Raw genomic sequence first — 257,221 nt, 5'->3', positions numbered from 1 at the left:
ATTAGCCAGTAATTTACTGTGAATTTAAGGTCAAATTTTTTACAGTGTATCTATCTATCTATCTATCTATCTATCTATCTATCTATCTATCTATCTATCTATCTATCTATCTATCAGCCAGAATTCTGACCAGACCCAGAAAATCAGAGCAAATTACACCTCTCCTCAGGTCTCTACACTGGCTCCCAGTTACATTCAGAATAGATTTTAAAGTATTATTACTTGTTTATAAATCACTAAATGGCCTAGGACCTCAATACATTACAGATATGCTGACTGAATACAAACCCAACAGATCACTTAGATCTTTAGGATCATATAAACTAGAAGTTCCAAGAGTTCAGTCAAAGCAGGATGAATCAGCTTTCAGCCACTATGCCCCTCGCAGCTGGAATCAGCTTCCAGAAATGATCAGATGTGCACCAACATTAGGCATGTTCAAATCAAGATTAAAAACACATCTGTTTAGCTGTGCCTTTACTGAATGAGCACTGTGCTGTGTCCAACAGATTGCACTATTATGTTTTTCTCTTCTTCTTCATTCTTTTATATCACATTTTGACTATTTTTTATGTTTTTTTTACGCATTTTTATTATTATGTTTTAATTTTTATTTTACTTGTTTTTTTATTCTTGTTTATGTAAAGCACTTTGAATTGCCACTGTGTATGAAATGTGCTATATAAATAAACTTGCCTTGCCTATCTATCTATCTATCTATCTATCTATCTATCTATCTATCTATCTATCTATCTATCTATCTATCTATCTATCTGTCTGTCTGTCTGTCTGTCTGTCTGTCTGTCTGTCTGTCTGTCTGTCTGTCTGTCTGTCTATCTATCGGTCTGTCTGTCTGTCTGTCTGTCTGTCTGTAACATGCCAGCAAAGTGATATTACAATGCATACTAACAACTGAATGTCAACATACTAGCACAGGAATACAGAGCAAACCAACCCTAGCAACCAAACTTTATATCAAAGAGCATAGAATCACTAAGAGGCGACACTTTAGTGCAATTTGGTAAACAGCCTCTAGATGGCGCGGTGACCATTTTGGAATGAAAACTCCAATAGAACAACAGCATATGCCCAAGCATGCTAATAGGACTTTTAATTTGCTAGTAACCTGGGTTAAGTGCTTCCGGCAAATTGTATACCAATGCAAAAACCGGCGCCTTAAGGTCTGTTTTCTTTAAAAATCGAGGCAATCTCCACTAGCTGAGTGATATCCTATATAAAGTGGGTCTCAAATTGTACAATAAGCACTGCATTAAATTATATTTTCCCCTGCCATGTCTTTATAATATGAGCATTTATTTAACCCCAGTATATTCAAGGGAGCTTCTGCGCTAGCCTGCCGATTCTGATGGGCGCATGCGAGTAAACAGCTTTTAGTCTCGTTTTACGATTAAGCAACTAAATAAATGGCAAAGTTTATTTAACTGAATGTATTTTAATGACATTACAACATTGATGCTGTAAAAGGAACCATATTAAATGGATAAAAGTTCACAATAACAGGTCACCGAAAGTTTATCAGTATGGGAAAAACACTAGCTCGGCATGTACCCTATTGTAAGTCTGTAAAATAAACTATTAAAAGTGCTGATGATTGTGATAGTAAGAGTTGTATTGTCGTCTTTCAGGGTGTATCTCAGCTTTGATGTGCTTTTTAAATAAACAAAATAAAAAACAAAACAGCTGCTTGCCATCGCAACAGCAATAAGATCCAATGGACAGTAGACCGCTTTCACTCCAAAATGGCGGAATCCGGAAATGTTGCTGGGCGCTGCTGTTGCAATGGAGCGTTTTATTGACTGTCGCCTCTTGGTCATTCTAAGCTCTTTGTTAATATGAAAAACACCATTACCATATCACCATCCAAAATGCCCTAGCAACATCAAAAATACCATCCCTGCAACCATTAAAATAGCTACCTAAGACCCTATGAAAGCTGTTAAATCTACAATTTATTTCTCTTTTTTATCCTTTTGATTAGGACTTCATTTGAATAATTAATATAAACTTTATTAATAAAATGTATGTATTGAGAATTAAAAAGTAAATCATGAAACATAATCAATTAGGAAACCGAAAAAATATTTTATTTTATTTCATTTTTTTTTTTTTCAAATTAAACTGAAAACTAAAAATAAAACCAGTGATTTATTTTAATGGTTCTCATTAAGGTTTTTATTCATCCAAGTTTTGGCATGAGTCTATGATTTTACAGTGGCGGTTCATGTGCAGCAATTTAAGAAAACACATGCAATTACACAAAAATGCCAGCAAATTAAGAAAAGATCTTTATCTGTTTGACAGCACATGTGCTGCAAATTCTCAAAATGCAAACACATTTTAAAAAAAAACATGCTGCATTTTCACACAAATCAAACAAATTTATAAATCGCGCTGCAATTTTTTAACAATTACTTTTAACAAAACACAACAGAAATGTTTTAAGAAGATCCTAAAAACATGACAGACCCGGCTATTAAGGTTATGGTTATTTAGGCTAATAAAATACAAAAGACAAGGGAATCAGGATGTTAAAATAAACAAAAAAACTTACCTTTCAAAGATCACCTACAACTTCACTGAGCAATAGTCATGGCACAGCAGTGTCCGTCATGTTTCTGGGTCTCCAAAAACATTTTTGTTGTGTTCTGATGTTTTTTCAAATGAGAAAATGCAGTGCGTTTTTTGAATTTGTTTGCGTTGTGTGAAAATGCAGCCCTTCCGCTACGTGAGCAAAGCTGTAGTCATTGAGTGCGTGAAGTGTCCATCATTCCACACTTCATTTTAACGGATAAATAAGTGCTTTGTCTTGGTAATTATTGTGCACTTACTATTTTTAGAATTTTCAATGTGAATGCACTACTTACAATACGACAAAATAGTGTAGAAGTAGTATGCAATTTGGGACGCACCTACAGTATATAAACTCACAATTCAATGATATAATTGTCCCATTACTTTTGTAGTTTAAAAAAAAATCTAAGTTGAAATTTCTGTCATCATTTACTCACACTTGTTCCAAACCTATATGAATTTCTTTATTCAGTGAAACACGAACTTTAAAATGTTAAAAACCTGCAATAATTGGCTTCCATAGTGTTTGTTTTTCCTACTATGATTACAGTTTTTCAACCTTAAACTTTCTTTCTTTTTTTCTGCTCAACCAAATGGTTTGGAACCACTTGAATCTGACTAAATTAAATTTTTTAGGGTAAACCAGTAACATTTAAAAACAGTTTTTACAGTTAGAGCCATTGCACAAACATCAGCAAACACTGGAAGCACAAGCATGTGAAGGGATGAGATGTTATATAGTTTCTCCTTTTAAAAGCAGAGCAGACACACAGACACAATAGTCATCAAACAACGCAGACTGTAATGAAAAAAACTAATTTGTACAAAGCCCCTCTCCAAAGAAAAAAAAAAAAAAGACAGTGTGATTGATAATTGACTCTTGACTAGAAGGTGGGACTACCTTTGTTAGGACAATAAATGTTGCACATTTCCCCATGAATAATAATGTGAGTGCACTGTCTTTGTATGTCTATAAATCTGCTAGCAGTTTGTGAAGCTTAAAATGATAATATTGTTAAACATAGAACTACTTTAAAATGAAAACGATTTCAGTTTAAAGAAAACCTCAAAGTTCATTATTCAAACTTTTTAATCTAGTTTTCTACGCTACAATCTACAGTGAACCAACATGCTCAACTGTCCGCATCTGTAAATGTCAACAGTCACTTCCTCTAATGTGAAAATGGTGGTATCTTTCTCACTCCTCTGCCTTTCTTTACAGTGAAAAGACCCTGGGTAATTAACCTTATCAATATGGCAAAATACTGACATTATGTCATTGCCACTTCACGGCAATCTTTTTCTAAATCAGTGGGTAGAGAGCAGCTGCACACAATGTTGCTGCATCTGATAAGCCACTATGTAATTAATGCTTCCGCTGAGTGCGGCTGCAGGCATTAGAGAGGGAACTCCAGGCTGAGGGAATAAACACTGATATTTCAGGGTACTAATTAGAGGCCATGTTGTCTTTCAGAGGGATGAAGAGTTTATCAGCCAATACAAAAAAAAAGGTGTGATTAACATATAGGACATAAGTGACACTAAAAGGGACATTCCCAGCACCCACATTTGCAGATTTGTGCACCTCTTGTCTAGTTACATGATGGATGTCCTGTATTCGTTTTTGTTTAACTGGATGTAAAGGAGAGAACTTTTGTTAACAAGTGATACACAACAAAGTGTTGAATAATGTACTTACAGCGGGTTCATTCATTCATCCATTTCTCTTTGGCTCAGTCCCTTATTTATCATTATTCATCTTATTTAGAGGGGAGAGTACTTTCAGGTCCTAGACTTTGTAATGATTTGCCTCTGCACATTATAAAGGCCTCTTCCATGTTCTCATTTAAATCAGCTCTTAAAACTTTTTTTTTCATTGGCATTTGACACCTATCTTAAAGGGCTGGTCCACTACGACATCATATTTAAACTTTAGTTGGTGTGTAATGTAGCTGTGTGAACATAAACAACATCTCTAAATGTAATATGCTCAAAGTTCAATGCAAAGGGAGACATTGGATTTTACAGTGTTAGCTTAGCAAAGCCTACAGTTAACAAAGTTTGGGGAATGCAAACGCACACACACTGTGCAGCATCAGGGTGTGGCCAGAGGTGCTGTAATGAAAAGCTAAAATGGCGTCTAAACACTGCTAAATCCACAGAGCTTGATCTGTTTTTGTATTTGGGCTTCCAAAGGACATGACACAAAGAGAGAAGTGCTTACAGTTTAGTTTTACTTATGTTCCAGAGATTTATTTAAATATATATATATATATATATATATATATATATATATATATATATATATATATATATATATATATATATATATATATATATATATATATATATATAGCTAGGATTTGACAAAGGACAGCTTCTAGAATCTCTCTCAGTTCAGTGCTGGATTTGGCTAAAAACTCCTCACAGGAGCAGTGGCTCCAACCATAATAGACGAAGCTGTGGATTGTGAGCCACAACCTGTAAGTATTTTTATTTGTTAAAATTGATCAATTGCATGTGAAGTTTCTAGCATTAATTGTATGTTGTAGTGAGGACCTAAACAAGGATGTAAACAATGGGAAATGCTGTTTGGCACCATTAACAATTTAGCTAAAAATTCATATTTATTCGTCAAACCCCTGCAAACCACCCACAATCTTCAGCAGCATTGCAGTGTTTCTCTATGCGGCCGCTTTCTCTGCTTTCTACATCTCAAATAACAAACTCACAAAACATATGTGAACATTACATATTACTTACACATGCTTAGAACCCGAATATATGTGAAAGACACTTGTCAGATTTTATTTTACAGAGCAGGATTGAGGTTCAGCTGTGTGCTCTTCATTTTCTGTCAGATTTAGGCACAAACTGATATGAGTAACAGCTGTTGTGACTGAGTGTTTACACAGTGCAAAAAGCGCATACTTAAAGGCGCGTGGCACTTCCTGGTGACATGTAGCCAATCTGCGAAACACAGCAAATTATGTTAGCTGACCAATCAGAGCCTCTTGAGAGCGGGCCTTTGAGAGGGACTAAAAATATAAAAGTCATTTTCATGTTAGCAGAGTATATAATCAAAGTAAGATTTCTAAAAATATAACGTGAATTTATTTAAATGAAGCATGAGCACTAGGCATGGGTAGGTATAACATTCTGACGGTATGATAACCTTGGATAAAATATCACGGTTTCACAGTATCATGGTATTGTGTTTACTGCTGTAAAATATATTCTTTTTAAATGTCTTGGTAAAAAACAACAACTTTTTCCCCTTTGAAAATAATATATTCTATTTTTGAAAGATTTATAATAGTTTGGAACAGTAAACATGTCAGGCTAAATAATTCAACAGATTAATTGACTTCTGCTGTCTCCATTAGTTTCAAAAACACAGATTTCTTTACAATTTAAAACAGCATCTTTAGATATATATTTTTTTCTGTTGGCATGCCTTCCTAAAATACAAAACACAAAGTAAATAAAAAAATCTTCCACATAGGTATGGTATTACAGAAAATTTTGGTGGTTTTAAAACCTTCACTTTCCCAAACCGCGGTATACCTTCAAAACGGTTATCGTCCTCTGCCTAATGAGCACACATTGCTTTGCATCTTATAAACACAACCAAGCCTTAGAAATACACTGTCGACCACCCTTTAATAACTGGTTATTTTAATCAATATGCATTTTTTTTGGTAGTTTAGGTTTATTTTATCTTGAATTTTATTCATTTTATTTACTATTGCTTATTTTGTATATTTCTGTACAGCGTTTTGGCTCATTTCTGTGTTTTTAAAATGCTCTATAAATGAAGTTTGACTTGACTTATCAGGATTTGCCACAGCGGAATGAACTGCCAAATATTCTAAAATATGTTTTATGCAGTGGATGCCCCTACAGCCGCAACCCAGCACTGGGACACACCCATACACTCTGACATTCATACACACTCTCATACATTACAGCCAATTATTTCATCCAATTCACCCATGTCTTCGGACTGTGGGGGAAACTGGAGTACCCAGAGGAAATCCACACAAACACAGGGAGAACATGCAAACTCCACACAGAAATGCAAACTGGTCCAGTCGTGACCCAAACCAGCGACCTTCTTGCTGTAAAGCAACAGTGCTAATCATTGAGCCACTGTGCCACCCTTACATGTTATTTGCACTTTTTTATATTATTTAAACCATGTACGTGTTAGCGTGGGTTTCCTCCGGGTGCTCAGGTTTCCCCCATAGTCCAAAGACATGCGGTATAGGTGAAAGGGTAAGCTATTGAGCAATTGAGTGTCAATGTATGTTTCATAGTGATGAGTTGCAACTGGAAGGGCATCCGCTGCATAAAACATATGCTGGATAAGTTGGTGTTTAATAAAGGGATTAAGCCGAAAAGAAAAGAAATGAATGAATGAACTTAATTGTTTCATGTTCACTCTACTTAAATTAGTAAAAAACTAATAAGTTAGCTTAATTCCTTCATGTTGACCCAACACAACCCAGCATATTTTACAGTGTTGCCTTTTTGTGTTTCTTCTGATGATTTCCTGAGAATTGGATATGCAGCCGAGAGCTCTGGGCGTGGAGCGAGATTGGTGGCACGAGTGTTAAAGAGATTATGTCAGACTCATATGAAAGAGGACCAGGCCTGGGACATTTTATGTTTGGTTTCGTTTTGTGTTTATGTGATATATATTAATGAGGGACTTCCGCCACACATTTGTTTTCTGTTTATTTTATTATTAAAGTTCTTTAAACATGTGACCTTAAGACTTTGTTTCATGGACAAACCAATTTGGGGTTGAAATCTTATTTATAATGATTAAAGCATTGGCATTAATGGTGTAGTGGTTAGTGTGCTGACAGATGGCACTCCGGTGCTTATGGCGACCAGAGTTCGATTTCCGCTTTGGGGACCTGTGCCAGGAGTGTTTAAACTCGGTCCTGAAGAGCCAGTGTCCTGCATATTTTAGTTATAACCTGAATTAAACACACCTGAACTAGCTAATCAAGCTTTTTCTAGATATTCTAGAAGCTTCCAGGGAGTGTGTTAAAGGAGGTTGGAGCTAAATTATGCAGGACCCCTGTATCTAGTTTGGACACCCCTGTCCTATGCCTATCCTTACATTCTCTCTGCTCCCCATGCTTTCCTGCTGATAAAACCCTGAAAAAGTAATGATTTTAAAAAGTAAAGAATAATCAGAACAAAAGTGGCCCAAATTTGTGTTGAATCTATCATTTTTTGAGTGTAAGAGTGATGATCCGCAAATGAGCTTCAAAAATTCACTGCAGTATGTTTTTTAGGGGTTGTAAATTTGTACATTTACGACTATAAGAGAGCAAACCTATTTTACACAAATCATTCTTCATTACTTAAAATTTGTATAAAAGTACTGGTAAAACTCCTCACCATACCATATTTTACGTTTTAAATGATTTTAAACAAATCTAACTACATTTATTATTTATTTTCTTTGGCAATCATACATTATAGATATAAATTATATTAAAGAAAGTTCTGCTTTTCACCAGTTTTGTCGGTTATGCCATGTGTATACTTTTTGGCAATATTAGGACACTAAAAGATTTGAAAGAGAATGCGATTTTGGTCACAAATAAATCATGTGCATATAAACTAGTAAAGATGTTCCATCTATAACTGAAACAACATCCCTTTAGAGCTACTTTCCAGCTAATTTCATTAAGAAAAACTTTATCCTGAAGCAGAGGAATTGCTTATTTCCCCAATTCCTAATCAAAACTCGTTTTTCAAAGCTGAAATTTCTGCCATTCTGCAGTGCTTGTCGTTCCCTGAATTATTATAAAGCATAAAATATACCTCTGTAATTATCGGCCACAAACGCACACACTAATTACACTAGCTCCCGTATTTCTCTGAGTGCAATTTTGGTCTCCAATCTGATTTTACGCTCTACTAATTGCTTTTCATCTTCCTCGTTCACTCTCTGTTTACAACCTCACCTTATAGTTTTCATTTTCAAAATACACGAGCTTCAGTGTTTTCATATGTTAGAGCTGGCGAGGAAAATGCAGTAGGGGAGTATCGAAAGTAGCGAAGTAGGGAATTATTATACAGTCAGCAGAGGTGGCAGTGCTCCTCTTAGTGTCTCTTTCAACATTTCATCAGTCCTGCTAAGCCCAGGGGCCTTCTTTGATATTGCATAACTTACTCAAAGAGACAAGTGTCACCGTGTTCCCCCGCTAAGAAGAACACCGTTACTTATTTCCCAAGTGGCTACTTCACATTTTTCATGTTTTTGTATGTTAAGAAAACCTCACATTGGTGTTCTTTATGATTGTAAATACAAGGACATCTGCATTATATAAATGTACGAATATTCTCAGCTTAGTCTAAAATGTAGCTTAAATATTCAGAAAGTGCTGTGCATGTTTCATCCAGGGATTTTACACTCTTCTTTGGAAAACTGCCATCAACGCTCAAAAAATGACAATTGCTATTTTTTCAAACTAATTATTTAAAATGATTCTTGAGGGTTTTTTGGGTAACGCTTTTTTTTTTTTTTTTTGATGGTCAATTTGAGTATTAGTAGACTGTCTGCTTAATATCTCTTAATACTCCTTCAACAGACATTTAATTGACTATAAGAAACTTTACTTGTACATGTCAACTTCAGTAACCCTAACCCCAACAGTCTACTTATAATCTAATAAGAAGTAGTTGGCATGTAAATGCAATGTAACCTTAATTCAACAGACAATCAAAATAAAGTTTCACCATTTTTGAGGCAACTTAATTGTTTAATCCACTTAAATTTGTGAAAAAAAACTAACAAAAAAAAAAAAACCTAATAGGTTAACTTAATTTCCTTATGTTATCCTAAGACAAATTGATTGTGAAACCCAGCATTTCTTAACACTGAATGTCGTTTAAAATGTTTGCACAAAAAAGAAAATAGCTGCAAACAACAGTGATTTACAAATGTTTATAGAGTCAGGTTGAGGGCAAACTAACTCAAAGAAACCTGAAATCACTTTTTTTCTTAATTTGATATGTCTGGCTTCAGGTATAATCAATTTCAAGTTATTTCTGTCTGTGCTGTATGATATTACAAACTGGTTTCATAACGAATGTTAATTATAAACATACAGGTTGGGGTGTACTTTTCTGTTTACAGTGTTATTAGTTTAGTTAATTTCCTGCAGCAGCCAAGTCTCACATATTCACAGAAAGTTTATTTAAGCACTGTGCTGTGTTTCTCCAGATTATCTCCCATTGTTTCATACAGAGAATCTGTAAAATTATCCATAATTTAATTAATTTAATTTCACATTGCTGAGTCTCGTTGTCATTGACCTGTAACATTTATAGCATTCTCCGTGTTTAGTCCGTTCGTGTTTCTTGAGGCTTTTCTTGCTTACATTGTTTGCTGCCCCATTGCCTGTGACCTTGACTACGCTTCTGGATTACCCTTATGACACTGTTTGTACCTGTTAACCACTGCCTGCCTGAAAATTCTAAATAAAGCTGCATGTGGATTCTCACTCTGTTGTCACCCCGACTCCCCTTTGGTTACAGATTATAAATAGGCACTAAATAACAGTAATTATGTAAATGAATTATTCTTCATCTAAAGAATTATATATCAACATTCTTACATACATATCATCATATTTTCTGCCATATTTTTATCACTTTTTTTGGTCCACAGTGCTGTGTTTTAGATTTTGTTGATGGTGATAAGATGATTTAGCATGATCTCTACTAGACTGCGCTCTTAAAAATATGTTTCCAGAAGATGGTACTAATGCACTGTTAAGATCCAAAGTTGTGCTTGTCAGCATTATTTAACTGAAATAATGTGAACTAACATTAACAAAGATGAATAAATACCATAATACATGTTATTTGTTTGTTCATGTTAATAAATACATTAACTTAAGACCATTATTTTGAAGTTTAAATGAAAAGGCAGGAAATAAAAAGCTTCCATGTATGTTATGGATCTTCATGGATGCCAATAAAGACCTGTTTTTAAGAGTGTAGCTATGCTTTTATTGATATTTAAGTACAATTTACAGTTTAACTTTTTCTTTTACTATGTTTCCGGACAGATAAAATTATCGCTCAGGATCTAGAAGTATATTTTCAGAGTACTTTTTACACCCGTTTGTTGCCGCTCTTGCTGTCGAACAGCACAAATGTCAGCATGCATTACGAAGACACTTTCTGCATGCACATATTTCAGTGTGAAAAGCCATTTGGGAAGATGATGGTCTGACACCTTTCATTATATTCGGCCAGTAGACTCCTCACCAGACCAGCTGTTGAATACTGATTTTAATGTTTGATTTTTTTTTTTATTATTCTCAATAACCCAACTACCAAAAGCAAGTCAAGGCATACTGAAGTGACAAATTAGCTATGTGTTTACTTGCCCAAGGCCAGACGATGCTGTGTATTGATTGCAATGAAGAGTGTTTGTGCTTGCATTTTTATCTAACTTTTTCATTGACGTGGTGTTTTAGTAAACATGACTTTTATAAGCTTATATTGACATAAACAGCAAGGAGAGCAGTTATATAGGCTACTATATAACTATTTTCTAGCACATTCATTATATTTGTTTAGCTTTAAACAATATGCTGCACAATATAGTGGGTCCCACTTTATATTAAGTGGCCTTAACTAATATGTACTTACACAAGAATTAATAGTTTGTTACAATGTGCTTATTGTGTAAATACATGTATTTATTGTGTACTTATGCTTGATTAAATACCTGTATGTAATTAACTTTTGTTTTTACATTTGTAAATACACTGGTGCCCATCCCTTACACCTTAATCCACCCTTAAACCTACCCATGCCACCAAACCTATCCATAACCCAACCCCCATCCCAACTTAAAAGCACCACAAGTGTTCTCAAATACATTATAAACACAGTAAATACATTGTATTTATTTTTTATGTAAGTACATAGTAGTTAAAGACACTTAATATAAAGTGGGACCATATAGTGTTTCAGCATCGATATGTGATTATTCGCAATAGTCACATTGCAAGTATATGTTGAGAATTTATCTTTTTACAAGTGTTTTTTGAGGCCTGTGACTGTGTGAGGGTTTTAAAAGAATTCAGACCTAAAAAAATGTACCGTACGTTTGATACTTTGAAGAATTAATAACAAATAAATTTATGGAATTGTTTATAAAATGAAGACTATTTACATTTGATTATTCAATTACTGTACCTGAATACATTCTGACTCTTCAGAAAACAATAAAACGGTGCATATTTAATAAGCATATTTTTCTTTACTGAATTTTTCAATGCTAGTAGATTTTTATTATACAAAAATTGTGCTCAATAATATAAATAAAATGCTTATTATACAAGGCTTATTGTGCCCAAGTGCTGAATTATATTTTCTGCAGTCCCCTACAGAATCTAAAATGATAGATTTTTTACAAACCTTTATTCGACTCATCCAGTGAAATTGTATTCATATTGCAATATATATCGCAAAAAAAAATATTGCAATGTGTAATTTTTACAGTATCACGCATTCCTACTATACATTTACTGTTTTTAGATTTACATAACATGAATGACATTATAAAGCAAGCTTGCAAAAGACACAAGTACATTCATATACATTTCCTCAGTACAAAATAAAGAAATACACACACATATACATTTACATAGCATAACTAACTAACTAACTAACTAACTAACTAACTAACTAACTAACTAACTAACTAACTAACTAAATAATCAAATGAATGAATAAATAAATAAATAAATAAATAAATAAATAAATAAATAAATAGAATTTGTAACAGTTTAGTTTAAGTACAAGTTCTCACTATTGACTAGTGGCTTATTAGTAGGTGCACACTGAATCTGCGTGTGCAGAAATCTGCAGATTTTTAGCCCATCGTTAAACCAATTATTGACTTGTATAAATGTGTGTAAATTTGTTTACCTAATAAGTGGATCTAGATTCTTTTAGACAAAGATGGCTAAGGTAAGATGCTTTGGTAGTGATTTCGGAATCGTCTGATTAGTGGATCGTGCGTTAGCTAACGAGGATCAGCTGCTATCAATCATAAGCGTGCTCCTCTCAAAATTAGTTTATAAATAAACTTCATAAAGTTTTCTGCAGAATTAGCATAAAATGTCTGCAAATTTTGTCTGGCCCTACTTAGTACCTGCCTATTATTAGGATTTTGGCTGTTTATTTGAACTTATAAAAGCACATATTCTAGTGTAACTTATTCTGCATTCCTAATCCTAGTACAGAATCTAACTACCTAAATAGTTGATAATGAGAACTGTTCTAAGTGTGACCAAAAATGTACTAAAATCCTTAACAGACACTACCAGCAATACATTTATTTTCGATTTAACTTCATATTTGTTCTACATATTTTTGACTACAGTGTAAAAACCAAAAAGTTTGAGGAAACTGATTGCAACAAACCATTTAAGTTCAAAAACTAATTCTAATGAGTACTGTGAACTTAATCCATTTGAGTAAATGAAGCAAGTTGAGCACAGTAAAACCCAATAAATGAAGAGGACACAAACCAACCCAGTGTAAAACCTTGTAAAAACAAGTTAAGGCAACTCAAACCGATTGCAACAAACCATTTGAGTTAAAAAACTAATCTATATGACTACTGTGAACTTACTCCATTTAAGTTGACTTAATGAAGTATTTAATTAACTCATTACTTTCAACATTGAGTTCAAAACTCCTTTCAAATGTGTAGGATTAACTTTCAGTCAATTTTAAATTAACTACACTCGTTTCATTTGATAAACGACTGTTAGGTTTTACAGTATATCCTATTTAATATACTGTATGTGTGCCTGTGTTTTTAAGCTATAAAGAGAATCATACATCTTCTCTGACATATTTATTTCACAGTTTCTAGTCGGACGCAGATGTTAGAATATAAATATGACGTAACTACAAATTTGTTGAGTCTTCTTTTCATCAATTGTACTTTTCAACATTTGCTCATTTGATCAAAAGAAAAGATGGTCGGCTTCATAATACAAGCCTTTTCAATGGTAATGACATTACCTAACTGACACAGGACAGCCCCATTAGGCGACGTCCTTACATTGGTTAAATGACTCTTCATTTCCCTTCTCAAATAATCTGGATATTGTATTCAACTACTGTATCCATCTGCATAATAAGATAAATGTTTCCACAAAACAGCCGAAAACAGCTATTAACATTTCATGATCTGGCCGTTAATGTGGATACAATGCGTGAAAATAAGCTTTTGTGAATGAAATGAAAATGGAGGGAAGACATTACAGTTAATGTGGCCATAGAGCATGAGGCATTCAACATGAACAGGACACAAATATACACCATGCTGGAAAAAAAACAGCAGATATTTTGATGTTGGTTTGCTGGTTTGCTCTAGTTTTTGCTGACTCTTGCTAGTTTTTTGTTGGCCATATATTGGCCAAATGACCAGTAAAGGACAATCCAGAACCAGTATAAACCAGCAAACTAACATCAAAACATACCTTACCTGCGTTTAAAAAAAAAAAAAATGTGTATATATATTTTTTTTGCTTATCAGCAGTGCAATATTATTTTAACCCCTTCAGATCCTAATTCCAAGTTTCTAAAAAATGTAAAACAGAGATACCCAAACAAGTTGGCCCATGGTAACCTTTGATTTGACCCACCATGTCATCTGAGAAACAGGGAGAATGATAGGGATGGTTTAGAGCATCTCAAACTCAATTCCTCGAGGGCTGCAGCTCTGCACAGTTTTGCTTCAATCCTAATCAAACACTGCTGATCCAACCAATCAGGGTGTTCGAGACTACTGGAGACTATTAAGCACGTGTGAGATGGAGGTGATTGGAGCTAAACTATGCAGAGCTCTGTGGCCCTCCAGAAATTGAGTTTGAGACCACTGCTTTTCGAGATTGCCTGTAATCTTTTATTTGTTTGTTTTATTGTATAGCTACAAAATAAAGCTAATTCAAATTAAATGATTTGATTTAAATGGTTTGAATTAATCAGATTAGTTCATCAGACGCATAGAAGTCAATGCAGAGACTTTGGTGAGCGAATCAAGGCAAATGCAGACTGTTATAAATGTGATGCTTTGTATTGCAATAAGTTATAATTAAAAAGTTATGCTGCATTAGTTAATACTTTTCAAAGTAATGTTTTCTATTTATCAATATTATGAAAATTAATAAAATAGGGTATATTTGCCTTCAGCCCACGGCTCTAAATGATATTTGGTTTTTGGCTCTTCATATGAAAAAGTTTGAGCAGCCTTGATATAAAAGTATGCTTTCACAGGTCTTGAGGTTCGTATAAATGACATCAAAATATAATAATAAAAATTTAACAACCTTTAAATATACTTTTTTTTAATCTCAATGGACATCAGGTTAGAACAGTTGTACTTTCCGAACACTATGCCAACATAAAATACTAAAAAAAAAAAAAACACACTTGTTTGGTGGTATAATCTTGAAATTTATTTTTTAAATCACAAGCAGCTTGCAACATCTTTACTCTAATTTTGAGGTTTTTGTTGTTTAGATTGCACCTTGTTTTTAACAAACGTTATCTTCCTCATCACTCCATATAATGTCCACATCTGAGATGTATTCATCTGCAACACATTTAAGAACTTCAAGATCTGTATATTCTACATATGAAATTGTTTCAGCAATGAGTTAGTACATTTATATAGTTTCTTTTTATATAAAAGTTAAATTAGCATTACTGGGATTTACTTTCAGTAACAAATTTGGACCCATTGCATATCCTAATTGACAGACATATTTGAAAAATTCCTGATCTAAAGTTTGCAATGTTACAAAATATTTTTTACTTTAATTAGTAAGTGCATTCCTTTTTTTTACAATACATCTGAATAAAATAAAATAAAATAAAATAAAACACATTTTAAATGTGGCTTATGTCTGTGTCTGGAGTGGAGTGATGTCATGCTGGATGATTGGATGACATTCGTCCACTCTTATGGACTGCAGGCTTTTAATTGAATGAAATACTCAGGAACCTCAAAAAAGGCATAGTTTTACATTATTATTATTATTTTTTTTTTTTCTTTTTAATAAACACCTAGAGAACAAATGTGATTGAACAGTATCTGATAACTGGCGCCTCTTAGTGGTTGAAGAAAGGATCGTGAGGAATTTGATTATTCATTCTTCAAAATAACTGCTTTTGTTTTTAGCAGGTTTAAAAAGAGATGGGTTGTGACTGAAAGGGCATCCGCTGCGTAAAACGTGCTGGATAAGTTGGCGGTTCATTCCGCTGTGGCAACCCCGGATAAATTAAGGGACTAACCCGAAAAGAAAATGAATGAATGAATGTTTTCAGCAGAAGAAAGAAACAAGTACATGTTTAAAATCACATGAGAATATCTGAGTAAAAATTGACTTACATTTTATGCGACACGGTGGTTAGCAACTTCGCCTCTCAGCAAGAAGGTCGCTGGTTTGAGTCTCAACTGAGTCAGTTGGCATTTATGTGAGTTTGCATTATCTCCCCATGTAAGCATTCGAGTTTCCTCCGGTTGCTCCGGTTTCCCCCACAGTCCAAAGAAAGACATGCACTATGGTGAATTGAATAAACTTAATTGGCCATAGTGTATGAGTGTGCATGCAAGAGTATATAAGTGTTTCCCAGTACTGGGTTGCAGCTGGAAGGGCATCCTCTGTGAAAAACACATGCTGGATAAGTTGGTGGTTCATTCCATTGTGTTGAAAAAATGGACTAGGCAGAAGAAAAATGAATGAATTAATGAAAGAAAGAATAATAGAATGAATGATTGTGAATGTAGTGCCCAATATGACCACAAGAGCGCAATAAAGGATCATGCAATACATTTTTCAGCTCTTCTGGCGATAGGCAGTGGAAGTTGCTTTGAGACCCCAGCTGGGGTTGTTGCTGGAAAGGATACAGCTGGGACCGGGGGTTAATGAGTTTTTTTCTTTCACTCATCAAATTACCTATTCAATTCTGTATTTTTAACCTCTTCAACTACACCAACCCCTCACGGTAAAAATGGTTGGCGTTATTGAACATGGCTGGTGTTCAAACACTACTTAAGCAGGGTGGTTTCTAAAGGATAATTTTGGACATTATTTCATCATATGCTATTTTAAAGCCATATCCTTGTTTTTCAGTGGAACAATGGAAGAATTATTCTTTATTTACAACAACAGCTCATAGTAACCAGGACCCATCATGCTCCAAAAACTGTTTTCCATGAACAAAAAATACAGCATTCATGTTTGGAAAGTCATGAGAGGGTGAGTAAACAATGACATAATGTTCAATTCTGAGGGATTTTTCCTTTAGGATATTCATAATCGCCAGTGGAAATGATTAGCAGCATGCCCAATGTGTAATTTTGTCTTTCTAAATAAGTCAAGCCAGCATCTGCTTAGGTGATTTTTTGCAAAAAATAAACATAAATGCATACCAGTGGAAGGTGTGGAAGTCTAGAATCTTGCACATGGGCACAGGGAGGAAATAGACTTTTCCTAAAGGAAAGACGCTAGTTATGCTAGAAAGCTGCATGAAAGGCCAGAGAGAGTTCAGGAGAGCTAATTTCCCGCTACTGCTATATAAGCAGTAGTCACCCAGCAAGCATTTTTTTGTTTTTAAAAGATGTCTATAGATGTCTAAAACAGTCATCTTGGCTAAAACGTTGCTTATGTTAGGGCTGTCAGTGAAAATCTAATAGACGTCTAAGAATAGGCCAAAACTACTCATCAAATAAACAAAAATGAGTGACTACACATTTAAAGTCTGTCCAATCGGCTGTCTAATAGTCTAGTTTTAGGCTATTCTTAGATGTCTATTAGATTTTCACTGACAGCCCAAGTTTAGCCTTGTTTTAGTCAAACTGTCTACATTTAAATGTCTATTTAAAGAAAAATAATGTTTCCTGTGTAAAATTAAGTTAAAAGCGTTACATCGTCTACAATCCATTTTGGCATGTGTTACATTATCTACACATTACATTAATTAAAATTTAATCTGTTAATAGGCATCTGTGCTTGAGCTTCAAATGAAAAGAACCATATGCTGGATCTGTCCGATTCTTGCCATCTTCATCTAAGCAGAGGTATACAGAGTCATGGTAAAGGCAGATGAAAGAATTCTCTCGGGACAGATGTCCAGCTGCAGAGACGGTAAGTGAGTTTCTCCACCAGCCTATGGCTGTCTGTCCAGATGGGCTCAGCTTTATGAGCCTCAGAGGTACACTGGTAGAACTGCTTTCATGAAGGGGGATTGAATTTGAGTAGAGCCTGAAGAGATACAGCTGAGCATTAGTAGATGATGCCTTTTTGTTGTTTTGATGGTATTGGTACATATGTTTCTGGCATTTATGTGGACATATATGTTTCTGGCATATACAGTCAGAATAATTTGATTTTTTTTGTATTTTTTTTTAAATATTTCCCAAATGATGGTTGACAGAGCAAAGAAATTTTCACAGTATGTCTCCAATTTTTTTTCTTCTGGAGAAAGTCTTATTTATTTTATTTCGGCTAGAATATGCAATATTATCTGGATGCAGCCTTTATGATGCAGGCTGAGATTGCATCACCCAGCGATGGTTAGGGGTGGGGTAAGTTGAGTGCATTAAAAAGCATTGGATGCAGCTCAGATTGCACTGCACCAGGTCTGCATCCAGACCCCTCTCAGAATATGAGGACATACATGTTTCTGGCATATATACGGACGTATGTGTTTCTGACATAAATGTTGACATATATGTTTCTGGCCTATATGTGGACATATAGGATTCTGGCTATATGGGACATGAGTTATACATGTAGGGGAAATACATGTTTCTGGCATATATGCAGATGTATATGTTTCTGACATAAATGTGGACATATATGTTTCTGGCATACAGTATATGTGGAAATATGTTTCTGGTTATATGGGACATATAAGTTTCTGGCCTACAGTATATGTGGACATATAGGTCCCTGTCATATATGTGGACAAATGTTTCTGGCTATATGCGCCAAAGGTTCCCTACCCCTGTCGTAGGGGAACATGGTACTGTTAAATTTGCATGTCTAAAATTGGGTGAGGCTTTATTTTATGTAAAACCATTGATCCATTTGGGTGGAAGTGACAAACTACAAGCTTTACATTTTTAAATCAGTTTTATATCTTCTAAATGCAAATTTTATCACTGCTTTAGAGCACACTAGCTTATAGATATCCTAAACTCAAATAATACTGATACTAACATCTGAAAACTTTATTTTAATTTCATGGAACCTTTAATAAAAATAATAATTTCTGTCTTTAAATACTCAATCCGTTGGGCTGTAGGTGCTTTTATAGTGCATATGTGATCATTCCAGGTCATGGAGCTCCTGGAAACATTGGTTTCTCAGGAATAGGCAGAGCAGCTGGTGAACAGAGCAGTGCTTTTGTTGTGCATCTCTATCTCTCTCTAGTAGAGATCCACATTAGAGCCATCAGCAATCAGCCTCATCTCAATCATGGAAAGAGCCCTGGGCTGAAAACCATTAACCGCTCGGCTGGGCTGTAATCATACAATCATGCTGTGAAGCCCCCAGAGCGTCTATACACAACCAAAAACATAAAAAAAATCATGCAGAAACTCTATTGGTGTACATTATGGTTATTGCAAAGAGATATAATAACTCACTAACTTTCAGTTTTTCACCTTCATTAATGAATAATTTGTCCTATGAATTCATTATAAAAATTATAATTAAAAAAAGAATAAAGTACCATGTTATTTCAGAAATTAAAATTAAATTATTATTAAGAAATGAAATTAAGTAATATTAAATAATATTTGAGTAGTTAAAATAATTATTTATACATAATATAATATAGTATAATATAATATAATTTCATAAAATATAATATAATTTCATAAAATATATCATAATATAATATAATTTAACATAAAATGATATAATATAAAATAATTTAATATAACATAATATAACATAATATAATATAATAAACTATAATATAATATAATATAATATAATATAATATAATATAATATAATATAATATAATATAATATAATATAATATAATATAATAAATACTGTTAAAAAAATAAAGGGAACACTTAAACAATGTAACTCCAAGTTACATTATTATTAGTTAATCAGGTATCAACTACTGTTTTTAGTTATACAAACATGAACTTAATATCAGGTCAGTTTGATATAAGTAAGCTAAAAAATAATTTAATTCAACAAAAAAATTAAGGCGTAAATATGGTGTTTTTATTATGAACAATTTGATTCTTACAGAACGTTTGAGGTATATTATCAATAGCAACGCCATGACAACAAATATTTTTGTATATTTAAATTAATAAAATTATAAGTATAAAAATAAATTAATAAAATATTACATTTAAAAATCAATAATCAAACTTATGTTTAAGCAAGTTTAATGTAAGTTGAATTTGAATTGCAATTTTATTTTTTCAGATTTAGGCAATAACATTTTTTACAGCTTAGCGTAGTGTGATAAAAGCGAAGGGATAAGACACAGGGAAAGAGATGTTCAAGATAAGTAGAAAATTCTTGGCTCAACCTGAGAACTGACAGGATGCAGATCACCCATCAAACACACACGAAAATGATAACTGTCCGGCAGAGGTGGAAAGGTCTCTGTTCATATCCCAGAATTCCTCTTATCAGTGACCTCTCATACAAGCTCTTGCTCAAGACTTAAACCTTCACAAACACTGAGTACACGGCACAGGGAGAAACACAAAACGTGGATCGGTATGTTCAGTATGTGTTTTTCAGAGCTCATGGTGTGTCTGAAACACGTGAAATGCAACGTTCGGTGAGATCAACGCTGTCCAGTTTGGGTATTAGCAAAACAACCATAAATCTGATTACCAGCAGGTATTTGCTAAAGCCACAGAAAAATGCATGTTTGCAAAGACAAAGGGCATTTTAAGAGATTGGCTGATTTGAATCATGTTTATTACGACAACTGTTCATTTTCAGACATTAAATGCCACCGAATGCCTTTGCAACCCCTTCTTAAAATGTAAAGTATAGTTTGTTTGTTTTTTTAGATCAGCTTGAATTTTATATTTAATGTTATTTTGTGTTTTTACAGAGGAAACATGTTGCGTCCAAACCAGGCTAATATTGTTTTACACATTTGTACCTATTGGGTCCATATTGGTACATTAATGGTGTTAGTGTAGTAATAATTTCAAAAGGCACTTTTCTTGGATTGTTAAGGTACCCATATGTAAAATATACCTATATGGGCTCATTAAGTACAAACATGTAACTTTTTAAAAGGCATTTCTCAGTGACACGTTTTATACCTTCATTTCTGGAAGTGTATAGACCATTTTGAGGGATGTAAACTATAACAATAGTCCTATTGTATTTTCTGTTTTACATCTTTAATTTCCATAGCTTCCATGAATCCAGAAAGGTTCACATGTTAATAAATAATTTTATGTAATTTGTTTTAATGTTAAGACATATTTGAGTTGCCTCTTATTACAGTTATGAAATAGTTTGACAACAAACAGGTAATGTTCATGCACCAATGACATCAACACATTTAAAGGGCACCTATTTTACCCCTTTTACAAGATGTAAGATAAGACTTTGGTGTCTCCAGAATGTGTCTGTAAAGTATCAGCTCAAAATACCCATCAGATTATTTATTATATAATGTACAATCTGCCCATTTTGGTGTCTGAGAGATATGTAGCTTTTTTGTAGCCTGTAGCTTAAAATCTAAATGAGCTGATTCTCCCCACACACCACTCCAGCGTGTGTGTCTGCTTCTCATGCGTTACGTCAGATAAACAGCAGTCAGTGACAAAGACAGACACGGATGAAGCTAAATTAAGATCACTAGTCAAAAATACCAAGTAAGTTTATTTAATGTGTTTGTGGTGGAGTTTATTCAAGCCTTTCTGATTTGATGAGTCCCACACAAATGCCATTATGCAGTACACACACACAAACACTATGTGCGTTTACTGACACCATGGTGATTATAGCAGTTCAAAATTACATAGCAATTTTACTTTCTTTTAAAATGAATTATTTATTATTAAGGTGCAGCTGATCACAGAGAGTTGTTACATATGTTTTAATCCCATTTTCTTTGCAAAAAAATGTTCTGTGGACATGTGTACACATGTTATTATGAAGACATGGCACCTGTCAATCAATTCGGTGGGCGGGGAAAATCGCACTCCTCCGTCACATTGCAGTGGGCTTCGAATTCACTAGGATCAAAATCAGTTGGCAGCGGCCTCTGGTAGATTTACATGAGAAGAGTAGGCTGAAATGGCACTTGTGAGAGAAATCTCAAAAAGTGTACACAGCGACTTCTGGTCACATTGTGTTGGGCTTCAAAATCACTAGGATTTGGATCCTATTTTAACATCAGTAATTTAAAAAAAGAGACTTATTGTGTTTCTATCACTACAATATGAGAGTGGACACACTATACCTCCACACAGCTCTGGGTAAACTGCTTAAAAACATTTATTTTTATCATAGGTGGCCTTTAAATGGCCTTTAGAATAAGTGGATGAGTGTATTAACAAATATTAACAAAACAATTAACAAATTACAAGTTATAATAGCAAACAATTGAAAAGCTTTCTTCATAACACGGGTGTAACCAGGGATGTGACACTGACAACAGAGATCAGATCCACATGCAGGTTTATTGAGGATGTCAGGCAAGTAATGGTCAACACGGGTGCAACAGATGTATGAAGGCAATCCAGAATCGTAGTCATTATAACAGGCAGATGGTCAAAAGGCTGGCAGCAGGCAGGGATAAACAGAATAACAAGGCAAGGGTAAACACAAGGCAAAACAAGACAAAGGAACTGCGTTGTAATGTCACAGGATGTAAACAAGTCTCGGCAACAGGAGTGAGTGTATGTGCTGCTTAAGTAGTGTGAGTGTAGTAAAGTTCGTTGTTGGGGAAAGAAGAAGACTGGGTTGGCGATTCAGGTAAGCAAACTGTTTTTATTATTTTCAGTTGCTAGCACAAGTGCAGCAGTGTGTGTGTGGTTGCTCTCTCCTCTTCCGACTGCTCCTCTTGTTCTTCTTAAGAAGGGAGTCTCTCCGGCCCAATCACTAGAAAGACAGGTGTTATTTATCATTTCTGATTGACCTGCTGATTAGCCGCCGGCATGCTCTCCCCCCTTATTGGGTGTTCGATCACGCTTACCTCTAAGTAATCAGTCATTGACAATCCTCCGGTGGTGCGTGCGTAATCAGTCAGAATGAGGAAGCATGTGTGTGAGCAGAGTGCATGTATGAAAATGTGGTCCATGAATGGCAGATTTGTAGTCCATAAGCGCTTGTGTGTGAGATCCAGCGATGTTACGATCGCTGGTGATTATGAAACTGGCCTGTTGGATGCTTTATTCTAACTGGTTGAGAAATATTCCAAGATGTCCAATCATTTCTTAGATCAACGCACAGCTAAAGCAGTAGGCAGGTCTTGGTTAATTTTCACATTATAGTTCCAGATCACTGCACCGAATGATAACAGTTATTGTCAGTCCACTCCAAATAAGCATTTTAATACAAACAAGTCTCTTGAAATTAATCAGCTGAACAAAGTATTTACTGTATGTGTGGTATAGTATAAGCTACCGTAAATATGTTACTTATTATTAGAAAATGATTATAAAACACTAGCGTAAGCTCTTCAGATTTAAGGGTTGTATCAAAGGCATAATACATCTAAAAATAAATTTTACTGACCAATTATTCATCCAAACACTGACTTCCAAAACAGTTTTGTCCCTACCTAACCTCAAAATATATTTTTGCTGCTTGTTCAAACAACTTATTTAAAATCAACTTAAAGTTGTAAAAGTTAGGAATTGTGTGAACCCAGCATTTTTACAGTGTAATATGTCAACCAGTTGGTTCTGATTACCAGAATTATTTAAAAATATCTTCATTTGTGTTCAGCAAAAGAAATAATAGATTGGAACCGCTTGCGGATGAGCTGGGTGAACTATAGCTTTAAGTGGATGAGCTGGGGTTAAATAAGACAAAAACAAACTTGTAAAAACTAGAGCAAAACGCAGTGTGTTGCGTGTGAGGCTGTGTTTGAGTCCCGCTGCTGCCCAAAGGCCCTGAATATAGCAATGAAGAGCAGCTCTTTCATTAACACTTTTAACAAGGACACAGTGGCAGCAGATAATGTGGTGAAAACATCCCTCATTTACTTAACAAGATGATAAACTCCTGGACGAAGTGAATTTGTAAAAGATACACATATAACTGAATTGCAATGCTTTATTGGGACAGAAATACAAAATTATTAAGCAATTCAGGTTAACTCCAGCAAATGTTAAATAAAAAAAGCAAACATTTATATTTGAACCTGTAATACGGCACTCCTAGAATTAATCATTGAAAAAAAAAACATTGCAGTGTTACTGGGGTTTATTTGCAAAACTGATGTTATTTTACTGATAAATAATAAATATAAATAAACTTTAATTTTTTCAAACAACTAAAGATGAAGAGTAAATCATCTTGTTAAGTGCTATTTTATTGAAATATTCACATTTATTTTGCATGATTAAAACTTTTTCATCTATGACTATATAATGGTATTAATGTCTATTTATTTATATACAGTATTATTATTTTTTATATGAAGTCTATATATTCATATGTATAGGATGGTGTGATTTTATGTCATCATTTGATCAATAGTTGAAAATTCTAAATTGTATCTACATTTAAGTTTCTTTATACTTCAAACTGTCAAATATAATTCAATTTGTAGCTTAATTTTTTTGTCATCTTGAAATTTGCATTAGCATTTTTAGTCTATTTTTATCTGACAAGTGATAATGTTGCTGAAAACCAAGGAATTGATATATATTTCTTTGAACTGAGTCTGAATCATTCATGTTAAGAACAAAACTATAGATGTAGAAATCAATTTTCATTCCATGCTGAAATAGTCACTTGTCACTTTCAACACGCTGTCCCATGATGTTTAAGCTTGCACTAATCTAATGTTTCTCTCGCTGACAGTATTCAAGCTTCAGAAATCTGCTCTGTGCAAACACCTGTCCGCAGTGTGCTCAAATCACTGCTTTGGTTCTGCGTTAAGATCCTGCACTTTGATCTCTCAGACTCTTCTGCTGTACAGATGTTTCTGTCAAAATACTTTTACTGATAGAAGCATGATGGTTTCACATAAACATGCCTTCATTTCTGAAACTAAACTTTAATTTTTTGTATTTAAAAAGATAGTTCACCCCATAATTGTAAATTTCATCATCAAATACTCTCACTCAAATGGTTGTAAACTTAAACTTAATACTTTTTTTTCTATTTAACACAAAACAAGATATTCTGAAGAATGTTGGAAGCCAGCAGCAATTGACATAGGGACACAAAATATTGTGGAAGTCAATGGCTGCTGCTTTCCAACATCCAAGTGGATGAATGGATAAATAATGACAGAATTTGCATTTTTTTTTTTTGAACTATCCATTGTAACATTGAATCCTTTGGCAGACGTTTTTGTCCAAAGCGACTTAAAATTGAGGAGACATTGAGCAAAACAACACAAAGAGGCATTACTCACAGGAAGAGCTAATTATAGAAAGGAACTCTTAGTGCTCAAAGAATTAAGTGCTAGTGGAAAGGAGGGATGTTGTTTTTCTGAGAGAAGAGTGTTTCTACAGGTGGTTCTACAGGTCAAGTCCACTCATAAGTGTGAAGCACACTTTATAAATGCATAGTGAATTTATTCCCTAGAAGTAAACAAAGAAACTAACAGTGCAGTTTGAGCCGACAACACAGCAGCTGGGTTTCCATCACCCTGTGTTTTATTCATTTTGAAGTATCGCATAAAAAACTAGTGATTAAATTTTCAAATAAAATTTGCTTAATAATGGTTTTATGCTAACTTAAGAGTGTTTTGGACTTTTTTTTGGAATGGGTTAATGGGAATAATGAGGAATTGAAACAAATTTACTCAATAAACTCTGAAGTAGTAAACATAAAGACTAACATGACTAATCATAATCTCATTATGCCTGTTTTGTTTACTGTTGGTTACTATGTTACTAATACCACACTTAGTTACTCTAACAACATGATGGAAATACTACTCAGTAGGTGCTGCATTTGAATTTAAATTTACTACTCAATCATTAGAAAAGTGCGTTTTATTCAGTATGAATGTAGTATGTAGTATGAGTAGTATGAATGGAACTCAGACATACTACAGCCGCCGTTTTGTCAGTTGCTTTGCTTCAATCCCATTCCATTAGCATTAGCATTAGCATCCATTGGATATGCACTTCAGAATCTTGCCGAAAGTAGTAAGTAATCCGGGTATTTCTCGCATAATGTTTTTGAATTCTTTGAATTCAGACATAGGCTACTACTCAGTCAGCTCACATACTGTTTTTACTGTTTGTACTATAAACCATGTAAGTATGCAATTTCAGACACAGCATAAACTAGTTTACATTTGAGAAATTTTTTTTTTGAGAACTTTATAAGGATTTACTTAACATTTGAATGAAAACCCGGCTAGTAATAATTACCTCATGTCGAAAATATTAGCCTACAGGTTATTACTAAACTTATCATTAAATAAACCTAAATAAGCAAATTCTTTCTGATGTTTGTAAGATGTTTGCCATATCCCAGACCCCCACTCTGTGGTAAACATTTTGGTTTTTGTGTTTAGTCAAAGCCTTAGCAAAAATGCTGTGCCACAGACAGTCTCAGTCATAAATCATTCAGTGCATGATGTTAAACCGTCACTGTTATTACAGTGTGATTTATTACAACAACTTCTCAACCCCTCGACCTCAGTTGTTCTGGGATTTGACAAGCAGAGTTTTGAGACCCAGCATGAGGCCCGCTGTGACTCTTTTTGGTGCTGGTGGGGAAACACTTAACCGCTGGATCAACCTCACAAGGGTTCTGGGCCGTTTAATGTCAATACAAAATATCCATCCTCTTTACCTCTGAATCTGTGTTACTCCTCAAGTGACCTTTGAAAGTTTGTGGTGCCCTAAATAAATATCTGCTCCCAAGAAATCCTAAATAATATCCCATTCCTCCTCCCATCAGCCCATCCTCTCCAGAGCTGCATTATTATGGAAATAATGTGTATTGATCAAAATGGATATTGTGTTTCTCCATCAGTTTTGGTAGACAACTAAACAACCAAAATAACATTTACTGACAAAATCAACATAGGCTTCTTCTGTAAACGTTAGCCCTATAAACAGTACATTTCTGGAGATCGCAAATTATGTATCCAGAAGTACGTATGGCAGGATTTCATCTTTAAAATAAACGCTACAGGGCAGTATGATGCCGTTCTTTTTACTCTTGCCAGCTGCTTACCTACGTATGGAAGGCTTTCCTGCTGTTACCAGTTTGTTGGGTTTAGGAAAAGAGGACGGTGGGTCAGTCAATCGTTCACTCACTCAGTCAGTCAGTCAGTCAGTCAGTCAGTCAGTCAGTTGACAGCGGCCTCTGGTAGATTTATGTGAGAACAACAGGCAAGAATGGCATTCGCAAGAGAAATTTGAGATCTGGAAAAGCATAGACAGCGACCTCTGGTGGGTTCGCGGAAAAAAAAGCAAAAAAAGTACCTCCTGGCACGTATTTGGCGCTCTACAGAAATGTATACAGCGGTACGATTTCAGAATGAGCCTGGATTGGACAAAATCTCAGTCTATTTGAAAATATTGGTCATGTTTTATTTTAAAGTTTATTTCTTGCTATTATCAAACCATTAAATATTACATAATGATTAGTTAATTAGTTAGGAAGTTCGAGGTTAAGTTTAAGTATCAGGTTTGATAAAATAAAATCACGCAAAAATATGTGATTTAAAACTAATAAACAGCCAATATGTTAATAATAGGCAATAAGTCACTAATAATAACTAATACTGAGAGTTGGTCCCTATACATTTTAGAATAATATTTCCGATGACACTTAAAGCGGCAATACAGTGGCGCAGTAGGTAGTGCTGTTGCCTCACAGCAAGAAGGTTGCTGGCTCGAGTCTCAGCTATATCAGTTGGCGTTTCTGTGTGGAGTTTGCATGTTCTCCCTGCGTCCGTGTGGGTTTCCTCCGGGTGCTCCAGTTTTCCCCACAGTCCAAAGACATGCGGTACAGGTGAATTGGGTAGGCTAAATTGTCCATTGTGTATGAGTGTGTATTGATTTTTCCCAGAGATGGGTTGCAGCTGGAAGGGCACCCGTTGCGCAGGGCCGGACCAAGCTGAACTGCTGCTCTGGGCAACGGACGATCACGCTGCCCTCATTACAAAAGTGAAAACGAAAATGACTGGTTAGCAAATTGAGGTGGTATAACTTAGGACGCGGATGGTTCGAGGATATAACTTTGGACGCTTGTGGTGATGGAGGTGTCATGGACACCGCCCTCTCTATTCTGTCGTCCTAAGCGTGGATATAACTGCTGAGGACGCGAGTGATGAGGGAGGTGTCGCAGACGCCGCCCTCTCAATTCTGCCGCCCTATACGGCCACCTTTGTCGCCTCTATGGACGTGCCGACCCTGCCGCTGTGTAAAACATATGCTGGATAAGTTGCGGTTCATTCCGCTGTGTGATCACATTAGAAATGAATCATGGAAATCCCAAAATCCAAATAAGAGTTTTAATTAAAACTTTAATTGCTTTTGTGTAAGCCTGGATGAAAGTTGATATTGTCATTTAGGAATACGATGCTTGAATTAAAATTGTTGTCTTTTAATGGTTAATCATGCAGCACTTGTCCTCTCTAAATCCTTCCTCTTGAAACATGAGTTGGAAAGTCACCTATATTGATTTGTGCAGAGCAGAATAGAGTTCATGTCCTTCCACAACACACACTCAGAGAGCAGCTGGCTGTTTAGTACGGACAGGCTAATCGATCCAGAAGAAACGGATCGATCCTGAAGTGTGGATACTTATGATAAAATCTATCATCATACAAAATGTTGTTGTGGAATACAACACTGCAGTAATAACATATTTTTGTAGGTTTAAACCTATAAACCAACTGCCTTATTTAATTATGCTGAAGTCAACTGTTTCTTTTTTTAATTAAAGGCCTCAAATAAGATTCAAATAAGCTAACAATATTTTCATGCCATGACTTTCATTCTGTAACATTCAACATGACCCACACCACCTAACAATTGCTACTGTAAGTATTTGCTTGTGTTTGTTTTTTACTATGTAAAGGTCTGATAAGTTCTTCTAAATTTCTAATAAATATTCTATACATTGATTCAGAGTTTTTTTGGGCCGTAAATGACAGTTAATTGGAATTAAAATGTTGTCATGTAATTTAAATTCAGTTTTATTCCACTAAATGTTGCTGTATTAACTCTTCTGATGTTGTGTTCTGGTTTTGTGTTGTCTAAAAATGAATGTAAGCATCTGACAAGCATGTTTTTTGACTGGAAAAGTTTCAAGTGGTCTCTTGAATCTTTTTTTCCATAAAAGGGACTTATTTATAAAATTAATTAAGAGAGATATTTATTAACTGCAAAGTAATGTCAAGAAATTCAGAAGTACGCTTAATACAATTTACAATTTTTAATCGTTTTTATTGGACTCCAAGTAGGTTTTTCAGGCTTGGGTTGAAGGACTCTGCTGAATACTGGAGATGTGATAAAAAAGTATTAAGGATTCAAATAAGCATTATGATTGGAAGACAAATCATTACGAGGGGATGTCGTTCAGCAGGTCCACTATCATTTCAAGAATGTGTTACGGAATTGGGGAATGTGGCAGCATACAGTATGAAAAAAATGACATACAGGTAATTTAATAATTGGATGTTTATGAAGATGGGGAAAATATCTGTGGTGAGACGCCCAGTAAAAGTGTAAATATTTTATTTGTTTTATTCATGTGTTATTATTATTGCGTTGTTTTTATTTTTTATACTATTATTATATTTTATACTATTAATATTCATTCATTTTCTTGTCGGCTTAGTCCCTTTATTAATCCGGGGCGAACAGCGAAATGAACCACCAACTTATCCAGCAAGTTTTTACGCAGTGGATGCCCTTCCAGCCGCAACCCATCTCTGGGAAACATCCACACACACACTCATACACTACGGACAATTTAGACTACTCAATTCACCTGAACATGTTTTTGGACTGTGGAGGAAAACTGGAGCACCCGGAGGAAACCCACGCGAAGGCAGGCAGAACATGCAAACTCCACAAAGAAACACCAACTGAGCCAAGGTTCGAACCAGCGACAGCACTACCTACTGCGCCACTATTAATATTTATACTATTATTCTTTTATACTATTATTTTTATTTTAGTATACTATTTCTATTTTATACTATTTTTTTCAATCCAGGCTCATTCTGGAAACACAGCCCCACGGATGTTTTTGGAGACCGCAAAATACGTCCTCATCTGATTTTGACCATGTTTTCGGATTCTCGCCCCGTTATGAACTCATTCACTTTATTTTTTGGATTCTGTTTTTTGTCTTGCCTGATTTCTGGAACTGCTCTTCCCCAGACTCGAACCTGGTTGTCGAACCCGGCCAGCTCTTCCTCCCCCTCCGGGCCTTCGCTCTGCCGACGTAACACGACGAGCTTACCAGACAAACTGATTGCGGAGGGAAAGCCCAGGTGAGCCGTCAGCCCAGCCGGTGAGAGCGAAGAGGAGCGGCGTCACACTGTCCCGTAGCGTTTGCTTGAAAAACCTAAATGCGGCCATACGTACCTCTGGCCATGTTAATCACAGTCTGCAGAAACGTGGGCTACGTTTTCAGAATGAGCTTGGGTTGATTTGTTTTACTATTTTTATTTTCTGTATGTGTGCTTTTTATACATTTTATTTATTGAGTTTATATTATTTATCTGTATTTACTGGATTTATGTTAACAACATCTAATTACTGCACTGTAAAAACCAAAAGTTAAGGTAACTCAAACTATTTGAGGAAACCGATTGCAACAAACCATTAGAGTTAAAAAAAAATAATCCTAATGAGTACTGTGAGCTTACTCCATTTGAGTAAATAAAGCGATTTGAGCACAGTAAAACCCAAAGAGAACTCAAACCAACTGAGTACTGTACAACCAAATAAGTTAGGGCAACTCAAACTGTTAGAGGATACCAATTGCTATAAACCATTTGAGTTAAAAAAATCTACATGAGTACTGTTAACTTAATCAATTTAAGTTGAAGTAATGAGGTATCATTACCTTCAACACTGACTTCAAAACTCTTTTCAAATGCGTAGAATTAACTTTTAGTACACTTTAAGTTAACTACACTCCTTTCATTTGAAAAGTTGACTGTTAGGGTTTACAGTGCGTAACTGCCTCTGATGGGGAGGGGAGGGGAAAGGGGGTATTAAAAGGATGTAAAATGTGTAAACTGATGGTAATGTTAAATTATTGAAGAAAATAAAAAATTGGAATAATTAAAAAAGAGAGATATTTATTAACAGTGCAAATAATTTTATAGATTGTCTGTTTGATGTGATACAAAACACTCATTTTAACATTTTGATCAATTCCGTTTGACAAAGTAAACCATTAGTTTTAAACTTTTGCTTCTTATTCCCTTTTATAGTTCTAATGCTCTTTAACAGAAGCAACAAGTCACGATGGTCGATTAAATCTGTGATTAATAGTAAATGAAATAAACGTGATGGCCTCTAACAGACTGATGCACTTCATCAACTTATTATTATCTCCGAAGACCATTAACCTGATAAAATCTCTCTCTGAACTTTCCCTTAAAGGCTCTCCTTTAATCTTTGTGCTAAAAGAAGAAGTTGAAGACATTTACATGGTCTTTATTCAACATGTGGAAAACCCCTGGCTCCCACGTGTCTTATCCCATCCTGGACGTACAAAAAACTGGATGCGCTGAAGCTCAGGGTGCCTGTATGTCTGGAAGCCATTATCCTTCTGGCCATAAAGACATAGAAAATGAGAAAAATACAATTGAACGTGTCACATTATAGGCTGTGAATGATATGAAAGAGCCTCCAGCATCTGCTTTGTGAAAGAGATCGTCTTCTTACAGCATCCAGTGATTCACTGTGACGCCTCATGTGACTTGGATGTCCAGCAGCTGAAACACATCTACAACTTCTCCCTGTTAATTTAATATGGGGAGAGCAGAGGGAGAACAGAAGGAAGAGAAGCCATAATAAACAAGGTAATGCTGTATAGTGAAGAAACAGCAAGGGAAAGGGGAGAGGCGTAATTTAATAAGAAATGACCAGAAAGTGCTTGTTAGCTCCTCAAACACTAAGCTTTAGTCATAGAGTATGATTCCCGTCCCGAGGATGTAACCAAATATTCTGAAAATAAATGTTGGTAAATTGAACATTGAAACAATTGACTACTATATGAAATTTTCAGCCTGATCTCACTAGAAAATGTAAGTATTTTATGTTTTGGCAGTTTAGTGGCTAATTCGTACGAATTTGTACGAGTTCAGTCGTAAGAAATTGTACGATTTTAAAAAGGAGGCGTGGCACCTAACCCCACCCCTAAACCCAACCGTCATTGGGGGATGAGCAAATCGTACTAAAATGTACAAATTAGATCGTACGAATTCGTACGAATTAGCCACTAAATGAATAAGTTACGAACAAGTGTGCCGCAAGCCTGCGTTTGAGTGAAGGTCTCGGCCGTTAGATCGCCCCCTGGGGGCTGGCTGCAGTACAAGTCATAAAGCCTCCCTCCTCCGTGTTAATGAAGGAGACTTGAGCCCAAATAAAAAAAAATTATTACACTTGCAATAAAATATCCCGAAAGATGGTTCTGGTCGATTAAGGCACTGGTTATTGTGCTGAAATAGGTGCAGATCTTCATTTTTGTAAACAGTTTGTTTTTAGCAGTAATTTAATGCTGGGCGTGTCATCGTGATTGACAGCTGTGATTGACAGTTTCTCAAACCAGCGCGTCTGAGCTTCGGCAGGAGACTGAAGTGTTATTATTCGATTTCTGTGTTATTTTACCATGGCAAAATGAGTTCAGCAGTAAACTACAGTTTCTGACATACATGATCTGGTGGAACACTGTTTATTTGATAAGGTCAGGGCTTTTTTCGGGCTTTATTAGTTTGCTGATACACGCTTAACCACCCAGATAGCAAAACACAGTTCCGGCTAGATTCTCGCCTGCCGGAGAATTATCCCTTAGAGCTCAGACTGACTACCTCTGCTGGACCTACTCCGGATGCCTGGACTCACTACCCGATTCCAGCCCGAGTCAATCGAGCCAGATGCGGCGGCCGAGCGAGCCGGCGCTGCCGCATGCGAGCCGGAATCAGCCCGCGACGCCGCGAGTAGGTTATGCGCTGCGGTCCGGAGCTGGCGCGATTGAATATATAAAACCCTCATATTTTTTAATGTTATTACATCCATTTGTGTTGATATGACAGCAAACGCATGCTGAGAAGTTCGGGGGGCGTGGTTGATTTTACATAAAGCGTTTGGTTGGAAGCTCGACTCCGCTCATTTTCACGGCTCCTCCTCTGGCTCCATCAGACAGTCCTTCTGCGCATGTCAAGGCTCCAATTTCAGCAGTCTTTTGCGACAGTTTGTGCCCGTCAAGCAGGCGTTTTGCCCTCAAGGCGTTCAATGGGAAAAGGGGATGTCGCGTCGTCCATATTTTTTACAGTCATTGGTTACGAATTGCCGTGAGATTGTGTTGGAAATTTTAAAGGATGAAGGTGTCTTTTTTGACATATTAGATTAAAATGTTAATACAGAGAAATATTTTAGTCTCTTTTTATCACTGCATAATTCTGAGAACAAGGGGAAGACATTTTTTTTTATTTTTAAAAGGAATGTTTTAAATTCATCCATCCATTTCCTTTTGCTTATCTGGGAAATTGTCAGGCAGATATGTATGAACACTTCAGAAGATATAAATAAAACTGTGAAGATTGGGATTCTACAGACACAAATTGATAAAACGAACATTTTAAATGTGTGTTTTGGATTTTTATTTCACTACAGTTCTTACCAGGTCTAGGAAGTATGACGATATCACCCCAAGTTTATCATCCTTACACTCTCAGAAATAAAGATACATGAGTTGTCACTGGGGTGGTACCTTTTTAAAAGGTACACATTTGTGCCTAAGGGGTCCATATTGGTACCTCAAACATATATATTAGTATCTAAAAAATTAAGAGGAACACTTTTGTACTTTTTTAGGTACTATTATATACCCTTTAGATATTAATATGGACCTTTGGGTACAAATTTGTACCTTTTGAAAAGGTACCACCTCAGTGACAGTCTAACTAGTCTAACTAAAGGAGGTCGAGCATTCTCATTTATGGCTCCTAAACTCTGCAATAGCCTTACTGATAATGTCGAAGGCTCAGCCGCACCCTCTCAGTTCAAAACTAAATTAAAGACCTATCTTTTTAGTAAAGCATACACAATGCATCACGTATCGCACATGCAATCTCCAAACAGAAATGCCAACTGACCCAGCTGTGGCTTGAGGTGACAGCACTACCCACTGTGCCACCACACTGCCCCTGAGCCTGCTTTCTCTCAAGGTTTTTTCCATTGAATTTCGTCAATTGGTAAAGTTTGTTCCTCGCCACTTTCGCCACTGACTTGCTTGATTTTGGACTTGTGGAGCTGTGCATTGATAGATTTGCTCTTTAGTGTTTGAACTTTCAGCAGTGAAAATTAAATCACACTGAACTGAACTTAACTGAACCTTAACTCTGAAAACTGGACTGACGGTTTTAATTTACTAGAACTTCTTTGTTAAGCTTCTTTGACACAATGACAAAAAAAAGAAAAAAGAAAAGAAAATTCCTACAGATGCAAAAAAACAACTGTGTTTCTGCCTGATGTCTTGCATTAAGGCCGTTAGGAGTGATGTAAATAATTACTGGCGTCTGTTAACAAATTATTTCATCATTTGAGTATCAGAGAATGTTTATTTATACCTAAACTAATATTTTCTAAAGGCGGGAGTCGAGATAGTAGTTTGTTTGAGACTTGTGTGTTCAGCTTTCGGACATAGGTTTCTATTGGGGATTCATAATTTACTACCTATGTACTTAACTATTAATAATTTAGTAATTCAGAACTGTTTGAAGTTATTAATTTTTGAATGCAAATTCTGTTATTCTGTTATTCAATAGGCGTCAAAACATCTAAAACATACAAAACTAAACATAGGTCGTCTTGGCTAAAACCAGGCTAAATTTGGGCTGTCAGTGAAAATCTAAAAGACGTCTAAGAACTCGTTTTGGACTAATCTTAGATGTCTATTATTTTCACTGACAGTCCAAATTTAGCCTTGTTTTAGCCAAGCTTTCTAAGTTTAGATGTCTAGAAGTCTATTAAACACAAAATTGTTTTCTGGGTTTGTTCTTTAGGGGTTGCCACAGCAGAATGAACTGCCAACTTAGTCAGCTTATGTTATTCAAACAGAGCCTGGTTTCTCTCAAGGATTTTTTCCCCCTTCACTTTGTCAATTGGTGAAGTTTTGTCCTTGCCAATGTCGCCACAGGCTTGCATGGATCGAGACTTGTGTAGCTGAGCGTCGGTGGATTTGCTAATCAGTGTTTGGACTTTCAACAGTGAAATTTAAACCACACTGAACTGAACTAAACTGAACTTTAACTTTAAAAACTAAACTTTCATAGAACTATGTTAAGCTGCTTTGACAAAATCTATCTATAATTGTAAAAAGCGCTATATAAATAAACATGAATTGAATGTTTTACACAGCGATGCCCTTCCAGCTGCAACCCAGTACTGGGAAACTCCATACACACATATACACTATGACCAATTTAGTTTATTCATGCTCCTATATTGCAATGTCTTTGGACTGTGGGGGAAACCGGAGGAAACTCAGGCAAACACAAAGAGAACATGCACACAGAAATGCCAAACCTTTGACCTTCTTGCTTTGAGTCGACAGTGCTAACCACTGAGCCACCACTGTATAAATACAACTTCTAATTAATCAAACATTTTTTTTTACAAAAAAAAAAAGAATATATATGAATATAGCAATAATAATATTAACAAAAAAGAAAATTGAAAATGGTTAGCCAGCTAAACAGTTTTTTAAATAGATATTATACAATAATAATTCAATATAATAATTTATTTGTTAAAAAAAACCCTCTAACTTCAATATAATATTACAAAATGTTTATATTGATAATACATGTTTTGTAATGTATGATAATTTTCATGTGTGTCTTTGTGTATGTTGTTATCTCTCAATATGATTAATCCTTCTAACAACAATATATTGCATATATAAAAATAAAAACTAAGCGAACTTTGACCTGATCTGTCTCATTGTACCTGCCATTACTCACCATAGCCTACATCTCCCGTTAGACCTCAGTTCATCTACCTTTGTGTGATCATGCGCACTTCGCTCTGCTCGACTGAGGGAAAAAATGATGACGTCAGCTCGGTTTAGGGTCTGTGCAATGCTCACATCAAGCCCATTCACATGCTGCTCAGCCCACCCTAACAAAACAGTGGAGTTTGAATGAAGGATGAAGAAGAAGACATACACGAGGTAAGCGCAGACTTTCTGACTTTCCTGCATGAATGTGCTTGCGCATTTGTTCGGGTTCATTAGGATTGTGGTGTTGTGAGATAAGAAGTGCATTATCACTGCTGTCTGATTAGTGATAAATCATGATATACACCATCAACTGTTTATACAAATGCCTCAGTGTTATACGGATGGAGTCTGTATAAGAACAGATGGCTGATCGCGCAGACCGGCAGGTCGTCAAAACTAACCTGAAACAAAGAGTTGCTCGCTCTTTTGCACGTGCTTTCATTTTTTTATTTGAGGTTTTAAACGAATGGTTTGCAACTTTGCATCTTATTTGCATGTGATGCTCTTTCTTCTTGAATAATGCAGCCGGTAGTTTTCAGTCCTGTCACTCTTTCTCACGTATCGACAGTCCGGAGCTCATAGGCTGAGTGAGAGAGAGAGTTTACCCGGCTTCACAACAGTGTTTCTCTTGCAGTTAGTCAACTCTTTCTCCAGCTCTTTCACAGGGGATGCTATTTAGTCAATACATGAACAAATACTGTAGTAATTTATAGTAAATACTGTATTGTTAATAAATCATTCTACAGTGTTGTACTTGCTAATTAATCTGTTGTGGAATTCTGTTGCTGTAATACAGCTATAGATATATTCGATAACAAAGTTATAAATAATATAAACAATTTGTAAAATACAGTAGTTTCTACATTATGCTACAATACACCCATTGTTTACTGTAGAAAAACACACTAAAGTAAACTACAGTATTTATTACGGTTTAGTTCACTATGTTACACAAATGCTGTAACATACTGTATACTATATAATACACTTTCTTTACTATAGTACAGTATATACTAAATTGAAGTACATATTCAGTTTTGGGTGAGCTGTCCCTTTAAGTGTTTTTCACTCTTGAACTTGTTAACCCTGGGTCATTCAAAATTCCTGGTATTGTGAATCCTAGGTTATCTTGATTCAAGTTTGACACTGCTCATAATTTACCTGGGGTTACCAATTAATCCTGGATGTTCATCTTCTGAAGTTACACTGTAGATCTTTTACATAATTGTGCTGTCAGTGTTCGTGATTGGATGAATGCCGAATGGAGCCTTTTGATGTAACACAACTAGCATTGCACATCCTTGAAAATGTATTGATTGATTGCTTGTGCAATGTACTTTTCCTGGACTAAAAAGGTATAAATGAATGAAATGGCTTTTTTTCTTTTAGCATTTGATGAATGTCCCTGAAAAACAGTCAATCAACTGTTTATACAATGCACAGTGGTTCTGTGACTGTCCAAAGCATGTGATTTTGAGCCACATGGGTGGCTGTAAGTTGTTAAACATTCAAACTCAGCATCATATCACTCTCCACATTTGTCCCTATAGGGTTAACAGCTCTTAAGCAAGGTTTCATGACTCAGGGTAAAAAGTGGTGCTAACTACACTTCTGTGTGAAATGCCTCTAAATAGCCATGTAGAGTATTTAAAAGTAGTTTTAAGTCATTTGGATGCCCTGGACCTTGGTTGAGAAAAACAAATCTATGTTTATGAACTGGACCTGATTTCTGCCCTCAATGCATCTTTGCGCTTGTTTGTGCTTAATGATTTTGTTGTTGTTTTTTTCTCTGTATGTCTTGGTGATATGTTTCTGAAAAAATCATAATTCCCTTACTTTTATAACTTAACAGTAAGCTTATCTCACATTTCACAATTGCTTCATGAATGTGTATGTGAGAATTATTGTTTTTTTTGTTGTTTCAAGCATTTCTAATAGCAGTGCTTTTCTTACACACACTTATTGTTTCACTTCAGAAATGTTTTAAGAATATTGTTACAACCTCTTTGATGCTAGTCTAGGGTAAAAGTAATAACATTTAAGAGGTGTGGTACCTTTACAAGATGATGGGTGAAAACAAAAGACACAATCAACAAAACTGCCAACAAAAGTGATTTAATGTACAAAAAAGTGAAATCAGAATAATGCCCAAATATATATACACTCAGAAAAATATTTACAATAATAAAGTAACAAATTAAACAAAGTATCAAACAAAATTAGGTCAACTCAAGAGTAAGGGGACGCCAGTGAAGCCAAATCAAAGAAATAAATATTACAAAACAATTCTAACTCATAAGCGAAACCCTTACCTCACTAGAACATGAAAAGAAAAAGAAAAATCTTCAGCGCCGAGCACCGTAATCTTACCTATTCTGAACTAAAAACAAAACAAATACATAAGTGGCATTCACTTTCTTACCTGGTGTTTTAAACAATGGATTGACTATGTGTATGTAAGATGGAAGTCGTACGACATCTTCCCTGTCCGCCTTACTCTCAGGACAAAGTCAACTCTCAATGATCTCTTTTTGGTTTGAGCAGGTAAGAGTTGTGCCAAAGTAACAAACAAACAATCGAATATAAATGTAAAGAAATCACAATCTCGTTCAAAAATGGGCAGAAAATATACTAAATAATTTTATCCAAACGAAAGTTAAGCAAGATTAACGAATAACAAAATCATGTCGGCAAAAATACACAAAAACGGGATCAAAGGAAAAGCGCGCTGTCATCGGCTCTCCCTGGCGTCCTTATATGTGACAGCGCCACGTCACCCAATGATGAGTGACTGGTCTCCTGACCAATCAGATTCCGCAAAGGCGGACCTAAAGGATATGACAGGTAGAGATGGGGAGAGAGAAAGAGAGGGAGAGAGAAAAAGAGAGAGAGAACGGGACGCAAAAATTCCACCAATATACGGCAACCGTTACAATATATTTTTAAGTTAATTAATGTCCACTTGCATTATATGGATGGACTATAAACAGATGGGTTATTTTCCTAAAAAAATCAAATTTGGTTGAAGTATTTGGTAATACTTTATGAAACATATGCTCATAATGAATTATGATTATTTATAATCAAGGATAACAATTCTACAAATGTGTCTTTAAACACACCAAAACCTATACTGCATTGTAATGACATAGCTACATTTATAATCCACTTGTTAAGTGTGACGACACGCAAAGCGGCTTCTGTGTCCAATCTCTCTTTCAAACTGGGGAGACTCATTAAATGATAATAGTAAATGTTTACAAAGCGATGGAATACTTTTTGAAAATCATGATTGCAATATATATCACCATATATCTCACATCTCCATGTCTAATATCCGAAGGCCATAACGTAATCACTTTTTTAAAAATTGTTAAAATATTGGTGTGATGCACCAATGCACAAGTCCAGAGACTGTGTGTACAGTGATTTTATATAAGATTCACTTTAATGTGTGATATGACTAAAAAGAGGTTTATAAACAAATATTTTCTCTATTCAAATGAGTAGCAGCTTGGACCCAGAAACAGTATTCCGTATGTCACGACTTAACAAGCGAATAGTGTTATTAGTACATAATGGTGAAAGCAGTTCAGTTTTTAATATGTATGTTCATAATACATTTACACTGTTTGAAGGTGTTAGATAGTCTGTCATAATTCATAAGGATTGATTATGTAAATAATTAACATTTAGACGTCTACTTAACATCTATCTGTATTGAACTTTTAGATGCTGAAAGCATGTTTATATGTAACGTTTCAGCGTCTATTCAGACATAAGTTAATGTGTGTTTGGTAGAACCACACTGCGTAAAATATGAGAACTTGTGCCTTATGATTTCTTAAATTTCCGTTTGAAAAATTGCATCCTGTTTTTACTTAAAGCCATCAATGATGTGTTTATACAGGTTAGTAATTGTATTACGATTCACATTAAGTAGACTTTTATAAGGCAAATGCTTAAAAAATATCAACAATAAAAAACATTCACTTATTTGACAGTTAACTTAATAAGTCTTTATAACTACAGTAACAACGCTTTAACATTGCAGACTTCATCTTTATAAATGCAATCATGGCAGCCTAATTAATACTTATAAAGTGTATAATGTTATGAACGTGCAATGAAAAAAGGAATGTATCAGTAATAAGTAATAATAACACTATTATAAACTGTCATTAAAATAAAATATAGATTTTGTTCTATCCTTATGGATAGATTTATAGAATTGTTTTGCTTGACTGTAAATAAGTATAAACAGAGATATATTTCTTTACCAGCATCAGATTCAGAATATTTTGGTGGAGATGAGGCTGCTGTCTGTCATTTTCACTAATCAAGCATTAAGTTGCTGAGCTGACCTAAAAGCCTTTTTTATTTGTCCATCAACCCTGCACCACAATCCTTAGCTCTCTAGAGTTCAAAAACCCCTTGTCACCCCACATTTCCATCAGTCTCGGCGGGTTCTATTACCAGTGCTGTGTACCCTGTGGGCACTGCGGGGGCATCATGACTGATGGATTTCTCCACATGACTTGACTTGTATTCCCCTCAGACTGAGCATATGTGCCCTCATGTGGGCTCCTGCTTTGACTCATGATATAAGGCGTGGAGATTAACTTCAGTGATTGTTTCACTTAATTTCCCTTATAAACAAAGCCTATGCTTGCATCTGATAAGATTGTAACTGTAATAGTTGCATTACTGGGCATGTTACTGTTATCACTTCTCACCATAAAACAGAGTGAACATTTGGAATTAATATTTGTTACCTGATAGTTTTGTGGTTTAGCTTTATAGGTATCATCTTGATCTTGAAATATATAAAACTATACTCCAAGTTTTTGGATAAATGAAAAGCTACATTCTCTTAAAGTAATTCTAGATAGCTTACATCTGCTAGTTTTATTTTATTTTGAACATTGTGTTTAGAAAAGATTCTAAATTGTAAACATCTTAAATACATTCTAAATGTATATTTAACATCAGACAGGAGACATCTTATTAATGCAATGCAAATGCTTTAAAATACCCCTTTCAGATATAAAAAGTTGACACGTAAAATTGATGTAAAATTGATAGATTTTTTCCCCCAAATACAGAGCTGTGGTGAAAATTTGTTCAAGAAATTGATTTGACATTGACTGAGATTTTCAAAATGTATCGCTTTTCACTTTCGAGGCAATTCTGAGCTTGGTTGTTAACAGCAGATGTCACTCCATGCTTTCCAGGCAGGTGTACTCTGCTTGCATCCAATTCCTTGCAAATACCACTTGAAATAATAAATAAAGTTAAATAAAACAAATTACAAACTTTTTCCCAGAGATGGGTTGCGGCTGGAAGGGCATCCGCTGCGTAAAAATTTGCGGGGATAAGTTGGCGGTTCACTCCGCTGTGGCAACCCCGGATTAATAAAGGGACTAAGCAGACAAGAAAATGAATGAATGAAATTACAAACGTGTTCACAATGAGCTGTTTACATGAATCCTTTGACATAAAATCAACTTTCACAACTGCCGTCCTCATGTCCTCACTGCAGTCTGTAGCATGATGATGTACTGGATCAGGTCCAATATGTAGTGGAAATTGTAACGCCTACTATGGTGGACTATTGGGTTCAGGCTTGGAGTACACTGTTAAAAAAAAAAAAAAAGAAAAAGGTCAAATGACTGGCAGCCAAACAAAAAATTACATACAATTACGGTAACATTTCTTTGTTGAAATAAAGTGCAAAAAAATAAATACAGATATTTTTATAATAATGTTTACAGAAAGACACTGTTATTTTAGAGAATTTTACAATATTATTACAATCAAATACATTTAATAAAGTTGATCAATAAGAGGTTTACAAAGAAACACTGTTATTTGACAGACTTTCAGAGATTATTATGATCGAACACCATCAATAAAGTAACTGCACTAAAAGTTCAAGAGAAAGCAATGTTATTTAACAGAATTTTCCTCATGCTCAAGGTTTTGATTGAACAGTTTTATTTTGGATCCAAAAAAAAAAAAAACATACAAGATACAACTGATTAAAATTTTCACAACTTTAAAATGACAAGAATAAAAAATAATGTTGGTATGGACATAAACCTTATTATAGGGAGGTGAACATGGAATTAAGATTTATTACATAAATATTACATACTTTTTTTAAGTATTCTTCAAAAAAAAAAAACAGAAAAAACACAGTATAAATAATACAACAATTTTATTATTAAAATAATTATTAATAATTAAATAATTATTACTGTAATTTGTAATTAATTTTATAATACATAAAATAACAGTCAAGTTGTTAATATACAGATATTGTTTGGGATTTTTATGAAGTTTTGAATATAATTTAAGATGATAGAAAAATACTGAATAAATAATACAGTAATTTACCTTTTTTTTTTTTTTAAATTGAAGTAATATGTCTTTAATGATAAAGTACCTAAAATGAAAGTCAAACTGTTAATTTGGAGAGATTGTTTGTCAATTTAACTTGAAATTATAAAATATGTAAAAACATTTTCGCACATGCATTCTTCCTGATGAGAATTTGCGTCTAAGATTAAGAACTAGTCTAGCGTGCCATTTACTTTTAAAAACTAATGTCAGATTCTATTCAAGAGAGAGTAGCGATACATTTTGAACATTTCAGAATCAATGCAGAATGGATTTCTCAAAAGATTTTTTGCTTTCACATCTCATACATCATAGATAAAATCCAAATATGCTTTTTGAAAGATATGAAGGTGATTACTGAATTGTCATTTTTGTGTGATTTTTCTCATTAAAAGTCTTAGTACGGAGTGTTTTAGGCCTGAACATAATAACGTTCTAGCATGTATATCGCAATGTGTGTATCTGCAATAGTCATAATCACAGGATTCGATTATTTATTAAAGATTAAATGATACGGATATTAATAAATATTATTTAAAAAAATTCTTAATCCAATTATGACCATCTCATTTTACACGTGATTGTTCAATTTCTGTACATGAATACTTTTAGACTCTCAAGAAAACCATAAAGCCGTTTATTTTTTTGTTTTTCTTGTAATTTAATATAATTTATGCAGATCCACCGCATTGAAAAATATGTGATCGTTCCAGTTGATCTAAGTTAATGAAATCTTTTTAAATATAGTTATTCAAATCATTTGGTGAAATTATATTCATATCATTCGCCAAATTATATTCATATCAAATTAAATTTGCCAATAGAAAAACAAAATATTGCAATGTCTATTTTTTCCAATATCGTGCAGCCCTAGTCTGGTTGTAGATTGTTGGTTTCAGTCAGTTAAACAAACATGAATGTATTTGTTTTTATTACTGTGCTTTGGCAGCCTTCTGTATGGTTAATTATCTACTAGAGCTCACTCAGTACTGTGACGGGAATTAAATGAACACATTTTGATAGCAATGAAACTCTGCTATTAAGTCTATTGAGCATTCAGTCAGTTTTTAGTGAACTGTTTTTGGAGAATAAGTGCCGTCCAGTGCTTCATTTCGTTTGTGCTACATTAATGACTGGGTACTTATGCTATAGCTGTATTAGCTGAGTCCAGACAGGTTTACAGTACTTCCACTCAAGCTATTAACCACATGGGTGAAAGGTTTTGAAAGGAATTGTGTTATGTACGTGGTATTCCCTTTCATTGTTCAAGGTCAGGCTTAGAAAATTGTTTGCATTTGTGGCATAATAACATTGTCCTTCCTTATGTTTATAGATGTATTCATGGGTGATCATCTTCAAACCGCCTCTTTTGCTGAGCCACGCGCCTGGATGTAGGTGAAGGGTCTGTCTGTGTGTGGTGTTTGGTTAATTAATTAGGCGTAGGGTTACATGGGTCAGCCAATCAGATGAATGCGGCTGCTGCTGCCTCCGCTGCTCATGTTTGTTAATGAGGAGAAAGCCGAGACACCGCTGGGAATCGTAATTGTTTCCGCTGGTGAAAGGGTGGTCCCGGGACAGCTGGGGTTACCCCACACTAGACATGATACCTGAGATTTGTGGTATATATGAATACGGCTGTTTAAATGTTTATGAATGAAGTGTAGTGTAAACAGTGTAGATAAAAATACAGAAAAAAAAAACTACTTATAATTATTTCAATTTACAATAACTGTTTTTATTTCAACTTATTTTATTGAAGTGTTTTTGCAAACCACATCTGACAGAAGTATATTCTGTACTGCTGTCTAAATATTTGGCTTTCATTCATTTACCCAACAAGAAATGTGGTAAAACACGAAAGGTTTTCTTTGTGCATTTGAGAAGTGCTATGGATGCAATAGACAAGCATGAGATTATAACACCATGTTTTGCTTTCTGCGCCATCTATAAAGGTCAGCATGATTTTGGAGGGGAAAAAAAGCACACGCTTGTACATCAGTGCAGAGATGTCATTGGTAGAGAGAGTTGACCTCATTTATCACCATTGGTTGACAGGTGAATATCCTATTTTCTGCTCACTTGAGATATTTTAATGCACAAATCTGATTTATATCGGATTTATTTCTACATACAATTAAAATCGATCTGAAAATGTTGGAGTTTAAGTTTTTGTTTTCTCTGTGAAAAAAAAATATTGTGGGTCCTATTTGACATGAGGCACATGTGAGGACAACATTGTTGCTTGTTGCTATACCATTTGTTTAAAAATGTGCACTTTGAAATATGTTTTCTAAGATGTGTTTTTTTAGGCCACTATATAAATTAGTGGTGTAACGGATCACAAATCTCCCAGTTCGGTTCACACTATGGTTTTTAAGTCACGGATCAGACCGTTTTTTGGATCAGCAAAAAGGGAGTAGACAAATGTCATTTGCTTTCCTTTTATACAAAAATCTTACTGACAACCCATTCAGTGACATCATTTTAATGGTTGTTTGTCGCCATCCATTGGTTAAACAATGTAATTGCTACAACATTCACCAGCGTCAAGTTCCATTAAACAGTGATTTTATTCTTTATTCTATCTGAACTATTAACTGTTCTCCCAGTACTTTTGTGTTATTTTCTGTTTGTAACTACTGTAGCTGAAAAAGTGTAAAAACTAATTCTCTCTATCAAATGCAGACTTAAATGCAATGCTTCGAAGGTTTGAATGGGGATCATGATCTTATTGGGTTCTATTTTGACGGTCCATGCGCAGAGCGCAAAACGCAGGGCGCAAATGGTTTCAGGGCGTGCCAGAATGCATTTTTGCTAATTTAAGGACAGAAAAATCCGCTTTGCGCCATGGCGCATGGTCTAAAAGGGTTTAGTTTATTTTCTTAAAGAGCCCATATTATGGGTTTTTGAAAATTCCCCTCCATGTAGTGTGTAACACAGCTCTAAGTGAAGTGAAGTATCCAGCTAAGGCTTAAATCTGTTAGTGTACAGTGTTTAAAACTGTTGATTCATCTATAAAAGAGTTGACTCATAGTGCTTCAAACGAGTCGCCTTGATACCGATTCATTAGGTGTTTCGCCATGACGTACAAACGAAACCAAGTTATTCACGTGCACGCGCAAACCCAGAAGATTTCAAACCTGAGGCCCCGCCCCCTGACGCAGAAACGCAGACACACACACACTCACAAACACACACACACACACACACACTAACATGCCGGTCGATTGAAGTCACACTGCAGTTGGATATATTGAGTCTCTACCCAAAGATGAAACCTCAGCATTATAGCCAAGCAGTTGGAAACTACTGGAAACTTCTGGAAACTACATGCTACAAAGAATACTTCATCTGCGTTTGTTAAAGGAAGGATCAGTAAAGAGTAACTTACTGATGGACGTCAGGATGGATTTTTCTTCCTCTATTTCTCAAGTGTAAGTACGTGCGATTAAAGTTGCCTTGTTGACTCTTGCTTGCAAATGTGTTTAGTTGTGATTTGTTACTTGTAACCGCGTGTACTGTATCAGGTTAACTGGCTATATTCTCTTATCGCGTGCAAAGTCACGTTAAAAACGCGACGCGTGCTGCTTTGTTAACGGAGCTCCGTGGACGAGGAGTAGTGTGTGTATCTGTGTGTGCGTGTGCGCGCGCTGTCGTCTGGAGGTGTGTGTGTTTGTGTGTGTGTGTGCGCGCGTTGTCGTCCGGAGCAGGGTTAAGTGCGTGTGTGTGTGTGAGTGTGCAATATGTGTGTGTGTGTCTGTGAAAAGAGCAGAGTGAGAAGCTAGGAGATCTCCTCAACTGTTTTTGGAGTTTTTGTTCAATAAAATAGTTAGTTGTCTGTATTTTCAAGTCCATAGTCTGTATTTACATTGACCCACTGGCAGCTAAAATCCACGCCTACACTATCGAGCGTGTATGAACTGTGATTACTTTTATATTGCTGATTAGCTGTTTGGCATTTCACTCTCTGACTGAAGGCAGTCGACCAATCGCAACAGGCTGTCATTGGTCCAATCAGCGCAGATTAGCTTCGCGCTAAGGAGGGGTTTGGGAACAAATGAATCACTGGACGATTCATATAGGAGTCGCTGGGATAATTAGGTAAAAATAAATGCAGATTATAAGACCATGAAAGTGTTTTTTGACCTTGCATGCATATTAAACTGTTGTTTAAACTCTTTAATGAGTTATAAGTGTGTTTTGAGAATAAACCAATCAGAGTGTCATCTCCCATTCTCTCCCATTTTTAATAAAACAAATATAAATATGGATATAATAAATAATACTGCTAATAATAACTATACAAAAGCAAATAATTATGAATGAACTGAAAAAGCCTCCAGAGATGAAGAAGACATAAAAGCAGTGACTTTTCATATTTATGTAGGCTAGAAAAAATATGTTTTGTAATTATTGAATTCTTTATATTTATATCCTATATATATTCTTATTATATCCTATATATTTATCCTTAATATTTAATTTTTTTCATATGTAAAGATATTTGCGTATTACTCTACATCTTGTGTGTAGGCTATTAAGCAGTGTGTAAGCGACGCACAACTCTGCGCTGGAGTTTAGACCGGGTTTGTTTTGGTCTAATGAAAAATCTATTATAGTTTCTTAAAATAGCAACGCGCCAGCAGTGCGCCTCAGAACGCCTTCCTTTTTAGATCAGAATGCCTATGGGCGCACATATGAGCGCAAATGCATTTGCTATTTAAACAACGTAGTGCAAAACAGCAAAACGACACTTGCGTCAAGCTAAAACTAGCAAATAACATTTGCCTTGCACCGCATTGCGCCGGGTGTATGATATAGGGCCCTTAATGTTTAATTGTGCAGTTTTACACTGAATGCATTAATGTGGGCTAAACAAACAGTGACAGAAAACACCTTTAATTAATAACCTAACAAAGCATTTAGGTCCCACCACAATCTTTTCTGCCATCATTCTATTTTACAGGGAAGCCAAAATGCTTTCATATATGTGATTTGAATGACGTAGGAGGCAATTTCTTTGCAATTGTTATAAATGTTCATTTAACCTACAAGTTATTAAAATGTTAAGAAAAGTTATTAATCTGCGGGTCACATGTGTTCTGAACTGTGGGTTGTGATTTATTCCGTGATCCGTTATATTCGTTATTCTGTGATCCATATATATATATATATATATATATATATATATATATATATATATATATATGCAGGGTTACAAGTGCACTGTAAATGAACTATTACATTTGCTGTAATACTACAGCACAATTGTAATTGTTCATTTACAGTGCTCTTGTAAATTTTACAGTATTACTGGCAATGTTTACAGTATTACTAGTGATTTTTACAGTGTTACTGACAAAATTTACAAGCACACTGTTAATTAACAACCAAACAAAAATTGCCAGTAATGCTGTCAATTTTACAGCAAATGTTTACAGTGTATGTATATAAAAATTGAACATAAAACACCAGGGGCCTCATGTATCAACGCTGCGTACGCACAAAAACTTTGCGTACGCCAGGTTTCACGCTCAGAATCGCTCACGTTTGGATTTACTAACAATGAACTGAACGTGGGAATGTGCGCAGCTTTCTGGCAGGCGTACGCACATTTTTTGTGCGTGTCTGTTTTATTTCCATTGGCGACTCCTAGAGGCAGTTGTGTTAAATTCCTCTCTACAAAGTGTCTGAGCCTTGCAATGGCAGCTGTATGAGACGGGTTCAGCAGGTATATAAGGTTTCCATACCATTCATTTGACCAGCTAAACATTAAAGCACAATTTGCAGCAGTCGCCTGTTTTCCCAATGTAATCTGAGCGATCTACCGCACGCACATTGCTATAAAGACACTATCTGAAGATGAATTTGCATGCGTGAATCAGAAACATTTCCATTCAATAAATGTGCAAATAAAATATGATGCACAAACTTATTGTTGATTCCTACTTGTCTTTCTCGTGATAAATAGTTGGCAAAATCTGATATGTAGCGGGGGAAAAAACAAGAAAGAGTTCATCAGACGCTGGATTCGAGCCGAGTTTATGCTAGAACGTGTCAGTACATGATCACATGCTTCTTATGAGCTGCGCCACTGAAACTGTTAAGAGTACTGCAACATTTTACAGATATAAACCACACTATTTCTTTTTTAAATGCACTCAGTGCGATGTTCAGACCCAACTGTGTTAACCGTACCAGCTAAACTCTCCCACTCTATTTTTTTCTTTTGTTGTTAATTCCGGAGAACAAACTTGCAAATAACACCGCTTTTCTCCGGTCTACCTCCGAAAGCAGCTCCTCCAATTCACATTCTGTTCAAAGTTTCTCTTTTTGCTTGCTTTTGACATTGCTTTTTCGTTGGGTTTTGCCATTAGCATAGTCATTAGCATATTCATACGGGGGAGGAGGCAGGGAGGGGTTTTGTGCTTGTGCATGTTGCGCTCAGTTTCACGTTCATTCAGATGTACAAAAGAATATGCGTGAGATTTGGCGTACGCAGTGTTTCATACATCTGAATTTTTTTCTGCGTACGCACATTTACAGCTTTGTGCGTACGCAATTTTTTAGTAAGATTTCCACGCAAGTCTTCGTACATGAGGCCCCAGGGGCCTCATGTATCAACGCTGCGTACGCACAAAAACTTTGCGTACGCCAGGTTTCACGCTCAGAATCGCTCACGTTTGGATTTACTAACAATGAACTGAACGTGGGAATGTGCGCAGGTTCACGGCAGCTTTCTGGCAGGCGTACGCACATTTTTTGTGCGTGTCTGTTTTATTTCCATTGGCGACTCCTAGAGGCAGTTGTGTTAAATTCCTCTCTACAAAGTGTCTGAGCCTTGCAATGGCAGCTGTATGAGACGGGTTCATATAGTAGGTATGTAAGATTTCCATACCATACAGTTGACCAGCTAAACATTAAAGCACAATTTGCAGCGGTCGCCTGTTTTCCCAATGTAATCTGAGCTATCTACTGCACGCACATTGCTATAAAGACACTATCTGAAGATAAATTTGCATGCGTGAATCAGAAACATTTCCATTCAATAAATGTGCAAATAAAATATGATGCACAAACTTATTAATGATTCCTACTTGTCTTTCTCGTGATAAATAGTGGGCAAAATCTGATATGTAGCGGGAAAAAAAGAAGAAAGAATTCATCAGACGCTGGATTCGAACCGAGTTTGTGCTCGAACGTGTCAGTACATGATCATTTGCTTCTTATGAGGTGCGCCACTGAGACTGCTAAGGGAACCTCAACATTTTGCAGATATAAACCACACTATTTCTTTTTTAAATGCACTCAGTGCGATGTTCAGACCCAACTGTGTTAACCGTATCAGCTAAACTCCCACTCTATTTTTTTCTTTTGTTGTTAATTCCGGAGAACAAACTTGCAAATAACACCGCTTTTCTCCGTTCTACCTCCGAAAGCAGCACCTCCAATTCACATTCTGTTCAAAGTTTCTCTTTTTGTTTGATTTTGCCTTTGCTATTTCGTTGGGTTTTTCCATTAGCATAGTCATTAGCATATTCATACGGGGGAGGAGGCAGGGAGGGGTTTTGCGCTCGTGCATGTTGCGCTCAGTTTCACGTTCATTCGGATGTACAAAAGAATATGCGTGAGATTCGGCGTACGCAGTGTTTCATACATCTGAAATTTTTTCTGCGTACGCACATTTACAGCTTTGTGCGTACGCAATGTTTTAGTAAGATTTCCACGCAAGTCTTTGTACATGAGGCCCCAGGTGATTACAACCTACAATAATAAGCTGTTCCATTTTAATGTACCATTATGTTGCGCAATATATTAGTATAGATTAGCTAGCATCTACACTAATATATTTGTATAAAGGGATCTGATTGACTGATGTCTCTGTTGGTGCTGTAAAAGTTAAACATTGTTCAGCGTGACTCAATAAACGCACAGTTTAATTTGGCAATGCTTGACATCATTACATTCAAATTAAATGAGAAGTGTTAAAGGTGACACCATGTGTGAATGAGGCGTCATTTTTCAGCACTGTAGTTCCCTTTACTCCCATTAATCATGTTTTTACATTTAATAACTATGATGATTATCAAAGAAACTGTAACATTATTAGAAATGCAAGTTCTTCAGAAGATGTAGTAGATAATCAAAATCCCTTTGAAAGACATTTAGCTGCCATTTCACTAAATTCAATGGTATGGATTAAACCACCAAATTTGTGCCTTTAATTGCCTTTCAATCCAAACTTCAGTGTCAAGAGTATAAATGGATTCAACTTGAGGTTCTGTTGTGTTTTACAGTGTTGGGTAAGCACTTCTTTAATGGGGTTTGAGAGAGATCGCTGCATGGCAATGCTCTAGGAGGCTTTCGGTTTCCAGCCAGACCTTGTGAGATAAGACCCCGTACAACTTGGCCATAACAATGGGCCTGTGTGGCCGTTTGAATGTCCTATTCTCCGAGTGGTGTGGTTGACTTGGATCAGACAATGGCTTCAGTTTGCATCATTTATTTCCTGAGGCCCTGCTTGTCACTACGCCACTTCTGTTTGCTGCGTTCTACACCAATTATGCTGCATCAACACAACTTCAGCGATTTCGAATCTGAGGCTACGTTTACATGACTCCATTGTCAACTAAACACAGAAAAACATTTATCCATTTTGGCTGTTCATTTGCAGAACAACAGCATTACTGGGGCCTGAGAATAGTTTTAAAGTGCATGCTTTGGAAAATGATTCCATTATTGTATTTGTGTAAGCATCGTTTTGTGAAAATGTTGATCATTATATTTGTGCACACTATGCAGCATGAGCCCATTCTGAAAACATACCTGTAAATTCTATTTCTTTAAATACTAGTTCCTTTGGTCACAGGTTGCTGGTCAAGACAACAGTCTCACTTTAGAGAATGGTCCAAATCTTCTTTTATTGATTTGCATCAACTTGAGATGGTGGTTTTAAAATTAATTCAAACAAAGACTATATATAAATATACAGAGAGATGCTTGATATGAATTATATGTAAATGAACTGAAGCAAACATATTTCATTCATTCATTCATTTCCTTGTCGGCTTAGTCCCTTTATTAATCCGGGGTCGCCACAGCGGAATGAATCGCAAACTTATCCAGCAAGTTTTTACACAGCGGATGCCCTTCCAGCCGCAACCCATCTCTGGGAAACATCCACACACACATTCGCATACACACTCATACACTACGGACAATTTAGCCTACCCAATTCACCTGTACCGCATGTATTTGGACTGTGGGGGAAACTGGAGCACCCAGAGGAAACCCACGCGAAGGCAGGGAGAACATGCAAACTCCACACAGAAATGCCAACTGAGCCGAGGATCGAACCAGCGACCTTCTTGCTGTGAGGCGACAGCACTACCTACTGCACCACTGCTTCGCCAACATATTTATAACTATGAAATATAAATACAAGCAAAATAGTGTTACGGCTTTCCTCAAAGTGAATTAGAGGATTATATTGATTGAAGTTTCACCAGCAGGGCATAAACAGGGAATGGCTAGTGCTGTTCATGCCCAGTTCACGTGAACACGGGGCTCGTGCTTTCAGGTTAATCATAGACAACTCAGTGCGCATGCGCTAGTTGCACTGTCACCATCCGATTATGTTTAAATAAAGGGTTATATGCATCATATACATAACATCTGTGCCAAATATCTTAACAGACAAACATATTAGTTATAAGACAACCGTTTAGCTGAATTAAATGTATGCGTTAGCATGCTACATCCCTAATGAATACCTGAAAAACTCTATAAAGATACATATTGCAATGATTTTGGTTACTTGCTTAGCAATACATGCACGCATATGCACAATCTGTGAATTATCTGCTGATTTGGACTTTTCAACACCTGCATTTCCAACGTTAAGCTATTTTCAAAAACCACTTAACTATATTCTAGCGATCGTTCTTCCCGCTACACTTACATTTCACTCTGTGGTGAATTTTGGCATAGTCAATTTCTCGTGAGATGGCAGGGGTGCTACTAGCTACCAGCTGACCACTTACTTCCATATTACTTCCAGCAAACTTGAGACACAGAAAGGAGTTGACCGTGATGACAGGATTCAAGTCTGGCGAAGAGTGGTTCCAGAAAGACAAAAACAGCCAAAAAATGAAATAAACAAGTAAATAACTGGATGAGAATGTGGTAAAATCTGAAAATGTGGTAAAAATCAGATGAGGGCTTTTTTTCTGTATTGATTTTGAAAAAACTGTCGGTTGGGTTTAGGGAAGTGGGTAGGCGGATTAGTCGATTACTCAGTTAGTCATTCAGTCAGTCAGTCAGTCAATCACCAGCAACCTCTAGTGGATTTACGTAAGAAGAGCAGGTACGAATGGCACTTGCGAATAAAATACAATCTCAAAAAGAGAACACAGTGACCTGTGGTGGATTCGTAAAAATTAAAACTGAAAAAAAAACATAGCACCTGGATGTATTTGGCACTCTCTAAAAATGTATATTGTGGTACGTTTCAGAAAGAGCCTGGATTGACATTATGTGTTCAGTCTATTGGCATATGCGACTTGACGACCAAAACAACAATGGAGCACATTATTGTTTGAGATGAATGCATAATGATTCTTTACTCAGTGACATTGTCAACTACTGGCATGGCATATTATACATACGTACACAATATGTTTCATAAACAGAAAGAAATGTTTGTGTCATATGTTTCAACGTGTACAACGTGTTGGCTGGGATTTGTCTGTTCTGTTGTCAGCTACGCCAAAATGGAAATGACTTGCATTTGTTTGAAATATGAGCTCTCATTGTCTTTTTGTCACTCGGTCAGGTATAATTCTGTTTCTGTTTGTATCCCCAAGCTGTCCTTCATCTTAGCTCAAAGAAGATTATGTGAATAGTATGGGGACTGTAATTACTTGTGATCTCTTCTTAGCTTCACTTTCATTCTCTGTGTTTTTCTTTCATGCTTCTCAATGCTTTTGCCCTTAAAGGCTACTTTGCACCCATTAGGATGTTACATGCTCTTCATGGTTGGTTAGTGTAGGATTAAACCAACCTGAGAGATCTCTGACTCCTCTTTGAGGTCCTGTAAATTGCTTTTTCATACCATTGGGGCAGGAAAATTTTATGTAGAGTCACTTACAATATTTAAGGCTATTGAATTTAAAGAATAGTTAATTAAAAATTGCAATGAAGTCATCATATTTTTGTAATCTTAAATGTTATACGAATGTCTTTATTCATCAGAACACAAAAGAACTTGAAGAATCTGTTTTAGGATGAAAACAACACTGAACCATTGCGTTTTATTATATAATAGCTTTATTATGTCTTAGACAAAGTCATGTTTTTCATTCCAAAGAAAAGTTTGGTTGAAGTGACACAAGGAAGAGTCAAAAATTACGGAATTTTCATGTTTTCTCTAATTTTTTTTTTTCTACTATCTGGCACTGAGAAGTGTTGCTGAGGTAAAATCTGTGGCCTTTCCTCACAGCCTCAAAACCACGAGGTCTTTCTCTTTTTGGAGGCCCCTTGACCTTCTTTATTCCCCCAGGGTCAAGGAGCAGGTCATCCTCAGGGTGCCTTTGAATGGTTGCCGTTTTCTTAATTCACTGAGGGTTGCTGGTGCATTCCACAACTTTACTCCCACGATATTGAGAACCTGGATGGTTGGTTGGTGTTTTATTAACACTTGTTGAAACGTGAAAGAAAGTGTGTCCAATTCAACAATAAAAGCAATATGAGAAACAATAGCACTGTGTTCAATACAAGCTGAGTTCAAACACCAGCATTTGCAGTATTGATTACTACACAACAAGAACAATATTCAATTGGATATAACTTTACAAAAAAAAAAAACAGATTAAATTCAGGTTAATATTCATAGTGATTGTATCACATCTATTTATATCAGGTTTGAGGGTTGTACATGTCAGTGCATTATGCTTATATACCAAAAATACAATTACAAGGTACAAAGTAAATAGATGTTCTCTATAATTTTGTAGCCTTTGCATTGGAATACTTTGTGTTATGATGCCTATTCAGAAATGTAAATGGCTGGCATTTGCATCTGAATTCCATAATGCCACAACACAATCTGAAGTATTGATTTTTTTTTTACAAACGTCTGACATTTGAATGGTGTGAAAATAAAATTGTTAGTTAAAATTGCTAGTTAGCTCATTCAGACTGCAACTAATGTAAGCCCCTATTTAATTTCTGACACCAAGATGCATTTTTGTCAATTAGATAACAAATGACACTATACCAAAGAAAACATTGGCTGCGTCCGAAATCCATACTATACTAGTATAACATACTATACTATATTATTCTTTCAAGCATGGGGAGCAGAGAGAGGGGAAGGATCGGCATAGGACCTCGAAGCGGAATCGAACTCAGGCAGCCAGGAGCACCACAGTGCATGTGTCAACACACTAACCTCTACACTACTGGCGCCGACCATGCTCTCATTTATACTGTATAGAACATACTTTTCTGATGGCCGAGTAGTACATTAAAAATCAAATACTCTTCCTACTGAGTAGTAGGCAGTTTCGAATGCAGCCAAGGTCTAAAATCTCTTCAGCTTTTACACAATCATCTAAGATTTGTCTACGATTGAAAAAAACTACAAGGAAAAAAAACATACTCAAAACAGACCAAATGTCTTCAGTGGTTCAATCACAATATTATCAATCTATGAAAATACTTTTGTGCACACATAAACAAAAATAATGACCTTATTCAACAAAATCACAACTTTTGAGTTAATTATTTCTTTAATTTCTGCCTGCTTCAGCAGTTCTCTAGATATCTCTAGATATGTAGCTGAAGAGCACTGGCCAGGCGGGATTTAAAAACAACAACAACAACAATAGTGTTCTGTTTACTAGAATAGGTTTGTGGCTATCACAGAATAATCCAAAGCTTTTGCTCTCTGTATCATTTTCCATCGTCTCCTTTAGTAAATTTTGTGGAAGCTTATTCTCCACTGATAGATTAAAAGATCCAAATAATCCCAAATGTACACCCTCTCAATAGACCCTCCTCTCCAAATAAATGATGAAAGTGGACAAAACAGACAGATTAAAACATTAGATTTATCAGATCTACATTGGTAATATGTCTTCTCTGTAAATGACCCAAAATGCATTGTACATAAAAGCAGATATAAAGGGATCACAAAATGCAGCAAAAATCTACCTTGTTTTTGTCAACCCAGGCTCATTCAGAAAACCTAGGCCTATATACATTTCTGAAAAGCACCAAATGCTTCCCGGGAGCTACATTGTTTAGCAGTTTTTGTTTTCGCGTATCTGCTGTTTTTAGATCTGAAATTTATCAGATCTACAAGTGCCATTTGCGTAAATCCACCAGAAGCCATTGTTGAGAGACTGACTAAATGAATGAGTGATTGACTGACCCATCCTCCTCCTTCCCCAAACCCAAGCAATAATGTTTTTAAAAGCACTGATTGACCCGCCCACCCACTTTCCTAAACCCAACCACAATTTCCCCCCAAAAAAATCAAAACAAAAAAAAAAACCTGTCCTCACAATCAACACCTCTCTGCGCCTCAAGTCGGCCGGCATACGCGACAAGCTACTGAACAAACTAGTAACATGGGGCAGTCATCCATACGGAGGTAAGCGCTTCACTGGTAAGCACGAAAGGAAAGGTGTCATACTGCCCCGTAATATTCGATTTAAAGACTAAATGCAGCCATACATTCCTCTGGCTACATACTTGGCCATCTTCAGAAATGTATATAGGGCTAAGTTTTCATAATGAGCCAATGTTGGTTTTTGTTCTGCGATCCTGTCAGATGCTTAAATCCATTATTCTGGATTTATTGTTGACGTTATCATCTATAAAGTTGAGTGGTTTCAGAGCTGCAGCTTATAGCACTTGTCGTTGAGTTCTATTTACGCTGATTTCTTACATAGACTGGGTGTAGCCAGGTGGTCAACACTGAAATGCCGTTTTCATATCCTTTCTATAACTCAGCAATTCTCAGAATTCTGTGGCTTCCTGGTAAAGTAAATATTTTAGTAACATTAAACCAAGTGCCTCACACCCTTAAGAAACGTGCACTTTTTTAAAAAAAAGTAATTGCTGCCATATCCTTGCCTCTTATGGAAAGTTGGGCCAAGACTTGGTGTAAATTAAAACTTGTTGAGCTCTGCAATTGTACAAGTGCTGTTGTTTACAGCAACCAGATTGTCTTGCTTGATAGTTTCCCGCTGTTTGACCTCCTGAAAGCAGTGATCCCATAGTTTGATTTGTTGCAGGGATGTCCAGCAGTGTCTATGTTTGGGCCTGTGGTTTTAGTGGTGGTTTTTGCTCTCTCTACAGCGTTGATGTTGCCTTGTGCTGTAATCTGAGAGTTACAATATAACTGTAGGGAGGCATATAGACATGGTGCTGCTTCTGCCCCCACACTGCTGCGGCTGGACAGATAAAACAAGGCCAACGGCCAAAACAAACCAAAGCGTCATCCTCCCTCACTGCTCTTTAAGGAGGTGAAGTGTGGCTGAGGGTTTTCTGGCCCCCTTCATGAGTGTTTAGGATGGGAAGAGGCTGGGAATGGGGGCAGAGGATAGAAACATGTTTATTACACAGGTATGATTAACACAGACAGCCTGCTGGCGACACCTCAGTTGTAAAATTACTGTGTGTTAGCATTCCTTCCACGGTGAGATTATTGTGTCAGATGCACTTTTTCTTGTAGGGATAGATCTTTCAGAAATGATTCACACACCCGTTGGATTATTCCAGAACTTTTTTTTTTGTAGATTTCAAAAACTTTTGAAGACTGCCTGTCCAATTTAATTCAATTCATCTTTATTTCTATAGTGCTTTTACAGTCTAGATTGTGTCAGCAGCTTAACATAGAAGTTCTAGTAAATTGAAACAGTGTCAGTCCAGTTTTCAGAGTTGAGGTTTAGTATAGTTCAGTTCACTGTGGTTTATTTTTCACTGCTGAAAGTCCAAACTCTAAAGAGCAAATCCATCAATCCGCAGCTCCACAAGTCCCAAAAAACAAGCAAGCCAGTGGTGACATTAGCGAGGAACAAACATCACCAGTTGACAAAAGTGAAGGAAAAAACCTTGAGAGAAACCAGGTAACCATTTTTCCTCTGGCCAAACTTCTCGTGCAGAGCTGCAGTCTAGGTGCCTGAAGGATGGAGAACGATGGACGTCCATCACGGAGAAGCTGTTGGTGTGTGTAGGTCACTGGCAAGTGTTTAGGCTGGCCCTCAAGATCTGTGCAAAGACTCGTCTATCACTGTGGTCTTTTCGGAGTCAGCCTCATGCTCTCCACTCCTCCATGACCACTACAGCATCTGCTCCGGATACGGCCTGGTTTACGATTATGGAGACCTTAGTATAGTTAAAAACAGACTAACATGAGTGTAAATGCTGTTCAAATTGTAATGTCTTTTGGGAAGTGTTCCCAGTTCCGGTTGCCCTAATTAATGCAGACCAACAGTCCTTTAGAGGATTCGGATTTCAAAAGCATTTGTGCTTTATGTGTATGCTAATGCAAAGAGATGTGTCTTTAATCTAGATTTAAACTGACTGAGTGAGTAAGCATCACAGCTATCATAATAGTATCATAAGATTAAACCCTAATTCTCTGTTAGTCAATAGCTTTGAGTGAAAAGCAAAGCGAAACTTAAAAACTAACCAAACCAAGTAAAATTGGTTTTCTAGATATACTGTAGTTAGTACACATTTACTAAAATGACTTATTACCAGGATACAAATCAATTATTTATTTTGTGAATTAGGTGTGCATGATATTAGTTTTTTTTTTCTACAGTAACAATACAATTTTATTTAAAGGCAACAATATATTTCCCAGTAAAGTTTATTAACCTTTACAAACTGATGGAGGTAATTTTTTATTTTAATATATATTTTTTATTTTATATTAAATTGTAAAATTTGGATTTACTATATTACATGTACCCCATCACACAATTGTAAAGTTCTTTGGATGCATGGCCATACACAATGAATGCTCTATATACTGCTAATTACATTACATTACATCAATTGATTTTGTTTATAGTGCAATTAGCAACATTTTGTGGGTTACCATTGGAAGCTTTTAGTTATGTCTTTACTACTGTATATCAGTTTATAGAGGCAACCCAGCAGGTACCTTAATGTCAAAAAACACATAAAAATTAGAGGGGTGAACCTACACTGGTCTCACGGTTTGGTTCGGTTACGATTATCATGCCATCGATTTGGTTCAATTTGATATCTCGGTGCGTCACGGTGCATTGACGATGCTTAACATGCACAGTTTCATATTTTCCTAACAGCACAACAATTCTTGTTTTAAAATGTAAAAATATATTTATATTTAGATACTATTTTAATATAATTTTGTCCTTAACTACAAGCAGTAAGATATATAAACTGTACCTTTAAGCAACACGAGCATTTATAGCAAATAAACAAATATAAATTTACTGCTTGCATTCTAGCAAGTTCTTACACTCCTTTGATTGGTCACGCGCTCAACAGAAAGGGCTGCGATTGGCTCTTACACGCTGGTGCTCTTCACAGATGAGTGACACTGATAAACGGCAGCGGCGAGCACTGCTGATCCATGATAGACGCGGAGGAGAAAACTCTGCAGACACACGCTCGTGTCTGTATACAGAAGTATCACTGTACAGGCGAGAGGAGAGGAAAAGTCACGCCAGCAGGTCAAATGGGCCGCAGTGAGAGAGAGAAAAACAGAGTTTACTTTCATTCTCCTAATCACAGTGAAATGGGCGCTTCTTCTAATTGTCAGTGAACGACTGTCCAATGCATCTTGATAAAAATGACATCAAACTGACTTCTAACATTGGCATCAAAAAACAATTACAGGGCATACATTTTGTTTGATGCCATTGTTAGATGTCAATTTGATGTAGTTTTGTAATGTGGTCAGTTAAGGTAGTCAATTGATATCAAATCGATTTTGCATCTTCAACATGTTTTTGATGTTGACATGTCATGAAAGTTTTTGTTAGATTAGCTGGTGCTCCATTTTTTTTACAAACAACAAAACAGTGTTCTTTTTTAACGTATGATCGACGTGAAGTTTTCTTTTTCAACATAAACTGATTTCCTAACCTGTCTGGGTACCTGGTATTTACATTATATCCCACTCGGTCCACCCATGTTGATCTACTTCACTGTATGGTTTATATATCAGACTTGCTTTATCTCAGTGGAGGGCACATTGCACATTAAAAAGAAATGTTAACACAGAGAATTGCAAAGCAGTGTAGTTTTCTTCTTACTTTAATCTGAACTATGACTAAATCTTTAAAGATAAACCTCCCTCAGACACCATGTTTGCCACACACTTCCATTCAGGTCCCTGTGTCAAAACCACAGAAAGGACTTCAATTAAGTCTTTTGTTCTGTGGTGACTGAGCGCTTGTTAGATTCCATGATCATCCTGTCTGAAAAAACACACATCCTCCTCCTTCATCATAGAGGCCAAATTTCAGTTTTTAACATACTGTTGTTTATACACGTTCTTTTGTTACCCGCTGCACTGTCATCTCTGTTTCCATGATGTGGCTTGATCTGGAGCCAAAAAACAGCTGATGCTCCAGGTGTGCTGATGGTGGGTGGGCTTAAGCAGTGATATTGCTGTGGAAAATCCAGTTAAAGAAAGGACATCACGAGCGTTAACAGTAGAACTGCCGTAGAGTCAATTTTACCCATATCAAATTTTCAATGTAATAGTATGTAATGTAATACATAGTAATAGTAAGTAGTAATGTAATGTTTAAACAGATTTTCAATGTAATATCAAACTCTTCCAGTTATATGATTTTACTATAGCTAGTTTTTTTTTTTTTACAATCTGCTGTTTTTAAATTTAAAATTTAAAATCTTATGTTTTAGTGTTCTATGTTCTTAATCATCTCCTTTCACACACTGAGTTATTAGTAATTTGTTTATGTCAACACATAAAAAGGGCAATTTATTGATGCCAAACAGGTATTAGAGGCATTAATGCCTGAGTAATGGTGGGTTGGTAGCATGAGGCTCAACATAATAGTCGATGACTAAAAATAATAATTTCATGACATTTTAGCAATATCAAAACAGAAGTGGTGAAAAGTAACAGATTACAAATACTCAAAATACTGTAATTGAGTAGTTTTTTCCTCAGCAATTGTACTTTACTTACTTTACCTTTTAAAATGTGTACTTTTACTTGAGCACAATTTTTGTTCTGTATCAGTACCTGTGTTTCCTACAGGTTTGAAATATACTTGTAGTTGTAGCCAGATTGAAACACACCTTTTACCCACAGAACATAAATAGTTAACTATGCCACAAACAAAACATAATTTGATTTTAAACAGTTTTTTTTATTATTATCTGTTTTAAACTTTTTTTTTCAATTGGTTAAAGTAAAAAAAATATATTGTTGAAAAAAAAAATCACTGTTTCTCTTTCAAGTTAATATCAGGAGCCATGTGCACCCACTGACAGGTCAAATCTGCTTCTTTCTATCTCTCATCCAAGTTTAGGTTGCTTTATTGCCTTGGCATTTTGTACAATATTGCCAAAGCATTGATGTATAAAACATGTAATATAAAGTAAATCGTACCTCAAAGCATTCAGTGCACTGAATCCACCTAGACGGGATGGCCAATGTGGAATGTGGGACTCACCTGGGATGGCCCATGTGGGACCCACCTGGGATTGCCAAAGTGACCACAGAGTACCCATCTTCTGATAGCTACTTCCAGAAGGATAACAGGCCAATATGACCCAAAATCTCTGAGGAATATTTCCAGAAACTTGTTGAATTTGTGCCATAAAGGATTAACCTGAATGAAGGACCTGTTCTGGCCCGCGTGGGCTCCACATGGGCTGGCCCGAGTGGTGCCCACCTGTACAAATATACTTGTAGTTGTAGCCAGATTGAAACAAACCTTTTACCCACAGAACATAAATAGTTAACTATGCCACAAACAAAACATAATCAGCTTTTTAACAGTATTTTTATTATTATCTGTTTTAAACTTTTTCTTTTCAATGGGTTAAAGTAAAAAATATATTGTTGAAATAAATAAAAAAAATCACTATTTCTCTTTCATGCTAATATCAGGAGCCATGTGCACCCACTGACTGGTTAAATTTGCTAATATTAGCCCATGTGGGACCCACCAGCCATCAGCCCAGGTCGGACCCAGCTCAGCCATCAGCCCTGGTGGGACCCAGCTGGGCTTAACATTTTTTAATGTTAAAAAAATAAATTGTTTTGTGTACATTGTGCTTCATTTGTTGTTCTATGTTTGCAAAGCTAAATTAGCCTCATAAAGATATTGTAATGTACTTTAGCAAAATTTTATGGGTAAAGTGTTTTTACAAATTTATGTTTCTATTTAAAGTTTAGTGAAGTTTCTGTATAAAAAAGTAAAAGTAAAAGTTTTACTTTTATTAGTTTTAAAAAGTAAATTGTACTGAGGATTTACTGTAAATTTACTGGATTTTTTAGTTTTTTTAAAAGAAGGAAATTCCGTAAAAAAACTCACAATGTACTGGTAATTTTTTGCCAGTATTTTTCGTTTTTTTTTACAGATTTTTTTTTTACCAGTGTAAAGGTATGATAATAATAGATAAATTAAATAAAAATAGATAAATATAAATAAAAAATGTGTCACTAAATATACTTAGCCGTTAATATACCTAGTCGGCCCGCCCAAGTATGTTTTTACTTGTTTTACTTTTACTGTGCTACTTTTCTGCAGTGACTACATTGTGTTTGTTTTCTTCTTGATTGACTAAGTAGAATTGTCAGTCTCTGGATTCTCGTCCATTCGATTTTCACATAGAAAAATTGCATTAAAATTATTAAAAGCCTTAAAAGTGTCCAAGAAGATTCAAAATCATTACACACAATGACTGAGAGACTGTGTATAGTGTGTGGTGTATAGATAAAGAGACAACGTTTTTAAATGTCTTTGTAGTGAGAAGCTTTCTGGAGATCTGTAGACAGAAGTATTGCAGTCCATATGGAGATGTTTGTGTCACCAGGTGTCTGTTTAGTGCTGCTATGCCAGGGGTGAACTCAAAATATTTAGAGGTTTCTAAGGGTGATAACGGGACGTTTTAGAGAGAGAGGCTCAAAGGGTCTGAAGAGGACTCATAAATTGTCATTATGTCTCCTTACTGGAAGTGTGGTGAAGTGAAAAAGTAGACTGTTTGCAATCTTAAAAATAAGGTCTGTTAGCTTTTACTCACTGCACACATCGTAAGCTGATAGTGTGCATGGACTACAAAAATGAATGAATGAATGAATGAATGAATGAATGAATAAAGCCATAGCTTCATTTTAGTGTAATGGGCCGTGTTTGGCTGTGTTTGGTTCATAACAATTAAAAGAGCTGTTTGTTAATATTTACAATTTTATTTATTTTAGATTCAGTTATTTTGTTTATTTTTTTAAATATTATTATATAATTTCTATTTTAAATAAATATAATTTAATTTATTAATTCTCTTTAGCCTACATTTATTTCAGTCTTTCAGATTAAGCTTTTTATGTCATGTAGTTACCAAGGAAACTAATGAATAAATAAACAATTTAAATTATATATATTTATTTATTAATTTTTTTTTAATGATTAAAATTAAATTAAATAATTACAAAAATAATTTCCTAAAATCCTCTTTAATGAAATCTATATCGAGCTCTTCTTGATGCAGTGACATGCAAAAGTATTGAGATGCTTAACAGTCTTAAAGGCTTTGAAGGACAAATTATGAGGAAAACTCTCATAAAGACATGGAAAGAGGAAGTTGTATTCTTTGTGCATGCTGACACTCATATACAACACTTAGAATTCACAAACATCTTGTGCCTTTTCATATTTTGTGAATTAGAATAAATGTTTTCATGAGATTTTCAAATGAGCCCATTGTTGTATAAGCTCCTGGGTCTCAGAGGTTTATAGTCTAACTATAAACCTCTAAACCTCTAAAAGTCTAACTAAAGATTGAATATTCAACACAGGCTTATTATAATACATGTTTCCACCTACATTTTTGTAAAACCACAAAAAACATACTTCAACTCTAGTTTCTAGCTCAAATGAAAGCTATGAGGCAGTATGATGGTAGCAAATGTTCATTTTTAAACTAATTAGATTTACAGGGACATATTGATGAATAAACAAGTATTTTGATGCAGGCCTTTGCATAAAACCAATTAAAAATGCACAAAAGCACGCACATCACTTTAAATGGGTGCTCGGCCAAACAGCAGAAAGTGCAAAAATGTATAAACAAAAAGGCGGCAACACCAAAGCACTAAAAATGCCAATTTATTAAATTAAAAAGGCTGATACAAGGCATAACGTTTTGAGCACACCAGCTCTTCATTAGACAGTATTTATCACAGTCTGTTGCTCTATTTTTTTTATACACTTCCGGATCTGATGATCTGACACAATATCTCAAAACAAAATATAGAAAAATACACATTTATAAATTATATACAACTTACATGTTCAAAACGAAAATACAGAAACAAATCCTAATAATACATAACAAAATAAAGAATAAATATAACACAATATAACAAACAAATACAACAAAATATGACCAAAATAACTCCTCATTTAAACCTCTTGGACACAATGTATCTAGAGTGAAAACCCAAAAGCCTTCACATTGAAAAAGCAATTTATTAAACCAATTGCTTCAAAACCAATTAAAGCCAACGAAATACGTAATGTCTATTATTTGTAATTGATTATGTTTGCTTCACCTTTCTATCTCCATATGGACAACTTTTCCAGCATGGCCAGTTTTCTTGGTTGTTAACTTCGCAGAGCTTTTGGGTTAGAGTCTGATGAAGCAAGGTCACACAAAAGTGATAAAAGCCATGTAAAATTAAGGTAAAACTTTGTGGTCACAGTGTACTTTTCTCATATGTTTGCTTTTTACACTATTGGTTGGGTTTGGGGAAGAGTTTAATTCACTGCCTTCTAGGGGACATGTATAGGAAGAGCATGTATCTGCAATTGATTATAAAACATACCCTAAGTAACATATTTCAGATTGGTAACACATCACCATCTAGTAGATTTGTCACCTGAAATGTGCAATGAAATGTACCCGGAGCAACATATTTTAAGTTTTTGTTTTGCAGCACTGAGCCTGGATTTTAAATATTAGTTTAGAAACCTGGGAAAAGTTTATTGATAATTATAAGTTAAAGTTATTTAAATGGATTTTTACTAGACACATTGTTGACTATTGGTACAGTGTTTTTCCCAGAGATGGGTTGCAGCTTGAAGGGCATCCGCTGCGTAAAAACGTGCTTGATAAGTTGGCAGTTCATTCTGACCCCGGAATAATAAAGAGACTAAGCTGAAAAGAAAATGAATGAATGAATGAATAGTACAGTATTTCTTCTCTCATGATTGCATGTTGGTTCCATCTCAGGCTTTCATGTTTCATTAAATGTAGGGTTGGGTACTGAAAGCCGGTGCCATTATAGCACTGGTACCTTTGGAACTGGTATGTACCGGACCGAATCACCATATGAATTTCGGTGCCTAATTTCGGTGCCACTGGTGCTATGACAAGGATGTAAAAAGCATCACGGGGTGTATCAAAGGCACACATACATGTACACGTTGTCACACCATCTCAGAACATTTAATTCTAAACAACTTTGTGGAATACAGACAGGCAATGTCAGCCGTTTGTTCTAGTTGCATAGGGAACGAACGCACGCAACGTATGCTGTACAGTGCATTCAGTGAGCAGGAGCAACTCTTTTCAGATCAACACACATGATCACCTTCATCAAATTTGCCTAAACTAAGTGTTCTAAAGCGTATTTTACAAGCAAGAATTCTGACACAGCAACGTGAAGCAGATCCTTTTTAAAAGTTGTGTAAAAGAGGAAAACACGCCAAGCATAATGACACATTTGAGGGCTCATGGAATCAACTTAAAGGAAGAGGAATGCACACTTTCTCTGAAAGCTTGCGACATCATCTGGCACTTTCAATAAGTACGTATATGGACACCAATACTCCAATTTTTAATATGATTAAGTTCAATACTCTGATTAAGAGTCTAGACTACCATGTAAAAAGTGATTTTTGATTACCTTAAAAGACCACAGACACCTGCGTCACGAAATGCTGAATTTTTTTCTTTCCATTCAACATGCGGTATTAAATTCCATTAAAAGAGCACTCTTCCACCAGTCCTTACTTAATGCTCGCATCAAATACCTGTTTGTCATGAAGGCATGAATGAAATGTTTCTAAATGTTAATGAAACTGCAGTTAAAGTTGAAAAATTAAAATGAAATACCTGAAATTACATGAAACTCTAGAGGAAACATGGATATAGCGCGGTGGCGCAATTATGTTAATCGATCTATGTACTATAACATGTAAGACGGGATCATGAAAGGAACATTCAAAAAGCAACTCATATAAACACCTTCATCATGTTATTGTCTTATTCAGATTAATCACTAGATCACTGATAACCATGTAAACATAGTCACAAGCCCTAACCCTAGAAAAAAGGAGTTGAGTATTTTGATGACAGCCTTTCCACAGGTTAGTAGTAAGTTAATGTAAATTCATAATGTAAATTCATGCTAACCAAAAATTGATCAAAGGAAATATATTAATGTAATTCAAATATATAAAATATAAATTGATTTTTTTCATTCATTCATTTTCTTGTCGGCTTAGTCCCTTTATTAATCCGGGGTCAGCACAGCGGAATGAACCGCCAACTTATCCAGCAAGTTTTTACGCAGCGGATGCCCTTCCAGCCACAACCCATCTCCGGGAAACATCCACACACACACTCATTCACTACGGACAATTTACCCTACCCAATTCACCTGTACCACATGTCTTTGGACTGCGGGGGAAACCGGAGCACCCAGAGGAAACCCACACAAAGGCAGGGAGAACATGCAAACTCCACACAGAAACGCCAACTGAGCCGAGGTTCGATCCAGCGATCGACCTTCTTGCTGTGAGGCGACAGCCTCGCCTGAATTGATTTTTACTTTAAACTTTAAATATATTGTTCTATTAAAATTATTTTTTAAAAAGATTTTGTCAAATAAAAAAAATTTCTAGTCATCCATCATAATTTTGTGGCTCAAAAGTATCAGTTCAGGCACCGTTTTGGCACCGGTACCATTTTAAAATTATCGATTTAGCCCCGTATCGAAATAACCCCAAACGATACCCAACCCTAATTAACTATGATTTTTTTTGCGTGTTTTATGTTTACTTCCCCTTCACTGAATTCTAGGCCTGTGCGATCAATCAAAATCGAATCGCAACGGCGTTAATTATTTCTCCAACCTAGAGCAAATGCGTGACAGCCATATGTGTGTGATAGTCTTACTAGCCAATTGAGTGCGCACACTTTCATTCTGCCCTATCAGAACTTTTCAATCTGCCTCTTATCAGTCATTTTAGTTTGCTGAATGTTCTGTGTTCTTATAATAATTATTTCCTTGCTTTATTAATAAGCTACATTATCTCCCTGATTTGATTTGAACTTGTTAACAGAAAGGTAAGGTCATTTTATTTGAGCTTACTGTTTGCGCCAGAGGAAAAATCTGTTTAATTTCTGAATATTTAAAACAAAATTGAATAAATGTTAAAGTATCTTTACAGTTGCTTTTTACTTGCTTTTTACTCACTGCATTTTAGCAGTAAGAAGCTATGATACAGATAATTGAGCTGAAGCTTGACTACAAAATTATAACACAAATTAAATCGAGATCTTTCCAAAAAAATTGCAATTAGATATTTTCCCCAAATCACACAGCCCTATTGAATTCCTTCATACTCAGGAAGTGTGAAAAAGTTCTGTGTCTTTCTTCAAACTTCTAATGGTGAGGCAGAAGTAGGCTGCATCTGACCCAGAATCGTTGCTGTGTGGAGCTCATTGCTGGAGTCCCCTGGAGTGTCAGCAGCACCGGCTGTTCTAGTTCTCCAAAATAAGGCCATTTTCTGAGCATCTGCAATGCAAGTTGTTGAATTAGGACTTTGAAGGACGAGGGCTTTGGCATGCTTGGCCATTAAAAAGACTCCAGCATGTTTGCATGTTTTCCAAAGGACTGTTCAATGTTTTTGTCAAATCCTGCTTTTGTTTAATCTACTTCCTTCCACAATGTGGTTTAGTCCTTTTGTAATTAAATGAACATGAGTGAAGTCTTGTGATCCCCTTGTGTGTTTCGACCCCTTTGCTCTCTGGCCAATGACAAGCAATGACCTATTTTCCTAATTTTCCAAACAGCACGGGAAAAGCAGGGCTAATACTGTGTCCTAACTAGAAGTGATGCACAATGCTGATAAAGCAAACAGTGAATTGTTTCTTCCATTCAATCCAGAGGTTTTGTTTAACTTTAATAAAAGCTGCAGGCATCACTTAAAGGGATGTTTCACCCAAAAATGAACATTTATTTCATCACCCTTTTTTCTAAGCTTATGAATTTCTTTCTTTTGTTGAATCATGAAGATGTAATAATAAAGCCATTGACATCCATAGTGTGGAACAAAAAGTTTTATGGAAGTCAATTATCATTTCCAACATTCTTTAGATGAGTGTTGTCAAAAGTATCGAGTTCGGTACCAATCAGTACTGAAAAAAAAAAACATCCATTTGCTGCTAACATTTAAGCACTGTGATTCGCTGTTGTGTACACATGCTCAACATAAATAACTGTGATTGGCCTCAAAGGTTATTAACGCACCACTATTCACCGCTGTTCACCGAGTACAAAAAGAGGTACAGGGTCAGTAATACATTTCAAAGTCATGTCGATCAGTGGTTTGTCTATGAGCTGAAATACGAGCGATCCGCTGATTGATCGACTGATCTTAACAGCTTTGAAACGCTCCAGTGTCCGTATCTGTGTTTGCACTTAGTGAACAGTGGTAAAAAGTGATGAACTACTGACCTTCACGGCCAGTCACAGTCATTTCTGTTGAGCACATGAACACAATAGCTAATCAGTGTTTATAAACGTGCTCAACAGTGCTCAAATGTTTGCGGTAAATTTACTTTTTTTTGTTTTTCAGTACTGATTGGCACCGAACTCGATACTTTTGACAGCTGTACTTTAGATAGAATATCTTTGTTTGTGTTCAAACTTATACAGTTTTGATACAACAGGAGGATGAGTAAAATCATGGCAAAATTGTCATTTTTGGGTGAAATACCACTTTAAGATGGACTCATGTTGCTGGAGTTCTAGGCTGACTTCATTTTACAGACAATCTAAGAATAATCCTCTCATGAACCTCAGTCTGTCCCGATGTTTGTGTGTGGATAATCTGGTCAAGTGTTTTACGGATCAAAACCTAAACCTTCTGATTTGCGCACAGACACATCAGGGCCACCATGATTTTATCAAACATGTTTGATTTTTAGTATATTAATTTAGGATGAGCCTTCCCTCTTTTTTATTATACTCTTTTGTAGGAGTGCTCTGTGCTTTGTTACTCTAAAACAGGGGTCTCAAACTGCTGGCCCGTGGTCCATTTGCGCCCAACCCCCCCCTTCTCCATCAGCCCACATTTGACGACAAAAGTATAATGAGATTCGGCCTGCCAAAACATATGTTTTTGAATCACTATCATTGTTGTGCAGCCGCATATACTCTTGTGGTTTTGAGCCCTCACATACTGGACATTTAAAGTACTGTACTATTCATTCGAGTTACTTTCGGTTTCTCTCTGTGTGCGTTCAAGATTAAGGATTATTTCTGTGGCTGATTTAAACGTTGAAATATTTTTCCCTAAGTGCTCTATTTTTTCTAAAGCTCATTTTTGGAAATATTAAATGGTCATTTGATTATAATCAGTTTTATACCACCTGTATTTTGCTGTACAAACACCTTTTCATGGCTTACACGTTATGCTGGTGGTGTAAATATGATCATTTTGCTAATATTCTATTCAAATGGTCTCAATTATAGATTTTCTTAAAATGCATATTAAGATTTGGATAAAAAATGTGCAATAGTAAAAGTTTACTGCTGGCTAAATTAAACATGTTAAAGTAAATGTGAATATATACACACTTTCCCCCTCTTTCTTGTAGTTTTACAAAAAAGAGTGATATTGAGAAGGACAATTGCCAGTAAAGTCAATAAAGTTACCCAAACTGCTTTCTGCTCACTTGCGCTATCTGTTAAACTTTTGATTAGGCAACAATTGATTGGGACATAATAAGTATTATTATTATGCCTATGATTTAATTGTAGCATTTTAATCGCAATTTAAGCTACCCCTTCAATATGTACAACAAGAAATATAAAGGAGTTTTGATAGTCTGGGGAAGAATGTCTGAGTGCATCAATTACATCAGGTTTCCACTTTTTCGTGTGCTAGAATGGTAAAACGGCACTCCTATAAATTTTTAGTCACTGATATGGCCCCCCACCAATTTTAGTTTGAGACCCCTGCTCTAAAACTATTGAATGAACAAACCAATTCAACACATTTGGGTTTAGGTCAGTGGATCGCCGGTTTTGGTGATCGGTACAACAAGCATCAAGCACATGAAAGATATGTATCTGAATAGTACCAAACAACATGAGTCTGGGCTGGATACATTACATGGCTTATAAGAGAGAAAGTAATTCAATAACAATGATTTCAGTTTTAGTCTGTCCTTTCCTTTTTGTGTATAAAGCATGACAACTACTTTTTTGTGAGCTTTTTCACTAGCTGACTTGGCACTAGCATGTATTCTTTATTAACCGCCATTGCAAAATGTCTAGTGTTTTTAAAGAATGTAAATGCCCAGTTCCAGAAACAAACAAAATAAAGAACAAAAGTGAACATTTTGGCATTCATCTTATTTATGTTAATTAATTAATTCATTTATTTTCTTTTCAACTTAGTCCATTTATTAATCCAGGGTCGCCACAGTGGAATCAACTGCCATAATTTTTGTTTATTATTATTTATGAAATGTTGTTTATTGTTGATTATTTATTACAATTGTTGAGCCAGGTATTCTAGGTAAGATTCTCCAGAGACCTTTATGTTGGGATGGTACTAAAACCAAAAGTGTGCTTAATGAAGAGGGTGGAGGTGGGTTAAAAGCTGGTGTAGCAGCCTCAAATGTAAGCAAGCAGTATTGATTATGGGAGATGCTGCAGTTATTTTCTATTGTTTCCTCCTTTGCACTTTTTGCTGCAACCTTTATGTTGGCCTGACTAGGCTTTTCTCAAATCCTTGGCTTTTGTACTTGAATGCAGGTCTGGTCTGGCCTGGTTCAAGGTGAGCAGCTGGGATTATGTGTATCAGAGCATGACCTGCTTTGCTTCTTGTTTGAAAGTGCATACCTACAGTATAAGACAACAGAATGTCATGTGTCTCACAAACAGGCAAACAGGTCATCTTGTTCAGGCATGTTTAAATGACAGAGGAAGATTCCCTCCTGCTGTGCTTTGCTCTTCAGCAAAAAGTTAGGTCCACAGATCTTGGAGGTCGTGTTCCATCTTAAAATAGAAATATGTAGTTGCATTTAAAAAAAAAAAAAAAAAAACTTTCTTTACTGTTTTTTAGACATTCAGACACAACGACTTACAAATTTGGTCCAACAAACATTTGCACCACAATTGACAATAAAACATGCAATATACAAACAATCCATACATAAGTATAGTGATAATAGATTATTACAAAAATGCAAAAAACAAAAAGAAAACAAATAATAAAATAAAATCAATGTAAATAAATAAATATAATAACAACAATAAATAAAATAATAAAAATCTTCTGTTTTTCTTTATGTTTTTTTTTTAAATAATCCAGGAAATGTTCAAATTTTCTCCAGTTCCAAATGTTTCATTACATCCCTCATTAGACGTATATATGTAGGGGCAGCTTTCTGTTTACAGTTTAAAGGGGTGGTCCTCTACGATATTATATTTTAAACTTTAGTTGATGTGTAATGTAGCTGTGTGAACATAAACAACATCTCTGAATGTAAAATGCTTAAAAGTTCAATGCAAAGGGAGACGTTGATTTTTACAGAGTTAGCTTAGCCAAACCCACAATGAACGAATTTTGGGGACTGCAAAAAATACTTCTGCCCCTTGTGAGATCACAAAGGTTCGTTTACCGCGCACACACACTGCGCAGCATCGGGGTGTGGCCAGAGGTGCTGTAACATTACAGCAGAGGGAGAAATGCCATCCTGCTATTTCCACAGAGCTTCTCTGTTTCTGTATTTGGGCTTCCAAAGGACACAACACAAAAACAGAAGTGCTTACAGTTCAAAATTAATTATGTTCCAGAGAATTATAAAATAAATAGCAAGCATGATTTGACAAAAAAACTGCTTCCAGAATCTCTCCCAGTTCAGTGCTGGATTCGGTTAAAATCACTTCAAAGATGGAGCAACTACAAGGAGATGCTGTGAACTCTGAGCCACGACCTGTAAGTGTTTTTATTTGTGAAAATTGATCATGACATGTACAGTGTCTAGCCTTAACGGTGTGTTGTTGCAAAGATGTAAACAACAGGAAATGATGTTCACCACCACTAACGATTTAGCTACAAATCCATATTTATCAGTCAAACTGCTATAAACACACACGCACGCACGCACACGCACACACACACACACACACACAAACACACACACACACACACACACACACACACACACACACACACACACACACACACACACACACACACACACACACACACACACACAAACACACACACACACACACAAACACACACACACACAAATGTACACGTGCAGCCCCTCTCTATGTGTGCGCAACTTTGCATTGTTTCTCTGTATAGGCAGCTTTTCCATGCGTTTTACATCTCTGATAATGAAGTCGCAAAAGATATGTGAACGATTCATGTTACTTACACAGGCATACTCCGGATATGTGTGAAAGACGCCGTGTAACGCGTTGATTTAAAAAAAAAAAACTCTCCTAACGGGAGTGTAGCTGCAAAATAAATCAATCAAGGCTCACACAGGTCTCATCCCACGTCATTTGCTTTATTCTGTTACCAGTGTTACCACAGAAAATAACTTAATCTGAGCATAAGAGAAAAAGAAAAATAAACATCGCTCCTGCTCACATGCGCTTCTCGTGTTACAGATCGTTCATAGTATACACACGCACACACATTAACACACACACACACTCAAGCGCACACACACACTCTCTTAAAGGAGGCGCATCCCATTTTCACTCGTTACAAACACTTGTTGACTGACTGACTGTTTACACAAAATGCTCATGCTTGTATGAGTGTGACATGGAGCCGATCCGTGAATCACAGCACATTATGACAATGACCAATAAGAGTCACTTGAGGGCGGGCCTTTCAGAGGAACTAGGAAATATATCAGTTGTTTTCATGTTAGCTGAGTAGCTGTATATAATCAAAGTGAGATATACTGTATATGAAAAAATAACATGATTTCCTTTAAGTGAAACATGAGCACACATTGCTTTGTATCTTATTAACACAAACAAGCCTTAAAATTACATTCTGGACCACACCTTTAATTATATTAACCTTAGTGCTAGTAGACAGACAAATGGAACTATATTTTGTTCTGTGCTCGAAATCAGTGATGCTTAAAACTGTTTGTTTGTCTGTCGGCTTTTGACCTATTTTTGAGAATGTTAAAAAGCTATTTTCCCAGTAAGATGATAGTTTTGGGCTGCTCCAAAACATATGAGCCAGTGATGACGATTCTAGCCCACATCGATTACATGCAGGGTCCAGGGTCTGAAAATATCTTGTACAGTTACCTTGAAAATATCATTATGTACAGGTACCTTGTACAGGGCCAAAGCACGCTTGTCCCCCCTCCCGTTTCCCCTAACAACCTGCTCTCACATTACATTTGGGTCTGGGCACGCTTACGTCATCGATGCTGCGCTATTCAGTATGCGCTTTTGCTCAGCACAGTGGTGATCTCTTTAGTTATATTGTTTAATTAATATTACTTTAAATTGTATGAGGCCATGCCTTGCGCATATATGACCTGTGGATCTGTTCAAGGGCTATCTCCCATTGCTCATCTGTGATTTCGACACCGAAATCTTCCTCCCTGGAAGATTTTAGGTATTCCAAAGTTGCTTTGTTTGTTAACTGGAAGGGCATTCAACATATATATATATATATAAAATACCTTCCTTTTTATTAGGGTCACACAAAATTATCATTTCTGTTAATGAATGAATTAGGGGAATTAGGATACAGTGGGTTGTTTTGTTTAACAAAGTTTTGCACCTGCAGATATTTAAAACAAATTGGATTGAGGTAAATTGTGTTTACTTTGTATTTGCTCAAATGAAGGAAATATTTGATAAATAAATATGCCTAAAATTATGAATTCCTTTTTCAAACCAGTCTTGGAATGTATTTTAATTGAGGGAGCAATATAATGTTTTTTTTTGTGATGGGACTTTGGAGGAGCCAGAATTTTTTTTGGATCTGGGACCAAATCTTGAGAGTATGTGAAACTACTGGATTGTTTAATAGATCCTGACATATTGTAGGTAAAGGAGAAAATAGTAGCTGAAAGCAATGAAGGAGTAGTTGCATTTTAATTTAAAATTATAATATTAATAATAATAATAATGTGTTTGTATGTATGTATGTATATATATATATATATATATATATATATATATATATATATATATATATATATATATATATATATATATATATATATATATATATATATATAGACACACACCATATAATAAGTATATTAAATATATAATTGTTTATTTAGAAATACTTCATTGTTTTTTTATTTAAAGAAAGATATATTTATGATTAACTTAAAATATTTTATATATTTATTTTAATTTGATTGCTTTTTATGTTAAGGAATATAACATTTTTATTTCTCTAAATTAATTTATCAGCATTTTAAAACACTTTTTTAAAGAAATATTTTACAAATACCTTGTTTTGTATTTTTTAAGATTTTTTATCTTAAAAATTAGCAATGCATCAAACAAATTATTAAAAATATGCAAATTATCATAATAGATGCTAATAACACAAAGTGTCAGACATTATTTAAAAACACAAACGAGTGGATTTAAGGAAACAGATTATTTTATTGATTTTTAAAAAAAAAAAAAATTTTTTTTTTTTCATAATTGAATCTTTTTGCCATTAGTTTTGTAAATGTTTAGTTTATTTATCTGGTTATTTTATTTTGTTTCTGTAATATTGCTTAATGGTTTGTTTTATTTTAGGAACAATTGCATTTTATTTTAGGAATATTTAATTTAAAAATATTCATTGTTTTTACTCTTTAAACTTATACTTCTACTCTGCAGTGTTGAACCTCCAGTTCCAAACCTATTTTTATTTATTTGTGTTTTGTTTGTATACCACACAGTAAGCAATTATCTTCATCTTCTCACAGCATTTCCTGACAGTAAACATGAGCAGCTGAAGGTTAGTGGTGGGTGGAGCAGCTGCATTATTCACCATCGCCACACCTGTTAATAAACCATTACTAATAGTTATTGTGTGGCAATCACCTCCTAATACATTTGTTTTTAGAGGTGTGGATTTTTTGTTTGTGTTTTGAGTTAACCATGTGCAGCTGAACAGGTTTTAAACATGTAAGAGGATAACCAGATTAGGCTGCACTTTGTGAGTCAGCAGTGGCCAATATGTCTGGGTTAGTTTCCTTTCTCTCAATAGTCTCATGCTATTTTTCAAGTCCCACCATGTCTCTCAGCGCTCGTAAAACAGCACAGCATCACAAGCATGCGGCTTTGGTTTGAGATAGGAAATGTGAGTGCTAATGGACTTCCCGCCACAGTTACTCTTTATCCCTAACAATCCCTGGATGTTTCGGGCTTTATGAAAAATGCTGGGCACTGTGGGGAATAGCGATGCTGATGTTTCACATGGGGTAATGTGATCATGCCATGGCACATAACAAAACGTGAACCCTCTGATCTGGCCTTTTATTGGCTCCTAGTGAACAGAGTCCCATCCGCGGATAACCCAGCGTGACTGAGACTCCAGCCGGTCGTTCCCAGCACGAGAACACCAGAGTACTGCGGTAAGGTTTCACCATCAAAAAGAGCAGCACACATCTGGGATCAACAAGTTAAACCAGAGTTGTTAACCTTCAGATTCCAGTAATCTGGTGTAAGCATGATTCCAGCTTTCACAACAGCTGCGGTGCAGTGAAGAGTTCAAGGTTTCATAATTTGGCGCCATCTTAGACTAAGGTCTTTTGAAAGTTCATCATTAACCTTTCAAAGCACTATTCGTAACTTAGACCTTAACTAATGTGGGTCTGTTTTTAAACGGTACCCATGAGCAATTTAGAGAAGTGCTGATAATGCCAAGTGCTTTGCAGATAGCAGAAACAAGATTGGGTCAACAACATCATTGGCCTGGAATGCACGTTGGAATATATCTGTACACTGGAAATCTGGGAGAGTAGAACTCTGCTGTGTTCACACTTGACAGGTTTTGTTTAATTAAAATGAACTTTGGGGTCGAGTGATTTGCTAGTGCGTTTCATTTTGATTGAATGTGAAAGCTGCGTTGGTGAACTTTGGTGGACATCCAAAAGCTAGGCTGAGATCCCTGAAAAGATCTGTTTGCCACAGTACACACAAAGAAAAACCTCTGGTGTAATTGTTAGGTCTAAACCTAGGTTTACACACAAAACAAGCAGACCCCTTATAAGTGGAAAAGATGGTTCTCAGTCTGCTTAAAAAAGACTCTTCTATTTTGGCATTTATCTCTGTACAGTCTAAGGGCTGGAAAACACCAAGTTGATGGTTAGCCATTGGACTTTGTTGGTTCGTCAGTCTGGCTGGTTGGTTTAGTGTTCCACATGTCAGCTCTCGTTGGCCTGATTAAGCATGCCGAATCAGCTAAAGAGAGCAATCTGGCTGGTTATTTATCAACGAATGAGAGCAATCCACCACAAGGTGACAATACAGTTGGGTTTCACGGGTGTTAGTTGTTTGGCATGAACTTGATGTGTCCTGGCCCTAAAATGCATGAAGGCCGGTTTATACTTCTGCGTCGAGTGATTGCCATGAGCCATGGCGCATACCTTGCACACTGCTGTGCATTTATACTTCTGCATTCTGTTTGTGTCGAAACGCTAGCTGGCAGTGAGATTTTTATATTGCTCTGTGTTGAGTTTCTTCTCTGGTTATTTGTTTTTTTTTCTTCTGAATGCTAACTTAATTTGCAAGTAGCTAAAACTGCAACAACTTTAATCATAAAGTAAACACAAAACAAAAGTTTCCATCTGGAGCTCCTTCATGGGACTCATGACCCTTGCTCCAACCGGTTCGCGCGGCTCTCAGTGTTGGTTTTACGTAGATTGCTAGGTGACCATCAACTGTTTTTTCAAAGGAGAACAAACTGACAAAACTATGCTGTAACTCTGATCCCAGTTTTATTTATGATAAAATTAAAACACTGCAGTGTTTGGGTGTTCTGTGTTTGTCTGAAGTAATTAGTCTACCAAATCATGTTTGTTACAAACAGTGTATGAATCTGCTCAGTCGCTCACAGTATTCTGAAATATGTTTTCAACTGGGTTCACCTGGAAGGCTTAAATGTGCACACGTCGCTCCGCTTGCATGCGTCATTCCCATTATGTGCGGAAAAGAAGTAATATGAGAAGAGCCCCTTAAAGGCCACCATCATTTGCAATCTATAGCAGTTCATCTTCTTGCACAGACAAGGTGGATTCACCTGATTTGTTGACAAATGGGTTGCGGGTTCATTCCTTGGCAGTTCATAGGTCTTTCACTGGGCTTTTTCCCCTTCTCAAAGAAACTTTCCAAAGATGTCTGTTTTTGCTAGGTTGTGGATTCGGTTTTGGAGAGGTATCGAGAATATACGGTCATTTTTTTAAAATAGAAGATTCTTCTGAATAAAATATTGTTCAGACTCTTAACAGATAATAAATATAATGGAAATAATTAATGATTTTTTGTGGTACCAATTGATCCATGGACCAGTACCGGTCCGTGGCCTGGGGGTTGGGGACCATTGCTGCAGACTACAACTTTAAAAAATCAAAACTGGTTTTTAGGTTTTTATCCACCAGTTCCTGCTGCACTCCATTGAATGATAAATGATCTCACACAGATTTATTCTGACATAAGTCTGTGTGCTGTTTTGTTCTGGAGAGTAAGAGTACTGTTTCTGTGAGTTGTAGATTTTAGTAGTGCTGGAGGGCTGAAGATTACAGGACTGTGGGTGATCCAGAACCGATCTGATGATGCCACGGGTAATTAGAAGCTTGGTGAGGGTAAGTGAAGCTTTTCTCCAAGCATTTAATTTGTAATATGAAGGGGTCTCAAGGCAGGGAGAGCTAAAGCTGTGGTTTTTGTTGAAATAGCGCATCTTAAATTTGCCATTTCAAGATGTGGCTGGCGTGTGTGAGAGTAATTGGTGGGCTGAAACACCAACATGCATGTTTAGTTTTTCTTAGAGTTTGGATATACCAAAAAAAAAAAAGATTTACAATGTTGTTAAGCATTAGGTTAAGTTCTTTAAGTTCCAATTGATTTCAGCTTATTTGTTTGTTGGTTTGTTTGCTCGTTCATCCGTTCGTCCATCCATCCGTTCGTCTGTTCTTACGTCTTTTTGTCCAATCATTCGTCCGCTCATTTGTTCGTTAGTTTGCTTGTTCGTTCATTCGTTTGTTCATTCTTTTAGTTTTCTTTTATTGTGCAGAAGTTTTTTGTCCAGAGTAACCTAAACATTAGCAATGCATCAAACAATTTTTATTTTCAAATATAAAAAAATATAAATGGGTAGTTTTAGGGAAACATTGAAAGTCCTTACAAGACTTTTTTATTTTTATTTTACTTTTTTATAATTTTTTTTATTTAATTTTGTTTTATTTCAATTATTTTATTTTTTTATTTTAATTATTTAATATAATTTAATTTTAATTATTTAATACATTTTAATTAAATTAAATTTAATTAAATTTAATTAAATTTAATTTAATTTAATTCAATTTAATTTAATTTAATTTAATTTAATTTAATTTAATTTAATTTAATTTAATTTAATTTAATTTAATTTAATTTAATTTAATTTAATAACCTGCAGCAAAACTACTAAAGCTGAAAAAAAAACTCCAATATTGGCTCAACAATGCTGAAATTCGTTTGCTCGTTTGTTAATAATTTATTTAAATAATAATTATTATTTTATTTATTTATTCATTCATTCAATTTCATTTTGAGCCACAGCGGAATGAACCGCCAACTTATCCAGCATATGTTTTACACAGCGAATGCCCTTTAAGTTGCAACCCATCGCTGGGAAACATCCATACACACTCATTCACACATTCATTCATTAATTCATTCATTCATTTTCTTTTCGACTTACGCCTGTTTCAAACCGCAAGCGAAAGCAGTGCGAAAGCAGTGCGAAAGCAGTGCTTGCGCAGCGCGTAAGGAGAGCAGAAGCAGCACGCAGGCGTTTGTCTTTCACACCAGCTGCGTCTGCAGCGCGCAGCTCTTCGGCAACTGCTGCAGAGATCAATCTATCTCTGTCTATTCTATCTAGTTACATCTCTCTCACTCTCTCTCTCTCTCTCTCTCTCTCTCTCTTTATATATATATATATATATATATATATATATATATATATATATATATATATATATATATATATATATATATATATATATATATATATATATATATATATATACATACACAAATATTACAAAACAAAACACTTATTCACACACATACACTATGGACTATTTAGGCCACCCAATTCACCTATACCACATGTTTTTGGACCTGGAGGAAACCCACGCCAACACTGGGAGAATATATCCAAACTCAACACAGAAAAGTGAACTGACCTAGGTTAGGCTTGAATCAGCGACCTTCTTGCTTTGAGGCGAAAATGCTACCCACTGTGCCACCATGACGCCCTTAATTTAATTTTATAACCTGCAGCAAAACTACTAAAGCTGAGTAAAAACTCGGGCATACCTAAATAACTTCGGTCTGATGAATATTTGTATTATGTGAAAAGCCTTTGCCTAGCTATTTGTTTCACATTTGTGAATAGGCCATTCATAGTGAAAAGGCCTTTATCCACCTTATGCAACCACATTTAAATGGTTTTACCACCTTATGAAGTATGTAACTCCCAGAGGTCACAAAGGATTACCAGACGGGGCACAGAACGGTTTGTGCACAACTCCATCAGATAACTTTGATTCGGCTCACTTACAGGCGGAAACAGCTCCATAAAGAGCACAGAACGAGTCCTTGGTGTCTGCACAGCTGCTCTCCAGACATGGCATTGAGCTGCAGGCGTGCGGGACGTTCGGGAGATCTCTATCGCCCCAAGCTCAGATTGAAATCTTTTCCCCCTATTGACGGCACGTCTCTGAGCTTGTTCGGCAGCAGATTTGGCAGAAAGTGACACTGACAGTGCCAACAAATTGTGCATTGTAGCCACTGAGCTAAATGATCCATTTTGCTACACTAAGTGAAGTTTCATAAACTAATTTCGAGAGGAGCACGTGATATGATTGTGCACCGCTGGCCACTCATCCGTAATCAGTAATAATCCAATCAGAATGATCCTAGCTTAGTATAAATGGATCACTTTCTCCTCATTGCAATATCTTCATTTTGGAAGAATCCCCCCTTCCACCCCATCTCCTCCTTTTTCTCCCCTTCTAAAGGGGGAGCGATCGAGACCTACCTGATCTCGGTTCTCCTGATATGCTTCTAGACCGGGCGGGAGCCCTGGGCTCAAATATCTCCGAGCTCAGGGTTCTCTCCCGGGACAGCATGCCAAACCTGCTATAAGTGCCAAGCATATCTAAGTGGGAACTCTTGAAATAGGCTGCGGTGCATATTGATGTTTTTCGTTTTCCTACTTAACAAAGGTGTGTAAAGAATTTTCATGTATTTAACTAGTCCAACGTTCCAGTTTTCACTGACATTGCAAGCTGTCGAGTCATTCTAAACTGACTGAAACTCTCTGACAGCCTTTTGTTCAGATGAAGACCAAAGGGTTAAAGCCACAGCATAAGACAGAAAAGTGGCCCAAAAGTTTATTAAAACAGATCTCAACTTGGTGAAGAAACCCACTACTCAGATTTCTGTTAGAAAAATTCTTTGTCCTACAGTTATTGTTGTTCTTTTATTTAGCTTACTGTGTTTGCCACAAATTATAGGGTTTTCAAAGTGTCTGGCTTGTTTCATATAGGGATGCACTGATCCTGATACTTGGAACAGATATCAGTTCGATAGCGCACATTTTTACTGGATCAGCTATCAGCCATCTGGTACCGATCCAAATCCGATCTTGCGTGTTCGCTTTGTAATTTATAAGCTAGCAAAAGCCATGTAGGTAGCCTATTATTCATTCATACATTTTCTTGTCGGCTTAGTTTATTAATCCGGGGTCGCCACAGCGGAATGAACCGCCAACTTATCCAGCAAGTTTTTACACACTGGATGCCCTTCCAGCCGCAACCCATCTCTGGGAAACATCCACACTCACATTTACACCCACACTCATACACTACGGTCAATTTAGCCTACCCAATTCACCGCATGTTTTTTGACTGTGGGGGAAACCGGAGCACCCGGAGGAAACCCACGCGAAGGCAGGGAGAACATGCAAACTCCACACAGAAACGCCAACCGAGCCGAGGTTCGAACGAGCGACCCAGCGACCTTCTTGATGTGAGGCGACAGCACTACCTACTGCGCCACTGCCTTGCCGTAGCCTATTATAAGGCACTATAAAGTTGTCATGTATGCATACTATATTCCAAATGTTCTAAAGCCATTCTATAGCTTAATGTGAAGTACAGATAAATATTCAAGTTAGGGCTGTGCAATTAATCGAAAATTCGGTTTCTATTTTGATTTTGGCTTCTAACAATTATGAAAAACCATTAATCGAGATAAACAATTATTGCATCATATACCGCCCCTTTTCCATTTGTACACTTTTCGTCACCTTAGAATTATAAGGCTCTATCTGACATTTTTGTCAAAATTGATTCATCGACATATTCTTATTAAATGACAACTTATTTACATTATGGGATGTTTTTTTAATAAGTTGTTTACATTTTAGGACTTTTTATTTAAAAAACAAATGTTACACACATACTGTTTTGCTATGGAATGTGAAAACTTTGAAGCTCAATATCTCAAAATTATTCAGAACGCAGATAGAACCTTATAATTTTAAGGTGACGATTTGTTGCTCTGCATAGCTCAGTTCCACGTGAAAATGACTAAAAGCATGTGCTGTAATGTAACTTTTGCAGCGCGGGATGCGCATTGTTCATTGATGTATATTCAAATCATTCATGTTTTTAAAAGCGTGAATGATACTGCATGCTTCTGTGTGTGTGCGGCGCACACACAGTATGCAGTCAGCATTCGGTCTCATTCCCCTCTGAGGTGTCTCATTCGCACACCTCAGAGACAAGCAAAGCACACACATCTAAAGTCATAATAAAGTGAGTGCTTTCAGGGTCAAATAGGTGTCAAAACGTGTTTAGTGATTATTCATATTAACCCTTTTTTGTGTAATAAACAAATGAGTGAAAGAGAAACCATTGAAGTGACAGCGTACAATATTTTTGCTGCCGCCTGTTTTTATCATTATTAATGAAACAACAAAAGGAGAAAATCTCTCACTGCTTTTGACTAAAGGACTTTTGTAGCTAAAGTGTTTTTCTTACAGTGAAGATGCTTAAAGCACAGTTTGCTTTCATATTTTTATTTTATTGTATTTATTTGCCTTGTTCTTATTTACTTATTTACCTTTTCTTATTTGTATATATGCAGTTAAAGTCAGAATTATTAGCCTTTCTAAATTATTAGCGACCCCCCCCCCCCCATTTCTGTTTAATGGAAAGAAGATTTTCAACCCATTTCTGAACAAAATAGCTTTAATTAGTCATTTTTAATAGCTGATTTCTTTTATCTTTGCTATGATGACAGCATATAATATTTTACTAGATACTTTTCAAAATACAAGCATTCAGATTTAAATTACGATTCAAAGGCTTAATTAGGGTAATTAGGCTAGTCATTGTATAACATTAGTTTCCTTTGCAGACAATCAAAAAATATATTGCTTAAGTGGGCTAATAATATTGACCTTAAAATAGGTTTGAAAATATTTAATACTTTCTCCAGAACAAAAAAAAATTCTAGGAAAAATTCCTGAATCTGTTTAACATCATTTGGGAAATATTTATAAAAAAAAAAATAAAATTCACGGAAAAATTCACAGAAGGGCTAATAATTTTGATTTCATCTGATAATCGTTTTGAATAATCGTGATTACAATTATAACCAAAATAATCGTGATTATGATTTTCACCCTTAATCGAGCAGCCCTTATTCAAGAGGTAAATTCATGTTCAGTTTAGCGCTTCCCTCTGCTGCGCCTGTCAATCATTTTCAATTAATTTACAACTCAAACTGCGTGTCGCGTTCATGACAACACGAAAAACTCACCAAGACTATTTGTTTATGTTAATATAAAGTGAAGATATGCATTTAGTTTTGCATTAAATAGGTTCATTTTGACCTGCAACAAAAAGTTCAATCTGTTTCTATAAATCATGCTGTGTTTGTTAGATCAGCAGATTGCATTTGCTACACAGTGAGGGTTATGACCTGCTCTATACACACAGAATAGGCCTACCTGCGATTTTCAATTAGAAAAGGCTCAATAATACATTGGACAGATCCTCAACGCACTCATTTCTTTTCTTTCTGCTGCTAAGTTTTGAAAGTGTCCGCAGATACCGAGGGGCTGCACGCTGTGTCTCAGTGATGCATCAAGTGTGTCATTCATGCACCGGCTGCGCAGACGCATCGTGTGCTGCTCAGTAAAATTTTTCTCACAATAAGTTTATCTTTCTGACTGAGTTTATTCTTCAGAGGAGAATACTTTCAATGCTGGAAATAGTTTGTAAAGCCTGGCTTATTGTGGTCAAAGTAGTTGATGAAATTAATAAAAGTGAAACTGACGGGCACAATATGGATTGTCATTAACAGAAAAGGGAATGTTTATTAAGTAAAACTGTCAGACAATTTAGTTTAGTCTGCAGGAAAATATCAGGCTTTGCTAAAAGACAGGCTATTTTACCAGCGATTAGGTCAGTAGTGGTAGTCTACTACAGATTTCAAAAAACAATCTTAATATTAAAAAAAGAAACATAAGCTGCACCACAACAGATCAGTGTCATAACGAATGCTGTATCGGGATCAGATCTGTATCGGTTGATTCTCAGAATTTTGGTATCGGTTTTATTTTTGGAAAATGGTATCGGTGCATCCCTATTTTCATAAAACACTTTTCTGCTAGTACTACAATTTGCACAACTGAAATACCTTCAATTTCCCAGAGATGGGTTGCGGCTAGAGGGGCATCTTTTGCGTAATAACTTGCTGGATAAGTTGGCAGTTCATTCCGCTGTGGTGACCCTGGAATAATTAAGGGACTAAGCAGACAAGAAAATGAATCTCCACTGTTCTTCTGACCGAAAAGGCTCAGCTTATGCCAATTAACACTCTTTTTATGAGGTACAATGAGCTCATCATGGCTCTGTGTGAGACAGTAATCCAGCTGTTGTTTGAGGGAGTCATGATGATGTGTTTTGTGGTGATTGATAACAGTGCTGCAGTCGACCGCATCAGTCACATAAAATGTTCTGCAAGAGAGTCGCCTCGGGTGCAGACCTCGCCTTCATCATCATTTATGGATGGAAGTTTGGAGACATGAACAGACCTGTGAAAGCATCAAGTACAAGATGCCCTTCGTGTAGTTGCCAAATTTAAAGGGTTAGTTCAGTCCAAAATGTCATCATCATTTGTTCACCCTTATGTTGGTTGAACACGTTGAAACACAGATGAAAGCATTTTTAATCAAATCTTAGAGATTGCCATGCCTTCATTGAGTGTTTAAACTACTCGTAAAGAAAGACAAATCAAGCCAAGCTCTTTAGCTCAGACAGTTTTGAAAACATTTTAAGCAGATTTCCAAAAACAAATCCTTTTCATAGCCACAATAAGAGATAATAATAATCTTAAGTAGCTTAAAATGGACAGCTTTCTACATATTTCAGTGGCCTCAATTTAGACAATCCACAGTTGTTGTCTATAATATCATTTCCATCTGTCACAGGAACAAACAATCAAACTGTTTTGGTTATTGATGATTTTTTTGTTGTTTTTTGTTTATTTAAAATATAGATAATAGATAATATTTTTTTATAAATTGTTCATATATAAATTTATTAATACTATATTCCAAGAAAATCTGTGAAACTATTCAATAAAAACGTTAGTTTAATAAAAAAGCATCAATTTTATACAAAAGGTATTTTAAAGACCAGCAACAAAATGTCTACTAGAGTTGTTTGTTTGCACTTTGATTGCTTTACCTTAGTTAATTTTAAAGTTATGTTCATTCGTTTGTTCGTTCATTTGTTCTTTCGTTCATTTGTTAGTTTGTTTGATGTTCTTTCATTTCGTTTGTTCGTAAGTTTTTCAATTTATTATGTTCAGTGAGAGAATTCTTGCCTGTGAATCCCCCAACCCCCCAACCCCACCCACCCAAGCGGCACCCCTGCTCATGACTCATGGTTCGTTCATGGCACTATCAAATGTTTGGATTTTGTTTCAACTCGTGCCGCCTGGAAATTATGAACGTGACATACCACATGTGCATCCCTTCCTATTTGTGTGCTGGACCCGTGCATCTCCATTTAAAATAACAAAAATAGGTGTACAAAAGACGCTATATGTGAAAGTCCCCTTTTGTTGACTCACGATATCAGACCTGCGCATTGCAAGGCCCTGTTTGCAGTTGAATTTAAATTAAATAAACACTTCACACGGGCTGTTCAAAGAAGTCCAGAAGGGCCACAAGTGGCAGGTTGCGCTGGGATGCTACATCCTAAGATTAATTTTAGTTTAGTTAGTTTAGTATTTCAAATTAAAAATAGGTTCTAAGACAGTATTTTAAAATGTATTTAAAATAGTTTTCATTTATAATTTCTATTTAAATTAACTTTCAATTAAACTTTTTGCAATTGTCTTAGTTTTAATGAAAACACCAAACTTGTGATGCCTGAATTCCCTTCGAGCATTTACTATAAACAGGGGTGATAGCGTTCCGGCACCACGCCGGATTTCCGGCGTAGTGTGGCTTCGGCCGGGGGGAAAAAAAATCAGGTTCACGGATATTGATCTGTCATTTCTCTAGATTCACAGACTTCACTCACTGCTGAAAGCGCCGGATTGGTTTTTATTAAGTGCCATTTTATGTGCTCGTGAATCATCTTTTGAGTGTAGACGCCATGTAAATAAAAGATTAATTGTGTAATTTAGAGAGCTTTATAAATTATAACGGATCTTTGTGAGATCTCTATGAACTAAAATTAGTGACGCTTTTTAGTGATAATAAGAGGAGCGTGCTTTGCACTTTCCAGGCTATAATCCATTCAGAATTTGTATGAAACTTTCGTTTTCGGCACATATACGATGATATGTTTTGGGAATGACATCTGCATTATTACGCTGGGTTTATTCTCGAAATAACGGTGAAATAGACGGGACAAAAATATATTTCCCCCTTCTCCTTAAACAACTTAGTGTTTCAGCTATGAAATAGTTCAGTTTTGTATGTAGCCTAATGGCAAAGTGTTTATATTTAGTTTTGTTTTTTATTCAGCTTATTTAGAAAAACGTTTGGAGCATTTTTTATTAGTTAAAAATACGTTTTTTTTTTAATGAACAGCTCCCAGCGGAAGACCATCATTGTCTGTTTGATCAGTTTGCCTTCTCAGATCATCACGACTTGCCTAAAATAAAAGATATAAAACAGTTCAAGTATAAAACAATGGTAGCTTAAACGTTAAAGAATGTGTGCTATTAGGCGCATAGTTTGCTTATAAAAAGCTTGCAGGACATCGAGGCGCCAGAGCAATCACTTGCATTTTTTCAGTGGGAGCAATTTAAAGTTATCCGTCATTTTTGCTCACAAAGTACGAGTAATACATCAAAAAACGTTACAGCGTTTTTATAAAATAAAGAAAACCAAAATTATGCGCTTTCTGTCGTCTGGTTTTTGAACAGGAGCGCTTAACAAAATGAAGCAAAATGTATATGCCTCACAGACATAATAAATATATTTATAGAAAGCTTTAAATTATTACTTAACGAAATAAAACAAATCGAAAACAAAAAAACTCCTTCATGTAATCCGTAAAGATGAATTTCTCTCTAAAGGCGAGTCCAAGAGGAGATTGCCAGTCAGGATCTTTGCGACACTGACTCAGAATACGTTTATTAATAAATAATTAAGATATGTCCTTACTCTTTCCTCGACACATTCATTGTTATTTGTTTTTGCCGGTGCTTGGGGCGAGTTTTAGCTTATTGTGTGCGCTTGAACGCGGATTCACAGTAGCAGTTTTAACATGGAGTGACACGACATCTGACGTACAGATGACACTGGCACATGCCACTGAGTGTAGTGACACTTCCGGTGGCACGTCCGGTTTTCCACTGTCATGTGTGACTCGCTAGTGGCATGTGTGACCTGTGTCACTCAGAGTGTCGCGCTGCATGTCACTGCAGTGACATCGACGCCTGTCGAACCTTATGACATTAATTAACACGAGCAAAACCATATTTAATCATTACGCGACTTTTAACCTAATTTATCACGTCGCAAGTTAGTTTATTTGCTGAGCTACTCCACGATGTTTTAATTTAAACGCATTTATTTTATGTATTCGTAGTCATACTTCCGTACGTAATATAGTCATTTGACAGTACATGTCAGTCAAATTTATTGTGGCATGCTTATGTATGGGAGGGGTTACACTTATCTGTTGTACTGTATATTATTGCATCCTGGCAGTTCCTTTTGTTCCCTACAATATGGACTTCTCTATGTTTTTAATTCATTCATTTATTTTATTATTTAACTTATTTTCATTTTAAGGTATTTTAAATAATATCCTTTAAAAAGTTATACTAAAATGCATGTTGAAAACTCATAACATATATGCATGTAAGATAACAGGTGTCATTTGCCTAATGATTTTTAAATATTAAAGCAAAGAGACTTATAAGATTAATGTGCTTATAACATGCTTATACTGACACCTACTGGCACATGTCACAAGATCACTGACACTGGCATGTGTCACTGACATTACTGGCATGTGTCTAAAAAGAGCCACTTGACAATAATGATGATCAGGGTTACACATAGGCTGTTAATATATTTGGGCCCAGGGGCCCACAAGTTGTGTTAAAAGTGCGTTGCATACATAGTACCCCCACCCCTACTCACCTCAGGGGCAAGGAAAAAAAGTTCAGGCTCAGGAATTTTTTCCACTATCAGCCCTGTATAAAATAATATATTGTCATTTTTGTTTATGTATTTTTGTATAATTTATTTGTATATAGTTGCATTTGTGGCACAATCTTCCACCAACCTAACATCATGTACGTATATTCATTATGTTTCTCTAGTGGCCGCCCCTACAAAAATGAAACTCGTCTGTTTTTGCAGCTGCCGGCGCTCTTTTGAGAAGACAGCAGATGCCTGTCATGTTACCGTGTGGCTGATTAAACAGGTGAACAGAGTCTAGATGTTAGCATATTCTTTACACAGCCTGTCAGTTATTAACCAAGCCTCATGAACTGGAAATAAACAATAGAGTAAAAGCTTTGCCGCAGGGACCAAATGCAGTCTCATACAATAGGCTGAAGTCTACACTTCCATAGACTTCCATGGACCATGGAAAAAAGATATGAAGTGTCATTGTTTGGCAATGTGTGTTACAATAATGTTATAACTGCATGTCTTTCTGGGTTAGTTCACCCAAAAAAATTATTATGTTATTATTACATACTTACTTACTTACTTACTTACTTACTTACTTACTTACTTACTTACTTACTTACTTACTTACATGATACACTTTATTGTCTCTAATAGGGAAATTTGTTTTGGACCCTAGGCCCGCGTTTGCATACACTGAACAAAACAGACAACACAAATCAACACAACACAACTCTCAATCATCAACTCAAATATTACATATTTAAAAATCTTATGTCCTATAAGACAGATGTCATTTCAAACCCCTGAGATCTTCATTCATGTTCGGAATGCAAATTAAGATATTCTAGGTCAGTGTTTCTCTACCACGATCCTGGAGGACCACCAGCTCTGCACATTTTCCATGTCTCCTTAACCAAACACATCTGATTTAGATGATCAGCTTATTAGCAGAGACTGAAAGATTTGTAACGGGTGTGACAAAGGAGACTTCCAAAACCTGCTGTGTTGGTGGTCTTCCAGGAACGTGGTTGAGAAACACTGTTTTAGGTGATATCTGAAAGCTCCCTCTCACTCCATGCGTACATTGAAAGCTCATCAAAAAAGATTAAAAATGTTCATTTGCTGTCAGTGGTTTAATCAGAATATTATCAAGCTATGAAAATCCTTTTGTGAGCACATAAAACAAAAAATAAAAAGTTCCCAAATTCAAGCATTTCTTCTCCTCAATGTCAGTATATTGTGCATGTTCACAAGAGCAATCTTATCTTAGGGTGTATTCACACGAGCTAGAGTTGCCTTGAACCATGCCGAAGTACGATTGTTCCCCCTCACTTCTCCCTCTATGGCCTGCAGTCACACTGCATTTTGCCTTCTGAACCTGAGCATACTTACTGTATGTCATTTATGATGTGACTGTTCAGTAAGAGACAGTAAGAGAAGCGCTCTCACTCAGCACAGTAGAGATTGCTTTAGTTATATCGTTTTAGTAGTTTGGGATGCAGTGACATGCAGTCCAATATTTTGCCAAACAGATCCACAATTTTTGACGCTCATAAATGATCATAAAAATCATAGTGCTGCAGGTATTAGGAGGTTTGCTGAAGGTGTCAGTTCATGTGCAGCGATGGGTTTGTATCTTTGATAAACTCTGACAGTTCACGTTCATTAAAAAGCAAGAATAATTTATAAATCCATATAAAAAAGTTTCTTAAAGTGACGTTGCGTTCTCAGTTTCGGGCTCAGGTGCACTTTACATTCACACTACAAGCGTACCTCGCCAAAGCCAAACCAAACCGTGCTCTGGCTCGCCTCTTCCAACCGGGCCAGGGCTGGCCAACTGAACTACACCTGGGCCTAATTCAGAGCACTCACACTTGTCATACAAACCGGGAAATGCACCTGGGCACGGTAAAAATAAAATAGTGTTAGTGCACCCATAGTGATATGATACTACAGTGCTGAAAATATATACAAAAATCCTAATTATATTGTAAAATTCCTTAAATATGTGTTAGAATAAGTAATTTGTCATTTAATTATCTTTATAACAGTCAAATAAGGGCCTACTCACACTATGCTGTCCGAATCGTGCCATGCCCATTTCCCGGATCGCTTGAGAAGTGTGAGTGCTCTGAATCGGGCTCAGGCACGGTTTACTTGGCAGGCCCTGGCCAGATTGGAAGAGGTGTGCCTGTGCGTGGTTCACTTGGGCTTTGGCTTTGGCTTGTGTTTGAGTGCTATACGCGCCTAAGCCCGAAACTGAAGGCGAGACGTGACTTTTAAGGGACTGTTTCATATGGGTTTATTAATCATTCTTACCGTTCAGTGAACGCAAACTGTCGTAGTTTATTAAAGACGCAAACCCCTCACTGCATGACAGCTGCGCACCTTCAGCAAACCTCCTAAATCCTGCAGCACCATGACTTTATGGTTGTTTATGAGCGTCAAAAGTGGCTGATCTGTTCAGCGAAATATTTGACTGCGTGTCACTGCATACCAAACGACTAAAACAATATAACTAAAGAAATCTCCACTGTGCTGAGCGAGAGCGCTTACTGAACAACGCAGCATCAATGACGTAATTGTGCCCAGGCCCAAATGTAATGTGAGTGATCCGTCAGGGAGGACAAGGGGGCTTTGGCTCTGTTCAAGGCAGCTGTACATAGTGTGAGTATGCTCTTAGTTTTTGGGGGGTTGATGGGCACCACCATGTTAGTCTTTACTGCAGTGGAGAAATAGTAGCTGCTGGATTTAAAATTTTAACCAACTTGAAATTAGCAATGTTTTTCTGTGACTCAGCGTTGACCATTACTGAAAAGCAGATTTAAATCTAGCAGATGTTCATGTCACACACTGAACGTCCTTATCACACTCACTGTAAAAAATTCTGGATTCCAAACAATCGATTTTTGTTGGGACAACATGAAGGAATTAAAGGTGCAGTAGGTGATCTGCTAACTCGTTTGTATTCAGAGTAGTGGTAAACAATATAGGAACTGTGTAACAGATTGTCATCGTTCAAAAATGAACCAATGTGAATATTAAACCAGCTCAGTAAAGCAAGCTAGGCAGATTAGCATTATTTACTTCTGTTTTGTTGTTAAACTAAATTAAAAATCGACATTATTGATGCTATGAAAGGCTTATGAAATTTAAAATAGTCACATCAATCTTTTGCCGGAAGTTTTGAATGGCTGAACAACACTTCTGTTCATATAGCCCATTCGTAACAACTAAATCTACATCAGTTTTGCATGACTAAAGCAACATTACCTGTCTAACAGAAATACTTCAGCCATGGTATCATCCTTACTCCAGTGTGCAAAACTAACTCCAATATTGATTCAGGATTTTCAAAAGTTTTTAGTCAGCATTTGCTTTTACCGCTGTCACTCAAGTCCACTTGACTGCGGCGCACGTGTATGCGCAAATGGTGAATCTGCGTGAACAGAGGTGCGCAATTGTACAAGTCTACATTTGTTGACAGACAGTTTGGGCTACTTGTCAGAATTATGGAAATTGTCTGCCCGACTAATTTTAATTGGATGAACATTTAGTCTTATGCCTTACCCAGAATAAAAAGCACATATTAATACATTTAGATCATTTAGATCATTGTAATCATCATGATTGGACTGTGAAGAGACTTTCAACCAGCACATCAAAAAATGTTTTCGAAGACAATCACCTACTGCAGCTATAAGTTAACTCAGTAGTTTTTACAAATTTTAATAAGTTGAGCATAAAACAAATAAGTTGTTCCAGAAAAACTCAGGAAGCTCATTTTGAATAAGTGGTTTGAACAAACAGCTGACATCATTTTTTTGAGTGCTGGTAGATAGCAGTTATAGATAATATCTGATATTATCTGCCCTGTCATCATACATTGTTTTATTACTACCTCAAGTGTTCATTTAAGCTAACCCCCCAGCATATCGAATGCATAGGTATGTGTTTTTAAGTTTTGTAAAAATGGGTCGATGAAAACAAAAAACTAGGGCATACCGGAACAGCAAACAGCCTTATAATCAGTTGATTGACAAGTACAACACTTGCTCCGCTGTGTTCAGGCTGTCATCAGTTTATTAGCAAGGGTCAGCAGAGATTGTGGGTTTACTTCCAGACAAGCTTTTCCTTCAGCTCCACGGGAGGGTGGCTTCAGTGTTTTGTTCCTTGTTCTCCACAGTTAGTATGTCTGCAGCTGTCACATGGACTCCTGGGCCAAACATCAACAAAAGATTTGACACCCCCTACCATCAGATTTCCCTCAATTTGCTATTTAATCCAGTAATCACATTTACTGCTTGCTTGAATATGAAAATTGTTGAAGCTTTTGGTATTAAGCTGCAAAGTAGGACCATTTGTCCTGTTAGAGATGGACGCTACACATAGTGAGGTTTAGACAAAATGCAAAAGCAAACGGGTGAGAACTTTTCTGAAGAAGCTGACACAGAATAATTATATGAAACATTTTGATCAGCATCAACTTTTGATTCTGTGTTGACAATATTTTGTTGACACATGAAGTTAAAATGTATTTTATAAAAAAAAAAGAGTTTTTTATTAGCATTAATAGTTCCTTTAATTTCCATGTAACCTTTAGATTGTACTCTTATTCTTACTTTTAAGTGGAAAAGTGCTTTAACTTATTAAAATATTTTTTGTTCCTTTAAAGAACTGTTAATTAAAGGGTTCTTTGGCAAACCAAAAAGTTTTCTTTAATTTTTTAAAGATAAATAGAAAGTTCAAACTGGGGCTGTGCGATTAATAAAAACATTGAATCACAATCATGATTTGAAATGTTGTGATTAGTTTATCTTAAGACGCTGCAATATGAAATATATGTGTATTTTTTTATTTCCCCTGCCCTTGAGCAAATGTGTGACTGCAGTCTGTGTGTGACAGTCTTAAGCCTGGTTTATACTTCTGCGTCAAGTGACCGGCGCAACTCACGGCGCAGGCAACGTGCGCAGCTGTGCATTTATACTTCTACGCGCTGTTTCCGTTGGTCTGCATTAACACTTCCGAAACGCTAGTGGGCAGTGAGGTGTAAATGTTCCTCTGTGTCGAGTTTCTTCGCTTCTGTTTTGCTATTCTGAACACTTCCTGGATGTACAAGTGACTCAAACTCGCTCATTTTGAGGCAGGAACCAGCAGACGTGCAACAACTTTAACCATGAGATAAACACAGAACAAAACTTTCCATTCGGAGCTCCTTCACGGGACTCCACACTTGTAAACAATCGCTCGCGCCATTCGCGCGGCTCTCGGTCCCGCCCAGACTCGTCGGCGCTAGCAAGCCGACCAATCACAGAGCTTGCGCTACGCGTTGTTGCGACGTGTAGTTACAATTTTTGAGAGGTGCACGTCAGTGACGGCGACGGCCACGGCGAAGGGCTATGCGTCAGCGCCGTAGCCTACGCCGGTGTTTGACGCAGAAGTATAAATCAGCCTTTACTAACCAATTAAAGGAGCACACTTTCATTCTGCCCCAATCAGAATTGCGCAAACTATGTGAAATGCCCACAAAAAGAAAAAAGAAAACAAACAGGAAAGCATGAAGTGGGATGATGGCGTCTGCTGCTTCAGAAGCAATAATAGATGAATTACTATCAAAGAAAAACTGCATGTTTGTAACATGGGAATATTTTGGTTTTAAAGTCACAGACACTGAACAAAAACAGGTCATTTTTAATAGCTGTCGCAGAATTGATGCCACGGCTTGCAGATTATGGAGCCAAAGCTTGACCTCAAAACTAATCGCAAATTAAATTACAATCGCAATATCTGTCAAAAAAATATCTCAATTTGATATTTTCCTTTGATAGTTTGCTGGATGAAAGTACTAATTTCTTAAAGGAAAATCTTATTATCTCCGATTCTTTGAACAGTTTAAAACATATTTACTTATATATCAGCATTAACTTTCAACTTTTGCTATTTTGTAAAAACCACAATGCAAATTTTTTTAAATGCAAATAAAATGCACAAACACTTACACAAATATATACAGTCAAGCCCAACCCCTGGGTTATGATTATTTTCAGGCTTGAATGTACAGTAGTATATAAAGAATATTGTTAAATAAATGTTTTTGTCCAATGTCCAAGTATGTCACAGTCCTAACTCTAACCCTATTTGCATGCAAATTTCTAATGCAGTGGCAGGTGGTATCAGGGGGAGGGGATAATGTCATTTATTTGACAAACACATATATGTTTGAAAAATAAATACATATATTTTCCTACGTACAGCATAACGTGGTCTTTAGTTTTGGTCCTTTTCTGCAGAAGAGATTGATTAATAGATTGTGTGCCTTTTTTTGGCTTTCTTGGTTTGTCAGTTCTATACTTTTTCTTCTTTTAGCTTGAGTCCTCTGAATGCATCAAGTTACACACTCTGAACAAAAGAGTGAAGATGATGCTCAGTTTGCTCAAAGCACTGACTCTTTCACTGACTTTTTTTAAACAGCCTCCCTTATAGACACACAGCCACACATAGATGTTTACATTATCTAAGTGGAGGCATTCCATAGGCGTCTATTGTTTTTCTATATGGCTGGTTATAAATACTACAACTAAATACCAACATGAAAGAAACCTTATGCATTTTTTAAGGAAGTAACTGTGTTTCTAAAATTAGGTTTAGCCAGAATTAGATTGCTTCAAGGAACAGATTTGGTTTCAGGCTTAGGTTACAAAAAACATACATTTTAATCAAGAGAAATTAAGAAAATTCAAGTAAGTAAGAGTATTAAAGGGTTTCGTGTTTTATTTAAACCATTTAAGGTGCACTCCTTGAAAATATTTTTTGGCCCACATCTTGTATTGAGTAATATGCTGACACAACACTGAATAGTAATTAGCAAATAAAGTGATAGTAATAACTTATGGATAAAAGGTCAACCAGGTGGTTAAGATGCCTGTTAAAGGGTTAATGCAAGTAGACTGGACAGAAGTGGTTATTTTATTTGTATAATTACAATAAATCACCTTGTGTTTTTTTTATTGTTTTACAAAAACACATATTTTAATGAAATTTGTCCTCAAAAGTCAGATTTAGCTAACATTTAGGGTGAGAATTGTTTCTAAAATATGGTTAAGTAGGTGTATAGACACACACATACACACACACCTAGGTTGTCCATTTCACAGCTCTTCTCTAAACAAACTGTAAACAGTGCTGCGGCAGAGAGAAAGAGGGGGAGGTAGTGAAGAGCAGTGGGTGGAGTCTGATTCTCTTTGTGTCCTATGAGAGGCCAGGGTGTTGAAAAGAGGTGTGTCCTGTGGATAGCAACATCTGTGTGTGTGTGTCCTCAGAGAGAGAGAGAGAGAGAGAAATGCGAAGGCAAGGGGGAGGTGGAGCGCTTGTATGAGCTGTGCTGCTGAACAGAGAGGCAGCATTTGTGTGTTTACCGGTTCAGGATCACTCATGCCGGCTCTCGGATATGAAAGCTTTCTGGATCTGATCTACAGCATGTTTATTTTCAGAATGACTGAATTGACATCTTCAAATTTAGATGCTTTTCAAGATTTTTAGCTCTGATCCTTGGAGCCCTTCTTGTTTCCTCTTGAGGGATGTAACATTAAACGGACTGTAAGCAAAGACATAAAGGGTAAGTTAACACAAGCAGAGGTTTTCCATCTAATGACAGTCTGAATGAAGAATTCTGGTTGGGTTTTCTGTGTAGATCTTTGGCTGTGACGGCAGCTGAGCGGTTTTAATAGCTTGTAAAGCTTTGAAGGGCAGGTGTGCGTTCTCTCTGGGAGCTTGTGGACGTGTACGGCTCTGCGGTGCTGAAAACATGCTAGCATTTCTACCGGTTTCAGCTTTGGCTGTGATGAGAAGACTTGAAGCTCTCCTCAGTTGTGCATAAAAATAATAAAAAATCTATTTATATTGCATGGATCCATTTTAATGTGAGAGATCTGTGAGGAAGCAACCCGCTTTTGTTGTCTTATCACAAATTGTCAAGTCTTTCCTCTCTGTATTGATTTTCTTGAGCATGCTTCCTCTCTTATTGAATGTGATGAAAGAAGAACAAGTTGTTTGGTTGCCTTATTCCAGCCTTTTAATGTTTCTTTCAGGCTCTGACATGTCATATTGAGATGACTTGTGGTCTTTTGGTTTGAAATCTGCTGTTAAATCGGCTTTTTCAACACTACCGGACCCTTAGGTATCTGGGTTCAGTTTAGCACATCAGCTTTCTCTCTTTTGTCCTTTATTTCACCTTTTTCTTCTTTGTTAATCAGTGTCTTTTTTTGGTGTAAAGATCTGGGAGGAGTTGTTCATAATTAATGTGAACATTCGGGGCGTTGTCATGGGAGTTTCCTGCTGACCTATCAGCTGTCTCATACGCTAATAGTTCATTTAAATATTAAACGTTTTTTTTAAATAAGTGGGTGTGGCTCACCCTCTGGATTGCAGCATCTCATTTTTTATGATTAAAGATGGTGACAGATTTCGCAAGATTATCTGATCGTTTTTAATCAGAAGTCATTAGATGTAATGACAAATATTTTTGGCGGTTGTCCTTGGATTAATGAAAAAAAGAGGGTTTAATGCCGGCCGGCAATACATGTACTGGTTGCCATGGCAACAGCAGGGCAAGGGAGGGACGGATGGCATGCTCAGCGCTATGGTTTGCTACACATGTTGCTTAATGCTCTGACATTACTGAATGTATCTATTTTTGTCTATTTTCTGTATTTAAAGTGTTTAAATTGTAAGATTTCTATTATCATAGACGCAATGCATATATCCTTTGTGCTTCACCGAAACTCGCGTTTCATTAGGATGTCTCAAGGGAAATATAGGACCAAATTAGCATTCAGTGCGATCTGTGAGTGACCACACATCTGAGCAAGGTGTCATTTCCTGTCATTCAGGGATTTAAAGTTCACAAGTATCACTCCGCTGAACCCCTTCCCTTTCTTATCCAGGGCTAACAACCTTTGTGGCCTCCAAGCCTAGGCAAGTTCAGACTACCCTCTCCAAGCATGCCTGCTGTCTTTGAGCTCATTAATGTGTGTTACATTGACTCATCAGTTTAGGGCTCTAGCTCTTTCAACTGGAACATTGGCACCATCTACAATTCCCTTTTAAGGTTTTCATCCTATATTGAAGGGATGCACAAAATATCAGATGCAGTATCTGTGTTGGCTAATTAAATATTACAGATTTTGGTATTAAAAATCGTAATAATTTCATTAATTTTCTTTTCGGCTTAGTCCCTTTATTAATCTGGCATCACCACAGTGGCATGAACCGCTAACTTATCCAGCACGTTTTTTACGCAGCAGATGTCCTTCCAGCTACAGCCCATCTCTGGGAAACATCCATACACACCCATTTACACCCATACACTATGGTCAATTTAGCCTACCAAATTCACTTTTACCACATGTCTTTGGACTTTGGGTGAAACTGGAGCACCCGGAGGAAACTTGCGCGAACACGGGAAGAACAAGCAAACTTCACACAGAAATGCCAACTGACCCAGCCGAGGATCGAACCAGCAACCTTCTTGCTGTGAGGCGACAGCACTACCTACAGCGCCACCGCGTCACTCATAATGTATTATTATTATTATTATTATTACTAATACTTGAAATTTGCTAAAGGTTATATTGCACTGTATTAAATTATTAGGGTCTGAATTACCAAAAACGTTTGCCAGCTCACAATCCCTTTTCTTGATTCCAAATACAAAAAACAAACAAAAAACTAAAACTGGAATGTAAATGCATAGACACACTTGCTCTTTTATTTAACATTGCAAAAAAAAAACAAAACAAAACAAAACAACAAAACATAACCTATTTAGCAAACAATGTTGTATTTTATCTGCATTTTTATAGGACTGCCCTGTTGGTGATTGGCCAAGTGTGGTTTTAGTATTTTAGCTGTGATTCACTTTTGTCTTTATGCATTACTTGACAGCAAAGTAAATTTGATCAAGGAACATAAGGGGTGACAATTTTCATTAATGTGCTTTTTTCTCCCAAAACAAAGATGAGAAACGATGGAATGACATGAATATCATTAGATAGTAACAGTGACCACACCAGCATGCCATATCATTTTCAAAATAAGAGACTAAAATTAAGTCAAAAAGATAAAAACTGACCAACATTTCATTTTTGTTATAATGTGCTGGATTTCCAAATTTAACAGTTTAATCTCCTCAGTGTCAGTATATTGTGCATGTTCAGTAATCTGGTTTTAGTGATGTGATAATATGGTGATGAAAATAGCCAGAAAACATACTAAATGTATTGTGAAATTTCTCAAATATGTGTAAGAATAAGTTATTTGTCATTTCATTATTTTCATTAACGTTCATATTAGTTGATTTATGGCAGGTGATGGGCACCACCATGTTAATCTGCACTTTAGTGGAGACTGGAGAGATCAGAGCTGCTGGATTTACAACATGATAATTCATCAACTTCAAATTAGCGATGTCTTTCTCTGTCTCGGATTCCACTGTTCATTCATTTGATGAGCAGATCAGAGCACCCGCATTCATGGTTTTCATTCTCGTTACTAGCACAGCAAACCTGTTAAGCTTCTGTTTATTTCAAGCCATAGGCAATGAACATAATTTCATCCTTATTTTATTAATGAGATTAAAACCGACCAAAGGTAATCTGAAGGATACAATGGGAGAAATAAGCTTACACAATTAAACACCCAGAACTGAACCTTTAACTCTTACATTGGCTAATAACCTATATTGTGCATCTCTCAAAAATCTACTTGGAAACCGATTGATGTAGATGCCAGTCATTTAAATTCAACCATCTGACCGTGGTTTAGTGTTGGGTGTGGGGTAGGAATATGAACCACTGATAAAATGATCACCATTCAGTTGAACCCAGTTTGTCCTGCATAGCCCCTCACATGGGAGTGTCAGCGTGGAGAGGAATGCTTGTGCTTTTGGCCGTTGTGTGTCTGTGTGTGTGCTTGTGTATGCAGTTTGTGCAAGTGTTGAGAGGGGGGATGGTGGTGGTCTCATTGTCTGCAGAACATGTTTGACAGGCTGTCTGCAAGGGGGAGCAGCAATTCAAACCTCTTCATCTTCTCCTCCTGTTTTTCCTTCTAAATTACCCCTGACAGGAGGGAGTGTGGAATCTGAACCCCGGCTTTTGGGTTCACGACAGAGGAATCCCTGGCCTTGTCTGCGCAATCCAGCTCTCTTCGCTCTTCCATCCAGATACTGTGTTCTTTAAAACGTGAGGGGGAGACATAGCCGTTAGCCTGATAGCTACCACCACCCTCATGATTAATGAAGGGCTTTTCTCACAGTCGTAGTGTTACTCAACACCTCTTTAGAAAGCTTCACTCCATATCTCACTCTCCAGGTCTGAGAGTCTCCTCATTGTGGTGAAGCACTCAATGGTTCCCCGGTGCGTCTCTCCTCGATGTTGATTTAGGAAGCTATTTTAGTTTCACCCAGCTCTTCGCATTTATTGTATGTGAAGTGTGTGCTGGTTTGATACAAGTTGTATAGGGGAAAGTCCCAACAGATATGTTCCACTTGAGACCACAATGTGTGTATGTGTGTGTCTCTGTGTGTGAAGTATTGCAAAAACACAATAAAAATAACATTTTTCCTCAAAAACAGCTGTCAAAAAAGCCAAAAATGCAATCATCCTTTTCATGTAACATCTAATGTTAAAGTTAATGATGCGCCAATTTGGAGCTTTTGCAGATACTTTGTATTTGGAAAATGATAATTAATTTTTTGTTGGAAAATACAAATCTTGAATCTGTCTGCAATTCTAGACATGGTAAGACGAGTGAAGGTGCATGTGCTCACATGACATTGCTTGGCTGACATATTCTCCATAGCTGGCTATGCATAAGGGTGCTATTGGTTTGTTTATTATTAAAAAGTAGATATCACAACAAAAATATTTTCTCAAAACAGGAATATCTGGTCATAATGTTAATAGTAAATCCATCTGTAAATATCACCATAATTTTCCTATAACTGTACTTTATAACTTATACCTGTATCCTGCACTTGCTGCTATTGTACTGCTGGTTAGACCTAAACTGCATTTCGTTGCATTGTACTTGTACATGTGTAATGACAGTAAAGTTGAATCTAATCTAATCTAATCTAATCGTCTAAATTGCTGTTTACACTTGCATTACCAAGGCAGCTATTAGCGCATTTGCATTATATTTTATTATAAGCTACAATGGAAATTGAAATCATATCTGTGCTGAGCTGCCTGGTTCAGGACAGAATGGAACAGTTAAGCAAAGGGAACCATTCAGCCCGATGGTGAAAAAGCAGATTTCAAAGGGTACAAGTGATTGACAATTTTTTTGCTTACAGGAATGCAAGATGATGCAAGATTATTACTCTTGAGGTTAAACCCTTTGAACGATATTTTCAGAAAGTAATGAAATCATTGTTATTTAAAAAAGCCTAAATGAAAACGTCATGATTTTATGTAACATCTAATGTTCAAGTTAACGATGCACCTATTTGGAGCTTTTGCTGATACTTTGTATCTGGAAACCTATAACCAATATATTGTCATAAAATACAAATCATTCATTCATTTATTCATTTTCTGCCGCTTTTCCTGGGCCGGGTCGCAGGGGCAGTAGTCTTAGGAGAGAATCCCAGACTTCCCTCTCCCCAGACACTTCCTCCAGCTTCTCCCGGGGGATCCCAAGGCATTCCCAGGTCAGCCGAGAGACATAGTCCCTCCAGTGTGTCCTGGGTCTACCCCTAGGCCTCCTCCCGGTGGGACATGCCTGGACAGGTAGGCTTCCAGAAGGCATTCGAAACAGATGCCCGAGCCACCTCAGCTGACTACTCCTGATGTGGAGGAGCAGCGGCTCTACTCCGAGCTCCTCACCCCATCCATAAGAGTGCGCCCTGTCACCCATCGAAGGAAACTCATTTCGGCCGCTTGTATCCGAGATTTTGTCCTTTCAGTCATGACCCAAAGCTCATGACCATAGTTGAAAGTAGGAATGGTGATTGACAGGTAAATTGAAAGCTTTGCCTTTCAACTCAGCTCCTTCTATACCACAACGGACCAGTACATAGACCGCATTACTGCTGCCGCTGCACCAATTCGCCTGTCGATCTCATGTTCCATCTTTCTCTCTCTCATGATAAAAACTCCAAGATAATTAAACTCCTCCGTCTGGGGAGTACAAATACAAGATACAAATCTTGATTTTAAAAATCTGTTCGATTAAAAATTTATATGAAAACAATGGACAGCTGTTTTGATTTAAAAGCCTTAAAAGTAAATCTAGATCAGGGGTGCCCAATTCTGCCCTGGAGATCTACCTTCCTGCAGAGTTTAGCTGCAACCTTGATCAAGCGCACCTATCTGTAATTGCCAAATGCTGCTTTAGGTCTGATGCTGCAGTCACACTAGAGTTTGAGTTAGAGAAATTCTGTCGTATGGCACTGATAAACGGCACGGGATTAAACACGATGATTAGATGTAAAAAAAAAAGCGAGCAAACTTGTTGCACACGCTTGCGTTTTCAGTCCGCTGCATTCGCGTGCATATGAATGGAAGCCTATGTTGAGAAAAGTGCAGTGTGACCGCAGCTTGACTTAGCTTGTTTAGTTGTGTTTGATCAGGGTTGGAGCTGAAATCTGCAGGACAGTAGATTTCCAGGAACAGGCACCCATAATCTAGATCTTTTGGATTGCAGAATGGGAAATGTTGGTTCCCTTCTAAATCACACAGTTGGTTTGGACTGGCCATGTTTGTGGACTTCACTGTGGGTTATTACCCAATAATTGTGCTGGCTTGGACAGTGAATGCTATTGCTGCATTCAAAAACGTCACAAATCTACCTGAGAAGGGCATTTAGAGTGAGAATAATCATGACCGCCATATTAAAGGCTAGTTAATATCAGAAAAAAATAGTAGTTACCAAAACAGGAATATCTGATCATCGAATATAGTGCTGTTTACATTTATCAATTAGCAACTGGCGGATTTGTATTACATTCCAATTACATTTTTTTATAAGCACCCTTGAACCATATCTGTGCTTAGTTACCTGGTTCAATTAAGCAAAGAGAACTGTTTTGCCCAATGGTAGAAAAGCAGATTTCTAAGGGGACAAGTAATTGACACTATTTGCTTTCCAAGATGATTACTCTTGAGGTTAAACCTTTCGAAGGGATTAGGACATTGAATGAGACTTTCAGAAAGTAATGTAATCATTATCATTTGGTATATTTTCATTATTTATCAATTGCTTTGCTCAACCCCCTTTTTTAAATGAGAGTTTGTTTGGCATTAGTATTTACTGGCAATAAAAGCTGGTTTCATCAACCAAACCTCACTGTTTTATGCTCTATAATATCAATGTGCAATGGCTATTCCTTTGTGGCTGTTAAGCATTGATTTATAGCAACAAATTGAGTGGAACTGATTCATTTTCAATGACAATCATCAACATTTATCATTAGTAACGTGGCAAAGTTGACAACAGAGGATAACATTATTGAAATAAACAATGAATTCAGTGACTACCAATGGGAACGAAGAGAAATAGACTAGAAATGCCTGCTAGAAACCAACTTATCTGATTTTTTTTTCTGTCAGTGTGAACCCATTTAGGCTGTAGAATTGAATGAATTTTAGATGCTTCAGGCAGGTGGAAATGGCATGCTTGCAGCCATAAAACAGATTAACACATGGCCAGTATACATCAAGAGCGCAACCCCAAAATGCCCTGTTCTCAGCAGCCTGAGAGAAAATGAGATTTGTCAGGAATTCTCAGAGCAGTCCCTGTGCGCTGTGTTATAATGACATTTGCACCCCAGAAATGCTCTTGTTGACTCTATGTTGGAAACCGTCATGTACAGCATCCAGGCAACTGAACATAAACATTGGCCTCTGAGTTTGTCTGCAATAACTCATCTAAATGTTTTGGCAGTGCGGCTGTATGCAGATAATATTTACTTGTGCTGTTTTATCTTTTAATGTCTAGTTATTTTATTTCATTTCAGTTTATTTTATTAAAACATGTCTGTAAATTGTGGCAAACAAAGCAAGTCGAATATTTCAAGATCTTGATCTGTTTTAACTGGCACTTTGTGGTTTATAGGGACTGCTGTGCTCTATGATTTCTGTGATGTGTAAAACAGATGGAATTCAGTCATGAAAATGAATTTAGCATTAGAATTCAAATCAATTTAGATGTATAAATCAAAAAGTAGTGCTGAAGATCTAATCTAAACACAACGTGGACTAGTGCCTGTTAATATTGAGCCACAAAAAGATGTTTAATATGACGTCTGGATGTTTTGCATGTCAGCGTTAATGAGTGGCATGTTTGTTAAAGCATGCATGATACTCTGGATGTTTAGGACATCTGTTACCTCACTATGAGGACATGAACACATGTAGTTCATCTCCAGACCTGCTTTGACAGTCACTTCACTAGCATTTTATCACGTTATTATATCATGTACAGTACACGCAGATGATCACAGTGTCTACACAACAACTCGAAATTGTGAGACATATATTATATTACTATTATCGATATTACTGTACTCATACTCACTATTATGTTCTACAATTTAGGAAAATGTACTTCTTACATGAGTAAAACAGAATTTGAGGAAAAGGTAAAAGTTTTTTTTTAATGTAACCTTTGCCTTGATATTTAATTACATTTTTTCTTTAAATTTTTTTTCAATTTAATTTAATGTAATAATTTATTTTATTTTGTTTTTCATTTGTTTGTCATACATTTTTAATTTAATTAATTTGTTATTATAGCATTTAATGTATTTAATTTTATTCTGCAGTTGTGGTTATGTGCAATTAATATTTGCTAATGTTTTTTAATATTTGATAGAAAAAAAACTAAACTGTGAATTGTGACAGACCCTGTCCAGGGATTACAAGAAGGTATTATGCTTTAGCTTGATTTCACTGGAGCTGTTAGGGAAAATGACTTGGGAGCTTTTCTAGGTTTGAGGATTTTTCCAAAGCTCTTATTATTTTTTAAGAAACTATAGACTAAAGAGATCTTCATTTCATTTTGATCTTGATGTCATATTGCTGCTATCCTGCTATGTTTTTGCCTGATTCTTGTACAGTTTCATGACTCAACATTTTTATGAGTTTTAATTTTAACATAATTAAAACTCAACAAAGAACATAGCTGGATTAAATTAAGTTTAGTTTTTTTGTTGTTGTTTCAGAAAAGGTCTACCATATATTAATATAGAATGCAGTTGTCACACATGCGCTGATGTTTATGCATTTTAAGTCTCTTCCTGTACTGCATCTTCTGTGTATGATAAAGCCTTCCCTAGCTAATCTGGGCATCACTCCAGCCAAGTTATCTGACAAAGTGCACTTAATATTTGCTGAGTAAGAGGTGAAAAGAGAATGGAAAGAAGATGTTTGAGTTTGAGAGAGAAGAAGAAGAGAGAGAGGGAAAAAAAATTAAGGCTGAAGCAACAAGACAGAACAATCCTTGTTTTGCACAGGACTGTCTAGCCTGTCACAGTGGATAAAGTCACAGCCGGTACGTCCTGACACATGGCTCTCGTTCCTGTTGATCAACTTTTTCTTTCATTTCTCTTTCATCCTGATGACCTGTCTGACTGGAAGGATGTTATTGTTGACTTCCAAAGCAACAACAGACACTAAATGTCACTGTATCTGCGGCCATTGTCTACAGGTGTAGTGTTACTAAAGCTGGTTTAGAATGTCTTGGGTGTGTGTGAGACAATCTCTTTAAGTGGAAGCACAGTTCATACAGTAGTATGCAATTAAATATGTAAAGGCATACATATAAACACCAGGCTTATAGCACACTTTCTTTTTCTAAATCTGCCTGAATCCAACTAGATTTTAGGATTCTATTTTGTGTTTATTATTTATCAAATGTATTTAACATTTCTCAATGATCACTTTTGATTTCCAGTTTATTGCAGTTCAGACTCAAGTCTAGTATAGTAGTATAGTAACTCAAATACCTTTTATTTTGATCCAACCTTTTTAAAGTTTCTTTCTTTTGTTAAACACAACATGTATTGAAGAATGTTGAAAACTGGTAGCCATATACTTTAAAAGTTTTACTTCCTACTAAGGATGCCAAAGGCTACTGGTTTCCACCAATATATTAAAATATTATTTTATGTTTATCAGAAAAAATCATAAAGATTTGGAACCACTTGAGGGTGTTGAAATGGCAAGCAAATTTGATATTTTGGTTGAACAATCTCTTTAGCATCTCATTGCATGTATGTTGCGGCTTCACTTATGGCCCGTTTCCACTGAGTGGTATGGTACACTCTCAGAAACAATGGTACGAGAGCTGTCACTGGGGTTGTACCTTTTCAAAAGGTACACATTTGTACTTAGAGTCCATATTAGTACCTCAAAAGTACACATTAGTATCTAAAAATTTTAAGAGGAACACTTTTGTTTTTTTATGTACTAATATGTACTCTTGAGGTATTAATATGGACCTTTAAGGTACAAATTTCCCAGTGACAGCTCGCGTACCTTTATTATTGAGAGTGTATGGTCCAGTGCGGTTTGGTATGCTTTTATGTCTGTTTCCACTGTCAGAAGGTACCTAAAAGCGAACTGTACAGTACCACCTTTTGGGTACCCTTTCGGAAAGGTTATTTAGCACAACAAAAGGGTACCAAAAGGCAGAGCAAAACGAGCACCTGAACGCTATTGATTTACAGAAATACGTCACTAGCTCAAGAACAAGCAGAAGAATGAAAACAAGGGAACCGCCATTTTTAAAAACACAGCCGAGACATCACAGCGTAATATTATATACATATAATAAAGAGCCATGGTCGACTCGAGCTCAAACAAACCTTGTCGTCATCTTGATGAACAGCCACAAAACCAAGAAGAAGAGCAGAATTACCCTGTGCTCCGTAGTTTTAACAAGGCTGTCTTAAGTGCTAGCGGTTTCGCTTTCTTGCTCGCGCGAGCCGTGTGTTTATATTTAAAATATTAAACTTCTTAAGCTGATGATGATAACATGCAGCTGATTATCGAAGTGCTTCTGACACCCGATCCTTTCAGAAATGGACAAACGTGAGAGTAATGCGTGAAAAAAACAAAGGAGAAACCAGACAAAACAAAGGAGCAAATGACTCCTTCAGCAACCTAAAACATGAATAAACTGCCATGTTTAATTATTGTCGTTGCCTTTTAGACTATTATGAACTCGAAATGACGTAAATACTTTCTAACAGAGGTTACATGTGCTGGTGCAGATTAAAGATGCAGATGAGAGGTTTACACAGACTGTGGGCTATATTGCCTGTTGTTTTTGAACCCAAATAATGACTAATCGTATGCTGTGTGTAGTTTTTCTGTAATTGGTAACATATCAGAGACTGTAAGGGTGTGTGTGTGTTCATATACTGTATGTTGCATTTATTTATTTATTTGAAATAATTGCAGATGTTACAAATCAAATCCTGTTCACAGAAAGGTTAATAATGAACATTTATACACAAGTATTTATGTCTATAAAGCATCTGTTTTGTGAGAAGTGCTTCTCATACGATATGTGATTGACCTGCACAACTTTACTTTGACATTTTCTTGAGCGAGAATGACATAGACTGAAACTTTCTGTCGTACACCACTCCCACCATTGGTACCCTTTTGGCAGTGAAAACGCAAGCCTGATGAAGGTTACCTGTACTGTAAAACTTAGTGGAAACAGACCAATTCAGTACACAACTGGTGCATGTGGTGCCAAACAGCAATATTGTTGTGTTTTTAAAGAAAGATTGAGTGATTCTGTAACAGAAAAAAAGCAGAAGCTGTCTAACGGTTGTTTAATTCGAAAACAGACTTGAACCCAATTACCATTAGTGCCCCGGGGACACAGGAAGAGTGACAAGAGTATGCGTGGTGAGATGACAGTGGGGCTGTGCAAAGCTTGGTTGGAAATGTGTGGAATGTGGCCTGTCAGGACAGGCCCACGGGATGAGAAACCCTCTGCAAGGGCCAGAGGTGAGCGGGTTGGAGGATAAAAGCAGTTACTGTACTCATCTGAACAACAGTGGGCTTGCAGTGGCAAATAACACTAAACTCCTTTGTGTGTGTTTAATTCTTGTGGCAAAATGCTGAGTAATTATACGTCCTGCTTGCATGTTTTGCTGATCCATAGTCAGCTTCTGAAATGCTTCCTGTTCTGAACATTCCTGTCAACAGTTGGGGAAGCTATTGTGAAGCTATAACCTTGCTAGATATGAATTGGTTGTTACAATTTACAGCCGGTGCTGAGATGCATTGACATTGATCATTAGACATTACATTCATTAGCAAGCGAGTGTAATATGTTTTGACCTTATCCATTTTTCACCACTTCCAAAAGTTGCTTTCATTGTGTAAATGCTTGTGTGGTCAAATGTTTATACAGACTCTAAAGACAACCAATTCTCTGCCTACTAAGCAAACATGTGATTGTTATAGGACGTGTCATGAGAACATGAACAAAAACAAGGTATACATAGCAGCCACATGATGTCACAGACTTATAGGAACGCAAACATGGGCAAAACAAGGCTTTTTGATGTTGATTGCCATTCATTTTTACCAGATTTGCACAAAGTACTGTTGTGCGCTTGCATGAATGTTCTTAACGCGATTATTCTTAACACCCAGACAAAGCATGTGGTCACATCACACCTATTTTTTTTTGTATATGCCAGGTCATAAAGGATTAAGCCTACAGCAATCAGCATTTTTGCTCATTATGTTTTGCCTCATTTTTGGCCAACTTGAAGAACTTACAGAACTTAGAACAGCATATTAAAGTGTGACAGAAAAGCATCCTTAACAGTGTCCTGTAGTATACACTGCAGATGTTTTTGTGAAAAAGGGAGGATGTACATAACAAGCTCTCTTTCTTGACCCAAGAAATGAAAAAAAATGACTGGAGTTTGTGCAAGTTTTCCATGAATATGTACTATAGTACATTGCATGTTTAAGCTCTTATGGCGTAATGCATTCATTTTGTGGCCTCATTGCATTACATTTATTAAGGATTAAATGAAGAATGAAGATATTTAATATGAGAAAGATATTTAATGTGACAAAAAAAAAACTTAATTACAGACTGCGAACATGAACTGCACTGAAATACACTTTAGATAAAATCTTGCCGCCTTAAATGTTTTAGTTAAATAATTCATTCATGTTCCTTCGGCTTAGTCACTTTATTCAACAGTGTTCGCCACAGTGGAATGAACCGCCAACTTATCCAGCATATGTGTATTAAATAGTTGAAACCTGATTATAAGTTCAAGTGACATACAAATATTTGTTTTCGTGACTTTTTGTCATCACATTTTTATAGTGTACCATTACAGAGTCCAACAAAACATCATGGAGAATTACTGGTTACTTGTTCAAGTGACAAATGTCTTATGTTTTTAGTTTGTTTATCCATTTTGTTTAGGCTAACTCATTAGCAGCTTGGAAACAGACATAAGAGTGGATTGTCAAATTTGACGACACAATTTAAGATTTATTAACTAGTTATAAGATGTGGCTTTGTAAGATATGATAAGATTTCACCTCACAGCTGGTTTGTTTTTGTTCATGGCTTGTGTTACTACTAAACAAAGAATTTTTACAACACTGGCTCATTCTGTAAATGCAGATCTAAATACATTTTTGAAAATCATGGATTATGTAGCCAGAAATACGTATGGCTGCATTTTGTTTTTAAATGAACGCTATGGTGCAGTATGACGGGTAAATCACTGCTTTTGAAAACACTATTGGTTGGGTTTAGGGAAGGAGGAGGATGGGTCAGTCGATCAATCGATCATTCAGTCATTCAATCGACAGCAGCCTCTGGTGGATTTACACAAGAACAGCAGGCGCGAATGGCACTCGCGAGAGAAATTTGACATCTGAAAGAGTAAACAGCGGCTTCTGGTAGATTCGTAAAAACAAAAACTGCAAAAAAAAAAAACCTCCTGGGACGTATTTGGCACTCTCCAGAAATATATATAGTAGTACATTTTCAGAAAGAGCCTAGGTTGACTTTTTAAAAATCCTTACCTAAAAAATAAACATACTTTCAGAACCAAGGTGAATCAGAAAGTGGTCTAGCAGTGATACTAAGGTACATTTGTACTAAATAAAGCTAGAAAACTAGACTTAGATAAATATTTAATTATTACAAACAAACCAATTTAAAATAATTTAATAATTGACTTGAGAGTAAGAGTAGCTTAGCTTAGCTGTGTTTAGCTTAGCTTTGCTAAGCAGTCTTTGACAACAACGATACACTTGTGAATAACTTGCTCACTGGAAAGGCTACATTTTTTGTTAGCATGTCAGTGATTATGCTCCTTTCAAAATTCTCAACACTGGTTTGAATAAAGCCGTGACCTGAAATCTGTTTCCTTTAATCACCTTCACAGACTTTCTGTTTCTTCTATTTGTCGTGTTGACATTCTTTCCATATTGTTAAACAACAAGGTTAAAGTGTAAACAGTTTTCTTTAAGGTAATTCGATTTTTATCTTTTTTTTATCTTATTTTTTTGAGGTGGACTGAAAAATTCAAGTCAGTAGACCATTTCTGATTTTCCTGATAGTGTCTGGAGTCTCAAAGGTCTCAATGAGCTTTTTTTTCCTCATGCGTTTTCCAGCTAAGTACACCTTGCACCTCTCTGGAAACAACAAGGAAGTGATTTACAGTAAACCCTTGACCTCAAGGCTTTTCCCTGTATTGCTGTAGGCACATACTGTACAGCATTAATGGCAGTTTTAGTGTTTTGCATCAGCAGTAATTACTTATTGCTTAATCTAATCGCGCTAAAAAAGATTACGCAGCGACCCCTCTGGCTGTCACATGGGGAAGCAGACATTTGTTTTTGACTCTATGCAAAGCAGTCTAATCACATGACCTCTGCCTCTGTTTGTTGTGTCAGCTGAATGGAAAGAAAGGAGAGATTATATTGTGGGTCAACAAGTCATAATTCCTCTACACTGTGGATTCATAGTTTGAGATGTGGCCTGCGAAATGTCAGTATGTGAATGAAAATGAAATAGTAGTCAGTTTAAGTACAGTATGGTCAGTATATCATGTCTATAAACTGAAAAAAGGACTTTGTGGAGATACTTTATGAGGTCTGTTTGCTTGCAGCTTTTACCTCACTGCTGATATTTTAGGTTGTTTTTCAAAAAAGGAAAGAAATGTGGACTGTTTAATTGCATGTAAGATGTCTAACTAAATCAAAAATCATATTAATATGTATGAGGTTATGTTACATATCTGGTAGCTTGCTAAATGATGCATGGTTTAGTTCTGTTTTTATAGTAATCTGACATACTGTAAACTGTCTGCTTGATTCTGTCATTATTAATGGTTTGTGACTTGATAGAACTGAAAAAATGTCATGGTAAGAAATTATGTTGCAATAAACGTTTCCTAAGCAGTATATTTGTGTTGTTTTCAAGTAAAACCCTCTAAATATAAAATAAACTATGACAATTAGATTACTATTAAATTATGACTAGTAGATGACTATTAAACAGAAATATTAGTTGCTTTTTATATAATAAAACTTTTTTTTTATTAATTAATATGCGATTATGCAGATATTACTGATTTGTCAAACGCTAAAATCCTCAACCAAACCAAAAATCAATGTTTTACCTGAACACCTATTTTTAATTCCTAAATTTTGGAAAATGTCAGATTATAAAATATTTTAATAATCAAAAAATATATATTTTTAAGGTCAATACTCAAACACATGGGGAACATGCAAACTCCACACAGAAATGCCAACTGACCCAGCCAAGGCTCGAACCAGCGACCTTCTTGCTGTGAGGTGATTGTGCTACCCAATGCGCCTCTGCGTCACCCGTCAATGAAACAGTTCCGTTCAATTATTTACTGTAAATAATATGCTGTACCAAACAGAAACAGATTATACTATATGACAGCAGAAACAAAAAATCTAATAAAGCCAGGTGTTACACATTTAACATAGTGAGGTATTTTATAGTAAAGGGAAATATTTAGGAAGAAACATTCTATTGTGTAGATATTTACACCTCTTCATTAATGAATTATACTACATAAGTAGTAGTATCGTTAGTAACTATCATGAACTAATAGTAAATAAATACTGCATTAAATACCACAGTATACTTTAGCCTTTACTACAAAAAACTATATATACATATATACCCATCTTTGCATCAAGCCAATTTCTCGTGTTAGCCTAGTTGGTTGGCGGTGACAATAGCCCCTTTCACACATACAGACCTTTCCGGAAAATTACCGGCAATTTTCCGGAAAGGTTGTATGTGTGAACAGGCCCTTTTTGAAAATACCGGTAAATTCGTTCTGGCTATTTTCCGGAAAGAGAAGTTGTAACATTACCGGCAATTTGCCGGAATGCTGCGCTGTGTGAATGCAGAAGGAAGATTGCCGTAATAAGCGCGTCCACGTCTAGAACGGGCTGACGTGAGACACCTGCTTTAGCCAATCACAACAGTCAGACGCATTCACGTGCGCGCGGTTTATGACAATAAAAGCATTTGAATATTTTTTCCAAACACCTTTAGCTGCTAGATGTTAGTCAGATAATGTTTCTATGTTCCTTCTTAATGCTGTGTAAATAATTATCGATAAAATGTTTATGATAATCCGTTGTTTGTTTACCTTCAAGCTTTGCGTGTGGCCGTGAGCGCCCATAGCGCCAGCACACACACATATCAAAGTGTTTCTCTATGTTTTCATTAGAGTTGTACTCAATACTGATCCACCCGAAGAGTTTGTAATGTAGTCAAATGTTTACAAACACAAGCGTAGCCGTTTAGAGGTCATTTCTGGTTAATGATGTCAGAATTTACCGGCATTTTGCGATGGATGTGTGAATGCTCTTTTCCGGAAAAATTCCGTAACGTCCTCGTCTGTGTGAACAGCGTTTTTTTGAATATACCGGTAAAGTAGTTCCGGAAATTTTCCGGATATTTACCGGTATCACTGTGTGAAAGGGACTAATGACCCTAGCGAGAAGTGGCAGTTATTCACCAAAAAATTTGTTGTCGACCACCGTAAAACAGGAAGAAGAAGAAATCGTCTATCTCGTCATTATATGGATTTACTTTCATCAGGTTGACATTGGCCTCACAGCTCCGTGAATGTTAATGCTGTCACTTATTGATCTCCGATCAGTAAATGTAGCTTGTGTGTACGCTACTGCGCTACTTGACTAAAAAAATTGCTTTGCTACTGGAAAGCTTTTTGATTGAGAAAGTAGCAACTCTACCGCCATGCTACTGAGAAATGTAGTTACTTATAGCAACACTACTGTCCAACACTGCATTAATTAACAAAAATGAAATTTATCATTTAATTGAATTATTAAATTTGGCTTAAAAGGTGAGACTTAGTTTTAATTTTAAAGTAACAGCTCAGTGCCACTTTTGATTATTGGAAGATTTTTTTTCTCTGTACAAAATCTCTAATATTTTTCAAACATCTCAAATCTGCCATAAAGCTTTAACTAAACCTAACTTACATTAGGTTGCACATTTCTGATGCATCTCTAATGCATCTATATTGATTCAATCTGTCTAAAAGCTTTTTTGGGGTTTGTGCTTGGCCCGTTGACCGTGAGAATGTCGGACTTTGTAACAGTTGTTTATTTTACTGGTGAAAGTGGAGGTAATTTGTATGTGCATTGAATCCTCATTCATTTCTTTGTCTCGCACCGTTGCTGTTCCACTCGTAACTGTCTTCCTTTGGTCAGGGCCACTTGCAATGCAGCTTTCCAATCACCACTTAGGAATAAACCACAGCAGAGGATACCAAAGAAAAAGAAAAAAATCCGGCTTAGCCATATCTGACGTGAGTTCAGAATCCACCCATGTTGACCTACAGTTAACCACAGTAAATGCAGACACTTACAGTAAGAGTTATGGCAGAAGGAAGGTCGGAGATTCTTTAAAGAAATATATTTTTAAATTAATAAATCTTTTTTGTCTAGTTTTCCAGAGAAATTAGTATTTGTTTTAACAGTATTCTTTGTATTACAACTGCACATTGTACTATTATTTGTCATTATTTAATATAATTTTTGTAATGATACAGGTTCAACGATTATAGAAATAAAATAATACCGAACCGTAGCCCTATATACATTTCTGGAGATCATGAATTATGTAGCCAGAGGAACGTATGGCTGCATTTTATCTTTAAAATGAATGCTACGAGGAGGTATGACACCGTTCCTTTTCATGCTTACAACTTTCATATGGACAACTTTCCCGCTGTTACCAGTTTGTCCAGTGGCTCGCTGTGTACGATAAAGGATTTGAGACACAGAGCAGAGTTGACCATGAAGACGTGTTTAAGTCTGGTAAAGCTGGGTGCAGGGTGAGAATGTGGTAAAATCTGAAAACATGGTAACAGTCAGGCCACCGCATGGGTTTTTCTTTTTCTGGATTGCTTTTAAACACTGTTGGTTGGGTTTAGGGAAGTGGGTGGGTATCGTAACACTAATAAATTTAGAACAAACTAAATTATAAACCAACAAAACAAAATAAATAAAAATACACATATCCCTTACACAAATAAGCTGCCTTTCTGATTAAACCAATCAAAAAATTGTATGCCAGTCGTCTCTATTACTCTTCAATGCTTTTTTGTGATGAAAATATGGTAATTTGTTAAAAAAAAGAAGTCTCTTGTGATTTATTATTACAATTGGAAATTAATGTTTTCTAAATAAATATATTAAAATTTAATTTTCGAATAAATATGTAATATGTATTTTATTAACGTCTTATTATTAAAAAGTTAATAAATAATACAAATATTATTTGTATAATGATAATGTTTAATTATAATTATAATATTTATTTTTAAAAATTTTATTAACTTTTATTTATTCAAATGCAATTCAATAATAATTGTATTTTCAGTTGTAACACTATTTTACAATATTATTGTTTAATTTTTTATTTATTTTTGAGCATACAAATTCAACATTGGCAAACAAAAGAAACTAAAATAATTGACAAACCTTATACAAGTGTACAATTTTTCATTTAAAGTATGAGCACCAACCATCTCAATTAGCGTGCCTCAATGGCATTCCTCTTATCATAGACGCTGATTACTCACCAGCCAGACAGTTTTGATGCAAACCTCATGGTCTGATTCAGATGGAGGTTATTTTATCATCAGCTTAGAGTCAGCCAGAGGTTAAACAGAGACTCTGAGCAAGTGCTGGCATAGAGTTCAGTCCTCACAGTCTGACTGTACTGCTGGGCCACAGGTCTCATCCACAGGGCCTGTGTTTTGATATCAGTGCACAGAGGGCAGGAATGTGAAGCAGCTCGTGATCTTTGAGGAGCAGGAGATGATCTCACAGTTCACTCCATCAAATCTGGCTCCCGTTGGTATGCAGGACGTCAGTAAGTGCAACCAGACTCTTGAACGGCCAGCTGGACGGCTGATATCCACATGACGTTCTTGGGGTTAGATAGGTTGTTTATCTCCCCTAAAGTATTTTTTTTTTTTCGGAACCATGTACATATTTTTAGCATCAGAATTTGCCCACTTTCATAAAGTTGTAGAAAAAAAGTATGTGAATTGATTAGTAAGTAGAAAAAATGAAGTCTAAAAAAATTACTTGGGATTTTCTGCAAGATTAAAAAAACAGCCCTAATCCCTGTATATTAGGGATTAGGGCTGTGCAATTAATCAAAATCAAATCGAAATCACTGCAAATAACAAGAAGCTATGATATGATATCTATTTGTATTATTTAATTTACCCTGCCCAGAGCAAATGTTTGACTGCTGTCTATATGTGACAGTCTAATAGCCAATTGAGTGAGCACAATTGAGTCATGAGTGTCTTGCTAAAAAGTCAACTGAAAGTATTGCCAGTGACACTCAATCTAGTAGCAAGCAACAGCAAAGTACAATTTCAGAGTTGTTTCAGCTATGTTTGCTTGCTGAGTGTTCTTTATCATTTCTCCTGATTGTGTTTTTATAATAAGCTACGCTACCTCCCTAATCTGAGTTCAACTTGTTTCCATAAAGGTACAGTAAGGTCATTTTATTTGTGTTTACTGTTTGCTATAGAGAAAATTGAGTGTTTAATGTCCAAATACTTATAAACAAATTTGAATAAATGTTTAAGTAAGTTGAAATTTTTTCAGTTCCTTTTTTTAACTAACACTTGATACATTTTAGCAGTAAGAAGTTACAATAAGATTGTTGAGCTGAAGCTTGACCACAAAATTAAATCGCAAATCAAATCGAAATCACAATATCTGTCAAAAAAATTGCAATTAGATATTTTCCCTAAATTCCAAAGCCCTATTGGGGATGTCTCGATCAGGTTTTTTGCCATCGAGTCTAAGACCGAATCATGTGATTTTAAGTATCTGCCGATTCCGATGCCCAATCCGATACTTTTTTAAAACATAAAGGCTTAGTAAAGACATGGGAGCTGCAGATAAACTCCACATGTCTGTGGTAAAGGAAACATGGGGTACATCTTATAAAAGGAAAAGTAGTTTGTCAAAGATGTTCTTATAAAGAGCTGGCAGATTTTGTTTTGGAGGTGTCTTATCAGGTTTGTTGTGGTAAATGTAGCCTTTTCTTTTCCACCTCTTGCAATGCCAAGTTTACATATCTCACAATATTGGCAAAGGCAATGTTGTCGTCATCAGCTTTATATTACCTCCAGACTGCAGACATACTCGCGCTTTCTGCTTCAAGCTGCTTCTGTGTTCTACTTCGCCGGCATTTAACCAATAGCATCTTTGCAACAAAGTGATGTCATGCCGCATGCGTTGCTCTTTCTGGGTGAAGTCAAGAAAGAGGTCTAACTCTGTGCCACCGCATAACTATAGATGGGTTATAATACAATGAGAATATGTGTATACATACATATATATTCGAGTCTTGATCAGGAGGTTACGTCAGATTCAGATCATGTCGCTTCGTGATCGGGCCCGATTTCCGATCACGTAATCGAATCTGGACATCCCTAATGTATATCTGGTGGACACTTTACTATCCTATAAGGCCACGTGAGGCAACAAACACTGGTATGTCATGGGAAAATGACAACGTAGACAATGTAGTATTTCTGAATGTCATTCCTACTATTTAGAACATTCTTTTTAACTGTATATGATATCGGTTGCATTAATTTGAGAGCTCTGTTCAGAACTGTCAATTATTGTTCTCAGCCAATAATAAGAGTTTTGGGGTTTGTCTGTTGTGTATAGCATTAATATTCACCTTATCTTTCATATAAGAATAGGCAGAGCTATTGTAACTTACATGTGTCAACTTCAGACTTCTGGGGCCTCATGTACAAAGAGTCGCGTTGAATTGATACTAAAACATTATGTAAGTGTGTATGCAACACACCGTCAAAGTGTGGATCGAACAGGCGAGGGAACAGGGGATGCTGAACTAACACCCTTTGAGGAGAGAGTTGCCTCAATTGTTGGGACACTTTACTGTCTGGAGTAGTATCCGTGTCAGTGGGAGACACAGATCTATTAGAGGAACACCTTGTTAGGGCGGTATAGCAGCACCCCTCCGCTCTTATCAAGGCAGCGTCACAGGCATTTCAGCTGCCCAATCGCCCGCTCTACAACTGACCGAGGGCCTGCAACCTAGGAGCCTCATCCCAACCATGCTGTTTGTGAGGCTGAATTAATCATGGGTTGACCAAAGCTACCTTGCTAGAATATTTGTTAAGCGCATTTGAGCATCACATACTATTTGCACATTTATTGAATGGAAATTATTCCGTTTCCAATTCGCGTATGCAAATTCGTCTTCAGATGGCGCCTGTATAGCAATATGCTTGCAGTTGATCGCTCCGATTACATTGGACAAACCGGTGACCGCTGCAAATTGTGTTTTAATGTTTGGCTGGTCAACTGCATGGGATGGAAACCTTATACCTGCTAGACATGCGCATGATCCCGCCCCATACAGCTTCCATTAGACGGCTCAAAGATACTTTGTAGTGTGCAATTTTACATAATTGCCTCTAGGAGTTGCCAATGGAAATAAAACAAACACACACAAGAAATGCACGTACGCCAGGCATGAAGTTGGCGTGGACCAACACACATTCTCACATTCTTTGTAAATCCAAACGTGAGTGTGAAATCTGACGTACGCAAAGTTTTTGTGTGTACGCAGCGTTGATACATGAGGGCCCTGGTTTCATTCACTCCCATTGATGTTTTAATGTACAATGTGACAAATTTAATTTTTTTTTAAATGTATTTTTTTTTTATTCCATTGTCATAAACACACTGTACAGGTAGTTTGACCATTTACTGCCACTGGTTATTCTTAGTCTTTTACCCTTAGCGGCAAATACATTAGAAGTCTTAAAGGCAGGGTAGGCAATTTAGTTCAAAAACATGATTTTGTTATGCTGGTTAAGTCTCTTCACATTATAACAACACACATTAAGTTAAGTGGTCTGAATGTATTTATAACATCTGTGGAAGGTGTGGGACCAAACATTTTTTTTTCTTCTAATCAAAATGTTTGGTCTGAACATTATAATAGGCTGTCCTACCTTCAGGTCAAAATGTGGATTTGCATAACTCTGTGCCTCCTGTTTGTGCAGAGTCTGCGGACAGGTCAGGTTGTCAGCGCGTTCCCACTATGCAGACTGATTAGATCGTTTGTCCACTGAAGCAGCTGAAAATGCCTGCACTCTTCCAAATATGCTCCACTGTGTTTGAAACAAAGCACAGGTGCATCTGAGGTAATACATCAGTGCAACTGAGTTAAGACACAGTTGCATAAAGAGCAAAGCGTGAACATGCGCAATATACTGACACTGAGGAAAGGAAACTGTTGAATGAAGTTTTAATTTTTGATTTATGCACACACTAAAGGATTCTCGTTGCTTGATAATATTACAATTGAACTACTGAAGGCATATGGTCTGTTTGAGGTAGTTTTTAGTATTTATTTTGACTTTGTTGGTATAAGAGAGCTCTCAGATTTAATCTAAAATATCTTAATTTGTATTCCAAATATGAACAAAGGTCTCAGGGTTTCAGAATGTCAAGAGGGTGATTAATTAGTACCAATATTTTCATTCTTGGGTAAACAAGCCCTTTAACTCAGAGTTTAAAATTCTCCCACTTCCAGTGCATTTGATAAAATGTGCAGCAAACAGTGCCTCGTCATGCTGCTGGCATTCTATTCTCATTGAAAACAACAGAAAAAATGCACTTGCCTCAGGATGAAATGCTTTGGTGGACATGCACCCTTATTATGTTGCCACTTTACTATTATGCACTTTGAACTGTGGTGAATGAGAGATCATGTAACCTCCCTCGTCTTGTCACTTCTGGTTCAGTGTTTTGGATGAGGCGTGGCTTTGGACAGTGGCTATCCAGGGCAGGCAGGATCTTTAGCTTTAGCAACTGCTAGCTTCTATGCAATAGCCATCCTTTAAAACATTTGCGCAAAGAGCTTGTTTCCACATTGCAAAATAATGAAGAGGCTGAACACTAAATATGCAGGCAGCACATGGCATCACTATTTCCAGAAAATCACTTTTTTTTTTTATAGTTTACACATATAATAGTCTATAATATAGTGTATAATAGTATCATCTATAAAAACACTTTAGAACAAAATAGTAAAGGGGGTCCTAGGAATGATATGTATTAAACACAAAACCAGGATAGGCTGAAGCTACTTTTAAAAGTATCCTCACATCTCAATAACACACATTAAGTTAAGTGGTCTAAATGTATTTATGTATTTATAACTTTTGCAGAAGGCGTTGGACCAATCCAATCAAAATTCAGTTTGAACATTATGATAGGCTATCCTACCTTTTGCTAGGAGAAAAGTAGGATTATAGCTTCTCTGAAATAGCCTAACCTACCTTTAACGCCTGCACACAAAGAGCTTACAGTACTTGCCCACGTTGCAAAATAGTGTGGAGACTGAACACTAAATATACATGCACAAGACCACTATTTTTAGAAAATCATGTTTTTTGTACTTAACAGCCTATTATAGTATCATCTAAAAACGCATAAACTTTGGAACAAACTAGTAAAAGGGATTCTAGGCAGGGATGCAACGATTAACCGATAATACGATTACGATTAACTGATAATCGTAAAGGCTTTTCAACACTGCATTTCTGCATTGTACAAAACTGCTACAACTAAACTAATACCCACCCACACTGAATTAACTATGGATGAGGCTATTAACTAAGGGCCATTCATATATTTGACATTTTACACACAAAAGATTGTTATTTTTCAATGGAGGTGCTCAACTTGTACACACATATTGGGATCGCATTGAGGGGCGCATGAGAAGACCACCAGTCACATGACAAGAACTAGACCGATCAGCTTAATATTTCGTATGAAATATACACGTTTCTGTTGTCGTCCAAATATGAAAATACCAAACATTTTTGTAATATAGTTGATCAAAAGTGCCTTTCAGACAGAGTGTAAGCAGTCTTTGACTGTATTTGTTCTCTTTGAAAGGAAAATACTTACATTTACATGATTAAATCCTAACAATAGATTTAAATTAGACAAATACTATTTTTTTATTTATTCTTATTTTTCTTTTTAATTGTTCTGTCATTTATTTCAGCGTAAAATGTTTACATGTCAAAAAGTTGTTTTCATTTATTTTTAGATCCAAAGAAAAATGGACTGCTGTTTGTTTGTTATTATTTTGTGCTGTATTAATTGGTTAATGAGTAACAATAAATAACACTTTAAAATATAAGAGGTTTTAGGAGATTTTTTAAACTGTAGTGTTATGAAATAAAAGAATGCATAATAATCGTGATAACCATGAAACCGTTATTATTTCTCAGACTATAATCCTACAACCAAAATTTATAATCGTTGCTTCCTTAATTCTAGGGATGAGTTGTACAGTATTACACACAAAACCAGTAGAGGCTGAAGCTACATTTGGGGCACAGCCGAGTGTAATTCCAGGGAGGGGCAGCTGGGAATTCCACTGTGGCAACGGCCTGGCGGAGGGGCGTTACGTTCAGCTGTACTCCAGCTGTGTCCATTTATACTGGTGACCGACAGGCGGTGAAGGGGCATTGCTGCCAGACTCGACCACTCAAGGGAACAGGCCAGAAACATCCACATCTCCACCAAAAGCACTTTCTCTTATTCTTTCTTTTTTCTCTCTCTTTAACTACTTATTTAAAATAAGCTGAAGCATCACAATTCTTAAGGTTTTTTTGGGGGGTGGACAACTGAATTTTTTTACGTGTAATCCACTTAAATGTGTAAAAACTACTAAATTAACTTAACTCCTTTATGATGTCCCAACATAAATCAATTATGACGAATCCAAGGCTTTTTTATCTGTATGTTTTTCTCACAACCGTGTTTCTCAGTAACCCCAGGGTAGCCATCTGATGATAAGAATCATCCTCTTTGGCCCTCAGGCCAAACGGTTTCTCGCTTTATCAGTGCTGCACACACCTGCACATCAGAATGTTTCTCTGAACAAGCAAGATTCTCAGCCTCAAAGTTGTGACTATGGTGTTCGTTGTTCAGGCCATGTGTTGTTTGTTTGTGTCTCCACACCCAAAAGCAAGGCCGAAAAGACAGCTGACGGACCTCCTGCTGCTGGGCTTCAGTGGCAGATGTTGCCTCACCGTAGATTCTGTCATGCAGTCATTGTTCTTGTAGCAGTTGCTCATATGTCATCATCATGTTTAGAAAGCATGCAATGTTTATTATTGATGCATTATTGAGTTTATTATAGAGTGGCTGTGGGGGATCGCATCCAAAGCATTGTTGTTTTTGCACTTCAACTGTAAGAACTGGGTTGAAGAAATTTCAATTTACTAGAACTTCATCTATGTAAGCTGCTTTGACACAATCTACATTGTAAAAGAACTATAGAAATGAAGATTCTAATGACATGACATACTTTTTTGTATATATTTATTAATTTATTTAAAATACAATTGAAACAATCTACTTATACACACATGAATACACCTCTTTAGTGATGAACATGCTTGTTCATTCTGAATCTGAATTAGTTAATTTTGAAGGAAATTAAATGCACAATGTTCTTGATTGATTTTTTTTTCGGTCACACTTTCCAATTCTCACTAATAACAAACCAACAACGATGGCTTTTGGCTCAATAAACTTCTAACTTGTTGCTTACTAATAGTCATTAAGGTAGGAGTTGGATTGAGGTAGGGATAGGCAGTATTTATGATACATGTATTTCAAATACTGTATGTATATTAAATACAACATAGTATTTTGTAATATGTATTTGATGGGGTTTATGAAAATGGGTTTATATTTTGTACCAAAATACTTTAGTGTCTGTTATTTTTGTGTTTTTAAAATAATGTAAAATACTTAGTAAGAAGTCTACAAGATGGCCTCTGATTGGTGCTTTCTCTGTTATTTGACAAGGCTTGAGATCAGACTAGAATATTGATTTAATATTGAAGAAGTTGATCAATGATTGGACTATGGATGGAAATTCTGCATCACATATAAAGAAAATAACAGACAAATAGCAGGAGTACATTTGGAAGCAAACAACATAAAAACAACATAGAAAAGACAAACAACAAACAACATCAAAAGTCCTACAGCGGCGATACCTGTAATACTTCATTGACCGTTTCAAATGCCAGTAGATAATCTGCAGGTGCTCTTTATAGTTAATTGCAGTACTGACTTTGACATAGTTAATCAGTATGAGACAAACATAATAAATAATACAGTCTAACTTTTTTTGAGATATTGTTTTTTATTCTGTTTTAAAGAGTATAATTGCAAAAAGACATTATTTATGGAAACTGGAAATTTTAGTAGTTTTCAAAAATCGTGATTTTACATTGAGATTGAAAATTTCTATAACAAAAATGTTGGAAAATAAGACTTTTAAGAGAAGGTGGCAGTTTTCACAATAAAGATATATAGTATTATATTCATTATGTGCATTAAATGGTTATTACAATGATTAAAGAGATAATCTTCAAGACAGGACTTTCTGTATGAAATTTGTACAAAATCTATTCTAAAATTAAAGAGAAATAAGTTTTATGAACACATCCTCATGTACAGCGGTGAATGAGTTGGCAGAGAAGCTGACTTAAACTCGCTCAGAGAAACGCTGTTGCTGTTAATCATTGTTTTTGTTTGACGATGAAAGGATTCATCGAATATGCTCATCGATATAAAGATGGCGAAGAAATTTCATGCTCCCTTGTAAAAGTATTTTGTAGTATTTTCAAATTATAAAATACAGTATTTTATTTTGATACATTTGTGGCTGCTGTATTTTGTAGTTTATTTTGATATACTTAAAATTGAGGTAATTGGTATTTTATTTTAAAATACAGTTCAATGTTTTTTTTTGCCCATCCCTGTGTTTAGTTATTGGGTAGGATTAGGTGATATCAAATATGATCATGCAGAATATGTATAAATAAACAGTCAATATATTAATAATATCTAGATAATAAGCCACCATAGGTAATAATGAGACAATTGCTACTTAAACTACGGTGTTGTCATAATTTCCCATTTAATTATAATCTCTATCCTCTTATTTGATAAGTTTGGATCAAATGAATGTTTTTCTTCTCTGTGGTCACTGGAGCCCAGGCTTGCTTTCTATTGTCCTAAATATAGATCCAGCCCCACACATGTGCATACAAGCTGCAAGCTGTGTTAATTTGCACAGTCTCTCTAATCCCACATAGGGAGTGATGCATTGTGGTCCACTGTCATGTCTGTGATGTGGTTGCCTGGAATGAGCCAATCTGATGATTACATCCACGTTATGAGATTTTTTGACTTGTGGTGTTGACTAGGCTTAGCAGAGTCTTTCAACTCTGACGTCTTGATTCAGAGTTTTAAATAAAGCAGAATTTGATTACTGGAATCAGGATTGAACAATTTCTGAAAATAATCTAATGCGGTTTTCAATTTCTCTTCATCTTCTGTGTTAAAAATGAATGTAAGACAAGTAATAAATCATCAAATAGTATGACCAACACAATAACAGTGTGTTGTGCAATTAATAACGAACAAACAATTTAAATAAATCAATCAACAGTCAACACAGGTGAGTGGGCTTGACAAACCACCTGTAGAAAACACACATTTTCAAATATCTGGCACTTTAACGGATTCTTGCGCCAGTTTGATCCAGACACATTCTTACAATCACTTGATAAAATGCTCTGTGCATCTATGAAGTGTGCTTCACACAGGTGAGTGGCCTTGACTAACCACTTGTAGAAACACTCTTTTCACTTTCAATAAAAAATAAAAAAACTCCCCTCTTCATACTCTAGCACTTAATTTTCTAAGCACTAACAAAACTTTTTTTATAATTAGCATTTCTTGTGTGTATTGCCTCTCCTTGTTGAATCGCTGAATGTCTCCTAAATTGTAAGTTGCTTTGGAGAAAAGCCTCTGATATATGACTAAATGTAATTGTAATGTAGTCAATTACTCAACTAACAGATTCAGTTTAATCAGTTAAAAATTTCCAACAAATTGTCGCCTAAATATTTTTAATCAAACATTAATTAAACTTGCAAAGCTTTACAGACAGGAAATTGTGGGAAGCAGAGAAAGCGGAAACATTGGCAAAGGACCTCAAAAAGGGAATCGAGCTTAGGTTGCCGTGATCACCTTGGTGCTATGTGTTGGCACACTAACTACTAGGCTATTGGTGTTGATGTGTAAACATACTTATACTGGTGTTAAATATGATTATCAAATGGCATAACTTCACTCATTTACATCAGCAGTGAATTGAAATCAGTGGTTTACCAATATTTTTCTATGTGTTTTTATTATAGGGCTGAGTGACCCAAGAGTTGCTTTCACCTGAGGGAGGACAACCACCCCCTCGTTCCCATTATCCCTTGAGCCCCCAGTCTGTAGCTGCCATGGCACCACGCAAACGTGGAGGTGGAGGTCATGGCGCATCCTTTTTCTTCTGCTGCTTCCAGAGCAGCGATCACCCGGAGATCACCTACCGTCTTCGGGAGGACTTCGCCCTGCAGACTATGGAGCCCGCGCTGCCCATTCCCAGCTACGATGAGCTGGATGCCATGTTCTCTGAGCTGGTGGTAAGCACAGCTTTTACCATGCATGTGCAACTTTATATGTGTTCAGTTCTTATAGTAAAGTCCCTTAAATCATACAGTATAGGGCTGGGAGTCAAAAAAAAATCAGTGATTCAGAAGCTTTGACAACTAAGAGTTTAAACTTGGGAAATACATTGTTTTACATTATGATCAATGCAGCCATCAATTTCAATATTATTAGGGGCCAAGCATCAAAGGTGCGTAGACACCTATTGTATCTGTTCTTCTTCTTTCTTCTACTTCTTCTACTTCTTCTACTTTTTATTATTATTCTTTCTTCTTATTCTTCTGCTCTGGGAGTCTATGGCAGCCCTATGAACCGATTCCGGCATTTGTACAAATTTTGGCACACTGATAGAGGACAGGCGAGGCAGTGGCGCAATAGGTAGTGCTGTCGCCTCACAGCAGGAAGGTTGCTGGTTAGAACCTCAGCTCAGTTGGCATTTCTGTGTGGAGTTTGCATGTTCTCCCTGCCTTCGCTTGGGTTTCCTCCGGGTGCTCCGGTTTCCCCCACAGTCCAAAGACGTGCGGTACAGGTGAATTGGGTAGGCTAAATTGTCCGTAGTGTATGAGTGTGTGTGAATGTGTGTGTGGATGTTTCTCAGAGATGGGTTGCGGCTGGAAGGGCATCCGCTGCGTAAAAACTTGCTGGATAAGTTAATTCCGCTGTGGCGACCCCATATTAATAAAGGGACTAAGCCAACAAGAAAATGAATAAATGATAAAGGACAGTCTGTTCTTCAAACACAACAATTTTGGACTCTCTAACTCAAACTCTCAAGCCCCACCACTGGTCGAAAATTTACTTATGTTTACCTTTTTAACTTTTGAACCGAACGAGCTACGATCAAAATTTCTTTGTAATTTTTTTCCTATGATTCCTTGGCTCAAGCCGATTACACATCCTATGATGTCATTTTTCATCTTTTTTTTCGCTATTTCAAATATTTTGTAAAACCTATTTGAGCTATCTCGTCCTAGGCCATTTGTCCAATTTTTACCGATTTTTCACATGATCTACAAACCACGATGACCAAAAGTTATGGAATTCAAGTTGATTAGACAAAACAGTTTCCATTAACAATTTTAACGTAGAGCTTGCGAAATTTGACTAAAGGTGTTGTCTCTGTAACGCATTGATGTATTCACACCAAACGTGTTATCACAAACATGGTCTGAAGCAACGCTTCGGCACACTGCCCCCTTGTGGTTTGGAGGTACAAAAATGACTCTTTTTGCTTATAACTTCTCAACCCTTTGTCCAAAGTTCATATTGGTGGTCGCTGGGCTGCTTGGCCTCCATAATTACTACTTGCAGCTATATTTAAATAAACAATATTTTTGTTATTAAGCTATAGCAGTTTGTAATATACTAATTTGTGCTTTACAAAATACTGTTGTTACCCACATACAGTAGTAATTTAAAGTAAATAGTTTAATGTTTCTGAGTCATACTGTTGTAAAATATTTGAATTATCTGTTTTGGTATTTTTTGCTGTGGTAATAAAACAATAGTAATAAAAAAAAAAACTAATACTGTACTAAATTTTCTACAACCGTGTATATTATGCTATAATACAGCACAGGTGCTGTAGTAAAAACCTAAAGTAAACTACATTTTTTTATTTTAGTATCACAGACAATAGAGTATATCTGTTCAATGTAGTTAATGCAGTAGCATTCATAAGCAAAGCGTTGTAAATAACAATTTAACATACAGTTTAATACACTTTATTATACACTACCTGACAAAAATCTTGTCGTCGATCCCACTTGTAAGAGCAACAAATCATAACTTGACTTCTAGTTGATCATCTGGAAAAGTGTCAGAAGGTAGATTTTTTTGTCTGCATCCCAACCATGACAAATACTGCAGAAGACCTACTGGTATCTGCATGGACCCAAGACTCTCAAAGAAATCAATCAAGTTTGGTGAAGGACAAATCTTGGTTTGACGTTACATTTAGTATGGGGGCGTCCGAGAGATCTGCAGAGTGGATAACAACATCAACAGCCTGAGGAATCAAGACATTTGTGCTGCCCATTACATTACAAACCACAGGAGAGAGCAAATTCTACAGCAGGATAGCGCTCCTTGTTATACTTCAGCATCCATATTAAAGTTCCTGAAAGCAAAGAAGGTCAGGGTGCTCCAGGATTGGCGACAAGAAAATTATTGAGCATGTCTGGAGTAAGATGAAGGAGGAGGCATTAAAGATGAATCCAAAGAATCTTAATGAACTCTGGGAGTCCTGCAAGAACGCTTTCTTTGCCATTCCAGTTGACTTTATTAATACGTTATTTGAGTCATTGCAGAGTTGTATGGATGCAGTCCTCCTGGCTCATGGGAGTCATATACAATATTAATTCTTTCTTCACTGCTCCATGACTTTATATTCTATAATGTACTTTTTTTCTGTTAAGTGACAAGACTTTTGTCTAAGCAAAGTCAGACCTTACTGTTCTGATTAAATAATTAAAAATCAAGGCATGATCATATTTTATTTAGGTAAAATAAGTGTAATCTAGAGGCCTTTGCCTTTCATATAAGCCACTTCTGATGCCAAATAATCAAGAATTTTGCCATTTACTTAATTAGAAAGACTTTTTTAAGAGATTATTGCATGTTTGGTAAATGTTTGTCATGTTCTAGTGAAACAGAATGCTCCAATGATTAAATCATAACTGTGTTGTTTGTTTAGCATTTATTTAGAAACTATAAAAAACAAAAATTAATAAATTATATAAATCATGTTGAACTTCATTACGATCGTTTTCAGTATCAACTGACATTTTAGGCCATATTGCCCAGCCCTAAATGGAAGTAGAGCTAATTACTGAATTAACCAAACCATTATTTTCCATATGCCCCTTTCCTCCTTATTTGTGCTCTAATTCAGTGTAATTAAAGAGCTGTAATTGATCCGTCAAGTGTGTTGTCTTTAATCCTTGCTTGAATAGCAATGGCAGCACTGCTCTCTCTTGTCTCCTCCTCCATCTCTGCCAGCTTCCACTTTGCACATCAATGGGTCCCATTGAGCAGCCTTGTGTCTTGGACTGCAGTGCGGTGTAATTGCTTGTTTTAGGTCTGACCCACTCTTAACCTCTCTCTCCCTGTACTTGGGTTCGAATAGATGTACAACACAAAGCAGCAGCAGTTGCTCTCTTTTCACAGAGCGATTTCATGCTCTCAGCACGCGCCGTTCTGGCAAGTTATTGTTGAATTTGTAAACCGGTGTTGCGTAACTGGCAACCTGCCTGCTTATTCGCATGGATTACATGAAAAGTAATAGCGCGCTTTAGTAGAAGATACCTGGGTAATTATTTGAAATGCCTTTGCTGACATTTATTCTGTTTATTTGGAGGTTATTATGGAGATTTTGGTAAGAGCTTGGCAACATCTTCTTAGAGATTCATCATATTCAGCACACTGGGGACATTAGAATTACAAAAATATCATTAGAACAAAGGGGCTTTTCAGGATGAAATGAAAATAATGAAGTACACGAGGGGAGTTTCCATGTGATTTAGCCATGATTTGTGTCTTTTTAATGGGATTAGATAGATATTTTCTGTTACAATGGGGCCCAGATGTGACATTTGAGTCTCTGTTGGAATTATTGCATTATTATCCATTTATGGCAAAGAATTAAATGGATAGTTCTCCCAGAAATTAAAATTCTGTAATTGTTTAATAATTTACCTCATGTTTTTCCAAGCCTGCATGACTTCAATTTGTCTTCTGAGCACAAAAGTGCTCTTTTATTTACAGACTGTACAGTAATATATCCTAAAATGATTAATGTTGGTCTGAATCTTTTATGGCCAGTTGTTTGGTGTATCCCTAGACAGCAAATTTATTGCAACACAGGCTCGTTGTAGATATGTACACACGGCTACATTTCTAATGGGCGTGAATTATGTATGTACATCTGGCTCGGCCTGCACGATTCTGGCTAAAATGCTTAAAACCAAGATCACGATTTTTTAGATTCTATAGATGTATAATTGTAACGACTGGGTGGAGTGACAGATACAACTGGAGGTAAGATCCAATATGCAGGTTTATTCAGCGTCAGGCAAGCAGTGGTCATACAGGTGCAAACGGGTATGTTAAGGCAGTCCAGAATCGTAGTCGGTGTGAACAGGCAACAGGTCAAAAGGCAGGCGGCTAAACTAGAGAACAAGGGTAAACCAGGCTAGGGTCTAAACACGGAGAAAACAAGACAAGGAGAAATGCGTTGTAATGTCACACTGGGAAAACAAGACTCGGCAAACTGGAAGGGTGAAAGAGTGGCTTATAAGTGGTGTGATATCAGACTATGACAAGGTTCAGCTGGTGTGTGCAATCAAGCTAGATGAATGAGCATGGGTGTCTGGAAGCATTGCATGTATGAAAATGTAGTCCTGGGAAATGCGGAAATGTAGTTCTGAGAGTTCGTGTGAGAACCAGCGATCTCTGGAGAGCGATCGCTGGTTGTGTGACAATAATAAAGGTTAATATGAGTAGGCTATTATTATTGTAATTTTTTAAACATATGGTAAAATATCAATAATAATATTAGGCCTATGTGTAGGTCTACTGTTGGTTTAAATGCTAAAATTTGTATAGACTTGGAATGGTGGACATGAACAGACTTAAATTTGTCCTGGTTTTTAATGCACAGTAAAATAATAACATCAGAATACAACTATTCATTAATCTAAATTTGAATTACTGTGTTTGAGACATCTGCTTGCAATCTGTCATTGACGACATTATTAGATTAACATTATTATTCACTGGTAAAATGAGACATTTGTCATTATCAGATTCAACAGTTATACTGACTTCAGATAGTTATACTGACCCAGTAAACATTTCTTTTTACTCAGTATTCGCTATGAAAGAAAAAAAACATAAAATGCTTGTAGTAATCATAACTCTACAATGCGATATGATCATTTAAATAATGTGCGCACTTTCGGTTTCACTTTCACTGCCGAGTGCGGTTCATGTCATGGCTGCTGTCACTTGGAGAAATGAAAACATACAAGCAAATCATACTTCCAGCTCCCAAATGATTGTTTTTTTGCAACAAACTGATCATTATTTACAACTTTATTACCTGTTACTCACAGCCTATGCAAGTTCTGTTCGCTAAAGTAGACATCATTGGAGGGCACACGCTTGCCCTTTTGGTAGCAAACAAACAGTGCTTCAGCTAATGCCTGATTTCGCGGCCGCAAATACGTCATTATATTAAGACTGAAATGACAATTTTGGGTGAATTATACCTTATAAATACAGTATGGGACTTTTTTAACAGCATTCAGAGGTGTCCATGTTGCTGAGCAACAAATATAAAACAAAGGTGTAGACTCATGCGACCACCTTTACGCTACTCTTCTGACCTGGAAAATATAATTGCCTGAATCGTAGAAAAGCTGAATTAAGATCGTTTGTAGGGTCGAATCAATTTTCGATTATTCATGCAGCCCTCCATTTGGCCTCATTTCATCTTTAAAATGAACACTACGGGGCGGTGTGATGGCCTTAAAAGCATCTGTTCATTTTAGCGCTACCAGCTGAATGCTTACCTCTATATGGATAGCTTTTTTGGTTTTACCAGTTTGCCCAGTAGCTCACCTTATATGTTGTTGAACAAGGAGCAGCGTTGATCGTTAAAACGAGGTTTAAGTTCAGGGAAGAACGGTTCCAGAAACCAGGTAAAACAAAAGCAAAAATAAATAAATAAATTAACAAAAGGCTGAAAATGTGGTGAAATCAAGCGGCCATGATGGCTTTTCTTTTTGTACATTCTTTTAAAAACACTATCAGTTAGGTTGGGGGAGGGGTTGGTGGGTCAGTCAGTCAGTCATATGGTCTACAGCTAGCTAGCCTGGTTGGCTGAAGTGTATACTGCACCCTCTGGTGGATATACATGAGTAGAGGACTCGTGAGAGGAATTTATGATCCTCAAAAAGCATACACGGTGTCCTCTGATGGATTTGCAATAACAAAAACTGTGAGCAGACATACCTCCGGTTATGTAGTTTGCTTTCCACAGAAATATAGACCTGGGTAAATATCCACAATAAGCCTGGTTTGATTCATTTTCAGGTTTTATTTTTATTTTGTTTTCATGGACATGACTAATACTGTATATATTAATTCAGTACCACTACCGTGTAAGCTATATAATGAATAAGCTCCTTTACAAATGTAAACTCTTTTAATAATTAATGTAATCTGGGAGTTGCCCTCCTGTATTCTCTATTATAGTACCCATTTATTTTAATCAAGAGTTGATTTGACAGCTCAATGACTCGCTATAGTGTACACAATGGAGTGCTTATGATCTACAGTGGACGTTTTCCTCTGAAGGGATTGGCATAGTGCTGTTGAGCATTGACAGATTGATTCACACTGTCCAGGCTTTAATGTTTGTTTTGTGACAGAGTGTGGGGCTTGATGTGGCGTGTTGAGTTCAGATAAGGCGAGGTGGGGTTTTCTGCATGAATGGAACATCCTGGTTGTAGTCTGACTGCCCTTGACTGTAATGAGACTCTGCGCGTGTACGTTCTTTATGCTGGGGGATGTCTAGACTTCTGCTGACTGTGCAGCTCATTTCCACAAAGGCTGGGGGATTCACAGGAAGACAAGAGATGGAAGAGACACCAGGCCGGATGAGAGGAACAGCAGCTCTTCCTTTCTCCTGCATCCCTGTGGAGCATCAGGGACATCACTGACACCAGGAGCTGCCAGACAGGAAGCCATTACCAGTTTTGGCAGGCTAATCTCTGTGTAGCATTACGTGCAGCGATTTACAGTGAGAGATGCATGCTGAGAGGCCTCTTTATTAGGTTCTGCAGCTGAAGTGGACAGGATGATGGTGGATCCATTCATTGAATGGTTCAGATGGTGGAGCTTAAATTAAATTAGCTTTGACAGATGAAGCAGAGTGCTTTTCCACTGTCAATATCTCCACGCTTTTGTAGAATTGTGAAGGTTTTTCATTAGATTACCTTTACAAACTGTGTGGAACCCTTCCCATTTGGATTGGGAATTGATCCAATTCAACATTTCAACATTTTTGGCAGGAGAGTAGGGCACACTAACAAAGACACCAAATACTGGTATCTCTACCATCAATTGCAAGTGCAAAGATGTCACAGGTATCACTTGATTGTCTCACCCCACCATAGCTCACTCCCATCCGGGTCACGGCACCAGTTTAACTCCTTCCACTCTCCCAGGACCAAGCAGGTTTTGAACAGGCATTTCTGGCATAGAAGGAGCATAAAGTGAAAAGCTTGCTAAAGGCCATACCCTCTAGTGCACCTTTTAATTTCAGAGGTGTAAGATTTAACTGCGCAGCTAATACTAGCTGGCCTGCTTTGTTCTCAATCCAATCCGGGTCATGGCACCAATTTAACCCCTCCAATTCTACTAGTTCCACTCCGAGCAAGATTTGAGCTGTCATTTCCAGCATAGGAGTCAGGGACACTCACAAGGACTAGAGGCTCAAGCATCCACTAGATCAGGGGTGTCAAATTCAGTTACTGGAGGGCCGTTGCCGTTTAGTTCCAACCCTGCCTCAACACAATTACCAGTAAGTTTCAAACAAGCTTATAGGACGCAATTTAATCAGGTAAGTTTAATTAGGGTTGGAAATAAACTGTGCAGAGCTGCGGACCTCAAGGAACTGAGTTTGGCACCTGTGTACTAGATAACTTTTACCCACTATGCTTCCCTCCAACCCAAGTCGTGGAATCAGTGCAACCCTTTCAGTTTTCACCCTGCTCCAAGCAGGCTTTTCTTTCATGGTAGTTGAGTGCATTAGATCTAAATATGCTAATGGTTTACCGCAAAATTGAATTAGCTGGCCACCTTGTCACTTACATCCCTAAGTGAGTTTTGCTCATGCAGGTCTTACATACTTTCTCTATGTTCAACCGCACAACCCAAATCTCATTCTTATCCGGGCCATGGCACCAATATAACCCTTCCTGTCTAGTCACTCCACTCCAGGTAGTATTCAAACCAGAGTTTCAGAGTTGGCATGATGGGGCCACGCTAAGAAGAATACTAAAGATTGTAGCCTCTAGTGTCAGCCTATTGGGCATTTCTGGAGGCCAGGAAATTAAGTTTGCTCATTTAGTTCTTATTAAGTGGCCTCATTTACAATTAACTACATAATTTTACATTTTTAAAGGAAGAGTTTACCTAAAAATGAAATTTGTATCATAATTTACTCACAAATCCTAATTCCAAACATGTTTGGCTTCCTTTTTTCTGAAACACAGATATTTTGAAAAAGCTGGAAATCTGTAATCATTGACTTCCATAGTATTTGTTTTCCACTGGGAGTCAGTGGTTATAGACTTTCATCTTTCTTCAAAATATCTTCTTTAGTAAGAATAAAAAAAAAGTGAGCACTCTGTAAGAAATGCTTGGTTATTTAATCCCAGATGGGGTAAAACATGGACTAACCTAAACATTGGGTTAAATTTGGTCCAATGATTTAACTGAAAAAATTAACCCAGCATTTGTCCCTATTACACCCATAATTGGGTTGAAATAGATTATTTTTTAGAATATAAATAGTGAGTAAATTTTCATTTTTTGGGTGAACTATCTGTTTTAAGGCTATTATAAATTGTTTATATATTAATTTTTAAGATATGTTTTTACATTTCATCACTTCTTTGGAGTACTGTACACTATGGATATTGAGACTAGAGTCTTATGACTGCCTCCAGACAACAGAATGCTTTGTAAAGGGACATTATGAGGGACAACAACCTCATGTCACAAAATATTTATGATTGCCTACAGATTTAGTTGTGTTTTCAAGTTGATACATTTATATTCCATATGCATTGTATGAATGATTTTGTTTGTGTGAGTGCACAAGTGGGAAATCACTGTGGAAAAAATCAGTGCGCTTAGGACTCCCATGTTGAGAGCGGCACACTAACAAACAAACCAAGAATTTCTTTGTGGAAATCTACACCCACTGCTGAGGACCAACCACAACACAGTGATTGTTGTGGTTTACTGCTATTTCAAGCACAAAACAAAGGGAAATTACAAGTGGCAGAAGTATATATGTTGGGCTTTTATTGCTTAACCTGTGGGCTAAACATTCGTTGCTCAGTGTTTACAACCAGTACTAGGCACAATTCATAGTGAGCATTCAGGAATTTGATTTACATTAGACAGTCTACTGGATCTTCATCTGCATTGGCATTGAATTGGAAAATATGAATTTTCAAGCATTAAGCAGTAAAATTTTAATGAAAATTAAATTTAAAATGTGTCCTGTTTGAATTATATGTATAAATTCATATATCTATTTTTTCCCAAAATAAATATACATATAGTATTTAAGGTGTCATTTGTAGGCAATTTTATGTTAAGAAAATAATCAATGTAAAACACCCTGCACAATGAGGTGCAAGAAATGTTTGGTATGAATGGTTGCTATTTTCATATTTATAGTGCAACTCTAATTTTGACATTTTACGCCACGTTTTTTAAATAGAAAATTCATTTGCGCCACTTTGTGGATTCATGTGTGTTTCGGTCTATAAAGGATGTTAAGATGCATAGTTAGCGTGTTGCAATTTTGAGGAACTTAAATAGACTGCGCTGTTGACCATGTAAAAGTTGGTCTAAAGTCCAGTGCGGATCGCATAAGTTATGCAGCTATGCTGGTCCAAACGCTTACACAGTGCTTAATACACACAGGATGTACAGCAACACACAAATATTTTTATAATTATTACTAATTTTCTACATAAATATAAAAACCACTTTCATTTCTGATAATTTACATTTTATTAGCAGTGTTATTTATTATATTCATATTTATCTTTGTTTATTAAAACAAATTAGTTTAGATTTGTCCACCTGTGGGGTTTTCGAGATGTACAGTATGCATCACTATATGGGGCATAAGAATAGGACGTGTGTTTGGATATAACTTTTTTACCACACTTTGTTATTATTGTTTATTTATTCGTTTGCTGTACATTTGAACTGAATTAAAAAATAGTTTTGAAGGAAATCTTTCTGCTTAACAAACTAAATTAGATATGTAGGCTAATGGATGTCTTCAAAAGAGTGCATACTACACTGTTTTCTTATCAACAAAAGTAAAGGAGTGAAGTCTAAAGTAAAAATAAAGTAAAGAGAAAGTAAAGGCTGAATGGAGGAGGCTCGTTCTTTATCCTCACTGCAGATGATCTGTTAAACTGTTTTCTTGCTATTGAAGCGTTCAGTTTTTTCACTTATGTAGTCCGACATGTAAATAGCAAATGCGCCATGGTGTAGCGCAACTGACTCGCAACTGACTCTGACACTCTGATTGGATTATTGCACATTATGCTCAAAACACACCCATAACTCATTAAGGGAATAAGCACAACCCTGTTAGACCATGTGCCAGGGCGCAAAGCGGATTTTTCGATCCTTAAAATAGCAAAAGTGGATTCAGACATGCCTTTAATGCTTTTGCACCCTGTACTTTAGACTTTGAGCTTAGATCGTTAAAATAGAGCTCATATTGTTATTGCAATCACTAAAGTTTAATTATTTTTTGGGACTATGTACTTATAATTTTACATGCATGAATTGTAGACTTAATTTTCTTTCAATTCAAATGTATTTATAATCAAGAATTACTGAACACTATATAATAATACTTTAGCACCCCCCCCCCCCCCCCCCTCAATTTAGGTTTAAGGTAGAGAAGATTTTTTTCAACACATTTCTAATCATAATAGTTTTAATAACTTATCTAAAATAACTGATTTATTTCATTGCCATTATGACAGTACATAATATTTTGCTAGATATTTGTCAAGACACTTCTATACAGCTTAAAGTGACATTTAAAGGCTTAACTAGGTTAATTAGGTTAACTAGGCAGGTTAGGGTAATTAGGCAAGTTATTATACAACAATGGTTTTGGAAAAGAATAGCTTAAAGGGGCTAATAATTTTGACCTTAATGTTCTTTAAAAAACTTAAAACTGTTTAAAAAAATTAAAAACTGCTTTTATTCAAGCCGAAATTAAACAAATAAGAATATTAAATATTAAAAATATTATCGGACATACTGTGAAAATGTCCTTGCTCTGTTAAACATCAAAAAAAAAGAAAAAAAATGCAAGGGGGGGCTAATAATTCTGATTTCAACTGTATATTTAAATTGACTATAAAACAAAAAATGGCATTCTCATCTGCTCTTGTTAACTGAGATATATCCAGTGTAACTTTTATTTATATCCTTTGCATTTTCCAAATTCACGTCAAGTGAATTTTAAGTCAGCTTTGATTTATTATCACCTCAGCCATATATATATATAAGTATACAGTGGAAAGTAATTTCGCCAGGTCTGCAGTGCAAATCACCATTCACTCTTCTATCGTCTATCTTTTCTTTCTGTCAATGTCGTCGCTGCTGGACGATGGGAGGAAGTATTTGTGGCTGAGGAGAAAGTTGAAAAAAAAAAACATTCAGTGGTTTCCACATGCTGTTATCATTGGTTTGTGGCTGAATATTGACCCTGCCTCGAGGGATTTACAGTTTGTTTTTGCCATGTCCAGGTTCAAAATAGAACTAATCTTTTTTTCCTCTTTCTCTGTCTCCCTTTTTATTTCATTTCAGGATGAGCTGGACCTCACAGAGAAGCACAGAGAGGCCATGTTTGCCTTACCCGCAGAAAAGAAATGGCAGATTTACTGCAGCAAGAAGAAGGTTAGACCTGTTTAACATTAGGTCAATGTGTGTGCGTGCGTGTGTGTGTTTTACCCTGTCATCCTCAGTTGAAAGTTCATTGCACCAGATTACACTGTCATCCTGTCAGAATGGCGCTTAAACATCTCATATATCAAGGTGCTTAACAAAGTCACGGCTCTGTCTGAAAGAAGCAGGGTTTCGAGCTAATGCCTCTTATCTTTGCTTTCTCTGCTTTAAAAACTGCTAATCTATGAAACGTTTCCATTCGTCTTTTCTTTATCAATGAAGTGTCAGCTGTGATTTTGGATGACTAGATGTGTTAAAGACAAGTTGAAGAGCCTTTCTCTTAGGTATGATCTTAGCAGATGCTTTGTTTTTACCAGAGCGATGGAGAGCTTGGCATTTTTTCAGTCAGCCTGTTTCTTTAGGCGTTACTTTTATCAACATCTGAAAAATGGTGATTCACACCTCAGGGATACTGTATGAGATGGTGTTTTTTGTTTGGGAAATGCTCTGCTTCACTTAAGTCTAAAAACATTTTGATCTATTTATTTATTTACTTTATTTATTTAGTTTCATGTTGTTTTATTTATTTATTTTTTCATCTTTGCATTTTTTGTTTTGATGATATTTTTACAATTTTTGTCTTGCTTTTGTTACTTTGTTCTTATTTTTAATGCACTTCTGTATACATTTATAACTATTAAATCAACCATTTTTAGTATGTTTTATTTTTATTGATGATTTGTGTTTTTTTTTTTTTTTTTTGGTTATTTTTTTTGGTTTCATGTTTTGTTTTATTTTTTAGTAACACTTCACAGTTCGGGACATATAGTGATTATTGTATTTGCTAACATAAGCAAACATTGAACAATGCTTGAACAGTATTTATTATAGTTCAACCAGTGTTGTAGAACTATAATGCTACAAGTAGTGATGCTATTAGCTTAACTACATTCTCAGTAGCGTGGCAGTGGAGTCACTACCTTCAAATAGCTTTTTAATTGCGCAGCTATTATTTTAAGCAAGTAGTGTAAGAGCGTAGCTACATTTACTGATCGCGAATTATTAAGTGATGTCACCGTCATTCACTGAGCTGTGAAGCCAGTGTCTGACTGATGAAAGTAAATCCATATAATAGCAAGAATAACAAATTCTTCTTCTTCGTGTTTAACAGTGCTCGAAAACAAACTTTTTGGTGGGTTACTGCCACCTCTCGCTCCGGTTTGTGATGTCGTCATCAGTCATTAGGCTGAGGCTTGATGAAAAGATGATTGTTGAAGAATTATTTTTGAAGCAAGACCTTACATCGAAGTACATGTCTTAAAGTTAATTCTGATGCTGTGCTTTTGTTAGAGTTTAATTGTTTTTTTTTTAATTGTTAGGTTTTTAAGCTATTAATTTGGGTGAGACGTTCATTCAGTAAGTCTCTGATGGGGCTGGGTGAAAATGAGAACACAAAACCGATGGATAAGTGAAACAAAAATTAACAATTTATCAAACAGAGTATATCAAAAAATGAATATATGAATTTAGAATGTAATTTTAAATAACCGAAATAAACCTAAAAACAGGAGTGTTGCCTAAACAAAGAAATAAATATAACAAAACGATCTAAATAAACCCCTTCCCACTAAACTATCTAACTAACTAATCTCTGGCCATAAAAGAACAGAAAATCACAAAACTGTGATCGACAAATGTGAATATACTGACAAACACTAGTCATTGGCCCTAGTCCTCAGAGTAGCATTCAAAATGTAGAGTTCACCAACTTCAAGCAAAAGTTTCAGAAATGATTGCTTTGCAATGGGAACAGAGGAATTTACTGGGTCCATGTTGAATTTTGCACATTTGCCATAATGCGAGTTCAACACACGGGTCTGCCTTTCCCGCCGCTTTATCCTTTCAGTATCCTCTGCCGTAATGTTTTGTTAACAAGCAAATCCTGTTTTATGAAATCACACTTATTCATTTATACTGGCCTTGGCTGCATGTTTGGGAATGCAGGATATGACAAGGCCAAGTCATACTATTTATCCTCAGTGAGCAGAGTAACACCAATGTGGATCTGAGTTCATTAATGACATCAGACCCTCCATGATGCCACAGAGACTAGTCCTGCCAAGGAGTTCTTCTGATGTGAATCCATGTGTTATCAGGACAGTGTGGGTGGTCAGTGGTTACCTGGCAGAGCTGTGACAGCGATACATCAGGGTGATAGAAAGCACACTGAGGTGACATGTCCTACAGGTCTAAACTCAAGGCGCTTTGTTTGCATTCAGTGCGAGTTATATGTGCTATATCGCACTGAAGCGTAGAGATCCAATCAAACCCAAGCAGTGGCTGCACCTAAAACCTGCTATTGTTTAATGGATTTTAGGACTGTGAACCTACACCGGTGTCGCGGTTCGGTTACGATTATCATGCCATTGATTCGGTTCAATTTGATATCTCGGTGCATCACAGTGCATTGTCGATGCTTTCCAAACACGATTTTATATTTTACCTAGCAACACAATAACTCTTGTATTAAAGTTTATAATTTCTAAACATATTTATATATTATTTGTAATGCAATTTTGTCCTTTAAAACAAGAGGGTAGATACCGTATATGTACTGTACCTTTAATTTTACCTGCTCAAAAAAGACATTCATGAGAGCACATGCACAGAACAACATGAGCATTCATAGCAAATAAACAACGTAAATATTATCCCACTTGCTTTTTGAGCATTGTCGACTGAGTTTTTTTAAAAGCCTGTGATTGATCAGTCGTTTTACAGAAAAAGCTGTGATTGGTTCTAAGTCAGCACGGCTCTGGTGCTAAACTGATGTTAAACAGCTGCTGCGCTCAGCTGATCCATCATAGAGGGCGATAGACAACTCACTCTGCAGACATGCTAGATCCACAAGTAACGTTATTGTTGTACCAGCCGAGAGAGGAGATTAAAAAGTTACCTCGGTCGAAGGGGCCACAGAGAGTAAGAGAAAGTTTACAGCTTTCATTTTTTCCTAGCTGGGTTCTGATGTACTTCCCTGTCAGTGAAAGACTACCACTATAAAGCTACCACCATATAGCACATTTGTGATAAATGATTCTGTACATAATAACCGGTTATGATTATTACTGAACCGATACCAAATTATTTGCATCTGCATCTCGGTGCATTGAAGAAACAATTAATTTTGACAGCCCTACTAGAGCATTATGGTGGTGCAGTGAGTAGTACGATCACCTCACCGTGAGAAGGTTGCTGGTTCAAGCTCCAGGTGGGCCAGCTGGCATTTCTGTGTGCAGTTTGCATGTTCTCACTGTGTTCGCGTGGGTTTTCTTTGGGTGCTCCGGTTTCCCCCACAAGTCCATAGACATGCGCTATTGACCTCATTATTCAATGTGGAAGTGCGCTCGTTTTTGCGATTGTTTTAGAAGTTACGATCAGCATGGAAGAAATGACTTGGTATGAAAATCATCAGAAAATGGTCAAACTACTGCTCTACAAACAAGTGTGTTCGTGATTATACAGACAAAGCAGAATCATATAATAGGAAAATATAAGTTTGCAACATCAAGCAGCATAGCGAGCTGTTTTTAACGTCTAAAAATGAATGGAAGTGAATTAGACCAGAAGTCTCCAGCCAAAAAGATTCAAATAGCTGCGCCCGCTCGTACTCGGAGAATAAGATGAATAGGTGAATTGGGTAAGATAAAAGTGTCCGTAGTGTATGTGTGTGAATGAGATTGTATAGGTTGCGGTTGGAAGGGCATCTGCTTTGTAAAAAAAATGCTGGATAAGTTGGCGGTTAATTGGTGACCCCTGATTAATAAAGGGACTTAGTTGAAAAGAAAATGAATGAATGAATGAACATTTACTTGATTTAATACTGGAACTCATTGCCTAAGTTGTCATTTCCCACCAAAAAAATGTATCCCGCCGTTTTAAGCTTTCAGAAAAATTAGCTTTTTTCAAACATGCTCAGTGGTTTGTCCGATTTTTACAAACATTGGTCCAGATCATCTAAAGACTGCAAGAAAACTTTTCCCAAAAGAACACTATAATTGTTTTTGGCTCATATTTCAAGTCACTTAAAATTAACCGTGGCTGCAGAAAGCACAATAATATTATGTGTAACTGTTACAAAGTTACCTAGCAATGGAATATTGTACAGCAGCAAATTTCCTCACTTGTTACACCAGAATGGGAGTATAGTTCTTAGCCATATTGACTTAGAAAATATCAACTTTTAAATTTCTGTCAGTCTCAGTACACAGCGCATTGACTAATACAGATTAGTCAAGCTTTATATACGTAAACTATTCAAAATTTTCTTTTGAAATTGTGAGCAAGATGCTAATGGTTTAATCTGATTAAATGATTATATTGAGCTAAGCTAAAATTGGTAAGAAAAAAAAAAGTGCTAAAAACTTAACTTGTAAAATTAGCTTGTTTAGGGATGCACAGAAATAAAAATTCAGGGACAAAACTGAAACTTATAGATGTGCTTGTCCAAAAACTGAAACTGAAATGATACTTTGTAATAGTTGTTTATAATTTTATCAAATAATATGTAGTTATTTTGAAACTTTAAATTGAACTCAATAACTTAAAATATATTGATTTACAAAAACTCCACACAAACCATTATAGTAACCACATTTTATTGACAGTAAAATTATATTGACAGTAAATATGTCAAGAAGCATTAGTTTAGCAGCGACACCAGGAACAAGTGTATTGTTCTGGTGATCATATGTAGTGCATACATAGATAAGTATGCATGTACATGAGCAGAATATCCACATAGCAGAATATTGACTGTTTTGAACTTTCATAATCTGCTCTGCTGCTTTTAGCTTTGGACGTTGCAGTAACAAAACACCCTTGCATGGCACAAGCCATTGAAATGAATGAGTTTTTTTGTGTATCCAGTGTGAATGCTACTGCACACCATGCAGTGTTTATGGCTGGATGTAGAGTGAAACACTGAACATCGCTTGGCAGTGTAACAGCATTTTTTTTAAAAATTTGATATATATGTTTAATTACATTGTGTATAATAAGTAAGGAGATACTGTGCATGCTAATCGGACAAGGTTCAACTATATTCTGGACTCTTTATGACCTCTTAGGTTGTCTAGAAATATAATATATAGATTTTTTTATTATTATTCCAGCTTCAGCACATTAAAAGTAAAGGAATCTCCACATGCTTCATATACCGTATTGTAATGCATTAAAATAAAGCACCCTACTGGGATTTCTTTATCCATGACGAGTTATAATGCTTCAAAGGCTGGTATTGGTTACAGGTCGACCATCTGTCTGGCCGTGATATCTTTTCTCATATAGCCACATATATGCTGTGTCCCAATTACAGACCCATTTACTCATTGTCAAGGGACACTGAGCTGAAAGAGGGCATGACGCGAAGTAGGGCGCTAGAAACTGACTCGTTTTAGTGGATTTTTGTAAATGTTTCGTAAATGACCTGCTTTCTGACCTGATCCCGGTTTCTGGAAGCGCATCAGAGCAGATCGGGATGCTGTTTCTGTGTTTTGATAAGTGTCTTTCAGCCACTTTTAATTTCGCTCTACTTGCATCAGGAGGTCAAGCTCCACGATTCAACACATGGAACCAATGAAGAAGATTTAAGACGGCGAGCGGATGGATGAGATTAAGGAAGAGTTTGTCTGTCTTGAGACGCCTGTAGCTCTGCAGACTCAGCACAGTGCCCGTCCTGGGACTAGTAAAACAGGGGCTTGGCGCTCTTCCCCAGGGCTTGGGTCTGGGAGAGGAGGGTGAAAGGATAAGGGAAGCAGTGGTTGGTCCAAAACAAACAGGAAGGCCCCCATTTGCAGGTGCAGATTATGTTATCTGCAAGGACTGGGAGGCTTTTGATGGGTCTGTCAACCCTGGGAAGCTGGCGGGTTGTAGCCTTCAACTTCTCTTTCATTGCCTTTTTTATTCCATGTGTCAGTAAAAAGCAGATGGAAGGCCTAAAATGCTCTCCAAGCACAGAAATGACAGTAAAACTTGGAGTTGCAAATTATATGAAATACTGTTACTCGCTAGTTGGTTCATAACTTTTCTTTTTTAAATAAATTGTGAGAACGTGATATTGTTTTTCACATAAACAGCTCATGATAAGAGTGTTTTCACTGTTTTGGAGTAGCTCAAGTGCTTTTAAATGCTACTCCATACTGTGCAAGTTATATTTTCATTCTCTTTTGAAAACTTGTGTATCCTAGTGTGAATCGGTTAACTAAAAATAAAGTTTAAAAAAATTACGTTAATGTTAATTGAACTGTTATTTAATTAGAACAACAATGGGAATAATAACAATAAAAATATATATTAACAGAATATTTCATTAATTATTTAGGAAGTTTGCTTATTTATTTTAATTTAATTGGTTCATTTTCTTTTCGACTTAGTTCCATTATTAATCAGAGGTCGCCACAGCGGAATGAACTACCAATTTATCCAGCATATGTTTTACACAGCGGATGCCCTTCCAGCTGCAACCTAACACTAGGAAACACACACTCTTGCATTCACACACATACAATACGGACAATTTAGAACACGGGGAGCACATGCAAACTCCACACAGAAATGCCTACCGACCCAGCCGGGGCTCGAACCAGCAATTGCTGTGAGGCGATTGTGCTACCCACTACGCCACTGTGATGCCCATTTATTTTAATGTGTTTATCTTGATTAAAAATATAGAATGCATATGTTCTTCATCATCATTTGAAAAAATGAATTCCTGGGGAATTTTGATCTTCTAATTTTGATCCCACCCTAAAAATGATTTTAAACCCGGAAGGTGTAATTAGCTGACAAAAGCTCCAAATGATCAATTTTCCCCACAATTAAAGCTCACAGGTGCAAATGTTGTCTTAAATGATGCTCAACACATACACAAAAAAGGAAAGTAACCTTTAAAGTTTTTCTATCTAGTAAAAATAATACAGTAAAACATGACTTATTTGAAATAGAAATCTTTTAGCACAGTAGTTTTTATTATCGCTTTTAATTATTTTATGACAAAAATAAAAGTACTGTTTCAAAAAATTACTAACACCACACTTTTGAGTGCTAACATTTAGTGGTAATAATTCTGTTAGTATTTATACAAATAATTAGACTAAAAGGCATGTTCTGGAGACATTTGTGTAAAACTAATAGTGGAGTCGCATGTTTACACTACTTTAAGATGAGACTTCAGAGCACTGATCGATCCTTATCATTCAGAGCTGCTAAACCGGTTGCAATCTGATCACAGGTTCAACAATGACCTCAACAAGGTGAGTCATAAACGACGGTCTGTCTCTTTTTCATACTGGAGAACAAAACAGAAAAAAAAGAGTTTATCACTTGACCAGACAGTGTTAACCTGAAGCTTTACACCCACATCAACACCATCCCACCCCCACACCCCCAACTCTCCTGCATTCACTTTATCCATTGTTATTTTAGTATAGAAGGTGTCATCATGAAGATTCACATTTTCTTTGATCTGGTTAGATAAAAGTGCACATTGTACTGCAGTTTATGATCTGATGTTTTATGGACCTGTCACACAAACGCAGGCTCTGCAAAGAGGCCATTATTGCCGGATGGGGCAGTAAAAACCCTTTTTGAAAAGAAAGCAAACTTATATTCCAGATGAAACAGCAGCCGTTTGAAGTTGGGCATTTCACAACAAATAGTTTGTGTAATTCAAAAGTCCAGGTCAAGATCAAAAAACCAAATTATGATACATGAAGCTTTATTAAAGTACCCGTGATGTGCTTTGAAATGTGTTTTTTTTTTCATAGGGTAGGACATAGAATAGCTCATCCCCCTTAAAAAAACGTTGATTGCCAATAGCTTGGTTAGTAATTAGCTAGAGACTCACTCTGACCAAATCATTTGAATCAGTGGATAATGAACTAGAGACTCGCTCAGACTAGAGCCCTTGAATCAGTAAATCATCCAACTGATTCAGTTAGAGCAAATCCAAAGTTAAAGTTGCAGTAGGTGATTGTCTTCACAAGCATTTTTTGTTGTGCTGGTTGAAAGTCTCTTCACAGTCTAATATTAATGATTAAAGTAAATGATCTAAATGTATTTATATGTATTTTAATATTTTGGGCAAGGCATAAAACTAAAAAATGTTCATCCAATTAAATAGTCTGACCGACATCTCTCATAATTCCGATAAGTAGCTCAATCTGTCTGTCAGCAAATGCAGATTTGAACAACTGCACAGCCGTTTGTACTGAATCAAAACTTTGTAAAATCTTGAATCAATATTGGAGTTGGAGAAAGGATGACAATGGCTGAAGGATTTCGCTTAGACAGGTAATGGTCTGTTTTAAAGCTGTTTTAGCTTCAAGCAAAGCCGATGTAATGTTAGATGTTGTTGCTACAAATGGGTGATATCTTCACAGAAGTTGTTCAGCCACTAAAATCTTCAGACGAAAGATTGATAAAACTATTTTCAGTTTCAAAAGGGACCTTTTACAGCATCGATAATGTAAATGATAATAATAATAAGCCAAGAATGGGAGATCCTTCAATACTTAATATGGCCATTTTTAACTCTAAAAATGTTGCATGTGAGTATAAGATGGACCTTTTTAGTCATGAAAGTCACTTTTTGTCTCTCTGGTGCCTGGAATGTTAACTGGACTTTATAGAGCTCCTATAACCCCTGTGAAGGGCGAGGACTATTTTAAGATTCTCAAACTGTTCTGCTGACTTTTTTCGCTGTACGCAGTGCTGAGCTCAGGGATTGTTCACCTGTGCCCTGATCTCAATCTCTCAATGCACTCAGGTGTGCAGCTCTCCTGGCTCATGACTGCAGTATCAGCTGTCCTGCTCCTGGCGAAGGACGAATATCGACAGTCAGTGTGGATATTAATCTGATCCACCTCAATTATCCCCATTGTGGAAAACTAAACATCTGTAATAAGAGCCTTCTGATTTCTGCCAAATAATCAGGTGCCGTGGTAATCTTATGCCATGTTTTTTTTTTTTTTTTTTTTTTGCTGATGCATTCAGTGTATTCATACAGTATAAGAAGAAAAGGCTGTGCTTTTTTATTAAGGTCAGGGGCTATCAAGCTTTTTGCCAGAGTTTCTTGGGCGCTGAGCCAACAGATACTTAGACAAGTGGGTTTAAATGAGCAGAGCGAGTCTCTGACCCGCTGCTGTCTGACAGATGTGAAAGATTAGACCTGGAGAGCAGTAGTCATCATTGACTGCTGCTAGTGCAAAAATTTAATGTGAATAATGAAAAAGGAAAAAAAATCTGTACATTTTATACCAATGTCTTTATAGGTTTTTCACGTCTATGGCTACATACAGAGAGTTACAAAATAAAATAAATAACTATAAATACAGACAAAGTGGGTGGCACGGTGACTCAGTGGTTAGCACTGTCGCCTCACAGCAAGAAGGTCGCTGGTTCGAGTCCTGGCTAGGCCAAATGACGTGTGGGTTTTGTTCTCTGCGTGTTTGTTTTGGTTTCCTCCGGGTGCTCCAGTTTCCCCCACAGTTCAAAGACATGCGGTATAGGTGAATTGAATAAGCTAAATTGGCTGTAGTGTATGTGTGTGTGTAAATGTGAGAATGAATGGGTGTTTGCCAGTACTGGGTTGCAGATGGAAGGGCATTTGCTGTGAAAACATACATATGGGGCCTTTAGAAATGCACGTCTCAGGAAACAGAATGTCATAACTAACAGCGATTAGCTGCTGGATAATTTGGCAGTTCATTCCGTCTGTGGCGACCCCTGATAAATAAAGCAACTAAGGAAAATGAATGAATGAAAAGCCGAAGGAAAATGAATGAATGAAATACAGGCAAAGCAACATTTTTTTTTTTTTGCCTGTGGCCTCTGACAATTCATTGAGGACTTGCGAAGCAAAATGATTGGTCTATGCAAGAAATTAAATTGATATTTTCTATAGGATGCTTTGCAATAATGTATTTGTACAAATACACTTCATTAATTAGCACCAAAGCCAAAGCTGGAACTAAAAAAAAGTTAAGATCAAAATTCAAAATAATAAATATGTTGGGGGAAATATTAAATACATTTTTAATAAGCAGAAAATTTCAAGAGAAACCAACATAGGCTTTTTCTGAAAACGTACCCCTATATACATTTCTGGAGATCGTGAATTATATAGCCAGAGCTACGTATGGCTGCATTTTATCTAGGCAGTATGATGCCGTTCCTTTTCTTGCATATCATCTGACCACTTACCTCCTTATTGACAGCTTTTCCGCTGTTACCAGTTTGTCCAGTAGCTTGACATGTACGTAGGCGGACTTGAGATGCAGAGTGGAGTTACTGTGACAACAGGGTTCGAGTCTGGTGAAGAACAATCCTTGAAAGCAGGTAAAACAAAAACAAGCTAAAAAATCAAATAAACAGGTAAATAACAGGGTGAGAATGTGGTAAAATCTGAAAATGTGGTAAGAAATCAATCAAAGGCCTCTAGTGGATTAACGTGAGAACAGCAGGGGCGAATCGGACTCGCAAGAGAAATTTGAGATCTGGAAAAGCGTACACAACGCCCTCTGGCAGACTTGCTTTAAAAAACGTAGCTCCTGGGACGTATTTTGCTCTCTCCAGAAATGTATATAGGGGTACGTAATCAGAATGAGCATGGTCTCAGAAAAACATAAAACAATACATAAACATTTGTTCATAAGGAGGTAAGCTGTCAGCTGGTAAGCACGAAAAAGTATGGCATCATACCGCCACGTAGCATTCATTTTCAAAATGAAATGCAGCCATACGTAGCTGGCTACATAATTTGCGGTCTCCAGACATGTTTATAGGGCTGTTTTCAGAATAAGCCTATGTTGAAAAATGTATTTATTGTATGTTTTATGATAATAATTTGGTAATGTGTACATGGAATTTCGCCTGTGTTATGACACCTTACAGCAAATTTAGTTTTCCTAAACGGCATAATAAAGTTAGTAATAAGAGTCTGATATAAAAACTTTTTAAATAATTTTTTTTATTAAAGTATATTTTGTCATATTGGTTGAGTGAGCTGACCTCACTCATTTTGTTGATATTTTTGGTCAGTTATGTGATATGTGCAGACTTTTTTAGACTGATTCATTTTCCTGCTAATTCCTGATTTTCTGAAACTCTTAACTATCTCAAATGAATACCCTGAAGCGCTGATTCCTAGAAAGAGCCTCTCCGAACCAACCTCAGTCACTCAATGACATGTTTGTCTGAGAATGAAGCGTTCATGGGAAAAGAGACGTCCTTCCATACGCAGCCTGAGAAAAAGAGTCCAGCCAGAGATCCACATTAGTGCTTTGCTCATTAAGGCCAAATGGCGAGTGGGGATTTGAGCTGAAATATGCAGGCCGGTGGAAGATCACGGCTCTCCAGGACACCATCCAAAACTCCCCACTCATCCCAACAGATGCCCATTTGTGAGATGCCATCGTTTCCCAACGGCTCGAGCGTCCCACGCAGTTGCTGCAAGGAGCTCATTGCTATGCCAGATTTTTTCCCTTTCCTGTGTGTTCGGTGAACATAAGCTACAATTAAACTCCTTATTAGTGGCCGAGCGGGCAGACTGTGCTTGTTTTGAAAAGGAAGTTGTCGCACTTCACAAGTTCCAGTCATTTTTTGATTCATTGCTCCCTGCGTAGCTCCCTTTTTTCCTTCTCGTCTTCTGCATTTTCAGTCTTTCAGAGCTGTGCTTATGCGGTATTGGCTCATGTTGTTTCTCTAGTGTCTGTGAATCTCTCCTGGCCTACTTAAAGCGTGTGCTATTTCTGACAGGGCTTTGAGCGTGATGTTCTGTTCAGATCTGCTTTTTCAGAGTCGTATGTTTGGGTGAAGTGTGTTGGGGGAGGCAATGTTCTTTAGGGAATGAATGCAGGGTAAAAATAATTGCATATTCAATCTGTTTTGGTTATTTCATTCGCATTTAATATACTTTTGATGCACACAACATTATGTAAAAACATGGAAACCATTGTACAGATGCTTTGGAAGGGAATCAATAATCTTAAGATTTAAACAGTGTTAACTTGTATTACATTGAATTAGTTTGATTTTTGAGGCCCATTATAATTATCCAGCAAACACAGGGTGTCAACATGAAGTCAGATTGAAGTTGTAGCCCAATGTCATAGGGACGTTGCATTTTGGATAGAAATGAAAATTGGGTTGACGTCAGAACCCAACGATTTTGGTCGCTTTCCAACATCCAACCTAAAAACAACCAAGTATCTATGTCTAATAATGTTACAGCTTGGCATTGTGTGGACGTTATCACTATGATGTACATCAGATGTTGGATTTTGTTTGCCATACCTGATGAATAATGTCAGTTTTTGACATCAGCATGACATTTATTTAAGGTGCTGCCTCGATGTTGGATTTTAATAACTTTCCAACACAACCTAAATTCAACCAATCATCAATGTCATTTGATGTTGTTATTGGACATCAAAATAACGTCCTTTGATGTTGGTTAGACATTGAAATTTGGTCAACCGACATCATGACCTAAATCTAACCTAATATAGGTGTATAAACTACTTAACCAATAAGTTTCTGAATCTGAAAGTTTTTTAAAAATCTGATTATACCAGCCTGTGCCACTTGCCATTGTGTTCACATTCTCAACAGATATGACTGTGATTGGCTCCAGTAATCAAGCGTCAAACAATGATCATTGGAACAGTGATGGAATGAAACAGCCAGTCAATGGAATGGCCAGTCAGCTGTTTTTTTTAGAAGCTCCTCAACAGTGCTCTACTGAAAATGGCGGGAAATGCAGGAAAATAGTGGGAAATACCAGGGGAAATGGTGATTTTTTTTTAAAAATCACAACAGATCTACCAATTGGTTTTGAATTCATTACTTTGGACTGTCTTAATTGTAAACCCATGAGCGGGCTATCCATCCATCTATACGTCCATCCATCCATTTATCCGTTCAGTACATTACATTCATTAATGACTGTGGGACATTATTTCTCTCATATTTTGACATTTTATTTATTTGACATTTTAAAAAAGACAAGTTGCTGGCATTTAATGTGATTTCTATGTATATAAACTTATTTAGTAAATTTAATTTGATGCAGAAACTAATCGCACTAAATGCAGGTTACATGTATGACACAAGTGTGTGTTTGTATTTTAGATATACAGTTAGGTCCATAAATATTTGGTCATTGACACTACATTTTTGGCTCAATACACCAACACACTGGATTTGAAATGAAACGAACGAGATGTGCTTTAACTGCTGACTGTCAGCTTTAATTTGAGGGGATTTACATCCAAATCAGGTGTACACTGTAGGAATTACAACTTGCAAGGTATTTGCAACCAAGTATTAAAAAGCGAAAGTTTGATTTGTGATTATTATTTTGTCCAATTACTTTTGGACCCTTAACAAGTGGGAGGCACATATGCAAACTGTTGTAATTCCTACAGCGTTCGCCTGATTTGGATGTAAATACCCTCAAATTAAAGCTGACAGTCTGCAGTTAAAGCACATCTTGTTCGTTTCATTGTGTTTGTGAGAGCCAAAAATGTTAGAATTGTGTTGTCCAAATATTTATGGACCTGTATGAACTGTATAAAATATATCCAATTTATATTTCAAAATTCTGCAAAAATGCTATTTACACATTTTTTTTTTTACAATTGGAAGCATGAAATATGTACAAATATGTTCAAATACATACATACATGTATATATTCAATTCAATTTATTTTTTATTACTATACGGATATTTAATATATGGCCATATATCATATTTCTATTATAGTATATACAAATGTAAAAATCCCAGCTTCTAAAAAAATATGAGAATAATCTGAAAGCAAAAGCAGCAACAGAATAAATAAATGCCTTTCAGATAAGCCAATTCACACTTCAGTCAGCTGAATATTTGGTTTCACACAACTGGTCGGTATCAAAATAAGATCATTTTCAAGATAATGATCATTTTTCATCGCTGTTGAGTTGGGAAAGTTTCATTCCCATCGAAGCGTCCAAATTATGTCATTACTAATAACATTCCGAAACCACACTTTCTTTCCCTGCTCAGTCCTGATATGTTGTTTCACATTCCTCTATCCCCAGCGCCATGTTGGTGTTGTTTGCTCTCAGATCAGTGTGAACGCGTCTCATGTGGGCCGCGTGGATTAATGGCGTGTGACTGAAATGAAAACAAGAGCCATGTTTATATTTGTTTTTCAGTGTTCTCATGCTGACATTTTTAGACCAGTGTTCAATCCAAAGAAATAAAAACAAAGATATTATTTAGGTGTCTTATTCTTTATTTTTTTAATCGCATACACTTTACGATTCTTTTTAGGAACAAGAGGAGAATAAAGGTGCTACTAGCTGGCCGGAGTTCTACATCGACCAGCTTAATTCAATGGCAGCTGTAAGTATGACACTTTTGAAAACATTTTCTTTATCCTTTAACACCTGGACCATGAGCTTGTTCAGTTTGACCTGTTTTGATTTTTAAATTGTTGCAAATACTACACTGTAAAAAATGTTGGGTTCCACACAATTCCTTCATGTTATACTAACACAAATCGATTAAGTTAACTTAATCGTTTTTACAAACTTTTTTAGTGGATTAAACATAAAATCCCCCAAAAAACTTTTAAATAAGTAGTTTGAACAGGCAGCAAAATGTTTTTTTAGTTTATTTAAAGAGCACACTCCCACCCCAAAAAACCCCAAGAGACTGTTATTTTGTTAAACAAAAGAAGATATTTTGAAGAATGTTGGTAACCAGACTCTGCTATCAATTGACTTCAGAATCAAAGTGCACCATCACAAGTTTGGTTAGCAACTTTCTTTATAATGTTTTTTTTGTCAGAAGAAAATAAAAAAAATCACATTGGAACCACCTGAGTATGAGTAAAATGTACTTTTTTTGTGAACTCTCCCTTTAATCTATGGTTCATTGATTAATTGATTTAATATTTTGTTATTTAGAAACATTGTATTACAGTAACATTCTATTACACTCCTAAATTATCCAAGTTTATTGTTGGTTCCATCCATTCAGCCAACATCTGGGTCTGGTGGGAACACTTTTAGCTTAGCTTAGCTTAGCATATTTCATTGAATAGGATTGGCAAGGAACTACAACCATGAAGACATTTTTGATGCTGCGTAATATCATTGCACCTGCTGCAGCCATGGTAAGGGAGCAAAGTTTCTTGATTATTATGGCAGAATAAGAGTATATAATTTCTAGCCATATCGGCTTAGAACAGGGGTCTCAAACTCAAATTGGTGGGGGCCCATTTCAGTCAATGACTTTACATAGGAGAGCCATTTAAACAATCAAGCACAAGAAAAAAAGTGATTTAATTGATGCATCTTAGAACAACAGACATGATGTTGATGTTTCAAGCATGTGAATGTGTACTGTACCTCTCACAAATCAACATATCATCATGTTTTTTGTTTCACACAACTGCTGAAATATATCTCTGGATGTTTAAATTAGCATTTTCTCATTTAAATAGTCATAATAATGAGTTTTTTTTAATCATTTTTATTGTTTTTAGCATAAGAAAATAAACAATAACATACTGTAAACAGAACAAACTTCAGGAAAAAAAGGAGTAAAAAGGCCATTTTACAATACGCAAACAGTCGGACACAACATAATACAATATCATGCAGAAAGCATAAGAGACAAAATTGAATTAAAGATATTAAAAAACAATAATAACAATTTACAGATGCCACACCAATTCCACCTAGTATGAGTTACAAGTCAGTGTTACTGATATAAAACATAATTGGGTTCCAGATTTTAAAAAATCTGTTTAGTTTGTTTGCCATCCCATACCTAATTTCTTCCATGGGCAACACATAACATAAGCTCCTAATTCAGGTTTCAAGACAGGCACATGATCTGAAATTTTTTTTTTTGCTAATATCATACACAAAGATACTGCCTGTGCCTGATCTGTCACCAGAGCCAAAATTGGATACTTTTGGAGACACCTCAGAATTAGGATATATATATTAAAAACGTTCTGCCAAAATGAACTAATTTTAGGGCATGACCAGAATGAGTGAGTCAGTGTACCTTTGAAATTTTTACATTAGTTACTACTATAAGGATACATTTGGGAAATATTCATAGTAATGATATGAATAATAATTATTCTGTCCCAACCAATTGTAGCTTAAGCAAAATTTTAACATATCGAGTAAGAACAGCAGAAATAGTTCGGGTAACTTTACTGACTTTACTGGCAATTGTTCTTCTTAGTATCTTTCATTTTTGTAAAACTACAACAGAGAGGGGAAAAGTATGTATATATTCACATTTACTTTAACAGTAAAATTAACATAGTTTTCATAGAAATCTCAATACGCAAATGAATAAAATCTATTTAATGTGGTGGTGTAAAACTGATAATAATCAAACGACCATTGAATGTTTACATAAATAGAGTTTTAGTAAAAATAGAGCACATATGCACATTTATTTCAACATTTAAATCAGCCCCAGAAATAATGTGCACGTGCGTTACTCTTGACCGCACACTGAGAAAAAACTAAAGTTAAACTGTAATACAGTACATAGTGCAGTACTTTAAACGTCCAATAGATGGTGGGTCAAAACCACAATGATAGTGTTTCAAAAAAATATGTTTTGTTATTTTTTGACGTCAGTTGGGGGTCGAAGGGTGGGCGAGGTTGGGCCATAAATGGAGTTTAAAACCCCTGGCTTAGAAAATAGCCAGTAACTTGGGTTAAGCGCTTCTGGTGAACTGTATGCCATTGCAAAATCGTTCAAGGTCTGTTTTCTTTAAAAATCAACCAGTTGATTCTGACGGGCGCATGCGAGTAAACAGCTTTTTCTCTCGTTTTATGCTTGAGCAACTTAATGAATGCCAAAGTTTATTTAACTGATTGTATTGTAATTACATTACAACATCGATGCTATAAAAGGAATCATATAAAATGGGAAAAAGTCACATTACCCGTTCACAGGAAGTTTATCTTTATGGGTAGAAACATTAGCTCCCCGTACACCCTATAGTCAAGCTTTAAATAGGAAAATTGTCAAAACACGTTTGTCATTTTTCTATAGATGCTTATTGTCGAATCTGATTTAAGAATTTATGCTAAGCTAAAAGTTCTCTAGACTGACGTTGATATCAGCTGAATGGATTCAAAAATTGTAAAACTCAACTGTTTACCACTTAGGGAGTTGTAAAATGAGCCTGTTTACAAAAAATGTGGTGTTCTTTAAGCCAATAGCACAAAAAAATGAGAGTTTTGGTTTTGTGTCTAGTCCTCGGTTGTCAGTTTGTAAGTATGACATGTCATTATATTTTACAGAGGAAGACTCTGTTGGCCTTGGAGAAGGAAGAAGAGGAGGAACGCAACAAGACCATTGAAAGCCTTAAAACGGCACTGCGAACACAACCCATGAGGTCTGTATACTCTGTATACTCTTTCAATGAAATCCTGTTTACTTGGCAGCCATGTTTGCAACACCCCCAGGCATATATATCAGGGATACAAGACAAAGCCCTGTCTATTTATATGAGGAAATGCTGGATTGCCAAAAAACTTTTGATAAACTCACAATTAAATGCGTAGTTCACACAAAACTGAAAATTCTGTTATCATATACTCATCTTCCACTTGTTCCAAACCTGTTTGAGCTTCTCTTTTCTGTTGAACACAAAGAAAGATATACTGAAGAATGTTGGAAAAAACTGCCATTGACCTCCATAGTATTTTTGTCAATGACTGCTTTTCTTCAATATTTGTTTTACCAATGTTATGTTAATATTTAACAAAAGAAAGAAATGTATAAAAGTTTAGAATGTACCATTTGAGGGTAAATAAGTAGTAAGCAAATGGTCATTTTTAGGTGAACTTTCCTATTTAAGCAACATATTTAATTTCCTCAAATAGAAGTATAAATGGCTGATGTAGTGACATGATGAGTTTACCAGTTATTTAATAACTCTTTCATTTAGAAAGCTGGACTGCATGATTGACTTTCTTTCAGTAATGTAAGTTGAGCTAATTGTGAATTCAGGTTTTTGTAGAATTAGGCAACACAAATAGGTTAACATACTCTGTCTTCATTAAATATGAAGTCCTCAAAACCTTAAAACATGAATATAAAACATTATATGAGTGTATTTTATTAAGTAATATTAATGAATTCATACAGTTTTAAATATAGTTTGTTTGCACTATATAGTTTGAGTTTTATTAAAGTAATAAATAGTAAATACTAAAAGATAATACTAAGTTAATACTTTTAGAATGTTATGAAATATTTATTTCAGGAATATTTAATTATTTTATGCTTTGATTTTAAGAAAGAACCCTGTAAAGATGTATTATAGCCTCCCTCCAAAGATATTCTGCAGCACAGTTAGAAAAATGTATTTTATTGTGCAACAATATTTATATTAATTGTATTTTTCGTGGGGCAACACAGTGGCTCAGTGGTTGGCGGTTTCCGGCTGGGTCAGTTGGTATCTTTGTGTTAAGTTTGCATGTTATCCCCATGTTTGCGTGGGTTTCTCTGGGTGTTCCGGTGTCCCCCACAGTCCTAAGACATGCGGTACAGATGAATTGGATAAAGTAAATTGGCTGTAGTGTATGAGTGTGTGTGCGCGCGAATGAGTGTGTATGGGTGTTTCCCAATACTGGGTTGCGGTTGGAAGGGAATCTGCTGCATAAAACATATGCTAGATAAGTTGGCTGTTCATTCCTCTGGGGTGACCCCTGTTGAATAAAGGGACTAAGCAAAAGGAAAATAAATGAATGAATGTTTTTTTTGGTATTTAAAAAATTTGCTGATAATCACAAGAGACTTCAAAATCTCGATCAGTGTTGCCAGATAAAGCTGCCTGAGTCCAGCCCAAGAACTACCCAAAACCCGCTGAAAACCAAAAGGCACCGTCCAACAATCTATAGACAATAATAACCTGTTGAGAGGCCGAGGAGTGGGGGGGGGTTGTGTCTCGTTGTGAGCTTCTGTATGTGAATGGGCTATAGCATTTTTTTGGGAGATCATAACAGGTTTATAAGTGAAGACCGGGGCTGGCGGGCACGCCGTTGCAAAACCGGCCACATTTTCACTACCCGTCTGTCATTTTTTACCCGCAAAAACAAATTCAAAACCGGGTAACCGTCTGGCAACTCTAATCTCGATACCAATGATATGATAGTTTTAATACATTTGAAGTCTTGTTAACATTTTTAACATCAAGTATAGTTCACCTTTATTATCCAAAATAATCCAATTCAAATTTACCGAATCAAAAACTAAAGCCCATTTTTATTTAAAGATTTATTCCACATTTTATTGAACACGTCATTGATTTGTCCATTGGTAAGGGGCTCACTCTATTATTAATTATATGCTTTGCTTGCCTTATGGTGTGTGCTTTGGGACTCATAATGCAAATGATACTGCTTTCATCAAGAACAGATGTGTTTGATGATCAGTGTGTGCCGTTCTGGGTGTTTGATCCCAGGTCACAGGTCATCACCGCTGACCCTAAAACACTCCAGCCATCTTTGTGTGCCTAATGACATCACAACAATCCATTCACAGTTCTGGACAGTTGCATTTAAGTCAAGTGCTTAATAGGGGCCACAAATCAAGGCACGCTTCTGTGTTATGTTATTTTGCATTCATCACCTCAACGTGGAGTTGATTATTATCACATTGACAGGCTGTTTTACTCCAGACACATTGAGTTACACATTGAGTTATGCTTCTCGTGTTGCAAATCTAATGTGGGTTTGAGTGCAGAGCATGTTATGTGGCAATCCTGTTTCGGCACATACTGTTGCCTGTTCACTCTTGATATTAATTATAGTGGAAAGAAAAGTAGACTCAACATTTAAAATATATTTATATTTTTATATTTAAAAGTTATGAAAGTCTTTTAATTTATAATGCATATCAGCATTTTAATATATTCAAATATTGTTCTTTATGACCGCTTATTTTATTTGTAAATAAATAACTGAATTTTAATTGAAATGTAAATTAAATTCCTAAATGAATTCCACAAAATAACTTTTAACTTTTTAATTTTATTTAATTTTATTTTATTTTATTTAATTGATTTAAATAATTTTTTTAATTGTGTCTTTAGCTGTATGTTTAGCAATCATATATGCACTTTTTCAGTTCCATTACTGAACAATTTTCTGTCTTTTGAATATTTTCTAAACCCTTTTAATACACTTTTTAAAAAATATTAGTTTGCTTTATAAGAGTTAAGAGTAAAAAAAAATTTACATTCTAGGATAAAAAACAGACTTTTGAAAAAATAAAAAATAAAAATATATGTAAATGGGTTATGTATATATGTATATATATTTTTTAAAATATATTAAGTTTTTTTGGTTTCAAAACCTGTCTTTACAATGATACCTAGTGGTCATTTTTATTTATTGCACTGTAACAGCTTCAGAAAAGAAACAGTTAAGCAAATTGAGGTATTAAACCCAGCATTGTTACTATTTTTACCATTACAAAAATAATGGTATAGTAATGGCATATCCGCAGCTGTATCCTATCTAGACCTCACCATAAAACAGCAACATTATTAAAATACACAACATCATATCTATAATAACATTATATCATAATTTCAGAGTATTTTTACTAGTCAGGACTCAAACCCAAAGCCATTTGCAGCACAGTAACTATGTGCACACACACGGTTCACTAGGCTATATGAGACAGAGTTTTATTCTGACCCTTTCAGTCAAACGCAGATTCGCCAGGTCTCGGAAAACTTCTGAAATGATCTACGATTTAAATGACTGTAGTCACGTGACCAGCTGTTTCTAAACACTTTATTCACATGACCTGTGTGTTCCAAATCACCTTAGTCACATGACCTGGGTGTTTTGGATCATGCTTCGATGCAGTGTTTCAAAACACTTGCGCTTCAGGATCTCAACATTGTTGAAACACCATTTTCACATCAGCCATCCCTACCGTTGCCTGCCTGACCATTTTCTGTTTAATAAACTGCACGTACAACTCAGTTGTACCCCAACTCTATCTGTTGCATTCATAAGTTGTTCGAATAGCTCTGTTTCACAATATGTAATACATGCGTATTCTAGAAAATATGGTAATTGTAGATTATAAAACATGAATTATAAACATTCTTAAACTTAAAAACAAGCTTTTGAAAACATAACAAACTGAAAACACTGAAAATGTCTGGGATAATAAATAAATGCACAATACATTACATAAAAGCTAAAATTATGAAAATATGCATTGCATGAAATGACACCATTAAACAAAGTATTTTTCTCCTATCATGCCTTACAGCAGGTAATATAAGTGCAAAAGGTCTTCAACTAATGAATTGATTGTTTCTTCTCAGGTTTGTGACACGGTTCATCGATCTGGATGGCCTGACATGCATCCTGAACTTCCTGAAGAGCATGGACTACGAGACCACCGAGTCTCAGATCCACACGTCTCTCATCGGCTGCATCAAAGCGCTGATGAACAACTCTCAGGGCCGCGCTCACGTCCTGTCCCACACAGAGAGCATCAACATCATCGCCCAGAGCCTCGCCACCGACAACATCAAGACCAAAGTGGCCGTGCTGGAGATCATGGGCGCGGTGTGTCTGGTACCCGGCGGACACAAGAAGATCCTCGAGGCCATGCTGCACTACCAGAAGTTCGCCTGCGAGCGCACACGATTTCAGGTGTGTATGATTTTCAATAAAAACATCCAGAGAGTCTGATGCTGGGGGCTGTTTTTTTTTTGTTCATGACTCACTCAGTTAGCTAGTCAGCTAGTTGTCCTATCAAGTAAAGCTGAAAAAAAAGTTGAGTACATGAGAAAAAACAAAAAGAAATAAGGATTATGTTTGTGTTTTTTTGTTCACTCAACTTCAGGCATTCCGGTTCTGCAGACAAAAAATGTTCATTTGGCACAACTTAAAAAGTTTTGTTACAGAGTAGTTCACCCCTCCAGAAAACTAATAATCTTATGTTAACCCAACTAAATGTTTTTGTATTAATGACAAATAATTTAGGCCAGTGCACCTGATGTTTTCAAAAGTTGAGTGTACAAGATAAAGCGAAAGGAATTAAGGATTTTTTTTTTGTTTTTTTTTGTTTTGTACTGACTTGTACTGTATTTTCAACAGTATGATTTGAGATTGTTTGGTTCATTGAAGCTCATCCTGGAGTTCTTGTCATGGTAACATGTCTTAAATGTTTCTTTCACACTGAACATTATGGTACAGTTTAGTACAGACCAATATGATTTGTTGCAGGTCACCCTGAGGCTTTTGTTATCTTTTGCTAATATTAACTTTTTACCTAGTAATCATGGAGGCATATATCATGTTAGCATAACGATATAATGTGGCAATAAGATCATAACTGTACTGTGCATTACACAGTGGCCATATTCATCGATGTAAACAAAAAAAAAAACAACTTTGACATTATAGCAGACACTGTAAAAAGCTCATTCCCAGCCACTAGACATTACTGACAGGGTAATTGAGTTTCATCAAGTGTCAGAATGTTGTGGGACTACGATACAGGAGTTATTATTATAATGGATTATAGATAGCGCAATTTAGCAGTTTTTTATTTTAGTGTTTTTTAAAAGCATGATGGTAAAACGAATGTGCTTGTTTGTTGTTAAAATTCGTAATAATGACAAAAAAATACTAGTTTGTGCATCTCCGGACTTCCATGTGCAGCCATGCTGCCGTTGTAGCTGTGTATTCTGAGAAATTTTCTTACCCCTTGGTTTCTAGCGTGCTCCTGAAAAATCTTTATTTCAAGAACTATCTAGCCCTTTCCCTTAGCCCTACGCCTTCAAGCTAAAGAGAATTAGGACATTCCTACCCCTTCAAGTGAGTGCGCAAAACGAGGGGTAAGGGGAAGGGCTAGGAATTAGAATTGGGATTGGGCCTTTAACTGAAAGTGAAAGAAACTACATATATATATAAATGTATCATAAATGATCATGAAATTCCTTTAAATCTGTTATATAATCTCACTCACACACTTATGTAAATACACTCAGAAGATACAAAAACTGTCACTTGTTGTAGTTCCTTTTGTAAAAGGTACAATTGTGTTGTTAGGACTGCAATATGGATGTTTTAGGTATAAATAGTTACCTCTGGAAAAGGTAAAGGTAAAAAGGACCACTTTTGTACCTCTTTTTCTGAGAGTGTATGAAAGATTTATTTGGGAAGGAATAAGTCAGTCGCCTAAAGCAATCAAGCTTATGCCATGTTTTCTATTTGTGTGACAGACGTTGCTGAATGATCTGGACAAGAGTACAGGGCGGTACAGGGACGAGGTCAGCCTGAAAACGGCCATCATGTCCTTCATTAATGCTGTGTTAAGCCAAGGAGCTGGTGAAGTAAGACATTTACACTATTTTACTTAATTTAATTAGCACATTTCAATCTCCACTTGATCCAAACCCATTTTTTTTCTTCAGTTGAACAAAAAGATAGATGTTTTGAAGAATGTTAAAAACTTTGAGCCATTAACATCCATAGTGTTAGTTTTATTGACTATGGGTGTCAAAGGCTCCTGGTTTCCAACCTTTTTCAAAATATTTTCTTTAGTGTTCAACTGAAAAAAGAAACTCATGCATGTTTCAAGGGACTTGAGGTTGAGTAAATCTTGAGTATTTTTAGCTAAACTTTTCCTATAAGCAGGTGTTGTGTATAAAAACCCACAGTTCTGATTGGTTTGACCAAGTGTTTTTTTTGTTTGCTTGTTTTAGTCCAGTCTTGAGTTCCGGGTACATTTGCGATACGAGTTCCTCATGTTGGGGATTCAGCCCATCATCGACAAACTTAGGTCACATGAAAACTCCACTTTAGACAGGTAAGCCCCACATCAGGAATTTAGATTTGCTAGAATGTTTAATCATCTAACTGAAGCTGTTTTTGTGTGTGCGTGTGCATGTGCGTGTGTGCGTGAATGTGTGTGTGTATCCTCAGGCATTTGGATTACTTTGAGATGCTGAGAAATGATGATGAGCTCACGTTATCCAGACGCTTTGAGGCTGTAAGTGGATTAAATATATATATATATATATATATATATATATATATATATATATATATATATATATATATATATATATATATATATATATTTATATATATATATATATATATATATTTTTTTTTTTTTTTGCATAATTATTAATTATTATGTAATTATATTACAGCATTTAATTTAATATTTACTGTTATATATAATTATTATTATTATTATTATTATTATTATTATTATTATTATTATCATCATCCTTGCTTGAAGTTATTTGATTATGCATTAAACTGTTGTACATAATTATATATAAAAAACTATGTTATATGTCATATGTATATATGTTATATATTATTCATATCAATAATTAATATATAATATGATAATGCTATCATGAATATTATTTTTGTTATTATCATAGTAATTGAGTAATTTAGTAATTATTTGATTTAATTATTACATTAAATTACTATATTATTATTATTTTTATTATTATTATTATTATGCATTATTATAGATTTAATAGAGTAATTGACACATAATTTGTATACAAAAACTTAAAAAAATTTAATTATGTAAAAACATTTTAATTACATAAGATTATTTACTGAAATGAATTTAAATTGGCCTGTTTACATGCTTTTGCAGATCCACATAGACACGAAGAGTGCGACGCAGGTGTTTGAGCTTGTGAGGAAGAAACTGGCGCACACAGACGCATATCCACACTTCATGTCTGTCCTTCATCACTGCCTGCTCATGCCTCGTAAGTGACCACCTGTTCTTCTCACAACACATCTGTCCTCATCTGTAGCTCTCAAATAGGTCCTATAATTCCCACACTATCCTCTGATGGGAGTTTATTGCTTACACTTTCATAGTTTAGACCTAAAACCAAAAGCGTTGCTGACTTTTTAATTTAAAAATATGTGAATTCGGTCCAGTTTTTTTTTTATTAAGTGGCCTTAATTACTATGTATTTACATTTTAATGAATCATTTGGTACAATGCACTTATTATGTTACATAAATTACATACAGGTTTTTTCATAATACGCATATTTTGAGCATTATCTGCATGTTGACCTATTCTTTGCACCTTAACTCTCCCATAAACCTACCCATAACACCAAACTTGTCCATAACCTTACGCATATCCAACCTTAATAGCACCAATGTTGTATGCATTTGTGCCACTTAAATAAAAGTGGGATTTATCTTTCTCTAGAATTCTTCCTTTAAAATTTCATAAAATTGTGTGTGTGTGTGTGTGTGTGCGTGTGTGTGCGTGTGTGTGTGCGTGTGTGTGTGTGTGTGTGTGTGTGTGTGTGTGTGTGTGTGTGTGTGTATATGTATTGTATGGTAATATATATATTTTTCTCATTTTCAGTAATGGTTTTATGTTTGTGTATTAAAAGAATCATCTCAGTCTTTGCAAGCTGTATAATGGCTTGTCATTTTTATGCCAAAAGTCATGAGGGAAGTGTCAAACAAATCAACACATTTCTCAATGCAAAAGTCTTTCCCCAACTACCATCTGTCATATTGTGAAAAGACTGAGGGAATCCAGAGAAAGCTCAGTCTGTGTAGGGCAAGGCAGGAAACCTCATAAAAAATGTCATGCTGTGGAGTTAAACACAGCCACATGAGTTTAGGGGAACTTCAGAAAACCACAGTCACTTCACACAGCCTGCCACTGCATCACGAAATGACACTTGAGTTCCTTAAGGAAAAAGTAATACATCAGTTCTTGCGATGCCTCTGGTTCTCCAGGCTGACGCTTACTGTATCACAGAAAATATGGAAGAGAACAGAAATGTGTGCTGGCTCAAATTAACTCATATTTCAACTTAACTTTTACACAAAAGTAAACATTCTGTCATCATTTACTCACTTTATGAGTTTCTTTATTCTGTAGAACACTAAAGAAGATTTCATTTCCTTTTGCCATTGTCTTATAAAGTATTTGCTTTTCCTACTAAGGAAGTCAGTGTGTACAGGTACAAAAACGCATACAGGTTAAGAACACCTCGAGAGTGAGTAAATAGTGAGCAGATCTTCATTTTTGAGTTAACTACCACTTTAACTCTGGAAAAAACTTGAGGTTTTAGATGTGCTTGTTTCCACTGAGGTAATATATAGTATAGTACAGTACGATACAGCAAGGGTCACACTTATGCGTTCCTCTACTAGTAGTTTCCTTTCTTGGTATGTGTGGTATACGCCAAAAAGTTGCGATCGTTGTTACTCAGAGCAAATCAGAAAGCCACTGTCTTTTGTGCACTCAGGTTAATTAATGCAAATCTAGACGGTTGACAAATGCTCGTTAATAGAGAAAGAAAGAGGACAAGCGATAAGTCACACGTTTTGAACAACCCTGTAAGAAAGATGACATACAGTACAGCAAATCCTTTTCTGCTTCTTAACATGTAGCTGTTTGTTGCAAGAAGATAAGCTTGTTTGATTGTGGTTCATTTCTGCACCCCCATTATTGAGTTGTAATGGTGCTCTTCAGCTGTGTATTTTAAAAATGGTACTTCCTGTGTTGTTCTTCCCCTGACTTATTGCACTCTTAATTGACAATTCTCTGTAAACCAGTCAACATTCTACAGAGAATTTAGCTCCACCCTTTAGTACTGTACTGTTGTGCTAGGTACATTTATGAATGGCCACAAAAGTGGTACTGTACTATACATTTTGCTTTTTGTTTGAGAGTGGAAAAAATATATAAATGAATACAGTACCATGAGTCAATAAAGTCCAAAAGGATCCTTCAGGCTTTCATGAGTGACAGATGCAAAAGCAAATGTCCTGCAAATATCATGGTATCAGGACGCAGCAAATAAAACAGTTACTGTTAAGATGGAGGCATATATTGAGATATGTACAGAGACATACTGTATAGTGCCTTTAACACATGTCTTTAATGGAAAGTCTGCAGTTATTAAATGGAGTCTGCACTGTGAAAATCCATTAGTTACTTTACTTTAAAAAAGTGAGCAACAAAAAGCAACAAGTTGATTTTTCTTTAAAAATCAGTAGACCCATTGACTTAACTTTTATAATTATGCACATATTTGTTTACTTAAGGCAACAAGTTCACTTACTTTATTTAAGTAAAGACCATTAATCGCTTTTTACAGTGTGCATGCTTCCAACAGCTTGTTTTGCAGACACACACTTAAAAAATTTCATTTCGTCACCTCAGAATTATAAGGTTCTATCTGACATTTTTGTCAAAATTAAGTTATTGACACATTCTTATTAAATGACAACTTATTTACATTATGGGATGTTTTTTATATGTTGTTTACATTTTAAGACTTTTTATTTAAAAAACAAATGTGACACACAGACTGTTTGCTATGGAATGCTAAAATTTTGAGGCTCAATATCTCAAAATCATTCAAAACACAGATAGAACCTTACAATTGCAAGGTGACGATTTGCTGTTTGTTTAATCAACTTATTTAAAAAGAGCTAAAACAACACAGTTCTTGATTTTTTGGAGGACAACTTAATTGTTTTTGTTTAATCCACTTAAATTTGTAAAAAAAAAAAAAAAACTAGTTAAATAAAATGGGTAACACTATAGAATAATAATGGTCTATTAGTTAATGTATTTACTAACCTTAAGAAAGTCTGAATAATCTTGTAAATCATTTATTAATCATAGTTGAACATTAACAAATGCATGATTAAAATCCAAAGATGTGCTAGTTTACATTAGTTAATGCATTATAAGTTAACATGAACTAACATCATTTAACTTAAATTCCAATTACGAAGTCGAATAAATACCATAATAAATGTATTACTAAATGTTTGTTCATGTTAGTAAAAACATTAACAAGCATTAACTAATAGAGCATTATTATAAAGTGTTAACTTAAATTGTTAAATTAATTTCTTCATGTTGTCCCTACACAAAGGGATTGTGTGGAACCTAGAATTTTTGTGAATGCAGTGTGGAGTGAATGTGTTTGACCACCCAGATGTGTGTGTGTGTCCTGTTAAAAATGTGTGGTCATGAAAAGGAGAATCAGACCACCACAAACTGTTAAGAAGAAGATTTCTTATCATGCCAATAATACTTTAAACAATCAGTTTCCAAAATATTCAAACAATTAGACTTATTAAAAAAACAAAACATGCCATTCTTCCAACTTTTTTGAAGTGTCACATTCTGCAAAATTAAAATGGGTTTATATTTACGCAACACTGATTGTAAGCTCAGTGAAAACGTTGGAAGACTTTTCTTTTCTTTCTTTTTTCAGTATAAAAAATCATTAAAGACAATCAACAACTCACATATTCCAGAGTTTACTACTTTTATGAAACATATCAACCTTAATTTCAGAATAAAATGATTTGATATGGAGTCAGGTGTATACTAAGTGAAGTATCCACCTGACTTGGAGTCTGGTGTATACTAAGTGAAGTTTACTTAATTCTGAGAGGATCACGTGCTTATGATTGCTTGCGTCTAGTCCCGCATTATCCAATTTATGATTCACCAATCAGACGATTCCTAAGCCATTACAAATACCCTAAGTTCCATTTAACAGCCATTTTTGTTTTAAAGAATCCCCCCTTCCACCCCTACTCCTCCTATCCTAGATGGGTGGCACGGTGGCCCAGTGGTTAGCACTGTTGCCTCACAGCAAGAACGTCACTGGTACTAGTCCTTACCAAGCCAGCTGACGTTTCTATGCGGAGTTTACTCGTTCTCCCTCTGCTCACTTGGGTTTTCCTCCCACCGCCCAAAAACATGCAACTTAAGTTAGTTGGCTAATCCAAATTGGCAACATAGACATGCACCTAGTAAGTAGTTATCTCTTAAGGGCAATCATTGTGTTCATTAGCTACTACAGCAGGGGAGTTCTAAGGTCTACCTAAGCTCAAACTCCCTTCTCTCCTTGCAAACAGGAGGTATCCCCGGACTCTTGTGTGAACTCTTGAAATATATTTTATTCTATACTGTAGGTATTGTTGTGGTGATTTTCTAGTGTCCTGCATGCAGTAGTGTTATAATGTGCTGTGTGTTTTAGATAAGAGGAGCGGGAACACAGTGCAGTACTGGCTGCTTCTGGACCGTATCGTTCAACAGATGGTCCTGCAGAATGACAAAGGTCACGATCCCGATGCCACGCCGTTAGAAAACTTCAACGTCAAGAATGTGGTTCGAATGTGAGCTCACTGCTTTCTTTTAGACATCTCGCTCGTAATTGTGCTTTTCTTTTGAATCTTTTTAAAGTCTGTGTTTTAATACACTCATTTAGGCCTTTGCTCAACAAAGCAAGATTAGCTGGGGTTGAATTAATGAGGTTTGCTTTGTTTAACCACTTTTCTCACCCTCTTTCAGGCTTGTCAATGAAAATGAGGTGAAACAGTGGAAGGAGCAGGCGGAGAAAATGCGAAAAGGTCAGCATATGTTCTGCACATTGATGTTTCTTTTACAACAGACATTTGTTTTTTGCATTTCGATCTAACGGTGTTTTTTGTGCTTTCACATCATGTAGGAGTTATCCTTCAGATTTAACAGCAGGAGGAAAACTTATTTTTATTAAATTATAGCATAAAACTAATAGAATCAGAATTGTATTTATTTGACTTACAATACATTAGTGTACATCAATAATAATAATAATAATACATTTTATTTGTAATGCGCTTTTCTTATACTCAAAGCGCTACAGGCAAAATACTAGATAACAAGGCAAGTAAAACAGCACAACAATAAAAGATGCAATAAAACAATTAAAATATGAACCATAAGATAGAAAGAAAAAGTTAAACAAAATGATCATCCTAAGTTAAAAGCAATGCTAAAAAGGTGAGTCTTAAGAAGTTTCTTAAAACAGTTCTGAGGCAGCATGCCTAATGCTGATGGGGAATGCTTTCCAAAGCTTAGTTGCACTGTGTGAAAAAGCCCTCCCTCCCATGGTCTTGAGTTTACACCGTGGCTGATGCAATGTAAAGCTCACTCTTTATTTTTATATTTGTTTATTTACATAATTATGAACATTAATCTTTTCATCTATACTTTTTAGCAGCACATACAATCAATATACTCATATTAAGTCATGTATTTTACTTAAATGCATTCATATATTTACTTAAATTAAGTCATGTATTTTACTTAAATGCATTAATATATTTACTTAAATTAAGTCATGTATTTTACTTAAATGCATTAATATATTTACTTAAATTAAGTCATGTATTTTACTTAAATGCATTAATATATTTACTTAAATTTAGTCATGTATTTTACTTATACACAGTAATATATTCACTTATATTAAGTCATGTATTTTACTTAAAGGCATTAATATATTTACTTAAATTTAGTCATGTATTTTACTTATACACAGTAATATATTCACTTATATTAAGTCATGTATTTTACTTAAATGCATTAATATATTTACTTAAATTAAGTCATGTATTTTACTTAAATGCATTAATATATTTACTTAAATTAAGTCATGTATTTTACTTAAATGCATTAATATATTTACTTAAATTTAGTCATGTATTTTACTTATACACAGTAATATATTCACTTATATTAAGTCATGTATTTTACTTATACACATTAATATATTCACTTATATTAAGTCATATATTTTACTTGTATACATTAATATATTTACTTATAGTAAATAATTTATTTTTCTTGCATATTTAATCTGGAGATTGTATCTACTTTTCATATTATTTATATGTTTTAATTTTTTATTATTGTCAAGGAAAGTGTTCACTATTACTTTTCTCCAGTAAAAAACATCTTATCAATCGCAACTTGAAAACTTGAATTTAAATTAATTGTATTCATTGATTGTTAAATTTTTATTTAACGGATTCCATCTGTACAAATAATAAAATATTTCAGACATATTTTTTTGTAAAGGCATTAATTCATTCGTTCCTATATGTTTTTACTCATTTGTTATAACATATTTTACTAATTTATTAAATCTGAATATTGAAAAATTCTTTCATTCATTCAATAAAAAAATAGGGTAGGGGGGCGATCACACTTTTTGCGTCTTTTTTAAATGATTTACTAACCGTCACGCTGCTTATGCGCTCTGCTTGTCAGCAGAAAAAGCATTGCGGTGCGCCTTTTGTTTTTGGAATGTAAAAGCGTGTTCGATATGATCCGCCCCTAATGGTTCACATCGAAATTTTATGACTTGAGCCAATGAAAAATAAATCATTTGCCTTGAGCAATATTTTCTATCACTATGAAAACAATTTATATAACCTGCTACAAAGCATATTTCTCTTGTTGAACAAAGTCAGTTTTTTTATCTAAAAAAGATATACCTTTAATCATACACAATTGAAGTCTTATAAGCCCCCCTGAATTATTACAACAAAATACAAAATAAAACAAATATTGTCAGACATACTGTTAAAATGTCCTTTGCTCTGTTAAACATCATTTGGGAAATATTTAAAAAAGAAAAAAAATCAAAGGGGGGCTAATAATTCTGACTTCAACTGTACATACATATACATAACGATTGTAAAAAAAATTTAAATAAAGTCTCTTTTGACTTTACCTGATTGCAGCCTATTTATGGATTCATTGTGCAGTGCAGACTTTTAGAAATGGCTGAAATGGAAACACTGTGTATAATATTTGACCTGTAAGCTGTTTGTCCTGCAGACCACCATGAGCTTCAACAGAAAATGGAGAAGAAGGAGCGAGAGTGTGACGCCAAAACACAGGAGAAGGAGGAGATGATGCAGACCCTCAACAAGATGAAAGAGAAGTTAGAAAGAGAAATGGGGGAACATAAACTCGTCAAGCAGCAAGTGGCAGAAATGACCACCAGACTACATGAGCTCAGCACGGTATGCTGATGATGTCACACGTACAGTCATGGTCAAAATGATTGGCACCCTTGGTAAATATGAGTAAAGAAGAAGACCGTGGCTAGAATTTTTCAAATGTTTTATTGATGTAAAACAATTGAAAACATTAAAGTGTCTTATTATATATATTAATAAAGTGTCTTATTATAAAAAATATTGATTAAAATTATTGACACCCATTTATACAATACATTCTGCTCTAAATTGTCTCCCATAATGTCTGATGAGGTTGGCGGAAACCTAGAAGGATATTAGACAGATTTTTTTTCGTAAAAGTCTCTCCAGATCCTTCATGTTCTCTGGTTCGTGTTTATGCTCTTTCCTCATTTTCTAGAGGATTCCTGACAGGAGACTGGCCATGGCTAACTTTAATTTTGGGCTCGTTGACCAATTTTTATTTCAATGAAGACAATTTTTGTGACAATTTTTTGTCATTATAAAACATCCAGCCATGGCCAAGTTTAAGACTTCTAGCTGGTTTTATTTTTTTTAAATCTGTTCATGCAGTACAGTATTTGGTAGAATTTGTGATGACGTGTGTCTAAAAAACATAGCTAGGAAGTCTGGCAGACAAAACAGGTCAGAAAAATGAAAGATTCTTCAGTATATTTAATGGTGGACACAAGATTACCATTTTGTCAAGTTATGTTGTGTGTTTGCTACTAGTTTGTTAGTTTCATATGACCATAGAACTGTCCTGTTTGAAGGTCCAGTGATGTCTGAGAGCTTTGAATACGCTTTAGAGTTTAAAGTGTTACTTTGAAATGAGCAAGGAAGATTTTTTTGTAGTCACTAGGGATGTAACGGTATCAGAATTTCACGGTACGATAATACCTCGGTATGAATGGCACGGTACGGTATTTATTGAATAGTTTACAGAAAAACAAAACTAATGAAAAGACAAAAAAAGTGCCAAAAGTGTTTATTTACCTTAGCACTGAACATATCAATGACATACAAATTAGCCATCTGTCTGTAAGTTTTGAAACAGGAACTTCAACTTTTCAATTTAAATAACAAAAAACTATTAAACCATATAAAAAAATAAAGTTTCAAGTTTAGTATTGTTGAAAACTCATCACATTCAACATTTAATCACTCACTCACTTAGATAGAGATGGGTTTTTAAAGAAAATTATCATATAAATAAAATCTGGTAAAAGCTGGGATCTCTGGGCATTTACAATGTCCCGTGCAACAGAAAAAAAAAACCCTCTCATTTGGGACTGAGGTTTCTGGGACAGAGAGATATGATTTAGCAAAGGGTGACAGCAGTGGGTAACAATGTGCATTGTCTTTCCACCACTTGAGAGGACAAGCTATGAGTGAGATAGAGGTCTCTTTGCCGTACAATTCAATGTCTGCATCAATCTAACAAGTGTGCTGTGATCTGCAGTCCCCATGACTGTTTTTAGTCGTATTCCCCGACTTATATTTCACCACAGTCTGGCAGTGCCTGCATACCGTTTTTTTCTTTGTCTGTCACCTTTTCTCCTTTTTCGTATCTTTTTAGAAAGAAACCGAAATGCTTCCACTCATCCGATTTAAAACCCGCTTTAGGTTCGATCATTTCCAGCTCTTTTTCTTCCCCGCTACTAGCAGCACACTCCATTTCCGCATTACTGGATCTGTAGTGAAAACAGACCGCAAAGGATGATGGCCACGCCTAGGCTGATGGGAATTGTAGTTCCTGCTACCTCCCGTTCGCTTCATTCGCCTAAGCAAATATTTCTCAGAAATATATTTTTATTGAATCATGCGCCTACGGTAATATTGAAAAAAATTACTATTCCGGTATGACGGTATTAACAATATTGCTAATATATGTTAATATTGTTAATATTAATATTGTTACATCCCTAGTAGTCACTCTTGTGTACTTTCATAAAAATATGAATAGAAAATACTGCACAGATTTTTCACACTTAAGAATGCTTATCATTGCATATCTTTTTTTGTGATTTTAAATGATCAATAAAAAGGACAAACAATACAAATGTATATTCACAGCATTTTTACAGCTCATATTTACCAAAGCTGCCAATAATTCTATCCATGACTGTGTAAATGAACAACGTCAGGGTTCTTTTGTCAGAGCAGTCTCACATCTGTTCATCATTTTTACTGTATGTACAGAGACAGATAGCAAGTGTTCCTGGAGGTCCTCCTGTCTCTGGTCCTCTAGGTGGACCTCTGCTTCCTCCACCTCCTCCACCTCCACCAGGCGGCATGATGCCTCCTCCACCGCCTCCTCCACCGTGTGGCGCTATGATGCCTCCACCTCCTCCACCACCCCCCGGTGGCCCTCCGCCTCCCCCTGGACGCCCTCCATTCGGCAGTGCTCCTCCTCCTCCAGGAGCTCCAATAGGTCCATCCCTGAAGAAGAAGAACATTCCTCAACCCTCAAACCCTCTCAAGTCCTTCAACTGGGCCAAACTGTCCGAGGTGAGACTGATATTGCGAATCCTGACACTCAATGAGAAGAATAGCTTCTGCATTTAATAAAAACACACTTTTGGAAGTCCAGTGACACAAATTGGTGTCAAAGCTGTAGTAAATTTGCCATATAAGTAGAGGACTTACTAGATTTTATATTTTTGCTATTTAGTATTAAATATTTAATCTTTTTATTAGTTTGCATGTGTTTATGTATTTAATCAATTTAATCAATTAGACAGACTGACTGACTGACTGACTGACTGACTCACTGATTGATTGATTGATTGATTGATTGATTGATTGATTGATTTATTAATTGATTGATTGATCTACATCTGTATCAGAATGCATTATTTTAGTTTTCAGGTTTTACAATCCATAAATTACTAAATTATTAAATTATAAATTGTTTACATTTTTCAATTGTTGCCGTTACTATTTTTAGCAAAACAGGAATATTTTCTATGAAACATTTTAATTCCCTGAATTCGTTGTCTATACATTTTAACCCTGAAAAAAATCATTTATAAAAAAAGTCATTAATCTTTTAAACAATTATCTATAAGTTTAGCATTGCATTTAATTTAATTAATTCATTTAAATGTTTAATTAGATGGAACTCCATAACATTTTAAATGTAACTGGGAAAAATATTTTAAAAAATCACACACACACACACACAGGTTTTTTTTGTGAATTGTGGGGACATTCTATAGGTTTTTCATTGTTTTTAGACTGTACAAACTGTATTTAACAGTATCGCCCTACCACTAAACCCAACCCTTACAAAAAACTATGTACTGTTTCACTTTATCTAATCAGCTCATTTGGTGTGATTTATATTCTTATTGAGAAATCAGCGATGTCCTCATAATTTACCGCCTTCTTGTAATAACTGTGTCATGCCCTTGTAGTTATACAGATTTGTGTCCTGATATGTCACAAAAGCACATAGACACGTACACACACATATATGATATTATTTCTATTGAATTGGAATAACAAAGAATACTAAAACGTTTAATTATTATAAGCATATATTAATTTTTAGCAAGTAGAGTTGAATCATGAAGTAAATTAGTAGCCCTCCTGTGAATTTTTTTTTTAAATATTTCCCAGATTATGTTTAACAGAACAAGGAATTTTTCACTGTATTTCCTATACTATTTTTTCTTCTGAAGAAAGTCTTTAATGTTTTATTTCAGCTAAAATAAAAGCAGTACTTTTTTTAACAAACATTTTAAGGTCAATATTGTTAGCCCTCTTCTACAGAACAAACTATTATGTTTGGAAATGTGTTGAAACAATTTTCATTCCTTTAAACAGAAATTGGGAAAAATAAATAAACAGGGGGGCTAATAATTAAGACTTCAACTGTTTGTATTTTCAGTATTATATGTGGAGTTTATGAAGAACAAAACTCTACATTGTTGTCTGACTTCAGATTCGACAGTAATCTTGTGCTAATAGTGAAAACAACAATATCTTGCTTTCTCCCACAGAACAAACTTGAAGGCACAGTCTGGGCAGACGTTGATGATGGCAGAGTTTTCAAAATCCTGGATTTAGAGGACATCGAGAAGACCTTCTCTGCCTACCAGAGGCAACAGGTCACTATACAATGCTTCTTTCTCTGGTTTTGACTTTATTTTCCCCCAATCCACCATGATCTCACCAAGCATTTACTGTTTCTCATGCATGTTATTCATACGTTTGCCCATGATAATCCTGCATCACAGAGCATGGGGTTTGAATTAGCAGACTGTAAAATGCATTGATATCACCAGCAGTTTTCTATCAAAAACAGACATTGGCAAACCGTCCTCATTACGCCTGGTAAACCACACACTTATTCTCATTATAAAGCCATTACATACATTTCTTATGGCTTTACAGTCAAATTAGAGAAAAAGAAGAGAGGAAAAAAAAACTAGTTTAGATACAGCTTGAGGCTTCTTTGCCCTTGTATGATCTTAATTTTTAAACAATGTTTAAGTTCTGTAAGCTGGTTATGAAATAAGGTTTTGAAAGCATGCTTAATACCTTAAAATAGATATTAATTGAACCTCTCCAATTGCATCATGTACTGTACTTGAATTGTACGTATCTAATTCCATATATTTAGATATTTATGTATAGTTTTTGCAATTAGATTTATTTGTAATTATGATTTTAGATAGATATATTACTATATTGCTGTATTTCTCACAACTGTGGCAATTTCTTGTACCCTTTGTCATACTTGTGATTATATATTTCACAACTGCAACTTGGTTGTGGTTTTAATTCTCTTAGTTGTGCTCTTTTTGCAATATTACTTCTTTATTTCTAACCCTAACTGAAAAGTATTTTGCAGCTATGAATGTATTTTTTTGTAATTGTGATTATAAATTGTAGTTACAAATTTATTGATTTTATTTTCACAATTGCAACGTAATTGTGACTTTCGTTGCTGTAGTGATTTTGCACAATTAAGACTTGATTTATCCCAAATAAATGTATCGTAATTTTGCTCAGTTGTCAATTAATCACTCACGTAAATCCACCAGAGGCTGCTGTTGACTGACTTCTTGACTGACTGACCAACCAGCCGGCTTCTTTTTTTTCATACCCACTTTCTGGAACTGTTCTTCTCTGGACTTGAACCCCTTCATCGCTGTCAACTTGGCTTTGGGTCTCAAGTCTGCCGACATATGTGTCGAGCCATCGGACCACTTGCATGCATGTGCACAGCTTTTCAGCTCTTACCAGTTTGCCCAATGGCTCACCGCGTATGTTGGCGGACTTGAGACGCAGAGAGGAGTTAACTGTGATGACGGAGTTTGAGTCCAGTGAAGAACGGTTCCAGAAAGCAGGTAAAACAAAAGGCAATAAATAAAATAAACAAGTAAATAGTGGAGTGAGAACATGGCAAGATCCTAAAACCTAGTAAAAAATTAGGTGGCCATTAGGGCTTTTCTTTTACTGGATTGCTTTTGAGAACACTTTTGTTTTTGGTTTATAATTCGTTATAACAAAAACTGCAAAAAAAAAAAACGTAGCTCCTTGGATGTATTTCGGACTCTTCAGTAATGTATACAGGAGTACATATCCATAATGTTTTATTACAGTTGCAAAATGATCTTTAATTTCTAGTTCAATCCATTTGTCATACCTTTATTTCTTGTGATTGTGAATGACCTTTTTAAGGTTGTGACTTTTAATTCCTGTAAATACACATTTTTCTTGTAAGTGCTACTTTTTTGAGTTTAGCTTTTTTATTGACAATAATTAATGAATTAATGAACTTTATTTTCTGTAATTGTGATTATTTCATGTAATTGCAACTTGATAACTCAACATTTCTGCTTTTTTAAAAGTATAAATTACTTAATTTGCTAAATAAATCAGACGAATCACATATATCACAGTGCATAAACTAATATTAAATTGCCTTTGCAAAGCATCTAACTTAAATATACCCTTGTTGGTGGAATTGGAGAGGTAGCTTGTTGCATTTAGCCATTGTTAAGCCATTAACCAGTCATTCTTAAACAACTAGCATGCATCTTTTAATACGCACACAAACACACATTTACAGACTACCCATAAGGCTCTGCTTTCATGCACCCTCACCCTCACGCTCACCATTCACCATCCCAATAATGTCATCATGTGCCTGTTTGAGTTTGTTTTTGGCTGAATTCACCAAACTACTGTCTCTCTAACATGTGCTGCATCTTCCTTGCTTCTTGCCTGCATTTTAGGACTTCTTTATGGTCAATAACAACAAGCAGGTAAGTGTGTTCGAACAGATGTATAGCGTTTGCATCATCTCTACCCCCTCATTCTTTCTATGTCCCATTCATTTGATTTTCAGACTGCATATGAATGTGAAAAATGTTTTTCTGTTGTTTCCAATCAGTATGATATGGTTTTATTATTAGGATGCATCAAATAATCAATTATTATCAATTGATAGGGGAAATATTTAATAATCGATTACATTATTGGTTAATCGTGTCTGCGTGCTGCTTTACAATTAACGTTTTCAAACAGACTCATAAGCATATAGTTGTATGCATCTTATACTTTTTAAATGTTAAAATATATAAAAGCATAAGTGCTTATTTTAACAATCCACAGCTCTGAAGCGTCGTGACACTTCATCCTCTCCTTCTTAATGAAGTATCGCCCAAAACTTAATTTAAATAGACATTCTTCTCCCCCTTGATGATTCAAAAAGCAAGTTTTGACTACAGTTAATAAGTAATGGCCATTTCGTGAGTTCTGGCCATCTGATACTCACATGACTATGTCAATGCTCGATTTTGATCATTTCACATTTAAAAGTGTGTGTTTGCTTTAATGTATTCATTGTATTTACACATATAATTGAAACATTGTAACGTGTGTAATTAACTGTATTTGATAAAGTCTGTAATATGTGGTGTCAAACTAGAGCTATAAGACTTCAGAAAAATATTGGTTTGAATGATAAGACTACAAGTAGTAGTTTATTACAAGGCTTTGTTGAATTTTATAACTCCAACGCGTGTCCACGAATCTTCCCTCCGATGGGTGTTGACATCCAGGGAAAAGAGAGGTGTGGTCTCGCTCAGTAGCCACAACCAATGGACACAGTTTGGGCCAGACTAAACTCTGCCCCCTATAAAACTCTGAAACCGTAAAGTTTTAAGTCTTTCGCTATTTTTAAATGATGAAAACGTCTTTGTTGAGAAACAGGTTGAATATTATGTTTTGAAGGATACAAAGATTTGAAATGAAATTTAATTATTTTGTGGCTACATTTTGATGCTTACGTTGAGTCTTTTGATATTTTGACGAATGATTTTTGTTCTAAATATGACAGACAAAACTTTTTGGTAAAAAAAACAAAACATATTGTTAAACTGACATTTTCATTTGTGCCGTCATTGTGCCATGACTGACAAAAATAACACTTGAGCAAAGGAAAGCAGGTGAATACCGAATGAGAGAATAATCACTCGCGCAAACGGCTGATGTAATTTCCTTGGTTGAAGCAACCGTGCCTAGAAACGCAACTGATGTGATCGGTTCTCTTTCAAATAGACTGGACCAGTGGTTCTCAAACTGTGGCACATGTACCATAAGTGGTACGCAAGCTTCCTTCTAATGTTACGCAGAGGAATCGCTGAATAAAAAAATTAACACACTTTTAACCCTTTGACGCGTACAATAACAATGATGTGATCAAGAAATTGATTTAATAGGCAAAACCTTTTATTTTATTTGAATTTTTCTAATGTTTGTTATGTATTCTATCATTTGATATTATTTTCTTCCCCATACTTGTAATGGTTCTTGGGGGCGTATCTTATTTTTATATCTCAATGTTGACAGGTATAGTTTAATCACTTGCTTCTCTGACACACATAGCCTACTCTAACGAGCAGTAAGCAGATCTAATTTTTAAGTTAAATATGTAAATCCAATTAATATATTTAAAATACAAGTTAACATTTAGATTTCAAAGATATACAAGTAAGTCATAGATACATGCAACATATATTTCAAAATGTATCAAACAGAGTTATATATGAATATTATGACATACGGTATAACCTATGTTTATGAGGTCCTAGAAACATTTGCAGGTTTTAATGAATAGGCTACCTTATGATAATACTTTACATTTAAGTACAGCAGTTTTCTTAATTTCAGTGTTGATGTTTTATTTATCTTTTTTTTTTTTACCTGTAAGTGTGATCTTGTTCAAACTATTTATTATGTTTAAAGTGGCTGACAATGATAAATATTCATAATAATAAGAATTAATCTGTCACATTTGTACTGAGGTGGTACTTTGTGAAAAGAGTTTGAGAACCACTGCTATAGGCAATTCTATAACATCCAAAAAAAATGTTTCATAGAATTAGCTGTTGTGTGTTGTCTTAGACCCGACTCATGGCTGAGAATTAGGTTTTTTAAAGTCTGTCCTCCCTGACTCAGCATCCCTCTTCTTAGCTTCATGCAAAAAAAAAAAAAAATCTATCTGGCTGGCCCGCGTGGGGCCCACCTAAGCTGGGGCCCACCTAAACTTTTGAATTGAATTGAATTTAATTGAATTGAATTGAATTGAGTTGAATTGAATTGAATTGAATTGAATTGAGAGAGAGAGAGAGAGAGAGAGAGAGAGAGAGAAAGAGAGAAAATGTACTAACACCTACAACATTGACATTTGTACAATGTAATAACCAATTAGTTATTACATTACTTTACATTACATTATATAGATCACTTTGCTTTAAAAAAAGAGTAATTCCATTGCCTTAAAAAAGACAAGATGGCTTTACTTAGAAAAAAAGACTTATAGCCTTAAAATTAAGTCAATTAATTTTTTGCATAATTATAAAAACAAATTAAAGCTAAAAAATGGAAGTGATTATTAAGTGAATTCTTGTTTTTTTTTTTTTTTTTTTGTGCCAATTGATAAATTGAAACTATCTTCTATTTATGTTCCCTTTATATAAAGACACAAGATCTAAAGCTAGGATGAAATGTTTTCATTTAAAATGTATCAAAACTCAACATGTATATAAAAAAGAACATTACACTTAATGTCAAAGAAACACAATATTAGAAAAGTCGTAAATGCTAGCTTTTTAGTAGCTCTATTTTTTAAAGTTCAAATACTGCAGCATATCTTTTTTTTTGTCTTTTAGCAGCTTTCGGAATGGGTTTGTTTGTAGCAAAGTCAACTAATCACCTTAAACAGTGATGGTTCAGTTTTTAGGTGCATTGATGTAAATATAGGTTGTCAATCTTCTTTTGAGTGAAATGTGTCTGATTTGAACTCTGACCACAGAAAGAGACTGAGGACGATGCGTTGAGCTCCAAGAAAGTCAAAGAGCTTTCAGTCATCGATGGCCGACGGGCTCAGAACTGCAACATCCTTCTGTCACGGTGAGTGATGTGTCTGCACCGCTATGAGCTCTCGTGTGTATGTACTGTATGTGTGTTTGTGTGTGTGGCATTTCCAAGCTTGTAGCTCCAACATTCCTGTTTAATACTATATCGTCTACTTTAGTTATTGTACCATTTCATATCAATGAAAGACATGCAGTACCACCACACAGTTTCTTCACATATATATGAGCAGGGTTTCCTTGAATTCTATGTAAATTAGTGCAGCATGGGCCTGAACAGGAACCATGTCTCATTATATAGAAATCTTAAAAATCATAATAAATCATGGTTGAAAGACATTCGCACACATAAGGAATTAGAAGCTCCACAGATTGCAGTGGTTTGAGATGCGCATATTTGAAAATGTTTCACACATGACCGCCCTTTTGGTGGTTTGTTAAATATTTAGGCTAATTTGATTATCCTTTCAGCTACTAAAAAGGGGAACAATGTATTCTATTTTATGCACTGTTAAAGATTAGGGCTAGTATTAGTATTAGGGTTAGTAATTTTTTTTTTGAAGTCAGAATTATTAGCCCCCCTAAATTATTATCCCCCCTGTTTATTTTTTCCTCAATTTCTGTTAAACTGAGAGAAGATTTTTTTCAACACATTTCTAAACATAATAGTTTTAATAACTCATTTTTAATAATAATATTTCAAATAATATTTGACTAGATGTTTTTCAAGAAACTTCCATACAGCTTGAAGTGACATTTAAAGGCTTAACTAGGTTAATTAGGTTAACTAGGCAGATTAGGATAATTAGGCAATTATTGTATAACGATGGTTTGTTCTGTAGACTATCGAAACAAATATATAGCATAAAGAGGCTAATAATATTGACCTTAAAATGGTGTTTAAAAAATCTAAAACTGCTTTTACTCCAGCCAAAATAAAGCAAATAAGACTTGCTCCAGAAGAAAAAAATATTATCAGACATACTGTGAAAATTCCTTGCTCTGTTAAACATCATTTGGGAAATATTAAAAAAAAAAACTATTCAAAGGGGGGCTAATAATTCTAACTTCAACTGTATATTTTAAAACATCTATTCAGTATAAATACATTGTTCAATACATTGACAATAAAGACAGTTTAAGGGTAAATTATTAGCACTTCTGGAAAGTCTGTGTTTTTTGTGAAATATTTCTCAAGTGATGTTTAATGGAACAAGGACATTTCAACAGTGATTCTTAGAATATTTTTTCTAAAGAAAATCTTATTTGTTTTAGTTTGGCTGGAATTAAACAAATAAAAGAAAAAAAAAATTAAAGGTCATTATTATTAGCCCGTTTAAGAGTTTAACCACAAACCACAGTTAGCCAATGACTTGCTTATAATTAACTAACCTAGTTAACCTTTAAATTGCACTTTAAGCTGAATACTAGTATCTCAGAAATAACTAGAAAAATAAAACAATTACAATTTCACAGGAAGGCTACCATTTTGCCTTCAACTTTATAAGTAAATGTTTATAGTCATCAAAGAAATTAATTTCACAAAAGGATTGAAATCTATTTTCAATAGTATTTATTCAGCAACAAATCAGCATACTAGAATGGTTTATAAAAACCATATGATTGAGAATTACACATTTAATAAGTTCAATGTATTTAAATGCAATTGTCACTCCTGAAGCATTACAATAATCATGCGACATGTATGTTCCCTTGAATAAATTGGCCATTTCACATTCTTAAAAAAAGATCAGCATTTCTCTTGAACTATGTGCACTGTGCACACTGTAACAAAAACCTGTAAAATTTACAGCTTCTTATTTGGATTTTTTTGTTTGCAAGCACACTGTAAATAAATAATGACACTTATGCTGTATCTTAACAGAACACATGTAATTATTAGTTTACAATGCACTTTTAAGTTTACAGTTTTGGCAACCGAATTTGCCAGTAAGCTACTGTAAATTTTACATTACATTTTTTTACAGTGCATTGTGAAATGCACTGTAAAAACATTGTGATATGCATTAGAGTTATATGATTTTAAATCAGCCTGTTCCATGATCTCAATTTAATCTTTAAATAATATTTTGTCAACTCAAATCCCAGAAAATATAGGCCCGGTTTCACAGACAGGGCTTAGACTAGCCAGGATTAGGCCATTTTGAGACAAAACAAAGGAACTGATATATTTAAATCACAATCAATGCAATTTTAATTCAGTCAAAACAGCTCAGATTTACATTTTAGTCTAGAACTAGGCTTAAGCCTTGTCTGTAAAACCAGGGCATAATGTTATTATATAGATGATCAAGCCTCTTTAAGGCAAAATGTATGACACAATAAAATAAATCGCTACCGCTGGTCTTGGTTGTAGATCTCCTGGGTAGGTGACTATTATTCAGGGTTTAAGTTTCTACTGTTTATAGTTTTATAGTGGTGACTGAAGTGCAGGAATGAGCTAAATTAAAACAGTCCTCCATGCAGAGCTTAATGCTTTAATTATCCAGGATTCCTGCTGAGTTTCTCTTTCTCAGTGGCAGTGTTTTTTCCGAATGGATGGTTTTTATTAGAGGATCCGATTCTTATTTTAGGTTAAGATATCTGCTTGTCACTTCAGCACCGCCTTATCTGTAAGTGGAACAGTTGCTCGCAGCTGCCAATCCAGATGCTGGCAGATGAATGACAGCTCACCGAATTACTGCGGTTTGGCATGAGACCCAAACGTCAAAGGTTCCTGCAAAGCAAGACTCCATATAAAACAAACCAGGCACATTCCAGAATTGCTAGACTTGCTCAAAAATCTATGATCAATTGTGATCTATAGATTCTAAAACACATTTAGGTGAGACACTGCACACAAAAACTGTCAATTTTTTTTTTTTTTTTCGTGTTGGTCTTTTTGTAAAGTTTTGTTAAATTTAGTCTAATTTAATGAAAGTTTCCAAAATACATATTTAAAAGTTACTGTTGTCAATTTGTGGTTTAAATTAAATAAAATTAAATTAATTAATTTAAATTACATTTGGATGTAAATTAAAACTAGTATTTTTTGTCATCACTTGCACACACCAAGCATCATGTTTTTGTTTTATTTATAACTATATTCTGAAGGTTTTTACACATTGAAACCTTTTATGTTCATACACAGTTTGCCTTATTACATTATTCTACAGAACATTGTGAAAATGGATTGTTTTTCAGAATATTCACAGTATTTTCTAAATTATAGTGATTAAAAGAGATTCCCAAAATCTCCTCTATAAAAACTATCTGGTCTAAGATGTCAGAAAATAAAACAAAATTTTTTCGTTCTCATTATTTTGTTCGAGCTATTTGGAAATCAGTGCATATTTGTGTGTCTGGACCAGTCATAGGGTTTTAAGATTTCAACCATATGAAATTGGAATAAATAAGCTTTCCATTAAAATTGTGAGGAAAGGGCAGTATTTAGTGGAGATACAACTTAAAAATCTGGAATCTGGCAAATTTGAAAATCTGGAACCTGAGGACTCAAAAAAATAAGTTAAGAAAGATTCTTACCTATGCATATTACTAATTAAAAATAAAGGCTGTGATATACAGATGAAGTCAGAATTATTAGCTCCCCTGAATTATTAGGCTCCCTGTATATTATTTATTCATTTCTGTTTAACGTAGAGAAATTATTTTCAACACATTTATAAAAATTATTAGTTTTACTAGTTTTAATAACTAATTTCTAAAAACTGATTTATTTTATCTTTGCAATGATGACAGTAAATAATATTTGACTCGATATTTTTTAAGATACTTCTATACATCTTAAAATTACATTTTAAAGGCTTAACTAGGTTAATTAGGTTAACTAGACCACTTAGAGTAATTAGGCAAGTTATTGTATAAAGATAGTTTGTTCTGAAGACTATCTAAAAAAAAAGATAGCTTAAAGGGGCTAATAATTTTGCCCTTAAAATGGGTTTTAAAAAATTACAAACAGCTTTTATTTAATTTGTAATAGAACAAATAAGACTTTCTCCAGAAGAAAAAATATCATCAGACATACTGTGAAAATGTGCTTGCTCTGTTAAACATCATTTGGGATATTTAAAAAAAAATAAAATAAATAAATAAATAAACAAAAGCAATTTAATACTTCTGATTTCGACTGTCTAACAGTTTGAAATTTACAATTGCCTTGATGGAACATGACCCTGATGTAATATTCTAATGATTTTTGTCATGAAAGAAAAATCGACCATTTTGACCCATACAATGTATTGTTGGCTATTCCCACAAATATACCTGTGCAACTGCTGTAACACAACAAAATCTTTATGCAATCAGTCATCTGGAGAAGTATGGTTGTAAAGTCACCCTATTCACCTGCAGTATCTTGCCGTAACATCCAACATCTGTCTTTCGTCACCATCTGTAGATTTCAGCCTGTGCTTCGCTTCCATTCTCATCCTCTCTCAAGGGTCTCCACAAGCACAAATTAGGGTGTAATTCATTGTACAGCCACCGACCGGACCACCCAAGCTGAGATTCACAGGGTTTTGGAGAGGAAGCCTGTAGAGTCATTAGTGTTGGTTTAGTGTTGGTGAATGTGGTGCTGGACGTCAGAGCAAGAGATGGTGGTCTGGACAGATGAGACTGAGCAGTAACATATGTTCAGTGAATGCGAATTACAGCTCAGTTCCTATTTGTCTACTTAGTGTTGACAGTTTTCAGTCGGAGGAGGAAATTAAACTTTTGAAGGCGGACATAATAAAGCATAATAATAGCAGTGTTTGTGTGCAGTGTCAGGGGAAAAGCGTTATAAGTAAATAATATTACTTTCCTACTTTACTATTCCTTAAAAATAAGCAATATTATTTGAGTTACTTTTTAAAAAAATGTACTGCGAGTTACTTTTTACCTTGTTTAATACGCTTTTAAAAATATATTGCGGAATGAAAATTACCTTACTTAGGTTAAATCACACGCTTAATGAGAGAGCATGCAGCAGGGGAACAGACATCATCATCAGGTCTCTTTTTTCAGAGAAGATGAGTCGGTGTCCTGTTCTGGTAACTGAATAACTCAGGATATTGGTTTATTTCGAGTCAGCGTTGGTATCCAATATGTTAAAAAGTAATTAATTAAGTACTTACTGAAGACGCAAACTGTTTCACAACAACTCAGTTCAATTTATTGAACTGGTTCGACCAGTTCGCTTAGAAGATCCAGTTAACAAACAAATATTTCTTTCGCGAATCACCCGTCATAACTACAGACAGTCAGAAACAGAAACAATGGCAGGCCAGAGACTTGCATTTTTGCAATGGATTCTCGTTATTTTGAACTCATCGAAGAATAGAAGTGGATTGTTGTTAAGTGTAAAACTCGACAAGTGCAAGAAACACAACATCGAAAAAACAAAACAAACCTGGATGCAAAGCACTACACCCGTGCCCAAATCGATGATTGAAGGATTATTTTCATGCATTATTATACAAAATGGATTATTGTACAAAAACAAATAAATACAGCAAAACTCTCTAACAATGTGTGCGATTAGTAATTGAATGTTTTCTAGGTTGTTCACTTTGTATAGATTTAAACTTGTGATGCAGAGAGCTAGGGTTCAAGTCCAGTGAAATGTGGTTCCAAAAAAGTAATAAAAAGCAATTTAAGATCCAGGTGAGGTGGTCGCAGTGAAATTTTCTTTTACATTTGCTTTTTAAAACAATATTGGTTGGGTTTAGGGAAGGGTTTAAATCAGTAGTTCATTAGTTGATCTGTACATCTAGCGCCAGTGACTCTTTCAGATAGAGCCGTAAACGAATTCTGAAAGCAAGAAACAGAGTTAGCAATACCGTCCAGATGACTAGTGATTCCATCAAGATGTCATCCATTGGCCTTTATTTCTGACAGAATCGGTGACATGTTCAGGTGAGTTTCAGCTGTATCAGTATAGCAGTAGCCGAGGGCTTATAGACAGTAGGCCGCTTCGTATCCTTTTCTTTAGCCTTCTGCAAACATCAAATCGAAAACAGAAAAATCCTTATCAGAAGGTTTGTCTGACATATTAATATTCTGTTCAACGAAATGAAATAAGAATTTGGACGAAAAAAGTGTGATTTAATTACTAAGTCGAGTGTAGCAAAGAACTCATGCAGCCATCACTGACCACCCTTAGTTCTATTTTAAATACCAAATAACAACCATCATGTGCCACAACCATTGGAAACATGTAACGTTCCATAGCTAATGTATTTACTAACATGAACTAAGAATAAACATCTTGTACAACAATTATTAGTTCAACATTTAGGCTGTACAATACAGTACAGTACAGTACAACACTGAAGTTCAAAACAAAATGCCTATCAATCTATTTGCTAAAAGTGAAGTCAACACTAGCATACAGATGGCCTTAAAGCTGACACACATGGACTAAAGGTTAAAAAAGCTTTGATTTAGCTATTTAAAGGATTGAATCAAGGCATTTCACAATCAGGGTAAAGTGTCTGTGACCACATGAAATGGAAAAACCTCGGCGACTCTGCAAGATTTTCTCCCCACTGTGTCTCCAGCTTATTATTTACTGATTAGATAATAAAGCAGGGAGTCCTGCGGTTACGCTAATGACCTAATAATGCCGCTGGCTTGCCTCTGAATGAACTGACGCTGCCATCATTTTATTCTTTTCTTCCCTGAGTTCAACTTCACCGACTCGTTTAAGCTTGTAAAAGTTTGTTAGAAAGAACACTGAGAACTGGAAGCTCTGCTTGGCACAAACATCCTCGACTTGAACATGGAAAGAGCTTTGGCTTTGTTTCACAATGCTGCTGTGGTTTACAGTCTTTTTGGATTCTGGCTTAGGAGTGAATACTGCTTTCCATCACTGATCTCAGACCTGTCAAACACCTGCTCTTCTTGGCTTGTAGTCCACACAGAGCTGACCCTGGATCAAGGGATCACTGGACCCGTCTATCATTACTAGAATCTAGAATGGAGAGCCACATAAATTTCCATCTGGATGTTCTGAATATGGCAAGCTGTTTTAATATTCAATATATTAAACACAGTTTCATGCTACTAGTATTTTATTTACGTTAAATGGATAGTTTGCCTAAAAGTTTTAATTTAATCACTATTTACCCACCCTCAAGTACTCACAAACCTTTATGAGTTTCTTTCATTTGTCGAACACAGAAAATTATCTTTTAAATAACGCTGAATGCTGAAACCTTTGACCCCCATAGTGGTCTACATAGCCTCGTAAGTTTAAACAATGTGTCTAGTTTTAAGATCTGTAAGAGGACAAACTTAGATAAAAAGAGAAACATTTTTTCTATTGTGAACAAATGTCTATTCTATCACAATATATAGCTTATTTCAGAATGAAATAAATGATGGCAGTCAAACATTGTCCAATATCATTTTTGTATCTAGTTTAACCAGTCTTTCCACAATATATATGTAATAATTATACATTTGTTAATTAAATAAATAAGTTAAATGGTGAATTGATCACCTGTCATAATCTAAAATCTAATTTGGTTAAGAGCATAATAGAAAATAAATAAACTGAATTTGTATATTAAATAGAGCAAGAACTTGTACATTGTGAATACACTTTTAATGTGTGACGAGAACTTTTTAAATATTTTTTAAAAAATGTGTTTGGTGATGGAAATGACAGTGGTGGAAATGACATTTCAACAGTTTATTGTGAAAAACTGAAAAATATCTTCACCACTTACCTTTAAATTGAAACCCCCCTCATTTATACAAAACACTCTTATTTATGTTTATTTTGTTTGGTTTTTAAAAACATCTTTGAAGGTACAGCATGTTTGGAAATGACATAGAATAAATGTATTTCCTTATCAAGCAATATTTACCTTGATTTTTCATGTGTTGTTGAAAAATTCAAATTCCCTCCATCTTGAAAATGTTCTCAGATATAGAACATGTATATAGACTAGATCTATTTTCATAGAAACCACCTAAATAACCTTTCACTCAAACTTTTAAAAGCGACATTACAGTGTTGTGTTGGAAAGGACACTGATGCTGTGCGACAGCTATATTTTGTATAAAGAATATTATTGATAATAGTCTCACATTAATAACTACAAAATATTTAAATTATTTTACTAGTGCTTAATTAAGATACATAAATAGTTACCATATAAATAATATTTTTTAAAATGTTATTTTTATTGTTGAAGTTTAAAACTTTGGGTGTGCTACAAGGTGAAAACAGTGATTTTGACACTCAAAATGAGGTTTAATAAAATGAAAAATATATATAATAGAAAGCTAGTAATTTTTTTAAGTAGTTTTAATTGTTAGTTTAACAAAAAAGAGGAATTTGAACAAAATTATATATATATCCAATATATATATTCCAAATACTATGGAAGCCCGTATGGTTACAGGTTTTCAACATTTCTCAATAATATACTTTGTGCATGTATTTAACAGAACAAAGAAACTCAATAAGGTTTGAAACAAGTATAGGGTGAGTAAATGATAACAGAATTTTCATGTTAGGTGAACTATCCCTTTAAATAGTGCATATTTATTAGCTAATGCTTGTTCCTTAAGCCTGGTTTACGCATGCCTTGCAAGTTGTCATGCATTTATATTTTTGCGCGCTGTTTGTGTTACTGCGCAATAACAGTTCCAAAACGCTAGCCTGCAGTAGGTTTTTATGTTCCTCTGTATTGAGTTCCTTTGTGGGAGAAGCTAGCCTATGCTAGCCTAATGTACAAGTGGCTCGAACTTGCTAATTTTGAGGCGGGAACAGGGGGACGTGCAACAACTTTAATCATAAGATAAACAAAAACAAAACTTTCCATCTGGACCTCCTTCACAAGACTTGACACTTGTAAACACTCGCTCCAATGGGTTTGCGTGGCACTCGGTCTCGCCCATACTCGTTAGCGGTACCAAGTCAACCAATCACAGAGTTTGCGGTATGCATCGTTGCGATGTTAGAGGTGCATGTCGGTGACTGCCACGGCGAGGGCTATATGACCACACGAAGGCTGCGCCGAAGCATACGTGTTCGCTTGACGCAGAAGTATAAATCAGCCTTTAGATGAAAGTACATTTTTAAAAGATTGTAAAACCTATTCATTAAATATTGGTTCTTATTTAAAACTACCTCTATAGTAATTTGTTACATACAGTACTAGTACGTATTAAATAGACTTTTGCACTTATTTATTAGACTCCATTTATTAGATACCAGTTTATATTTGCAATATTCTTTTGTTATTAGTTACAGTACAAATTTGAGCAATTCACTTCTATGGGGATTTGGTGTTAGGATATCAACCCTTCAGTTTTGACTAGTAGATATATTGAGGTTTGACTATGCGAGTAATACTAATAAATATGTACTAGTACATATTAGAATAGATACTACAGTTATCTAGTATGTATTAGGTAATCAATAACTATTATTATATAATACTAGTTTATATGTAATATCCATGAATAAGTATTGATCATTCATTAATTTTCTTATTAGTGGTCGACACGGTGGAATGAACCGGCAACTTATCCAGCATATGTTTTATGTAGCGAATACCCTTCCAGCAGCAACCCAACACTGCAACACTCTTATATTCACACTTATACGATACAGCCAATTTAGCTTGTTCAGTTTACCTATATCGCTTATCTTTGGACTTGTGGGGGAATCCGGAGCACCCGGAGGAAACCCATGCAAACATGTGAAGAACATGCAAACTCCACACAGAAATGCCAACTGACCTAACCGGGGCTCGAACCAGTGACCTTCTTGCCACACCACCGTGACACCCTGCATATTATTCATTAATTCATTTTCTTTTTGGCTTAGTGGGGTCGCCACAGCGGAATGAACCACCAACGTATCCAGCATATGTTTTACGCAGCAGATGCCCTTCCAGCTGCAACCCATCACTAGGAAACATGCATGCACACTCATTCACACACATTCACTTTGGACAATTTTAGCTTACCCAATTCACCTATAGCGCATATCTTTGGACTTGTGGGGAAAAAACAGAAAACCCATGCTAACATGGGGAGAACATGCAAACTTCACACAGAAATGCCAGCTGACCCACCCTAGGCTCAAACTTGTGACCTTCTTGCTGTTAGGCGAACGTGTTACACACTGCGCCACCGTGCAGCTCCTAAATAAGTGTTAGTATCTAGTAAATAAATATATTATGTAATAAAATAATTACTATCTTAATAGGTAAGCGTATGCAATAGGTTCTAGTATCAAATTATTATTTACTCTATCTAAAAAAGGACGAATAGCTAATTACTAGTAGTAATTTTAATGGTAATAACCATAGACTGTAAAATATATGGACATAGTATCCGTGACAACACCCATAGGTTTCTGAAGAGCGCAAAAGAAGTGAGTGGAGCTACAGACAATGCTGGCATTTTGCTTGGACCTGGCAGACACACTTTACTTTGGGAAAATGCTTAATACTTTATCACCTGCAACTCGTTTGTGTTCTGACCACATGTGCTTGGCTGTACACTATATCAATAAAGTGTTTAGTCTTTTAAAAATACTGTAAGAATACACAGAGCCACTAAGTATTCTAATGACGTTTTCCTACAGGAGGAAAACGCAAATTACTTCCAAACACTTCACATATAGTCTGTGTTAGTAAATGCAAGGCTATTAATGAAATCTAGCATAACACTGTATGATAACACTTCAGATGACTGTTCTAGAACCCACAGCTAATCAATCTGTCAGATTCTGAAGTGCTTTATAGCTCTAAAGAACATTATAAATGATAAATGATCCTAAATTAAGCAAATGCATTAATCGAGATTGTTTACAAGTATATAACTTTACTTACATGGGAAACGGAGGCCACGTGAATGGTTTGTGAGCACAATTAAGTGCACACAGCATGCCATATCATCTGATAATTGTAGGAAATAATCCCAAAAGGCAACTGACTGTGTTAAGCCACATAAAACAAAACAAAAATAGGATGAATATGCCGAAATCAGTGGCTAATCTGCCGGAGTCAGCTGAGGTGAAGTGACGGCGACAGCGAGATCTAGCTGTCAATCAAGTGGCCACGCCCTTAATTATGCAAAGTTAATATAATCTAATATAAAGGAAACTGATGAATTATAAAAAAAATTCACCCCCCTTACAGTTGTCATGAATGGTAATATTAGCTTTATGAACCTAAATCGTTCTTTGTACCAGGCTGTAAAAAGTTGGCCATTCTATCAGTGGGCTCAATAGAAATTTACTCTATTATGGAGCCAGGACTAGCGGAATTTCGATAAATTGCAGTTTCAGTTACTTCCGTATTGGCCTCCCGAGGGAGACCGGGAGGCTGCCGCTTGGTAATAACTGAATAACTAATAGTACATTAAATCACAATACTAGTCACAATTTGAAAACATATTAGTCTAAACGGACCCTCATCACACATTATAACAATAGAAAAGCTACTAGTTGCTAATGAAATCTTGAAGTACAAGCATCTAATAAAAAAGTAGCGTCCATTTAATATATGCTACACTCATTATAAAAAAGCAGGGTTCCGCACAATTCATTCATGTTGTCCCAACACAAATTGATTAAGTTAATTTAACAATTTTAACAAATTTATGTGGATTGAACATAAAAAATTCTGTTGTCCCAGTGAAATCTCAAGAATTGTGTTGTTTCAGCTCATTTTAAATACAACCCAAGCTCATTCTGAAAACGTAGCCCCGCGGGGAGGGGAGATCCTAAAACACGTTCAAAATCCGACGAGGGCTTTTGTTTTTTTTTTCTGGACGGCTTTTGCAAATTGTTCATGCGAGAACAGCACGGGCGCGAACGGCGCATGCTCCCGAGAGGCGTCCGAAACGCAAAAAAGCGAGCACAGCGGCCTCTCGCGGATTCGCAAAATCAAAAACTGCTTGAAAACGTACCTCCCGGGACGTATTTCGCAGTCTCCAGAAACGTCCGTGGGGCTACGTTTCCACAATGAGCCCGGGTTGTTTAAATAAGTAGTTTAAACAAGCAAAAAAGCTGAATTTTTTTTTCTAAGATGATTCCTTGGATTTACTTTGAATAATTAAGTTCAGTAGTTGTAAACAATTTGTTTGGGCTAAATTTAAACAAACAAATTGAGTTGAACATTACTAAATAGAATTTGTTTGTTGAAATTCAACACATATAAATTGTTTGCAACAATTTTGCAGACATCATTTGTTTTAGTGTAGTGTCTGTTAAATTAACACTTGTATCAAGTTGTACCAGCAGCTAATGCACACGTTCTACATTATTAAAGTAAACAATAGAAAATTAATATTAGTACTGTTTAAGAACTTAATGCTAAAACAGCTGCCATATCTCAATGTCTCTGTCAAAGAAAATCCGAAGTTATATTTATCTTCTCTGGATCGTTAGCTTGCTTTAACAGCATCCTTGTCATACGAAGCTCAAACAAATCAGTGGAAAGGGCAGGAACAAAATTTGACAAACTGGCCACAAATGAGACGTAACAAGCGTCGATCACAGATTATTTAAAGCATTCAAATGCTGGGTTAACTTATGTGAGTCATGCGATAATATCACTTCTTCACTCCAGTAATGATATATGGTGTTAGCCAGGAAATTCTTGGTAACTGGAACAAACATTTGGGTTCAACATCGGGCCTCAAGATTAATAGCTCTTCTAAATAACACAAACTAATTTATTTACGCCGCATGCCAGAGAAAAACAGTTGCAAGGGGGGGAAATTCCTAGCAATTTCCTTTTTTTTGTGTGTCATTAATAAGAGTTTGTGGAGTTCTCTGTTGATGTGAATCTATCGCTCATGTGTCATTGGTAAATTTATTTGTCCCAGTCTGCTTGATCTGTACGTCCTGTGCTTGTGTTGCAGATTGAAACTTTCCAACGAGGAAATAAAGAGAGCAATTTTGACTATGGATGAACAGGAAGATCTGCCCAAGGACATGTTGGAGCAGGTGAGGGTCCAGACATTCTGCATTTAAATTGCCTATATGGATTTAACATGGCTAACATGTATGGAAAACCTATTTCTCTATTGGTAAATAGTTGCATTTTAAGTTGCATCCACCCTTCAATGTTGTGCTTATAAAACGTCTAATAGATGTCCAAACATAGATGTCTTGGCTAAAAACAAAGCTAAATTTAGTCTGTCAGTGTACATCCAGTAGACATTTAACTATGGTCCAAAACTAGACTGAACATCAAATAAAGAGACTTCACATGTGTACCATTCATTCCTGTGTATTCTATTTTGTACAATTGTTAGACGGTTATACATTTTATTAGATTAACCTTGTTTAATCAAGATGTCTGTGTTTGGATGTCTATTAGACATCATTTAAACGCAAAAAAGCTTGCTGATAGGACTGCACAATGGACTCGCCGGCCACTTTATTAGGTACACCTTACCAGCTACTGGTTGGACCTACTTTGGCCTTCAGAGCTGCTTTAATCCTACATAGCATAGATTCAACAAAGTACTAGAAATATTCCTCAGAGATTTTGGTCCATATTGACATGATAGCATCAAGCAGTTGCTGCAGATTTGTTGCTGTGCACTCATGATGTGAATCTCCCATCCACCATCCCAAAGGTGCTCTATTGGATTGAGATCTGGTGATTGTGGAGGCTCTTTGAGTACAGTGAACTCCTTGTCATGTTCAAGAAATCAGTCTGAGATGATTCATGCTTTATGACTTGGCGCATTATCCTGCTGGAATTAGCCTTCAGAAAATGGGTACAATGTGGTTATAAAGAGACGGACATGGTCAGCAACAATACTATGTTGCTGTGGTTGGGTGTGGCGTTGACACAAATGCTCAATTGGTACTAATGGGCACTAAGTGTGCCAATAAAATATCCCCCACACCATTACACCACCAGCAGCCTGAACCGTAGATACAAAGCAGGATGGATCCATGCTTTCATGTTGTTGACGCCAAATTCTGACCCTACCATCCTAATGTCGCAGCAGAAAATCGAGACTCATCAGACCAGGCAACATTTCTCCAGTCTTCTATTGTCCAATTTTGGTGAGCCTGTGTGAATTGTAGCCTCCGTTTCCTCTTCTTAGCTGATAAGAGTTGCATCCGGTGTGGTCTTCTGCTGCTGTAGCCCATCCACCTCAAGGTTGGACATGTTTTGCATACAAAGATGCTCTTCTGCTTATCTATGTTGTACTGAGTGGTTTTTTGAGTTACTGTTGCCTTTCTATTATCTTGAACCAGAGTGGCCATTCTCCTCTGACCTCTGGCATCAACAAGGCATTTGCACCCACAGAACTGCCACTCACTGTATATTTTCTTTATTCAGACCATCCGCAATATTCCAAAGTTGTAGGATTGTAGTTGTAGTTGCCATCACCAAAATGTAGAACATTGTGCAGTCATTATGAAGTTGATATGTTTTCAGAGTGAATGTTTTCATTATTTTAAATAATAAGTGAATGTTTTCATTATTTTCTTTATTTTTTGGCCCATGACTAAGATTTAAAGCTAATTTAAACCATTTGTCTATTATAAATTATGTTTGTTGCATAAAGTTAGATTTTTTTAAAAGAATCTGTTGTAATTAAGAGTGGGTTTTTTTCAGATGCTGAAGTTTGTCCCAGAGAAGAGTGACGTGGACCTTCTAGAAGAGCACAAACATGAGCTGGACCGCATGGCGAAAGCAGACCGTTTCCTCTATGAAATGAGCAGGTAGGACAATTAATCAGTTAAAGACGAAAACTTTTGTGATCGTTTAACGACATTTTAATGAAGGACACATTCATGTTTTAAGGAACGGAAAAAGTACGTTTGAACATACTCTACTCTGCATTTAGTCTAAAAGTAAGTTCGAGAAAAACATATCACGAGTGAGAATGAGCCCTTATTTAATTGACCTTTTCCCTTTGCTCCAACAACTCTGCTTTGATCACAAAGAGCCTCATTTAATTAAATGAATCTGATGACTTAAGTAAGTTAGTCTGTTGCACACTACCCATGCTTTGCTGATTGGCTTGCATGTTGTAAATTTGGGAAAGTACAAACTGTGAGCTACAAGGTCATATTTCTGAGATATAAAGTCATTATTTTGAGATCTAATATGAATTAACTGTTCTGAAAAAGAAAAGCTTTTTTAGATATAAGGTTGTAATGATGATGTACTGTCGCAATTGTGAAAAATAAAGAATTATGGAGGTAAAGATGAGCATTTTTTAAAGGTTGCATTCATGAGATAAAGATTATGTGTATAAGGAAATAGTCAAATTTGTGAGATGTAAAGTCACAATTATGAGACAGTCATTTTTAGATAAAGTCAACTTTATATTAGGGATGTACTGAACTTACAGCTGCCCAAAATGAGCTTAAAATGACATTTTTTTAATGGTCAAAAAAATAGCTGATAAAATGCACTGCCCAGTGTTTAGTGTGCTTTTTTCTCTCACCATCCAGTTGTAGTCATAGCACAGTGAAGCGGCTTACAAACGGGATGTAAAAAAACACTGCTATGAAACCCATTTATTTCAACGGTGTCTGCCACACAAACACAGCTTGTTGCTGTGCCGACCAATGCACAAGAGCATCTTTGACTAGCTTGCACATGTGCCACAAAGTTCGAAATATCTCAATATTCTGCTCTGGGTCCCACTTTATATTGTCTTATTAAGTGTCGCTTATACCTGTGAACTTACATGGTAACTAGATGTGTAAGTACTATGTAACTACAGTTTATGTACACATTAATACATAGTATTTATTTGTGTACTACTGGTGTAACTACACACATGTAACAAAACTGAATAGTATGTGTAAGTTCAAATGTGTAACAGGACATTGGTAACAACACTAAAAAGTACACGTCTGTAACAAAAATGACATAAGTGCATTGTGTAACAACAATATGTGCAACTGTTTTCCCACTTCCACACCTGTTTGCATACCATGTACTTCTGAACACTGTATCAGAATAAGAATGGCAGAACTAACGCTGCATTAGAAGGTTTTACCTTGTGAAATAAGTGTAATAACAGGGTAAATCCTCTGGAGCAGTCCACACAATATAAAGTGTAAAATGGTCACAAATTACTGTGTAATATATAAAACCTACAACAGTTTAAAAACAGCAAACTTCTGGCAAAAAAAAGTATAAGTTTATATAGAAATATACAAATTCCTAATGCTTATATGTTGTTTAAGGTAAATTGTAGAATCACATCAGAAATTCATATTAAAGGGGTAGTTTACCAAAAATTGTGTTACTAATGCCCTGTTACACATTTGAACATACACATACCATTCAGTGTGTTGTTACATGTGTGTAGTCACACCAGTATTACACAAGTAAATACTATGTACCAGTATGTACATACACTGGTTTTTACACATCTAATTACCATGTAAGTTCACAGGTATAAGAGACTTAATATAAAGTGGGACCAAATTTTGGATAAGTAACGCACAGACAGGATATAATATGGTGGATACTTGTTCTTGCTGCTTGCAATAGTGCCATTGTGCTGTCATGACAACACTTATAAAATAACACCTCTTCACTTGTTACCTGTCAATAAAATGTGGTTATTTTATTGACATGTTTTTTTTAAATCAGCATAACTTAAGTTATTGAGTTTGATTATTATAATTTTCAACTAAATTACTTACTAATTACCAAAGCTTTTTTCGGGCAAAGTGCATCCAGAAGTTTCTATTGTCTTTCTCTACTCTCAAACATTTTATGCTGACCTGGTGAAGAATATCTCACATATGAAGGCCACCCACAAAGGTGCACCAACGTATTCAGCTCCGTTTCATTTTCCACATGCAGTGTCTGTCAGGAGGAAATGTGATTTCCTGCAGGTAGGAAGGAAACAAACGTGTTATGAATCCTGGGTGACACATTGATCTGGTCAGATCCCGTTCAACATCAATATTTGCTGAAACTAAATAATCACTATCTCATCGCAGCTATGCAGCAGCTTTATGCTTTCTAGCAGAGGAGATTAGCCAAACAAAGCACAGGTGCCTTGGCTGGCTTGCTTTTTCTTCCTTTATTTATGAGACCCTAGTGAGTTTTTTTTTCTTTCTTCGCTCCGCTGTGGAGGGGAAATCGTTCCAACAATCCACCGGGTTGTCTGGTTTTAGTCTCTAGACTGTGTTTGGGCCCTCAGTAAAGAGTGCAGTAACCAAAGTGACGGCCCTTGGCACTCGAGTGCTAAATACAGCACAGCAGCGTCAGGTTCAGGCTGTTTGCTCTTTATTCAGTGGAAACATTAATGCTGTGTGTACAGATCATATGCGTTTTATTGTGTCACATGCTGGACAGTAAAATGTTATACAGGTCATTTAGGATCTATTATGTGTGATGGAGTGGTCTGTTCTTTTAATGGACCTTGCTTTATATTTAATGTTCTGTTCTCTCTATTTTTTATTCCCTGGCTACAATGCTTTTTCTTTATCCTTCCCGCAGAATAAACCATTACCAGCAGAGGTTACAGTCTTTGTACTTCAAGAAGAAGTTTGCTGAGAGGATTGCAGAAATTAAACCTAAAGTAGAAGGTGTGTAAATGTGCATTGTAAATGCCTAAAGCTTGTGATTATTACTTAATGAATATTATTATTCAATACATTTTTCTGACAGTTGTTTATTTGTGTTTGGAACGGACAGTCATATTTAGCCAAGTAATTTAAATAAATACATTATATAATAACCGTAAATATTAAACTGTACATTTTTCAGTCAAATTAATGTGTTTAGTTGCAGGATTACTTACCAACTTTTACATTGGTTGTCATTAAAAATTGTGGTTATTTCATCAAATATTGGTTTATTAACTCTTCTGAAGTTTCAGTAATGAGTATAATGCCTGAAAACATAGTCATGTCTGGAAGCATAGCACCAATTCGTTATCTTGTGTCAAAAAAGCTCAACACGAAAAATTAAAAATTTGTATGAAATGTCATTCATTGTTTACAGAATAAGGCAAAATAAAACCTAATAGTTTACACAAGCTATAACTATAAAGCTTAAAACCAGAATTAACAAGAAATGTTAAATTGGTTAAAAAAATAAATAAAAGGCTATATGTTCTACTGCTTAAATTGTATTGCATTGTAAGTGACAAACCTGAACCTGAAGGCCTTTGCACACTGAATTCAAAATTTTTGTCTATAATTTAAGCACTTTAAAAAATGTATTCGACCTCAAGTTGTGGCAATCGTATTGACACACTGCCTTCGAAACTTTCGTCCATCATAAAAAAAATAAACCGGGTTCGATTTTTTTCCTGCTTTTTACATCTGAAAAAGCAATTTGAGAGCTGCCTTGACCGTTCAGAGCCACTATACAAGTGAAAAGCTAAATACAGAGTGTCGTCATTTGAGCTACAGATAACTTTATGACAAACACTGTGCATAAAATAAGGACAGAACGTGGCGGACAGTTGAGAATCCCTATGCTGGATTCAGTGACTGGCGCACATTTGCTCTGCAGCGGTTTGGTGTGTGTGTGTGTGTGTCCATATGTTTGACGTACTGCCCATAGACATTATAATAGAAAGCATCAAACGCGCTTTCAGTCCGTTGCTTCGACAAGTCAACGTGGCCACCATCTATTATAATGTCTATATCAGGGCTATTCAATTGATGGCCCGTGGCAGAACTCGGCCCGTGAGGAAATTTGTTCCGGCCCTCCAATTATTGGACCAAGATATCAAAAATAAATTTAGTTCAGTCGATAAACGTTCGCTATAGTTATGAAGTGACTTGCGTCTGTTCAATACAGTGTAACCCTTCCGGTCCTACACCGCCAATTTAATTATATGTTTTTTTATATGTTTTTTTGTACAAACCACTGATAGTGATATTAGGGATGCAATGATTAGCCGATTTCACTATTAACTGCTCTTTAATTTGTCACAGTTACTTAATCGTAAAGTCTTCTCTACGCCACATTTCTGTTGCACGGAAAGAAACTGCTGCAACTAAATAAAGTTATGCCAACTGTTCGTTAGTTCGTTATTTCGAAAGTAAGAATATATGCCAATATGCGTGCGTAGGCAGAGCAAGGTGCTCGTGACTTTCCGGGTGCACTCAGTTGAAAACATCTCACACCTAGCGGTGAGAGTTCTGCATGGCTTTCAGTGCAATGTATACAAAAGATATGTTTGACAAATTATTATTAAATTGATTATGTCCTGTATGTATGAACGCAGATGATAACAACAGTTCATTTAGCTAATAAAAAGCTTAAAGTTACATTAGATGTGATAACCGTAAAATCATTATTATTCTTCAGACTATAATCATACAACCAAAATTGGTTGCATCCATAATTGTTATGCAGTTTAAAACATAACATATAAATGTGTCTGAATACAGAAGAAGCCTACTTAAGCGATGCCCTGCTTCTGTTGTGCTTTCAATTACAACATTAACATGTTAGTAAAAAAGCCTGTTGTACAATGCATTGATGTTATGTAGTTTCAAAATGCAACATATTATCATTTTAATGTACAAAAAGCCAACGTGGGTGTCTTAAAGAGCAAAAATACACTTATATGCTGTTGTGTCATCATTCATATTGCAAGTCATATCTCTCCAGCCCCTCATTTGGAATGCTTTTCATGAACTGGCCCTCATGACAAACTAATTGAATAGCCCGGGTCTATTCACCTTATTCTCAGCTGACGAGTGGGCGCTGCCATTTAAATCTTTTTGTCTCGCGACTTCCGGTCACATTCACTTCCATTCATTTTTTGACGTTAACAACTGCTCGTTACGCTGCTTGATGTTGCAATTTAATATTTTCTTATTATATTTTGCTACATGGTCTGTGTAGTCATGCAAACATTTGTTTGTTGAGCAAGTAGTTTGGCCATTTTCTGCCGTTTATTATTCCTAGTCATTTCTCCCATAGGCGACTGAATCGGAAGTTCTAAGACAATCGCGAAAACAGGCACACTTCCGCATTTTAGAATAAGGTCAATAGGTACTGCGAGTCTCTGTTCAAGACACTGTACATAAATGTATTAAGTATCACAAGCAATGTATCAAAATTCCACTGATTTCCTGAACTTCAGAATAGTCCAGCGCAGCTCTTTGATAATGAGCTGAACTCTCCCTTCTCTCAATGCAGTATTGGATATATTCAATACGCAGCCTATTCCTCTTTCTTTTTTTTTTTACTTTGGAGAAGAAAGGAGAAAGTATTACTGCTTAAACTGACTCTGAAATGTTTTGCGTTTTTTTGTTATGGATTTATTAATACGCATTGGACTCAGTGTGCAAGGTTGGTTTACGTGATGAATTTTTCGCTTACGAAAACAAAAAAACACATACGAAAATATTGAACTTCAGTGTGCAAAGACCTTAAGACTGAATTTCTGATTTGAGCTACACTAAATCCCTCTATAGTGTTTAGAGCTGCTTTAGAGCTGAACTTAAAATATCTTCATAGTTGAGTTTCCATAATGTTTTCCACTAATTTCCTGTTGATCTCTATTAATCAGCTTTGACGCGGTCTGCATTTCATAAGCGCTTGTATTTGTTCTAGTACTTGTAAGCGCTGTTCATGAATACAAGGGTGTATTTTACTTTTCAGCACTGACCAAAGCCTCAAAAGAGGTGCTGCACAGCAGAAATTTCAAGCAGTTGCTGGAGGTGGTGCTGGCGTTCGGAAACTACATGAACAAAGGACAAAGAGGAAACGCATACGGCTTCAAAATCTCCTCACTCAACAAGATTGCAGACACCAAGTCCAGCATTGACAAGTGAGATGACATAACCCAGTGTTTATGACAGAATAAAGATTTAGAGATATTATATTTCTGCTTTTATTGTCCCACTGCAGGAATATCACTCTCCTGCACTACCTGATCACCATTCTGGAAAAGAAGTACTCCAAAGTCATGCTCTTCCAAGAGGAGCTGAAGAACGTGCCGGAAGCTGCAAAAGTCAAGTAGGTATAGCTGTGGAGAGCCTAGTGTGTGCTTCTTTCGTCGGCTTTGCGATTTAAAGGTCTTTAGGGTCCACTTGTGTTAAATGGATTTTGGAAATAGTTTTTGCGGTGTCACCCCCACCCACCACTGGGCTTAAATCCACGCTGTGGGTCACACAAGCTTTTGGTTACTCGCATATGCAGAGCGAAACCCTAAATTATAGTTGGTGGAAATGGGGCCCTGGACTCTCCTGGCTTTAGGTGCTGAAATATATAAGTGGCTGTGAGATAGATAGCAGAGAGTGTGTGAATGCAGCTCCCCTCCATGACCTCTTCGGTTCTGTGTGCTGCTGTGAAGTGTGTTCCAATACTTTTGGGCCAAATTGTGAGTGTTATGCTTGTGAGTCTGACATGAAAATTCTGTCGTTTTTTGTGAACTCCTGAGGCCTTTCATTCACTTTTGGAGAGATTTCTTGTCCTTTGGTTCTTGCGGAAGGTCTGACATGACAACCAAGAAAAAGGTCAAATTCCAAAAGAAAGTAAACACCCCTATGCCCTACTCCCTACAAAAGACAGTCTTTGAAATGAGTTATTTAAAGGGTGTAGTGCATGACCCTTGGATATGTTCCCTTTATTAAATTACTTCTACAAGCACCCATCATGAACAGATTTAGATGTTAAACCTTGGTGGAACGTCCCTAAGGTACTGTACCAATGGTATCCCCTTCTCAAAGTGCCCTTTAAAGCTCCTAAAAAGATGTTTGGAATTGACCCTAAATCTCAATTGACCTCAAATATCGCAATCAAGAATAAACCAATGTTTGCGTTTCTTCAAAAAGCAAGGATGCTACTTCTTTTTGGTGCAGTGCAGATTTGAACTTCTACAAAAACAGTATCTGCACATCAAGCAGGTACTGTTATCCTTTTGTTTCTGTTCAACGATTAATGATTCATGTTGATACTATATTTATACCACAGCCATATCACTCTGCAGCCCAAGACCTCATAAATGCCTAATGAAGATAATCAGTGCTGAGCCTGGTCAGGATGGGAGACCACCTGGGAAATCTGTGTTGCTGTGGTAGTGAGAACAGCAGGGAGTGTTCACCCTGTGGAAATTGTGGGTCCTGCTGGCCCAGTATATTGACGGGGACACTAGTCAAGTCAGTTTTATTTCTATCGCACTTCAATGTAGATTGTGTAAAAGCAGCTTAACATAGGTAATAACAATAACAATATTTCAGATTTAGAACATTCCAGCATATCAGGCAGGCAGGAGAGATGTTGTAGAATGCTGGTTTGTTCTAGTTAAATTAACACTAATTCAGTTCAATTTAATACAAATGTTACTGTTGAAGGACAGTGCGCTGAAGAGGAGCCAGCCCCAATCAAGTAAGCCAGATATAACAGTGGCAAGAAACTCAACTACAGTATATGTTGGAAATGGAGAAAAGAACTTTGAAGGATTCAGCCTCAATCAGCTGTCCGCTGGCTCAAAGTAAAGGGCAGAGCTGCAGTCTAAAGGCTGATTTATACTTAGTCTGCGCGTAGACGCATAGCCCCCACTGTTGTCATCACAACGATGCATAGTGCAAGCTCAGTGATTGGTTGGCTTGGTAGCGCTGATGAGTGTGGGCAGGACCGGAAGTCGCGTCAATCCATTGGAGCAAGTGTTCACAAGTGTGGATTCCTGTGAAGGAGCTCCAAATGGAAAAGTTTTGTTTTGTGTTTACCTTTGAATTAAAGTTGTTGCATGTCCACCGGTTCCCGTTTCAAGAGTTTGAACTACTTGTACATTAAAGTAGGGTTCAGAAAAAACAAAACAACAGCGAAGAAACTCGACACAGAGGAACATACAAACCTATTATCAGCTAGCGTTTTGGAAGTGTTATTGCAGAGCAACACAAACAGCGTGCAGAAGTGGTCACGCTGATCACTCGACGCAGAAGTATAAACCAGACTTAAGGCTGTGTTTCCACCAATGTGTTTTTGCGCTGCAGAAATGCAAAAAATATTCTAAAAACAGTCAGCTGTGAGCACTTCTCCAACTGTCAAAGCATTTCAAAAACTCAGCACTGAGCTTTTAATGCACACCCAATGCCAGACTACACAGTCATTCACAACAACAGAAAAAAAAAATCCTCAGCTGGCGTTAAAAACACATTGTTGGACATGCAGCTCAAGACACCGAAGGGCTTGAGAACGATGAGCATCTGTCATGGAGTAGGTGCAAGTAGGTCACCAGGTGGATGTCTAGACTAGCCAGTGGGATCAATGCACTAAGGTCATTGCAGGAATCAGTCTTTTGCTCTTGACCTATCAATGACCACAACAACCATCTGCTCTGGATACGGGCCGGATCCAACAATATGTCAACCTCAGGATAAGGAAAAACAGGCAGACTAACATGATCATGCAGTAAATGTAATCTTTTTGTAATTATGCTGTACTATTTAACAGTAAACTGTAAGGAGCACCCTCTTTTGGATGAGTCAAAAACTGATGTCTTGACTCTCTATGTTTATTAAAAATCCTGTCACTTCTTTTGAAGAGTTGGTGTGTAAGTCCTGGCCAAATTCACTCCATTAGCCAGTTGTTGCTAGATCAGGTACGGTTGTGGCCAGATGTTAAGGGGAATTATTTATATTATTTATTACATTTTTTATAGCTTGTAATTTATTAACATCTACCCCCTCCCCAACCCTAACCTCAACCATCACAGTAGTGAAAAGCAGTAGTTGCACAGAGTATTATTTAAGTTATTTATTACATTACCCAATAAATTGTATTTTTTATTGTCTACCCCAACCCCAACACTATAACCAACCAGCACAGTCCTGTAAAAATATTAATTGTTATACAGTGTCACAAAAATCATGCTAGATTGATGTGTGTATCAGCAGCTGTATCCTATCTTTACCCCACTCTACTGTATACTGTCTCTCCTTTTCACTTATAGCTGGTGTTTGTGCTAGGTGCATTGGTGCTATTGACGTGCTATATAAATTTATATATACCTTTATTAATTTATATTAGCAAAAATAAAAGTTTGGAAGTTTTGGGTGAACTGAATCCTTAGATTTGATGAAAAATATCTTCCTTTGTGGAACAGAAGTGTAATGGCTTTGGAATGAGAGTGAGCAAATGATGACAGAATTTTAATTTTGAGCTTGAAAAGACTTTTTAAAGTCCAGATAAAATGGACACAATAAAACAGCCACTAAATTGCTTTTCAGTCACGCCAGTGAGACTAATGTAATCATGCTTGGTCCACAAGTGAAGTCACAAGACAATTTTTGAACGTGATCTCATTGCAATGAAAGATTCTGTTTGTTTGCCTCAGGCTTTGAGTGACTATAATTTATCCAGAAAGCAAATGAAAAATAATGTATCATAAGCTACAGTGAGAGTGGCTAATCAGTAAGTGCAGTTAGATTTTTCCACAATCATACATGTGTCTGTGTACTTTGATGGTTGGGTTTGTTACAATGGCTTGTTTGTGTGTATGAAAGAAGAAAGGCGACAAGCCACTATCAGTCCCATTAAGGTCATTTCTGTTGCTAAGAATAGCTCTGCTCTAAATAGAGCCATTCACACACATTAAAAGCACTTTACTGCTATTACAAGGGTTAAAGTTCAGATGATTGCTTGTGTATCCATCTGTGGTTCTTAACAGTGTCACCTGTTTGGATAAAGGGCTAGAAATGTTCAGCCATTACTACATATGGAGATAATTATGTTAGATGTCAAGGGAGAGTGGGGTAAGATGTTTAAAACCTTTAATAATTGTTATTTAAATTGTAAAATAATTTTTAACATATAAAAAATAGTATATATAAATATATATATATTTATATATATATATAAAATGTAATTTAGAATGGATATGCTTTAGAGCTCAGGTGTCACACTGAGTTCCTGGAGGGCCGCAGCGCTGCACAGTTTAGTTCCAACCCTAATTAAACACACCTAATCAAAGTAAAGCTGCAGTCACACTAGAGTTTATGCGTGTGAAATAAAATAAATAAATAAAATAAGATAAACAGACATTTAAAAAAAGCGAGCGATTAGCCCATTTTTTAAATTTCTGTCCAGAGAGGTCATGTTTTGATCCTCGACTGGTCTCACGCAATCATATGATGAAATTTTGCAGGCCAGAGTTCAACAAGCCTGAACTTTCCAATGCAGCAAACTGCGAAACTTGCAGCATGACATGACCTCATGTTTCCGGTCTGAGGCATTCAAGTGCGTATGAATGTAAGTCTATGGGGAGAAAAGTCCAGTGTGACCGCAGCTTAATTGAGTCCATCAGGCTTGTTTGAAACCTACAGGTAAATCGGTTGAAGGAGGGTTGGAACTAAACTGTTTGACACCCCTGCTTTACAGTAAACAAGTACATTAAAATGTTTTTTATATAATTGAATTTATAAAGAATATAATAATTAAAAATAATAACGAACTGATTGTTATAAACTCAGTCCTTATTACCTAAATATTTGACTTAAACGGCACATTTAAAAAATGGTAAAGTATGTTAGACACTGCATACGATAATACTATTGTACACTTTGCCTTAATTATAAGCTCTGTTCATAATACTATTTAATAGTTTCAGTATTTAATAAAACAGTAATAAAACCTCTGCACAACACACAACTAATCCTTTACCAATATTTATTATATCCATGTTTAAATCAGTTTCCTAGTGTTGGATTGCAGCTGGAAGGGCATCCGCTGTGTAAAATCATGCTGGATAAGTTGGCGGTTCATTCCGCTGTGGCGACCCCTGATTAATAATGGGACTAAGCCAAAAAGAAAATGAATGAATTTAGATCAAAAGTGCCACATCTTACACCACTGTCTCATCAAGCATGCTTTCCTGCATCACTGAGAATAAACGTGATCTCTTTGACTGTATTTCCAGCATGACTGAACTGGAGAAAGAGATCAATAACCTCCGCAGTGGCTTGAAGAGCGTAGAGAGTGTAAGTGTTGCACGATTCCTATTTTTCTCCTCCTCAAGTTTACAAGCGGATCATCTCAACACCATCTTTCTGTGTGTCTCATGCAGGAGTTGGACTTCCAGAAGAAGCGTCCTCAGGAGTACGGGGATAAGTTTGTGTCTGTGGTCAGTCAGTTCATCACAGTGGCCAGTTTCAGCTTCTCTGATGTGGAGGACTCCCTCTGTGAGGCCAAAGAGCTGGTGAGTGCATCAATTTGTTTTTTGGTGTGTGTTTGTGTGTGTGTACTGTATTAAACATCATAGCATGTATTTCTAAAAAAAAAAACAAGCAAACTTCATGAGGTTTTGTTTGTAATAACTAGAGAATGCCACTTTTTAAAAAAAACGTTTTTCTTAAAATTCTGGAATATTTTCTGTCTATTCATATGTTTTTGGACCAAAAAATATTTTAGACAGGACGTTTAAATGTTACGGATTGAAGCTTCAGGTTCTCCTGTTTAAAATAATAAATGAAACTTGAGGCTGACTGCTAAAATAAAAATAAAACTGCTTTAAAAAAATAATATTATAAACCCATTAGGTGCCCACAAAATACCTTTAGGTCTCTAAGGGTCATTTAAAACTGAAGCAGTCAAGCAAAAAAACAAAAGATCAAACAAGATTTATAATTTTATTGTACACCCCTAAATACCACTGCCTCTCCACAATAATTTTTTTGTTCTACTACAATTAAAGACACCTTTTTATGCATCATGCAACAAACAGCAGGAGATCACGAGCACAAAACGCATTTAAATCAGTAAAGAAAGAAGCACTCAACGCATTTTCAGTGTGGTTTTGGACACAATATGTAAATTAGCTCATGCTGTAAGACGGGGAGTGACAGAGACAACTGAAGTTTGGATCCACATGCAGGTTAATTCAAAGCAATGGTTAACAAGGGTGCAAACAGATATATGAAGGCAGGTCAGAATCGTAGTCAAAGGATCAGGCGAGAGGTCGAAAGGCAGGCGGCAGACTGGGACACAAAGACAAACTTGGCAAAGGTCAAAACACAGAGAAAAAAGACTAGGAAACCGCATTGAAATGTCACCTTACAGATAAACAAGACTCGGCAATGGGAATGAGTGAGTGTGATGTTTAAATAGTGTGTGTAATCAGTCTTTGACAATCCTCAGGTGGTGCGAGTGTAATCAGTCAGAATGAGGAAGCATGTGTGTGTGTGTGAGCGAAGTGCATGTATGAAAATGTAGTCCAGAAATGGCAGATTTGTAGTCCATAGTGATTATAAGTTACAATCGCTGGTGATCTTGACACATGCAGATTTAACCTGAGAGATATATTACAATCACTGATCTATAACAGATACGTGATTACAAGCCGCGCAGAGAGATTACAAGTTACAACACACAATTAAATACATATTTGGCAAACTACACAAAATGAGGCAACAATTTTAGTCACACTTCACATTGTGCAGGAAGGAAAAACACAGGATCTGGAGGAAGAAGGAACTGGTCCATACAAACTGAGTAACAGTTACTGACAAAGTCCCATACATTAGCAGTCTTTGCTGATACTTCCTTAAATAATAAACAGCCGGCGAATACCTTGATGCAGGGTAGGTTATTGTATCAATCATCAGAAAAATAACAGGATCAAACACAGCACACTCGCAAAATCTGGTGTTCTGGGCTATTGTTCATTTCAGTCATGCTAACAAAATCTATCTACAAGATGCCTGGCAGGCTTTATAGGTAGCCTGCCGGGCATGGTGTAGATAGATTTTGGTAGCTCGACTGACGAACAATAGCCCAGAGATTTTGCGCCTGACTATGCTTTGGTGTTGTTTTGAAAGTGAAATTTAAGCCTTTGTTCCCCACAGCCGCATATCTGGCCATCTCTCAGTGATGGTAATCTTCATGTTATGATCAATTCTATGACCCTTCACACTCTGCTAGTGTGTTTTGTGTAATTGTTGACGAATAATTTAAACAACTCTGAGTCAAATCTTGGTCCCACTTTATATTAAGTGGCCCTAACTACTATGTACTTACATCAAAAAATAAATACAATGTACTTATTGTGTTGATAATGTATTTGAGAACACTTGTGGTGCTCTTGAGTTGGGATTGAGGTTGGGTTATGGACAGGTTTGGTGGTATGGATAGGTTTAAGGGTGGGTTAAGGTGTAAGAGATGGTCAACAATGTATTTACAAATGTAATTACAAAAGTTAATTACAGATGTAATTACATACATGTATTTAATCAAGCTTAAGTACACAGTAAATACATGTATTTACACAATAAGTACATTGTAACAAACTATTAATTTCTGTGTAAGTACATATTAGTAAAGGCCACTTAATATAAAGTGGGACCCAAATTTTTTATTAAAAATCCATATTTTTAAACATGGTACACTTTCAGATATAAACCTCAGCTGGATGTTTTTATTCACTTAGAGCTGTATTACACACTGCATGGAAGCTCATTTTCAAAAACCCATAATAGGGGCTCTTTAAACATTCAGACTTTAAATCATTCTCAAAGGATACTATGGTAACATGTATTGGTAGTTACTGATTCAGTACTAATGTGACTAATGTGATTGACTGATTGTGACAAACTTCCGTTATGAATTACCTGAAAATCCTGAAAAATTATATCTTAAAAACTGAGTTTTCTTGAACCCTGAGTGTGCATTTTTGTTAATTGAAAAAGATGAGACAAAAATCTAGTCTAAAAGATAAAAACTAAGGAACATTCATTATTGTTAACATTAGCTGTTTATTCATTAGATGAACGCAATGGAGAGCTCGCATTCAGTCACATCACTACCTGTCAAGTCTGCTTGTGGCAAACCATTTTCATTGAGGAAAACGAACACTGTAATGATTGAACGTAACATAATTAAACAGAAATGAGTATGCCGTGCATACTGAGGAGTAACAGGATAATGTGAAAATGGAATTTACATGGTTATTAGCCCACTTCATCAGTCTTTACATACCTACATTTTCAGTATTGATATTCATTCATTTTCTTGTCTGCTTAGTACCTTTATTAATCCAGGGTCGCCACAGCGGAATGAACTGCCAATTTATCCAGCACGTTTTTATGCAACCCATCTCTGGGAAACATCCACACACTCATTCATACACACACTCATACACTACAGACAATTTAGCCTACCCAATTCACATGTACCGCATGTCTTTGGACTGTGGGGAAAACCGGAGCACCAGGAGGAAACCCACGCGAACGCAGGGAGAACATGCAAACCCCACACAGAAACACCACCTAAGCCGAGATGAGGTTCGAACCAGCGACCCAACGACCTTCTTGCTGTGAGGCAACAGCACTACCTACTGCGCCACAGCGTCGCCCAGTATTGATATATTGCGTTTAAAGTACACAATGCATAAATAACATATAACAAAACACAACTTCTGATGGAAGTGATGCCTGTTTTTCTGAGCATAGTAACGTAGAGTTTTTCTCATGTGTGCTCACTTAGGTTTTCCCTCGCATCTGCCTGACAGGTTTTGAATGTAAGCCACATGCACCTCAGAACTGTTCACATTAACGGTGTTCATGCTTAATCAAGCATCAGCAATGTGTATCGATTGAAAGGGTTATTGTAGATGAATGGGTTGTTTAAGGTGCATGCTCTGGTGCTCCTTGATCTTCAAAGGCCAGCTGGAGAAGCGTCCCTCTGCGTGCAGGAGATGACCTTTAACCTCTCGCTGCGAACGCTTCCTATGTAGTGACCCTGGCACTTTCACTGGCCCCTGGGGGTCCCACAGGACATCTCTTATTGAGTTTGAGAGCTCCATCTGTGCGGAGGCAGGCAGACGGTTGTTAAAATGATCATTACACTATGTCTTCCAGTCCTGTTAGCGGAAACGGTGACATAAAATGTCATTGTTTTCTTTTTTAGTTTTTGAAAGGCAAAATGCAACATTGATTGTGCAACATTTAATAGTGTGGGACCGCCAACTTATCCAGCATATGTTTTACGCAGCAGATGCCCTTCCAGCTGCAACCCATCACTGGGAAACACCCATATGCTCCCATTCACACACATACACTACGGACAATTTAGCCTACCAAATTCACCTGTGCCACATGTCTTTGGACTTGTGGAGGAAACCAGAGCAGCCAGAGGAAACCCACACAAACATAGTGAGAACATGCAAACTCCACACAGAGATGCCAACTGACCCAGCCAGGACTCGAACCAGTGACCTTCTTGCTATCAGGCGATCATGCTTCCGCCTGCGCCACAGTGATGCCCAGAAGGCTAAATTATTAATGATATTTTAGTATTTATGTTCAATTATCTATTAATAGTTTGAAGAATCTTTTACTTTCATTTTAATTGATGGTTTAACCCTTTTGTTTTGTGATTTTTGACATATTTTCTTGTTTTTTTGATTAAGTTTTTAGCCAATTTTAACCCTTAGTTTTATTTCAGTAAACAGCCAATGCTACATTTTAGATTTTTTAATAGAATTTGCAATGTTTGTTAATAATAATAAAAAATAAATAATAATAGAAGTAACGGATTGTGCTATATTACTTAACTTTCAAAACATCTATTTTATATATTTTATCTCTTAAATTGTTGTTTGTCTTCATTATGTTGTCATGACAGTATCACTCTGACATTTTTAATTTTATCCCGATGATTAGTAATTTAATTTAGTTTAATATATTAATTTGTAAACTTTTTTTTTAACCTAAAAGACATATAAAGCCACACTTAAAAGCACAACGACACACCACACACCACAAAAAAATAGCTGTAAACGAACAGTTTTCTGTATTTTGTCATTCATGTTTTTATTTATTTTTTATTTTCCTCCATTTATTTACTTTTGAATTGATGTTTGATGTTTCCTTCAATTTGATGTTTCTTCATTGTTTTTCTACTTTAAATCTTGAAAAGTTTTAAAAAGATACTTTTATTAACATTTTTTATAGTTTAAACTTTAAAGTATAGTGTAAAGTAATATATTGTTTGGGTATACAGTTGAATACTCAGAATTTTAAACCCTTTTGAATTTTTCTCCTTTAAATATTTCCCAAATGATGTTTAACAGAGCAAGGAAACTTTCACAGTCTGATAATATTTTTTTCTTCTGGAGAAAGCCTAATTTGTTTTATTTCAGCTAGAATAATATAATATAATATTTTTTAAAAAACATGTTAAGGTCAAAATTATTAGCCCCTTTAAGCTATTTTTTTCTGATAGTCTACAGATCAAACCATCATTATACAATAACTTGCCTAATTACCCTAACCTGCCTAGTCAACCTACTTAACCTAGTTAAGCCTTTAAATGTCACTTTAAGCTGTATAGAAGTGTCTTGAAAAATATCAAACATTATTTACTGTCATCATGGCTAAGATAAAAGAAATCAGTTATTAAAAATGAGTTTGTAATATCTCAGCACTTTATCGCATCCTCCAACCCACCAGGGGGTGCACATGTTGCCCTATACTCCTCAACATTAGATGGCAGTAATGACTCTTGTTCCTCTAAACTCTCCTGTAATCAGCGTAACCACCACCACCTGTTCTTTGCTCTATATAAGACTGCTTTGTATGCTGCTCTATGTTCAGTCCTGAACTAAACCTCTTGCTGCCTCGTCCAGTTTCCAGTTTCCAGTTAAGTTGTTCTCAAGACTTTTTGCTTGTTCTCAAGACTTGTTTGCTATTTTGCTGTTTGATTGTTTTGAGACCCTCGTGTCTATTTTATTTTGTATGTATTTTCAGGAAGCTCAGCTTTCCTATTTTTGTTGTACTTTTCAACCCTGCTGTAGAGAGATATTATCTCTCCTTTTTGTCAAATTTACCTCAGTAAAGACTATATTATTTTTTTTGGGAATTCATCAGTTGTGGACTCACTTTGTTCCTCCTCTGCTCTTGGGCAACCAGCTGCTGACTTAGCTCATCTAGTAAGATCTACTGCTAACCACACCGCAGACCCGGGTTCGATCCCCACTCAGATCATCACAGCAGGACTGAACCATGGAAAACCGCCCAGCAGAGGAGGCTGCACCAGTCTCAAATGTGGATCGCATTCTTGCGGCACTTTCAGAACAAGCCACCGCTATTCAGCAGCATGACCAAACTTTATGCGAAATTCTTAGCCTCTTGAATCCCCACTCTCAGACTACAATGGCCCAGGTAATTACGCCACAGTCTGTTCCCTTGTCAACACCTGAGCCCAAGTTGCCCCCTCCCCAGCGCTTTGATGGCAGTTTCGAGAACTGCAGGGGATTCATTACTCAATGTACTTTGATCTTTCAACTACAACCTAGTTGTTTTCCTACTGACTGCAGTAAGGTGGCATATATAATTACACTCCTTACGGGCAAGGCTCTGGATTGGGCCTCAGCCTTGTGGGATAAGAAGTCCCCTGTAACCACTAATCTCCAGCTCTTCCTAGCAGAGATGAAGAGAGTGTTCCTCCATTCAGCAGACAGTGGAGAGGCAGGACGCCGTCTCCTAAGACTATCTCAGGGGTCCCGCAGTGCCGCTGAGTTTGCCATTGAGTTCCGTACTCTGGCCACCGAGAGTGGGTGGGGCCAATCTGCACTTAGAGCGATCTTTCACAATGCATTGTCTCCCAAGCTCAAGGATGAACTGGCATTCAGAGACTCCCCATCAGACCTTGAGTCCCTCATTGGTTTAGCCATTCGGGTGGATAACCGCCTTAAGGAGCGGCAGACAGAGAGAGAGCAGGACACAATTATGACCCGTCATGACAATGTTGTTTGTCCCACACTGGATCCTGAGGAACCTATGCAATTAGGGGCTACAAGGATCTCGCTCTCTGAAAGAACCCGACGAATGAAGGAGAAGTGCTGCATTTATTGTGGGAAGCCGGGTCATTTCCGGGCAACATGTCCAGAGTTGTCGGGAAAAGTCAGATCTCGTTCCGGTGTAGGGGCCCCGGGGCGAGAGTAGGTGTCATTCCCTGTCCCATTTTCTCTGGTTTGACCATCCAGGCAGTCATCTCTCTCCAACAACCCCACGAGGTGGAGATCTTCATTGACTCGGGTGCAGCAGGAAACTTTATGGACCTCAAGTGTGCTCAAGATCTTTCCTGTGATCTCCTAACCCTGCAAAACCCCCTTAAAGTCTCAGCAGTAGACGGCAATCCGCTAGGCTTAGGCCACATCCACCAATGCACCACAGCTCTCCATGTGAGAATTGGAGATCATGAAGAAAACCTTCAGTTTCACATCATTCATTCCCCCAAGATCCCCATAATCCTGGGACACCCCTGGTTAGTAACCCATAACCCACTTATTGATTGGTCTAAAGGAGTTATAGTAAGTTGGAGATGTAAGGGGTCCAGTTTGAACACCATGTTTGGTCAGTCAACCAAGGATTCAACCCTTTGCCATTGCCCTCTTCCCCTTGAGACTCAGCCAGAACCCCCCAGGCACACCAAGGCCATCCCCCTGGACATCATGACTATTCCCAAGCCACAGATTGTTCCCAAGTCGCTCAATACTCCCCCCGAGATATCCCGAGTTCCCCCCGAATACTCTGACTTAGCTGAGGTTTTCAGTAAGACTCGAGCAGCCTCACTGCCCCCTCACAGGCCATATGATTGCCCCATTGATCTATTACCTGGAACCTGCCCACCCCGCGGAAAGTTGTATTCGCTCTCTGGGCCTGAAAGAGCTGCTATGGAGAAGTATGTACATGAGTCCCTAGATAGTGGTTTTATCCGCCCCTCCACGTCACCAGCCGGGGCAGGATTCTTTTTTGTTGGTAAGAAAGATGGTTCCCTTAGACCCTGCATTGACTACAGAGGTCTCTACAGCATTACAGTCAAGAATCGCTACCCTCTTCCCCTAATGACAACAGCCTTCGAGATCCTACAAGGAGCTACCATCTTTACCAAGCTGGATCTCCGTAGTGCATACCATCTAGTCAGGATCAGGCAAGGGGATGAGTGGAAGACCGCGTTTAACACTCCAACTGGCCACTATGAGTACCAAGTTATGCCCTTTGGATTAGCCAACGCGCCAGCTGTCTTCCAGTCATTTATTAATGATGTACTACGAGAGATGCTTAACATCTTTGTTTTCGTCTATTTGGACAACATTCTCATCTTCTCTCATAACCCTGAGGAACATGTGATACATGTTCGGAAGGTACTGATTGAACTTCTCAAACATGGGCTTTTCGTAAAGCTAGAGAAGAGTGAATTTCATGTTTCCTCTGTCTCTTTCCTTGGATTCATTGTTTCAAAGGGCAGCTTACAGATGGATCCCAGCAAGACTAGGGCTGTGCTGGACTGGCCACAGCCCACCTCAATCAAAGAGGTGCAGCGCTTCCTAGGGTTTGCAAATTTTTATAGGAGGTTTATAAGGAACTTCAGTTCTATTGCCGAACCACTAACTTCCCTGACCAAGAAGGCGAATACCCCTTTCACCTGGAACGATAAAGCCAGTACAGCCTTTAACACCCTCAAACATAGATTCACTTCAGCACCTATCCTCACTTTACCAGATCCTGAGTTGCCTTTTATCCTGGAGGTGGATGCATCAGATATAGGGGTTGGAGCAGTTCTATCCCAAAGAAGTAAAGCAGACAACAAACTTCATCCATGTGCCTTCTATTCCCATAGACTTACGCCGACTCAGGCCAACTATGACATTGGAAACCGCGAACTACTGGCTATTAAGTTAGCTTTGGAGGAGTGGAGGCACTGGCTTGAGGGAGCATCTCACCCCTTCCTCATTTGGACTGATCACCAGAACCTCACTTACATACAAAATGCCAAGAGATTGAACGCTAGACAAGCTAGATGGTCACTGTTCTTTAACCGTTTCAAATTCACACTTTCCTTCCGCCCAGGGTCCAAAAACATCAAGCCTGACGCTCTCTCAAGACAGTTTGAACCTTCTGAGAAGCCATGCTGCCCCGAACCTATCGTGCCTGGCTCCAGAATTGTGGCTCCAATACTGTGGGATTTGGAGTCCTCAATCAGAAAGGCACATCAACATCACCCTGATCCAGGTAATGGACCATCTGGGAGCTTATTTGTCCCTAACTCTATGCGTTCTGATGTCTTACAGTGGGCACATTCTTCCTCCCCCTCAGGACACCCTGGTATTAACAGAACCTACAAATTGATTTTGAGGAAGTTCTGGTGGCCAATGATGCGAAAAGATGTGCAAGAGTTTGTTTCTAGTTGCCCCACCTGTGCTCAGAGCAAAGAACCCCGAACTCGACCCCAGGGACTTCTTCACCCACTTTCCATCCCGAGTCGCCCCTGGTCCCATATTTCTCTTGATTTTATCACAGGATTGCCTCCATCTCAGGGAAATACGGTAATCCTTGTGGTGGTGGACAGGTTCTCTAAGATGTGTCACTTGTTACCATTACCAAAGCTTCCCACTGCGAACCAGACAGCTGAACTACTAATGAGACATGTCTTTAAGATGCATGGCTTCCCACAGGATATAGTCTCTGATCGGGGCCCCCAGTTCTCATCCAGGTTTTGGAAAGCTTTTGGGCGGCTCATTGGCTCATCGATCAGTCTGTCCTCTGGCTACCACCCCCAGTCTAATGGGCAGACAGAAAGGGTAAACCAGGAAGTAGAAAAAACGCTAAGGTGCCTGGCAGGAGACAATCATTCCAGCTGGACCTCCCATTTAGTTTGGGTAGAATTTGCTCACAATACTTTACATCACTCTTCCATTAACATGTCTCCTTTTGAATGTGTCTATGGCTTTCCCCCTCTTTTGTTTCCTGGTCAGGAACCACAGGTGGAAGTGCCAGCTGCCACCCGGTTTATTCACCGTTGCCGGCGTTCCTGGCAGAAAGCTCGTACTTCCCTGAGAAAGGCTGTCCACAATCAGCAGAAACAGGCCAACAGACATCGCAGGGCAGGACCCTCCCTCCGAACTGGCCAAAGAGTATGGCTCTCGACCCGAAACCTTCCTTTGCGGGTAGAGTCACGTAAGTTGGCTCCACGCTATGTTGGTCCTTTTAAGATTATTAAGAAGATCAATCCTGTAGCCTACCGGCTTCTACTACCCAGTGCCCTGAAGATACATCCGACATTTCATGTTTCTCAGCTAAAACCGGTTCTTTGCTCCACCCTGCATCCCAACAGAGCACCCACACCTGCTTTACGCATTGTTGATGGCCACCCTGCTTTCACGGTCCGCAGACTACTTAAGTGTCGCCAGGTACGAGGGAGGACACAGTACTTGGTCGACTGGGATGGGTTTGGTCCGGAGGAGCGCACCTGGGCCTCAGCTAAAGACATTTTGGACCCTTCCCTCATCAAGGAATTCCACCAGGCACAAAGAGAGCACAAAGGGAACGTCAGGAGACGTTCTTAGAGGAGGGGCTACTGTAATATCTCAGCACTTTATCGCATCCTCCAACCCACCAGGGGGTGCACATGTTGCCCTATACTCCTCAACATTAGATGGCAGTAATGACTCTTGTTCCTCTAAACTCTCCTGTAATCAGCGTAACTACCACCACCTGTTCTTTGCTCTATATAAGACTGCTTTGTATGCTGCTCTATGTTCAGTCCTGAACTAAACCTCTTGCTGCCTCGTCCAGTTTCCAGTTTCCAGTTAAGTTGTTCTCAAGACTTTTTGCTTGTTCTCAAGACTTGTTTGCTATTTTGCTGTTTGATTGTTTTGAGACCCTCGTGTCTATTTTATTTTGTATGTATTTTCAGGAAGCTCAGCTTTCCTATTTTTGTTGTACTTTTCAACCCTGCTGTAGAGAGATATTATCTCTCCTTTTTGTCAAATTTACCTCAGTAAAGACTATATTATTTTTTTTGGGAATTCATCAGTTGTGGACTCACTTTGTTCCTCCTCTGCTCTTGGGCAACCAGCTGCTGACTTAGCTCATCTAGTAAGATCTACTGCTAACCACACCGCAGACCCGGGTTCGATCCCCACTCAGATCATCACAGAGTTATTATAACTATAATGTTTAGAAATGTGTTAAAAAAAATCTCTCCATCGAACAAAAATATAATGTTTAATAATAATTCAATGGGGTTAATAATTCTGACTTCAACCGTATTATTTCTTATTCAGTTATTTATTTTCTTGTCGGCTTAGTCCCTTTATTAATCTGGGGTCGCCACAGCAGAATGAACCGCCTACCAACCAATCAGAGAAGAGATGGACAAATAATGGGGAAGGTTGGGGCGAATCCCTCAAACAAAGATTGTCATTTCTAATTTTACATAACCTTTTGTGTGTTTGTTTGTTTAATTGTTGAGCTAAAAAAAATGAAATTAAACGTTTTAATTAATTGTGAATTCATCAGATTTTTAAAGGGTCCTGAAACCGTAAAACAGATATAAATGTGTGGCACAATGCTAAAAACACTATTAGAACACATATTTCACTTTTGAGTGAAAATTTATTATTTTTGTGAATAAAAAACGTTGAAGTCCTTTTTGTTTTTATGGTTTTATTGAAGTACATTACGAAATGCAATATATATATACCCTTCATAAGAAAAAGTTTGAGCACCGCTGGTATAGCAGGTATAGCAGAATACTCTTCAGCTCCAGCCTAACCCAGATCTCCTGTCTGAAGTCTGAAACAGATAAGAGCAGATATAAAAGCAAGGCGAAGGAGGGATAAAAACCTGGTCCTTGGCTCAGGCACATGCAGGCCCGCTTCTCCATATGGCAGTGATAAAGACACATCAAAGGCATTGTGGGAAGGCGAGGCCTCGTCTCCTGTGGTGAAACGGCACGAGGCAGCAGCAGAGCAATGGCACGACTCCAGTCCCCTGTGTGTTTACACTGTAATCAGTCACTAGAGAGATCTGGCTTAACAAGAGTGCTTTATGCCCGGCTACCGGTGACCGGATAACTAGCAATGCGTCACACACTTCATTTACTACAACTTCATTAGACTCCAGCTGTTTGTTGTGCTGCTGTTTGGCCATTACACCACACTTTAACTTCTTTCTTAGCTCACACGCTCTTTGCAGTGCTGTAGTTGTTATTTATTAGTCTGTTTTTTTTTTTTTTTTTTATTTGTACTGGCCTTGTTTAATGTTATATCTTTTAGCAGTATAAACCTTTAAAGATTTGACCTGTTCCTTTTTTTAACACTAAGTATTAAGACGTTACTACCGTGTAAAACCCAAAAAGTTAAGGTAACTCAATCCATTTGAGAAAACCAATTGCAACAAACCATTTAAATTCAAAAACTGATCCTTATGAGTACTGTGAACTTAATCCATTTGAGTAAACAAAGCAATTTGAGCACAGTAAAACCCAATAAATGAAGAGAACTCAAACCAGTTCTGTAAAACCTAACAACTTAAGGCAACTCAAACAATTTGAGGAAACCGATTGCAACAAACCATTTGAGTTAAAAAACTAATCTACATGAGTATTGTGAACTTACTCCATTTAAGTTGAAGTAATGAGGTATTTAATAAACTAACTACCTTCAACACTGTGTTCAAAACTCTTTTCAAATGAGTATAATTAATTTTCAGTCAATTAACTGAAGTTAGTTAACTACCCTCATTTTATTTGATAAAGTTGACTGTTGGGTTTTACAAGGTAACAATATGGGACGTTGAACGTTAAGGGGTTAGTACATTCACGTATTTTTATGTGGCTTTTTTGTGTGTGTTTAACGATGATCTTTTTTGGAATAGATTTTCATTATATTAACGTTTTTAGCGCATCGTATTTGTGATTTACCCTGATCTACCTTGTAATAGCCATTGAAGCCAGTGTGGTAATAAACATTACACTACTACATTACCATTGCTAATACAATTTCTTAGTGATCTATCAATAAAATAGTAAATATTTTTTAAATATATATTTCATTAATTTTCCTTCAGTTTAGTCCCTAATTTATCAGGGGTTGCCACAATGGAATAACCACTCAACAACCCCCAGCCGCATCCCAGTACTGGGAAATGCCCATATAATCACACATTTAGACATACAGTTGAAGTCAGAATTGTTAACCCCTTTCGTTTTTTTTTCCTTCTTTTTAAAATATTTTCCAAATGATGTTTAATAGAGCAAGGAAATTTTCACAGTATGTCTGATAATGTCTTTTTTTTTTTTTGGTAAAAAGTCTTGTTTGTTTTATTTCGGCAAGAATAAAAACAGTTTTTAATTTTTTAAACACCATTTTAAGGACAAAATTATTAGTCCCTTTAAGCTTTATATTTTTTCGATAATCTACAGAACAAACCATCATTATTCAATAACTTGCCTAATTACCCTAACCTGCCTAGTTAACTTAATTAACCTGGTTAAGCCTTTAAATGTCACTTTAAGTTGTATAAAGTGTCTTGAAAAAGATCTAGTCAAATATTATTTACTGTAATCGTGGCAAAGATTAAACAAATCAGTTATTAGAAAAGAGTTATTAAAACTATTATGTTTAGAAATGTGTGTGAAAAAAACTCTTTGTTAAACAGAAATTGGGGGAAAAAATAAACAAGCGGTCTAATAATTCAGGGGGGCTAATAATTCAGACTTCAACTGTACTCACGGCTAACACTATGGCCAATACTACGGCTAATTTAGTTTATTTAATTCACTTATACCACATATCTTCAGACTATGTGGGAAAACAGAGCAAACACATGGAGAATCAATCAAAATGAATGCTCTTTCCAAGACATTTTCTTTCCAAAGGTGTGTTTATTTGCCTAAAGGCAGGATCAAACTGTCAATCACAAGAAATCCACCAATAGCAGACCACAGTGATTTAAGGAGCCAATTAGTTACTACTTGTCAATCAGTCCTACCTGTGTCACTCAAATTGAACACATATCTATGGTTATATCTATGCTGAACATTGGTGTGAACTGTGCTGTAAATATTACCTTTATCTAGCAACATCATAGCATGATATGTAAATTATTAAATACTTGGGTAATAAGAGTTTACAACAAGGTCTTATTTGTTTTCATTTACAACAATGAACAAGATTTTCTTACACCACTTATTAAACTTTATTAATGTTAGTTTAAAAAACAGCATTTACAGTAGTTTACGTTTGATTGGCTAATTATTGTTAATCAAGTTTATTAATCTAGGTAAATAATGAAGGGTCTAATAAACTAATGAAATGTTACCAATAGTTATATTTCACTTTTTCAAATACTTCTAAAATGCAATACATTTTTCGAGCAATTTTATTACTTTTTGAACAGTTACATTTTCTCTCGGATGCATTTGTGAGCAGTAACCACAATGTATATTTCCCCGAAATCTCAGAAACCACAAATGGACTAAAATTATAAATGAACCAGTAATTTAGGGTTATTTAAAAAAAAAAAAAAGCACGTATAGAATATGCTCCAAGAAAAAAACAAAGAATTTCATTGTTATTCCTTGTTGTGTCTATAAAACATTTGAAAAGTGTTTTGGCATTAAATAAGTTTTTTCAGGATTTATGTTGAAAATGGCTCTCATACGAGTTCTGCTTCTGTTCTCTAGTTCATCAAGACAGTCAAGCACTTCGGTGAGGACGCTGATAAGATGCAGCCTGATGAGTTCTTTGGGATTTTCGACCAGTTCTTGCAATCCTTTGCAGAGGCTCGTCAAGAGAACGAGAACATACGCCGGCGCAAAGAGGAGGAGGAGCGCAGGGCACGAATGGAGGCTCAGGTCTGACATTTAACATGTTTTTTTGGAAAACATAAATGATAATAATAATAATAAATTATGTATTAAAGGCACAGTATATAAGTTTCGGCTGTAGAGGCTCTGTATTCACAACAAAAACAAAGGTATTTATTTTGTACTTAGGTACTTAATAAGTACTTAAAATGACAGTGACGGAGTGTTGCAATCATGGGAGTTGTGGTCTTCATTACATTCTGTGGGACTCTGACTGCAGAAATCATATTTATAAATAAGCTGATGTAGAGTAACAAGGAGTTGATGTGAAATGAGATGAAGCTATTGCTGATGTAAAACAAGTAAGACACAGTATGGAATCAGCTGAGCTTTATTATGCCACAGTCGACTGCTTCCGTTTCTTCCACTTACGATCATGTGGTGAAGAAGAACCCCTGTTTTATCATAGTAGGGTTGCATGATACTGGAATTCGGTATCAATTGATACGGAAATTTAAAAAATGTCCAATTCACGCTTATGTTTGAGCGCTATTGTGCACATTCTTAAACAGTGCTGATTTACCTAATTTCACCGCTGTTTACTGATTGAAAATACAGGGACACTTAAGCGTTTAAAAGCCACAATTCATCAGTGGATTGCTCGTATGTCAGCTTATAAATAAACTAGCTGATGCACATGACTATAAAATGCTCAAGTGTCCCAGTATCTGTGGTTACACTCAGTAAACATGAGGGAGTTTGGAGAACTGATGACCTTCACAACCAATTTCTCACAGTCATTTCTGTAAGCACGTAAATACAATGGCAAATCAGAGGTGTTTAAGAACGTGCTGAGTAATGCTCAAATGAAATGGACGTTTTTAAAACTTTAGTATCATTTGGAACCGAATTCCAGTATCGTGACAACCCTATAATAAATACATTTTAAGATTCTGTTATAAAGCTGCTCTGTGTAGTCTGAAAAAAGCAAAACATATTAAACCGCCCTTGGTGTTTTCATGTTTTTTACAAAACCAAAAAGGAAATCGAGGGTGTATGACGTCATTGGTGTGTCTGGATCATTGTAGTGTCTGGATTTAGTCTGAGTCAACAGTTAAAACTGCTTATTTTACTGAATTTTTTTTAATATTGTTTTTAAACATTTGGAATAACATGAGAATAAATAACACTGTTCATGTGGCTTTTGGGTGAATTTTGGTTCTAGTGGATTTTAATAGGAAAAAATCATACATTTTGTGCCTTTAATACATGTTTTATAACTTGTGCGTTTTCCCTCCTGAAAGAAGTTTAATGCTCATCAAGCTTCTGAAATGTCTGCTGTATCATCAGTAATATATATATATATTAGTATATAAATAAATAGTAATATATTGTAGTGTGTGTATATATATATATATATATATATATATATATACTAAATAATGTAATGTAAAATATATCAAATTAGAAACACTTATTTGCATTTCTTTGTGTAACTAATGGCATTTTTATAAAAAAAGTTAGCTTTCTAACTGGATCAGTTAGACTTACTGTAAAGCATAACACGAGTGTATTTACTTGAGATAGATACTCTGCAAAGACAGATATTTTGACAACTGCTCGTGTATGCTATATAATTCTTTTGCAGACTGTCTAGGTTATATTGTGTGTTGGAAGGATTGTGTAAGCGCGCACCAGTTTGAGTCTAGCTGTAACCGCCGTGCGGCCGTTCAGTATGATTCTGCCTATACCAGCTTCTGTTACTACATGTACAAGTGTCTCAGTGATGAAGACTGTTTAAATTGTATTTTTTGTTTTACGATGAGTTTGGTTAGCCTATCTTTGACTGGACGGCTCTCACGGTAGTGCCGAAATAAGGAACTGTCCTTGGAAAATTGGGACATCTGATCACCCTTATGGGTGACTAAAACAGGGCTATTGAATATTTTGATTGGGAATACTTAACATTATTGACGAGAGAAAGCATAATGCAAAGAGGCGTTTCCCTCGTCATAGCACAAATTAATTCACCAGCCAATCAAGAGCCCCCTTCTTCCGTGGGCTCTGGGGCTTCAGCCCCATCTAGCCCTTATGTTAATCCGGCCCTGCGTACAGTTTGCATTGTCCACTTACATTATAAATGCAGATTCAAGTTTATAGCCAATTCTTTTTAGATAAGAATGAGGCCTAAAACTGAGAATTCTGGAATGTGTGTGCTTTTTTCTACATGAACATTCATAGGTCATATCTGACCTGTGCTACATAAAAAAAGAGAAAACAGACCTGGGTCACTTTAATCATGTAATACAAGTGTGACTTAATAAACTTGCAGTAAAATGCTGCACGCCATGATTTTCCCAAGTACGATGTGATGCTGGATTAACATCAATTTTGATCCTGGAACATAATTTTTGTTTGAAAATGTAATCCATAACTATTCCCTATCCCTAAACCCAACCATAACTTTAAATTATCCCCAAAATCAGAGGGGAAGAAGAGTTGGCTAGCAATCATGTAGCAGTGCATAAACCTAACTGTAAGCCTAACTTAACATAACTGATAAACATATCTCTTAATACTGATTGGCTGATAGGAATGTTGTTGCAGAAACAACATATTGATATTAATCCAGGAACATGTCCTACTTGGTGAAATCGGTAAAGTTGTATGATGCCTGAGCAAAAACACTTGATTCGTCTTCACTCTTCACCCACTCACTTACAAATCTGTCATCTTCCCTTGTTTATTGGTCATCTTTACAGCTAAAGGAGCAGAGAGAGAAAGAGAGGAAGGCCCGGAAAGCCAAAGAGAACGGAGAGGACGACGGCGGCGAGTTTGACGATCTTGTTTCGGCTTTACGTTCTGGAGAGGTTTTCGACAAAGACCTGTCGAAGATGAAGCGCAACCGCAAACGCATCAACAGCCAGACGTCAGACAGCGGCAGAGAGCGTCCCATTACCAAGCTCAACTTCTAAAACCACTGAGACGCATTTCACTACAACCAAACAACCTCCCTGCAGTGGCGAATGTCTGGAGAACATCTCCGATTGAAAATACATAAATAAATAAATAAACACAATCCCGGGTAGCGGAGGTAAGCATGTCTACCCGAAAACGATAATAAAAAAACTGAAAGCAGAGAGAAAAAAGACTCTCAGGATTTAAGAATACGGCTGCCAAATGAACTTAATTTAATGATTCATTTCGTCATGAGTGCTGGAGCACCAGGACTTTTATTTTTTATCGGAGACTGAGACAAATGAGAGTTTGCTGTTCGGATATGAGTCGGAATCTTGTGTTCATTTGCCTGCAAATATCTCATCAATCTCTTACTGTAACAAAAACAAACGGCCAAAAGTGATAGCAACTGTTGGCATGCTTAACCCTTCATTTCTGACTGATTCAAGACGAATAAACGAATGCTTATTTAAGGAAGTGTAATGACAAGCTTCTGTACATATGTCACTGAAAAGCTGTATAGTGACTGAGGGGTTTGTTCATTTTTTAAATAATACACATAGAGTGTTTTAAACACCCACTTCGAATGTTATCTCTCGATTGAATGGGCGTCAGTGGTTTTCCGGTAATACATATGGGCCAGTAGGAGCCTTCTGCGCCTACTGGTAGGCTAATCAGCAATACTAATAGAGAAGACTCCAGATCTGTTTTTACATTACTGTGGGTTTAAGGTTGAGGTAGAGGTAGATGTTCATATAATACAATTAATGGGAAAGTTAATAAATATTATATTATTTATCATTTTTAAATATAATAATAATAATTATTGTTAACTTATGTAATCTATAGCTGATTAACCATGTAGATGGATGGTAACAGCCTTCCGAGCCTACCAGTAGGCGCAGAAAGCCCCTACTGCCCCATATCTATCAGCTGATAACCACTGACACCCATTCAATTGAGTGATAGCATTCAAATAGGCTGGTTTTTAAGGAATAATACTGACTTCAATAACCAGGGCTGCGGGTTGCTTATTTCAGAAAGACGACTGCATTGTGATATCCGGTACAGTTCAACTGAGAATGATTGTTTGTTTGTTTTTTAAAGGTTTGTTTTTAGGGGCTTCTGGTGCCCATGTTGTCTTAAACACTGTGGATGGTCATTGTACAGACTCTATGCAGTTTCTGATGTCAAGTGTTGGTCTCTCTGTCTGAGGACTTTTCATGTGAAATGTGGTTATATATAAATATTTAAAATGATCTGTAAGTTAACTGGATCAAGGCAATACCTTTCTTTCTTTGCAGTCTTCCCTCCTCTCTGGAGTCTCTCTTGGCTTTTTTAAATGAGCAGCCTAGTTGGATGGTGTGAAAGAGTTTCCTTTTCGGTGTAAGATACCTCCGTTGGACTTTTATAATTTAAGGAAAACACAGCCTTCCATTGTAGAATGAATCATGAGAGAATAAATGGAAGAATCTGAAAAGAAGTTTTTGGGCCAGTGTGTTTCCAATATGAGTCTAATAATATCAATGTTTGTTAGAAAATGTCAAACAAATGTGGTTAATAAAACTCTAGGGTGTGTATAATAGTAATAGTAATTTCAACCAAAACAGTATCATTACACTTTTCCTTCAGGTTTTGCTTTATGGGGCAAATAGCTGTCAGATGCTGCACCCTGCTGGGCTCTATTAACAATTGCAGTGTGTGTGTGTGTGTGTGTGTGTGTGTGTGTGTGTGTGTGTGTGTGTGTGTGTGTGTGTGTGTGTGTGTGTGTGTGTGTGTGTGTGTGTGTGTGTGTGTGTGTGTGTGTGTGTGTGTGTGTGTGTGTGTGTGGAGAGCTATGAAAAAAGTTAAATCGACCCAATATTTAATCAATTAATTCATAATAATTCAATAACTTGTAGGATTTTTTTTCTATAGCTGTATGTCTTGTAAAACAATTTTAATTATACAACAATTTTATAGTTATAGGCCAGTAATTATTATTGTCTTTTGGAAACCATTCGTAATTGTATTCTTTATTATTATTCAGCATTTAAGACATGGTATTATGTAGTTATATATATAAATAAATAAAACATATGCTGAATAATTTGGTGGTTCATTACGCTGTGGTGACCCCAGATTAATAAAGGGACTAAGCTAAAAAGAAAATGTATGAAAAAATAATAAATGTATGAATAAATAATAAATGAATGAATGAATACGTATAGAGCATATCTATTTTAAAATATTATAAAATATTAAAATGTGAAGTATTATACAAAGTAAAATTAAATCGAATTACACTTAATGCTAAAATACTTTTTGTCAGTTATTTTTTAAAACATTTATTTCATGCGTACCGCATATTTCTGGGCTGTGACTTTTCATGACTCCACCATAAGAAAGAGACTGGACACATGGTTTGCATGACAGAGTTACTAGATTCAAACCAGTGCTAAGCAAAAAGTACATAAATGCTGGTCTCAGTTTTGCCAGAAACATCTTGATGATCCCCAAACTTAAGGGAAGATACTCTGCGGACTGACAAGACAAAATTTGAACTTTTTGGAAGGTGTGTGTCCTATTACAGTGTGTGTAGTGTAAAAGTAGCACCATATTTCAGAAAAAGAACATCATACCAACATTAAAATGTGTTTGGTAGTAGTGTGATAGTCTGGGGCTATTTTGCTGCTTCAGGGCCTTGAAGACTTGCTGTGATAAATGGAACCATGAATTCTGCTGTGTACCAAAATATCCTGAAGGAGAATGTCCGGCTATCTGTTAGTGACCTCAAGCTTTGGTCTGAACCAGGACAATGATTCACAGCACACTAGCAAATCCAATTTTGAATGGCTAAAGAAAAACAAAATAAAGACTTTAGAGAGGTCTAGTCAAAATCCTGACCTAAATCCTATTGAGATGCTGTGGCATGACTTTAAAAAGGCAGTTCATGCTTAAAAACCCTTAAATGTTGTTGAATTACAATGAGTCTGCAAAGATGAGTGGACCAAAATTCCTTCACAGTGGTGTAACAGATTCAATGCAAGTTATCTAAAACACTTGATTGCAGCTGTTGCTGTTAAGGGCTGCCCAGCTAGTTATTAGGGTTAGGGGACAAGCACTTTTTCACACTGGGCTTCACACACAGCTTCACATAAATGGTCATAGTAACTGGATCAGGGTAGTTTAGATTTTAGTGTTTAAGTTCAGTTCAGTTTAGCTCAGTTCAGTGTGGTTTGAAGTCATTATTGAGAGTCCAAACACTGAAGAGCAAAATCATCAAATTTTTATTTAGTTATTTTATAAATAAGCTATGTAGTTTTGTATTTTGTTTATGTATTTTATTTTTATTTTCTTTAATGTGTTGTCTTTTGTCCACTGTTCTCTCAAAATCTTTAAGTGTAAATCTGCAGATTCTTTCAAATTATTTGCAAAAAAAGTTTTTGATTGGCCCTGTTGATCACTTTGCTATGAAATTAATTCGCTCTCTCAGACTGATGTGTGTAGAATGCTCTCTCTTTGCCGAACCTTTATGTTCTGTGCAGATCTGGGTCAGTCGGCATGAATATGGTTTCATTTTCCACACTGGGGCTGATAACAGAGTTCTCTGGAATTATTGTTAAAAAAAAATGCATTGTTGCCTTGGTAATGCAAGCATAATTTCAACAAAAAATGTGAGAAAGTGGCATGAGAATAATGTCAAACGTGTGAGTCTTGTAAAATAATAAAAATTCTACATATATCCTCCAATTTTCATTTTAATTTGAAGCAAGCTTACAAAAAAATACAAGTCATTTTGTAAAAATGTACCAAAAGTTTAAAATATTCATTTAACAGTTTAATTGTTAATAGAAAAATATATTTGATATCGATATTTGATTTATTATTATTATTATTATTATTTTACATTTTTTTTACATAGGTGGCACCATGGCTCAATGCTTAGCACTGTTGCCGCACAGCAAGAAGGTCACTGGTTCGAGTCTTGACTGGGCCAGGAGTGTTTCTGTGTGGAGTTTGCATGTTCTCCGTGTGTTGGTGTGGGTTTCCTCCGGGTGCTCCGGTTTCCCTCACAGTCCAAACACATGCACTATAGGGGAATTTAATTTACTAAAATGGCCGTGGTGTGTGAGTGTGAATGAGAGTGAATGGGTGAATGGTGGAAGGGCATCCACTGCGTAAAACATATGCTGGACTAGTTGGCAGTTCGTTCCGCTGTGGCGACCCCTGATAAATAAGGGACTAAGCCAAAAGAAAAATTAATAAATGAGTTTTAAGACTGTCTGGACTCGGATGTTTAGGACTCGGACTTAAGTCCGACTCGACCCCTTTTGGACTCGGACTTGGACTTGTACTCGACTGGTTAAGGACTTGGTCTCGACTTGGACTCGACAAAGGTGGACTCGACCCCAACTCTAGTAGTCAATAGTCTTGTGTTCTGGGCATTAAACAAGGTCCCTTTCTTGTAGGTGTAACGGAGGCCAGCTAGTAAGTCCTGTGCAGGTAAACCTCGCTCCTCTGACCTCTGAAGGTGCTCTAGCGACAGACGCTAGGGGCCATGGTCTTTAGCCTATTTGGTAGCAACTGACTCCCATGCCGAAGGTCGCTAATTCGATCTCAGCTCGGAGCAGGTTTTGTGGTGTAGGACTGGCTAGACCTGCTCAGCATAAAGGCTTTGAGAAGCATGGTTATGCTGTATGAAACAGTTTTTCCTGTGTTTAAATGTCTGAATTCTGTTCTTCATATGCATATTTATATGCTGTTTATTTATTGTGTTTATACAGTTTATTGATGTTTTGTTTCAGGTCACTGAAGAAGACAGAGAAAAACAGAAAACGACCATTTAATAGTTTTCTCTCATCAGTCAGCTTTTTATCTGGCAGGCTGATGTGAGAGGCCTTTCCATCAATTCACTTTATTATGCATTATAATAAAAGGGATCAATCAACCAGAGTATCAGCCAACCCTAACCTGCACTCACTAAGCTTGGTTTCACAAACCGATTGCTTTGATTTATTTTTTACACGCAACAGAAGGTGCACATTTCTAGTGCATCATTATGTTGTTACAGGTTGTCATGTCGGTGGGGAACTATTATGATGTTTTTTGAGAAACAATGAATAAATATATACAGTACTCTGTGAGCCTGTCATCCCAAGTTCTGCAGAAACCCTGGTGTTTTGTGGACTGGTTCCCAGCTTTAGCAGATGCAGCATCAATCACTCTTCAGTACAGCTGTACACATTTTCATCCAAAATAAAAACGTATATAAATAAGTAAAAATTACACCTACAAGACATGAAAAGCATCTCCTTTCCTCGTTCCCGCTTGTATTCTACTGTACCTCAGACATACTTATTTGTGGCAGAATACTGTCCTCTCAGAATGGGTGATTTCATTGATTTATCTTTTTTTACCTACTAAAAAATCAGCTTGACCAGCCTAGCCAGTCTGGGAGCCCGGCCAAAACCACCTATGTCCAGCTTAAACCAAGAGGGTCAAGCTGATTTTAGATGGTTTTAGCAGGTCATTTTCCAGCCTAACCAGCTAAGACCAGGCTGGAAATGGCTGGAAACCAGCCTGGAATTGGCCAAAACCCCTCTAAAACCAGGCTGGTTTACTAGCTAAAACCAGCCAGCCAAACCTGGTTTAAGCTGGATTTTTTAGCAGGGGTATCTGGGACAGGATCAGTGTTGGGGAAAGTACATGTGTTACAGTCTATTACAGTCCTGGGTCTTTTATTCTTTCTGATTAGTAACTAAATTGTTACTTACTTTTTAAGGAAAGAAATGTGTTATGATTTTTAAAGATTAATATGGGAAAATATTATTTTCAAATGTAAAATTGGTCCAAAATTGTAAAAAATTGTCTAAAAACAGGACAAAATTCAACATCAAATGTTGGATATGAAATTTAAAAGTAAAGTAAAGCAAGTGTCTGTCATAAATGCATCAGATATTTTATATGCATGGACAACAGGTGGCAGTCTTTCCACAGAAACACACACAAGCACGTTAGTTTTAAATGTGGGGAATTTCCATGGACATGAGTGTTCTAAAGTGCAAAATCTACACTTAACCTTATAACCTTATTCCTCACAACGACCACACACAAACATACTGTACACACGTCTCCGTTTGTTTTTCTAAAATGCTAATAACAATTATTTGAAAGCTGCGCTAGTGCAATATATATATATATATATATATATATATATATATATATATATATATATATATATATATATATATATATATACACACACACACACACACACACACACACACACACAGTATATGCACACTGTCGCGCCTTAATTGAGCATTATCGTTTTTTTGAACGCTTATAATGATTACAAAACTGAAACGTTTTGTGCTCATGTTTAATATTTCATACTGCATACATGTTTCAAGTGCAAATGAATTTCGCGCCTTCGATGTGGCGATTGAAAGCTTTTTTAACCGATTCTTTTGATTCTTTCAAGACATTTCGTACTTTGAGAGTAAAGTTATGACGAGATATAGGCTATTGAAAGACATATAAAAGTACAATGCTACGCTGCGTTTAGCTAGCATTTTAAAAGACAAAAATGGAAGAAGAAAACCACACTTACGAACAATTCAACTTTTTGAAACAAAGATTCTGTTCAAACTAACCGATTCTGTGAACTGATTCCAACATGAGGACTGAAAAGGTGTGTGTTCAAGTTCAAGAGGACTGAAGGCGGGGTAAAAACCCTTCAAACAAATCATTGCCGCGACGCCGTGTTCACGGTTTGTTTTCATTTCGACCTCCAGTGCTTCCAAAGGTGCAGTTTGGAAACAGTTGAGGGGAATAGTTGCCGACTTCAAACAGCGGACAGCCTTATTGTGAGTTTGTAAAACTTTCTGTCTGTGTTTTATGAATGAACTGCAGAGCTGTCAGCTTATTCTTGCTGCCATGCGCGTTTCAAGTCATGAACGTTAACCACAGTATCAGATCATTTAGAGATGTTTATGTTTTAAATAAAAAAATAGAAGAATTATATCATATTAATGGTTTTATGGTACTATTCACACAGTAAATGTGCAGTATTATTAATTTTGGCTGATAGTAAAAGTTGCAGCAGGTAAGGCAAGACTCTGCAGGTGAACATTGAAGTGTTTCTATTCATTTTAATTTTTGTTAAGTTCTCAGTTTAAAAAGAAAAAAAGGATGTAGTCCGATTTAAACATTCATTGTTTTTTATCAATATTGATATTTATTATTAGTACAATGACAATTACACATTTAAGGTTTTTGCAGAAGAGATTTGGGGATCTCTTTAGAAACTAAAGAAAATTCTGAGTAACGTTACAGCTGGAAAGATACATTTTAAATTTGGCTTAGAATAAATGTTGTATAACCAGCCATATTATATATGAACATCTGTAACAACCTTCTGAATACAGATTGTTTGGTGTATGTAAGCGCTGATAAAGTGTAGATTTAACGCTCTTTTATGGCTGAAGGAAAAATATAATTTTGGAAAAGGCCTTTAAAGGTATGCATTTTAATTTGAAATGCGAAAAGCCTAAAATCTCAATATCAACAGGTGCATGAAAATTATGTATTATTTTTAACTGATTTGATTATTATTTATTATTAGTATTTTTTTCTGCAGTGTCTCACCCTAAGCTTTCTAACAATGCTTACAGGTAGTAATTTGTTTCAGATTATTTTACTGAAAGTGCTTGCTAATGGTATTTGTACTCTCAAGTTATTTCACACTGACTACATGCATTTAGAATGTTTGTAAAACATTTAATAGGTGTGGTATTATATACAGTATATGAGTGTACAGCATAATTTTTACAAAGAAGTTTACCAAATTTCTTCAATCCAGCTCAACAGTAAAGATCTAATATTAACAAATATTACTGTACACCAGGAATAGCTTCCACCACCTCATATCCAGTTATTTCATGCATTTATTCATTTTCTGTTCGGCTTAGTCCCTTTATTAATCTGGGGTTGGCACAGCGGAATGAACCGCCAACTTATCCAGCATATGTTTTACGCAGCGGATGCCCTTCCAGTTACAACCTAACACTGAGAAACACCTACCCATTCTTGCACACACTCCCATACACTACGGCCAATTTACCTTATTTAATTCACCTATAGCGCATGTCTTTGAACTTTGGGGGAAACGGGAGCACCCGGAGGAACCCACGCGAACATGGGGAGAACATGCAAACTCCACACAGAAATGTCAAGACAGTCAAGTTACTCAGCCAAGTCTCGAACCAGCGACCTTTTATGCTGTGAAGCGATTGTGCTACCCACTGCACCACTGTTATTATTATTATTATTATTATTATTATTATTATTATTATTATTATTATTTTGCGTTAGTTTAATTACACTACCCTTATGTCTAAAGTAATATGATTCTTTGTAACTGTGATTATCAATGCAATGCCATCCCCACCCATGCCTGTACCACACCGCACCTAACAGGTCTTTTCAGTGTGAGACTTTGTCTGGTCTTGCTATTTAATTAGCTGAATGTTTTGGGGCGCTGTCATTGTTATGTCATAGATGAGTTGGGAGTCTTGGAAGTTTGGTTTAAAACATGGATTTCATGACCCAGAAATGTGTGCATTTAGCTGCGTGATACTGAAGTCACCTTTGAATGAGTGTCACTTTGGAAACCGTGTCCTTGCAATAATAATAACCACAGGCAGTGTCATCTGATACACTTTCAGTCAAAGTGGAACAGTGAGAATGAGGACGTGTATGTCATCTTATGACACTGCGTATTGTAGGTACTGTTGTTTGTCATTGCGTTTATGAGACCCAGAGCAGCTGCAATGTAATGGCACACTTGTAGTTGTTTAGGTCAGTGTTTTGTGGAAATAACACCATCAGATGTTGATGCCCTTGTTTAAATATACAACAACTTTTAGATGGTGTCACGAATAGCCATGGGACGATAACCATTTTCAAGGTATACCGCGGTTTGGAAAAGTCAAGGTTTTAAAACTGCCAAAATCTTCTGCTATACTGTTGGTATATGTAAGATTTATTTATTTATTTATTTATTTATTTATTTATTTATTTTTAGGTAAGTTTTAGGTTTTTTTTTTTTTAGGATGACAGTATCTCCAGAAGAAAAGATATCCAAAATGCTGTTTTAAATTGTAATGAAATCAGTGTTTTTGAAACTACAGGGGTCTGTTCTTCGTACCTCGCTTAAATGATCTAAGATTATTTGGCAGATCCCGGATCTTTTAATCTTGATAACTGATCTCTCGCTAATTTGGTTCTTCAAACGAGTTTGCGAATCAGATTAGAATGTCTGGATAAACTGATCTGAGATCGCTGCGTGTGTTGTGAAGGACAGATCTATCGATCCTCGAAATCATGATCAGCAATGCAACGATTGGCTGACGGCACAGCAGCGTAATGACATCATCTGATTAATATTCAATTATCCATTTGAGAAAATTACATCAAATTAGCAGTAAACGGCTTGTTAAATATGACACGCAATAACCTTCCACATTTGTTGTGAGCTGCAGGCTTTCCACTTTCATGTGTCAAGTGTATTCATCATGTATTTCAATGCAAATCAATGTATTTAGTTCCACATTTAGAAAATACTTTCTTTATTATAGTAGCCGTTTTTTAATCGGTGTAAAGAATAACTGGTTGTTTACAAAAGTGTTTTCGTATTGGTAAAGGCGTCTGCAACTTTTGTGAAGCATCAAACCACCGGCATATTAACTATCAAAACAATGCTTATGACTGCTGAAATGTATTATTGCTTTAAAAAAATTCCCATATTGTGCATTTCTATTATACACAATTTGTACTAAAGCGATCTAAAAAGTTAATATCAATAAGTTTTCTCTTTGCACCACCAGGTGGCAATCTTTGTACTTTCATTTCGAGGGTGCAGATTGCATACGTTTTATTAATATGTATAACTTTATTTATTTTATTAATGACTATAACTTTATATATATACATTATATATATACATTTTCCCAAGTGTATATAACTACTACTGTAAGAAAATATCAGATTTCAAAACATACTTTCTTTGCTTGAACTAAGCCGATCTAATCCTGTTTATATGAATTGAACCTGCTCCCGATCAGGTTTGACGTAGCAGAACTGTTGCTACTGTATGACAACAACTCTCGGATGAAGAACGAAACGATCCTGGATCGTGTCAAATCGTCAATATCCAAACCCAGCTAACTGAGTAATCCACGTACGAAGAACGGACCCCAGACGTCAATGGTTTATTTAAATTATTTCGCCTGACATGTTTTAAATGACACGCAAAATGTTTTAAATGTTTCTCAATATGAAATATATTGTGTTCAAAGGGGAAAAAAGTTTTTTTGTTTTTTACCCAGACATTTTTAAAGAATATATTTTAAAGCAGTAATCACAATATCGTGAAACCGTGATGTTTTTATCCAAGGTTATCATACTGTCAGAATCTTATACCATATATTTAGATGTACATTTAGGAATTTAGCAGATGCTTTTATACGAAATGACTCAAAACACTCAGAGAAATGGGCTATCTAGGGAGCAGTTGGGTGTTTAGTGCCTCACTCAAGGGTCTCACCTCAACTGTTATATAGAGGGTGGAAGAGAGTGCTGGTTATTCACTTCATCCACCAACAATCTCTGCAAGTGCCAGGATTCAATCCTGTAACCTTTGATTCAAAAGTTGCTAACCATTAGACCATCTATGGCTGCTCATATAGGCCATGATTTGGGCTGATACCATACCGCCTCTATAATTTTCAGGTCTGGATGGATTCTCCAATAGTTTTTTTTCTCCAGCTCACTGGATTAGCAGTGTGCTTGGTATCATTATAATGCCTAAAAATAACCATCTTATCAACAAATTCTTTCCAAAAACAATGGCAAAATAGATTTAAACCTGTCTTTACTCTTAAAGATTCCCAATCCCATCAGTTCTGGCAGTATTACAGAAATGCAGTCCAAAACCGGGACTGAACATGTTTCACTGAAGGCTGGAAGTTTTTTAAACTTTCTAGAGTTTGTGGCTGATTCCAGCTGGTCTGTAATGTTAGTTGCTGGTGGTGTGGACCTTGACGTCACAGAGGCGCTCATACTCACAGCCACATGATAATATCTCATTGCTGTGGAAGTGTGGAAGTTATTCAAAGTGTGTAAATAGCACTATGTTCATGATTTGCCTACATGACTGCCTGAGCTGTTTAATCTTGCATCCTTTTACACACTCAACTTGATTCAAGCCAATCCCATACATGATGATATCCTGACAGAGATTGCTGAGGTAAAACAGCTACTGTGTTCCTCTTTTGGAAAGGTAACTGCCTCTTCTCGCTGAACTGAGCTACTGGAGTATCAACAGATTGTTGACCATGCGCACGAATGGCCTCTGTGCTCTAGGTTAGCAGTTCTCTAATAATCATTCATTCATTTTCTTTTCGGATCAGTCCCTTTATTAATCAGTAGTCACCACAGCAGAATGAACTGCCAACTTAATTTTCTAATAATAATAATTTGAATATTTTTTTTTTTATCATTGAAAAAAAATAGAGGCGATGCAGTGGTGCAGTAGGTAGTGCTGTCGCCTCACAGCAAGAAGGTCGCTGGTTCGATCCTCGGCTCAGTTGGCATTTCTGTGTGAAGTTTGCATGTTCTCCCTGCGTTCGTGTGGGTTTCCTCCGGGTGCTCCGGTTTCCCCCATAGTCCAAAGACAATGCGCTACAGGTGAATTGGGTAGGCTAAATTGTCCTGTGTGTGTGTGTGTGTGTGTGTGTGTGTGTGTGTGTGTGGATGTTTCACAGAGATGGGTTGCGTAAAAACGTACTGGATAAGTTGGCGGTTCATTCCGCTGTGGCGAACCCCGGATTAATAAAGGGACTAAGCCGACAAGAAAATAAATGAATAAATAAAAAAAAAAAAATAGAACAAAAGTAAATAAAAAAAAAACAAAAATAAATTGTATATGCCATTATAGGTCAGAATCTGCAAAACCAGTGTCGACAGGTGACACATTTTTTTCACACTCCTTAGTGAAGTTTATTTATAAACAAATTTCGAGAGGATCACGTGCTTATGATTGTTCTCAGCTGTTCCAGCATCAGCTCATGACTAATTACCCTATCAGACGATTTTTTAGCTCACTATTAATAACAAGTTTTTTCTTATTTCAATATCTTCGTCTTGAAGAAACCCCCCCACCCATCCCTATTTCCCCATTTTTCAATTAGACGACACGGTGGCTTGTGATTAGCACTGTTGCCTCACAGCAAGAATGCCCCTGGTTTAATTCCCTTTCAAACCAGGCGACATTTCTGTGCAGAGTTTTGCTTGTTCTACCCGTGGGTTTTCCACGGGTTCTCCGGTTTCCTCCCACAGTTCAAAAACAAGCACTCTAAACAATTAATCCAAAGTATTTTTAGCCAAGTTCTGAGTACACCTCTTCTCAGCATCCATAAATGACCCTTAGCTACTATAAGCAAGGGGGGAGTCATCGAGATCTACCTGAGCTCAAACTCCCCTCTCGCCCTGCAATGGGAGGGAGCCCAGGGCTCGATGATCTTATAAGCTCAGGGCTCTCTCCCGGGACAGCATGCCAAACAAGCTTTATTAACAATCATCAGCTAAGTGTGAACTCTTGAAAATATTTTAAATCTAAACTGCCAACAAAATTGCAATTAGCACATGTTTAATTCTTTCATCTGTCATCTTTCATTTGTTATCTTCCATGTATTCAATATAATATAATATAATATAATATAATATAATATAATATAATATAATATAATTGGTGCAGTGGCAGCAGTAATGCGATCGATGTACTGGTCCATTGTGGTAAAGAAGAAGCTGAACCCAAAGGCAAAGCTTTCGATATATCAGTCAATCTACATTCCTACTCTCACCTATGGTCATGAGCTTTGGGTCATGACTGAAGGGACAAGATCTTGGATACAAGTGGCCAAAATGAGTTTTCTTCGAAGGGTGGCAGGGCACACTCTTATGGATAGGGTGAGGAGCTCTGACATTCGGGAGGAACTCAGAGTAGAGCCGCTGCTCCTCCACATTGAGAGAAGTCAGCTGAGGTGGCTCGGGCTCTGTTTCAGATGCCTCCTGAACGCTTACCTATGGGAGGTGTTCCAGGCATGTCCCACCGGGAGGAAGCCTCGGGGTAGACCCAGGACACGCTGGAGGGACTATGCCTCCCCCCGGAGGAGCTGGAGGAAGTGTCTGGGGAGAGGGAAGTCTGGGGTATAGCATCTCTGCGCAGTCAGATTAGTTTCAGTATATTTTTAGTAAACAGATTAGATTGAGTACAACTTTTAAAAGTTTTATTGAAGCCTTCAACTTGAAATATTATCGGTGCAAACCTTACAAACTGCAGGTAACGTTTATGCATCTGGGACCTAGGCATGGGCCGGTATAAGAGTCTAATGGTATAATAACTTGGATAAAAATATCATGGTTTTGTGGTATTGTGATTACTGATCTAACATATATTCTTTTTAAATGTCTTGGTAAAAAACAAAAACTTTTTTTCCTGTTGAACTCTTTAAATTTTGACTTTTCCAAACCGCAGTATACCTTGAAAACGATTATCATCCCATGGCTATTGGGAACACTGGTATCATACAGGTGCTGTTACTGCTTGATACAGAGTGCTTTTTGCATGTCTTTACTGACCGTCCTATTAATAGCATCAGATTCCACATAGGTCTCTCCATCTATTTTGCCCTGTCTGTTTTTTCTCTCTCTGTCCATCTGGGCACATATGGCAAAAAAGCACATGGGCTGTCTGTCTGTAACATGCTGTCAGTCTGCATACTTGCTCTCAATGCTGTTGTTTCTTTTTTTTACTGGAGTTCTGGCAGCAGTGAATGAGGCTGATATTTCCATACTTCTGCTTTGGCTCTTTAAGGTTGGTGATTCTGAATCTCACCCAGAAACAACAGGTGTGTGTGTGTGTGTGTGTGTGTGTGTGTGTGTGTGTGTGTGTGTGTGTGTGTGTGTGTGTGTGTGTGTGTGTGTGTGTGTGTGTGTGTGTGTGTGTGTGTGTGTGTGTGTGAGTGTGTGAGTGTGTGTGTGAGTGTGTGTGTGAGTGAGAGTGAGAGTGAGAGAGCGCGCTGAATGAGCGACTGTGTTCTGGAAGAGTCAGGAGGGATTCATACACTGCCCACTCAATACAATGTAGTCGTTTTCACATTTAATAACAAGGTACTCAGAGTACAGCCCAGTGAGTGTTGAGGACAGTGCCTGACCTGTTATCCTTTCATTCGAAGTTCAGATAAAGAACAAGCTTGTATTTGTGTCGCTGTTAGAAAATGCTTACTATCAATTAATTTATTTTTTTTGATGGGGGATTATATCAAGAGGCTTTTTAGATTCTCTTTTCTTTCAAACAAATGTGGGCAGAGCTTTAATAACATAGAAAGAAAAAGGCAGACAATTGGATGGTTTTGTTTTAAACAATCTTTTCCACTATACGAGAGAGTCTAAAATCTCTAAATATCTATAATACCCAGTAACAACCATACAAATTGTGCTTTTAACAAGAAAGAATACAGGTCAGGTAACTTAGAATTTTTATATTGCAGTATATTAGGGCTGCACGATATTGTAAAAAACTGATATTACAATATTTTAATTTACTCCAATATTGCGATATAAATGCAGTTTGAATAGCTTGGAAAGAATTCATAATTTCATAATTCATAAAATCATAATTGACATAGGGGAGCGTACATTATCAACATAAAATATAGGTTAATTTTAATAATGACCAGCACAGTTCAATTCAACAGTATACATAAACAGAAAGTAAATAATCACTGTATAATAATAACAACAATACAACAATGTATCATTTTCATTGAGTAAATAATTATATAAAGTACACTTTAGGCTACAAATGTTTAATTTATTGTGCTCAAATGACTTAAATTTGCTTGAAATGATGAGTCACAGGCCTTAAAAACACAGGCCTATAATAAACCTTCACTCTAAGGTTAAAATTTGAAATGACACTATTTTTAACTGTAATGTCAACTATAATCCAGACTACATTGCAGATCCATGCGATTAGACTATTGCGGAGTCACACATTGCGATATCAATGCTGAAACGATATATTTTGCAGCCTTCTTTATTATATTATATTATATTATATTATATTATATTATATTATATTATATTATATTATATTATATTATATTATATTATATTATGTTATGTTATGTTATGTTATGTTATATTTGTTATATTAGAATTTATTTTATTTTATTATAATAATACTTTTAAGACAATAATGATAGTTGTCTTAATTAATATTATTACTTTTAAAAATTTAAAGGGATTGTTATGATGATTAACCATACAAACTGTGTGGGAAAGTAATATGAATATAAAAAATACTAGTCATAATAACAGTGCCATGTGTATACAGTGTTGTTATGCACTTGTCGTGTAGTATTTCAGCCACAATATTGTTTAATAAAGTAATAAACCTAAAAATAATGTCTGTGTGCATACGTTTGTTCATGATCTACTTCCCTTGACTCATACTTCCATCGTAATTCACTTACTGTCTTACTCTTCTGTTTTCATTCACTGATTAGACTGTAATGGCTGTCAATATTGTGTTTGTGTGGCCGGAATATGATTAGTTTATAATCTCTAACTAGACTTCCTTCTTTCATTTCCTTCTTCACGTAGGTACTTTATGCTGATGTTGGCGATCTGTTCATAAGCCCTTTCTCTCCCAAACAAATTCACAGCTCCATCACAATTATGTGTGCAATTAAGAGTCTCTCGATAAAGCTCTTAATGTCATAGCACCGCAATGTAGTATTCCAGACTTGACGTTCTATGTTTGGTTTAGATGTTTTAAATCTATACATTATTAAAGAGGATCAACATCTGTGTCATGTGAAACTTCATTGCAGTCTTTGTCTTGTTTTCATACTGTATTTGCTGACCGATGCTGTCAAAGTCAAGCAACACTGTGTTCTATTGCACAGTCTCCTACCAAAACAGACCACAGCATTACAAGTTAACTTTCTAATTAAAATCTCACTAGCCAATCAGAGTAGACCATTCTTAACCTGCCCTTATTAGAGGTCTGTGACAAAATAGTCAATCAAAACGTGCATAAAGCTAAAGCTAAACCACATTTCTAATGCATGATGTGCTAAAAAGAATAAAGAAAATGTTAACTTTCTTCTTTCATATTTTGCTATTTTCTGCAAAAGTACATTTATATTTCAAAAGTTGATTTATTTTTTTTTCTTAATTTACATAGATTTTATTTACAATATAACTCTCTATACAGAGAGTCTGCAAGAGCTCAGATGATAGTAATGTGAATTCTTTCCATCTTGTCATATTTTTTATTTTAATTTGATCATTTCAGGGGGAATGAGTTTGTGAGAGTGTCGAGTCAACAGTATGGCGTCAGGGGGAGAAAGCAGCGCTCCTCCTGAGGATGAGAGGGGTGTTCTACTGGACATTGATGACGTTCACTTGCTTTTACAAGGTTAGTCTTAACTTTCAGAAAATTATCTGTCTTTGTTTATTTAGTTCTATTTGTGTGGCCTTGAGCATTTTTCAGTGAGCATATTTTTAGAATATTATTAAACATTGTTTCCTTAATCTGAATGGTTTGGAATTTGCACTTTGTGTACACCTTTTTAAGATGTATTTTGTATCAATAACAATTGGGTGACATAAAAGATGTAAATGGGCTCTAATTTAATTTAATTTAATTTTATTTAATTTTATTTTTTTTTCATTTAAGATTTAATTTAGTATTTTTTTTCATTTAAGATTTAATTTAATACATTTTTTTATTTAAGGTTTAATTTAATATTTTTTTTCATTTAGCTTTTAATTGAATTTTCATTTAAATTATTTAAAAAAGTTAATAAATAAATATACATACATACATGCATATATATGTGTATATATATATATATATATATATATATATATATATATATATATATATATATATATATAAATATGTGTACATATATGTATGTATGTATGTATTTATATTTGTTTATTTATTTATTTACTTTTATTTAATTATTTACATTCTTTTTTGCATGATTTCTATAACTGGAAAATTCATGTGAAATAATAAAATATTATACTGTAAAATATTTAATCTCATTAAAATATTAAGTGACCTTTTCTTGTCAAGAAAATCATGGTCAAATAACCTTGGCCTTTAAATATTTTTGTGAGCAGCAGGGCCAAAAGCTCAAAAAGGTTCATAGATCATTTCAGCCATCTACTGGACACTGTTGTCATAATCTTATTGTGACCTGACGTGAAGCCATGTTAGCAATCTTTCTCTAAGTATAAAAGTTATCATATGTTTCAACCTTAAAAGTGTAAACATTTGTTTTTGTCAAGTTCTAAAGCAAGTGAACTTGATGAAATAGTGCAGACTTTAATGTTACTAATTCCAGGTTAAAAAACACCAACTGTTCCTTGTCAAAAATGACTTCAATCAGCCAACACGTAACTGCTAAAGCAGCAGGGAAATCCAAAGACTTGGATTATTACATTTAATGCCATTCATTGCCTTGCAGATAAGATATGGGGCTGATTTAGCATATTAAATCATAAGGAAATGAATATGGAGTTGTTTACTAAAGGGATTCTGAAGGGTGTCTTTTCACGAAAGAATCAATCCCAAAAGAAATGTACGATTCACCACCTGAGACAGTCTGTTTGCTCTTTTGTCTGTTCTCCAGTCTCCTTTTCATTTGTCTCATCTCTCTGAGGTTTAGGGCGGATTCAAGGCGGCGGGTGGGAATCGTAAACTGTTGACTCACCACATTTTCAAACAAAAACTTGTTCAGAGAGGGTGTGCTTGAAGTTTATGGTTTTCTGCTTTAGAGAACCTGTTCCTCGAAATGATCTTGAGCAAACACTAACCTCTGGCAACTTAACAGTTGATGGAATAGTTCACCCACAAGTAAAATGTACTCCCATTCTTTTGTTGAACACAAAAGAAGATTTTGTAGAGAATGTTTTTGAACTGGTCATGATTGGCATCCTTAATAGTACAGTAGTTCTATAGAAGTCAGTGGCTGTGTTTCTAACATTGTTTAAAATATCTTCTTTTGTTTTCAACTGAAGAAAGAAACTCAAACTTGTTTGGAACAAATAAAGGGTGAGTAAATGATGACAGAATTTTAATTATAGAGAGAACTATCCCTTTAAATTGTGCTATTTCTGTGACACCAGACACATTATAAAAATAATAACTAATATTAAGGTAAATAAATAATAATCTTCTTTGGTTTGTTTCTGCCACTGGTCATTTAAAAATATAGGCTTTATCTGAAATCACCTCTATAATATTTAATACAATTGATGTAGATCAAAAATGGATGCTGTTCAATAGTTTTAGGACAACTTTAATAAAAGGTGTTGATCCACTTCAGATGTTAACTACTTTATTTGAGCGAATATTCATTTCTAGTGTTCAAAACCATTGTGGAGATTCTGAAGTGCACTCAGTTAATCTTGCAATGCACTTCTATGGCGAGTTTACAACCCATGAACACACAACTGCTAGAAAATACCCTTAATCCAATGTGAGAGTTTGCGCGCCAAATAATTTGTCATGACTGATCTCCAGATGGCATCCACAGTGCAATCCTATCAGTATAAGGTTCAAAATAAAAATAAACAAACTTAATGATAATAACCTTGTGCCGCTCCATTTCGAACTGGCTATTTTTTGTTATTATAAGTGTATATGGCAGTAAATATTTTGTTGATCAACATGAAATGTATTTTGTTTGATGCATTGATTTAAGTGTTTGATATTCTGAAATCAATTCAAATCAAATCAAGTTAGTTAATACCTTTAATTAAATGTACCTTTTACCGTCTATAGTATACAGTATTACAGAAATTAACACACTGTTTCATTACTAATAGACAGATTGTTAAGTGTTGTAAATAACTATCACAAGGTCTGACCAAGAAGTTTAAAATGGAATGCGTCTGAAGGATGTATCTACCAGCAAAGCACAAACAATATGTCATCCCTTTCAATGCACTAAATGCTCCAGTTCACTCATTCATATTAGTGGATTATATAGTGAAAGGGGCGATTTCAGATACGAAAACTCAGAGCATTTAACCTTTACCCCTCAGACTTTAATATGCTGTACATTGTCTTCTGTGAGGCATTATTAAATATTCTGAATTATTCATTTACTATTCATCCTCAGTCCAGCTGTGACCTTACAGAGCTTTGAGCCTGAAGTTGTTGGTGTCTCCTCTTTCATTTCCTCTGACTTTCACTGCTGTGCTTAATGTGTGTCATGTGCCGGGACTGTCACTAAAAAAACATTAGTGCACGTGTGTGTGTTGGTTCAGACAGTCTCTGTTAGCTGGTTCATTGTTGCCAGGCAGCTGAATGTTTGCTGTGGCAACAGCTCTGTCTTAAGTCTTGTTTGAGTGACGTCACATTTTTCTCTATGATAAAACTCCTGTCGTCTGTATAGGGATTAACACATTGAAGGGGTCATGAACTGCCATAAATTTATTTTGCGCTGTTCTCTGAGTGTATATTGTAATGTTATCAAAATTGTTGCATTAAAAACATAATTGTAAAGTAATAAGCTGTTCTGTAGTGACCCTTCTTATTCTTCTGAACAGACTTTTTGAATATGTGTGGTGCACTCGGGTAAACACCCACTATGTGATTGGCTGACTGTTTTTTATGTTTTAAAAAATTCTAAAGGTTGAAAAGACAGTTCTGTGTCAATAAATGTAAACTTCTCTTACATCCTTAATGGATGCTGCTGTGTTTTAGGTTAAAAGGCAAAAATGCACAACCTGTAATAATGGCCAAAGCAAAAGTGAAAATGTTACAAATATAATTACTCCCATTTGTGTGATTTGTGGCCTTTTATCAGATACAATAAAGTCAGCACAGCATTTTAGTTTCAGTTTTTCCAAAAATACAGCATTGAGTAATGCCTTTTCTGTATAATAAGTGTATAAAATATATAATAATAAATACTATAAGTAAATAATATGCAAGTAATAATAAAATAATTTAAGAAATAATTTTATAAAATAAATATGTTGTAAAATGTAATGAACAAATTACCAGGTTATCACTGACACTTCACTAAAAATAAAGGTGATACATATATTTCCTTATATTGAGATTGCAAGAAAAGCAGTGTAAAAAACTCTTACTTTCAGTGCATCCAGAAAGTATTCGTAGCGCTTCACTTTTTCCCCATTTTTTACATTAAAGCCTTATTCAAAAATTTATTACATTTATTTCGTTAAAATTCTACACACAATACCCCATAATGAAAATGTAAAAAAAAGATTTTTTTATATTGTTGCAAATTAAAAAACAATAAACAAACCTGAAAAATCACATGTACATAGGTATTCACAACCTTTGCCATGAAGCTCTAAACTGAGCTCAGGTACATTCTGTACCATTCGGTATCATTCTTGGGATGTTTCAGCAGCTTAATTGAAGTTTACCTGTGGTAAATTTAGGTTATTGGACATGATTTGAAAAGACATACACCTGTCTATATAAGGTCCCAGGGTTGATAGTGCACGTCAAAGCACAAACCAAGCATGAAGACAAAGGAATTGTCTGTAGACTTCCGAGACAGGATTGTCTCAAGGCACAAGGCTGAGACTCTCAGAGCATAAGAAACAAAATTCTCTGGTCTGTTGAGACTAAAATTGAACTTACGTTTGGAGAAAACCTGGCACCACTCATTACCGCTCAACACTTAAGTGAGAGAAAATAGGAATATGGTGTCTCCCAAACCCTTGTTTGAGATGGAAGCCGGAAATCACCAAGTCGAGCCAGGTTTCCAGTGGTCATGCTATGTTCCCTGCTCATAAAGCACACAGCCAAAATATCAATGGAGTGGCTTCACAACAACTCAGTGAATGTCTTTGTGGCCCAGCCAGAGCCCAGACCTAAATCCTTTTGAACATCTCTGAAGAGATCTGAAAATAGATGTACACCATCGCTCCCCATCCAACCTGATAGAGCTTGAGAGGTACTGCAAAAAGGAATGGGCAAAAATGTGTGCCAAGCTTGTGGCATCATATTTAAAAAGACTTGAGTCTGTAATTGCTGCCACAGGTGCATCAATGAAGTATTGAGAAAAGTCTGTGAATACAATTTCCAAAACAAAAAAAATCACATTGTCATTATGGGGTATCGTGTGTCTAAGTTTGAGAAAATACATTTATTTTATCCATTTTGGAAACAAGGCTGTAACATTGAAATTGTGGAAAAAGTGAAGCGCTATAAATACTTTCTGGATACACAGCCTTATGTGCATCTCAAAAGACCAAGAGTATTTTAGATTTCTTTTGTTATTAATGGATAATATTTTTGTATTTTCATTTAATTTAGTATTTGAGTACTTTTATTTTAGTTAGTTGTTTATTTTATAGATTAGTAATTTTATTTAATTGGTATGTTGACCTGTGCAATACATGGAAACGACCTCAATATTATTTGGTGATGCAACATATATTACAAAAACAAAGAAAAAAACAATGATTATTGAGAGGTGGAACCACTGAAAGTTGGAAGAAGTTGTCAAAATGAGCTTGGTTTCAAAGCTGCAGTCTATTTCCTTAAAATGACAGTGTAAAGTAGGTTAAGGTTAGTCTTCCTAACCCTTACCTACACATTCACAAATAAAATTAAAGCGATTTTACAAGGACATTCTACATCATCAATGTCAAAGCTTATGTTATGATGGTAACTTAAAAAAAATTTAATTACTGAATCTTAATAACCTTAAGAATGAAAAGTTATTCTCCCTTAAACAGAATGTGACAAAACTTCTTTATTGTAACAGGCATTAAGTGTGTTTGCTGCTGTATAGACAGGATATCCAGATGAGCCAGTGCTCAAATCAAGATTGGTCACTGACTCAGCCTGTTGGATCTCTTCCCACAAGGCTAAATGAACATCTCCTATTGAGGGAAAGACCCAGTCTACCTTTAATAGCATGGGAAGAAGTATAAATGGAATACAGCAGTGATGGGTGAATGTTAGAGCGAACCGAAAGTCTGCAAGGCTGTTCAGGGAAACACTTAACAGAGGGAAAATAGGAATATGGTGTCTCCCAAGCCCTTGTTTGAGATGGAAGCCGGAAATCACCAAGTCGAGCCAGGTTTCCAGTGGTCATGCAATGTTCCCTGCTTATAAATAGTTATGTATGAAGACATGCTGTGTTTTTGATCTGCTATAAACCAGAAAGCCCCAAAGCTGTTCTCTGGCAAGATGTGTACATATTTTTGTATGAATACTGTCTGGTTGTGCCAATGTGCTCATACTATTTCCTTTACACGCACACACACACACACACACAGATTTTCAACGTGCGGGTTTGGTTCAGAAATAAGCATTATGTCATCTTATTTAATTAACAGTGGAACAGGAGCAGATTCAGAAGAGAACGTTCACAAATTGGATCAATGCACAGCTTTCCAAGGTACAGTAAACCCAACAACAACACTTGATGTACTAAAATCACTGTTAAAGGGAACCCAAAATTGTTACTCATTTTTTTCTCACTCACAGGTAGCTAAAACCATTATACATTTTAATATAATTTCTGTTAAACACAAGGGAAGATATTTTAAAGTATGTTAATGTAAGAATGTAGTTTGAAATACTATAAAATCTATGGCTACAGTTTTTGAACATTCTTCAAAAAGATTTTCTATTTTCATCAAAGAGATGATAAACTAAAATAGGCTTAAAACAAGTGTAGTACAAGTCAATTATGGCAGAAAATCCCTTTAAACTGAGGTCTGAATTGCTGACTCACTGGTCAGAAAAGGAAGGGCTGTCCAGCTCCGTCTGCCTTTGAGCTTTGCATATGCCGAGCATCTTGATTTATTTATAGCATCTTACCGGCAGCTATAGTGCACTTCAACAGGCTGTAACATGAGCCATGTAGCTCATCCACCAGCACTTGGCTGTGTTTTAAACACAAGCGCATAAAGCCCACAAGCGTTGAAGTTCATGCAAGTGTCGATCTCCGGTGATCTGACCAGCAGTCTTTATATAGCTAAAAAGTGTTGCATCATTTCACTTCAGGTTAACTATTTGATACATCATTTAATGTAATCGAATACAGTCCTGGCTTAAAATTATCCCTGAAATCAGCATTTGACAAATATGGGCTCCTAAAGTTTAATTAAATCCTCAACATATGAACGTCATATCAAAATTTAATACAAAACCTTCCTCTAATATCTAGGTTCCTAATGAGTGACTGTAGATTGTTTTTATGTGAAGGGTTCTAAAGCTTTTTTTTCTTGTCAGGTAAATCAAAAGGGTTAGATCATCTCTTCTGCGTTTGACACATTCATTGAAAGGGTCAAATGTCTGAGAGTTTGCAAAAAGCGTAAATTCTTTAATTCTGTACTGAACTGTCAGTGTCATGCAGAGAAAAGGGATCCATTCAAAATATAGTCTCACAGAATCAGATTGATGCAATTTTAATCATACTACTAAAATGATCATCTACAGCTTGTATAAAAATTTCCACATCACTATTATCAGATGCTTTCTTAACAGCTTGTTTTGCACCATTGACTTTTTTCCTAGTGTTTTTGTTATTCAGAGGGAAGAGCACAGCAGATAATAACATGGTTATCTTAAACTGGTTTTAAACTGCGAGCAATGTTAAGGTTTGGGGATGACTTAGCACCTCCTAAAGTGGGTGATATTGCAATATTTGAGCCGCCTCTACTGCAGTGACGTATTTATGCCATATGGTCCCAACTATGTTGATATTAAAATGCAGCAAAACAAACATGGCAATACCCCAACAGGACCTCGCCCCAGTTTGATTTTTCCCTGTCATTAATAGACATGCCCCTTACTGCTGATTGTTGCTTTTGTGCTTTGGAGGTCCTTACAGTTTTTCTAATAATTCTCAATGCTCCTTTAATTATTGTGAATCATTATATTTTATCATGCGCTTTTGTATACATCAGCTTTTGTGCACTCTTAATAATAATAATAAATAATAAATGAATAAATTTGATATGATAGAAATTGTATTTAATATTCATACATCATGTTATGTATTTATATATTTAATTTTTTTTTACAAATATTTTAGTTTATTTTATGTTATATGGAATAATAATACTTCATTATATATTCCTGCTACTTCTGCCTCAGCTTGACCAAAATGCCCCACAGTTGCTTCACGGTTACAAAATAATGCTAAAATGCATTATGTGTTTTTCAGAGGAGTCCTCCCGCTGCTGTCCAGGATCTGTTCTCTGATCTTCGGGACGGAACTCGACTGCTCGACCTGCTGGAGGTGATGAGCGGCCAGCGCATGGTGAGGGCTGAATATTACCATCATAACACTGAGATTCAGCCAAGAAAGCATTTATTTACACTTCAATTTTTTGTTTACACAACCATAGAAGTGTTTAGAAATGCTGAATGCAACTGATTTTGTTTGTTCCTCTGTAGAAGCGAGAGCGAGGTCACGGTGTGTTTCAGCAGAGAGGCAACATCGAGACTGCTTTGAGCTTCTTGAAGAATAAATCCGTAAGATCTGGTGATTATTTTCCATCTGTTAGGATTCTTAGATTTCTATACAAATGGCATAAACAACTGCTTATGTTCTCTTAGGTCAAACTGGTGAATATAAACATCCCAGACATCTTAGAAGGGAAACCTTCCATCATTCTGGGCTTGATATGGACCATCATCCTGCACTGTCATGTATGTGTAACAAGGAAGTCACCATATAATATGTTTTTACAAAAACAAACATATCATATGTACTTGTAGCTTTCGTGGCCTTGAGCAGTTTTTCTTTTGTTTACCTCAAGACCTTTAGAACTGTTGTACAGTGAAGGCCTGTACTTTCTGAGATTTCATAAAGGAAACATATCGCATTGCATATCATTCAGAAGATCATTTTTAGGGAATCTGGGTCGAATGAGTACATTGGTTCTGCTTAGTCATACAGTATAGTATTTCAAAATGTGCAAACATATGTGTTGTCATATGCATTACCATTCAAAGTTTTGTGGTCTGTAAGAATTTTACAGTTTTTTTTTGTTTTTATTTTATTTCATTTAATTATTTTGTGGCGAGGCAGTGGCGCAGTAGGTAGTGCTGACGCCTCACAGCAAGAAGGTCGCTGGGTCGCTGGTTCAAACCTCGGCTCAGTTGGCGTTTCTGTGTGGAGTTTGCATGTTCTCCCTGCCTTTCGACTAGAAAAGCCGACAAGAAAATGAATAAATGAATAATTATTTTGTATTTTTTATTATATTTATCATCAAAGCTGCCAATACAGTAAAAAGTGACTTTGTGAAATTCATTCATTTTCTTGTTGGGTTAGTCCCTTTATTAATCCGGGGTCACCACGGCGGAATGAACCACCAACTTATCCAGCAAGTTTTTTTTACGCAGCTGATGCCCTTCCAGCCGCAACTCATCTCTGCGAACCATCCACACACACATTCACACACACACTCATACACTACGGACAATTTAGCCTACCCAATTTACCTGTACCGCATGTCTTTGGACTGTGGGGGATCCGGAGCACCCGGAGGAAACCCACGCGAATGCAGGGAGAACATGCAAACTCCACACAGAAATGCCAACTGAGCCGAGGCTTGAACCAGTGACCCAGCGACCTTCTTGCTGTGAGGCAACAGCACTACCTACTGCGCCACTGCTTCGCCAACTTTGTGAAATATTATTGCAATTTAAAATAGCTATTTTCTGTTTTAATATATTTAAATTTTCCTTTGGTGGAAAGCTAAATGCTTGGCACTATGGTTTATCATCATTACCCCACACTTAAAGAGATAGTAGACCTCAAAAATCTGCTATCATTTACTCACCCTTCACTTGTTCAAAACCTATTTGAGCTTCTTTCTTCTTGTGAACACAAAAGAAGGTATTTTGAAGAATGCTGATAGCTTGCACTCATTAGCCCCTTTCACACAGTGAGACCAGTAAATATCTGGAAAGTGTCCGGAGCGACTTTACCGTTAAATTCATAAAAGACCTGTTCACACAGGCGAGGACGTTACGGAATTTTTCCAGAAAAGAGCATTCACACATCCATTCCAAAATGCCGATAAATTATGACATCATTAACCAGAAATGACCTCTAAACGGCTGGGCTTCTATTTGTAAACCTTTGACTACATTACAAACTTTGTGGATGAAGTATTGTGAACAACTTCGATGAAAACATAAACACTTTCGCATGTCGAGATGTACATGATATATGTGTGTGCTGTTGCTAACGGGCTTATTCACGGGCACACGCAAATCATAAGCATCTTATCGATAATTATTTACACAGTTGACATTAAGATGAACTTATAAACATTATCCGACTAACTTCTAGCAGCTAAATGTGTCTGGGAAAATATTCAAAGGTTTTTATTTTCATAAACCGTGCAGACGTAAATGCGTCTGACTGTTTTGATTGGCTAAAGCAGACGTCTCACGTCAGCACGTTCTAGATGTGCACGCGCTCTTTACGGCATTCTTCCTTCTGCGTTTACACAGCGCAGCATTCCAGAAAATTACCGGTAATGTTACAACTTCTCTTTCTGGAAAATAGCCAGAACGAATTTACAAAAGGGCCTGTTCACAGACATTTTTGCCGTAGCGTGTTGCTGTTTTCAGACCAGCGCAACCTTAATTTTCGCGTTTTCCACCATGTTGTTTAAATAACAAATCCATTTGTGCCACTTTGTGGACTTATGGGTGTTTTGGTCTAAAAAAAGAGGTGTGTTAAGGTGCATTGTTGGCGCAATGCTATTTTGAGGAACTAAAATAGACTGTGCAATAGATCAGCTAAAAGCAGGTCTAAAGTTCAGCGCAGAGCACGTTAGTTATGTGCCTTAAATGTGTACACATTGCTTAATATGCACAATTCATATGCAATTCATAGTTACATATGCAAATATCTTTACATGTGAAAAAATAATTAAAGGATTAAAATATTACAAAAACTATTACTAAAAAATTATTACCAAAAAAAAGCCTCATACCTTCTTTAATCTCTGGGGGCTTTTTTTCAATTTATTCATGACAACTTGCTTTTGTATATTGTTGTTATTGTTGTTATTATTAGCAATATTATTTATTATATGCATATTTATATTTGTTTTATTAATAACAAGCTTAGATTTGTCCACCTGTCAGGTTTTGGACCATATGGGGCATAACATGTGTGCTTGGATATAACTTAGTTTTTTGAACACACTTCATTATTTTTGTTTATTTATTAATTTGCTGGAAATAAGAACTGAATGTATAAATAGTTAAAAAAAAAAATCTTTGTGCTTGACAAACAAAATTAATTATGTAGGCTAATGGATGTCTTCAGCGGATTGCGTACAACTCCTTTCCTTATCTATATGAAAGAGAAAGAAAAGAGAAAGTAAAGAGACCGATTGAGCAGGCTCGTTCTTTATCTTCGCGATGCAGATGGTCTGTTCAGTTTTTCCTCTTATAAAGTCCTCCATGTAAATAGCAAATGCACCATGGCGTGACACAACTGACTCTTAAAGTAAATGAGAGATGAGACTGGTTTGGTTGATTGGTTTATTCCCAAAGCACACCCATAACCTATTAAGAAAATAAGCACAACCCTTGTTAGACCATGTGCCACGGCGCAAATCGTATTTTTTTCCGTCCTTAAAATAGCAAAAGTGGATTCAAACACACCCCTAATGCTTTTGCACCATGCGCTTTAGACTTTTCGCTTAGATTGTTAAAATAGAGCCCATATTCTTTATTGTTCAAGTTCAACAGAAGAAACTCAAATAGGTGCAAAAACCAAATGATGGCAAGTAAATAATGAAGTAATTTACAATTTTGGGTGAACTGTCCTTTTGAGAGTCATGCAATCTGTCAGAAATCTATTAAAAAACAGTGATTTGATGCATATGATTATTATGATCAATTATTATGAATTTTTACAGTTATGTTGCTAAAAAATTTAGATGTAAAATTAAAAAGAGCATATTTAAAAAAAAAAGTATGTTTATTGTAATCAGTATTTGATCAGTTACATTAATAAGATCATTACAATTAAAATATTAAAATATAATGGTTGTTTGCTGATTGTTTAGGATTTTTCTATATCTGCACTCTTAATTTCGATTTTCTTTTTCAAACAATGACTACAGACAGCTTTTACCCTCTGCAATAGACAGTTATGTTCCATATAGTCTTTTTAGTACAGATATAGCCGGCATGAAGAGACAACACAGTTAGCTCTTGTTGTCACTAATGTTGCAACTGTAAATGTTCATTTTTTTTTCTTTTTCTTTTTTTATGATTAAGCACTCTCTTCTCCACATTATTACAGATAGAGGAGCTAGCCAGTACCCTCTCATTTGGATCCCGTTCCTCCTCCCTGGACTCCCTGTCCAGTCTAGACTCTTTTTCTGGTTCTCCAGCCAGTAGTCCAGTTCCTCGAGGAGCATCACCGATCCACACACGCTTCCGTCTGTCTGCTAAGAAAGCTCTGCTCCTGTGGGTTCGGGACCAGTGCCAGAAGTGAGCTTCAACTTGCTCATGCTATTCAAACACTTTTATTAGATGAGTTCTCTCTACATAAATGTTGTTGTTTTTTTTTTCTCCAGAGTCGGCTGTCCAGCTAGCGTGAGAGACTTTAAGTCGAGCTGGAGGAGTGGAGAGGTATTTCTGGCTATCCTCTGCTCCCTCAGGCCAGATCTGGTGGATCTCTCCCAATTTCAGACCAGCAGCAATCAGCAAAACCTGGAGAAAGCTTTTTACCTTGCTGAGAAGGAGCTAGGGATTCCCAGACTACTTGAGCCAGAAGGTGAAGCCTATTATGTTGACATTTATTCACCTAAGCCGACTGCTGTTGTATTAGACTAAAGGGCTTTATTCTGTGAAAACAACCATCCTGGATGTACTTAATTGCCTATTACATGGACACAAAACATATAAATTAGACCTAAAACATTGTTCTAAGATGAAATAGTTTATTTACTCCTAATTAAATGCAAAGCTGATTGAATTGAAACTGTGATTGGAGCTGATGGAGCATACAATAAAAAGTGATGTGAAAGACAAGCATATATATATATATATATATATATATGATGTAAGCATATATGTAAATGGATGTGAACGTATTCACTGATGGTCAAGGTGATGTGAGGTTAATTTTTTTTATATGGCACGATAGTAGTAGTTTATGAAAAAAACGCAAATGATAATTTTACTGAAAACACATACATTTGAATACAAAATTATTAACTCTCCTGTCAAATTTTCCCAAGTGCCGTTTAACAGGGTTTGGAAGTTTACTACAGTATTTCATATTATATTTTTTCATATTTAAAAATAAAATAAAAATCTATTAGCTAACCTTTTAGGTTGGCTGGAATAAAACATGACAATATTGAAAAAAGGTCAATATTGTTAGCCCCCTTAAGATTTTTTTTTTCTTTCCGATTGGCTACAGAACATTGCACTGTTGTCTAATGACATGCCTAATTACCCAACTTGCCTAGTTAACTTAATTAATCATTTAAAATGAACTTGAATAATAGCATCTTGCAAAATAACTGTTTTGTTCTACCGTCATGGCAAAGACAAAGTAAATTAGTTATTACTAATTGGTTATTGGCGTCACGGTGGCTCAGTGGTTGGCACTGTCAACTCACAGCAAGAAGGTCATGTGTTCGAGTCCCGACTGGACAATTTGGCATTTCTGTGTAGAGTTTGCATGTTCTTCACGCATTGGCGTGGGTTTTTTAGTAAACTAAATTGGCCGTAGTGTATGAGTGTGTGTGTGAATGTGAGAAACTATGGTTGTTTCCCAGTACTGGGTTGTGGCTGGAAGGGCATCCACTGTGTAAAACATATGCTGGAATAATTGCCAGTTCATTTCACTGTAGCGACCTGTGATAAATCAGAAACTAAGCCGAAGGAAAATTTATGAATGAATGAATGAATAAATAAATGAAAAAATGAATGAATGAATGAATGAATGGATAATATGTTATTAAAACTATTATGTTTACAAATGGGTTGAAAAAAAATCTTCTCTTTGTTAAACAGCAATTGTGAAATATTTTAATACTAATTTAAATTTCACAGGTTGTTAATTTTTGTTTTGTTTTTTACTTTTCCCCTGGCAAATCCAAAAAAACAATTTATTAATATTTTGTATTAATAAATTGTGTGCAATGTGTTAATGCTTTATTAAGCTTTTTCAAAGTTGAAGCAGTTTTAAAACCTTTTCCTTCACAGACGTTGACGTCAGTAACCCTGATGAGAAGTCCATCATGACATACATTGCTCAGTTCCTTCAGTACTCCAATGATTTACCTTTATCTGATGATGATATTGAGGTGAGACCATCTACATCTACATGTCCCAGCCAGGGGTGCGTTTCCATATACCATCATTAGCCAACTAATGTCCCAAGTTCCGTTTTTACAAACATAGTTTGTTGATTTGGTATTTCCTAAATCCATCGTTCAAACGAACATTCGCAAACTGCGTTGCAAACTTGTACACTTGCAGCTACACCAAAGCTGTAGTTAGAAACTTCTATTCCCAGTTATTCTATTCGTTTAGAACGTTCTGACATTTAAACTTGGAATTATTAAAAAAATAAATAAATAAAGTTTCAAAGTTTTTTTGCAGTTCTGTTTTAGCGATCTTCATGTTTACAGTTGCGCTTCCTTAGCAGTGCACTTTGAAAACATTGATGTAATTTTGAACAGAGCCGTGGCTCATGACGAAAGCTTTAGGTGACCTATTATTTAAAAGCGGAATTTATGTTATGCCTCCAAAGCTTGTGAAAACAGAAAAACATAACATACGTTAATGCTTTTAATTTATAGTATTTTTTTAGGAAATATCTGTACTGTATATGGCATGGGCCTGCTGGTTAGAACATTGCAGCAGTGGTTTGTACGTCAAATTGTAAAAGTAGACTTATCAAAAAATAAAAAATAAATAAACAATATTCTTCTTAATAATAATAATAATAATAATAATAATCATAACCTTAATAATAATAATAATAATAATAATAATAATATTAATAATAATAATAATCATCATCATCCTTAATATTATTATTAAAGCAGGATGTGTTTTTACCAAAATTAATGTTGGATTTTTCTTTAAATGCGTGTAAAACAATATAATTAGCACAAATAAATTATGGGGTTCTTCTCTAAAGAAGTTGTTACAACCCCATTTACAGCATTATTATGAGCGTTTTACGTTATAACTAACGTGGTTCAAACGATGGATCTGCGACAGAGAAACTACGAGTTTTGGGAAACACCCGTCACTACATCGTTCTTTTCCCAAACGATGCATCATACTATGATGAGTTACATTGTTGTCTGCGAAACGCACCCCAGATCTGTGCCTTTGCTTCATCTGTCTCTTTTTCATTCTTCATTCTTTCTCTCTCTTTCAAACCCCCTACCTTTTATTATTGGCTATTCCCTCTCTCTGTCTCCCCCTCCTGGTCGGACACAGCTTCAAACTCTGCTTTTTCCTACATGCTTTTCTCCTGTCAACCTTCCCACACACTTCACTCCTGCAGTTCTGGCCTCCCCACTGCACCAGGTACAGACATCACAGGAGTGCATGTCAAGTTTTCTTCGCAAAATATCATTCCACAATCAACGTCTACTTGTTTCAGCATGCTTTCTGATTTAACAATAAATCGCTGATTGGTTTATCTGTTACCTACCCTGCCCTCAGGCTTCACCCAGTCAGAAAGCCAGAGAGATGAAATGTTGGCTACAGCGAGCTTATCAGGAGTTGCTGGATTCATGGATTTCCACTGAGGGGAAGGGATACGCAGAAAGGTATCAGGTATGCTGAGTGTTCAATTGTAAATCAGTGCCTACTAATGTAACATGCAAGTGTTATGTAAATCTCTGAACAAGTGTTTTTGTTTTATTCAAGGCATTTCAGAACTTTGTGTGCACGTATTATGAGCAGAGACGTCCAGTTATTCCAGTGCTCAGTGCAATGAAGCGATCTACTAAACCCAACGAGGAGCAGATGGAACTTAGAAAGGCCTGGGATGCCATGGAGGAGAGGGTACATTCAGTGAATTCAGAAAAATATGGAAATTAGGATAGTTCTGAAAATCTATGCATTCTTTTTTTCGACAAAAGTGTGAATGTGAAAGAGTATAAACCCTGTAAAAGAGTATTATTTCTAACTATGTTTTGCTTCTAAGCCACTATAAAGCTGAGATCAAAATTAGCGTGGTAAACATTAGACATCAGTTTTTGTAACAGTTATTAATTAATTGTCTGATCGTGCTTGTTCAGTTCAATCCCAGACCCTTAAGATAACCACAGAAATAACATTAAAAAGTGTATTATGCTGAATAATAAATCAAAAATATATATTACAAGTGCCACAGGTTAAAAAAATCAAGGTGTAATATACTACTATTACAAGTAATATTCAAAAAACATACATGTTTTTGCTTATTTTATCAATTTGAAATGTAGCAAACAAACATAAATAAATGATTTGTTTTATTTATGATGTATTGCTATCATTTGGTGTGGACAGCTGCCAGTCTTATGGGATGGGGATGCATAACAATTAGTCTATTTAGTTCTAAAGGCTCTCATTTGCAACTGTACATTGACGTTATAAATCCCATAATATCTAAAGAAGCCCCTTTTGGAGTTTGATTAAATAAATGATTTGTTTATATTTAAATGTGGGAGACATTCTTTAATTGTACCTTTTATAGAAGACATCTTATTAGGAAAGAAAAAAGATTTCAGGGTACAATCCATTTGAATGACAAACAAAAAAATATTTGTGCATTCTCCCTAGTTACAAGAGTACAAAAGTGAGCTTGATGTTGGTTTGCCAGCACCTCTGAACACACTAGGCCGGTGGCTTCAACACATAGAGGCTGTGCTTACTGAAGACAGCAGCAACACAGAAGATCATGCCCTTGCTGCCAGAGATGCCAGACATAAGCAAGAACAGCTGAAGGTCAGTGTACAGCCAGGTTTTTTCATGCTTCGATATGTATTTCTGAATTATATACATGTTTGTGTTTTCTCTTGCTGCTTCCTCAGGTCCTGGTTGAAGATTTAAGCCAGCACTTGAACACACTTCATCACTACTGTAATGCAGATGATGATAACTGTCCTCAAGTACCAGTCGAGAAGCTGGAAGAGATCAAAAGACGGTTGGGCATACCATATTTTTTCAGACCAGCAAATGTTGTGTTTTTTAATATTCTGAGATGCTGGTGTCCACATCAGGCTTTATAAGTAACCATGAAATGTCCTGGAAATGTGCTAAATCAAGATGGTCTTTTCAGCAGATATTCAGGTTTTTTGTTAATTTTCCTCATTGTTTTGTTAGTTTCACCAGTGCCAGAGTAACAGCCAAGTACCATGGCATCAAGCTACTATATAGAGAGCAGATGCGCCATGTTTATGACCTGCTGGGACGTCTGAAGTCTAAGCTGAGCTTGTGGAAAGGACCTTATGGCTCCCAGGAGTCTGTGCAATCTCTGCTACAGGATTGGCATGTATGTGATCATATAGAACAGTTATTGCATTGCTGTGGTTTCTCTTAAAAAATTATTTCTGTTTTCAATTTAAAGTTAATTTAAAAATATGTTTAAATTCAATTTAAAGTTAAAAATAAAATAAAGTGTGTACACTGTAAATATGCAAGGTTATGTGTTATTGGAGGAGCAAAAATATCTAAGATGAGCTGTTGTTCTAGCTTGGACTTCTAGCTTGGACTCAAAAATACAGTTTTATTAAAATATTTAGCATTTTGCAGACTCTGCAAGGTATGCCTGAACGTTTAACTTCACATTCTGTTTGTAAAATGTTAAATGAAGGGTTATAGAATAAAAATAGCAGTTCCAATAGTACTTTGAATAAAAAAATAGTGTAGATAAAAAACAAATTGAATAAATTTGACAGGGTGATGAGCATAACTTCATGACTGCAACAGTTTGTTCTTGAACGTAAATTACATGGTCAAGTCAGAAAACTGATTTTTTTTCAATGTTTATTGTGACAGTACACAAGGACTACAAGTGCAGTACTCTGAGCTCATGTGCTTTATTGATCAGACAATAGTTATAGTGCTAATATGATATTGAAAATTACCCGTTGAATTTCTAAAATTACAAAGGAACATTTTTTTTTCCTTTTTCCTTTTTCTTTTTGAACTATGTACAAATTGCATAAGTAAAATTCATCCTGTTAATCCTGAAGCTCAGTCAGTTTGCTTGCCTTTTTAACCATTTAATGAATGTTCCTGCAATAAATGAAAATAAAGAGTACTAGAGATTACAATTTCAACTCAGAATTTAACTTCACACTAGGTTCAGTCTCAGACTTCACAACCATAAAACGTTAACTTAATTTTAAAAACATAATGCACACAAAAAGGAAATTTAAAAAAAACAACTTTATAATCTGATTAATAGAATTCTACAGGATTTCCAGTGGACACATACTGTATAATATTAATGTTTGGTCCATCTGGAAACACAGCTATTATGATGCCAAACCTCTTCATGCAAGAAGAAAGCCATTGTGTTTACAAGTTATTGTATTATAGTTGGATAATTGGTGCACAAAGCTTGTCAGGATCAAATAGATGCTTTGTAAAAAGCTTTTTAACACTTCCACACACATCCATGACATTAAACAGAATGTTATTGTATCGTTTAAAAAGAACAGAATTAAACAGAATGTACTGTTATTGGCTGCTCTGAATTGTATGGATCAGACTTCTGCTTGGGCGGTCTTGGACCATTGAAGTCTAGCTGCTTTTTCAAATCTTCTGCTTTCAATCAAGCAGAAGGCAGAAGACTGTTTTCATCAAACTTTGATTTTTTCAATGATCTTTTACATTATCCTTTGGGTTATTGACAAAGTTTGCTAATCCTTGATAATCTTTATTAATTAATAAAACTTAAATTTTAAAGCAAAAATAATACAAATACGTTAAATAAAGCTACACGTACAAAAAAAACTGAGATTAAAACATCTCTTTTAATCTTTAATCTACATGTCGGAGAGTTTGAGTAAGAATGAAGTTTACAAGAGAGTATAAAAACAACAAGGCTATAAAAGTGAGTAGATGAGTTTTCCTGGAGTTGTGGTGATATATTTGACAGCCATTTAACCACTTGCTAGCAAGCACTCATTTTCAAGACATGGAAAAGCTGTAAGTTTTTATTGTAGAATAAAACATAAAGATATATTGAGTTTGTGTTAACCACACACCCTATATCAACCAAAAACACATTTAAAAGTCCATTGACGGTAAAGGTTTTTATTTTTTATTTATTTTTTTACTTTTCTCTTTAACACTACACTGTTACTCTAATTCAATCTTTTAACTATTAAATAATGTATATATCTTCAACTAGGAAACTGTTGACAAGGAAGGCCTGGTGTGGAAGTTGAAGGAAGCTCTACATAAGCTGAAAGACACAACAATCAGTTATGCAAGCAAAGCAGCCCTGGGTAAGTTTGTATTAAATCCATTAATAAAAGTCATTGGCTTCTTCCTATTACTTCTATCTGATTTGCTCTTTCTGTTTCTTTTGCAGCGGACGACTTGCCTGTGGTAAACAGGCAGGTAAAGGAAGCTGATAGTGAAACAAGAGCCATCACTGATGCTGCAGAATCAGTCAAGTCTACTATGGAGCGTGTCCTGGGTGCATGGGAGTCCTACAAAGACTACCTGTATCGGTTACAGGTCTGGCTGGGGCAGGAGAGTCAAACACAGATGCAAGAGAAAGAGGTACAATACAGCATTTGATAACTGACATTATCAAATGCTGGTGTCTTGTTATTTTATTAGAAAATCTTATTTCATTAGTTATTATAATATCAGAATAGTGATCATCTTTTTTTAGTCTCTTCAGGATTTTGCAGGACATTTTTCAGATTCCTACTAAAAGGATTGCAGTGAAAATTTGCAAAAACATTTTTTTATTTTTGTGCCGTTAAAATGAAGTAAACACTGAGAAAACAAAAACAGAAACTAATGTCTACCCTGTAAGAGCCATTTAATATCATTTATTATTAGAGCTCAAATTCATCTACAATTTAAACATGTTGATATGTTTAATTGTGTACATTGTTGATTTCACCACTGCTCCTTTGTTTGTAATGGTTTGCTCTGCCCTTAATGGACTGTTTTAAGTTACATTACAAAATGGGAAAATGAAAAGAACGAAAGAAAGACGGAGAAGCACAGTTTTTTAACAAAGTGTATTGTTATAATGCTTGAAAATGTAGTAAACATTGTTAAATGGAAAGAAACGTTTTTATTGCCCGAGTGATTTTTTTATTTTTTTTAATTCTGATACCCCATAAACCTATAAAGCACATTTTATATTTGATAG

General features: G+C 36.1%; 2 protein-coding genes and 2 long non-coding RNA genes across 45 annotated transcripts in view; 3 read left to right on the top strand and 1 right to left on the bottom strand.

Moving 5' to 3' along the window:
- Positions 1–16,492: 16,492 nt before the first annotated feature.
- Positions 16,493–32,047, top strand: LOC147832202 (uncharacterized). Of its 2 annotated transcripts, XR_015518357.1 has the most exons (5): positions 16,493–16,668; positions 16,797–16,922; positions 17,666–17,810; positions 30,219–30,331; positions 31,455–32,047. It is a non-coding gene; the product is annotated as an uncharacterized LOC147832202 (long non-coding RNA). The 2 variants fall into 2 exon arrangements; XR_015518358.1 differs by lacking the exon at positions 30,219–30,331 and having other exon boundaries at positions 16,505–16,668.
- Positions 32,048–36,174: 4,127 nt separating this feature from the next.
- daam1b (dishevelled associated activator of morphogenesis 1b) lies at positions 36,175–222,216 on the top strand. Of its 39 annotated transcripts, none has more exons than XR_015517736.1 (27): positions 36,175–36,249; positions 123,880–124,152; positions 135,830–135,919; positions 150,282–150,353; positions 153,296–153,390; positions 157,348–157,681; positions 159,259–159,369; positions 159,742–159,845; positions 159,962–160,028; positions 160,665–160,782; positions 165,067–165,205; positions 165,381–165,439; positions 167,697–167,884; positions 170,042–170,350; positions 171,847–171,954; positions 174,091–174,120; positions 177,174–177,271; positions 190,132–190,216; positions 191,853–191,959; positions 194,712–194,800; positions 197,844–198,012; positions 198,093–198,200; positions 203,104–203,164; positions 203,251–203,382; positions 217,653–217,823; positions 220,538–221,175; positions 221,684–222,216. XR_015517736.1 is itself a non-coding variant. In XM_087297236.1 (26 exons), exons 2-26 carry the CDS (start codon positions 123,970–123,972, stop codon positions 220,748–220,750), a joined length of 3,240 nt encoding a protein of 1,079 aa, XP_087153362.1. In that variant the 5' UTR covers positions 36,175–36,249; positions 123,880–123,969; the 3' UTR covers positions 220,751–222,216.
- Positions 50,389–56,012, bottom strand: LOC147839149 (uncharacterized). Its single transcript, XR_015518324.1, has 3 exons — positions 55,888–56,012; positions 53,126–54,772; positions 50,389–53,041 (listed from the first exon to the last, which is right to left on the bottom strand). It is a non-coding gene; the product is annotated as an uncharacterized LOC147839149 (long non-coding RNA).
- A 5,213-nt stretch (positions 222,217–227,429) lies between the features above and the next one.
- syne2a (spectrin repeat containing, nuclear envelope 2a) overlaps positions 227,430–257,221 on the top strand; it is a 165,523-nt gene continuing 135,731 nt past the window's right edge. For 2 of the 3 annotated variants that reach the window (NM_001365331.1, NM_001365330.1), the window contains 16 exon segments: positions 227,443–227,584; positions 237,145–237,267; positions 243,201–243,262; positions 245,039–245,134; positions 245,272–245,349; positions 245,434–245,526; positions 249,155–249,345; positions 249,432–249,631; positions 251,074–251,174; positions 252,553–252,666; positions 252,760–252,897; positions 253,657–253,821; positions 253,908–254,020; positions 254,200–254,368; positions 256,238–256,334; positions 256,421–256,614. In NM_001365331.1, coding sequence (NP_001352260.1) covers positions 237,180–237,267; positions 243,201–243,262; positions 245,039–245,134; positions 245,272–245,349; positions 245,434–245,526; positions 249,155–249,345; positions 249,432–249,631; positions 251,074–251,174; positions 252,553–252,666; positions 252,760–252,897; positions 253,657–253,821; positions 253,908–254,020; positions 254,200–254,368; positions 256,238–256,334; positions 256,421–256,614 — 1,899 coding nt within the window. In that variant the 5' untranslated portion in view covers positions 227,443–227,584; positions 237,145–237,179. 3 annotated transcript variants of the gene reach the window in all.

Source organism: Danio rerio, chromosome 20 (genome assembly GCF_052040795.2).
Source record: "Danio rerio strain M-AB ecotype USA chromosome 20, GRCz13ab, whole genome shotgun sequence".
Lineage (NCBI taxonomy): Eukaryota > Metazoa > Chordata > Actinopteri > Cypriniformes > Danionidae > Danio > Danio rerio.
The sequence above is the reverse complement of the archived record's forward strand: the minus strand, read 5'-3'. Positions and strand labels throughout refer to the sequence as shown.

Excerpts from the sequence above, each read along its gene's own strand:
- daam1b (XM_087297236.1), top strand. The coding sequence starts at position 123,970 with ATGGCACCACGCAAACGTGGAGGTGGAGGTCATGGCGCATCCTTTTTC. Across the intron at positions 165,206-165,380 it reads GTCAAGAATGTGGTTCGAAT|GCTTGTCAATGAAAATGAGG; the intron begins GTGAGCTCACTG and ends ACCCTCTTTCAG. Across the intron at positions 198,201-203,103 it reads CCGGAAGCTGCAAAAGTCAA|CATGACTGAACTGGAGAAAG; the intron begins GTAGGTATAGCT and ends CTGTATTTCCAG.